The sequence below is a fragment of the Rhopilema esculentum genome, chromosome 4, assembly GCF_057945365.1.
Source record: "Rhopilema esculentum isolate cy_ngs chromosome 4, ASM5794536v1, whole genome shotgun sequence".
Classification (NCBI taxonomy): Eukaryota; Metazoa; Cnidaria; class Scyphozoa; order Rhizostomeae; family Rhizostomatidae; genus Rhopilema; species Rhopilema esculentum.
The window spans coordinates 2,309,319-2,538,893 of NC_142818.1; the positions used below are offsets into that span (position 1 = coordinate 2,309,319).

General features: G+C 36.4%; 13 protein-coding genes across 25 annotated transcripts; 4 read left to right on the forward strand and 9 right to left on the reverse strand.

Annotated features, from left to right (window-relative positions):
- Nucleotides 1-4,814: 4,814 nt before the first annotated feature.
- Nucleotides 4,815-9,672, reverse strand: LOC135690740 (RNA-binding protein 12B-B). The gene is made up of 3 exons (XM_065208386.2): nucleotides 9,376-9,672; nucleotides 8,056-8,088; nucleotides 4,815-6,659 (listed from the first exon to the last, which is right to left on the reverse strand). The coding sequence occupies exon 3, from the start codon at nucleotides 6,611-6,613 to the stop codon at nucleotides 5,288-5,290; it is 1,326 nt and encodes a 441-aa protein (XP_065064458.2). The 5' UTR covers nucleotides 6,614-6,659; nucleotides 8,056-8,088; nucleotides 9,376-9,672; the 3' UTR covers nucleotides 4,815-5,287.
- Nucleotides 9,673-16,229: 6,557 nt separating this feature from the next.
- On the reverse strand, nucleotides 16,230-47,242 carry LOC135690736 (serine/threonine-protein phosphatase 4 regulatory subunit 1). Of its 2 annotated transcripts, none has more exons than XM_065208382.2 (19): nucleotides 47,156-47,242; nucleotides 46,948-47,016; nucleotides 42,060-42,171; nucleotides 36,921-37,024; nucleotides 36,023-36,162; nucleotides 34,933-35,079; nucleotides 33,199-33,303; nucleotides 32,662-32,727; nucleotides 31,738-31,788; nucleotides 31,153-31,260; nucleotides 30,043-30,245; nucleotides 27,636-28,074; nucleotides 22,702-22,887; nucleotides 22,182-22,301; nucleotides 20,856-20,998; nucleotides 19,784-19,904; nucleotides 18,798-18,919; nucleotides 18,443-18,609; nucleotides 16,230-17,875 (listed from the first exon to the last, which is right to left on the reverse strand). In XM_065208382.2, the coding sequence occupies exons 1-19, from the start codon at nucleotides 47,160-47,162 to the stop codon at nucleotides 17,388-17,390; spliced, it is 2,898 nt and encodes a 965-aa protein (XP_065064454.2). In that variant the 5' UTR covers nucleotides 47,163-47,242; the 3' UTR covers nucleotides 16,230-17,387. The 2 variants fall into 2 exon arrangements, with proteins under 2 accessions (XP_065064454.2, XP_088971201.1); XM_089115075.1 differs by having other exon boundaries at nucleotides 18,452-18,609; nucleotides 47,156-47,241.
- Nucleotides 47,243-48,846: 1,604 nt separating this feature from the next.
- Nucleotides 48,847-50,634, reverse strand: LOC135690743 (uncharacterized). Its single transcript, XM_065208390.2, has one exon. It carries the CDS (start codon nucleotides 50,458-50,460, stop codon nucleotides 49,354-49,356), a length of 1,107 nt encoding a protein of 368 aa, XP_065064462.1. The 5' UTR covers nucleotides 50,461-50,634; the 3' UTR covers nucleotides 48,847-49,353.
- A 4,782-nt stretch (nucleotides 50,635-55,416) lies between these two features.
- LOC135690748 (uncharacterized) lies at nucleotides 55,417-56,621 on the forward strand. The gene is made up of 3 exons (XM_089115122.1): nucleotides 55,417-55,537; nucleotides 55,792-55,968; nucleotides 56,511-56,621. The coding sequence occupies exons 1-3, from the start codon at nucleotides 55,535-55,537 to the stop codon at nucleotides 56,619-56,621; spliced, it is 291 nt and encodes a 96-aa protein (XP_088971248.1). The 5' UTR covers nucleotides 55,417-55,534.
- Nucleotides 56,622-65,194: 8,573 nt separating this feature from the next.
- Nucleotides 65,195-113,946, reverse strand: LOC135690746 (docking protein 5). 11 transcript variants are annotated; one of them, XR_016145203.1, is made up of 7 exons: nucleotides 112,768-113,940; nucleotides 112,222-112,591; nucleotides 110,590-110,779; nucleotides 110,082-110,254; nucleotides 101,996-102,092; nucleotides 98,116-101,442; nucleotides 95,667-96,981 (listed from the first exon to the last, which is right to left on the reverse strand). XR_016145203.1 is itself a non-coding variant. In XM_089115099.1 (5 exons), exons 1-5 carry the CDS (start codon nucleotides 112,816-112,818, stop codon nucleotides 78,422-78,424), a joined length of 876 nt encoding a protein of 291 aa, XP_088971225.1. In that variant the 5' UTR covers nucleotides 112,819-113,941; the 3' UTR covers nucleotides 78,143-78,421. The 11 variants fall into 11 exon arrangements, 6 of the variants coding, with proteins under 6 accessions (XP_088971225.1, XP_088971239.1, XP_065064467.2 ...); XR_016145197.1 differs by lacking the exons at nucleotides 95,667-96,981; nucleotides 98,116-101,442; nucleotides 101,996-102,092 and adding exons at nucleotides 65,195-65,309; nucleotides 78,341-78,513 and having other exon boundaries at nucleotides 112,768-113,941; XR_016145202.1 differs by lacking the exons at nucleotides 95,667-96,981; nucleotides 98,116-101,442; nucleotides 101,996-102,092 and adding exons at nucleotides 72,375-74,179; nucleotides 78,341-78,513 and having other exon boundaries at nucleotides 112,768-113,941.
- On the forward strand, nucleotides 69,960-71,257 carry LOC135690887 (ankyrin repeat domain-containing protein 66). The gene is made up of 3 exons (XM_089115396.1): nucleotides 69,960-70,129; nucleotides 70,781-70,892; nucleotides 71,126-71,257. The coding sequence occupies exons 1-3, from the start codon at nucleotides 69,960-69,962 to the stop codon at nucleotides 71,255-71,257; spliced, it is 414 nt and encodes a 137-aa protein (XP_088971522.1).
- LOC135690744 (uncharacterized) lies at nucleotides 74,889-77,791 on the forward strand. The gene is made up of 3 exons (XM_089115090.1): nucleotides 74,889-75,149; nucleotides 75,478-76,640; nucleotides 77,373-77,791. The coding sequence occupies exons 1-3, from the start codon at nucleotides 74,903-74,905 to the stop codon at nucleotides 77,448-77,450; spliced, it is 1,488 nt and encodes a 495-aa protein (XP_088971216.1). The 5' UTR covers nucleotides 74,889-74,902; the 3' UTR covers nucleotides 77,451-77,791.
- LOC135690869 (uncharacterized) lies at nucleotides 101,835-104,086 on the forward strand. The gene is made up of 2 exons (XM_089115117.1): nucleotides 101,835-102,858; nucleotides 103,745-104,086. Exons 1-2 carry the CDS (start codon nucleotides 102,810-102,812, stop codon nucleotides 103,990-103,992), a joined length of 297 nt encoding a protein of 98 aa, XP_088971243.1. The 5' UTR covers nucleotides 101,835-102,809; the 3' UTR covers nucleotides 103,993-104,086.
- A 162-nt stretch (nucleotides 113,947-114,108) lies between the features above and the next one.
- Nucleotides 114,109-117,019, reverse strand: LOC135691246 (putative NADH dehydrogenase). Its single transcript, XM_065209057.2, is given in 3 exon segments — nucleotides 114,109-115,029; nucleotides 115,824-116,410; nucleotides 116,412-117,019. Coding segments are annotated over 3 exon segments (1,293 nt in total). The 5' UTR covers nucleotides 116,681-117,019; the 3' UTR covers nucleotides 114,109-114,592.
- Nucleotides 117,020-117,570: 551 nt separating this feature from the next.
- On the reverse strand, nucleotides 117,571-177,064 carry LOC135691241 (axonemal central pair apparatus protein HYDIN). The gene is made up of 81 exons (XM_065209052.2): nucleotides 176,787-177,064; nucleotides 176,253-176,378; nucleotides 175,747-175,866; nucleotides 175,291-175,425; nucleotides 174,735-174,860; nucleotides 174,115-174,188; nucleotides 173,514-173,638; nucleotides 172,862-172,970; nucleotides 172,199-172,291; nucleotides 171,592-171,718; nucleotides 171,171-171,227; nucleotides 170,172-170,390; nucleotides 169,798-169,929; nucleotides 169,019-169,110; nucleotides 168,652-168,719; nucleotides 167,990-168,216; nucleotides 167,434-167,534; nucleotides 166,417-166,552; nucleotides 165,828-165,875; nucleotides 165,106-165,222; nucleotides 164,578-164,730; nucleotides 163,444-163,547; nucleotides 162,852-163,125; nucleotides 162,439-162,551; nucleotides 161,926-162,076; nucleotides 161,157-161,297; nucleotides 160,644-160,772; nucleotides 160,275-160,334; nucleotides 159,573-159,711; nucleotides 158,994-159,238; nucleotides 158,088-158,297; nucleotides 156,764-156,895; nucleotides 156,143-156,226; nucleotides 155,572-155,763; nucleotides 154,661-154,809; nucleotides 153,989-154,253; nucleotides 153,317-153,468; nucleotides 152,507-152,549; nucleotides 152,190-152,333; nucleotides 150,827-151,066; nucleotides 150,001-150,283; nucleotides 148,826-149,077; nucleotides 148,272-148,648; nucleotides 147,446-147,629; nucleotides 146,719-146,938; nucleotides 145,580-145,798; nucleotides 145,006-145,131; nucleotides 144,287-144,515; nucleotides 143,767-143,943; nucleotides 143,339-143,560; nucleotides 142,887-143,062; nucleotides 142,187-142,685; nucleotides 141,379-141,551; nucleotides 140,686-140,884; nucleotides 140,288-140,387; nucleotides 139,393-139,658; nucleotides 138,298-138,638; nucleotides 137,602-137,782; nucleotides 136,810-137,100; nucleotides 136,247-136,399; nucleotides 135,517-135,810; nucleotides 134,694-135,009; nucleotides 133,907-134,181; nucleotides 133,386-133,690; nucleotides 132,181-132,690; nucleotides 131,388-131,609; nucleotides 130,740-131,053; nucleotides 130,231-130,378; nucleotides 129,705-129,912; nucleotides 129,005-129,256; nucleotides 128,467-128,636; nucleotides 128,114-128,312; nucleotides 127,607-127,873; nucleotides 126,706-127,011; nucleotides 126,243-126,326; nucleotides 125,917-126,126; nucleotides 125,445-125,608; nucleotides 120,297-120,447; nucleotides 119,426-119,656; nucleotides 118,996-119,220; nucleotides 117,571-118,523 (listed from the first exon to the last, which is right to left on the reverse strand). Exons 1-81 carry the CDS (start codon nucleotides 176,898-176,900, stop codon nucleotides 118,041-118,043), a joined length of 15,468 nt encoding a protein of 5,155 aa, XP_065065124.2. The 5' UTR covers nucleotides 176,901-177,064; the 3' UTR covers nucleotides 117,571-118,040.
- A 1,832-nt stretch (nucleotides 177,065-178,896) lies between these two features.
- LOC135691243 (diacylglycerol O-acyltransferase 1) lies at nucleotides 178,897-192,472 on the reverse strand. The gene is made up of 17 exons (XM_065209054.2): nucleotides 192,144-192,472; nucleotides 190,424-190,511; nucleotides 190,130-190,170; nucleotides 189,084-189,166; nucleotides 188,323-188,375; nucleotides 187,973-188,075; nucleotides 187,108-187,224; nucleotides 186,719-186,796; nucleotides 185,671-185,774; nucleotides 185,067-185,105; nucleotides 184,572-184,613; nucleotides 183,838-183,882; nucleotides 182,633-182,745; nucleotides 182,247-182,312; nucleotides 181,117-181,204; nucleotides 180,382-180,580; nucleotides 178,897-179,952 (listed from the first exon to the last, which is right to left on the reverse strand). The coding sequence occupies exons 1-17, from the start codon at nucleotides 192,383-192,385 to the stop codon at nucleotides 179,906-179,908; spliced, it is 1,548 nt and encodes a 515-aa protein (XP_065065126.2). The 5' UTR covers nucleotides 192,386-192,472; the 3' UTR covers nucleotides 178,897-179,905.
- Nucleotides 192,473-193,703: 1,231 nt separating this feature from the next.
- On the reverse strand, nucleotides 193,704-212,934 carry LOC135691244 (F-box only protein 15). 2 transcript variants are annotated; one of them, XM_065209056.2, is made up of 16 exons: nucleotides 211,313-211,820; nucleotides 210,724-210,867; nucleotides 209,703-209,810; nucleotides 208,078-208,188; nucleotides 207,445-207,537; nucleotides 206,701-206,910; nucleotides 205,576-205,616; nucleotides 205,348-205,451; nucleotides 203,369-203,451; nucleotides 202,667-202,722; nucleotides 202,254-202,337; nucleotides 201,158-201,279; nucleotides 200,475-200,536; nucleotides 199,403-199,440; nucleotides 198,092-198,177; nucleotides 193,704-197,166 (listed from the first exon to the last, which is right to left on the reverse strand). In XM_065209056.2, the coding sequence occupies exons 2-16, from the start codon at nucleotides 210,813-210,815 to the stop codon at nucleotides 197,077-197,079; spliced, it is 1,380 nt and encodes a 459-aa protein (XP_065065128.2). In that variant the 5' UTR covers nucleotides 210,816-210,867; nucleotides 211,313-211,820; the 3' UTR covers nucleotides 193,704-197,076. The 2 variants fall into 2 exon arrangements, with proteins under 2 accessions (XP_065065128.2, XP_065065127.2); XM_065209055.2 differs by lacking the exon at nucleotides 211,313-211,820 and adding an exon at nucleotides 211,827-212,934 and having other exon boundaries at nucleotides 193,706-197,166.
- A 154-nt stretch (nucleotides 212,935-213,088) lies between these two features.
- Nucleotides 213,089-225,091, reverse strand: LOC135691247 (guanine nucleotide-binding protein G(s) subunit alpha). The gene is made up of 12 exons (XM_065209058.2): nucleotides 224,786-225,091; nucleotides 224,600-224,672; nucleotides 224,293-224,347; nucleotides 218,552-218,671; nucleotides 218,276-218,373; nucleotides 217,747-217,801; nucleotides 217,257-217,330; nucleotides 216,904-216,962; nucleotides 216,489-216,609; nucleotides 216,031-216,161; nucleotides 214,898-214,965; nucleotides 213,089-214,576 (listed from the first exon to the last, which is right to left on the reverse strand). The coding sequence occupies exons 1-12, from the start codon at nucleotides 224,910-224,912 to the stop codon at nucleotides 214,430-214,432; spliced, it is 1,128 nt and encodes a 375-aa protein (XP_065065130.1). The 5' UTR covers nucleotides 224,913-225,091; the 3' UTR covers nucleotides 213,089-214,429.
- Between the last annotated feature and the right edge of the window lie 4,484 nt (nucleotides 225,092-229,575).

The following is a 229,575-nucleotide window of genomic DNA, read 5'->3' on the forward strand; positions in this document are numbered from 1 at the left end:
ATATGTAAATTCAATATCTTACTTAGTATATGATTGTTCTTTTTTTAATCAAATCAAAGCCATAGATGTAGTCTTTCCTCATTGTTGCTATTTTACACTATTCTATGTTCGAAATGACGAAAAGCTAGGTTTGTCGTGGATAAATTATAGATAAGGTTGTTGCGGACTGTATTGTTTTTGTTCAAGTTAGTTGGCCGTCAAAGGAAACTTGGCCTAAGTAACGAGAAGAAGATATGCAAGAGCAGACTGGAAAAAATTCAATGAAACAAGCAGAGTCAATCAAGGTACTCACCTACGGCTTCAGGCCTAAATTTAAGTGTATAATAAGCTCTGCAGCAAAATAATGTTCGACAACTAAGATATCCCAACCAAGCTACCAGAGTACAGCAACGTTGTATACTGAAAGCCAGCTACTGCTAGAACTTTTCAGGCCTAAACGTACATGCCAGCGTGGATGCCAGGGTTTGTATGACAAGAACCAATTCCCTAGCCGAACTAAATACCCAAGTGGACCTGACAATTTTCAAAAACAATGAAAATCTGCATTTCACGAATGGCGACGCATATTTGACTGCTTGCATCGTTCTGTCGCTCTGTCAAAGATTTCCCACCATCCCGAATACTTAGTTTGCCCTGAAAACTTGAATAATTACTAGGTTTTATACAACGAATGTTATTCATATATTGTTCGAATCACATTTCATTTAGGCATAGTTGCCGCGTAGGCTTTGTTTAAATATTTTCAAAGACTACACCTAGAGCTCTCATGTCTCATACTATTATCGTGTTTCATGAAAATATTTGATTGCAAAAAGCTCTTACTTTCGAAGAAAATTATTTTAACAGCTACGCATTGCCATTCATTAATACCCAATGTTACGTCAATGCCACTACCCGGCAAAAGGCACTTTCTAAACAATATGTGCGATGAATTTCTACACCTTGAGATAAAACACGAAGAAAAGAAATGTTTTGCAAAAACTAGTTCTTGTTTTCTGCTCAGTATAATTTTAAATTTGACTATCAATAGATTTCGTTCAGACTTAGGTCCATTTTAGCATCCACTGATACCGAGGATACCGCCTCTATAATGTCCAGCCGTGGCACTGACATCTCGTTTATTTGGTCGATGTACCCTTGCAGCGACTCCAATCTTTGTATCAATGAAGGATCCATTCTGGTCTAGTTTAAAGAACAGATGAACAGAAAAAATCAAGCGTCAGTAGAATAAGTTAATAAGCCAATCTTATTTTTGATAAGAAATTTGCTACAAGAAAAAAGTGCTGGGTAAGATTAAGAAACTTCAATAGTGACAGGGAAAAAATAAAGAAATCATCGAATTTTAAAAGTGGAGCCTGTTATTGTTGCATCTTCACATCAATGTGATTGGTTGGATGGCATAGAACGGAAGATGCAAAGGAAAAGAATTCTTGAAAATCGCCAACAATTTCAAAGTCCCTTCTCTTTCTCAGAGTGAATGAGCCCCAAATTTCCAAGCAAAATGCTGCAGAATTAAGAAACTGGGATACAAAGTGTCAACCTTGTTAGAAGGGTGATTTTAATTGACTGAGTAAAATGCGGATGAGCTACGTATGGTTGTTTGCAACTTAAATACAAATGAATTAATTTACCTAAATGTTGAATGAAGATGTATCTCTGTACAGATTGTTTTAGCTGCAACAACATTCTGTCCTGCGTTCCCACGTGGAAACTTCAAAGTTATCAAGTTTGATGCTAAATTCTGCTACCCCATAATCTCGTGCTACCCTCGAATACCATTTACTTGCAGGGGCAGATTGTCTTCATTCGAGGTCAGTTTGAATGACCATCACGTGATCACTTTAGAGTACACCATGCAACTTCATCAGAGTTTATTTGCAACTACAAACACGAAAGAAAGATCCGATTAGGCTTTTCAACGCAGTTTTAGGCAATGTGATGAAGAGCATCTATGAAAAAGTACTGTCAAAAAAGCCAAAATTCAAACGTTGACGACAGTTATATCTCTTTTTGTGTTTGTGTAAGATACTTAAATTATTATCTCTCATCTGACTTTGCTCCGGCTAATGTCGTCGGGGGGGGGGGGGGGGGGGGGGTAAATTACTGAATAAAAGTGGACCGTGAATTAGTGGATTCAAAGAGAGAGATAGAGAGATAGAGAGATAGAGAGATAGAGAGATAGAGAGAGAGAGAGAGAGAGAGAGAGAGAGTGAGAGAGAGAGAGAGAGGAGAAAGAGAGAGAGAGAGAGGAGAAAGAGAGAGAGAGAGAGAGGAGAAAGAGAGAGAGAAAGAGAGAGAGGAGAAAGAGAAAAGAAAGAGAAAAGAAAGAGAAAAGAAAGAGAAAAGAAAGAGAAAAGAAAGAGAAAAGAAAGAGAAAAGAAAGAGAAAAGAAAGAGAAAAGAGAGAGAAAGAGAGAGAAAGAGAGAGAAAGAGAATGAATTGATGACATCATCAAAGCCTTGATATGAAAAATCCCAATGATGAGAACTTTCTTAAAACATTGAAGAAAAAATTATCAAATTACATGTTATTCTGTTTGAAAGCTGATAAATAGTTGTATTATTCATAAGAAATTAATTGTGCTGTAATGCCCGGCAAAAATTATGAAACTTACTGCAACTTGACAAAGTTTCGGCTGCATCGTAACGATAAATTTTTTGCTGACTATCATTGTGTTTTCACTACGGAGAGAAAATAGATCTTTTAAAAATAGATTTCGTGGTTGCAAAATGGTCATTTATGGTGGTTGAAATCTAGTTGAATTGCATGACTAGAGTTTATACAATCAAATTGACTATTCTAAACACATAACATATCAGTATAGAAGCATCAACAACCATTGGGATCGTCGAGTTTCAATCCTCAAAGCAACTTTTACCACGCAACCTGCTGCTAGTGTGTGACAATGCCTATCCAATTCAGTTATCACAATGAGGCTCCTGATCACGTGTGTGGTGGCACGTGACATCAATATGCAAGTCATGCCCTAAGCTCTGATTGCTCTCAATTGATTTTCACGTTTATGTAAATACTTCTCTCAAGTAAATCCTTCTTTGCGATTGCATCTGCTTTTTCTGTTAGTTTTGGAGACCTGGATTGCATAGTCACCTTGTTGCGTCACAATTCTTAGCTATCAATGTCAGTTCCTGCACTCTTTGCTACTGTTTCAAACCGTTCATTTCCCACCCTAACACTGCCACTGTAGCAGTTGTGTAGCTATGAATATGGATGAATTTAAGACTTCTACATAAACATCTGCTTACCTCAATATTCAAGGCTACTGTAATTTGCCATGTCCATCACTGACCTTTAATAATGACCAGCAACATTCCGCGGCTCTATTGACACACCTTCCTTTAGACTTCCCACCTCTTTCTCTTTATCATCATTCTTGGAGCCATTGCTTTACTCCGGAAATAATTTTTTCCGGATAACAAACATTTGAATCCGAATGCACAAGGAGCATGACACCGGATCTATGGCGTTTGATCCTGGGCAAGCAGTATGCTGTTGCTCGATCATCTTCGGAAATCATCTCGGAAAAACAGGTGTCTGATTTTGGATCATAGGTACTCAATAGTTTTCAGACATATAGTGCTTGATCCCACAAGCTGACACTTGATTTAGGGATTATTGTCGATCGTCTGAGCTTCAACCCACATAAGTAAATTGCTACTTTTCTGTCTTAAATCGCTGTCAGTCTTTGTTCTATATAATATCGTGTTAAAACATAATGTTTCCTAACTTTCATTCCAACATATTGTCAGTTTGTTGGGGTTCTCAGACTAGATAGTATTAGCTGGATACTAGCAGTTCATTGTCGTAACTTTTAAAGTGAATCCTCACTGGTTTCATTGCAAGTTGAGTTTAGGCCATCACATCACGTCAAAGATTTAAATTCTTACACTGAATTCAACAAAAGATCTTTTAACGCTTGCTGTATATTCTACTATTTGTTCCTTGGACCTAGGGACTCTTGCAAAAAATTCACCATGACGAAACAAAAGATGGGCAAAACCAAGGGGTGTTTACTCTGGAGAGATAAGGAGCAAAGACATTTACATAAATAAACCGTTATTGCAGAAAAAATGGGGGCTGATATATTACATAAACGTATCTAAAAGAAGCAAGACTTCTAAAGTCTACTTTTTTTGGCCAGATCAATCTCTTTGTCCAAAGAACCAGATTGTAACGTCGAAATCCAACAACATACGAAATTCAGATTAATCGATTTGTGAATCCACATCTGTGGAATTCATTTATCCATCGATTAAAGAATCCACGTTTTGTAATCCAAATCGTAAATTTCTAGAAAGGAACATAACACCATGCCTTTGCATTGAGCGTTTGCAACTACGCCAGTCAGCGGTCATACATTGCTCAAGTATACGGTGTTAAAAAAATGATCTTTAGCAAGATAGTCGGCATTTAACCAACTTGATTACATCTCTTTCAGCTAAGGTGCCTTCGAATTTCTCGTAGCTCACTATATCTCTCCAATGTCAAAATTGGCATTTCGTTTCGACGTTTATCAGCCTGCATGGCCAATACCATGATTTCAACTTATTTTCCTATTAATGCTGCAATGTTCCAGCAGTGGGTTCGAACTTGTACAAGTCTACCCACTGTGGCGAGAGGCAACAGTCTTATCGCTATCGAGTAATCACAACCTTCAAGTTGTTGTTCTTATCAATTTCCTACTCAACATGTTTCGCTTGTACATTTTGCGATAATATTCTTGAATAACTCTATCCATATTCTTCTTTCTTTTGTCAATGATCAAACAGGATTTCACACAGTAAAATACCTCAAGGTCTTAGACAGCAAATCATAAAGTACAAATATAAAATTTGGTAAATGAAGTAAATGTCAATCTTTAAAATTCATGCTTATATTAATTCAAAACGCTCTTTTTTCTTGGTACCTTTCAGAGTAATATAGCAAGATTATATACCTATTCATAAAATGGTCTAAATCCTTTTATATTAGAACGTACAAAGGTTAATGATGTTTGTTGGTCGGGCTTGTGGGATTGCCATTTTCGTATTTCACTGATCATATCTGTCATACGTCTCAAGGACATATTTCTTTTATAGTTATCCAAATGCTCTGAATTTCAATTAACAGCAACTTTGTTTTTTGGCAAATTTAAGATTACAAGCTGCCTTAACAAGTAGATATATAAAAGAAACGCAGTCAGCTTGCAACTCGTTTAAACCTAAGAAGCTACTTCAATGAAAACACCTTAAAAGAGATGTCGAGTTCCCTTCTTCTTCAAACGTCATGTTTACATAACAAAGAGTTCAACCTTTCTCTTCCCAATAGGCCTTTTGTTTAGATTTGTGATGGCTCTACTGGCGTCCCTTCCAGAGCGGAAAGTAATTATGGCATCACCAGATGATCTTCCATCTTCTGAATAGTGTATACGAACAGAGTCAGGGATGGCGCCATAGCCCCTGAAAAAGCCAATTATTTCTTCTGGCGTAATTGAAAAGGGAAGGTTACGTATTCCAACCACCTTTCCCTCGTTGATGTCACGCATGTTGATGTTTGCATTGCGAGCTACACGCCTTATTACTGGGTCTTCCGTTGAATCTCTTCTTCCTGAAGCTTTTGGTGGAGGTTCTGATGATGGCTCGTCTACTTGAGAAATAGCGGTTTTCAAAAGCTCGAGCAAATTATGAAGCTGTTCTTTGTTCTTTGGTATTGATAATGCGTGTCCTGATGAAGCGACGGGTGCACGCTCTCGTTCTTCACCTCTGTCTCCCTGCCTAGCCAGTCTTATGCCTTCCTTGATTTCATCTCTTCTTGCACGTGTAACAGAGATTATCCGTGGACCGATTCTTCTTCCATCACGTTCTAAGGCTTCTCTAGCATCTTGTTCAGAGAAGAACTCGACTATAGCGTCTCCATTTGGCCTCCCAACAAACCTTCCACTTTCGTGACGACAAACATACACCTCTCTTGTCAAAATACCCCTAAAAAAGTTTTGAATATCAAGGTCTGTCACTGTGTATGGCAAAGCACCAGCTTTAATAAACTTCCTCTCACTGAAGTCGTCTGTTTCTCCCCTGCTTGAAAAGGGATGTTTACCAAGTTCATCAAGACCACTGCCTCGTCCTTTCCCACCACGCGGTGTTCGGAAGTCAGAAACAAAGCCACCTCTTTCTTCCCTACCAATGCTTCTAGGGGTACGGCTGTCAAAATCTCTGCTACTACGATCAACCTCAAAGCGACCAGGAGGAGCTCCACGTCCCCGGCCCCTCCCTCTTCCTCTAAAAGATGGTGCAGGGCGCCCAAATCCTCCTCTTCCGCGACTTGGGGGACTTCCCCTTACCCCAGATCCTTGAGATCTCCTGCTAAGGACTGCGTCCATTTCTGCAGAGCTGCTGAGGGAAATAGTGACCCTTCGTGGACCAATCATTTGACCACTGCGTGTCGTTGCTCTTCTTGCCTCATCATCGTCACTGAAGACAGCAAAGCCTACTGGGATACCTTTATCGCGGCCTACGTGAAGGTCATCTTCTCTGATCCTAAGACCTCTGAAAAGATTCCTCAGGTCTCTTGAAGTGGCATCAAATGGGAACCCAGATAGTTTCAACACAACTACCATCGTCAACTATTTCTTCTTTTCTTCCTTCTTAGTAAATATGCACTCACTAGAATCATAAATTAAATTTCTTCAGCTCCATCTAAATCAATAATTGATTATAGCAAAACTGACTCCATAGCCGCGACAATGCAGAAGAAAATCAATTACTTTCAAGATAGCTACGGGTTTCATCTCTTATTGCTTGCTTGGGCAACTTCAGTGATATAGGCCAATATTGAAATAAACCCAAAAAGGTTTCTAGGATTCCAAAATATTACCAATTTATCCAGCAGTTGGCAATTACACATCCACATCTATAATTTTTTAATCTTTATCAATGAAAATTTCTTGGTTATCAATCTTTTTTGTCAAAAATCAACTTAACAAATAGTTTCACCCTAATATCTTGAATTTTCATCCTATTTCTCGAAGGATGCATTTCCTGTGACTCATCTTATCTGGTTTGACAAATCAAAACATGGATACAGCATGATCAAATACAGATCCCCGTGTTTATATTTGATTTCACATACATGTCAGGAGTATATTCCAAATCGATCCTTTGCTGCTTTACATTTGATGTAACTTGGTTTAATAAGTTACATAGTACATTTTAAACCTATCTATTCTTTAATCTTTAAACCATTACTCGCAAGAGCTCAGCCTTGTCCATATTTAAGAAACAAGCTTGTTTTCATATCATTGAGATATCTCCTTTCTTTAGTTGCATTTTGTACATAGAACCATCAAACACAGTCACAAATAGCTCTATTCCAGCACTTTCTTGGCTTCTCTATCTCTGATCAATAAACTCCATTTCAAAATACTTAATCTCTAACATTTTGACCCTGACATTCAATGACTGAAGTAATACTTACTCCAACAAGCATTGTTGCATTTGTGAACTTCTCTTTGTATTATAATAAAATAACTATCCCAGAACTAAAGAATTTTTTAGAACATGATGAAATTGTCCCAAAAAGTAACAAAGAAGGAATAAAAAATTAACAGCTTATTTGACACTATCTGTCATCATCCTACATGCTTAGAAGACACTTCACATGACAGCTTAAAATACAAGTGTTAATTGCCATTTAAATAAATAAAATTGTTAATTGCCATTCAAATAAATAAAATTAACCCCTTCCCTGGATTTTAAAGCCTTTCTGGGATCATGTCTGGCCTCTGTTTTGGAAAGTTAAGGATAAAGTTATAAAATATTGATGCTCAATGTTGTTTTTTACATGAAACTAACTTTACAGACAGCTTGAATAATACAGATTAAACTGGTAAATTTTATTGGCAATTTAAAATTTATATATATATATACTTCCATAATTTAATTTATGACCCCCGATTCAATTAGCATGATTTTCGGTCTATAATAACAGAGACAGGACAGTTTGCAACTTTTTCCAATAAGATTTGTTTCAATGTCAAATGGTAAAATTGAGAAAACATACCTGAAGTGAATCAGCTTCTGAAATGCTTTAAAACTAAAACAGGAAATTAATCAATTGTAATTTCAATTCTAAAACCACAGGTTCACAACCTACAACATAAAGTTGTTCAAATAGAAATCTCATTGTTCATCTGGGATTTCTTTCTGCATAAATTTCCTACAAGCTACAATTATTAAAACAAAGCAAGTTTTCACAAAAGATACATCACTGCCATAGAAGTCAAGGTGAACTTTTCACATGTATTTTACAGACCTAAAAACTTGGCAAGTGATGTAATTAAGGTATTACAGTAACTTGTTATGTAATTTTTTGGAATATAAAAAAAAGAAAAAAACTAGACTCAGAGCATGAGGTGAAAGTTTGATCGTGTCGGAAACTACTGCGAATGAGTACATTGACACTAACAAATACCTCCTTATTTCATCTTGATATGAGACAATGAGCAATGACAACATTTTTTTGGGAGACCAAGATATATAGAACCAGAAGAAGACGAAATAAGAATGTGAAATAATCAAAGATGTAATTTAGTCACCAACCAGAAGTGAAATGACACCAGCGTTGCCAATGTCTGGGTCCCAAATTATAAGAGGAACTCAAAGATTTTCATTTTTGATGATTAACCATCAGTATAATATTTGAATGCAGTTTGGGTTTTTGGAGTACAATGTGCACAGATGTTGGAGATGCAAAACAAGGCCAGCGAAAATTTTTAGGCGCGTACTGCAAACTATTTTCTGGTTCCCTTCAGAGTTCGTTTTATCGGGTTTCCACTGTAAGTTATTTTGAAGATTTCGGAAAGCCATGGAGAATTTGCCGATTTTGCTGAAGAATTTGAAAACTTTGCAATGTATCTTAATTAATTTTGTTCAATTCGCGAAGATTATTGGCACCGCACATGCCTTTGGCCCCGGGCTGCTGGCTTTATTTATCGATACTTGCAATCCTTTTGTAACCCTTGTGTATTTCTATATTGGCATTTAGGCCCGTGTGCATTGTCTACCATGTGCAGTTGTAATATTACAAGTAAATAGTCTTTTGTTGCAATTTTAGGAAATTGTCTAGGTTATTACTTTAAAAATACAGATGATGATACCAGTTTACAACTGAGCTCGCGCAGAATTACAGTTTGAAACCCTTGTGAAAATACAAGATGCCTGAGATCGCATGTGACGATAAAAAACAGGTCCAGATAGATCTTTTGTTTTCGATAGCATAGGTAATTCAACAATATTTTCAGCTACGCATAGGCGGAAAATCTACATCTTTCAATATATTGTATAATTACGAATAATACTCTAAGAAATTTGAATCACCCACCATAAAACTTGAGCTAACACTTTCTTTTTCACTTCTTTTCTCAGGCAAATGGCGATGCACAATCCGCCTAAGTGGCATGCGTAGTTCCCAGACCTCTCCAACCTTCTCCCTCGCATGAAGTGCCCTGTCCCTAAAGACAAAGAATAGGGTTTCGGAGGGGGAAAGGGAATTTTAAGGAGAATGGGCGGCTTTAAATAATACCCAAAATATATTTATATAATAATATTTAAATAATAAATAATATATCCAAAGAGCTTGATGCAAAGGGTTAAATTGAATTAAAAATATCTTGCTGGATTGCATTTCGCTTATTAAGTACCCCCCCCCCCCCCCCCTTGAAATATACGTCCAGTGAAAAATCTGAAAAATAAATTTCTCTATGGGAGTGGGAAGAGGATTAAAAAATTTTCAATACTCAGAGGCAAACGCGATATGTCACATAAAATTTGGTACAATCATTTTCTTAAATTTTTATGCATCCAATCCAAGGTTGCCAAGTCTCACGGTTTGGTCGTGAGACTCGTGCATATTCACCTTTTCTCAGTCTCACGACGGGAGTTACTTTTATCACGGATTTCTTCCTGGGCTTCATTCTTCTTTCAATTCAGATCAAACGCCTCAGTGGTTGCTGAACTCATTCCATTCCACTACATTGTTTATGATAATCACTTGCCCAGACATGTTGCGCGAATGATTGTCAAACGCGTTACTGTATCAGTATTATCAGCATCATACATTATTATTGTTCATTGCTTCGATTGTTTATTCTTACGTTTAAAAGCCTGTTCTCTGTGCTTTTTAGGTGTGTTTTAAATGTGAAATAAACAAATTTTTAGGCATTCCGAGTGGTCTAGTTTTAAGCCATTTGAGCATTCCAGATCTACTGAATTTCGGAATTCTGCCCCCAACCCTGGACCCCAGTTCCATTGTTTACCTAGCTGTGTTCGTGAAATCTCACAGGTGCTATTTTTCAAAATTTGGCAACCTTGTGTATCTGTAAGAAAATTTAAAGTAAAAGTACAAAAAACACTTTATTCTCTTTTAGAAAGCTTCAACAAGTGAATGCTCCCATAATTTAATGAATAACTTATGTTTTTTAAGTAATTATCTTTAATAGAATATCAAACTTGTGTTGAAAATGACTTAAAACTCGTGGATTTCCAAGTAATATTGACTAGATTGCTTATGAGTTTCTCTGGTTTTCACAATATATGCCTGGTTGAAACAATCATTCATGATATTCATATATCTAGTATCAAATATCAAAATTAGCTTCCTCTAGCTTATTCCAATCACAAAGATACAGCAAAGTTACACATAACAAATTATTGAATGAAGTCAAGATAAAAATGGATCATTTTTTCTACATACAAACCCAGCCATATAAAGCTTACAATAAGCTGTAAATGGTAGTACTTTTTGACAAAACCCCTCAAATGGTAGCATAAAACCGAAATTATTTCCTTGATAGCATCCATTTATTTGTGCTCTCCTGGTCCTTTTTTGACAAATTTCTTCATAATTGATTGTTCTTGTTTGGGGAAAGATAAATCTTGTTTATTATCTATAACAAATCGCAAGCAGTTCAGTTATTATTGAAAATGAGCCATTTGGTAGCCATTTGTTAAGACCCTCAAACGTGATATAAATTATAATGATATGATACAAAGTATACTCAAATCCAGCTGTCCAATATAAGTATATGCAATAAAAAAACCAAAAACATTGATTGCAATATTACAATACTGAAAATACATTTCATGAAACATATTGTATTAAATTAGATAAAATTAAGACTAAAATATATGACTTGTCCTATGTATTTTATAGCTCTGAAAATCCTGTCTGACAATTGAATGAAAATGTGCATGGACAGCTCAGTCGTTTGGATCACTACTGCAAATCCAAGTGTGTGTAGTTTGGAGAGTCCCCAGCTCTTTGTGATTCCTGGGGTATGAATCATGAGGTGTGGTCACATGGAGGGGAAGGACCAGGAAACTGCTCAATAAGCAAAGCTAAAACTACCTTTGCATTGTAGCAAATACAAATACACACAAATAGAACCCAAAACAGTGCTATTTTTGAAAAATTCATAATGCAAATAAAATTTAACTCTGTAGGTACTCTGAGGAAATGTGAAAATCTGAAAAATCATGTGATGATTCCTTCTTGGGGTCAAAGGAGATTTTCTTCTGAATACAATCGATGGAAAAATGACAATTATCACCATGTAATAATGTATTTTTGTATTACTAAAATGAGCAGGCTAATTATCATTGTGTATATCAGTCAGGCCTATGTAAAATTTGTTAGGATGTCACTTTTTTTCTATGTTAAAACTTTTGTACAATGCAACCTCTTCATTTAAGAGAAACTTTACAGAAATTTCACACCTGCAAGATCAAAGGACAAATGAAATAAGGGATATGAATGACTGCATATAAAATTAATAAACGGGGCGTGCAAATAAGCTCCAGGGGGAGGGGTCAGAAAAAAATCAAAAAATTAATAAGCATCCCCCTTCTATTAAGGACCTTAGAGTAAAAAAACATCAAAATAACTTTGAAGACTTGGATATTCTACACATAAATCAGAATTTTTAAAGGATTTTGATGCAGAAATTCAATCCAACAGATATTACTCTACAATTTTAGTCACAAGGTTTCAAATAGCTCTAGCATACAAAATTGTAAATATCAAGGTTCCAAATAGTTCCAGCATACAAAATCACAAATATCCTATTTTACAACAAGCAGATCAACAAAGGGTAAAGTTTGGAACTTTTCAGAATTCTTCAAATCATCTCTTGACATAGAGACAGATTACACCAAACATCCCAATTGCAATAAAGTTGGATTCATTGATCAGCACAATTATTAAAACTAGATATTTTCCTAATTAAATCAAACAACTTTTGCTCAGGTCTTCCACAAATGAGTTTATTCAAAATGCAGCCATGCAAACCAGGGTGCATTTCATGTCAACTGTACTCGGAAGGTCCACGGGGGAATTTGTTTAGGTACGCCAAAAATATAAAAGCAGTTAGTAAAACAATAAACATTGTTGTGCCAGACAAAGAAAACTGATTTCTTTTGAGAAAACTGTGGTGTATGAGTCTTTATTTTACGTTAACTATGTACATGGCTTCATGTTTAGCATGCCAACTAACAAAAATTTTAAGTACTCCAAAAATTTTTTTATTTGTTTGCACGCTGAATGCCGAAAAAAACCTTGCACGCCAAAGATCTTCCGGCCTAACACCTAAGTACATGGAATGCACCCTGGCATGCAAAGAACAAGTAAAAATATGATGTTGCCTAAAAATCGCAATCAATAATCAATCAATCAATCACTACAAAAAAGTTCCAGAGTAAATCTAGAGATAGTTTGGCATTTTATTTAGATTATAACAAAAAGGTCCGCATTTTATTAACATCATCTAACAAATTATTTCTTATCTATATGGTTAATTCCATAAGGGAAAAGATGATGGATAAAATAGTCATAAACATACATATTCTGAATATCTACATAATGATAAGTCATTGAATGATCAGAACAACACTGAGGCCCTACTTGGACTGGATATTTATCATATGAATGCAGCCAGTCCTCTTTGCCAATATATCCAGGAATAAGGTGATAATCCAAGGCATAAGGATGAAAAGTCTGACGACCAAGGTGGTCTCTAGTGTCTTCAGGATGAATGTCATAAACTGCAAGGCAGTTACCAAAGGCTACATCTTCTGCAAAGTGTTTCAGAGGGCATTTCCATGGATTGTTCATTGCTTTCATAAACTGCCTTACAGCCTTTTTGCTTAAGATATATCCAGCTCCGCCACTATTATAACCACCAAATGGTGTAAACCATCTTCCAAAAAAATGGGCATCATTGGGGTCATGCTTTGAAAGGAAATGACGAACATTCTCTACCACTACAAACGAATCATCATCTGCTTTCATGAACCAATCAGCATCATTAAGATGGTGTTTATAAATGTATTTGAAGGCTGCTTTAGTTTTAAGCCATAAATTATCCCTGCTTTCATGTACACCAAGGTTGACAGATGGATAAGAAGGATCATCTTCAGAACTCATGAATATCAATTTGTTGCATCTTTTACCCCATGTTTCTTTGACAGCTTTCCCCTTTGACCGCATAGTCTTGGGACTCGTAAGAATCCAGCATAACAATCTAACTTCTTTGTATAATTTTTTTGCAACAGAATTATTAAAAGATTTATCTTTTTCTTCAAGATAAGTTTTCCCAGAATCTGCTATCCTTTCATAAGAGCCATGGTCACTTGAACCAAAAAATACTGATGTTCTCCTGGAACAGCTATCCGGAACTTTGAATATTATTGTCAGAAAAAGGCCTACCGTTATACCAAATATAAAAAAGAACAACTTTATCCTCTGTACACTTGCCATAATCCTCACCGACACACAAAGTTAATATTCACACTTGAAATAAAGCCACAAGTTGCTCCCTCTGTGTCAATTCAGTAGAATAAACACGCCATGAATAGTTGATAGTTGGTTTCTTAAACGTACATTTTCTTCAAAACTGCAAGGCTAGGCTTCTTTGCAACACACCTGATTAAACAACAAATCACTATAAAAGCCACATTCACACGTTTCGCATAACATTCTACAAGTGAAAAAGTGAGTTTACCACAACGCTGTCTCTTTCTGAAATAGAGGCTGGCTACCATTTGCCAAACCTTGAAAAACTCGACACGACCGTAGCCAGAACCGTAGCCTAAAAAATTCTAACTTATTCATTGGCGGCGCCAGGTGGGGGGCTGGGGGCTCCGGCCCCTCCCCCACTTTTTTGCAAAAAGTGTTTTTAAGAGAATAAAAAGAGTAGAAAAAAATAGAAAAAGAAGAAAAGAATAGTGCGATAAATCCTTTTACAGTATTGCTTAATTTCAAAGGAATAAGCCGGGGTCTATGGTGCCCCATAAAGTAATGAATTCCATTTTAAGACTGGAATTAATCAAACGTAAAAAGCCATGCCTTAGATGGCAAAATGTTTGCAAAATAGAACCGCAAGGAACATTCTGAAATGTATCTTAAGCTAGTCTAGAGGGCGTTATTGCAAAAATTTATTGCACGCCTCGCTCACAAGTAAGCCTCCTCTTTGGATATACCAAGGCCACCGACAACCTCTCGCCGGCCTTCTAATGTACAGCTAGCATAACGACTGCGCCATAAAATCATAGGAAAATATCGTGAAGCATTTCAGTGCATCTTTAAAAAGTTGGTTTTCTAATTAATGTTATCAATTCGAGCCCCCTCACTTTGAATTTCTTGGCGCCGCCCCTGTTATTTTTCACAAAAGTAAAAAGAGGGTCCGAAAATTTTCGGGTGTAAAATTTTATTTCATAAAAGCTTCGTTTTGGTTCTTGTTAAAAGAAGCTTTACTATGAACAACTATATCAAAAACGGATATTTGCATCTACCCAGCCCAGTCATCAGTATTTCGATGGGAAAGAAACATTTCTTTGACGTTGAAATGAATACATATTTCCTAACATTAATGTTTTGAACTTAGAGCTCTTTATCTTGATCCTTTTAGGATTCTTATCGCCCTAACATCCAAAATATCACTGGTCACACAAAGCTATCATCAAAGACCCCAAATTATTTTCTTACATTGCCATTCTGGTAGAACCGCATTCATCACTTACATCAGGTACTTGAACTGCAAAGATATGCCGCTAGAAAAATCAGGATTAAGACCTTTTTGTGTCATTTTGCTACATCTACACTCTTTTTTTTAAAAGAACCAGTAAATTTAAGTTCAGGCTGACTGTTCTTAATTTTTTCGAAAATCTGAGGCTGGATTGGTCTTAATTTGTTCTTAAATTAAGAGGGTGTAACTTGTAAGCAGTGCTGTTGCTAGCTTTTTCGCTATAAGGAGGTGTTAAGGCCTCATTTGCCAACAGAGTGAGTGAGACAGCCTTAATTTGTTGACAAATTTGAATATTCACCGAAAAAGCACTCACACATCGCTAAAAATCCTCGATTTTGAGAAAAAACGTTGTTTAAAGTTGCATTTTGCAGAAGCTCAGCCTCAGCTTGTTCTTAATTTGTTCTTAACTTTTGACCAGTTTTGAGGCTCGTGTTCTTAAAAAATTGTTCGTATAAAAAGAGTGTAGAACAAGCCTTATACTTCACTTCCCAACAGTTCTTCCCTTATGATTCAATCATCACAAAATTATGTCCTTTGATATGTGTCGGATATATGAATTTCGAGCCAGCAGGTAGTGTTTAAAACATGTTTAGTGTCCTTATCTCTTCTTAAAAAAGAGAATTGTCATTTTCAAGAAGCTCACAAAGGCATGTGTATATGTGCAAACAACCAAGAAATATATCACAAAATTTTAATAACCAGGATCTACAACCCTTTCCCAAAATAGTTTGAACACAACAATACTTCAAGTTAAAAAATGACAGCAAAAGGATTCAACCCAAGTGACGAGCAACAAGGATTGGCTTTCACCAGTAGCGTCGCGTGACCATTCTCGCTGAGGGGGGGGGGGGGGGTGTAAGAGATGCAAAACCATTTTACCGACAGAAATTCTCTTGTTACATTAATATTTTGTTATAAATTTAATTCTACCTACGAGTTTTCTGAAAGTTGGGGGGTGTACCCCCCACACCCCCCGCACGCTACACCCCTGGCTTTCACAGAATGATGGCACACGTGTATGACAAAAAAGGAAATAACACTGATTTAAGTGTTGGATCACTCTCCAAGATCAGAGGTATCTATGAAGAACGCATAAAAAACTGAGATACTGAACACAACAAAAAAAGCAAACGCGACGAAAGAGAGACAACATAAATACTTTCAACTGAGCATTCATAACATCTTTTCGCTTCAAAATAGTCAATTAACACGCGATTCAGTTCCTATTTTACGAAAATGCATTTTCTTGGTCTATAAAATATACAGGTAAATCGGAATTTCTTAAATGTTTTTCAAAAATCGTTTTTGCAATCAGATGCTGTCGAGAGGGAACGTACTTGGTGAAGGTAAAAAATAAAATACATCAGTAGGTAATATGCCCCTTTTTGAGTATAAATCTTTAACAAACAGTGGCAAAAGATTTGAAAGCTTTATAAGGTTTTAAAGACGCGGGAGTTGCAGCTCCGATTCAATCTGACCTCTCTAGGCCCAATGCATCACAAAATACTGGGAGTGGAAGAAGGCAAATACTTCGCAACACAGAGCAGGTGACATGTATTTCTCACACAGGTTTGACAAATGTCTCAAAATCTTGATTGCGCCAGTTTAACAAAAAAATGGTTAAAGCAGTCAAATAGTGCAGAAAACTGTATTTCATAAGCAAACTGTAAGTCTTATTAAAGAGGTGTAGCTGCAACTTTTAGTTCGCTAATGAAAGACCATCGTTAGTTGGTCACACTGAAAGCTATTGGCGACGTTTCATAAAAAAACAAGTCTTTTCTGAATAGAACTTCGTTACTAAAGGCATGAATTTCGCGTAAACTCTGAAAGGTATCAAATGACGTTGATTTACAAGGGCAAAAGAGATTGTACACCACCTAAGGTTCAATTAAAGTTATTTCTATGTTGATATGATTTTAGGCATATACTTCATAAAGAGACAGGAAACCTGGGTACAAAAGTGACGTCATACTAAAATATCACTGAATCAGACATTCCATTCTGCGTCGAACTGAGCATGTCAGAAGTTCAGTTTGTGGCCAATTTTCAGCCATAAACCATTTGTATGTACATTGGCAAGTAATGCCTCACGGAAGTTCTACTTCGAACTCTGATTGATCCATAAGAGTAGACGAAAAACTTAAGTTCTGACGTTCAGTGACCCGAATTTCACGACAGCAATAGTTGAGATAATATCTTGTATTCGGTTGGATAAAGTTTTCACTTGAACTTTAATTCGCAGGAATCAACACATCCAGGGGCGGGTGAACATCACACCTGATTGGCCTAGCCATTTCGATAAATCCGCCATTCATTAATTGATTTTTATCGTCTCGATAAGGTTCTCTAGAACCTCTTCTACAATTACTTCTGAAGAGCCCTCGTTGCTCGAGATTTCATCTTGTCCGTGAGGCGTGGTTTGTGACTCCTCTGGAACATATTCTGAATCATTCTCGAGTTTTTCGTCGCTAATATTGCACGAGTCGATATCAGGTTCATCTTCGTCGTTCGGGCAATCGTCTTTATAGCTGAATGCCGTTAACAAAGGATCCTCTGACGTATTTCCGACAAGGGCGCATTTTTCTTCACTCTCAGCTCCTTCTTGCCGGCTATCGTCGCCATACTCTTCCGAGGACTGACCATCATTCTTCATTGCGTCATCGCTGAATAAACTGACTTCTTCAAACGACTTTGCACCCGCAAAATAGCGAACATCCTGGTCATCATCTCCACGAAGTGTCTCAAGTGCTTTCATTACCACTTCGTACAGTTCATCATCTTCAGTCTTTACACGAAAGAATTCTAGAAAAAAACCAAAGATTGAAAACGTGCACGAAAACGTTGTACACACTAACTTAGCAAACTGAGATCATGTATTTTTCATGAAAAATATCAGCTTGACCAATAAGCTAGGATACTGTCTAACACATACGCGAAGCACAATTGTCATTTGCATTCCAATCAGTCTCCAGCTGTGGGCCCTTAATTTTTGTACAAGAAGCAAAGTAATTTTGTTAGCAGCTCTGATTTCACTATGGTTACGGGAAAGCACCATCTTTTATGTCATGGGCAAGGAACAGTTATACCCCCTTTATAAAGGAGATCATGAACATGAATGAGGGTCGATAAACAAGTAGACTGCACCCATCGGATTGTACCACAGGTGACCACAGGAAAGGTCACTGGAAACAAATTCAAATTTAGCATAAACAGATTTATCTTAGTTTTCTTAAATTCTGAGGGAAATTTTAAATTTTTGGCTCATAAACTGGAAGAAGGAAGAGCGCTTTACAAGAGGCTGAAACTGAACGCAAGTCCATGATTAGCTCATTTTAACAGTTTCTCGCAAATAACAATGAATATAGACACCTTGCAGACCTGTTTCGGTGAACTTGCTCAGTGTTTTGGCAGCGACTATGCGAACATTAGGCACAACGTCTTTAGCCAGCTCTATTGTACTTGGAAGAAAGTCTGTGGCAAATAGCCCCGGGTCCTCCGCGCTTTCGTTCAGAAGAACTTGACAAATCTGGGCACACCTAACAAACAGAGGAATTAAAGTAATTAATATAATGATAAGACAGAAGTTCAAATCTTTTGAAGTTGAAGGGAGATTGAGAATTATAAATGAGTCTCTTTAAATCACTAGCTTTAATTATTCATGAGGTATCAAAATTATTTCATCGATGATGCCGAATCGTTGCAAACGTATGAATTTATGACCTACACTTTTCGTTTCACCCACGACTGTTTTCGGTTCCCCATCTTGATGACGTCATTAACAAAAGCCTTCACGTGAGCTTGGTCGGCTTCCTCTGAACTTCGAATTTGCTTCAAGATCGTTGCTAGCTAAAAATTAAAGACGTTTGCAAAAATAACCAAGAATTAAATTAATAAAAATGGCGGCATGTTGATCTTTAAAAGTTTCATAATCTTTAAAAAAGCCTATTTTTAAAATATGATTGTCGCTGGGTGGTTGAAAACCAGACTGCTAAGTATTGTTTGTGCGAGGGGAATTTCATCTGCCGCTGTTGCTTGCGCGGGAACAAATCATGTTGCAACATGGCAGGTTAACAGCTGCTGGAATTTATTTTTAAAAAGCGTTGGTAAGCAGCGTGGTGGTGCAGCGCGCGGTATTTACACGAAAATCCGTTCTGCAACTGCGCGAATCATACTAAATATGAAAAAAATGTACGGACGGGATTTGAGGGAAGAATTATTGCGCGGGAACGCGTTATGCAGTCTGGGACGAAGATGTTTATAGAGTAGGAATGAAAATAAGGCTTTGTCTGAAATGAGTGCAAAAAATGGGAACCAAGGATAAATTTGTTGGAGCTATGCATGACTGAGTGAGTACTTTTACAACTAAATCTTAACTCTATCAAAAACATCTTCATAAAAGCTGTCCCGGGTTTAACATGTACGAGTCAAATGGCCAGGTAAACAGCAAGTATTGTTCAAGGATATTTGAAGCAAAAATGTGCTGCAAGAGAGGAAGGTTGCATAGCATGCTAATGTGGAGCCTGTGACTTGTTTCTCGCATTTCTACCAGTTAATCCTTTTAATGACACTCCCTTGAAATCTGTAAAAAATCTCTAGAACGGGCTGCTCTTAATTTCACGAATACAGAAGAAATACTCTTGGAATTTTTGGCCGATGATCATATTTGATCTTGAAATATCGATAAAACTAGAAAAAACCGAAAAAACTTACAAGGCGGGATGCTGAGGATCGAACATCGGCGACTTTGTCTCCACACAGAGCAATCGCGATTGGGAATATCGATTCGATTACTTCACGAGGTTCGTATAGCTGGCTAAGCATGATGAGTTGCCTGAAAGAATAGACTGCCTTCAGTACAACTTTCCTGGGAAACCTGATTACAACCAATAACAGTCTTTGGGAGGAGGCAAAAACCAAAATTCTATTATAACCCACTGCAGGCAACCTTGAACATATTTATGAAGCCGAGGCTAATAAAAGCTTCCTATTTGAAACTGGCTAATGAAAGTTTTTAGAAGTGGCAATATTTTTAACTGGTGTGACAGAAAAATAGAATAAGGATCCGTTTTCCACCTCTTGTAAATGGAAAAAACCCCAAAAATCGACCCAAACTCGAGGACATTCCTGCTATTAAGAAATGTTACCAACCTGGGTTTGCAGGTTGTAGGTGATTAAATTGATGCTGGGATATTTCTATGGAATCGTTTCACTTGTGCTGTAAACAGTGCGAGATCGCAACGAAAATGAAAAGAAATTACCAGGCAAAAATCCCACTCTTTATTAAATGGTACTTAAGGAAATGAACTTAAAAGCAGACGAATTTGTGAAAGGAAATATTAGCAATAATTCAAAGTAGCAGTGACTAGAAAACTGTTTGGACTACTCATACACAAAGAGGTAACAAAGGGAAAAATATAACAAAAATATATTGATAGCAAATTTGCCTGACATTTGGATAACAAAATGGTTAATTTAGAAAAAGTTTAAAAAAGTAGGAGACAATTGACTTTTAGCCTGTCATATATTTCGGCAATTCAGAAGTTTAATTAACACTAGTTCGATAAAAATCTCTGAAGTTATTGCTTAGGACGATGACAAGAAAATCATTTGCCATCATAAATCTTTAATAAATACCTTACAGCAACCAGACAGCCTGTCGAACATGACTTTGCATCAGCATCAACAGGTATGCAGATAAATTAGAAATAAAGAAACTTGCATCTTTATTAATGTTACCAATACGAGCATCGCAAGAGTAGTAAAAAGTTAAAAAATTACTAACTCCGCCAGTTCTTGCCGGAATCTCCAATTTCGATTGTTATCTGGATTGAGAAAATCAGCGAAGTTGGGAAGATAATCCTTCTGCAGGTCACCTGGAAGGAGCTTTATGAAGTCGTATAGATGCTTTAAAACACCAATCCTTACCTGAAAAGAAGATTATTTGATGCAGAATTTCAGAATGGCAAAATGGAAAAACTTAAGAATGTTTCCATAACCCGAGTGAAACCTTTTATGAATGCTGCGAAAGTTGCATGGCTTGCTCAATCACGAGGGGTCTTCAAGTTTAGAATACGTGAGGGTGTAAGCGCAGATTTCGAAAATATACACCTTAGGATCAGAGCTTTGTAGAAAATAAGATATATACTAAACTAAAATAGGCGCCAAATGACATTTATCTATGTCTATGCGCATGCAGGCTAAAACGATTTATCTTAGAGAACTCTGAACTGAAACAAAGGACTCATTACAGAATACAGACATAGCAGCCTTTTTCAAAAGAAGATGATAGAATAACGATTTGCAGGTCGCGTTAAGAAGCTCAAATTCATGGTTAAAGAAAACCGTTAAAAATTGATTTCCAATGGAGCATTGCAAATGTTCAATAAACCGTCTCTGACTAAGCAGAAAGAACAAAGAAACAACAAAGCTACTATGAAGTAGACTCCCATGACCTCGACAAAAAGGAGAACTGAGTACTCCACCATAAAGACTACATTGATAATATTGGGAAAATAACCGCCTGATGACGTCACGTGAATGTGGAGTCATTTCATCATAACTATAGACGTTGCACGACAACTGAGTTGAAGGCAAATGAAAATGAGTCAATTTGAAAAAGCCTACGCAGACCATGTAGTTATTTTTAGAAACAAAACAATTGGCAAGGAGCTGTTGCTTTTTGGGCAGCTGTGAAAGAAACAAACTTGAACCACCTCACATGCCTCGGCTGTCCACCTCACGGGATGTCTATGAACAACATACTTCACTTCGATATTGTTTAAACAACATAGTCAAAACCTTGAAGAATCATTTGAAATTAGGAGCCACCAATTAACTTCATATTTTTATTATTAGCTATAATACTCAGTGGCAGACACATGGGGGGGGGGGGGGGGTGAGGGGGAGGGGGGTTGACCTCCAATACTTGGTAAGACAATGGTCTTTTGTTCTATAAAACAATGGGAAAATGTGATTCCCAATACTTGACCAAGTGTCCGCCCCTGATAATACTTGAAACAAAGTACTGAAAAATCATATTGCTAACAGTACTCCTTGTAAATAAGAAACACAAGTAAATAAGAAACATAAGTAAAAACACTGAACCTACTTCGTCAAGGTCTTTTAAGAATCCATTGAAAATTGGTATTAAGTCTGTGACTGTTATTTCTTCTCCAAGCACAAGGGCCAAGTCATGGATCGAAAAGGCCAATGTTCGACGAACTTTCCACTGTAAATAAATTATATATTATTAGTTTCAAACCTGCAACGTTTATGGATAACCTAACACGAATAGGATTAGATGAATGACTTAAAAAGCTGGATTCAAAACAGCCAGGGAAAGTTTGCCTCATGGAAACGTGCCAAATGGTTGTAAGCAGACCTTGTTTGAACAATAAAAAGGTATAGTAAAAAATTATATCTATTTAATGCAAAAAGCTGAATTGCTTCACTAGTAAAGATAAAATTGTCATTACTTGGTATTTTGAATGGAACCTTTTTAACCCCTAAATGTAAGAAAAATTTCCTTCAGAGACAAATATTTTCAAAACTCAAGGAAAGACATCGAAAAACCAACCCTACCAGCTACAGTTAGAAAATTCTAAGAATACAAACTCCATTTAACTTACTTGCATATCGGAGGCAAGAAGTTCGTAGGTATCCTTCAGGCACTGCCAGTTTTCCTTTCCCAGAGCGAGCACAGCTCCAGGGAACGTAAAAGCACAATGACGAGCAAGTTCCGTGTCGATGGTCTGAGCTTTAGTGGGTTCCGTCATTGAGATGTAATGCTCGAGAAGGGGTGGCGGAATCACAGTCTGCAGAAGAGTAAAACACTGACTTACTGATTATTAAGCCACAACAGTTATTCTTATGTTCATTAAAAAATTCATTGTATTTCTGATTGCAAGCAATATGAAATCTGGGGCGTCGTAGCTTCAATGATGTAGTAGGGACAGACTTGACTACAACCCTCTTGCCATGACGCCCCTGCATTTAGTGGAAATGCTACTATGGCAAAGTCTCTCAAATAAATATCGATTTGCATAAGAATTAAATAAATACACAAGGAAACAAATAAAACAGGAATATGTCAAGAGGAATCGGAAAAGAATATGTCAAGACGAATATGTCATGATACTTTTCCAGTGGGGTGCAGTGAAGGAATACTATGAGTGTGAAAAGCATGGAATGCACACCCTTACCTATGGTCATCAGAAAAGAAATTACACACCATGGACAAAGTTCCCATGTTTTTTTTAGAGTTGACACAATGATTTTCGAAAAAGTGAAATCTCACGGAACAGTAGCGACTGACCAGAAAGGAATTAGACAACTATTGGGGGTACCGTCAGTGGTGCCGTGGATGGGGGGCTCAGCCCCCAGACAAATGTGGTTATATTTGGTTGGACGAATTCTGTTGGCAACCCTTTAATTTATTTTAGATTTTTCATCAATGAGTAATTTCTTATGAGTCTGTTTGTGTCGTTGAATAGTTTGAATGATTCCATACTTGGCCATGTATGTGGCCTACTGAATCTGCCTACAGCACAGCGCCCCTTCCAAACTTTTTAGGACGGCACCCCCTGGGTACCGAAGCCCCTGATCCCCTAGACGCAATGCCTTTGGGGATCAGAATGATAAGAGCAGGGTTATCCTGCCAATAAGGTAAGTATGGCATAACATAGTGATAAGAGAATTTGATAAAAAAGTAGCCCTCGTGCCGTACCGGTATTTAAAAAGTGGTAGGCATGGTCAACCACACAAACCGCGGCGGATAATTAATACCTCGAAAAACACTGAAACAGTAAACTAACAGTATTCTTCAACGGTTTTTAAAACAATCTTTTGAAGACGCATAAAAATACTCGCATGACTGCCATGGTTACCTGGAAAACACTGAACAACATTCGCATCCCGTTCTTTGACATAATGGCGAGCTAGCAGAAAGAATAAATAATCAAGTTTGGCTTTATCCCATCTTTATCTCGACTGCGTAAAAACGATTTCTGCTCCCATCCACAAAATCAGCACCTCCTCCCCTTCCTTTGCGACTGACAAATCACAACTTCAGTGGTGCAACTGTACCATCGATTATCGTGGGCTCGTTTCACTGCATTTAATAAGGAATGTTGACACGATGACCAAAAGCGGCAAAATCTATCTTAAATTATATTACTGTATCTTCAGCTGAAACGCACTTCAACAAAAGCGGAGCAATCGCGGATAATCGTAATTTTCTATGCAATGAACGCAGCTGACACTGTTTCATAAGCACTCAACATTGACGATAAAATTGTTCGCAGTTTTTATGATACAGACTTTTCCAGTCCTAGATTACAGGTATATCCCCAAAGATTGAAACACATACCACCAGATGCAAAACAGTATTTACTCCAGCGATGAAACTAGTAAAATCGTCAGACAGTCAACACAAATGCGAAGTGGGCCTGCAACGATCTTCACAATGGCAAAATAAATCCAACAGTCATTGTCCTTGTGTTTGCAATCTTCACAATGTTTTGTGCGTAAAATTAACTTTTACATTATTTAATTTAAAAACAAATACAGTCGCAAATAGGAGAATAAAGCGAAGAATCCATCCAGCACACTCAGCTACAGTTGTTGATCTAACATTCACCGTTGAAATTCCAACGGTCGACACTCCCACAAAACACTCTCTCTTGAATACAGCTTAACAAGATTTTTGTTATTCGCCCTTGAAGCGCCTGTCTATGGATAGCACTCGCGAAAAGAGATAAATACCATCAGCGATTACTCCGTCCTTGACAACAAAGGAATATTTTAATCCAAATGATGATGAGAGAAACGCTGGTCAGATTGCGTTTGCAAAACCGTGTCTAACGCATCACACATTGATTCGAAGCAAGTCGCCGTGGACTGCGAGGTCGTCTGTGCTTTCCAATCATATTAAACCAAGACCTTGATTGTTGATGTTGAATGCACAGAGATTTCATTTCGTAGCTCGACTTATTTTAACTATAAGCCACCTGCCTATGCAAACATTTCCACAGACTAAGTATTATAAAGGCCCTTTCAATTACAAGGCCAGTTTCATTAGAAATTAATACGCGTCTACTGTTTACCGTTCCAGCATTCTGTTAACGCCACAGCAATACAGGTCAATAGCAAATTGCTATTAAACTAAGATACTCAATCATAAATTCCGCAAACTGAATTCTATATCAGATACGTTCCTTCTTGTTAGTCAATGACGTCACAGTCTGCCAAGGCCTCACTGCACGTAGCTGCGACAACGTTAAGGATTGCAATTTATTTGACGATTCTGCAATTTTCCAACACTCATACACCAAGTCCCTGCTCAAAATTGTCAAAAAACAGGGGAACCCGTAAGGATCGAGGAAAATTCGGGATAAAAACAAAAAATGACTGGTGAAGATGAACAAATATTGAAGCAAGGAACAAGTTTTTTAACTTTGAGGGCTATCGATCAAATCAAAAATGGCGTACTTGTACAAACAACCTTATCCTCCAAAAAAATTACTTCATTCTCGAATTTAAAATTTTAATCGATTAAAATCCTTCGATCTTTCAAAACCTTGCAAGTGAGAAATAAGAATGATGTAAACAATATACGTCTATATTTTGAATGTTTAGCAAGTACCAGTGATAAGTGTCCCAACAGACAATACAATAATCATATCACTTTATACGCATCCATTCACTTCTTATTAATTGGTTTTATTAAATGCTTTTCATCTGACAAAGAACTTGTCTAATCCTACTTAGAAATAGCTTTTCCTCAAACCAGGTCTTCCTCAAGCTCAATTGGCCTGAAATATAAATATATTTAGGCAAGTAGTTAGCGTAAACTTCTTGGGCCGATATATCACAGTTACGAAGGAGATTCGCGTCGCAGTTGCGAAGGAAATTCGCATCGTAGTTGCGAAGGAACTGTGCGTCGTAGTTGTGGAGGAAATTCGCGTCACAGTTGTTGGCCTGTTAAGCATGTGCATGATATCCGAAAGTGCCTTCATAGCATTCCGTTTAGGATAAATCCCAGCAAATAAACACATGTGTGAAGCCTTTAAGCCGGTAAAGTTGAGAAAATTATCTTAGAAGCATCGATCAATCATTTAAGTCGTTGTAAGGAGCGTGAAAGCAGCTCGACTGTACAAGCTTAGCAAAGGGTTTAAACTGTCAAGAAAGAGAAGATAGCAACGGTGCGGACAATCGATTCGACATAATCCACTACTTTATCAAAAAAGGCTGCTGTTTCTTTTAGAGTTTCGGTGATAACAGAAATCTAGTGCATAACTCGGCGAAATTTTAAAACAGCTGCTTTTAGAGGGTCCCGCAAATGAAAAGGTCATCTCTTTGGGATAATTTTGCGGGAATGCGGATGCAAGATCGAATCGCTGTGTAAAAATTCGCGTAGATCATTTTATGTTATGTTTCTATGAGAAAAACAGATGACGTTTTATGCGGCACTTGCGTATAACGTGTTTTAGGTTGCATAATCTGTCTCGATAAAAATCTATGCAACAGGGCAACCGTCTTTCTTCACGATAAAACTTTGAAGCGGCAAAGTTAAGTGTGGGTAAAAATATCAACGACATAGATGGACACATATACCAAGATTTGAATCATTAATGAAAACAGTTGCAAAAAGGGATGCGGCTTGGTTGGACAATGAAAAGGAATAGAAAGCAGACAAGTTGATCGTATTCAAAGACCAATCCTAATGACAAATTTAACGGGTCTAATCTTTTCTACACAGGACAGTCATCAAGAAGGTTTGCATGGCTGCTTAAAATCGTTCGCATTTTCATGGTATCCGTAACCTATACTTTAAGTCTGGACTATTGAGGGTGAAAAAGAACCCCAAAAATTGATTCGTATCTTCTTCTGTTGCAAATGTTCGCGCTTTGGTTAGAAAATTCTTCAAAGCATGTCTGTATCTAAATCTAAATTGCGCTTTGCAAGAGGTTTACGTTGAATGTATCTACATCAAAATGCATGTGAAGAAAAAACAGCCACATTGGTAGAGCTGTATGAAGATATCTGCATCCAACAGTGACTGCCCCACTGAACAGCTCTCGGTGGGAAGCTTCTATAAACATCAAAGTGACGATGATTTAGTTGTTTCCCACAGTGTTCTATCGCCTTAAAAACGGTTATGTCGTACACCATAGCATTGTAAATGGATAGTGAAGGGAAAGTTTAATGCTGCTGGCCAACCATAAAATAGAATTAAAGCTCAGATTAAAGAAACCTGCCGAGCTTCTCGATATCAAAACTTGGAAACCGAATACAAGCAACACAGTTTAAACTTTAGTTATAGGCCATAATCGTGTAGTATGGCTAGATAAATGGCTCTGGCGAGTTTTTTATAGCTGTCAATTACTTCATATAAACAGTTTGATCTGTAAAGGTGAGGCCCTTAAACTACCGTAAATTGCATATAATCGAACAAAATTTTCTTGCATTGCAAGAGATAATCAATTGCAGTTGCACATGGGAAAACACAAAGTTTACAAACACAAATGGTCTATGCGCAATAGAATGGCTAAACAGTACTAACCTGTGAACAAAGTCTTTGGTGATCTTGCATCGCGCTCTCATGAAGCGTCTCTGAGCTGTTCAGGCTTACCTCCTCCTCAATATCAAAATCGGACATCGTCTCGCTAAGTTGCTTTGACAAATTAACAACACCAGTTGGCTTGTCTGCGTCAGTAACCCTTAGTTCGGGTAAAGATGGTTTAATCTCGTGTGCTTTAGAAGAATTTGTTTCATCCAATGACAAGAATTCAGAATCGAACACAATCTCGGCTACCGGGCTCTTCCAATAAAGAAATGAATTGTACAGTTCGCTTTCTTGATTACTGTCAGAGGCAAGGCGATCCTCAGCAGATTTCGAATTTAAAGATGGATTCCCCGAAAGATCCTCGGACGCCTGCGAATCTATAGGCGATTCATCATCTATCTTTTCAGTTGGCTCTGAAGATTCTTCTGTCGTAGATCTATAGAGACATAACAGGTCAAAAGCTAAACACTTTTAAACAAAACAAATAATGAAATCTAACACACGAGTTGGTTATCTAAAAGGTGCATTCACATCAATTCTACAAGATAGGTATATTCATCATATTTTTCCGCAATTAATCGCAAGATGCCTTTGCCAACGAACAGCTGCAAACTTATGAAGAAAGGAAACCAAAACCGTATTGTGGTTTTCAAATTTGCTTCTCTTGTGACAAGGTAAAGCTGCATGGATTACCTTAGAGTCTTAATGCCTAAGTATATGATTCGTGTGTTATCAGTTAGAGTTTAAATTCTTCACTGCTGAACTGCTGTAGACAGGCGGAAATCAAAAATTACGTCTCGAAAGATGACGGCAGTGATATAAAGAAGTATCTTTACAAAAAAACACAAGGACACTGACTAATGACTGGTAAATCTAATACTGGTAAATTGGGTGCATCGTTTTAAAATTCCATCAAATCTGTTTCTCGACAATTCTCCTGTTCGTGAACTTTTCCCAGAACAAGTACCGATCAACCAGAACATACAGGTGTTTGCAGTGTTTGAGCATAAAGACCGGCTCTTTACGATTTCTAGGTCCGGTTTCCAGAATCTGATTTTACAGTCCTTTATGATTATGCTTATCAACTAGCGATTGGTGGGTTCTTTTGTTTTTTACCAATCAGCGATCTAGTTGAAGAGTCCAATAGATAAAACGAACTCTCTCTCTACACAAGTTTCTTTGTTTTTATCGAAACAGATCCCAAAACTCCTAAATGAAAAGACGACCTTGTATGCCCAATGATTTTGCAATTGTCGACATTAAACGTTTTTGCACAATCTGGATTTGTGACCAATTGCCGAAACATATTTTGCTTGGGCGTTTTGGTTTCTGCATATATGTCGTGGCTGTTAACTTTTCGGAACACTTCAAAACACACATACAAAACACTTCAATGTACTTTGATAGACCGGATTTCCTGGAAGTTGCTGCGAAGATGCAAGTGAAAAATTTCTGTCCATCTGCCACACTGTCGCGGGTGCTTATGTTTTCAAGAAAGTGCTTCTTTTAGAACCGACAAAGGTCTTTCAATTGCCCGGTGATTAGCATTTGAAAAGACCAAAAGAACATCAAAGAATAATCAACTTTTCCATTCATTTTACTGCACTACAAACTTCTGACGATGAAAAATAAACAATTTCAGGCAACTATACGGTTAAGAGATGATCTCACAGAAATTTACAAAAGTATTTTTTTATTTTTACTACACATTCCGAGACAACATTCGAAGCGTATCCTACATAAACGAGAAAATAGAATACCTCCGCATACAATGAAATCATTCTTCGTTCAAAAAACCAGCCTAATATATCCAAAGTTCGTTACAAGCTAATCAGATAATCACAGGCTCTTTCCCTACCAAATCACTGCAATTTGGTGTTGGTTCTAAACTTTATTACCCATCAAAAACAATGGTAATGCATTTGCAAATCTCATTCACTGATAAAGTCTTAGTTTGAAGAGGATTTGACTTTCAACAGCAAAAGGTATTTACTGGATTTCTTTTTGGTTATATGATCCAACTTTGAAAATTCTAAAAAAAGATCTTGTGCCATCTTCACATAGCCATTGTTTTTAGGCTTTAAAATTATAAGGCCCCCCTACGCAAAACTAGCATTACCGGGTTTTATTCTGACAAACAGACACCCAGAAAACCAGATAACGTCACAGCAAAAATTAAGACAACGACTGACAAATTTGGAAAACATTTCTTAACCACAGATTGGCTCAAACATTCGCCGATAAGAACTTGGGACGAAAAGCCATAAGGCTCCAAGAAATACTGAAAATGTCGCTGGTAACTGAGTTTTAAGGTTTAAACATCAGTTGTTGGGGAATAGTAAGCAGAGTTGTGGTGTATTTGCAGCAAACGTTCATCAATCAACTATAAAATTAAGAGGCCTACCTTTCTTGGGTTATCTCTTCCACAGGGCTTGACTGGTTCCTAGTCTCTGCAGATTCGAATTGATGATCGATTGTTTCCTTCGATCTCTTGATTTTTTTAGGACATGGTTCAAGTCCATGCTCAGTGATTCGAAACCCAGCGATGTCGGGGTCAGCAAATGTTGAAATGAACTGGCCTAAGGCTTGGTATGCTGCCATTTGCACCTATTGAACATAAAAATACCAACAGATTAATACAGACTTAATATGAACGATACCACAAGATATCCGAGTTGGGTTATTAAAAACGCGAGCAACAAGGAGATTGCTGGCCTATTTTGATTTTGCAGTACAGTAGAAATCTGGTTATTCGGGCTTGCAAGAACCAGCGATATCTATTGGAATAATACAAACAGTGATATTTGAAGAAATCTGTTTGAACAATGCAGCCATACGTAAAGGAAACGTTCAATTATCGCCTTAGACGAAGGCAAATGCTTGGTGCTCGAATTTGGAAACTTCCGATTCATCTGGCCATCGATAATTCATCGTATTTTTGTTTAATCAGGCGTTTATCAGCAAATGCCTTTGAAAACTCCTTAGTGAGCTCATTGAGACTTTTCTAAGCAACTTCATTTGTTTTTCGTCTGTTGAAGCAATCAGGCAAAACTGAGATCCTTTGAATGCGGTACTAAAAATGTTATTTAAACAATAGCCAGTGCTTGAAGTTTAGCAGTTGATTGAAGTATGATCATCTTTATCAGAAGGAAATGACCATGTAATAGGACTGGACGCTACTATACATTACTATGTTAATTTATGATGCTTGTGTTTAGTATGTCTTGTTGTAATTATCCTATGATAAGTTAGTTTTGAGTCACAACACGAGTTGCACACTATTGTCATCGCTTCTTACGGTATACGTGAAGTTAAAGCTAACCCTAGCCTGTAACAACCATAAGGGGGAGGGTGGTCATTAGCTTTGAGACTTTAGCTGTGATACCATTAAAGCTTTAGAGAATAATCATCGAAGCCGAGTGCCAGAGCTTAATAGAGAATGCACTGGATTAGTATGATGTGGAGCCAAATGAAGTTAACAAACTAACAATTCACCAAGCAGTGACTAACTTACCCATCTAGACATATCGCAGAGAAGATTTACAAACAATGGGGCCAGCTTTTCATATCTTGTTTCTGTGGAGCAGGACTCTGACACCACCATGAAAGTTTCAGCGCAAGACTAAAGTATGAAGAGTTTGATTTCCATAAGGGCAATATGAAAAACTGAATGGAAAGTCAATATTGGAAATGATTGACAGAAGAAGGAAACTAGCACTTGCAGGAGGTATTGGGTTGGAAATATATAAAGGAATGGGTGAAAGGGAATCAACAGTCGTTAATAAATTGAAGAAGGAACAACGGCAAAAAGGGAAAGATTCGAAAAATGAAAAGAATAACAGACAGATACAAAAATATATAGAAAAGTTGGGTTATGATAGCAGAAAAAGACAAAAATTTTGATAAAAAAGAGCGGATGCATATATTCATAGCATCTGCGTATCAGTTAAGGATAAAATGCGAAAACAATATACAGATATTGTAGTTTTTGTTACATCTATAGCAGTCAAAGGCAATCTTTTGATTTGTATCTGAATATGAGCAATATGAACGGTAATATTTCAGTTATCAATAGAATTTCATAGAGAGAATATATTACCTTTCTCACTCCCCAAACTCCATCTTGGCAAAGCCGACTGAAGAGCTTTAGCTAAACATAAACAAACACAAAGATTTATTTGGCACCGAATAAAAATGCACTTTAGGAAACGTACTCTACAAACTACTGAACATATAATGGTCTATACAGAATACTTTACATATTAGGCCAGTTGGCGATTTTCCATTGCTTCAACAGATCCTTTTTCAATGTAATCAACTGCTGCTGATAACTTAGGGGTTTATCTACTGCTATTCATCAAAGTAAAAAAAACAAGAAAGATCCGCTGGGAGAAATTGTTACACATGCGTATGGTAACAAGCCAATAAGGCAAGCGACCTCTGTAATGTATAAAAATGGATTCTTTTGGCTTTTAGCTTAATTCACATCCATCAAAGTAACTAACCGACTTTCCAAGAAATTTTGATATGACGATAGCGTTGTTGTTTTCGAAGCTTCTAAGGAATCTTTTATCGCACTTTTTGACTATTCTTGAGTACGTATATTTTGTTTCTACTCTTTATTTATACCTACATTACTCATATTTTCGTTGACTATTCTTAAACACTTGGAAATCTATATCAAAATATGAATCTTGAAATATTGTTCAATGCTTTTACAAAGAGGTTTGAGGATATAGATATATACGACTAATAAACTCAAAAGCAAGAAGGAATGACTTCAAGGGAAAGCCTGTCCCAGGTACAGCGCTTTGTAATAACCAACAGCTTCCAAATAAAAACCATCAGTAATAAGAAAAAAATCATTAATACAGAGATATAGGAACAATAATCTTCTAATTACTTGAAAAAAGCAACATAATCTCGGAGATTGAAGCATTTACAAAAGAAAAAGGAATTCGCCTATGCGAGTAGATGCATGTTTTAAGAAAAAATTGGAATATTGAGAACATAGGAGGCCTACCAATGCACGTTCCGTCACCTCTTGCCCAACAACATTGGATATATCACCAAAGTTCGATGCGCATTCCTGTAATGGATTTACATACAAATCACAATTTAAATTATATAAGGTGATGTTGATAAAAATAACCCTACAAAACGGCGTCTCATTTGAAATGCGAGGCAGAATGATCACATGAAATTTGATAAACAGATTTCCTTTAGGCTTCACTAAAAAAATCCCCTTTGAATTATCAGATCAGAAACCTAAAACGTCGTATCAGTGATTTCAGATTTCCGTAAACATTTATATTTTCATACACAACAAAAATTAGGAATTTACCAGTTTAGCTTCCAAACAATAGTTCAGCGAAACAATGGTCAAAGAATTTTTAAAACGACTGGAGAATGACAGAAAAGGGGAAAATTCATTGTGGAACAAACAGCTGATTGCAGTGGCCAGTGGAAAGCTCTGGGTATTCACGGTTTATTTGTTTGAACAACTGAAATGATTACCCAATGATTCAGATATATTTCGATAATGAAGTAGAAAACTTACTTTCCGAATGTGAAAAAGAGGATCAGAGCATAGCTCCCCGAAGCGGTCAAGGAACAGTCTTTCGGTGATGTCAGCGCCAACAAGTGTTGTTATCTTTGTCATCAGCTGAAAATAAATTAAATATCAATAAAGAGGAGCGCCAATTGAACAATGCACAACGCAACGCAAAAAGAAAAACGCACGGCTTGCTGTCGCAGCAATTAGAGCGTCTTTTCCTAAAGCATTTGACCAGCTTTCCTCTTATCAGTTGCTACAAACAAAAGATGCAGTCTTCTTGGCGTGCCGATCAAATAGCATAGGCAAGCGGCCGTTCGCGTCATACACTTTGAGCTTCATGAAACGGTCTGAATAGCACATTGGAGCCCTGAGAAACTCCAGAACACGACGGTCTGTTGGGATTCACTTGAAATAAGGAGCTTGGTGTCTTCTACGTAGCAACCCATCCACGCTAACAATCCATTCCACATCTCAGAAAATTTAGCAAAAAAAATGAATGTAATAACACCGTAGTTAAGAAAAAAGACAGAACGGAGGATATTTTAAGGATTGAAAGTACTGTGGGTTTTTCCAGCCCTCTTGTCCATTTGGTAAACAATCCTTTGTAGCATGGTTCCGTACGTGGTTATGTGCTTGCACTATGGAATGCTTAAGTAGGAATGAATCATAATCGTTACACTTAGTATGTATTGTTTAGCTACGCTCATACGCAAATTCCTCCCCATGAAAACGAGGACAGTAAATGATTATCCAATCCGTGATTTTTATAAGACATGACTATTGATTACTCACATGACGAAATTACGTAAATTGTGAGAACGCTTGTTATTGGTTGATATTTCATCGTTGGAACATATAAAAACACGTGAAAATATAAGGAGTGGTTGTATTCAAGCTTAGAGACACGAGGATTATGCGATGAATAGAAATTGCTGAACGCTAAAAGAATTCTTTTTCTTGGCCTTTTTTTGGACACCGACAACTATCTATAGAATAAGCGAAAGATCGCAAAGTCTCAACAAGTACAGGTTTTTCGTCAATTCTTTTCCGGAACTTCATGTTAACGGATTTGAATTCAAGGCAACAAAAGCGTTTTGATAGATGGCTGTTACGACAGAATGCAAAGGGAATGGAGACTGGGTCGAGTATGAATGGAGACTGGGTCAAGTATGAATGGAGGATGCTTCTTAATACCCATCACTGCCCAAATATGACCTCGAATAGGGAATTAATCATGTAGAGTTGATGCTTAGAAAGAACAAATGTAAAAAAGAACGAAACTAAAAAAGTAAGCTCAATTTTCTCCCAGTAACAAATTAACGAAGTAAATCATCTTGTAAACGAATTCTTTTCTGATATCAAAATAACGTAAATAAGGCAACAGAAAAAATGGACAGCCTTCTAAAACAGACACCACGCTACAATCAACGCATTTCTGCGTCGGAAACCTCTCTACAACGGACAAATTTCTAGAGCGGAAATCTCTTTACAAATACCAGCCCACAACAAAAACCTCTCTTCAACAGAAACGTCTCTATAACCCCTTTATTACAACAGACACATCTCTAGAAAAGACACCCCCATACAACGTAAAATTGTCCCACAAAATAATTATCAGCAGAGGTTTCATTGCAAATAAGATGAAAGGCCTATGTTGGGCTTTCTATACTCAAAATATATGAGGAGAACAAAAAAACACATTGTAAAGAAGAAACGATTCTTTGAACATGTATTTACCGTAACTGCTTCCGTTCTGAAATCGTCCCCACTGTCCGGCTCAGTCAGCTGCAGCAGAACCGGACAAACTTGTTCTTCGACGTCATCTCTTGTGATCAGGTCGTGTTCCATCAGCTGCAATAGCGATCCCTGGCTTGACTTACGGACCTTGAAAAAATAATAGTCAAAGCAGGCTGGGAAATGAAGATTATGATGAATCAGCAGAAAATCATGTAGTCATCTAGATGCTAGTTAGAAGACAGCTAAAGAAAAAGTAAGAATATTAGCAAAAATAGACCAAATAATTTGCGCTCCAACACTACATAACCGACTGATACTAATTCATGGTATTCTGTATCAAAGCCTACAAAAGCTATAACTAGGGAGAATTTAACTTAAGCAATCCCAAACAGGAAAATGTCGCGGACAGGCTCCTAGCTGATAAAAGATAAAGGCTGCATTTATTGTTTCTTTGCTATTTCAAAAACACGGTTCTTGTAAATTCCCTGCCGCTTGGTGCACTAGTCTTTCCAATTGCATTCTTCCTTCTTTAACTATGTATTATGCAGGAAGAATATCCACCAGATACGAGGATTTTCCCCCTTTCTACATCCATGAGTACTGTTACGCGCACCTACAATCACTGCCAAAATTACTTGGCACACCTAACACTTTGGGCTGTGCTTTTCTATTTTTCATTTGTTTTCTTGAATACTACCACTTCCGCCCCCTTTTCCCCCCAAAACAGTGTTGAGAGTATAGAAAAATATCAAACAATCCACAAGAAAAAGCGTACTCCATAGCCCCTTTCTTTTTTCTATAGTAAATCAACATTGTTCCTAGGAGGAGAGGGGGATGGCTGAATTTGCCTTTGAAAACCTACGTTAGTGTTCCAAGACTTTTGGCAGTGATTGTAGTCTACCTCAAAGCCATTATTACCAAAGAGAGCGAAACTGCAGCTTATACAGCAAACGGCACCGAAAAAACGACATTTAATGAAAATCAAGGTGGCTTTAGAATGAATCAGACAACGTATATGAAGATATAATAGTGGGTACTAATTGGAGTGCGATCAAGTCTAAAGAGTAAGAAACATCATTAACAGCCATACCTGGTTATGCTGATCGGTGAGAAATCGAACAACGATTGGCAAAATATATTTGGGGACCGTATCCATGCTTAGCTGTAACTCAGATAAGACAATGCAGACAGACGGCAGCTGCTCGACTAGTTCTGTCCTGACTGACGGCTCTGGAATGAATAAAAGGGGTATATTGAAAATATGGTACAGGGAAGAAGTTGCTTACGACAAAAAAAGTTCGCGAGCTGATCATGATAAAGCTACGATGCACCAATCTTACTTACTACCTGTCGCTAAAAGTATTTAAATTTATATATTATGTATAATATCTTGACTTCATATTTGACTTTATTTCATTTCATGGCTTTATTGCTCGAATATTGAATTCATGAAGACATAAAATTCGCAATTTCGTAAGGGATATGACCCTCCACGCGAAGGAGGTTGAAAAGTTTACCCGAAAGGTCTTTTGTGGTCGAATCCTTTTAATAGTTAAACTTCATATCGTCATAAATAAAAACATGCTTTATAATATCATTGGATCGAAACCTAATTCATTGGACTCAAATGGACTTCCCATTTTTCTTGCTTTGTTTCTGTCATTTTTTCAGCAACTGGTCAAAGAACTCATCTAACGCGTTGAGCTCTTTTAAAAAAATATTTCCGGGAACATTGGCTGCCCAAGACACTCAATTACAGTCTCACTGCAGCAGGAGAAAGGCTTGGAAGATCAAATTAACTAGTAGTGACTTCACAGAGAGAAGACACTGATGAGAAAGGAGAAAGTCGGCTTGGGACCAGAAGAAAAAATAATTTTTGGAAGAGATTGAGGGCATTTTAAGGTACCTACATTTAACCAGCTGCCACATTACGTACTGGTGACTTTAAAAAATATCGAATAAATAAATAAAAACATCGAATCACAAACCTATGTCTTCAGATAGATGGTGAATTATTTGTAAAACAGTATGGCAGTCTTTTTCTGTCGTAACCGTTTGCATCGTTTCCACGACATTTCTGGCCACCATTTGTCTGAAAGTGAATTTAATCTAGTTAGGGACAGCGTACTGGTTACGATAAGGGAAAGTAAAAGAAATTTTGTCTACTGTAAAAGTGCAATTAAGGGCCACAATAAATAAAAAGTGGTTGAAATACAAAATCTTTACATACAGTTAACCTTATAATTCGGTTTGGGAAAGCTACATGTCGAAACCATAAGCGTTGCTAGCATGCTATCAATTCCATTAGAATAAGCTCTTTAAAAATCCGGTCGACAAAACAGACTTTCTGCTACAAAGTACAGAATAAACTTGAATATTCCTTTGTGGGTGACACCGTGAACATTGATAGTTTTTGCCAGTTGAGAAAAAGAACAAAACAAGATAGATAATAATCAAACAATACAGCAAGGATAAATGGTCGTTAATTATTACATACGATTATGGACTGTGCAATTTCGCGCGGATCAAACCTACAACTTGACCTCGCAAGTAAATAATAAATAGCGATGCTGTAAGGAACTAACGATCAAGCTGGAAGTTTAAAAATACAGGTAGAATTTATTAATAAACACGAACAAGTCGAAACATTCAAGAGGTTGCTAACAGAAAACCATTTACGAGTTGGAACAGGCATGTCGAGGTTAAATATTTAGAAACCAAATCTTTTTTATGATAACATGTTATTCCGACGATCGAGAAGCAACAAAAAAATAAAAAAATTTAACAACCAGCTTAGCATAAATGTGAAACCCTGGAAACAACACACTCGTGAACAAATGTTTTTGTGATTATTTCTATTAATCAAATGTTTTTGCAAAGGAGTATTCTACGATCTAATGGAAATTTTACTTCATCGAACATAAAAAAAAATCAATTTATTTGTAGCATTACCCACATCGCAAGGCAAATTCGAAATTGAAGAAACACATCACCCCGGTAAAAAACCACAAAAAAAATAATCAATGAGAAAATATTGATCTAAATGTCAAAATGCGAAATTCAACAAGGCAGTAAACATGTCTTTAAACAGAAACTTCAATTACTTCTAACATAAGAAAAAAGTGAAGGAAGAGAATCATGCGAACACGACAAACACTGATTCAGTAAAAAAAGCGTTACCAGAGTTCCTGGTTGCAAAAAGTAAAAACCCATATGATAACGAAGCTACCTTTGTTGTTTGGTGAAAACGATGCATACTCGTGGATTCTTACTAGCAACCATCGTAGAGCTGGACCTCTGTACGGCACAGTCCATGCTTACGGTTTGTAAAACTATCAGCGAATACATTTTATTTACGCGACGTAAGCAAAATACAGACCTGATATCAACAAGCGTTTTGGTTTCGCAATGAATATTAATGAGCTCTTTCAAAGAGGCATCTGCTAGTGAAAGTAATATTCCCGACCCGACCCAGTTAGTTTTCGTAGACACGGAAAGGTTCATCTGATCAATTCTGATACCGCCAAAGTGCTAAATTCACGCACAAAACAGAGACTTTGCCCTGCAAAAACAACTGCGCACATTTTGAGATGCTGCCATAAATAAAATATGCTAAAAACATCCATTTTTGAAGTATCAACGGACAGGCAAAAAAGAAACATAGTTATTTCACTCGTTCCACTGCTACATGTAGCAATAGTTTCGCAGGTTTGATGACAGTGCTAAATATATGTCAGTTTTTAAAGAGCCCGGATAAATAAATGACAGGGGCAAAATTGACTCAGATCCGAGATGGGCACATATTTGGCTTGATGGACAGGCATAGGAGCCCGAGAGTAGAGACAGATCTGGAGCAAAAGTATATTAAGCGGAAATAGTAAAAACGCAATTATAACCATAGAATACTGTATTTTGTTCGCACGGTATCGAAGAAATGCATGTAAATAGTAGCCATTATAAATTTTAATTAAGTTGACAAGCTTTAAAACAAAACTCTGAAGACCCTCATTGAAATTCTTTGGCATTTTGTGTATACTTTGTGATCTATAACATTAGTTATAATGCCATGAAAACTACCCAAAACCATGATCGATCCAAACAAACAACTACCAAAGAAAGGGTTAAGAAAACTCCCTTACTTGGTCTATTTAGTCTTTATAGCAGAAATTGAAAATATTTCTGACAAGGCATCATATAAGATACCCCCACGAAAGGGCATCATAGAAGATACCTCACGAAAGGGCATCATAGAAGATACCTCGCGGAAAGGCATCATTAAAGATACCTCAAGGAAGTGATCTGAAAACGACAACTTACAAAAGAAGCTAAGAATCAAATAAAATGGAATACCTTGTTCGCGCACTCTAACCAGAAATCCAAAAAACATTGTTGCTTAACCTTGCTTCTACTTAAACGAAAGCAGTTGAATCGATCGATAGGCTTCACTTGCCTTTCGACCGCTTTCGAATGTTGAATGGTTAAACGTAATTGATTGTTACTGCCCATATGTTTGGCAAGGCATCATTTTGCGGTCATAGAAAAGATTGGAGCAAAGGGAAGCAAAGAGAGGACATTATTTATTGACTGGGAAATTGTATTTTATGGCTGTATTTTGCTTTAAGCATTTATTCGGATAAGAATATTAAAATTCAATGCGTAATTTCATCATAATAAAGCTTATGTTACGATGATGCTTGTGGTAATAAATGCTATACGAACAGAGTTCTTCACTCCATAGAAACCAAGGCAGGGAATAGAATGAGCATAAGCTATGGGCCTTTCCATTCAAAAGGGCCATCCAAGAAAATGAATCACGTGCTATTGTACTCTACATCCGCTAATCGCTCTTGACCAAATTTGACGCATGTGCGAAGGTAATCGAAGTTAATCGATTTTTGTCGATTCGAACGCGTCAGTGAAAACTGGTTTTCCGAGTGAAAACTTTAATTGAAAGCTTTATTCTTTAGAAAAAGGACATGGCTAAGCTAGGAACTGTATATAACCAGCTGTGGATCGTAATAGGCCAATCAGGAAATGGGCGAGCAAATGACTTTCAATGTTGCCCAGTCAGTACCACTTTCTTATTGAAAATAATGCCAATTAAGACATAGGGTGAAAACGGATTCCTTTTGTCTACACAATTGCAGTGGTGTGGAAATTTAAGAGCCCTTTTCATGGTTCTCCGTAGCTAACGTCGACTTGTTTGGTGACACTAGTCTACAAAGAACTGGATCCAATTAAGGCGACGAGATTCAAACATGAGAGAAGACGCATGCGAAAAAACCAATGAGAAAACGACGCCTACTCTGAACTGTGCTGTTTGAGAAACTCAACCTGCTATACCCCGCAATGTTCAATGGGAGAGTGTGGGTGTTTCGGTTTCTTTGGCAAAGGGTCTTACGACAGGTGCCATTCCCGGTAGGCGCTTTGCAATAACATCGACCAGGACGCGTTTTCCTACAGTAGCTTCAAACTCTAGAAAAAACAGGTTTCAGTTCAAAGTCCTATGTACAAACCAGACAGACTAGTCATGTAATGACCAACTGCAGCACGAATATATGGCGATATTCTCAAGATCCAGAACATCTGCAGCAGGTCACAGGCGCAAAGCGCGGAACCAGCTTCTTTTCCTTTTAATCGAACAATTTAAAACATTAATAAATTAAGGACAACAACGGTGATAGGAGAACCAACATACTGAAACACTGAAAAGAGCATGATTGAATTGGTTGTCGCGGCGAAATAAAAAGCTCGTATACCTTACTTACCAGCAAGAGTTACCTGGTGGAATATGCGAAGCGTTGCGCAACAGAGACAGAGAGAAACAACTTCTGCTTATACATATACAGCAATTAAGCAGAGCCTGCGCTTTTCGTTTTTGCAGACATTTTCCAGATCATCTTTGAACTTGTGTTTTTTGCAAGATGTATTTCAAGAAAGGGCAAAGAGCGACAAAAAGAATGCAAAGTAAAGAGTTTCGCTTCAAAATATCTCACTTGCGAAAGACTTTAGTAGAAGCTAAGTGAGCAGATAATACACGCGCCTATGATGATTTGCACGAATTAAGCATTACTCAAGGACATATCAAACGAAGGTACGTTTTTTATTCGTTTATGAAAGCTCTTGGAGACAAAAGGCAAGGGTGTAGAGCTAGGGGCACTCAGGAGGGCTGAGCTCCAAAAATTGGCAAATTTCTACTTTTGCTATTGTTTTTCACAACATTTTGTTTAAGAGCCCACCTTACTACTTTGGCAGCACTACACAACTGACAAAAGGGTACATTTTTCTACCTTGAGACACCTTTGTAAGATGGGCAATGGAAATATCAGAGTTCTTAACAGAGAAACCTTGTCATCATCTCTACATTTAAAAACCTGAACGACGACTTCCAATTTTTGCCACTGTGGGAAGAACTTGGAATTCTGATTCAAATGCATTAATCCTCAGTTGAAGAATAACTGTGACTTTATGAATATTAGCTTCTCCGACTGGGTTAAGAATTTTTCAAGCTGCACTTTCCCACAAGAAAAAACACTTAACAATCAAAAGTTCCGAACTTAAAAATGGCCAAACATTCATCATAGCTCCAATCAAAATATCTTTGTTTAGAGATAAACAGAGTTCAAGAAAAACACAGGCATTTTAGCTAGTGAAAGTTGAGCATTACGGTCGACTGATTGACTCAAGTCAGCAGGTAGTTAAAAGTTAGTTTACCTAGTGTTGCACTGTGGCTGTTTCTAAACATATTTGGATGACCCAAAAATCCCCTAGTAACCCTGACTCAAGTGACTGGCCAAGGACCGAGATATCGGGGGGCAGGGGGAGGGCCTTGGCCCCCCCAAAATCTTAACTGGTATAAAGAAAATGTTTTTATTTTGTAAAATATGGCTGTTTTTACACTTATTGATCAGGGCTGCCCCCCCACCAAACAAAACGTTGTATCTCGGTCTTTGTGACTGGCACATGGTCTAAGTGCCCCCCTTTCCCCCTACAAGTTAACCTTACAACAGCTCTAAGACCTAGAGACAAAGAGCAATGCTTGCTGGTACCCATGAATCAAAATATTGAAAATCAAAACTAAGATAAACTCTTTATCTGAATATAAAAAAATGAGTAAAATAACAAACCTTGTGAAGATGTTCTCACTTATGCAGTATTTTTTCATCTTCTCAACAGGGCTTAGTAGGTCGTCTGGATTGACTTGGTCAAGTATTGAAGGCTCATAGTACCCACCATAGTCTAATAAAATGAATAACTGGAAAAATTAGGACAGCTTCAAAAGAGATGTTAATGATCAGATAAGCATTAAAATTTGGCAAGTATGCAAACTGAGATGATACAAACATGAATAAAATTGAGAAATGAAAGAAGAAGCCTGTTATTTCAATCACAAAAAATACTTTTGTAGTGTGACAAATTCTTTAAACTTTGTGTACGTTTTTTTAAGCAACTAATGTAAATTGGGAGTAATTGATAGATAGAAATAATGTTAGATTGAAATATAGCAACGCAAGCAATGAACAACTGTTTCTGCATCCAACATGATAAGTATCTTGAATGGTCCTCTTTATTATGTGTGGCACCCCATTTAAATATGAAAACGTGAATGAAGTGACAGGTTCCAAATATAAACAATAATGCAGCTTAACAATGAGAAGGGGAACTCTCAAGGGAAATATGAATTTGTTTGGATTAAAGAGGTTTTGACTTACCAAGGTTTACACCCGAAAATTAAAATTTGCTCCCAAATACCATAAAGTATATATCCGGACAAGAAAGGTAGCAATAATTTACTTCTAGGAACAATATTCATATTGGAGAGTTGCCCATTTCAATTAATACTTAGTACTATTTGGTTATTTAGGAAATAGAGCACAGATTGGCAATTATTAGGAGCTTTACCCCCAAGCTGGCTTAACTGATTCAAGTAAGCGGACCTATTTGTTCAGGGAGTTAGAAATCTGATTGATAGGTCTGTTTGTCAAGGTGTTTGACATATCCAGAGATTGTCTTATTCAAAACTATTTTTGGGTATAAAGGATATCTAAAAAAGGAAGACAGAGAAGGTTTAAGAATAGAGAAGCTTTAATTAAGTGGAAACTTAATTGTCAAAATAAAGCATTATGCAGTACATCACATTATCAACAAATGCTGTCTGCTTTTCCAATTTCACTGACATGTTGGTTATTCATAATGTTGTGAACTTGGTAATTGTTGTATAAAAGTGCACTTTTATTTTAACATAGCACCTTTGATGTTTAAAATTATCCTTCTTCTTTCTAAGATTGCTTGGATTCGTTTTACAAAGCATTTATCTTCTTCTAAATTTGCATATATTTAGAAGAATATTGAGTTTCTTCATATATTTTGAGGCAGATAGTTCACATGTTATTTTGTATGATCAATAATGATCATATGATCATCCTTATGCAAGAAACGCATGATACTATCAATTATATCATGCGAATATTTTGCTGGCATTGTTATTTGTTCCACTTCCATGAACCTGAAGTAAGTAAATCTAAACTGAAGACTTTTACACTTCCAGGAAAGAAACAGCAACACTACATATCATTCAAAAATAGTTTATTAAGTCAAACAATAACCCTGACATTTATCAGCAGTAATTGGTCAATGTATTTAAGTCAGCTCAGTATTGCCCTGTCAAGTCTGCTCTGAATTGGGCTGTCAAGTGTCACTAATTGACATCACTCTGGCATATCTATATCTTACTGTGAGGCATTTTCAATGCTGGAAGAACAATGTTTGTTTAGAACCAAAGTGTGGATTTTCCAAGCTTAAATATTTCTGAGAGTTATAAGCAAGTCAAATAGAAATACCTTCCTTCTTTTTTCATTGAAATAACTGTTGAATATTTTTTGGGTATGCAATAGAAAGAATGAAACAGCAAAGCAATGGGAGAATCATTTAATAAGACAAACAAACTAATTTGAAACATTAAAACAGATCATTTCAAATCAAATTTGAAACCATATCAAAGTAACCTTTTTTTAGTCAGACTTATAATGAATCAACAGCAGGAAAATAACTCAGATCCCACATGGTTACTCACAAGGTCTATATGGCAGGTTTAAAGGAAGTTCCTATAAAATGGGGGCCACACCTTTTGGAACAGCACTTCACCAAAATGGTCATGGTCGCCATTCACCAAAATGTTCTGATAAAACAGGCACAATAAACCTGCTAAAACAGTACTTGCAAATATTGGCGACCGCCCCCCCCCCAATACTTTAGAGAACAATGGTCTTTTGTTCTAAAACAATGGGAAATGTGACGTCATCTTATTAAAACAATAGGCTTGCCCCCCCAATATTTGACCAAGTGTCCGCCACTGGACAAAACCAGAAGACGAGGTCCCCTGCGAGCAGAAGCAGGACAGCGCAGAAAATTTTTGCAACCACACTCTTCAGATTAGCTTAAAAGGCATTATTTCAGAATATTACCTGCAGTCATTTTGTGCAATCTTTTGAAGTATTTTACTATTTTTAGGCATTTTTTTGCTATGTTTGATTAATTTCATTCTCAAAATAGAATTCATTACTTTATGTTGCCCCAAAGACCTTGAGGCCCTGGGGCAATTTGCCCTCTTTTTGACAGCCCTGTCTACATCCTGCTCAATAAGAGTGGAACTGGAATTTCCCACATACATAAGAAGAAGGGGCATTATCTAACACACAAAAAGAAGAGTTGGTTAAAAATAGAGACAGAGTAATATTCATTAATTTGAAATTAAAATAGAGCTTTGAAGGTGCAAGCAATGTAACATACTGCTTGTAACTCAACTTGCAAATATGTCACAGTATGTGAGCCTTTTGGGTCCCAGTATGCATCAACAAATGGATTGCTTAATGATATTTATTAAAGTTATGCAGGGCTCTTTGGCTAAGAAATCAGCTGGTAAGACAGGTCTTTAATATCCTTTGCATTAAACAAGCCATTTTGCAGAAATTATTAATGTGAATAGTCGACAGGTTGATAAAACATATGCCAGAATGCTCCTCAATGAAATTATCGCTTGTGCAACCTGCAACCTGCAGTAAGTGAGTATTTATCAATTGTTTACAAAATTCACCTTAATGAGGTGGTTAACTTTGTGAATAAAATATTCAAACTAGGTCATATCTGTCTTATCTATTTCAAGATTCTAATAATCAGCAACATTAATATGTGAATTATAAATGGCTATGATTCTTGCTTACTAGAATTGCAAACATAGAAATGAAACATAAAGACATATGAATTTATATGCATATGCTAGGCACATTGATTCCCATCAAGCAAAAAGAGCAGAACAGATTACTTATAAATCTCTTTGAACAAGGACAGCTCTCAGAGGACTTAAATTGTGACATGTTGATGAAAGAAATTAGTTAATTTCGTCAGTATGTCAGTTTTCTATAGGTCAGGATTTCTTTACCATTTGGACCACTGGTTACAGGCACAAATTTTATGTCTGGAACTCTTGAAGAAACTCATAGCTCTGTCAATATTTGCATGAAAAGACTACTGACAAATGCTTATTTTTAAAATCATTAAGTATATAATTGATAGCTCAATCTTCAATTATCTGAAATGATTGCATTAAAAATTTCAATGATCTAAAAAGAAAATCTCCTAAACTTCCCAAACAGCCTAACAGCTTTACAAACACAAAATGTCAATGTGGTTTAAAAGGCTTTTTGAAAAGACATAAAAAATCTTAGTAAAAATCATAGGATTTAGCAATCAGATAAGCAAGTTTTGCAACATGCACAATTGAGATTAAACTTGTGCTTGGCTTAGTGATAGCACCAACTCTGTTGCAAATACTAAAACATTTACAGTGGAAACTTCAAAGACATTTTAGCAATAAATTCATTTCATCACAAGAGGCTTTGAAATACCTTTATTTTAAACCAAGAATATCTGTACTAAACTTACATCTTTACTATACAAAAGGGGCTTAACTATATCTTCTTGTTCCTTTTCAAGAGTTTGGGGCTTCAGCCTGCCAATAATTTCCAAACATACCTTAACCCTTAAATAAATCATTCTTGCCCAAACGTATTGAAAAATTGGAATCTTCAAAACATCCAACCTCCCCCTCCCAAATATATTTCTTTGATACCACATGATTTGAACAAGGTAATATGACACAAGTGTATAAGATTTCAGCAGGAAAAGAGGCAATATATTTCAGTTTGAATATTAAGAAGAACAAAAATATCACTTTGTTTTTATTTGTTTGAAAGAATAATGAAGTTGAAATGAACTGGAAAGTCAAATGGATAACTGCAAATGGAAAACACAGGTGCAATATAGCACTATTAAAACATTTAATGCAACAAAAATTTACCTTGGCAGAAAAGAGAAATTGAAACTGGTCCAATCCTTATAGAATTTCAACTTAAAAACTTTTAAATCGCAACGGAAAATCCAATTACGATTCTACTAACCAGAACTACTTAATCATAAGAATCCTGTCTTATTTCCAAATGTTATCCAAATCTTGTTAATTAAAATTTGCCAAATGAAAAGCTGCGCAGATGAGATTAATACACCTTACTTGCATCATTTCTTAAAACCTGACTAGATTTGGAACTGGAGTTACACTGGAGGTAAACTGCCCGGCTATAGCCTTACTCCAGAGGGGGTGGTCCCGTAAAATTATTACAAATCGGCTACAACGTGTTTGATCATGTAGTTTCGTTTCCCCAAGTATAAAAACTGTAATCAAACTTAATTTCCGCGGAATCCTTCCATGTTGGAAGGGAAGCAAACAATAACTTCTTTATAGCTGAAGCATTCAATTTTTTGGAAGTGGAGACATCGTGATAACGATCGCCGCTAGGCCACAAGTGAGAGGCATTAAAACAACTAAAGTACACCGTGCTTCGTATATAAATACAAAACAGCACGATATTGTTCCAATAGAGTTTAATTGAGGTTCTAGAAAGCTCAACAAGATCTAACACAAAAGAAAACCGTAACTACGTTTTAAAAATTCGAGCTTACCGTTACTGTCGTAGTCTCCTTGGTCGTCGTCATCTTCACTCCGATAAACTGGCAATATAGAGCTTATATCTGCACAAGAAGGACATATTTGTTCACATATAGATTGAAAAATATTCAAAGCGAACAACAGATTTACTACAGAATGTCAAAGCAGACAACAACCGACCGGAAAGGCGTATTTTATCAAGACGCGAAACGGTACACTTACCCGCCATCTTGAAAAGAGTGACGACATGAATGAGGCAAGACTATGGGTGCTTCTGGTATGCGGCCTTCTTGGTTGGGGTGCGAGACAAAATATTTTAAGAATTTCGGCCTCGAGAAAAGTCTGTCGGCCAGCGATTTAATTTATTTTGCTTTTAATATCAAAGCTAGAGTTGAGACAAACATAGAAGTAAACAAGAGCTTTTTGGCTAAAATAGACTGGGTTCTTTTCAGGTTTCTTTTTCATGCAACGTTTTCAATTTTTTCTAACCACATTAATCACTTTAATGCTATACAACCCTTTCACAACTAGCTTTTTCCCTTACAGTAAAATATAGCAAAATTGGTTTAAGGTCGTTGCCATGGCAAGCGTTTGCGATGAAAAACCCACTTGACAAAAATTCCTTTACAAAAACGAATTCAAGTTTCTCTTTGCACTTTCTACTTCCTGAAGATATATCAAAGATCCTTGTTCTCACATATACCGTAAATCCTCGAATTGCCCCCCCCCCCTACCTAGAACTAAAAACTGTCAATAAGCCTCTCCCTTCGAATAAGCCCCCTACTGCTACAATAAATTCTCAAATTGGACCCCTCAATTTGATGATTTTTGCCATCTGAGGTTGCCTATGGCGTTTTATTGAGTCACCACAACAAATTCATACTTTTGATAGTACTTAATTAAATGCTCGTAAAAAATATATGCTAAAATAAACGAGGTCTTTTAATAATGTTTTCTTAAAGTCTACAGTAATTTTATTAGCCCCCCGGATAAGCCCCCCCTGAATAAGCCCCCATTCAAAAATATCGAAAATAAATAAGCCCCCAGGGGGCTAATTCGAGGGTTTATGGTACATTACATCAAAGAGCTTAAAACTGACGCATGTCATGCTATCAAAATCAAAAAGGAAAGTATTTTATCAAGGCCTTGGACAAAGGGGGGCTCAGGGGAGCATGCCCCTAATTTTTTTGCAGAACAATAGAGCAAATTTGCAAAGAATCTCCTTTCCTCCCCCCCCCCCCCCCTCTCCTCCACTTTCCAACCTGCGTCAGAGCCCATGTTTATGGCCAGTATTCTTGCTTGATGAACTATTTCTATAGTTTCATTATTGTAAACAGTTTCCAAAAATTCAAAAAGATCCATGTTTTCTTTGAAAAACACTTTAAAATCATCAATCAAAATTCTGAATGTGTCTGATGATCAAAATTTTGTCAAGTCAAATGACAAGATGTGGATAACCAGATAAGAGAGCATATTAACAACTTGGCTGTTGAGGCCAATGGCAACAAGGCTCCTTTTAACTCAAGTTGCCCCTTTGGTTAAACCTAGGTGAATCAGAGGCATTCATTTCAAAAGTCAAGAAATCAATAGGACATTTTCACCACAAATAGACTTGAAAAAGTGTGAGCTGTCGGAGCTTCGCTACTAGAACCCACTGCTCTTGCTCCTGGAACCCATTAAATGAGCCTTTGAGGTTTGCTCAGGAAACCACTGGATGTTAACTGCCCTACTGAGATTTTCCTTGCTCCATCCAGATTAAACAACTTCCTTCTGATAGAATTCCTAATTACTACCTTCCTTCTTTGGTTTGTTTGACACAAGATGTTTATTGCAAGAATTCAAAAAGACAAAATAATTCCAAAGATATTGTGGACAAGAATCAACATTTGCAATTCAAGATTTTCTCCATCAAAAACATTTCACAAAACTTTATTATCTGTGGAACTTTATAATCTAAATTAGCAACTCAACTTTGACAAAAAACAAAAAATAATTTAAATAATAAAAATGACGTTGAAAATTAAATATATGATTAATATTTTTCCAAAGTGTGAAATGACTATCCATCCCAAGTTTATTTCCATTTGTTCTAAACTCAACATTACAGCAGTTTAGTTCAGTTCATTGAATGTACTTTTTTCAGCTTCAAAATGGCCAAGGATGGATACAAACTAATATATTCTAGAAGATTTGTCTAACCGCTCAACTTTTTCTTAACTTCCTCCTTCTACCTATTTTTTTAAATAAATTGTTCTGTAATCCTCAAGAAGGTATCTCAAATACAATCAACATTGAAACTAGGACCTAAAAACAGCAGATTCTAATTCATCATGAGCAAAATTCAAATTAGTGATAAAAAACTATGGAGCTACTGAATCTGGTGTCATTGAGTGTACAAACTTGTATTGATTCATCAATGTTCATTTTTCATGGGAAAGGGATGGAGGAAATACCCCTAATTCAACATAGTCATCTACAATTTCTCGTAAATACTCCACTTTAACATTTGGGTACTCATATTTGAAGCCAAGTGACTCTATTTTTGATCCTTCAATGTGGAGATTGTTATTGTAGAGCAGCTCTTGATCCAAGTATGGGCTTAGAGGTGTATTGGCAATCTTGTCCCTAGTGCATGCCTCAGACCATGGAGCCAAGTGTTTTTCGTTAGAATCTTCTACCATACCAGACATATTAAGCTTTGCCATATTTGAGATCACTGAACCAAAAAAGTCATAAGAGATGTTGAAAATTTGGCACACCAAATCACTTATTGAGCCTTGTGTTGATTCACTTTTGTCAGAAAGGTTGTAAATCTCACCACTTCCTCCTTTTTCGAAGAGGAACCAGATTGCACGAGCTACATCTTTCACGTGTACAGTGTTCATTTGGAGGTCCTTTGACCAAAGGAGCTTCATTTTTTCACCTAGCTGTTTATACACAGCACCAACGATTAGCCTAGGCGTCAATCCATCGACATCACCTATCCCATAGATAATAGAAGGTCTTAGGATAATATAATTTAGTCCTTCGATTTTTTTCAGCTCTTCCTCAACCTTGTATTTGTATTTAGCAACAAGGGTCCATGGCGACACTTTGGAGTTTTCGGCACTTGCCTTCTTGTCACTTGAGTACACCTGCCCTGACGAAATCTCTATATATTTCTTTACCTTCAATTCTGCAGCCTTCTTTGCACAATTAACTTCCAGCTGTAACACGCCTTCCTTGTAAACCTCTTCAGCTTGGCCATATTTAATACCTACGCCACAATTAACAACATAGTCAAAAACACCTTCTTCAAGCACGAACGCCCGCTCGATGTGACTTGGATTGAGAAGATTGGCCTGACGAAATTGAACTCGATCGTCTTCGAAGATTTTCTTATGGTGGCTATTGAGCCATGCTGTTTGGGGTGGCATTTTGTCTGCTACACGAACTATGCTGGCCAGGTTGTTCTCTATCAAATATGCAACCAAATTGCGCCCAATAAAACCACATCCACCGAGAACAAGAACTTTTGCTTCAGCCATAATGTGAAGTGATAGGCCCTTCAAATCCACTTCTAAACAGAAAGGGTGTGTTGTTTACTCTCAATGACCAAAGATGCCTTGAATATGTCACAATGACAGCGTAAATATTTCGCTAGTGTGAAAATGTGATCTTTCCGGCGTGCTCTTTCGATCTGTTCTTGCTGAACTGGCTTCACCAGCCTCACTTCCCCGTAGCAACGTGAGGGAGAGTTCTCCTCGACAACCCGCCTTCTCAGCAGCTCTGCCACACCTCATTGGGACAGACTCAAAAAGCCCTCGTTAGATCTAAAAATTTTGTTGAATTAATTTTCGGTAGAAAAAATTTGGATCATATTTTTACCATTATTAGGTTTAAATTGAGGCAAAAACTTTGGTAATTTTGAGGGAGACAAACAAATTCGCTGAATATAACCAGGGACGTCACTTCACTAATTTATTGGGGGGGGGGGGGGGTGTAAACACTATTGCCCTGCAAATTTTTTCCTGTAAAACAAATATAGAAGTACTGTACTTATGTAAGTACTGTGCATATATTACATAAGTACATATAAAATTTTCAAAAAGCAACACAAACTAACAATTGCAATAAAAAAAGTCAATAATTAGTCTACTTTCACACTAATCTTCTTAATTGAAATTCTTCTCATTTTTTTTTCATGCCATACTTTTAATACTTTATCAAGTGGGATAGTGTCTGTTAGGTCTTTCTCACAAGCAAGTAGAATGAGATCATTCAATCGTTCATCTTTCATCCTTGATCGCAGCAAATTTTTAACAATCTTAAGTTTGCTAAAGGTTCGCTCGTCTTTAGCCACAGACACAGGTGCTGTAAGAAGAAGGATGTAGCATTTGTAAACCGTTGGGAAAAGTCGTCTATTTTCAAATAAAGATTTGGCAGCCTCTTTGACGGAAGTTGGCTGGATCTGTTGCTGTTCAATCATTGACCTGAAAACATCTAGCGCACATAATATAACTCCTGCTTCAATATGAAAGCCCGGTGGGAAAAGCTTGCAAAGATCGTGGACTGTTTCTGGGTTTATCGTTTTGAGTGGTGGCTGCAACGCCATTGCCAATGGCTCAATTTTTTTAAGCATGCATTGACATTTTCACCATACTCTGCTATCAGAGAATCGAGAACAACACACATTTCTTTTCTGTAGAAGGAATTAAATTTAAATTCCGCTGATGTTTCTGGACCGTTGTCAATCTTTCTTGGCAGCAACCTGAGTCAATGTTTTCTACTAAACTCAGCCGCTGAATCTATTCCATGCTGTTTAGCGCACTCATTTTTAGCATCCAACTCTGCATCCATAGCCTTGTTATCAATGCGAATCTTCTTAAGATTTTCTAATGTTGCTTCAATTAACTTCATCGCATCTAGGATGTTAAGCTCTTCTGCTTGGAGTTGCATCATCAAAATTTTTGTTTTCTTCATAATTAATCTCATGAAAATCAATGCAAAAAGAAAGTCAAATGACTGACACTTTTTCTTTATGTCTTTACCCTTCACTTTACCCTTCATTTCTGTGCTGTCGTCACTGACAACTTTGTCAATTGCTTTGGGTATGCTTTGTAAACTTCGCCACACTGCTTCTATTGACTCTGAAGAGTAGACCCATCTCGTTTTAGACATGTTGCGGAGTTTCAAGGAGTACTCATCAACTTCTTGAACTTCTTTATTGTAAATTTTGTTTCGTTTGGAGCTGGCACTGGAGAAAACATATATATCTTGAATATTATCGTACATCAACGTAATTATGGCACTTTGTTTTGCAAAATGCTCTTTGAAAGTATTAGATCGATGCCCTTGACATGGAATGTACGGGACTGGTCTTTCAAGAATATCTTGTAGAACCCCCTGTGCCCCTGCAATTCTCCCAGACATATTATTTGCAAAACAGTATGTTTGGAAGCAGAGATAATTCACATTAATTTCATTTGCTTCCAGACACGTGAGAATACATTCTGCTGTCTTATCTCCATGTTTGTCATTGCACTCTTTCATTTCCACGACTCTCTCGCGCGCAATTCCTTTCACCAATATATCTTGCAGCCACAACCATTTGATCCTTGTTGCTAACATCGGGTGTTGTATCGGCCGAAACCGACAACATTTTAGCACACTTAATCTCATCTTTTATTCTTTCTCCAACATTCTCCCCCAAGATCTCTAAAAGATCATTTTGTGAACTAGAATCATGTATTTCGTACTGAAAGGCTTCAATCGTTTGCTATCAAGCCATTCTTTCATCTGTAGACAGTGCCTGGACAGAAGATTCACAAACTGGACAAAATTGCCGTTCAGGTCTCCTGCGGTGCCTCTGAAAGCAATTCCTTGCCTTGCCAATGTTCTAGCAATATCAAACAAAATCTTCATTATCGATTTGCATTTTTCTTCGTCATCCTTCTCCTGAATGATGATGTCCTTCAGATGCCTATTCATTTGAATGTCAATATGTCCTTGTTCGACTGAAAACCTAGCAAAATCAGCCAGTGCTGCTTGGTGTGCTTCAGAAGAAAAATGCTGAGCAAGTTTGCCTTTTTTCCCAGTTCCAACACTTTTCATTTTATGCCATGATGCGATACCGTTTATCCAAGCAGTGTCACTTTTTCTTCACGAGGGGCACGGAAATAAGAAACTCACTTTACAATACCACAACAAATCGGAAAAACTAACATATGTTTTGGATTTGATAAGAAAGTAAAATAAATTAAGATATTTTATGAAACTTCATTTCTGATCTCTTTTGCCCTGCGAGAACTACTAATTCATTCTGCTTTGCCCTGCGAAATGCTGTTTTTCAGGATTGGGGGGTGAAACATCCCCCCAAACCCCCCCAATAGTTGCGTCCCTGAATATAACATATGGGCGCTCATTGTGAGGCCCTTCCAGCCTTTCAGAGACGGGACAGAATTTGGCCACATTTAAATTAGTCTTTTCTTTATTTACTTGGATTTAAAGGGTACAAATTAAGACGAATGGGCATCATTATTAATTTATTAACAATGGGCATCATTAACAATGTAGCCTGTGTCCCAGACCCCTAACTTGAAAGTAAACCTCAAATGTCTGGATCAACATTCGTTTTCTATGCATTTTCTATATGCAATATGTATCCCTTACTGTTTCTGGTTTTCCTTAAACAATAACCAACAGAATCTCAAGTTCACTATTATTTCTTAATTGTCTCCTCCCCCATGAGTTTAGAAACGAAATGGCTTCTGAGATTTCGCAGTGAACATTTTATGGTAGATATTTGTTTTGAATAGTAATTCTAAGTTGTTAAAAATGAACTTGTATGAATTATCGACAAGATAAGGTTTTATCTTATCAGAATTGAAAATGCAAATCCTTCCCGTACTCTGAGGTTTACAAGAAAACATTTTGTTTGTGTAAAATCGAAAAGTAAGCGATTCTTCTGGTGGTCGAACAATTTTCCTGGATAAAACTTAGGTTTCAAACGGTATTCATTGGATTCGTTTTAGTTGCCCTTCTTCCAGAAAATTAATGGGAATAAAACTGTTTAATAAATTAATGGGCATTTTCTCCCTACTTCTCTTTATTGTCTTCGGCAAAAGCTATCTAATGGTACTATTACTACGTCTGTTTTGCAGATTCCCAAAGACCCAATGATGTTAGCTATTATTGTGGGGATCTTCAGATCTTGCTCTGTGGCCTTTCATTATCTATTTTCTTTCTTTGTGCCTCCAAGGAGGCATCCCAATTCTCCTGCTGTGCTCAAAAACACTAACATTGCTTCCGCAAAAGGGACCAAGAGTAACCTCGTATTCAAGCGGTAAAAGTGACGTAAGATCTGAAAACTGTCTGCTTTAACAACCCGATGCTTATAAATACACAGTCTATCAATGAACAACCATTATTGAAAGGTTTTTTGATCATCTTAGCAGTAAGACTTGTCCTTCTTTTCTTTTAATTCGCCCTTCTACCAAATTCTGCTTTGGAAACGCTTTTTGTAAAGACGCAAATTAGGTACCAGGCTTTTCGCTTCCAAATCAACTATGACGATGGATAGTCCTTCATTGATATGACGTCAAATTACGAACAATCTGTAACTTATCATCTTTGGTTAACATTTTTAATCAGTTGAGTTGTGAACGTCGGTTGAGAAGGATTGACAATGTTGTCGAAGTTTTTTCACCGCTCAACAGCGAGTACGAATGAAGACGGCTTAAACCTTTGGGATCTTCCAAGGTAACACCGAGCCGCGTACAAGAACAAGATTCAGAAATTGCAAAGTCTTTTAAAGAAAAGACGAGTTGATATCAACAAGAAGGATGTCGAAGGACGGTATGTTCTTCTTAAAAGTTTTTAACAATAGGATGTCTTAATATTTAGAGAACTAACTAATTAAAGAAGACATATTTAATTCAACTTTATCTGGCAATCAGCTTTATTTATTCCTCGTTTTAATCTATTTTCTTTATGATAAATCAAATAATAAAAAAGCAGAACATATTAGTTTGAAATGTTTTCAAGATATTCTGACAATTCCTATTTAAATAAATTTGATTTCTATTCTTTAACAGATTTTGTTAATAGTCCTTATCTGTTTCATATATATTTTAACCTTTTAAACGAATTCAAATCATTTGTATTCGTGCTATCTAGCATCAATAAAATTATTACACGTTATACTATCTTTATCCTGTTCTTGCGTTATATCTCACCACTAGTGTACATTTAATTTGTGTCTTGTGTCATTTGCTGTGTCTTTACAGTGCCTATAAATGTTTATCCCCCTCCCTTAAATTTTTATCTTTCCTGGAAAGAAATCTGTGATATTTTTGGCCTTTCAAAGGGGTCTACAAACTTAGAATTATTGTTTTCTTTGATACTTTAATTTTCTATGTAGCAATTTGAGTTTTTGCTTTCTTCGTGAAAAACGTTAGTCTCTTTAGTTATCTATAGATAAAGGTTGCATAAATTCTATTGCAATTTTGCAGCACGGCACTGCATTATGGATGCCTCGCCGGCAGAATTCAAGTGGTACGGCTCATTTTGGATGCTGATGGCAAAATCACTATTGACAGATTTGGGAGGAGTCCTGTTTTTATGGTAAGTTATATCTCTCTTTAAACATGGTCCTGATCATTGGTGTCAATTTTTGCGTCCTACCTTTCCTTTCACGTTGGCACCCCTCACTGCTATTATACATGGTTGAAATTTAAAGTAACAATTTCAGGCAACTTTATAGATCATTTTCTTTTTTAAACCAACATTTTTAAAGTAGAGAGGAAGGTGGCTGAACTTGATCTCTTACCTTCTGTAGTAATCTGTCAGCAATGCTGATGACGATTCTTTTTGAACAGGCAATCAAAAACGGACATTTGGATATAGTCAAAGTATTCTACGGAATAGAGTTTGACTTCAACCGACCTGACCACGCAGGGACCACACCACTGCATTACGCCATTTTCAGAAAGAAAATGGAGATTGCAGAATACCTGGTGAAACAAGTGCATGTGAATGTGAATGCAAGAGATATGGTAAGTCACCTTGCTATAAGTTTATTCTTCTATGCTGGTTAAAAGTACACCCGAAAAAGACAACCAAAATAGAAAGTGTGTGATAATAGAAAGCCTTTACTCTGTTATTAGAAGATCTTCAACATAACTAGAAAAAGTTCTTTCTTGCATTATTGATGCAATTAGCTTCAACAACAAATATCAAGAACGAGGCATTGCTTCATCACAAACCATCTTGATCAAGATTTCAGAGCAAGTCAACACAATCCACGATATCGTAACGATTACGGAATGGTTTGATGTTTGGTAATGCCTTGTAAAAGTAGAATTCTATGATCAACACCATAGGGTAATCAGAAAAAACAAGGCTACAGCTAGAAACAGCGCAAGATATCTATAAATACAGATGATGATTTACGAGCCTCTCTTACTCATTAACCTATGCTGAATCTTTGAAGTCTAAAAATCATTAAAATGTAGCATTCATATATTGATTGATGTAAAGAATGCATGCATTCATAAATACTTAAGAACTCCCACTCATAAAACTTGAATTTTCACAGCATATATCTACGCCACTGCACGAAGCAGTCCTTGCTGGGTTGCCAAATGTGGTTTTATTGCTAGTGAAAAGTGGAGCAGAAACAGAAATCAGAGAGATGATCGGAAAGTAAGTATGGTTTGAATCAATTTTTAAAGGATTTATGGAAATCAATTTTGTAGTTGTTCGTTAAAATAGCATACTTCAACTGACTTTGTTAACATTGCACAAGGCCTCAATATATAGATTTATTGCTCCTCGTTATTTAGCCAATCTAAAAAAGGTTCTTATCTAATTATTTCAATTGGTGTTGCTAATGATCCAATATTAAGAAAGCATATAAAAGTTATATGTAACGAAATGTAAATACTTGATATTTTGCTTTTTCAACACAGGACCCCCTTGTTGCTGGCGATCGTCAAAGGAGAAGAAGAATGTGTTGAGATCCTCTTACGCTATGGTGCAGAGATCTACCGTACAAGATACAGCAGCCTCGCAGAGGACAAGGCTCTTCAATTTCGCCAGAAAAGGTAGAGCAATACAATTGAAAATTTCATTAGGAATTTGAGCTAATAAACCGACAAAGCTATACTTGTTTTAGCATTAAGAATCTTAAGTTTAAAGTCCTAACGAGAAGTGAATTGTTAGTTGTAGTAAAACACAAACTCTCAAAGCCTTTGTGATAATTTCATAGTGAACGCAACCAATGTAAAATTTAGCCGCTTTCCATAAAATCATTTTGGAAGAGCACAGCTATCCCACACTAATACAATCTCAATCATTTATAGGATATATGAAATGCTTCAGACCTATAGATCAAAGCACGAGAGGAGAATTGAATTCATCGGTAGGTTTGTTAAAAGCTATTCCATATATCTGAAATGTAAAGTCTTTTATTGTGGATACAGAACAGACCTGTTTCAAAAAGCTAAATTTACTACCGAATAGACTCACGAAGTACCATCTTTCATTGTTGGAAAAAAGAGTTTTTAATTGATGGAAAAACCTTTTTAAAATTAATAACCTCGTTATAGAGTTGAATATACACTTAACATCACGTTCGAGCTAAAGTTCAATAGGAAAGAAAAGAGGAAAACGAAGCATTCTTGCCTAAATTGACTAATATATTTAAAAATGTGCAATGAAAAAGTTTCGTCGGGGTACAATTAGAGGTGATGCTTTCAAAATGGTAAATGATTTGGATTGAAGGATTTTTGGTCAAAACGGAGGAGTTGAAATATCAGGGACCTGTAAACAACGCCAGTGCCAACGGTGGAGCCACGTCCCACAAGTGACAACCCCATCTCTAGAAATCCTTGTGGAGCCACGTCCCACAAGTGAAAACTCCATCTCTAGAAAACCTTGTGGTCTGTGGAGCCACGTCCCATCTCTTCTTTATCGCCGAAGGTGCCCAACCGTTTAAGCTTGGTAAAGTGGAATCAAAATACCGGATTGAAAAGTCTGATTTTTAGTCATGAACTGGTAACTCCGGGGAGCAATAAGTAAGGCTCGCAGAGAAGCAAAACGTTTGAGAATAAAATGTATCTAACACCTTAAAAATAAACGCTTAACTTTTGCGGCGGTCACATATTTCCTCAAGCAAAGGTTGGGTACCTATCTGCAGTAGCCAAAGACGTAAACCTTGTCTAAAGTAATTAGAATTTCAAACACCATACTTGCATAGCCTCAGTGAATTGGTTACAAAATAAGTTGCATCTTTAAGATTGAAAAATATCTTTCAGATCCAAATCTCTTGAACATCAAGTCGTTATTGATGACAAATGAAGATGGGAGTGTAACAGAAAATGCAAATGCAGCTATGCACGAAGAAGACCACGAAGTCGTTGCATTTCACGAGAATTCGCATGATTCTGGTCTAGAATTAAGGTCATCAAGCAGGCGAATTGACAGATGTAACCAACTTGACAACTCTGTAAGCTTAGAATCTCAGGAAGTCATCGAAATGTCCATTAACATCGGTAAGTTATAACTCTTCTCTTTCCTTCTTTTATGTATTCTGTCAGTTCTAAGGTACCTAAAGATTGTTAACAATCATTTACTTCCTTGGTTAAGGCAATCACTCTTTTTCAAAAGAATGCTTACAATGGCAGAAATAAAATCATATTTCATTAAAAAACCAGTTACCTATTTTAACACAACAACTAAGACTGAAAAATTCATTATTCCAAGTTCAAAATAAATCACCAGTATTTCTCAATCCATTCATTTCAGAGCCCCAACTTGCAGAGGAGATACCAGATCTTCTCTTTGAGGAGGATGAAGAAGAAAATCCGGAAGAAGAGATCATTGATGAACAGGAAATCTCGTTGGTTTTTGCTGACTTTGAAACGCCAACATCCAACCAGCCATTGCTTGAAGTTGAACAGGTCACCCCATCACTAATTCAACTAGAAGCAGAACTGACTTCTGCAGGTATGTGAGAAACTTCTTTCTTAGGCATCAATAGAATGTAATGGTAAATGGTTTCTAATGATCTTTGAGATTACTCATCTCTTCGTATTCGATTTTATTGATTGTTCTTTGATTTACTTCAGAGCCCCCATCTGCAGAGGAGACACCAGATCTTCTCTTTGAGGAGGATGAAGAAGAGTATTCGGAAGTAAAGGTCATTGATCAACTGGAAATCTCGTTGGTTTTGGCTGACTCTGAAGCCAAATCATCCAACCAGCCTGAAGATGAAAAAGTCACTCCATCACTTATTCAACTAGAAGCAGAACTGACGTCTGCAGGTATGTGAGAAACTTCTTTTTTAGGCAATAATATAATGTAATGAATGGTAAATGGTTTCTAATGATCTTTGAGATTACTCATCTCTTCATATTCGACTTTATTGATTGTTCTTTGATTTACTTCAGAGCCCCAACCTGCAGAGGAGACACCAGATCTTCTCTTTGAGGAGGATGAAGAAGAGTATTCGGAAGTAAAGGTCATTGATCAACTGGAAATCTCGTTGGTTTTGGCTGACTCTGAAACCAAATCATCCAACCAGCCTGAAGATGAAAAAGTCACTCCATCACTTATTCAACTAGAAGCAGAACTGACGTCTGCAGGTATGTGAGAAACTTCTTTTTTAGGCAATAATATAATGTAATGAATGGTAAATGGTTTCTAATGATCTTTGAGATTACTCATCTCTTCATATTCGACTTTATTGATTGTTCTTTGATTTACTTCAGAGCCCCAACCTGCAGAGGAGACACCAGATCTTCTCTTTGAGGAGGATGAAGAAGAGTATTCGGAAGTAAAGGTCATTGATCAACTGGAAATCTCGTTGGTTTTGGCTGACTCTGAAACCAAATCATCCAACCAGCCTGAAGATGAAAAAGTCACTCCATCACTTACTCAACTAGAAGCAGAACTGACGTCTGCAGGTATGTGAGAAACTTCTTTTTTAGGCAATAATATAATGTAATGAATGGTAAATGGTTTCTAATGATCTTTGAGATTACTCATCTCTTCATATTCGACTTTATTGATTGTTCTTTGATTTACTTCAGAGCCCCAACCTGCAGAGGAGACACCAGATCTTCTCTTTGAGGAGGATGAAGAAGAGTATTCGGAAGTAAAGGTCATTGATCAACTGGAAATCTCGTTGGTTTTGGCTGACTCTGAAACCAAATCATCCAACCAGCCTGAAGATGAAAAAGTCACTCCATCACTTACTCAACTAGAAGCAGAACTGACTTCTGCAGGTATGTGAGCAACTTCTTTCTAACGCATCAATAGAATGTAATGGTAAATGGTTTCTAATGATCTTTGAGATTACTCATCTCTTCGTATTCGAATTTATTGATTGTTTTTTGATTTACTTCAGAGCCCCAACCTGCAGAGGAGATACCAGATCTTCTCTTTGAGGAGGATGAAGAAGATCCTTCGGTTGTATTGGAACCTCCAATATCTTTCTCTTCATCTACTCCAATTGACGTAAACCAGGGGTCGTCTGGTACGTTATGTTTCATTTTTTTTCAATATGCACATTTTCTGTTTTCTTTTCATGGAGCGCTAAAACCTACTGCTTTCAAAATATTGAGCAGATGAAGGTGTCATCATTTCCACCAATTTTTGCAATTCTTTCAGATCCATCAGAAAAGCCGAAGCAGGAACTGCCTGTTTATAAGGAAGAGGCAAGCGCATGGAATAACAATGTCATTCAAGAAAAAGAAAAGTCATTGTCAATCAATTTCTGGGATATTCCAACATCAATCAAACTTGTGCCACAAGGTGACGAAGGTTCATCGGAACAATTCGCAGGTGGCTCTCTCGAGAAGCAATATCCGTCAGGTATTATCAGAAGCCATTTTATGTTTAGTCTATCAAAGAAATTTCGACTCTCGAATTGTATCCTCTGAAAGGCAAAATTACTAAAATGTAAACAAAACTCCTGATTGGCTGAAACAGTTCCCCTTACTAGAGTTATGATATAGATATTTGCTCGCTTAGACTCTTCAATTTGACTTTCATGATAAATCGACGCTATAACCATTAGTTAAATATATATTTAAAGAGAAAACAGTTGGTTCAATCTGTCTAGCGTATTTCTATTTAGCATGAAAATTTAAGCAGAAAACGAGAAAGGAAATCTTGACTATGGTCTCACTCTGTTTGCAGGGAATAACGCTGCTTCATCGAAGAAACTCGAACTATCCAGAACTGGTATTTCTGTGTATGATGAAGAAGCTGAAAAGCTTAAAACAAACTGCAACCAATTTGTGAAATTGCTTGAGGAAATCGAATGTTCTTTCAACTATTTTGACGATGGATTCAAACGAATAGAATCGCGGCTGCATGGTGCAGGAAAGCAGCGAATGGAAAAGGAAGATGTCGTCCATGAAAACAAACGGCTGGCTTTATTGAACGAAGAGCTCTGTAAAAAAGTGGAAGTTTTAAGCAAGCAACTTGAACAGGAAGTCAACATGCAGAAAGGTATGAGAGAATATCAATTTAACCTGGAGACCGACAATGAGCAGCTTCGTTTGCAAGCCGATAAGCTTATGAAGGATAAAAACAAAGACGAAGTTTTACTTGGGCTTCTCGAAAAAGAAAATGAGGAGCTATTGGTCAAGTCTTTCAGATTAAATGAATTGGAAATTCAAGAGAAGAAAACACAAGAAGAGATGGAAAAATGTTTGACTGAGCTTTCAAAGATCGAAGACATTGTCAAGCAAAAGGATGAGGAGAGAACACATCTAGAAGAAGGAATATTTCAGCTACAAAAGAAGTGGGAAACAGAACACTTAAGGCTATTGGAGGCACAAGAAGAAAATGACAGTTTAATATCTAAAATTTCCGATTATCGCGTCAAGTTGGATCACCTTGAAAGAGAACATCAACTGACTCAAGAGGTGTCCAAAGAGCAACGTGGAACAATTTCGTCTTTAAACTTAAGAAAAGCTGATCTTTCAGTTGAGATTGATAGTTTGAAATTTCGTCTAAGAAGCTTTGTGAATTTGGAAGAGCAGAATGAGTCGCTAAATGAAGAGCTACGAAAAGCAAAGAACAATTTACGTGCAATGGAGAATGTGTACACGGTTTCAATGGCCGATGCGATAAAGTTTCGCGGCAAATATGATGAGGCATGTTATGAGCTTGAAGGGCTCCAAGCAACGATTGATTTGCTATCGACTGAGAAAAAGGAACTGAGTGAAAAATGTGACAGATTGGAAAATGCAATGACTAGAGAATTGTTTGAGCATGAAGGAACTTTGAAAAGTACTGACGGGAAAACCAAGGCACTTGAATCAAACTTGAATTTGGTAAGTTTAGTTGTGTTAGCATATTAGTTTAGGTTAACTAGTGTTATCGTATCTGTCATGTTTATTTGTGTTACTATGGGTAGAAAAAGAATATCAACGACCTAGCCACAGTTGCAACGGGCCGCAAAAATATGATTGCCAGTTCGGAAAGGTGAATTGTTGGAGCACCTAAACAAAAGTAGCATAAATTTAAAAGTTGTTTCTCTTCCCCTCCTCCATTACAGTTTTGCTTATTACTACATGATTGTCAGTGACAACCTAGCTGGGACTGGATGCATAAACACTTCTAATGAAGGAAACAAAATTGTACGCGAGGAGAGAGCGAGGATAGAGCAACAGCAATGATGACTTGGAGATGAAGTTAAATCCTGGGATGGCGAACTTTTGACCGAGATTATTGTAGTGTTCCAGCTTTTCTGGCTAGGATTGAAGTTCAGGATGCTGTTGCATTATGGCCATATAACAGTCCCTTAAAAATAATACTTCCTATCAGTAATACCTATCATTGAATCTTGTTTGGTAAAAGAGACTTTAGGCCATTAGAGCAACACAGAACCTTCCATTCTTAGATTGTTGGACATTGTTGACAAATCTGATGATATGTATTCTTTTGCCCGTTTTCATCAAATTGCTGCGTATTTGGAAAATGCTCAAGAAGCCTTGATATTCAAGCAAGATTCATTGTTTCGTCATTGCGTTAATTCTCCTTGCATTTCTGCACCGTACGAGTTTCACGCAGACGGGAGTTAGTGCCTTTTTGAAAACAGCGCTGCGATTAGTAGCCTGTAACGCCACGTCAATTTAAACATTAAAAGATGATTTGTACTTATTTTGTAGAAAAATGTGCCAGAAGATAGCAGCTTTTGGGGAAATGAAGCCAAGAGAAGCAAAGATTATAAAACTAATTTTGATTAAGGACCAAAAATTGAACCAAACAAAATTGACCATTCTATAATGGTTGTAGTAGCATGAATTGGTATGACTTACCTTAAAATTTAAAAAGCAAGTTGATTTATTTACTGAACATTGTTGAACAAATAGAGTCAACAATATTGTGAAAATATGAATTTTGTAGTAGAGAAAATCATGGCATATGAGGGTTTATCTATATTTTCAATGCCTGTGTATTTGTTCAGAGAATTCTTGAAGGCAAAAAACGGAACTGATAAACAGAAACTTTCAATCATTATGGCCAAAGTTTCTTTTGGTTGGGTGTTGACATATCTACTTGTGGCTGAAAAAGAAATTAAGATGATATTTTTTATTTACAATACGGGTGGCTTGACTTACAGTGAATATCATCTTGAAAATATAGTATTTGACAACTTTATCAGGGTTAGGCCTATGTGTGCAATGGTACAATGATTGATGAATGCCAACTGAAGCAGAAAATAAGGATTAACAGTGGTGGTCGCCCCATGGTCCTTGGATGCGGTTGAAGAGCCTGTGGTGTCTAAATGCTTTCAAGGTCAAACAGTAATGTAACAACCAAGTGCCAAGTTCAAAATTCGAGCATTAAAACAACAAACAAGCAAAAAGTAGATTATGAAGTTTCAATGCTTGAGCTTAATATTAAAGAAAACAGGAAACAGTTTTCCAAAGAAATTTTAATCAAAATATCATAGATTAATAATAGAGCATTTTTGCTGCAAGATACCGGGTCTCTCTGTTACTGGCAAACTATCTGAAAGATTGTCAGATTATGGAAACGGAAGGCCAAAACCAGAAATAACTTGCGAATTAAGACAACTTGCAAATAGAGGCATACCACACAATTACAATAGATAAGATATGTGCTTATTTCTTACTAAAGTAGAAAAGGTTATGCCTGATAACATATTCATTGCATTTATAAAGTAATTGTGAACATCTGAATTTCATCTAATTTCTGCTTAAAAACATCCATAAATTATCAAGCTTACCACTACATTAAATGAGCTAGCACAATAATGGCTACTGAAACTATTTCAAAAAAATATCTATCAATCAAATTAACATGCAAAATACTGGTTTTGATGTGGATCATGTTTGCAGTTTTTCCATTCAATATAATACACTGTATAGGATTTTCACAATACAAGATATTCAGCATTAAATGCTTCATATTTTTTTACTTTTGCCCAGAAAGGTCCTACCTGAAATCCACTGCCAGCTGAGTTAAGAAGTAAAACAACAGGATTGAAAACTAGATATCAATGCAGTGCTGTGGATAAATACAGTTGACATCGACTATCAGCAAAAAGAGACATTGTTTCAAACACTGGACAAAGAAACATGCCAAGAGAATTATGCTCTAAGTATCCATCACTAACTTAATCTTTTTGATGAAAAATGGGGAAGAACTGCAAGAAGGGCTTGGAAAATTTCCCAATTCCAGTAATCTCCTGAATGTTGGAAAGGGATGAAAAATAATTACTGAACATTGGTTTGAGATAATGAGGTAATACGAAGTTATACGGAATGACACTATAACAAGGCCAAGAGCAGTTGCCAAAGAGGAGGTGGAGGATGAGGACTATAGAAATGCGACGAAGGAGATGGTTTCCAAGTATGGTTTTAGAGTACAGAGATATGCTACACAAGCATAGTCTTAAGCTCAGAAATATTTTAGAACTGAACTTTGAATTGTATTTTTCTAATATAATTGAGTATTTTATGAGTTGAGGCATTAAAAGAAACTTCACAATTTTGAGGGGACATCTATTATTTCAAATGTTTGCTAACTCAAACAAATGGAAGTTTCCCTAGAGAGATTGAGAAAGAGGACATCAACTGTATTGACAACTGAGAAAACACACACAATTTGTTCATGTGACACAGCACTGCTAGGTAGAAAGCTTTATCTGGTCACTTGATGGATTCTTTTGACAATTCAATTGTAATGCTTTAATAAGTGCACTGTACTACTCACTTGGAACTGGAGGAAGTGGACGAAAAAGGCAATTATCATTGTCACTGTCATCAGCTGATAAGCATTTACTGGAATCAAATGCTAGTTGGTGTGCATAGCTTTGCACCAATTGATGGATTCTTTCACCATCCTTAGTCTGAAAGAAAGAAAGACATAAATAGCCCATATATACTTGAAATCATTATTTAAGAATTTATGGTAAGTATGCTCCTAGTTTTGAATTTCAGAAATGCTAAAGTAAACTACAGTAATTTTATAAAGTTTGTATTTTTTATTCTAAAAAACTTGGTAAAATCATAGTAAGCAGGGTTTTCCAAAAATCAAAAGGTAACAAAACAGCTTTTTACAAGATGCATTTAAAAGAGGATCCAAGTCAGAAAGTTTGCGCATGTGAATGATGATAAAATATAAGATGTATGACTAAATTAAAGATATATTTTGGGTCTGTCATTGCATAAAACATTGCTTTGTTACCTTCCAGCCTCAAAAGTAAACCTAGTGGCATCAAAACCAAACCGCCGTAAGGATGGTATTGGCCATGAAACAAGTCTCACATTTGAGCATTTTACATCAAAGAGTATGATTTCTTCTGTTGAAACTTCAAGTTCACAATCCCCAGATGTACTTAATTTTGCTGATGGTTGAAGGTAGACTGAGAACAACTCAATAGTCTTCAAAGATTTATGGTGGACTCCAGGGGCAGATCCAGAAAAAAATTTGAGGGGTGCTCAGTTTTGGGTGGGGCTGGTGTGGGGCTGGTATTCAAAATTTATGCTGATTAGAATTTCTTTTGGACATTCAAAGAGCAAGGGTTGTCAATACCTGTTTTTTAAATATTTGATTTTAAAACAATTATTTTCTCAACTTCTGGCAATGTGCTATTTAAAATGAAACCGATACATAAAATACAACAAAATGATACTAAGAAACAATTGTAATTGCTTTTCTCTCGGTTAAATATAAAAGAAAATATTTGATTTCTTCTTTCATCATTCTGACTTCTTAATAAACATTTTTAAAATACAGCTACTTTTAATAGATGAAATAAATATCATTAATGTTTCTGTCAGTTTATGTACGAATTAATATCTTGTTAATGATTTCGGGAAGATGACAATATTCTGGGCAATCAGTAGGTCTGTAAGGCTGAGCTCTTGGCTATTTAATTGAGATTCATAGAAGTTTCATAAACACCAACATAAAAACCCAGAGGTTTATAATTTGATCTCTTGCATCGCATCAAGTTTAAAAAATGAAATATAGGCCTCACCTCATTACACACGCTTTTGTTCTATTAAAATTTCAAAAGAAATCGCGTCACTTCTGTTGTGACTGGCGATCGCCATTTCTACACAACAACTACAACATGCTTCTTCCGCCTGCCTAAATGAAAATTTGAACAGCGTTTGACAATAGGGGGTGCTCCCGCTAAAAGTGAGCACCCGCGATATCAGAAGCTGATTGGTTGCTTTACAATCGCCGGAGCTCAAGGTTATCACCGATTGGCTATAGTTAGTTTGCGAGAGACTAAAGCACAGACCAGGGGGTGCTGGAAATTTTACAACGATAATAAGTTGCACAGTCTGGTCCGTAAATTAACTGGCTTTGAAAATACAGAGAGCGGGCTAGAAGTGCTCAGACGGGACAGAAATTGATTTTCTCGGGGGAGTACAAATGGGAACCTCTAATTTAGTGCCCGCCAGGGCCGTAAATCCCGGGGGGACGGGGGGGGGACCGGACCCCCCCAAAAATCTGGAGCAAAACGTTTTTTTGAGAAATTATCGTCATTTTCTTTTAAAGAAAGGAATCCCTGGTACTGGTAACTGGGTTAGAACCAAACTAAGTTTTGCTGTGTTATTGCAACATACCTCAGCCACTATGCCATGGTGTCAAGCGCAAGTTGACTATTGTAGATGGCTGTTATTTATGTTTGCAGAGTGGTGTCGAGTCGGTGACGATGCCCATGGAGGGGATGAGCCCCCAATATCTTATCCATCGGTCTCTCCTTGAATAAATCTCAAAAAGCATGTAAGAAAAGAATCGTCGCCATATGTCTCGACAAACCCATATTACACATATTTTCATACACGCCTTTTTATAAAAATCCTAACTCAAAACCTAAATTACGGTACCAAGACCTCCATAATAGCTCCCTAATTTTAACTGCACCGGAACAAGGAACAAGGAACAAGGTCAAAAGACAAAGAGGGCAAGGAGTAAAATTAATTTGCGTAATTTACGCTAATTTTTGATCTGCGTAAAAGTACCACTTCAGCAAAGAAGTACTTTTGCATTTAATATAGAGAGAAGCAATGACTAAACTTTCAATTATTAGAATGCAATAAATTTTGCCCAGCCTCGACTTTTTTTAAGAAAATTGTCATTTGGAGCCCGAATATGTTCTTAGATACATCCTTATTTTTTTCGAATCTGACATGGTTTTAAGAAGAAAAACGCTCGCTCTCGAATAGAAAACACCTATTCTTTCTTTTCTCCAACGTCTGTCACTAGAGTTTAAGCATTTCCCCCGACATCTGTCACTAGACTATTCCCCTTCCCAATTTCTCCCAGAAAAGTCGATTTTTCTATCCTGAACGGTAAAGTATTTGTTAAACTTGGTCAGGGAGATGCTTTTATAGCTATTTAGAAGGTATAATCTCAAAAATTTCCTTTCACGTCGGCCCCAACCATGGTGGGTCCTCCTACATCACTAAATGTGATTCTCAGCCCCCATGTTTAATTTATTCGAGCTGTCTCTTAAAAATGTTATCAACTCAGCTATAAAAAAGTCAACGAGCTAAGAAACATCTGTAAATACCTTCAATAGAGCTGAAAAACCGTAGTAAATCTAAAAATCTTTTTTTATGTATTAAGTTGTTTGCCACTCAAATTGTTTCCTTAACACACTCCATAAATTGGGGGTGCCATGACCCACTGCACACTTTATATTCATTCGCACTGCTGACCCCCCCCCCCCCCCAATTGACATGACAGATTTACGGCCCTGGTGCCCGCCTACTCTGAAATTTCAAAATATCACATCCTGAATGATTCGACGGGTGTTAAAGCACCCATAGCTCCCCCCCTAGATCCGCCCCTGGGTGTATATTAAAACATGCTTTTTGGGGTGGCGTTTTGTCTGCTACACGAACCATGCTGGCCAGGTTGTTCTCTATCAAATATGCAACCAAATTGCGCCCAACAAAACCACATCCACCGAGAACAAGAACTTTTGCTTCAGCCATAATATGAAGTGATAGGCCCTTCAATCCACTGCTAAACAGAAAGGGTGTGTTGTTTACTGTCAATGACCAAAGATAACTTGAATATGTCACAGACAGAATTTGGCCTCATTTAAATTAAGCCTTTTCTTTATTTACTTGCATTTGAAGGGTACAAATTAAGACGAATGGGCATCATTATTAATTTATCCATTTCATTCATTCATATGTCTGAGGGCGCTCTTCGGGAACTTTGACATCCTGTGTCCGAATAAGGAAGATCGCTCTTGAACAATGTAGCCTGTGTCCCAGACCCCTAACTTGAAAGTAAACCTCAGTGTCTGGAGCAACATTCGTTTTCTATGCATTTTCTACATGCAATATGTATCCCTTACTGTTTCTGGTTCTCCTTAATCAATAACCAACAGAATCTCAAGTTCACTATTATTTCTTCTCTCTCGCCCTTTACACCCGAGTAATCCAAGCTCTCCATGGGGCCTCTATGTGCTGTACTGAACCTACTATCAACGTCTCATAATTTTTTGGATTATTTTTCTAATGTTTTTGATGATTCATTGGCAATGGAAAATATAACGAGCTGTTGAATTCTTTAATTGTCTCCTCCCCCATGAGTTTAGAAACGAAATGGCTTCTGAGATTTCGCAGTGAACATTTTATGGTAGATTTTTGTTTTGGATAGTAATTTTAAGTTGTTAAAAATGTACTTGTAGAAATTATCGACATGATAAGGTTTTATCTTATCAGAATTCAAAATGGGAATCCTTCCCGTATTCTGAGGTTTCTAAGAAAACATTTTGTTTGTGTAAATTCGAAAAGTAGGCGATTCTTCTGGTGGTCGAACAATTTTGGTATTCATTGGATTCGTTTTTAGTTGCCCTTCTTCCAGAAAATTAATTGGAATAAAATTGTTTAATAGATTAATGGGCATTTTCTCCCTACTTCTTTTTATTGTCTTCGGCAAAAGCTATCTAATGGTACTATTACTACGTCTGTTTTGCAGATTCCCAAAGAACCAATGATGTTAGCTATTATTGTGGGAATCTTCGGATCTTCCTCTGTGGCCTTTCATTATCTATTTTATTTCCTTGTACATCTATTTTCTTTCTTTGTACCTCCAAGGGGGCATCCCATTCACTTACTGTTTTCACAAACACTAACATTGCTTCCGCAAAAGGGACCAAGAGTAACCTTGTATTCAAGCGGTAAAAGTGACGTCAAATCTGAAAGCTGTCTCCTTAAACAACCTGATGCTTATAAATACACAGTGTATCAATGAACACCCATTATTGAAATGTTTTTTGATAATCTTAGCAGTAAAACTTGTTCTTCATTTCTTTTAATTTGCCCTTCAACCAAATTCTGCTTTGGAAACACTTTTTGAAGAGACGCAAATTAGGTACCAGGCTTTTCGCTTCCAAATCAACTATGACGATGGATAATCCTTCATTGATATGACGTCAAATTACGAACAATCTGTAACTTATCATCTTCGGTTAACATTTTTAATCAGTTGAGTTGTGAACGTCGGTTGAGAAGGATTGACAATGTTGTCGAAGTTTTTTCACCGCTCAACAGCGAGTACGAATGAAGACGGCTTAAACCTTTGGGATCTTCCAAGGTTACACCGAGCCGCGTACAAGAACAAGATTCAGAAACTGCAAAGTCTTTTAAAGAAAAGACGAGTTGATATCAACAAGAAGGATGTCGAAGGACGGTAAGTTATCCCTAAAAGTTTTTAACAGTACAATGTCTTGCTTTCTAGAGAACTTTTTAAAGAAGACATATTTCACTCATCTTTATTCGGCAATCAGCTTTATTTATTCCTCGTTCCAATTTATTTTCTTTATGATAAATCAAATGATAATAAAGCAGAACATATTAGTTTGAAATGTTTTCAAGATATTCTGACAATTCCTATTTAAATAAATTTGATTTCTATTCTTTAACAGCTTTTGTTGATAGTCCTTATTTGTTTTATATTTTTTTAAACCTTTTAAACGAACTCAAATCATTTGTATTCGTGCTATCTAAAATCAATAAAGTCATTACACATTACATTATCTTTATCCTGTTCTTGCGTTATATCTCACCACTAGTGTACATTTTATTTGTGTCTTGTGTCATGTGTTTGTGTCTTTACAGTGCCCATAAAAATTTATCCTCCTCCCTCTATATTTATTTTTCCTGAAACGAAATCAATGATATCTTTGGTTCAAAGGGGTCTACAAACTTATAGAATTAATGTTTTCTTTGATATTTTAATTTTCTATGTAGCAATTTGAGGTTTTGCTTTCTCCGTGAAAAACTTTAGTCTCTTTAGTTATCTATAGATAAAAGTTGCATAAATTCTATTGTAATTTTGCAGAACGGCACTGCATTATGGATGCCTCGCCGGCAGAATTCAAGTGGTACGGCTCATTTTAGATGCTGATGGCAAAATCACTATTGACAGATTTGGGAGGAGTCCTGTTTTTATGGTAAGTTATATCTCTCTTTAAATATGGTCCTGATCCTACCTTTCCTTTCACGATGGCACCCCTCACTGATATCAAACATGGTTGAAATTTAAGGTAACAATTTCAGGCAACTTTATAGATCATTTTCTTTTTTAAACCAACATTTTTAAAGAGGAGACGAAGGCAACTGAACTTGATCTCCTACCTTATGTAGTAATCTGTCACCAATCCTGATGACGATTCTTTTTGAACAGGCAATCAAAAACGGACATTTGGATATAGTCAAAGTATTCTACGGAATAGAGTTTGACTTCAACCGACCTGACCACGCAGGGACCACGCCACTGCATTACGCCATTTTCAGAAAGAAAATGGATACCTGGTAATACCTGGTAACCATTGCAGAATACCTGGTAAAACAAGTGCATGTGAATGTGAATGCAAGAGATATGGTAAGTCGCCTTGCTATTAGTTTATTCTTGTACGCTGGTTGAAAGTACACCCGAAAAAGACAACCGAAATAAGAAAGTGTGTGAAAATTGAAAGCCTCTACTCTGTTATTAGAAGATCTTCAACATAACTAGAAAAAGTTATTTCTTGCATTATTGATGCAATTAGCTTCAACAACAAGAATCAAGAATGAGACACTGCTTCATCACAAACGATCTTGATTAAGATTTCAGAGCAAGTCAACACAATCCACGATATCCTAACGATTCCAGAATGGTTTCTTGTTTGGTAAAGCTTTGTAAAAGTAGAACTCTATGATAAACACCATAGGGTAATCAGAATAACAAGGTTACAGCTAGAAATAGTGCAAGATATCTATAAATACAGATGATGATTTACGACCCTCTCTTACTCATTAACCTATGCTGAATCTTTGACGCTCTTAGTCTAAAAATCATTAAAATGTTGCATTCATATATGGATTGATGTAAAGAATGCATGCATTCATAAATACTTGAGAACTCCCACTCATAAAACTTTGGTTTTCACAGCATATATCTACGCCACTGCACGAAGCAGTCCTTGCTGGGTTGCCAAATGTGGTTTTATTGCTAGTGAAAAATGGAGCAGAAACAGAAATCAGAGAGATAATCGGAAAGTAAGTATGGTTTGAATCAATTTTTAAAGGCTTTATGGAAATGAATTTTGTAGTTGTTCGTTAAAATAGCATACTTCAACTGACTTTGTTAACATTGCACAAGGCCTCAATATATAAATTTATTGCTCTTCGTTATTTAGCCAATCTGAAAAAGGTTCTTTTCTAATTATTTCAATTGATGTTGCTAATGATCCAATATTAAGAAAGCATATAAAAGTTATATGTAACGAAATGTAAATACTTGATATTTTGCTTTTTCAACACAGGACCCCCTTGTTGCTGGCGATCGTCAAAGGAGAAGAAGAATGTGTTGAGATCCTCTTACGCTATGGTGCAGAGATCTACCGTACAAGATACAGCAGCCTCGCAGAGGACAAGGCTCTTCAATTTCGCCAGAAAAGGTATAGCAACACAATTGAAAATTTCATTAGAAATCTGAGCTAGTAAAACAACAAAGCTATACTTGTTTTAGCATTAAGAATCTTAAGTTTAATGTTCTAACGAGAAGTGAATTGTTAGTTGTAGTAAAAAACAAACTCTCAAAGCCTTTGTGACAATTTCATAGTGAACGCAACCAATGTAAAATTTAGCCGTTTTCCATAAAATCGTTTTAAAAGAGAACAGCTAACCCACACTAATACAATCTTAATCATTTTTATAGGATATATGAAATGCTTCAGACTTTTAGATCAAAGCACGAGAGGAGAATTGAATTCATCGGTAGGTTTGTTAAAAGCTATTCCATACATCTGAAATGTAAAGTCTTTTATTGTGAAAATCCTCTATCTCTAGAAAACCTTGTGGAGTTACGTCCCAATGTCTGCTTTATGGCCGAAGGTGCCCAACCGTTTAAGCTTGGTAAAGTGGATTCAAAATACCGGACTGAAAAGTTTGATTCTAAGTCACGAACTGGGAACTCCGGGGAGCAACAAGTAATACTCGCAGAGAAGCAAAATGTTTGAGAATAAAAAAATGAATTAAGGATTAAAGCTTTGAAGAATCTACAACCATTAAAAAAAGAATTAAGGGTTTAAGAAAAAATTAAAAAAATTAAACTAACACCTCCAAAGTAAACGCTTAACCTTTGCGGCGGTCACATATATCCTGAAGCAAAGGTTGGGTACCTATCTGCAGTAGTCAAAGACGTAAACCTTGCCTAAAATAATTAGAATTTCATACACCATACTTGCATAGCCTCAGTGAATTGGTTACAAAATAATTTGCGTTTTTGAGACTGAAAAATGTCTTTCAGATCCAAATCTCTTGAACATCAAGTCGTCATTGATGACAAAAGAAGATGGAAGCTTAGCAGAAAATGCAAATGCAGCTATGCACGAAGAAGACCACGAAGTCGTTGCATTTCACGAGAATTCGCATGATTCTGGTCTAGAATTAGGGTCATCAAGCAGGCAAATTGACAGACGTAACCAACTTGACCACTCTGTAAGCTTAGAATCTCAGGAAGTCATCGAAATGTGCATTAACATCGGTAAGTTATGACTTTCTCTTTCCTTTTTTTATGTATTCTGTCAGTTCTTAGGTACCTCCAGATTGTTTACAATCATTTAGTTCCTTGGTTAAGGCAGTCACTCTTTTTCAAAAGAATGCTTACAATGGCAGAAATAAAATCATATTTCATTAAAAAACAAGGTAGCTATTTTAACACAACATACTAAGACTGAAGAATTCATTATTCCAAGTTCAAAATAAATCACCAGTATTTCTCAATCCATTCATTTCAGAGCCCCAACTTGCAGAGGAGATACCAGATCTTCTCTTTGAGGAGGATGAAGAAGAAAATCCGGAAGAAGAGATCATTGATGAACAGGAAATCTCGTTGGTTTTTGCTGACTTTGAAACGCCAACATCCAACCAGCCATTGCTTGAAGTTGAACAAGTCACCCCATCACTAATTCAACTAGAAGCAGAACTGACTTCTGCAGGTATGTGAGAAACTTCTTTCTTAGGCATCAATAGAATGTAATGGTAAATGGTTTCTAATGATCTTTGAGATTACTCATCTCTTCGTATTCGATTTTATTGATTGTTCTTTGATTTACTTCAGAGCCCCAATCTGCAGAGGAGATACCAGATCTTCTCTTCGAGGAGAATGAAGAAGAGTATTCAGGAGAAGAGATCGTTGATGAACTGGAAATATCGTTGGTTTTTGCTGACTTTGAAACCAAATCATCCAACCAGCCTGAAGATGAAAAAGTCACCCTATCACTTATTCAACTAGAAGCAGAACTGACGTCTGCAGGTATGTGAGAAACTTCTTTTTTAGGCAATAATATAATGTAATGAATGGTAAATGGTTTCTAATGATCTTTGAGATTACTCATCTCTTCGTATTCGAATTTATTGATTGTTCTTTGATTTACTTCAGAGCCCCAACCTGCAGAGGAGATACCAGATCTTCTCTTCGAGGAGGATGAAGAAGAGTATTCAGGAGAAGAGATCGTTGATGAACTGGAAATATCGTTGGTTTTTGCTGACTTTGAAACCCAATCATCCAACCAGCCTGAAGTTGAACAAGTCACCCCATCACTTACTCAACTAGAAGCAGAACTGACTTCTGCAGGTATGTGAGCAACTTCTTTTTAACGCATCAATAGAATGTAATGGTAAATGGTTTCTAATGATCTTTGAGATTACTCATCTCTTCGTATTCGAATTTATTGATTGTTTTTTGATTTACTTCAGAGCCCCAACCTGCAGAGGAGATACCAGATCTTCTCTTTGAGGAGGATGAAGAAGATCCTTCGGTTGTATTGGAACCTCCAATATCTTTCTCTTCATCTACTCCAATTGACGTAGACCAGGGGTCGTCTGGTACGTTATGTTTCATTTTTTTTCAATATGCACATTTTCTGTTTTCTTTTCATGGAGCGCTAAAACCTACCGCTTTTAAAATATTGAGCAGATGAAGGTGTCATCATTTCGATCAATTTTTGCAATTCTTTCAGATCCATCAGAAAAGCCGAAGAAGGAACTGCCTGTTTATAAGGAGGAGGCGAGCGAATGGAATAACAATGTCATTCAAGAAAAAGAAAAGTCATTGTCAATCAATATCTGGGATATTCCAACATCAATCAAACTTGTGCCACAAGGTGACGAAGGTTCATCGGAACAATTCGCAGGTGGCTCTCTCGAGAAGCAATATCCGTCAGGTATTATCAGAAGCCATTTTATGTTTAGTCTATCAAAGAAATTTCGACTCTCGAATTGTATCCTCTGAAAGGCAAAATTACTAAAATGTAAACAAAACTCCTGATTGGCTGAAACAGTTCCCCTTACTAGAGTTATGATATAGATATTTGCTCGCTTGGACTCTTCAATTTGACTTTCATGATAAATCGACGCTATAACCATTAGTTAAATATATATTTAAAGAGAAAACAGTTGGTTCAATCGGTCTAGCGTATTTCTATTTAGCATGAAAATTTTAGCAGAAAACGAGAAAGGGAAATCTTGACTTTGGTTTCACTCTGTTTGCAGGGAATAACGCTGCTTCATCCAAGAAACTCGGTCCCTACTACAATGTGGTACTATCCAGAACTGGTACTTCTGTGTATGATGAAGAAGCTGAAAAGATTAAGACAAACTGCAACCAATTTGTGAAATTGCTTGACGAAATCGAATGTTCTTTCAACTATGTTGACGATGGATTCAAACGAATAGAATCGCGCCTGCATGGTGCAGCAAAGCAGCGAGTGGAAAAGGAAGATGTCGTCCATGAAAACAAACGGCTGGCTTTATTGAACGAAGAACTCTGTAAAAAAGTGGGAGTTTTAAGCAAGCAACTTGAACAGGAAGTCAACATGCAGAAAGGTATGAAAGAGTATCAATTTAACTTGGAGGCCGACAATGAGCAGCTTCGTTTGCAAGCCGATAAGCTTATGAAGGATAAAAACAAAGACGAAGTTTTACTTGGGCTTCTCGAAAAAGAAAATGAGGAGCTATTGGTCAAGTCTTTCAAATTAAATGAATTGGAAATTCAAGAGAAGAAAACACAAGAAGAGATGGAAAAATGTTTGACTGAGCTTTCAAAGATCGAAGACATTGTCAAGCAAAAGGATGAGGAGAGAACACATCTAGAAGAAGGAATATTTCAGCTACAAAAGAAGTGGGAAACAGAACACGTAAGGCTATTGGAGGCACAAGAAGAAAATGACAGTTTAATATCTAAAATTTCCGATTATCGTGTCAAGTTGGATCACCTTGAAAGAGAACATAAACTGACTCAAGAGGTGTCCATAGAGCAACGTGGAACAATTTCGTCTTTAAACTTAAGAAAAGCTGATCTTTCAGTTGAGATTGACAATTTGAAATTTCGTCTAAGAAGCTTTGTGAATTTGGAAGAGCAGAATGAGTCGCTAAATGAAGAGCTACGAAAAGCAAAGAACAATTTACGGGCAATGGAGAATGTGTACACGGTTTCAATGGCCGATGCAATAAAGTTTCGCGGCAAATATGATGAGGCATGTTATGAGCTTGAAGGGCTCAAAGCAACGATTGATTTGCTATCGGCTGAGAAAAAGGAACTGAATGAAAAATGTGACAGATTGGAAAACGAAATGAGCAGAGAATTGGTTGAGCATGAAGGAACTTTGAACAGTACTGACGGGGAAACCAAGGCACTTGAATCAAACTTAAATTTGGTAAGTTTAGTTCTGTTATCTGTCATGTTTATTTGTATTACGATGGGTAGAAAAAGAGTATCAACGACCTAGCTCGCAAAGGTGAATTGTTAGAACACCAAAACAAAAGTAGGACAGATTTAAAAGTTGTTTCTCCTCCCCTCCTCCATTACAGTTTTGCTTAATACTGCATGATTGTCAGTGACATCTCAACTAAGACTGGATGCATAAACACTTCTAATGACGGAAACAAAATTGTACGTGAGGAGAGAGGGAGAATAGAGCAACAGCAATGATGACTTGGAGATGAAGTTAAATCCTGGGATGGTGAACTTTTGGCCGATATTATTGTATTGTTCCAGCTTTTCTGGCTAGGATTGAAGTTCAGGATGCTGTTGCTTTTTGGCCATATAACAGTCCCTTAAAAAAACTTTCTATCAGTAATACCTATCATTGAATCTTGTTTCGTAAAAGAGATATTAGGCAATTAGAACAACACAGAACCTTCCATTCTTAGATTGTTAGAAATTGTTGACAAATCTAATGATAGGTATTCTTTTGCCCGTTTTCATCAAATTGCTGCGTATTTGGAAAATGCTCAAGAAGCCTTGATATTCAAGCAAGATTCATTGTTTTGTCATTCTGCACCGTACAAGTTTCACGCAGACGGGAGTTAGTTATCCGATAGCGCCTCTTTGAAAACAGTGCTGCAATTAGTAGCCTTTAAACATTAAATGTGTACTTATTTCGTAGAAAAATGTGCCAGAAGATAGCAGCTTTTGGGGAAATGAAGCCAAGAGAAGCGAAGATTATAAAACTAATTTTGATTAAGGACCAAAAATCGAACCAAACAAAATTGACAATTTTATTATGGTCGTAGTAGCATAAATTGGTATGACTTAACTAAAAATGTAAAAAGCAAGTTGATTTATTTAATGAACATTGTTGAACAAATAGAGTCAACAATATTGTGAGAATATGAGTTTTGTAGTAGAGAAAATCATGGCATATGAGGGTTTATCTATATTTTCAGTGCCTGTGTATTTGTTCAGAGAATTCTTGAAGGCAAAAAACGGAATTGATACACAGAAACTTTCAATCATTATGGCCAAAGTTTCTTTTGACTGGGTGTTGACATATCTACCTAAGGCTGAAAAAGAAATTAAGATGGTATTTTTCATTTATAATACAGACTGCTTGACTTACAGTGAATATCATCTTGAAAAGACAGTATTTGACAATTTCATCAAGGTTAGGCCTATGTGTGCAATGATTGATGACTGCCAACTAAAGCAGAAAGTAAGGATTTCCCAATTCCATTAATCTCCTGAATGTTAGAAAGGGATGAAAAATACTTACTGAACATTGGTTTGAGATAATGAGGTAATAGGAAGTTATATGGAATGACACTATAACAAGGCCAAGAGAAGTTGCCATAGAGAAGGTGGAGGATTGAGGACTATAGAAATGCTACAAAGGAGATGGTTTTCAAGTATGGTTTTAGTTTCATCTATTATTTCAAATGTTTGCTAACTCAAACAAATGGAAGTTTCCCTAGAGAGATTGAGAAAGAGGACATCAACTGTATTGACAACTGAGAAAACACACACAATTTGTTCATGTGATACAGCACTGCTATGTAGAAAGCTTTATCTGGTCACTTGATGGATTTTTTTGACAGTTCTATTGTAATGCTTCAATAAATGCACTGTACTACTCACTTGGAACTGGAGGAAGTGGACGAAAAATGCAATTGTCATTGTCACTGTCATAAGCTGATAAGCATTTACTGGAATCAAATGCTAGTTGGTGTGCATAGCTTTGCACCAATTGATGGATTCTTTCACTATCTTTAGTCTTGAAAACAAACATACCCTCCCCAGTGTCACAGCGTCTGCAGAAGAAAGACATAAATAACCCATATACACTTGAAATCATTATTTAAGAAATTATGGTAAGCATGCTCCTAGTTTTAGATTCAAGAAATGATAAAGTTACAGTAATTTTATTAAGTTTGTATTAAACTTGGTAAAATGATAGTAAGCATGATTTTTCTTTTTATAGCTTTTTACAAGATGCATTTAAAAGAGGATCCAAGTCAGAAAGTTTGAGCATGTGCATAATGATAAAATATAGATGTATGACTAAATTAAAGATATATTTTGTGTCTGTCATTGCATAAAATATTGCTTTGTTAACTTCCAGTCTCAAAAGTAAACCTAGTGGCATCAAAACCAAACCGCCGTAAGGATGGTATTGGCCATGAAACAAATCTCACATTTGAGCATTTTACATCAAAGAGTATGATTTCTTCTGTTGAAACTTCAAGTTCACAATCCCCAGATATACTTAATTTTGCTGATGGTTGAAGGTAGACTGAGAACAACTCGATAGTCTTCAAAGATTTTCTTATGGTGGGCTCACAGGGGCGGCTCCAGAAAAAAATTTGAGGGGTGTTCAGTTTTGGGTGGGGCTGGTGTCATGCCCTTCAAAGTTTATGCTGCTTAGAATCTCTTTTGGACATTCAAAGAGAAAGGGTTGTCAATACCTGTTTTTTCAATATTTGATTTTAAAACAATTATCTGCTCAACTTCCGGCAATGTGCTTTTTCAAATGAAACCGATACATAAAATACAACAAAATGATACTAAGAAACAATTGTGATTTCTTTTCTCTCGGTTAAAATAAAAACAATAAATATTTGATTTCTTCTTCCATCATTCTGACTACTTAATAAACTTTTTTAAAATACAGCTACTTCTAATAGATGAAATAAATATCATTAATGTTTCTGTCAGTTTATGTGCTAATTAATATCTGGTTAATGATTTTGGGAAGATGACAATTTTCTGGGCAATCAATAGGTCGGTAAGACTGAGCTCTTGGCTATTTAATTGAGATTCATAGAAGTTTCATAAACACCAAATTAAAAGCCTCAAGTTTAAAAAATGAAATATAGGCCTCACCTCATTACACACGCTTTCGTTCTATTAAAATTTCAAAAGAAATCGCGTCACTTCTGTTGTGACTGGCGATCGCCATTTCTACCAACAACTACAACATGCTTCTTCCGCCTGCCTAAATGAAAATTTGAACTACGTTTGACAATAGGGGGTGCTCCCGCCAAAAGTGAGCACCCGCGATATCAGAAGCCGATTGGTTGCTTTTCAATCACTGGTGCTCAAGGTCACCACTGATTGGCTATAGTTAGTTTGTGAAAGACTAAAGCACAGACCAGGGGGTACTTGAAATTTACAACGATAAAAAGCAACACAGTCTGGTCCGTAAATTAACTGGCTTTGAAAATACAGAGAGCGGGCTAGAAGTGCTCAGACGGGACAGAAATTGATTTTCTCGGCGGAATACAAATGAAAACCTCTGATTTAGTGTCCGCCTACTCTGAAATTTCAAAATATAACATCCTGAATGATTTGACGGGTGCTCAAGCACCCCCCCCTAGATGTGAGAGGTGCTTCTATTTATATTATTGAGATGGTAGAGCAAGGAAACACACTCTTTACATTTTCATATCTTGATAATCATTCAAGATTTATAACTTAACTGAACGAGGATACGAAGAAAACTCAACTACGCTTTACAAAGCTTCGGATTAAATAGTACTTGTCACGTGATTATAAAAGGTCATGTGATCTGGGGAGCGTCCTACTACACAGATCCGCCCCTGGGTGGATATTAAGCCATGCTGTTTTGGGTGGCATTTTGTCTGCTACACGAACCATGCTGGCCAGGTTGTTTTCTATCAAATATGCAACCAAATTGCGCCCAACAAAACCACATCCACCGAGAACAAGAACTTTTGCTTCAGCCATAATGTGAAGTGATAGGCCCTTCAAATCCACTGCTAAACAACAGAAATGGTGTGTTGTTTACTGTCAATGACCAAAGATGCCTTGGATATGTCACAATGACAGCGTAAATATTTCTCTAGTGTGAAAATGTGATCTTTCCGGCGTGCTCTTTCGATCTGTTCTTGCCGAACTGGCTTCACCAGCCTCACTTCCCCGTAGCAACGTGAGGGAGAGTTCTCCTCGACAACCCGCCTTCTCAGCAGCTCTGCCTGAAAAGGACCGACTCAAAAAACCCTCGTTTGATCTAAAAATTTTGTTGAATTAATTTTCGGTAGATACATCATTATTAATCTATCCATTTCATTCATTCATATGTCTGAGGTCGCTCTTCATATGAATAAGGAAGCAGTGGCGGATCCAGCCAAAAATCTGACTACCGCCGAAATGAGATAGAGGGTTGACCACACCCTTTAAACCACACCCATTTCTTGGTCACACCCGGTTTTCTAAAATGATTATTGCTTTCTATAATTTCTTATGTAGACCATTTTCAAGAGACAAGCGGTGCTTTACTGAAATTTCATGTATCCTTACAACAAGCTTGAGAAGAAATGAATAATCTTATTCAATATTCTGAGGATGGATATTCTGAAAAAATTCACGGCATTTAGACGAGGAACACCATCGAATTAGAAAAAAAGATACATTTGGCAGAATTTCGAAGTGTCGCCTAAAACTCGCATTTAGTCGGACAATTACTTATGAAAATCAGACCTGTTGAAAATTACTAAGTTTAAAAAGCTAGATAAAATTTGCAATTATTGAGAGCAACTTTTGTTAAACAAAGAATCATACTTTTGGCGAATATTGTGGGCCTGACTTTTAATTTAATATTCTTTTAAAATAACTTCCTACGAATAGTTGTGTATTGTACAGAATAATTGGTCACATCGGCTTTGAAGTTACAGTTTGCCCACTTGCAGAATATGTAGGCATCCCCCCATCTTTCTGTAACGTTTGAGCCGCGTTGAGCGGCAGTACTACTTCAACCCCCCATCTGAGCGGTAGTCAACTCGGTTGTTCATTGGTTGTCAACAAAATTTGTATGCATCCCCCCAGGTTGGCAGTGATTTCTGACGATTTGATTGGTTTAGGCAAGGTGACTACCGCTCAGTGCAGCTCGAATCCGCTCTACACCGACTCAACCCCCCTAGCTAGCAAGCAAGATTTCATCATCCCCCCATGCTAGCCTTCTATTTGCAAACATGTGGCTCGGCAATTGGCACGCAATTTCCATAGCGATATGGATTAAAAAATATTTCTGTCTCTGTGGAAATTTCAGGCATGTTCCTAGGAAGAAAGGCCTGGTTTGCAGCGCGATCAAATATTTTCAATAATTAATTATGGTTTAATTAAAGTAGTAGGATAAACATGAAAATGATCCTTGTTTCTATAAATTTTTGACTAATCTGACTACCGCTCGAGCGGTAATGGCGGTAGTCTGGATCCGCCACTGGGAAGATCGCTCTTCAACAATGTAGCCTGTGTCCCAGACCCCTAACTTGAAAGTAAACCTCAATGTCTGGAGCAACATTCGTTTTCTATGCATTTTCTACATGCAATATGTATCCCTTACTGTTTCTGGTTCTCCTTAATCAATAACCAACAGAATCTCAAGTTCACTATTATTTCTTCTCTCTCGCCCTTTACACCCGAGTAATCCAAGCTCTCCATGGGGCCTCTATGTGCTGTACTGATCCTACTATCAACGCTTCATAATTATTTTGGATTATTTTTCTAATGTTTTTTATGATTCATTGGCAATGGAAAATATAACGAGCTGTTGAATTCTTTAATTGTCTCCTCCCCCATGAGTTTAGAAACGAAATGGCTTCTGAGATTTCCCTGTGAACATTTTATCGTAGATATTTGTTCTGGATAGTAATTCTAAGTTGTTAAAAATGCACTTGTATGAATTATCGACAAGATAAGGTTTTTTCTTATCAGAATCGAAAATGGGAATTTTCACCGTACTCTGTTGTTTCAAAGAAAACACTTTGTTTGTGAAAAATCGAAAAGTAAGCGATTCTTCTGGTGGTCGTAGAATTTTCCTGGATAAAACTTAGGTTTCGTATTCAAGCGGTAAAAGTGACGTCAGATCTGAAAACTGTCTGCTTTAACAATCTGAGATGCTTATAAATACACAGTCTATCAATGAACACCCATGATTGAAAGGTTTTTTGATCATCTTAGCAGTAAGACTTGTCCTTCTTTTCTTTTAATTCGCCCTTCTACCAAATTCTGCTTTGGAAACGCTTTTTGTAAAGACGCAAATTAGGTACCAGGCTTTTCGCTTCCAAATCAACTATGACGATGGATAATCCTTCATTGATATGACGTCAAATTACGAACAATCTGTAACTTATCATCTTTGGTTAACATTTTTAATCAGTTGAGTTGTGAACGTCGGTTGAGAAGGATTGACAATGTTGTCGAAGTTTTTTCACCGCTCAACAGCGAGTACGAATGAAGACGGCTTAAACCTTTGGGATCTTCCAAGGTTACACCGAGCCGCGTACAAGAACAAGATTCAGAAACTGCAAAGTCTTTTAAAGAAAAGACGAGTTGATATCAACAAGAAGGATGTCGAAGGACGGTATGTTCTTCTTAAAAGTTTTTAACAATAGGATGTCTTAATATTTAGAGAACTAACTAATTAAAGAAGACATATTTAATTCAACTTTATCTGGCAATCAGCTTTATTTATTCCTCGTTTTAATCTATTTTCTTTATGATAAATCAAATAAAAAAAAAGCAGAACATATTAGTTTGAAATGTTTTCAAGATATTCTGACAATTCCTATTTAAATAAATTTGATTTCTATTCTTTAACAGATTTTGTTAATAGTCCTTATCTGTTTCATATATATTTTAACCTTTTAAACGAATTCAAATCATTTGTATTCGTGCTATCTAAAATCAATAAAGTCATTACACATTACATTATCTTTATTCTGTTCTTGCGTTATATCTCACCACTAGTGTACATTTTATTTGTGTCTTGTGTCATTTGTTTGTGTCTTTACAGTGCCCATAAAAATTTATCCGCCTCCCTCTATATTTTATTTTTCCTGAAACGAAATCAATGATATCTTTGAAAGGTTCAAAGGGGTCTACAAACTTAAAGAATTAATGTTTTCTTTGATATTTTAATTTTCTATCTAGCAATTTGAGGTGTTGCGTTCTTCGTGAAAAACGTTAGTCTCTTTAGTTATCTATAGATAAAGGTTGCATAAATTATATTGCAATTTTGCAGAACGGCACTGCATTATGGATGCCTCGCCGGCAGAATTCAAGTGGTACGGCTCATTTTGGATGCTGATGGCAAAATCACTATTGACAGATTTGGGAGGAGTCCTGTTTTTATGGTAAGTTACATCTCTCTTTAAATATGGCCCTGATCATTAGTGTCAATTTTTGCGACCTACCTTTCCTTTCACGTTGGCACCCCTCACTGCTATTAAACATGGTTGAAATTTAAGGTAACAATTTCAGGCAACTTTATAGATCATTTTCTTTTTTAAACCAACATTTTTAAAGTGGAGAGGAAAGTGGCTGAATTTGATCTCTTTCCTTCTGTAGTAATCTGTCACCAATCCTGATGACGATTCTTTTTGAACAGGCAATCAAAAACGGACATTTGGATATAGTCAAAGTATTCTACAGAATAGAGTTTGACTTCAACCGAACTGACCACGCAGGGACCACACCACTGCATTACGCCATTTTCAGAAAGAAAATGGAGATTGCAGAATACCTGGTGAAACAAGTGCATGTGAATGTGAATGCAAGAGATATGGTAAGTCACCTTGCTATAAGTTTATTCTTATATGCTGGATAAAAGAACACCTGAACAAAGACAACCAAAATAGAAAGTGTATGATAATAGAAAGCCTTTACTCTGTTATTAGAAGATCTTCAACATAACTAGAAAAAGTTCTTTCTTGCATTATTGATGCAATTAGCTTCAACAACAAGAAAAAAGAATGAGACACTGCTTCATCGCAAACTATCTTGATTAAGATTTCAGAGCAAGTCAACACAATCCACGATATCGTAACGATTCCGGAATGGTTTCTTGTTTGGTAATGCCTTGTAAAAGTAGAACTCTATGATCAACACCATAGGGTAATCAGAAAAAACAAGGCTACAGCTAGAAACAGCGCAAGATATCTATAAATACAGATGATGATTTACGAGCCTCTCTTACTCATTAACCTATGCTGAATCTTTGAAGTCTAAAAATCATTAAAATGTAGCATTCATATATTGATTGATGTAAAGAATGCATGCATTCATAAATACTTAAGAACTCCCACTCATAAAACTTGAATTTTCACAGCATATATCTACGCCACTGCACGAAGCAGTCCTTGCTGGGTTGCCAAATGTGGTTTTATTGCTAGTGAAAAGTGGAGCAGAAACAGAAATCAGAGAGACGATCGGAAAGTAAGTATGGTTTGAATCAATTTTTAAAGGATTTATGGAAATCAATTTTGTAGTTGTTCGTTAAAATAGCATACTTCAACTGACTTTGTTAACATTGCACAAGGCCTCAATATATAGATTTATTGCTCCTCGTTATTTAGCCAATCTAAAAAAGGTTCTTATCTAATTATTTCAATTGGTGTTGCTAATGATCCAATATTAAGAAAGCATATAAAAGTTATATGTAACGAAATGTAAATACTTGATATTTTGCTTTTTCAACACAGGACCCCCTTGTTGCTGGCGATCATCAAAGGAGAAGAAGAATGTGTTGAGATCCTCTTACGCTATGGTGCAGAGATCTACCGTACAAGATACAGCAGCCTCGCAGAGGACAAGGCTCTTCAATTTCGCCAGAAAAGGTACAGCAATACAATTGAAAATTTCATTAGAAATTTGAGCTAGTAAACCGACAAAGCTATACTTGTTTTAGCATTAAGAATCTTAAGTTTAAAGTCCTAACGAGAAGTGAATTGTTAGTTGTAGTAAAACACAAACTCTCAAAGCCTTTGTGATAATTTCATAGTGAACGCAACCAATGTAAAATTTAGCCGCTTTCCATAAAATCATTTTGAAAGAGCACAGCTATCCCACACTAATACAATCTCAATCATTTCTAGGATATATGAAATGCTTCAGACCTATAGATCAAAGCACGAGAGGAGAATTGAATTCATCGGTAGGTTTGTTAAAAGCTATTCCATATATCTGAAATGTAAAGTCTTTTATTGTGGATACAGAACAGACCTGTTTCAAAAAGCTAAATTTACTACCGAATAGACTCACGAAGTACAATCTTTCATTGTTGGAAAAAAGAGTTTTTAATTGATGGAAAAACCTTTTTAAAATTAATAACCTCGTTATAGAGTTGAATATACACTTAACATCACGTTCGAGCTAAAGTTCAATAGGAAAGAAAAGAGGAAAACGAAGCATTCTTGCCTAAATTGACTAATATATTTAAAAATGTGCAATGAAAAAGTTTCGTCGGGGTACAATTAGAGGTGATGCTTTCAAAATGGTAAATGATTTGGATTGAAGGATTTTTGGTCAAAACGGAGGAGTTGAAATATCAGGGACCTGTAAACAACGCCAGTGCCAACGGTGGAGCCACGTCCCACAAGTGACAACCCCATCTCTAGAAATCCTTGTGGAGCCACGTCCCACAAGTGAAAACTCCATCTCTAGAAAACCTTGTGGTCTGTGGAGCCACGTCCCATCTCTTCTTTATCGCCGAAGGTGCCCAACCGTTTAAGCTTGGTAAAGTGGAATCAAAATACCGGATTGAAAAGTCTGATTTTTGTCATGAACTGGTAACTCCGGGGAGCAATAAGTAAGGCTCGCAGAGAAGCAAAACGTTTGAGAATAAAATGTATCTAACACCTTAAAAATAAACGCTTAACTTTTGCGGCGGTCACATATTTCCTGAAGCAAAGGTTGGGTACCTATCTGCAGTAGCCAAAGACGTAAACCTTGTCTAAAGTAATTAGAATTTCAAACACCATACTTGCATAGCCTCAGTGAATTGGTTACAAAATAAGTTGCATCTTTAAGATTGAAAAATATCTTTCAGATCCAAATCTCTTGAACATCAAGTCGTTATTGATGACAAATGAAGATGGGAGTGTAACAGAAAATGCAAATGCAGCTATGCACGAAGAAGACCATGAAGTCGTTGCATTTAACGAGAATTCGCATGATTCTGGTCTAGAATTAAGGTCATCAAGCAGGCGAATTGACAGATGTAACCAACTTGACAACTCTGTAAGCTTAGAATCTCAGGAAGTCATCGAAATGTGCATTAACATCGGTAAGTTATAACTCTTCTCTTTCCTTCTTTTATGTATTCTGTCAGTTCTAAGGTACCTAAAGATTGTTTACAATCATTTACTTCCTTGGTTAAGGCAATCACTCTTTTTCAAAAGAATGCTTACAATGGCAGAAATAAAATCATATTTCATTAAAAAACAAGGTACCTATTTTAACACAACATACTAAGACTGAAGAATTCATTATTCCAAGTTCAAAATAAATCACCAGTATTTCTCAATCCATTCATTTCAGAGCCCCAACCTGCAGAGGAGATACCAGATCTTCTCTTTGAGGAGGATGAAGAAGAGAATTCGGAAGAAAAGATCATCGATGAACAAGAAATCTCGTTGGTTGTGGCTGACTTTGAAACCCCATCATCCAACCAGCCATTGCCTGAAGTTGAACAAGTCATCCCATCACTCGTTCACTTTGAGACAGAACTGACTTCTGAAGGTATGTGAGAAACTTCTTTCTCAGGCATCAATAGAATGTAATGTTAAATGGTTTCTAATGATCTTTGAGATTACTCATCTCTTCGTATTCGATTTTATTGATTGTTCTTTGATTTACTTCAGAGCCCCAACCTGCAGAGGAGATACCAGATCTTCTCTTTGAGGAGGATGAAGAAGAGAATTCGGAAGAAAAGATCATCGATGAACAAGAAATCTCGTTGGTTGTGGCTGACTTTGAAACCCCATCATCCAACCAGCCATTGCCTGAAGTTGAACAAGTCACCCCATCACTCGTTCACTTTGAGACAGAACTGACTTCTGAAGGTATGTGAGAAACTTCTTTCTCAGGCATCAATAGAATGTAATGTTAAATGGTTTCTAATGATCTTTGAGATTACTCATCTCTTCGTATTCGATTTTATTGATTGTTCTTTGATTTACTTCAGAGCCCCAACCTGCAGAGGAGATACCAGATCTTCTCTTTGAGGAGGATGAAGAAGAGAATTCGGAAGAAAAGATCATCGATGAACAAGAAATCTCGTTGGTTGTGGCTGACTTTGAAACCCCATCATCCAACCAGCCATTGCCTGAAGTTGAACAAGTCATCCCATCACTCGTTCACTTTGAGACAGAACTGACTTCTGAAGGTATGTGAGAAACTTCTTTCTCAGGCATCAATAGAATGTAATGTTAAATGGTTTCTAATGATCTTTGAGATTACTCATCTCTTCGTATTCGATTTTATTGATTGTTCTTTGATTTACTTCAGAGCCCCAACCTGCAGAGGAGATACCAGATCTTCTCTTTGAGGAGGATGAAGAAGAGAATTCGGAAGAAAAGATCATCGATGAACAAGAAATCTCGTTGGTTGTGGCTGACTTTGAAACCCAATCATCCAACCAGCCATTGCCTGAAGTTGAACAAGTCACCCCATCACTCGTTCACTTTGAGACAGAACTGACTTCTGAAGGTATGTGAGAAACTTCTTTCTCAGGCATCAATAGAATGTAATGTTAAATGGTTTCTAATGATCTTTGAGATTACTCATCTCTTCGTATTCGATTTTATTGATTGTTCTTTGATTTACTTCAGAGCCCCAACCTGCAGAGGAGATACCAGATCTTCTCTTCGAGGAGGATGAAGAAGAGAATTCGAAAGACAAGATCATCGATGAACAGGAAATCTCGTTGGTTTTGGCTGACTTTGAAAGCCCAACATCCAACCAGCCATTGCCTGAAGTTGAACAAGTCACCCCATCACTCGTTCAACTAGAAGAAGAACTGACTTCTGCAGGTATGTGAGAAACTTCTTTTTAACGCATCAATAGAATGTAATGTTAAATGGTTTCTAATGATCTTTGAGATTACTCATCTCTTCGTATTCGATTTTATTGATTGTTCTTTGATTTACTTCAGAGCCCCAACCTGCAGAGGAGATACCAGATCTTCTCTTTGAGGAGGATGAAGAAGAGAATTCGGAAGAAAAGATCATCGATGAACAAGAAATCTCGTTGGTTGTGGCTGACTTTGAAACCCCATCATCCAACCAGCCATTGCCTGAAGTTGAACAAGTCATCCCATCACTCGTTCACTTTGAGACAGAACTGACTTCTGAAGGTATGTGAGAAACTTCTTTCTCAGGCATCAATAGAATGTAATGTTAAATGGTTTCTAATGATCTTTGAGATTACTCATCTCTTCGTATTCGATTTTATTGATTGTTCTTTGATTTACTTCAGAGCCCCAACCTGCAGAGGAGATACCAGATCTTCTCTTTGAGGAGGATGAAGAAGAGAATTCGGAAGAAAAGATCATCGATGAACAAGAAATCTCGTTGGTTGTGGCTGACTTTGAAACCCAATCATCCAACCAGCCTGAAGTTGAACAAGTCACCCCATCACTCGTTCACTTTGAGACAGAACTGACTTCTGAAGGTATGTGAGAAACTTCTTTCTCAGGCATCAATAGAATGTAATGTTAAATGGTTTCTAATGATCTTTGAGATTACTCATCTCTTCGTATTCGATTTTATTGATTGTTCTTTGATTTACTTCAGAGCCCCAACCTGCAGAGGAGATACCAGATCTTCTCTTTGAGGAGGATGAAGAAGAAAATTCGGAAGAAAAGATCATCGATGAACAAGAAATCTCGTTGGTTGTGGCTGACTTTGAAACCCAATCATCCAACCAGCCATTGGCTGAAGTTGAACAAGTCACCCCATCACTCGTTCACTTTGAGACAGAACTGACTTCTGAAGGTATGTGAGAAACTTCTTTCTCAGGCATCAATAGAATGTAATGTTAAATGGTTTCTAATGATCTTTGAGATTACTCATCTCTTCGTATTCGATTTTATTGATTGTTCTTTGATTTACTTCAGAGCCCCAACCTGCAGAGGAGATACCAGATCTTCTCTTTGAGGAGGATGAAGAAGAAAATTCGGAAGAAAAGATCATCGATGAACAAGAAATCTCGTTGGTTGTGGCTGACTTTGAATTCCAATCATCCAACCAGCCATTGGCTGAAGTTGAACAAGTCACCCCATCACTCGTTCACTTTGAGACAGAACGAACTTCTGAAGGTATGTGAGAAACTTCTTCCTCAGGCATCAATAGAATGTAATGTTAAATGGTTTCTAATGATCTTTGAGATTACTCATCTCTTCGTATTCGATTTTATTGATTGTTCTTTGATTTACTTCAGAGCCCCAACCTGCAGAGGAGATACCAGATCTTCTCTTTGAGGAGGATGAAGAAGAAAATTCGGAAGAAAAGATCATCGATGAACAAGAAATCTCGTTGGTTGTGGCTGACTTTGAAAGCCCAACATCCAACCAGCCATTGCCTGAAGTTGAACAAGTCACCCCATCACTCGTTCACTTTGAGACAGAACTGACTTCTGAAGGTATGTGAGAAACTTCTTTCTCAGGCATCAATAGAATGTAATGGTAAATGGTTTCTAATGATCTTTGAGATTACTCATCTCTTCGTATTCGATTTTATTGATTGTTCTTTGATTTACTTCAGAGCCCCAACCTGCAGAGGAGATACCAGATCTTCTCTTCGAGGAGGATGAAGAAGAGAATTCGAAAGACAAGATCATCGATGAACAGGAAATCTCGTTGGTTTTGGCTGACTTTGAAAGCCCAACATCCAACCAGCCATTGCCTGAAGTTGAACAAGTCACCCCATCACTCGTTCAACTAGAAGAAGAACTGACTTCTGCAGGTATGTGAGAAACTTCTTTTTAACGCATCAATAGAATGTAATGTTAAATGGTTTCTAATGATCTTTGAGATTACTCATCTCTTCGTATTCGATTTTATTGATTGTTCTTTGATTTACTTCAGAGCCCCAACCTGCAGAGGAGATACCAGATCTTCTCTTTGAGGAGGATGAAGAAGAGAATTCGGAAGAAAAGATCATCGATGAACAAGAAATCTCGTTGGTTGTGGCTGACTTTGAAACCCCATCATCCAACCAGCCATTGCCTGAAGTTGAACAAGTCATCCCATCACTCGTTCACTTTGAGACAGAACTGACTTCTGAAGGTATGTGAGAAACTTCTTTCTCAGGCATCAATAGAATGTAATGTTAAATGGTTTCTAATGATCTTTGAGATTACTCATCTCTTCGTATTCGATTTTATTGATTGTTCTTTGATTTACTTCAGAGCCCCAACCTGCAGAGGAGATACCAGATCTTCTCTTTGAGGAGGATGAAGAAGAGAATTCGGAAGAAAAGATCATCGATGAACAAGAAATCTCGTTGGTTGTGGCTGACTTTGAAACCCAATCATCCAACCAGCCTGAAGTTGAACAAGTCACCCCATCACTCGTTCACTTTGAGACAGAACTGACTTCTGAAGGTATGTGAGAAACTTCTTTCTCAGGCATCAATAGAATGTAATGTTAAATGGTTTCTAATGATCTTTGAGATTACTCATCTCTTCGTATTCGATTTTATTGATTGTTCTTTGATTTACTTCAGAGCCCCAACCTGCAGAGGAGATACCAGATCTTCTCTTTGAGGAGGATGAAGAAGAAAATTCGGAAGAAAAGATCATCGATGAACAAGAAATCTCGTTGGTTGTGGCTGACTTTGAAACCCAATCATCCAACCAGCCATTGGCTGAAGTTGAACAAGTCACCCCATCACTCGTTCACTTTGAGACAGAACTGACTTCTGAAGGTATGTGAGAAACTTCTTTCTCAGGCATCAATAGAATGTAATGTTAAATGGTTTCTAATGATCTTTGAGATTACTCATCTCTTCGTATTCGATTTTATTGATTGTTCTTTGATTTACTTCAGAGCCCCAACCTGCAGAGGAGATACCAGATCTTCTCTTTGAGGAGGATGAAGAAGAAAATTCGGAAGAAAAGATCATCGATGAACAAGAAATCTCGTTGGTTGTGGCTGACTTTGAATTCCAATCATCCAACCAGCCATTGGCTGAAGTTGAACAAGTCACCCCATCACTCGTTCACTTTGAGACAGAACGAACTTCTGAAGGTATGTGAGAAACTTCTTCCTCAGGCATCAATAGAATGTAATGTTAAATGGTTTCTAATGATCTTTGAGATTACTCATCTCTTCGTATTCGATTTTATTGATTGTTCTTTGATTTACTTCAGAGCCCCAACCTGCAGAGGAGATACCAGATCTTCTCTTTGAGGAGGATGAAGAAGAAAATTCGGAAGAAAAGATCATCGATGAACAAGAAATCTCGTTGGTTGTGGCTGACTTTGAAAGCCCAACATCCAACCAGCCATTGCCTGAAGTTGAACAAGTCACCCCATCACTCGTTCACTTTGAGACAGAACTGACTTCTGAAGGTATGTGAGAAACTTCTTTCTCAGGCATCAATAGAATGTAATGGTAAATGGTTTCTAATGATCTTTGAGATTACTTATCTCTGCGTATTTATTGATTTCCACCTATTTTTGCAATTCTTTCAGATCCATCAGAGAAGCCGAAGCAGGAACTGCCTGTTTATAAGGAAGAGGCAAGCGCATGGAATAACAATGTCATTCAAGAAAAAGAAAAGTCATTGTCAATCAATTACTGGAATATTCCAACATCAAAAGAACTTGTGCCACATGGTGACGAAGGTTCCACATCATCGGAACAATTCGCAAGTGGCTCTCTCGAGAAGCAATATCCATCAGGTATTATCAGAAGCCATTTTATGTTTAGTCTATCAAAGAAATTTCGACTCTTGAATTGTATCCTCTGAAAGGCAAAATTGTTAAAATGTAAACAAAAATCCTGATTGGCTGAAACAGTTCCCTTTACTAGAGTTATGGTATAGACATTTGCTCTCTTGGACTCTTTAATATGGTGAGAGTTAAGTTAACGATCGCTGATTGGAAAAAACAAGACAACCAATCCAAGTCGACTTTCATGATAAATTGAAGCTATGACCATTAGTTAAATAATTGTTTAAAGAGAAAACAGTTGGTTCAAATGGTCTAGAGTATTTCTATTTAGCATGAAAATGACTATGGTTTCACTCTGTTTGCAGGGAATAACGCTGCTTCATCAAAGAAACTCGGTCCCTACGACAAGGTGGTACTGTCCAGAACTGGTACTTCTGTGTATGATGAAGAAGCTGAAAGGCTTAAGAAAAACTGCAACCAATTTGTGAAATTGCTTGACGAAATCGAATGTTCTTTCAACTATGTTGACGATGGATTCAAAAGATTAGAATCGCGCCTGCATGGTGCAGCAAAGCAGCGAGTGGAAAAGGAAGATGTCGTCCATGAAAACAAACGGCTGGCTTTATTGAACGAAGAGCTCTGTAAAAAAGTGGAAGTTTTAAGCAAGCAACTTGAACAGCAAGTCAACATGCAGAAAGGTATGAGAGAATATCAATTTAACCTGGAGACCGACAATGAGCAGCTTCGTTTGCAAGCCGATAAGCTTATGAAGGATAAAAACAAAGACGAAGTTTTACTTGGGCTTCTCGAAAAAGAAAATGAGGAGCTATTGGTCAAGTCTTTCAAATTAAATGAATTGGAAATTCAAGAGAAGAAAACACAAGAAGAGATGGAAAAATGTTTGACTGAGCTTTCAAAGATCGAAGACATTGTCAAGCAAAAGGATGAGGAGAGAACATATCTAGAAGAAGGAATATTTCAGCTACAAAAGAAGTGGGAAACAGAACACTTAAGGCTATTGGAGGCACAAGAAGAAAATGACAGTTTAATATCTAAAATTTCCGATTATCGCGTCAAGTTGGATCACCTTGAAAGAGAACATCAACTGACTCAAGAGGTGTCCAAAGAGCAACGTGGAACAATTTCGTCTTTAAACTTAAGAAAAGCTGATCTTTCAGTTGAGATTGGTAGTTTGAAATTTCGTCTAAGAAGCTTTGTGAATTTGGAAGAGCAGAATGAGTCGCTAAATGAAGAGCTACGAAAAGCAAAGAACAATTTACGTGCAATGGAGAATGTGTACACGGTTTCAATGGCCGATGCGATAAAGTTTCGCGGCAAATATGATGAGGCATGTTATGAGCTTGAAGGGCTCCAAGCAACGATTGATTTGCTATCGGCTGAGAAAAAGGAACTGAGTGAAAAATGTGACAGATTGGAAAATGAAATTTCCAGAGAATTGGTTGAGCATGAAGGAACTTTGAACAATACTAACGGGAAAACCAAGGCACTTGAATCAAACTTAAATTTGGTAAGTTTAATTTTGTTAGCATATTAGCTTAGTTAACTAGTGTTATCGTATCTGTCATGTTTGTTTGTGTTACTATGGGTAGAGAAAGAGTATCAACGACCTAGCGACAGTTGCAACGGGCCGCAAAAATATGATTGCCGGTTCGGAAAGGTGAATTGTTGGAACACCTAAACAAAAGTAGCATAGATTTGAAAGTTGTTTCTCCTCCCCTCTTTTATTACAGTTTTGCTTAATACTGCATGATTGTTAGTGACAACCCAACTGGGACTGGATGCATAAACACTTCTAATGAAGGAAACAAGATTGTACGTGAGGAGAGAGGGAGAATAGAGCAACAGCAATGATGACTTGGAGATGAAGTTAAATCCTGGGATGGCGAACTTTTGACCTAGATTATTGTAGCGTTCCATCTTTTCTGGCTAGGATTGAAGTTCAGGATGCTGTTGCATTATGGCCATATAACAGTCCCTTAAAAAAAACTTTCTATCAGTAATACCTATCATTGAATCTTGTTTGGTAAAAGAGACTTTGGACCATTTGAGCAACACAGAACCTTCCATTCTTAGATTGTTGGACATTGTTGACAAATCTAATGATATGTATTCTTTTGCCCGTTTTCATTAAATTGCAGCGTATTTGGAAAATACTCAAGAAGCCTTGATATTTAAGCAAGATTCACTGTTTCGTCATTGCGTGAATTCTCCTTGCATTTCTGCACCGTACGAGTTTCACGCAGACGGGAGTTAGTTATTCGATAGTGCCTCTTTGAAAACAGCGCTGCAATTAGTAGCCTATAACGCCATGTCAATTCAACATTAAAACATGATTTGTACTTATTTCGTAGAAAAATGTGCCAGAAGATAGCAGCTTTTGGCGAAATGAAGCCAAGAGAATCAAAGATTATAAAACTAATTTTGATTAAGGACCAAAAATTGAACCAAACAAAATTGACCATTTTATAATGGTCGTGGTAGCATAAATTGGTATGACTTACCTTAAAATGTAAAAAGCAAGTTGATTTATTTAATGAACATTGTTGAACAAATAGAGTCAACAATATTGTGATAATATGAATTTTGTAGTAGAGAAAATCATGGCATATGAGGGTTTATCTATATTTTCAATGCCTGTGTATTTGTTCAGAGAATTCTTGAAGGCAAAAAACGGAACTGATAAACAGAAACTATGGCCAAAGATTCTTTTGGTTGGGTGTTGACATATCTACTTGTGGCTGAAAAAGAAATTAAGATGATATTTTTTATTTACAATACGGGTGGCTTGACTTACAGTGAATATCATCTTGAAAATATAGTATTTGACAACTTCATCAGGGTTAGGCCTATGTGTGCAATGGTGCAATGATTGATGACTGCCAACTAAAGCAGAAAGTAAGGATTAACAGTGGTGGTCGCCCCATGGTCCTTGGATGCGGTTGAAGAGCCTGTGGTGTCTAAATGCTTTCAAGGTCAAATAGTAATGTAACAACCAAGTGCCAAGTTCAAAATTCGAGCATTAAAACAACAAACAAGCAAAAAGTAGATTAGGAATTTTCAATGCTTGAGCTTAATATTAAAGAAAACAGGAAACATTTTTCCAAAGAAGAAACTTTAATTAAAATGTCATAGATTAAAGATAGAGCATTTTTGCTGCAAGATACCGGTTCCCTCTGTTATTGGCAAACTATCTGAAAGTTTGTCAGATTATGGAAACGGAAGGCCAAAACCAGAAATAACTTGCGAATTAAGACAACTTGCAAATAGAGGCATACCACACAATTACAATAGATACAAGATATGTGCTTATTTCTTACTAAAGTAGAAAAGGTTATGCCTGATAACATATTCGTTGCATTTATAAAGTAATTGTGAACATCTGAATTTCATCTAGTTTCTGCTTAAAAACATCCATAAATTATCAAGCTTACCACTACATTAAATGAGCTAGCACAATAATGGCTACTGAAACTATTTCAAAAAAATATCTATCAATCAAATTAACAAGCAAAATACTGGTTTTGATGTGGATCATGTTTGCAGTTTTTCCATTCAATATAATACACTGTATAGGATTTTCACAATACAAGATATTCAGCATTAAATGCTTCATATTTTTTTACTTTTGCCCAGAAAGGTCCTACCTGAAATCCACTGCCAGCTGAGTTAAGAAGTAAAACAACAGGATTGAAAACTAGATATCAATGCAGTGCTGTGGATAAATACAGTTGACATCGACTATCAGCAAAAAGAGACATTGTTTCAAACACTGGACAAAGAAACATGCCAAGAGAATTATGCTCTAAGTATCCATCAATAACTTAATCTTTTTGATGAAAAATGGGGAAGAACTGCAAGAAGGGCTTGGAAAATTTCCCAATTCCAGTAATCTCCTGAATGTTGGAAAGGGATGAAAAATAATTACTGAACATTGGTTTGAGATAATGAGGTAATTCGAAGTTATACGGAATGACACTATAACAAGGCCAAGAGCAGTTGCCAAAGAGGAGGTGGAGGATTGAGGACTATAGAAATGCTACAAAGGAGATGGTTTTCAAGTATGGTTTGCTTTTAGAGTACAGAGACATGCTACACAAGCATAATCTCAAGCTCAGAAATATTTTAGAACTGAACTTTGAATTGTATTTTTCTAATTTAATTGAGTATTTTATGAGTTGAGGCATTAAAAGAAACTTCACAATTTTGAGGGGACATCTATTATTTCAAATGTTTGCTAACTCAAACAAATGGAAGTTTCCCTAGAGAGATTGAGAAAGAGGACATCAACTGTATTGACAACTGAGAAAACACACACAACTTGTTCATGTGATACAGCACTGCTATGTAGAAAGCTTTATCTGGTCACTTGATGGATTCTTTTGACAGTTCAATTGTAATGCTTCAATAAGTGCACTGAACTACTCACTTGGAACTGGAGGAAGTGGACGAAAAATGCAATTATCATTGTCACTGTCATCAGCTGATAAGCATTTACTAGAATCAAATGCTAGTTGGTGTGCATAGCTTTGCACCAATTGATGGATTCTTTCACCATCCTTAGTCTGAAAGAAAGAAAGACATAAATAGCCCATATATACTTGAAATCATTATTTAAGAATTTATGGTAAGTATGCTCCTAGTTTTGAATTTCAGAAATGCTAAAGTAAACTACAGTAATTTTATAAAGTTTGTATTTTTTATTCTAAAAAACTTGGTAAAATCATAGTAAGCAGGGTTTTCCAAAAATCAAAAGGTAACAAAACAGCTTTTTACAAGATGCATTTAAAAGAGGATCCAAGTCAGAAAGTTTGCGCATGTGAATGATGATAAAATATAAGATGTATGACTAAATTAAAGATATATTTTGGGTCTGTCATTGCATAAAACATTGCTTTGTTACCTTCCAGCCTCAAAAGTAAACCTAGTGGCATCAAAACCAAACCGCCGTAAGGATGGTATTGGCCATGAAACAAGTCTCACATTTGAGCATTTTACATCAAAGAGTATGATTTCTTCTGTTGAAACTTCAAGTTCACAATCCCCAGATGTACTTAATTTTGCTGATGGTTGAAGGTAGACTGAGAACAACTCGATAGTCTTCAAAGATTTATGGTGGACTCCAGGGGCAGATCCAGAAAAAAATTTGAGGGGTGCTCAGTTTTGGGTGGGGCTGGTGTGGGGCTGGTATTCAAAATTTATGCTGATTAGAATTTCTTTTGGACATTCAAAGAGCAAGGGTTGTCAATACCTGTTTTTTAAATATTTGATTTTAAAACAATTATTTTCTCAACTTCTGGCAATGTGCTATTTAAAATGAAACCGATACATAAAATACAACAAAATGATACTAAGAAACAATTGTAATTGCTTTTCTCTCGGTTAAATATAAAAGAAAATATTTGATTTCTTCTTTCATCATTCTGACTTCTTAATAAACATTTTTAAAATACAGCTACTTTTAATAGATGAAATAAATATCATTAATGTTTCTGTCAGTTTATGTACGAATTAATATCTTGTTAATGATTTCGGGAAGATGACAATATTCTGGGCAATCAGTAGGTCTGTAAGGCTGAGCTCTTGGCTATTTAATTGAGATTCATAGAAGTTTCATAAACACCAAATTAAAAACCCAGAGGTTTATAATTTGATCTCTTGCATCGCATCAAGTTTAAAAAATGCATTATAGGCCTCACCTCATTACACACGCTTTTGTTCTATTAAAATTTCAAAAGAAATCGCTTCACTTCTGTTGTGACTGGCGATCGCCATTTCTACACAACAACTACAACATGCTTCTTCCGCCTGCCTAAATGAAAATTTGAACAACGTTTGACAATAGGGGGTGCTCCCGCCAAAAGTGAGCACCCGCGATATCAGAAGCCGATTGGTTGCTTTACAATCGCGGGAGCTCAAGGTCATTCACTGATTGGCTATAGTTAGTTTGCGAGAGACTAAAGCACAGACCAGGGGGTGCTGGAAATTTTAGAAACGATAAAAAGCAACACAGTCTGGTCCGTAAATTAACTGGCTTTGAAAATACAGAGAGCGGGCTAGAAGTGCTCAGACGGGACAGAAATTATTTTCTCGGCGGAATACAAATGAAAACCTCTGGTTTAGTGTCCGCCTACTCTGAAATTTCAAAATATAACATCCTGAATGATTTGACGGGTGCTCAAGCACCCATAGCACCCCCCCCCTAGATGTGAGAGGTGCTTCTATTTATATTATTGAGATGGTAGAGCAAGGAAACACACTCTTTACATTTTCATATCTTGAAAATCATTCAAGATTTATAACTTAACTGAACGAGGATACGAAGAAAACTCAACTACGCTTTACAAAGCTTCGGATTAAATAGTACTTGTCACGTGATTATAAAAGGTCATGTGATCTGGGGAGCGTCCTACTACATAGATCCGCCCCTGGGTGGATATTAAGCCATGCTGTTTCTGGTGGCATTTTGTCTGCTACACGAACCATGCTGGCCAGGTTGTTCTCTATCAAATATGCAACCAAATTGCGCCCAACAAAACCACATCCACCGAGAACAAGAACTTTTGCTTCAGCCATAATGTGAAGTGATAGGCCCTTCAAATCCACTGCTAAACAACAGAAAGGGTGTGTTGTTTACTCTCAATGACCAAAGATGCCTTGGATATGTCACAATGACAGCGTAAATAATTCGCTAGTGTGAAAATGTGATCTTTCCGGCGTGCTCTTTCGATCTGTTCTTGATGAACTGGCTTCACCAGCCTCACTTCCCCGTAGCAACGTGAGGGAGAGTTCTCCTCGACAACCCGCCTTCTCAGCAGCTCTGCTTGAAAATGACAGACTCGAAAAACCCTCGTTTGATCTAAAAATTTTGTTGAATTAATTTTCGGTAGATACATCATTATTAATTTATCCATTTCATTCATTCATATGTCTGAGGTCGCTCTTCATATGAATAAGGAAGATCGCTCTTCAACAATGTAGCCTGTGTCCCAGACCCCTAACTTGAAAGTAAACCTCAAATGTCTGGAGCAACATTCGTTTTCTATGCATTTTCTACATGCAATATGTATCCCTTACTGTTTCTGGTTCTCCTTAATCAATAACCAACAGAATCTCAAGTTCACTATTATTTCTTCTCTCTCGCCCTTTACACCCGAGTAATCCAAGCTCTCCATGGGGCCTCTATGTGCTGTACTGATCCTACTATGAACGCTTCATAATTATTTTGGATTATTTTTCTAATGTTTTTTATGATTCATTGGCAATGGAAAATATAACGAGCTGTTGAATTCTTTAATAGTCTCCTCCCCCATGAGTTTAGAAACGAAATGGCTTCTGAGATTTCACTGTGAACATTTTATCGTAGATATTTGTTCTGGATAGTAATTCTAAGTTGTTAAAAATGCACTTGTATGAATTATCGACAAGATAAGGTTTTTTCTTATCAGAATCGAAGATGGGAATTTTTCCCGTACTCTGTTGTTTCAAAGAAAACACTTTGTTTGTGAAAAATCGAAAAGTAAGCGATTCTTCTGGTGGTCGAAGAATTTTTCTGGATAAAACTTAGGTTTCGTATTCAAGCGGTAAAAGTGACGTAAAATCTGAAAACTGTCTGCTTTAACAACCTGATGCTTATAAATACACAGTCGATCAATGAACACCCATTATTGAAATGTTTTTTGATAATCTTAGCAGTAAGACTTGTCCTTCTTTTCTTTTAATTCGCCCTTCTACCAAATTCTGCTTTGGAAACACTTTTTGAAGAGACGCAAATTAGGTACCAGGCTTTTCGCTTCCAAATCAACTATGACGATGGATAATCCTTCATTGATATGACGTCAAATTACGAACAATCTGTAACTTATCATCTTTGGTTAACATTTTTAATCAGTTGAGTTGTGAACGTCGGTTGAGAAGGATTGACAATGTTGTCGAAGTTTTTTCACCGCTCAACAGCGAGTACGAATGAAGACGGTTTAAACCTTTGGGATCTTCCAAGGTTACACCGAGCCGCGTACAAGAACAAGATTCAGAAACTGCAAAGTCTTTTAAAGAAAAGACGAGTTGATATCAACAAGAAGGATGTCGAAGGACGGTAAGTTATCCCTAAAAGTCTTTAACAGTAGAATGTCTTGATATTAAAAGAACTAACTTATAAAAGAAGACATATCTAATTCAACTTTATCTGGCAATCAGCCTTATTTATTCCTCGTTTCAATTTATTTTCTTTATGATAAATGAAATGATAATAAAGCAGAATACAGTAGTTTGAAATGTTTTCAAGATATTTTGACAATTCATATTTAAATAAATTTCATTTCTATTCTTTAACATTTTATTTTTCCTGGAAAGAAATCTGTGATATTTTTGGTCTTTAAAGAGGTCTACAAAATTAGAATTACTATTTTCTTTGATACTTTAATCTTTTATGTAGCGACTTGAGGTTTTGCATTCTTCGTGAAAAACGTTAGTCTCTTTAGTTATCTATAGATAAAGGTTGCATAAATTCTATTGCAATTTTGCAGAACGGCACTGCATTATGGATGCCTCGCCGGCAGAATTCAAGTGGTACGGCTCATTTTGGATGCTGATGGCAAAATCACTATTGACAGATTTGGGAGGAGTCCTGTTTTTATGGTAAGTTACATCTCTCTTTAAATATGGCCCTGATCATTAGTGTCAATTTTTGCGACCTACCTTTCCTTTCACGTTGGCACCCCTCACTGCTATTAAACATGGTTGAAATTTAAGGTAACAATTTCAGGCAACTTTATAGATCATTTTCTTTTTTAAACCAACATTTTTAAAGTGGAGAGGAAAGTGGCTGAATTTGATCTCTTTCCTTCTGTAGTAATCTGTCACCAATCCTGATGACGATTCTTTTTGAACAGGCAATCAAAAACGGACATTTGGATATAGTCAAAGTATTCTACGGAATAGAGTTTGACTTCAACCGACCTGACCACGCAGGGACCACACCACTGCATTACGCCATTTTCAGAAAGAAAATGGAGATTGCAGAATATCTGGTAAAACAAGTGCATGTGAATGTGAATGCAAGAGATATGGTAAGTCACCTTGCTATTAGTTTATTCTTGTACGCTGGTTAAAAGTACACCTGAACAAAGACAACCGAAATAGAAAGTGTGATAATTGAAAGCCTCTTCTCTGTTATTAAAAGATCTTCAACATAACTAGAAAAAGCTCTTTCTTGCATTATTGATGAAACTAGTTTCCACAACAAGTATCAAGAATGAGACACTGCTTCATCACAAACTATCTTGATTAAGATTTCAGAGCAAGTCAACACAATCCACGATATCGTAACGATTCCGGAATGGTTTCTTGTTTGGTAATGCCTTGTAAAAGTAGAACTCTATGATCAACACCATAGGGTAATCAGAAAAAACAAGGCTACAACTAGAAACAGCGCAAGATATCTATAAATACAGATGATGATTTACGAGCCTCTCTTACTCATTAACCTATGCTGAATCTTCGATGCTCTAAGTCTAAAAATCATTAAAATGTAGCATTCATATATTGATTGGTGTAAAGCATGCATGCATTCATAAATACCTAAGAACTCCCACTCATAAAACTTGAATTTTCACAGCATATATCTACGCCACTGCACGAAGCAGTCCTTGCTGGGTTGCCAAATGTGGTTTTATTGCTAGTGAAAAATGGAGCAGAAACAGAAATCAGAGAGATAATCGGAAAGTAAGTATGGTTTGAATCAATTTTAAAGGCTTTATGGAAATGAATTTTGTAGTTGTTCGTTAAAATAGCATACTTCAACTGACTTTGTTAACATTGCACAAGGCCTCAATATATAGATTTATTGCTCCTCGTTATTTAGCCAATCTAAAAAAGGTTCTTATCTAATTATTTCAATTGGTGTTGCTAATGATCCAATATTAAGAAAGCATATAAAAGTTATATGTAACGAAATCTAAATACTTGATATTTTGCTTTTTCAACACAGGACCCCCTTGTTGCTGGCGATCGTCAAAGGAGAAGAAGAATGTGTTGAGATCCTCTTACGCTATGGTGCAGAGATCTACCGCACAAGATACAGCAGCCTCGCAGAGGACAAGGCTCTTCAATTTCGCCAGAAAAGGTATAGCAATACAATTGAAAATTTCATCAGAAATCTGAGGTAGTAAAACAACAAAGCTATACTTGTTTTAGCATTAAGAATCTTAAGTTTAAGGTTCTAATGAGGAGTGAATTGTTAGTTGTAGTAAAAAACAAACTCTCAAAGCCTTTGTGACAATTTCATAGTGAACGCAACCAATGTAAAATTTAGCCGCTTTCCATAAAATCGTTTTGGAAGAGCACAGCTATCCCACACTAATACAATCTCAATCATTTTTCTAGGATATATGAAATGCTCCAGACTTATAGATCAAAGCACGAGAGGAGAATTGAATTCATCGGTAGGTTTGTTAAAAGCTATTCCATATATCTGTAATGTATTCTTGCCTAATTTGAAGAATATATTTAAAAATGTGTAATGAAAAAGATTCGTCGGGGTACAATAAGAGGTCTTGCTTTCAAAATGGGTAAATGATTTCGATTGAAGGGTTGCTGGTCAAAACGGTAGAGTTGATATATCAGGGACCTGTAAACAACGGCAGTGCCAACGGTAGAGTCACGTCCCACAAGTGACAAACCCATCTCTAGAAAACCTTGTGGAGCTACGTCTCACATGTGAAAACCTCATCTCTAGAAAACCTTGTGGAGCTACGTCCCACATGTGAAAACCCCATCTCTAGAAAACCTTGTGGAGCTACGTCCCACATGTGAAAACCCCATCTCTAGAAAACCTTGTGGAGCTACGTCCCACATGTGAAAACCCCATCTCTAGAAAACCTTGTGGAGCTACGTCCCATATTTTCTTTATGGCCGAAGGTGCACAACTGTTCAAGCTTGGTAAAGTGGATTCAAAATACCGGACTGAAAAGTCTGATTTGAAGTCACGAACTGGGAACTCCAGGGAGCAACAAGTAATACTCGCAGAGAAGCAAAACGTTTGAGAATAAAAGAATAAATTAAGGATTAAAGCTTGAAGAATCTACAAGCATTAAAAAAATGAAGGATTTAAGAAAAAATTAGAAAAATGTAACTAACACCTTCAAAATAAACGCTTAACCTTCGCGGCGGTCACATATTTCCTGAAGCAAAGGTTGGGTACCTTTCTGCAGTAGCCAAAGACATAAACCTTGCCTAAAATAATTAGAATTTCAAACACCATACTCGCATAGCCTCAGTGAATTGGTTATAAAATAAGTTACGTCTTTAAGATTGAAAAATATCTTTCAGATCCAAATCTCTTGAACATCAAGTCGTCATTGATGACAAATGAAGATGGAAATGTAACAGAAAATGAAAATGCAGCTATGCACGAAGAAGACAACGAAGTCGTTGCATTTCACGAGAATTCGCATGATTCTGGTCTAGAATTAAGGTCATCAAGCAGGCGAATTGACAGATGTAACCAACTTGACAACTCTGTAAGCTTAGAATCTCAGGAAGTCATCGAAATGTGCATTAACATCGGTAAGTTATAGCTTTTTTAATTCCTTTTTTCATGTATTCTGTCAGTTCTTAGGTACCTCCAGATTGTTTACAATCATTTACTTCCTTGGTTAAGACAATTACTCTTTTTCAAAAGAATGTCGGAAATAGAATCATATATCATTCAAAAACAAGGTACCTATTTTAACACAACAGACTAATACTGAAAAATTCATTATTCCAAGTTCAAAATAAATCACCAGTATTTCTCAATCCATTGATTTCAGAGCCCCAACCAGCAGAGGAGATACCAGATCTTCTCTTCGAGGGGGATGGAGAAGAGTATTCAGGAGAAGAGATCATTGATGAACAGGAAATCTCGTTGGTTTTTGCTGACTTTGAAACCCCATCATCCAACCAGCCATTGCCTGAAGTTGAACAAGTCACCCCATCATTAATTCAACTAGAAGCAGAACTGACTTCTGCAGGTATGTGAGAAACTTCTTTTTAACGCATCAATAGAATGTAATGTTAAATGGTTTCTAATGATCTTTGAGTTTACTCATCTCTTCGTATTCGATTTTATTGATTGTTCTTTGATTCATTTCAGAGCCCCAACCTGCAGAGGAGATACCAGATCTTCTCTTCGAGGAGGATGAAGAAGAGTATTCAGAAGAAGAGATTGTTGGTGAACAGGAAGTATCGTTGGTTTTTGCTGATTTTGAAACCCAATCATCCAACCAGCCTGAAGTTGAACAAGTCACCCCATCATTAATTCAACTAGAAGCAGAACTGACTTCTGCAGGTATGTAATAAACTTTTTTAGTGAGAAACTTCTTTTTAACGCATCAATAGAATGTAATGGTAAATGGTTTCTAATGATCTTTGAGATTACTCATCTCTTCGTATTCGAATTTATTGATTGTTTTTTTATTTACTTCAGAGCCCCAACCTGCAGAGGAGATACCAGATCTTCTTTTTGAGGAGGATGAAGAAGAGTATTCAAGAGAAGAGATCGTTGCTGAACAGGAAATCTCGTTGGTTTTGGCTGACGTAGAAACCACATTTTCCAACCAGCCCGAAGTTGAACAAGTCACCACATCGCTTATTCAACTAGAAGCAGAACTGACTTCTGCAGGTATGTGAGAAACTTCTTTTTTAGGCATCAATAGAATGTAATGTTAAATGGTTTCTAATGATCTTTGAGATTACTCATCTCTTCCTATTCGAATTTATTGATTGTTCTTTGATTTACTTCAGAGCCCCAACCTGCAGAAGAGATACCAGATCTTCTCTTTGAGGAGGATGAAGAAGAGCCTTCGGTTTTATTGGAACCTCCATTAGCTTTCTCTTCATCTGCTCCAATTGACGTAAACCAGATATCGTCTTGTACGTTATGTTTCATTTTTTTTAAATATGCACATTTTCTCTTTTCTTTTCATGGAGCGCTAAAACCTACTGTTTTCTAAATATTGAGCAGATGAAGGTGTCTTCATTTCCTCCAATTTTTGCAATTCTTTCAGATCCATCAGAAAAGCCGATGCAAGAAGTGCCTGTTTATAGGGAAGAGGCAAGCGCATGGAATAACAATGTCATTCAAGAAAAAGAAAAGTCATTGTCAATCAATTTCTGGGATATTCCAACATCAAAAGAACTTGTGCCAAAAGGTGACGAAGGTTCCACATCATCGGAACAATTCGCAAGTGGCTCTCTCGAGAAGCAATATCCGTCAGGTATTATCAAAAGCCATTTTATATTTAGTCTATCAAAGAAATTTCGACTCTCGAATTGTATCCTCTAGAAGGCAAAATTACTATAACGTAAACAAAACTCCTGATTGGCTGAAACAGTTCCCCTTACTAGAGTTATGATACAGACATTTGCTCTCTTGGACTCTTTAATATGGTGAGAGTTAAGTTAACGATCGCTGATTGGAAAAAACAAGACAACCAATCCAAGTCGACTTTCATGATAAATCGACGCTATAACCATTAGCTAAATAATTATTTAAAGAGAAAACAGTTGGTTCAATCGGTCTAGCGTATTTCTATTTAGCATGAAAATTTCAGTAGAAAACGAGAAAGGAAATCTTGACTATGGTTTCACTCTGTTTGCAGGGAATAACGCAGCTTTATCGAAGAAACTCGGTCCCTACGACAAGGTGGTACTATCCAGGACTGGCACTTCTGTGTATGATGAAGAAGCTGAAAGGCTTAAGAAAAACTGCAACCAATTTGTGAAATTGCTTGAAGAAATCGAATGTTCTTTCAACTATGTTGACGATGGATTCAAAAGATTAGAATCGCGCCTGCATTGTGCAGCAAAGCAGCGAGTGGAAAAGGAAGATGTCGTCCATGAAAACAAACGGCTGGCTTTATTGAACGAAGAGCTCTGTAAAAAAGTGGAAGTTTTAAGCAAGCAACTTGAACAGGAAGTCAACATGCAGAAAGGTATGAAAGAATATCAATTTAACCTGGAGACCGACAATGAACAGCTTCGTTTGCAAGCCGATAAGCTTATGAAGAATAAAAATAAAGATGAAGTTTTACTTGGGCTTCTCGAAAAAGAAAATGAGGAGCTATTGGTCAAGTCTTTCAAATTAAATGAATTGGAAATTCAAGAGAAGAAAACACAAGAAGAGATGGAAAAATGTTTGACTGAGCTTTCAAAGATCGAAGACATTGTCAAGCAAAAGGATGAGGAGAGAACACATCTAGAAGAAGGAATATTTCAGCTACAAAAGAAGTGGGAAACAGAACACGTAAGGCTATTGGAGGCACAAGAAGAAAATGACAGTTTAATATCTAAAATTTCCGATTATCGTGTCAAGTTGGATCACCTTGAAAGAGAACATAAACTGACTCAAGAGGTGTCCATAGAGCAACGTGGAACAATTTCGTCTTTAAACTTAAGAAAAGCTGATCTTTCAGTTAAGATTGACAATTTGAAATTTCGTCTAAGAAGCTTTGTGAATTTGGAAGAGCAGAATGAGTCGCTAAATGAAGAGCTACGAAAAGCAAAGAACAATTTACGGGCAATGGAGAATGTGTACACGGTTTCAATGGCCGATGCAATAAAGTTTCGCGGCAAATATGATGAGGCATGTTATGAGCTTGAAGGGCTCAAAGCAACGATTGATTTGCTATCGGCTGAGAAAAAGGAACTGAATGAAAAATGTGACAGATTGGAAAACGAAATGAGCAGAGAATTGGTTGAGCATGAACGAACTTTGAACAGTACTGACGGGGAAACCAAGGCACTTGAATCAAACTTAAATTTGGTAAGTTTAGTTCTGTTATCTGTCATGTTTATTTGTATTACGATGGGTAGAAAAAGAGTATCAACGACCTAGCGACAGTTGCAACGGGCCGCAAAAATATGATTGCCAGCTCGCAAAGGTGAATTGTTAGAACACCAAAACAAAAGTAGGACAGATTTAAAAGTTGTTTCTCCTCCCCTCCTCCATTACAGTTTTGCTTAATTTTCAGTGACATCTCAACTAAGACTGGATGCATAAACACTTCTAATGAAGGAAACAAAATTGTACGTGAGGAGAGAGGGAGAATAGAGCAACAGCAATGATGACTTGGAGATGAAGTTAAATCCTGGGATGGTGAACTTTTGGCCGATATTATTGTATTGTTCCAGCTTTTCTGGCTAGGATTGAAGTTCAGGATGCTGTTGCTTTTTGGCCATATAACAGTCCCTTAAAAAAAAATTTCTATCAGTAATACCTATCATTGAATCTTGTTTGGTAAAAGAGATATTAGGCAATTAGAACAACACAGAACCTTCCATTCTTAGATTGTCAGAAATTGTTGACAAATCTAATGATAGGTATTCTTTTGCCCGTTTTTATCAAATTGCTGCGTATTTGGAAAATGCTCAAGAAGCCTTGATATTCAAGCAAGATTCATTGTTTTGTCATTCTGCACCGTACAAGTTTCACGCAGACGGGAGTTAGTTATCCGATAGCGCCTCTTTGAAAACAGCGCTGCGATTAGTAGCCTGCAACGCCATGTAAATTTAAACATTAAAAGATGATTTGTAATTATTTCGTAGAAAAATGTGCCAGAAGATAGCAGCTTTTGGGGAAATGAAGCCAAGAGAAGCGAAGATTATAAAACTGATTTTGATTAAGGACCAAAAATCGAACCAAACAAAATTGACCATTTTATAATGGTCGTGGTAGCATAAATTGGTATGACTTACCTTAAAATTTAAAAAGCAAGTTGTTTCATTTAATGAACATTGTTGAAGAAATAGAGTCAACAATATTGTCATAATATGAATTTTGTAGTAGAGAAAATCATGGCATATGAGGGTTTATCTATATTTTCAATGCCTGTGTATTTGTTCAGAGAATTCTTGAAGGCAAAAAACGGAACTGATAAACAGAAACTTTCAATCATTATGGCCAAAGTTTCTTTTGGTTGGGTGTTGACATATCTACTTGTGGCTGAAAAAGAAATTAAGATGATATTTTTTATTTACAATACGGGTGGCTTGACTTACAGTGAATATCATCTTGAAAATATAGTATTTGACAACTTTATCAGGGTTAGGCCTATGTGTGCAATGGTACATAGATTGATGAATGCCAACTGAAGCAGAAAATAAGGATTAACAGTGGTGGTCGCCCCATGGTCCTTGGATGCGGTTGAAGAGCCTGTGGTGTCTAAATGCTTTCAAGGTCAAACAGTAATGTAACAACCAAGTGCCAAGTTCAAAATTCGAGCATTAAAACAACAAACAAGCAAAAAGTAGATTATGAAGTTTCAATGCTTGAGCTTAATATTAAAGAAAACAGGAAACAGTTTTCCAAAGAAACTTTAATCAAAATATCATAGATTAATAATAGAGCATTTTTGCTGCAAGATACCAGGTCTCTCTGTTACTGGCAAACTATCTGAAAGATTGTCAGATTATGGAAACGGAAGGCCAAAACCAGAAATAACTTGCGAATTAAGACAACTTGCAAATAGAGGCATACCACACAATTACAATAGATAAGATATGTGCTTATTTCTTACTAAAGTAGAAAAGGTTATGCCTGATAACATATTCATTGCATTTATAAAGTAATTGTGAACATCTGAATTTCATCTAATTTCTGCTTAAAAACATCCATAAATTATCAAGCTTACCACTACATTAAATGAGCTAGCACAATAATGGCTACTGAAACTATTTCAAAAAAATATCTATCAATCAAATTAACATGCAAAATACTGGTTTTGATGTGGATCATGTTTGCAGTTTTTCCATTCAATATAATACACTGTATAGGATTTTCACAATACAAGATATTCAGCATTAAATGCTTCATATTTTTTTACTTTTGCCCAGAAAGGTCCTACCTGAAATCCACTGCCAGCTGAGTTAAGAAGTAAAACAACAGGATTGAATACTAGATATCAATGCAGTGCTGTGGATAAATACAGTTGACATCGACTATCAGCAAAAAGAGACATTGTTTCAAACACTGGACAAAGAAACATGCCAAGAGAATTATGCTCTAAGTATCCATCAATAACTTAATCTTTTTGATGAAAAATGGGGAAGAACTGCAAGAAGGGCTTGGAAAATTTCCCAATTCCAGTAATCTCCTGAATGTTGGAAAGGGATGAAAAATAATTACTGAACATTGGTTTGAGATAATGAGGTAATACGAAGTTATACGGAATGACACTATAACAAGGCCAAGAGCAGTTGCCACAGAGGAGGTGGAGGATTGAGGACTATAGAAATGCGACGAAGGAGATGGTTTCCAAGTATGGTTTGCTTTTAGAGTACAGAGACATGCTACACAAGCATAATCTCAAGCTCAGAAATATTTTAGAACTGAACTTTGAATTGTATTTTTCTAATTTAATTGAGTATTTTATGAGTTGGGGCATTAAAAGACACTTCACAATTTTGAAGGGACATCTATTATTTCAAATGTTCGCTAACTCAAACAAATGGAAGTTTCCCTAGAGAGATTGAGAAAGAGGACATCAACTGTATTGACAACTGAGAAAACACACACAACTTGTTCATGTGATACAGCACTGCTATGTAGAAAGCTGTATCTGGTCACTTGATGGTTTCTTCTGACAGTACTATTGTAATGCTTCAATAAGTGCACTGAACTACTCACTTGGAACTGGAGGAAGTGGACGAAAAATGCAATTGTCATTGTCACTGTCATCAGCTGATAAGCATTTACTGGAATCAAATGCTAGTTGGTGTGCATAGCTTTGCACCAATTGATGGATTCTTTCACCATCTTTAGTCTTGAAAACAAACATACCCTCCCCAGTGTCACAGCGTCTGCAGAAAAAAGACATAAATAACCCATAAACACTTGAAATCATTATTTAAGAATTTATGGTAAGTATGCTCCTAGTTTTAGATTTGAGAAATGCTAAAGTAAGTTACAGTAATTTTATAAAGTTTGTATTTTTTATTCTAATAAACTTGGTAATATCATAGTAAGCAGGATTTTCCAAAAATCAAAAGGTAACAAAACAGCTTTTTACAAGATGCATTTAAAAGAGGATCCAAGTCAGAAAGTTTGAGCATGTGAACGATGATGAAATATAAGATGTATAATCAAACTAAGACATTTTTTGTGTCTGTCATTACATAAAATATTGCTTTCTTACCTTCCAGCCTCAAAAGTAAACCTAGTGGCATCAAAACCAAACCGCCGTAAGGATGGTATTGGCCATGAAACAAGTTTCACATTTGAGCATTTTACATCAAAGAGTATGATTTCTTCTGTTGAAACTTCAAGTTCACAATCCCCAGATATACTTAGTTTTGCTGATGGTTGAAGGTGGACTGAGAACAAATCTGAAATGAATTCAAAGTGGCCATGAAAATAAAAATAACATAAAATGAAAACAGTGAATATGGTTGCAAGCTCACAATTTTTCTATCACTAGTGCAAAAATGAGATATTTTCTGATAGCTGCAAATGCCAACAGACCACAAGAAGATACAAAAACAATCTGGTTTTTCCCTTTCACCATGAAAGGCTTCAGTAGACAGAAATGAAGAGTTTTTTAAACCTACTCAAAAAGTATAATAAAATAAATTTGAAACTAACTGTTCCACACAATTGAAGTCATGAAATGTGCAACTTGCTATGCTGGAGTTTTAGCGATACCTCTAAAGTTGCAAAATCAGTTAGACATGATACCAAATGGCTTAGATATAACCACATAACATTGTAATTTGGTGTTGGCTCTACACTTTGTGAATCCAACCATTATAACAGGTCAGCAACTTCTTTACATAAGAAATCCTCGATAAGAGCCTCTAGGCTGGTACAAAATCTTGTCTTAGTAAAAAATTAAGAAACCTTTGAAGCTGTTTTATCAAACATTCAATGTTTATTTTCATTTTTGAAACTCTATATTCCATGCCTTTTAATTTTAAGCCAGAAATAGTGAAGTCCCTTCCGATCTGAAAACATCATTTGTAAATTTAAGCACATGAAATAGAAAGAATATTTTGCTAGCTAAGTTTTGCAAGTGTAAAAGATAAAATGAAAGGGACATAGAGCTACAAACAAGGTAAAAAGAACTTGGTTGGTAAACACTTTTTATTGCTAAAGGAGCTGTGTCACGTAACTGTAAACAAATATTTTGTGTGAGACAGTCTGATTGCAGGGGGGGGGGGAGGGTGGTGGTGGGATTGTGTTTACCAATCGTCAAAGCAGAGCATGTGACAAAAAGGCAGGCTATGAAATCTTCATGCTTGAAAATGATGTCAAGTCTGAATCATTCTAAACCATCGACTTTCAGCAATGTTTTCTGTTTGAAAACCTGGGCTTCCACAGACAAACTCTGTGCTGTCACTTTGGACAAACAGCCTGTTAGGATGTTTACTTCTTAAGGCACTGTGAAGTGTTGAGAAAATTAGGGAGGCTAAAGCCCTTTCTGCTCTGTGTTCCCTCTCTTTTCCTGTGTTCCCAATGCAGTACACTAAAATATTCTTAGTGTACTGGGATTCACTTTTCTACCAAAGCTCATTTCAGTTGCTGTTGCGGATTCATCCCATCCACAAGCAAAAACATAATAACATTGTCCCACAGCTCTACACCAAGCCCTTTAAGAACACTCAAGTAACCTCATGTAAGACTCATGTTTGCAAACTCATGTTACAAAGTTTCCAGCAAAAATTAGGTAAGTCCATTAGCAAGCTTCCAATATTTCATTGGGTATATCTTACCAAGTTTTAACCAACATCTAGATAAAGTTTGCATTCATATTATTGATTGTCAAACATACCTTTTTTGGCTACCACTTCCTCTGTTACTTCAGTAGCTTCAGGATTATTTTGCTCATTAGCAGTGTTTTTTACTTTCTCGAGTGAATTGCCAAGAACAGATCCAAAACAAACAACATTTAATTGCTCATACCAGCCATTCAACTCTGCTTCTGATGCAAACATTATTTTTTCAACATTTTTATCCTTGTACTCCAAAGTCAAAACATGTTTACTGTCAGAAAAATATTTTCTTTTGATGCTGTTTACATTGACTAGAATAATTTTCTCCTTTTCTGGGTGCTTAGTGTCCTTTTCACTTTTAAACAAGAAAATCGCTTTTTCAGGGGGATCTTTCCTATCTTGCAAAACCATCCATCTCCTCTTCCATTTCTAAAAATAAAAAAAAACATGCTTCATCGTTAAATGCCATTTTCAAATGCCTAAATAGGAAAGCAAAACATAATAACGTAACAATGGTATTCGTTTCACAGTTTAGAGAAAGGGGAGAAGAAAATCGAAAATACAAGAATATTACTATACTACTGAAAAACATGCAAAAATCTTACCACGAAAACTGTTCGGGACTCGATTTTCCCATATCCTTGTATAATATTCATATTGCTTCAAAGTGATAAAGTTTTCAATACAACTCAAATTATTTTCACTATTGATGCTCTTCTCCCTGTAGTGGGCTGCGTTGTATCATGGCTGCAAGCTCGAGAAATAACCCACAAACTTTTCCGCTGCTGGGCTGGTCACAACTGAACTTCATAGATTGACGACACTCTCATAGATATCGCCTTATGGAATCATTCAGCACACAAGAACAAATTGTTTCACTCCAAAATGAAATATACATTCTTCTCACTCCACTCTTTATCGATAACTCAGCATTTCTGGCAATGTTGATCTTTAATCCACCCCAAAGAATTTATCCCCATTCTGCCACAACAATACGCAGCAGCAACAACTCAAAAACAACTACAACAACTATTGGATTTGACCAAGCTGCTTGCAGTGACTTTGGCACAGGAAACTTTTGTCGAGTATTGTCGAGCAAATTATATTGAATAAACGAATGACTGCATGTTTTCTTGAGATCAGCCTTGTCTTTAAAATTGTCTTTAACAGTTATCTTCGATTGTAAAGTTTTGTTTACAAAAAACCTGCTTCCTTCAGCGATATTAAAACTGCATGACTGAAAAACTAACATGATAAGATAACAGAACTTTAAAAATTCACGAGTATATTTGATGGTTGCACAAAAAAGTGTAGCCTCGCACAATCTTGAAAAGTAGACCAGGATTTGTGAAAATATACTGAGTAGGAGAAATTGTGTGTTGGCCACATGATGAGGGTAGGAAGCAAACCAGCCACAGCTAACATTGTTGCCCTATTAACTGAGTTAACCAGCAATGTTGACAAACCCAAGCCTAAAGCCATGCCAGTTATACACACTGCCACCTTTTCATATAATATGCAGAAAAGGGGGTGGGGTAGATATGTGGACAGGAAAGGAAGTAATACCATATTGCCCTAAATCTTTGAAACTAAATCATACTAAAATTATTGGCTCTCCCCAAATTATTTTGCCAAAATTTGATGTCCCTTGTCTTGAAGCTTGGAAGCATGGATTGCCACTCTTAGTTTTATGATCAATAATCATCAGGTAGTTTTTCCTGATATTCTACAGGAGAAATTTCTAGATCCTATAATGGAGCTAAACTTTATATATTAAAGGTTTCTCAAAGACACTAGAAACTTGTAAATGGCTTTGAAAAAAGCAAACATTTAGTAAACTAAAGCTTTTCGTCTGACACTCTTCAGAGTCTTTCGTCTGACTCTGAAGAGTGTCAGACGAAAAGCTTTAGTTTACTAAATGTTTGCTTTTTTCAAAGCCATTTACAAGTTTTGTACCACCAAAAGATTGTTTACACTAGAAACTACAAACAAGAAAAGAAGACCAAGATGTACATAATGTTTGTGATGAGAATATGCAGCTATTGAGTAGATATATTAAAATGTAAAATTCATGGAGTTTGACATGTGACCATCAAGACTAGCTCGACGAAGATTATAACTATATATGTAGGAAACATTGCATTAACGTTAGTTGACCATGTCATACAAGATTTGAATTTTTCACCAGCAAAATATACACACTCAGCACAGATAGTTTGCCTACAATATTTAAAAATATACAAAATTTTTAAAATTGCTATTTGTCTTGATAAATTTTTCGAAATTTTGATAACAGAGTAGTATTAGTGCATGTGCATTAAAGATGTGAATGATAATTCAGAACCTATTATTCTGGTAAAAATAAAAGTTAATTTGATGTGACTCAATTCAGCTAAAGAAACTGAGATGTTTTGTTAATAATTTATCAGCTCAAAATCTTGAAATATCTCTCCCAAAGATAAATGTTCTAGACCAATCAAAAGGGACTTGCATTCTCAGCCTCCAGTTACCAAGCCTTGTAAGATAAGCTGATCTCCATAAAAACCATGTCTTAAAACCGGTTAATTTGCCACCTTTGAACGGGAAATCAGCCAAGGCGTTATACTCCCCAATGTAAGCAAGCATACCAAGACTCTTCCATGAAAAAGGTTTAACTTCACTAGCCCTGTTTTCGGCATAGAGCTCCAAAGCTTTAGCAAGGTACCTTCCTTCTCGCTCTGCCACCTGTGCGGTACTTGGTAAAGGATCTGATTCTATGTATGAACAATCACCAATAGCAAAAACATTTCCCTTTTGTATGCCTTGGACTTGCAAAAAGTTGTTCACAAGAAGTTGCTTTGCATTACTTTTTGGAAAAGGCAGGGACTCTGAAATGATTAAAATTGTAAAAAGAATTCAGAAACATTCTAGGTAACAAGAATATTTCTAAACTTGCCATACAATTACAAATCTCACTATCAACCTTCAGTAAAAATCTAACTTTGACATAAATTTTTTATGGAGCATTAGCAACAATGGAAAGATAAGGATAATAGGTATTTTCTAGAGAATTCTTTATTAAAACAAATGTCAATTGAAACAAACAAATTTATTTTCTAGAGAACTCTTGACAATATCTTTGTATTGGCATGTCTTGTTTTGAAGAAACTGATGCAGCATTCATACAAGGGACACATTTATCATAAAATTGAAAAGTTATGCTTGGGAATACAACAGTCGGTTTTGGATGAAAGTGAATTAGGAATCATTTAAATAGTTTTATGTGTGAGCTGTAGCTTATTCACAAACATCATCACAATGTTCCTTTTTATTTTAAGAAAATTCAAAGTAGAAAGGAAGACAAACACTTGTTGGTTCTTTTACTTAAAAACACTGATCATCTAAATACTTGACAAAACAGTCTTGCCTCTAGGTCACAGATATAGGAACCATGGGACACAAAAACACAAAATGTGCCATGCTTATTTTCAGGAACAGAGTTAAAGTACCTATTTGTTGGACACAAGAGTGTTTAAAATGAAATTCCTTGTGGAGATTTACCCCTGAAGCACCTAATCTTATTGAATTGCAAGGGCCTCATTCTCAGACCTGAAAACAAACGAAGAGCATTCTTCAGATGGTACAAGATCATGGTAGACACTTCTTTTCTAAGAGTTCTTACCAATAAATGGTCTTGGTGCAAGGCCTGTTGACCAGAGAACCATTCCACAAGGCATCACAGTTCCATCCTCTAACACCACATGATCGCGGGTAACTTTCACAACTCTTGATTTGACCAAATCATAATTTGTTCTTTGCTTAAACTTCTTCTCTGCAAAACTTCTGAGTTTTCGGTCAAAAGAGGGCAGGATCTCATTCGCTTCAATCAATGTTACTTTGACTTCTTCCTTTTCCTGCGAAAACAGTCTCGTTACATCTTCTGTAATGAAATCATAAAGCTCTGCACCAAATTCAATACCAGTTGGGCCTCCACCAACAATAACAAAGTGCAGAAGTCTTTTCCTTTCCTGATCAGATACATCAAGGTATAGACTTTCCTCAAAATTTGCAATTATCCTGTTTCTAACAGCTCTTGCATCTGCAATTTCTTTCAAGAAAAATGCATTTTCTGAAACCCCAGGTATGCCGAAAGTGTTGCTCAAAGCACCTACCCCAATGACAAGCAAATCATAATCAAGCTCATAGCTGTGCTTCCCAATGTCTGTTGTGCAAGTTAATTTGTTGTTATCAGCATCAAGATGGGTCACTATCATCTCGAAATCTCGTATTTCGTACAGGTTCGATGATGCTTCTAAACTCTAAAGTGCCTACAGTCGTGCTGTTCAAAAGCGGGGTAAACAGAAAATGGTTTCGGGGACTGATCACAACAACATCGAATTTTTTCTTATTGATACTCTTTAAAACACTGTAAGAGCCCCAGCCAGTGCCAAGTAAAACCAGCTTCTTCCTACGAAAGATGCCACTTGATGTTGAGAAAGTTCGGTGAAGTCGATTAAAAGTTCTAAGACAGCCGCTCATAGTTGCATTAGTCCATACCTAAATCAAATAATCAAAGTAGCTCAGTTCCTGTCCCATGGTTTCCACTTCGATTTACCTCTTCTGGAAAGCTCCCTCGCAGGGGTCGCCCCCTTGCATCAACATATCTCCTCTGTGTTGACTAAACTCCCCCTTTTTTACCAACGCATTCCACTCCTTTCTGTCTCCTGCTAGTTCTTGAGCCTCACTGAACGTTAAACCAAAATTGTTCAGGTCTTGAGTGGCAGTGCTGACCCAGGTCATTTTGGCACGGATTTAATTTTAATGTCCGAGCCAGCCGACTCTTCTTTCTATCATTGTGCTCCATTTTTCACGTTTTGTTATCCTGTATAATTCTTTGTTTGACTTAATTCCCATCAATTTTCTCATGAATGATCTCATACTAGGATCTTACAACAAATCATCAATATCATTCTCATTATATCGATGTAGAACGATTATGTTTTGTCTGAGGATTGATTCCTTTGCAACACTGTAAGAACCAAGAGGTAGAAAGTTCAACTGAGATTATTGTTCACCCCAACATTCCTGACATATACGCGGTGGTGATGGTGGTAGCAAGGGTAAAGGGGTTTGAGTTTTGGAATTTAATATTGTTGAAATTGGACCACATAGCCCCAAAAAAGATCTGCAAAAGACGTTACAAATTGGCTGAGATATGTCCACACGTGTACAGGCTTTCACCATCAAATCACTTCCGTTCAGACAAGTCACTGAAAGCAAATTTCAAAATGTTTCTACTCTTTTACTGAGGCTCTGACACACCCAGGGTAACATGTACTCTGCTGGAAGTTCATGACCGTGCGAAGAAAAAACACATGGTTTGATAGATCAATACTCTATCCATCTAGATCTACGATTTGAAATTGGCAGAAAAAAACAAAATCAAACAAGACAAATAATTTACCATATGTATAATATGTGTAAAAAGCAGATATTTAAATGTATTGAAACAAACAAGTTGTAAAGGATTGTCGACATGAGTAGTAACTGATTATTTACAGAAAACGATAAAATAAGATAAAGCAACGGAGCATTGATATTTAGGTATGATAAAATTTGCAATAAAATATCTTAAAGCATCAATACCATTATATCATTAATGTCATTATCACTTTATCAAAAATATCATTGAAAAAACATCTTTGATATAATTTTGCTCAGACTTAAAACATAGAAGTTTATTTGGCATTTTGGCACTTGATATCAGTCTAAAAAGCCATGTTACCTTGCAATCAAAGCCTCCGTCACTTGAAAACCAATTTACATTTATATCAAATATCCCTGATAAATGTAGAACGATTTGTTACATCCATTATGTTACATTGTTAATACGTATAGTCTAAGGAGTGATTCCTTTGAGATAGAAGGTCCAGGTGAGATTATTGTTCACCCCAGCACTCCTGACACATGAAACAACCAGCCTTCCCATCCTGACTGCTTTCGATTCGCCTTGGTTTCCTTCGAATCCAACAGAAATATTGTGGGTCTTTTTACCTCTGATTGTCTCGCCAGACTTCACTGTAAAACTTGGGTTATCCACCAGGAATACAAAAGATGTCGTCTGCGGGAATACATTTTTGAAGGGTATAGAGGTAGTCCCCCCTGCCTTAATGCTATAAGGTCCTTGTGGCTTTGGTACTAAACAGTGACCAACAAGGGGGAACACATATTCGCCACCAGCATTTGATGTGATAGTCAGAAGTCCCTTCGAATCACCGATCTTTGTTGGCTCAAAAGTGACATCGACTCCGACTTCGCTGCCTCCACTGGAAGCAGAGGCTGCTGTAACTGAGCGATCAACTAAGTACTCGGGGTTATCAATCTAAAAAGATTTGATGTCAAGATGTGAGTACTTTAAAAAAACATTACATTAATATTTGACGTTAAACTATTGATGAATTAGATTAGTTGGAAAATGACCAAAAGGAAACAAAAAGTGATGTTGAAATTTCATCTCAGATTTCAAAAGCTAATTTTGTTTTTGATAAAATGGTTGATATGTTGAATAAAATTTACAGTCTTCTGAAAGTTTTAACATATTTTTAAAAATCGGAAAGAGAAAATAAGAAGGTTAAAGAAAAGGTTATAGTTTTCCTAAACCTTTACTGTTCTTTATTTCGTAGCGAATTACGACGATTATAAATTACGGTCAGATTATTAGATGAAGGTCTTTGAAATGTCTCTACAAGTCAGAAAAATAGGAAGGCAACGAAGATACTCTTTATAAAACAGTTTTTTAACCTCCAGTTACATAAAACCCTTAATTTGTAACTGGAATGATTCGAGTGACTCACCCTGCAAGCGTATTCTACTTTGCTTCTCGCATAGTTTATAAATCTACATGTTTGCGTTTGGTTCATGCCAAGGTTTGTTATGAAATGCACTGATCGTTCCGGGTTGGCTGGCGTTGCACTCAGGTTCAAATCATACAAGTAGACACCGAGCTCGGAACTTTGAAGTGAGAGACGAGCTGTTGTTTCGCCACTTTTCATTGGAAGATATTCAAAAGTGATTTGTTGCTGCAAAGAAGCAATAAAAGAGTTCAGAATCTATGTTGTCGATAACTTAAGGGAGTTCTAGGCCCTACGTGAAGTTCTATGCCCCTCGACAGACAGTTAAAAGAAAGTGAGAACATGTTTGCCCTGAAACGATAGTAAATCTTAGAAATTCCAATATAATGAAGATGAAAGCTTCCAAATAACACACAAAAGAATTGACAAGTACCTCAGATTGTGGAGGCACTGTCCTCTGCGGCGGAAAACTTATGTCTTGCACACTGCAATTGAGTTGGAAAGTGACTGGTGTCTGCAGGGGGTTGCTCACCGTAAGACTTTCAGAGACACTTTGGCGGACGGGTGTGCTCAGGTTTATCACTGCCATTACACCAGGAGAAGTTGCCTTAAACTGGACGTAGTAAAATTGGTATTCCAAAGTCTGCTCATTTTTAAATGTTACCTGCAATGAATTATGAATAGTTAAAAAATTATGCAAAGTATAAAATTAATAAAATTCACCATTTAAATCCAGTCTGTAGAAGATGGGACAATTTCTTGCAAGCTTTACTTTATACGTGCCACAAATTTTTTGATTCCTAGATCAAAAATTTTGAGACTTTAGCAGTGTGCTTAGAAGATTTGAAATCGCTGCCATTTTGATTTTTGGTGAAGCTCTAAGCACGATCTGGGTATCAAAAACTGTTTCCATGACTGAGGTGCGAGGAATGCAAATTGTGTGCCATTATTTGATGCCACAGCCAACAAATGTTATAAAGAGGCAAACATTCAGATTAAAAAGGTCTGCGTGCGAATGCAACTATTAGAACTGAATCAATTGAGTGACATAACGACTTTATACACTACTGATATCTCCCCTCCACGTTCACCATTCATCAATGTTAAATTCAGCAAATTTGTTAAATTAAGTATTTATTATGTGTTGCAACGTATAAAGTGCTGTCATGATATGTAACTTGCTAATTGTTTCAGCGTGTTTAACTCAAGGCAAGACAAACCATTCAATAGCAAAGTGTTCTGCTTGGTGGAGTTCCTACGGTACAAAATATGCCTATTTTTGATAGAGGGTGCAGTTATCTTACTTTTGCGCTGAATGTCCCTTCCTTGTGAGCATAGAAGTTCAATTTGTATTCCTTCTTCGACAAACCAGGAACATCTGCATATTCCAGTCCCTTCAGCGTGGTGGCCGGGTCAGGCTTCTCAGGTTTCAGCATCTCAATAGTAACACGGAATCTAGAACAAGAGAGAACGCATGTGGGATCATCTGTGAAAACAGCACTGCACAGAAATGAAGTGCGTTGTAGACAAGTCCATAGAAATGAAGCGCCTAGACGAGCTTGCAAAGAAGGCAAATTTTCTCAAAGCTCAAGGAGTCACTAAAGTAAATTAAAGAGTGACTAAATTCTTAGAATTATAATTTCCAAATGTTTAAAGGAAGTTTCACAAACTAAGTAAAAAGGCAGGGAAATCGGTGCCTCACCTAAATAACCTTTAAGAGGAAAAGGTGAAAATCCTTTTTCTAACTCAATTTGTACGTAGGTAAGAGATACCTAAATTTTAAACTTCAACATAGCTTTGGGACGGAAGATTCTTTTGATGCCTTTTCTTTTGATCATCATCGGACCATAATTAATGGTGGTCGTGCAAAACAGAGAGGTTTTATGAGATAAGAGTAAGCCTAGAATTTAAATTGATAACAAAGAACATTTTATTTATTTTTATCAGAATCTATTACGAAGCATCTTACTAATAAGTTGCATGTTGTTAAGATGTGAAGGAGATAGAACAACGCATGGGTTGAACAGAAACAAAACGATAACTTTATATTAACTTCAAACGGCCTACACACATAACTGTAATACTGTCAACTGTAATCTGAAACTATATAAACATGGGTCACATAAAGTAATGCTCCTGCGCATAGTCAATTAGGTTACTACATCACTCCTCCTTTTAAAGAAGTTTTTTTTTCGTATACTGTTTACAAAGTGTCCAATGGTATTGGTTCACCATATCGTACTGGTGCATAACGTTTTCTAACTAGTCTTTCAGCAGGTCTAGGAACCTCTTGTTCACAAGCGTATGTGGCTCGATTTGATTGATTGGCATCTTCGGAATCCGACATCTGAGCGCGTAATTTTTTAAAAAATGATACGTTGCGAGTTACACGACGATGATTACTGTCTTCTGCAGTTATCTGCGTACCTTTACGGTTTACGACTTTGTATTGCGTTTTGCTGAATCGTGTCGTTAGTTTGTCCCTTTTTTGTTGGCGGACAAGAACCGTATCTCCAACTTGAAGGTTGCTCTTCCTTGCTTTTCTGCGTTTGTTTGCATATGTTTCTTGGTATGATCGACTGCGTTCCTCGTTTATTCTAGCTTCTTTGTGTCGATTTATTACGCGATGCTTCTCTAAAGTAGGGAATTTTCCTTGTACTTTCCTGTTGAATAACAACTCTGATGGCGCAATTTTCGTTGTGCTGTGAGGTGTATTACGATACTGGAACAAGAAACGGTTCAGTTCTTGTTGCCATACCTTACCATCTGCCACTGCGCTTTGTACGGCTTTGATGAGAGGCTGATTAAAGCGTTCGACTTCTCCATTTGCCTGCGGCCAGTAGGGTGTGACAGGTTTATGGTTTATACCGAGGATATTTACATATCGTGCAAACTCTTCACTCGAGAATGGTGGACCGTTATCTGTCTTTAATTCACGTGGTATGCCGTGTACCGAAAATATTTTGTCCAGCTTCGGAATGACAGTTGATGCTTTCGTGGATCGCACAATTTCGGTTTCCGGAAATCGCGAATAACGATCAATGACGACTAAAAGATGATCTCCTGAAGGAAGCGGTCCACAGAAATCGATATGAACAGTTTCCCATGGTCCTTTAGGAAAATCAGTTTGTTGCAGAGGTTCTGGTGACGATGGTTTGCCGACAATTTGACAAGTCAGGCACGAATCTAGGGTATGCTGAACTAGGTTGTCCATACCTGGGAACCATACTTTTTCTCGTAATAGACTTTTTGTTTTGGAAAGACCTTGGTGAGCTTCATGGGCAATATCTATAGCTCGTTGCTGAAGTGACTCTGGTATAACTAAACGTGTTCCTCTCAAAACAATTCCCTTCGCACCAACAGTGAGCTCATCGTTGATTGCACAATAAGGCTTTAAACGATCAGATGCTTGCCATCTATTTGTTCGTATAGCGGCTCGCAATGCTTGCAATGTCTTGTCAGTGTTGGTAGCACTCGCTATTTCGTCTAGCGACATAGCTTTAGGCACAGAGTGACTCGTAATCATGTTTACGTACTCCTCCGCAATTCTTTCTTGTTTTCGCGATTGTTGACTGGAGGGGTGTCTGGATAGATAATCAGCAGAGTTCTCGCTTCCTGCCTTGTACTGCACTTTAAACGAATAAGGTTGTAGTCGCAAAACCCATCGCTCAATCCTCGCGGACGGCTTAGAGGTTGAACTGCCGTAAATGGTTTCCAAAGGTTTGTGATCTGTAATCAAAGTAAATTCGTTGCCATATAGGAACAAATGAAAATGTTCTACGGCCCAAACGATGGCTAGAGCCTCTTTTTCCGTTTGCGAGTATCGTTTCTCAGTATCGGACAGTCCACGACTGGCGTAAGCAACAACCTTGTAATCATCACTGTTCTTGGTTGCTTGACTCAAAATTGCGGACACACCTACGGGACTTGCGTCCACCGTAACGAAAGTTTCTTTATTGGTATCGAAATACGACATAACGGGAGCTTCAGACAGAGCCAATTTTATGTTTTCAAATGCTTTCTGTTGAACTGCTTGCCATACGAATGGTGTATTCTTTTTTGTCAACTCTCGAAGTGGTGCAGTGAGCGTCGCAAAATCTTGGATGTACTTAGCACTATAGTTTGCCATTCCGAGCAGGCTTCGTACCTCTTTGATGCTGGTAGGTATTGGTGCATTCTGAAGATCGCTTATGCGTGCTGGATCTGGCTGCGTACCATGTTCTGTGAAAATTTGCCCATAAAACTGAATTGATTTCTGTAGAAAGTTACATTTCTTGAGATTTAGCGTAAGGCATTTTGAATGCAGACGTTGCAAACAATTTTGCAAAGCTAAATCGTGTTCCTTGCGAGTTTTGCCAAAAACTACGATGTCATCTGCGATGTTCAGCACTCCATTTATACCTTGTAAAGTTTCTTGTAAAACATGCTGGAAAATTTCCATAGCAGCATTTGTCCCATAATTGAGACAAGTGTATCGATAAAGTCCTACGTGTGTGCTGAAGGTAGTGATAAAACGACTGTCTATGTGTAATGGTAGCTGGTGGTAAGCTTGGTTTAGATCCAATTTACTGAAATATTTGGCACCATTGAGTTGAATGCTGATATCATTCAATGTAGGGATCGGATAACGTACACGTTTTATTGCAGTATTTGGCACACGCATATCTACGCAAAGACGAACAGATCCATCCTTTTTCGGTACTACGACGATTGGAGATACCCACTGCGAAGGCGCGTTTTCTGGTACAGCTTCAATGATCCCCTCTTTTTCCAGCTGGGTGACAGCTTCTTTAACTTTCTTTCTCAAATGAAAAGGAATTCTCCTTTGCGGTTGTGCACGTGGTATTGCCTTTTCGTCGATGTTTAGCTTCACCGAGTACCCCTTCAGTTTACCAGTTCCTTCAAAGACTTTGTTGAAACGTTGAATTATGGCATCAATTTGCGGATCAATATGTTTTGTAGGGGTTGCTGAAACTGAAAGTTTGTTCAATTTCAGCGTTATGACTCCAAGTTCTTGTGCTGTATTGGCTGAAAGTAAACAACCAGCATTACGATCTTTTAGGACATAAAATGTTGCAACTCCATAGCGAGATTTTGTTGTGATCATCGATTCAAATTTTCCTATAAAACAAACTGGTTTCGAAGAGTTGAATGGAAAAGCTTTTATTTTGGTTTGTTGTAACTTGACTCCGTGCATCTTTTCGAAAGTATTTCTATCGATAACGTTGATTGTGGATCCGGTATCCAATATCATGTTGAACTTGTGACCCTCGACCACAACATTAACCACAGGGCTGCGTTTTGATAATTTGTCGTTGCCATTTGAGACCGTATACAGGTATTCCTCGTCACTAGAATTATCCTCATGCTGCAAAGGTCTCACCGCTGCATGTGATTTGCGAGAATGTGCAGGACGTCTTTGTTTCTGCTTCGAGAATTTTGAGCTCCTACAAACTGATTGAAAGTGGTTCGGTTTGTTGCACTTGCGACATGTTTTCCCTTGTGCGGGGCATTGATTTTTGTGCGGCCATTCTCCTCCACAATTGTTGCAAGTCTTGTTATCAGACTTCGATTGCAAGCGGTTCGTTGTTTCTGTGTGTACGTGGGTGGTTTCTATATCTCGGGCTTGATACGAACTGGTTTCATCCCGTCTTCCATCGATTAGCATGTCTTTAAGGGTATACGTAGGGTCACGCAAAGCTCGGCGTCTTATACGGGAAGATCGACCCCCTATAATTATTTGTTCCTCGATTTCTCGAGTTCCTCGAAGTCTACATCTTCGAATTCGCATGTACTGGATATCTGCCTGAGTCGTGTATGAAAAGTATCGAGCGATTCTTGATCTCCCTGACGAGTTTCACGAAAACGATAAACTTCATACCGTCGATTTTTCTGAGGCTCGAAGTACTCAATGAGCTTGGCTTTTGTTGTCGCAAAGTTGTCTTCATCCCCTTCTCCGTTGACATCACTCAACTGGTTAAAAATTTCTCGAACTTTGGGTCCAGCTTGGTAAAGTAACAAAGCTTTCTGGCGCTTAGCGTCTCGAATTCCGCTAGCCACAAGAAAAGTATCAAAATCACGTAGCCAAAGTTTCCATCTGGCAGCAACACTCGCTCCAAGTTCTGCATTCGGGTCGAACGGTGGTAATGGATTGAGTTGTACAGACATTCTCGTCGCCAATGTTAAGATGTGAAGGAGATAGAACAACGCATGGGTTGAACAGAAACAAAACGATAACTTTATATTAACTTCAAACGGCCTACACACATAACTGTAATACTGTCAACTGTAATCTGAAACTATATAAACATGGGTCACATAAAGTAATGCTCCTGCGCATAGTCAATTAGGTTACTACACATGTGCATACAAACAGCACAACAAGTTTATATAACCAAATTCACAGAAGACGAACAAAGCATTATTTGTTGAGCTAGAAATAAAGTTGCTACCTCTGTGGTTTTCTGAGCCAATTCGAAACTTGTAACACTTCGGTATACGGCATCTTGCAGGGCACGTCCCTCTGGATATTGCTTATGGGCTTTGGAGCATCGGCGGAGCCAGTAAGATTGTAAAGAAGACCACTTCCATCTGGCAGTGCAAAGAATATAGTTCCCTGGAAAAGGTAAACGTCAAGCAATTATGGCTGCGAGTGATGAAAATCGTTTAAAAAATTCATAGCCATTTGTGTAAGATATAGATATCTGCAATGATTCTCAAATGAATGAAAAGACGTTTGGGGAAGATCGTTTACATTCCCAGAGGCTTTCAATAGAAGATTTAAGACCCCAAGAGACCTTTACACGAGGTTCTTATCACTACCCAGAGGCTATGTTGAATTCTAAACCACGAGAGACCAAAACGTGATCACGGTAAGAGCTAGTTTTGACATATTTTGCATATAAAATCTAAGTGACTCCTCACCGTATGCTTTTTGTTCTCCAAAGTCATGGTCAATGGACGATAAACTATCTCATAATTTTTTCCTTGTTGAGGCTCTATGCTGATCGTGTCTGGTCCACTCCAGTACTCTCCGTCAATGACGGGTTTTAGCAACCACAGCTGATTGGTTTTATTGTGAATCATTAAGTTCTTGACATCACGGTTTCTCACGTGTGACTGGAAGTGGATCACCTAAAAGGAAATACAGACAACTTAAATATATTTAAAAAGTACATCTAAGAAGAATTGTCATGGATTTTTATAATTCAAGGGTAAAATATAAGATGGTGTTTTTTAATTTGAGATACCTCTTTCATTGGCAGCTGAGACACACAGCTTCCTGTCAATACCAACTTCAATGGTCGTCCACCCTCGATTGCACAACGCAGGCCCTGCATAAATACAACTCTCCATTTAGCTACGGACAATTATAAGAACATGCAAACAGATATGCAGAAATGTAATCCTGTGCTCAAAACCTGTAAGATCTAGATAAATCGAAAGTAACATCAGCGTAAGTGATTTTTCAAAGACCATTTACCGATACAGAATATTTCTAACCTATTTGTCAATCAAAATTAGCCAATAAATTCGCGTAATGCCACTCACACGTTTATTGATTGGCCAGTAGTTGATAGATGGCTTAGGTAAGTATCTGCCGTTTGCCTTTGAAGGGCTCAATGTACGGCCGGCGATTGTTATCAACAAATCATGCAAAATCACAACAACACTGTGATTTTGCATAATTCGGAGTAGAGCGATTTTACTTACGTCATAGCGAATGTCTTGGTTCACTGCAGTTGGAGTAAATGTAATATCAAAGGTGACCTCCATGCCAGCAGCAATGTAACCTTTAACCGGCGTAATTGTAAAGTCGGGTTTGAACTTGTCCCCGTTCCAGCAAAATGCAGCACCAATGTCTCCAGTGTTATACATGATCAACTTCCTTGAGCTGCTGCTTCCAATTGTTACGCTGCCGAAAGGGATAGCGTCACTGTCTAGTCTCACTTCCAGGCCATGGCAAGATCCGGTGACGACAAACAGAGGCTGAGATATGCCAGCGCATTCAAGAATAACCTTGGATAGAAACGTTAAGACGGATGATACGTAATCTAACTTTCTACGGGGGGACTTGAAATTGCTTTGATATACCAATACATTAAAGGCATGGTCATAATCCTTCTAAAACCACATACTTCACTGCTTCCTTTGAAAACGAGTGTAGACATTTATCAGTGAGTAAAGACGGTTATATATAAATTCTGGCAATAAACTCTGGTAGATTCAGGGCAGGAAAAAGAATGAACTAAAAATGGATGGCTTTCACTTGCTTTTCGAATTGTGGTTGCCAAAGTAACATCCTGAGGCCTTTGCAGAAAATCTGTCGGTTTACCTCCTAAAATGTCTTAAAATAACCACTACAATTTCCACTACAAAATACCACTCGCTCTTTGGCGACTTTCCAAGAACAAGTTGATACCAACAGTTTCTGTCCACCATCGTTGTTAGTAATAGTCCAATGTCCCTTGATATTATGTCTGGAGAGGATAGTTTTCTGCTGTTGGAAGCTTTCCGGAACAGCCTTCTGCAAATCTTTTTCAAGTTTGAGTTCTCGACTGAAAGATACCTAACTGAATGAGCATTGGAAAGATAATGTATTCGTTATGCTTACTTCTTCTGAAAACTGAGGTATTCTTCCTTTCGGTACAAAGTTCAGCAAAATCTCTGTTGTTTCTTGAGGGTCCAGATGTATGGTGGAAAGTGGTGCTATGGATAAAATGTTCGATTGCTGCAGTTCTTGAGATGACGGTGTAATGGCCACAGCAAAATCGATGGAGGCCAAGCTATTATTTACCACTTTAACAGCACGGCTAGAATTCTGTCCAATTCTTATAGCACCAAGGTTGATTTTTTTATCCATTGGGTTCACAACTTCAACCTGAATGAAATGACAATGTAGGGAAAATTAAAAAAAATCCGTAGAGGACAGTGAATACCATTGTAATCTTATTAAATTTTTAACATTAAGAGATAAAAACAGGGGCCGTGAATGCGGGATAGTGCAAAGCTTTGAAAAGTGAAATTAATCTTCTAAAGGGGAGGTGGGCCCTTGCTCCAGGTTTCCCCTACCCTAACAAACCTGTAAAGAGGGGATTAAACAAAGAGGTGAAAATCTTACCTTCATATCGGTTCCATGACCACTAACATCTACGTGCAGCGTGGAGAGGCCATTAATCTCAAAAGGTATTCTCGAATGGTATTTCTTCATCTCTCGGGGATAGAAAAGGATCTCCGATTCAAACTTTCCACCTGGGGGAATTATCCCTGGTTCCGCTACAACTTCAAAGATGGTTGTATCTTTAAACAGGCATTCAATTCTACAAAATGAAGAAAGACAATGATGAATTCGTTATTAGCCGTTGCTTAATAGCAAATTAATAAGACGAAAATAATGGGTTACAAAAGGCTCAAGGTACGTCGATGCAAAATTACTTTGTTGGGGACAAAGGTACAAGAACCAAAGCGCTTTACCCGACTTCCTTGATATCTCTGTTCTCAATCGCAAGAGTTCTTCTTGGAACAGGTAGACCTGGCCTGTGTATAAAACACGGTCCAAAGTCGTGAGCTTCGAAAGAGAAGTTTAATGATGGTGTCGTTCCACTGCCGGCTATTTCCAAGTGATACTGAGGCCCGTTTGCGATCTGTAATTAGAAACGATTCATGAAATAAAAAAGTGTAAGAACTTTCGTATTTGAAAAAGCACATGTCTCAATTCGATCTAAACTCCCCGACTTCAAGACTTTCTCATCAAGTAGCTGATAGGCTGTGACTAACTCTGGGTGGATTTCTAGATAGGCCCGGGATTTGAAAGCTGTATAAAAGCACTTTATTCAAATGACTCACAAACACTCGGTCTTACGGTGTAGGAAATATTTCTAAAAACCGAAATATCTTTTTAAAGTGTTTTTTGCAATCACTTTCGATAAACAGAGCACATAAATAATACTGAAGGACATAAGCCTTTTTCAGCTTCAGAAACAATCAGGACGTGCTTGACAAAAGCTCCTACCTTCAAAATCAAGTGACAACCCTCAAGAACCATAGAGCGAGGAGGGCAAAATGACAACTGGCATCTTCTCCTGTTATTACTCTGTACATTGCCACTATCAGGTACAATAGAAACTGGTGGATTGTCTTTAGACCATGCATCCTTCATTCCTTTTGGCTTCTGTGGCTGCGTTAACTCCCAGCTGAAATCAATGTTAAATTTCCCAGAATTTTCAATGAACAGCTGACGAACAACCTTTTCATTCACTTCGACCTACAAGAGAAGAAAAACGATATTTCGATTTCTTTTTGAATAAAACTAAAGGTAATTTTGCAAGGCTTTTACCATGGATAGCATTTCAAAATTACTTGAAACATATTAATCTTAAAGAAAAGGAAATGGAAATCTGTAGAAAACAAATCTGAAGAGCCAGCTTCCTTAGTTTGAAATATAAGGTGCAATGACTAAGGATTGGTAAAGAAGGTGCCAAACCCTTGACTACATGAAAGCTCACAAACAAGGAAAGCGGGATCATGAAGAATATACTTGCCCGGTATAAAAAGACAGCAAAAAACTTATTAAAAATCTCTATGAAGGTCTCTCTTCCTCCTCGAAAGTTCGATTTAATGGGATGTGACTGAAATTGTATCTAGAGAATTGTCCCTCCCTTTCCAATTTTTAAAAATCTCACAGCCAAGCTCAAAAAAAGCCTTTAACTTACCTCTTTGAGGCTGATAAGATTCATCCCAGAAGAGAACAGATTGACTTTTTTGCCTTGCGAATCTTCACAGATTAGTTTGCAATCAACGTCAAATCCTTCAGCTTTGATGTTTACTGCAAGTGGTACGGTCTTCTTCTTCACTTTACAGATGAGATTGAAGTTGACTTCTTGTGCAATTTCAGGTGTAAACTCAACAGTCACGGGCAACCTAAATAGCCAAAATTTGCTTGTTATTGTATTTCAGTAGGTTTCAAAATTCAGTGGGACTTTGCTTCTAAAAATGTGTTCAAATTACATTACTGTAAATTTCTTGCTGTTCAATTCTCCAAGTGTTTTTTTCGAATGTCAAAATAAACATCACATGACCTTAAATAAGCTAAGCATATTGTGAAAGCTAAAAACAATTATTCAACATATACTTATATCCAGAAAACAAATAATCAAGATCACAGGGTGTAAGAGATTCAAACATTACATGAACGGATTAAGAATGTAGGCACAACAAGCAATATTTCTATTGACGCACTTGGATTTAGCCTGGATTGTACCAGCCATCGGAGTGACCCTGAGGCAGGCTATTCGTCCAGGTGCAAACAAAGATTCTTTAACAAAGCTGAACTGGAAAGCTTTCTCTTCATCGTTCATTATGTTGAAAGTGCGCACTCCTCTATGACCTGTATGGTACATTGTATTAGAAACAACGAAATAAATAAATGATTTTTTGATAGGTAGAAAAAGTAGGCTGTATGAGGCAGTTAGAAAGTGTGTTGTCGATCAAATATGACCCTGATACGGATCGGAGATTTTTATTAACAAAACAAGAGATGCATGACGAATGAAATATTAACAAATAAAATGTTTTGAGAATGATACACACTTCCTGAAAAATATTGAGGCTCTTTTTAATAAAGACGAAAGCCCAGAAAATTTAATGCTTAAAGTTCTTAGACAAACGCAAACTTTTTTTAATGTCATAGAAAAATCTAAGATCTATCGAAAATGGACACTTGAGATCAATGAAAAAAGAAAACCAACCTATCAAAAGTTCCTTGAAATTAAGATGTGACTTGTCCAATGAGATTGCAGGGTCTGTAGCCATGCCAACAAGTAAAAACAACACAGAAACATTTTGTTCATGGATGTAGAATCTCCAGAAAGATTCCTGTAGCTCGTTTGAGTCTGGCATATATTCAAAGACAACTTCGAACTTCTTTCCTGATTCGATTGTTCCTTTTGGTGTTAGACAACTGAAGAGTGTATTCGAAAGCTGTTTGCTTGGATCGGAAGCATCTTCGTTGGTCCACGAGAATGTGTAAGTGGTGTTGGTTGGGTTCATTATGAAGAAGCGCCTGTTTGCAAAAGTTATAACCTTTTCAACAGGTTTATTAGAACAAAACTCTAAAAATTGAGTACACCTTACTGGAAGTAGCGATTGTTCGAGAAAACATGGGCTGAGTTGCCAATCTGTAGAGGAGCGGGGATGGGAAAATTCTGCCTATGAAATGAGAGTTCGAGATAAAGGAATTCCAGATGGAAAATAGGAACCTGGGTCAGAATAAAATATTGTAGACATAAAGTCTAAATACCATGATTTGGAAATGAAAACCACATTACATATACTAAGCAAATATATCGAGTTCCATCAAAAATTCCGTTAAAAATAGGATCAGATCCAAATCGTACCTTGTAGCTTTTGTCTTTATGCCACAAGAAGCGAACTCGATAACTTTTGTATTGGGATCCAACGTGCAGCCAGGCGGTGACCCACCGGGTCCTTTAAGCTCAGGATTGCGCCTCGTTGTGATGTAGTTCGACTCCTCGATCTCAAAATGGCACCATGGCAACATGCTTCGACCATAGAGCAAAAGTACCGGAGGAGTTGCACCAAGTTCGAGGTTTGGAATACTGCAAGGAAGAAATCCAAAAGTATTACGCTTTTATAAAAATATTTGATTCGGATATGGACAGACCTATTCCTGAAGAAACAAGACTAAGGTTTTCGAAAATGCAAGAGCAGAAACCTAGCTGGAGCCTAGTTAATATCCAATCAAAGGAATATAATATTTATGATATAAAATTACTATTCTACTTAATAAATGAGTTTTGCTGAAAAATCCCTTTAACAGTAAATCAGCGGGAGGAAACTCAAAGAAACAACTAATTAAAGAAAAGAAGAAGACAGACGAATACGAACCTCAAAGAAGGCCTGAAATTGACAAAAAAATAAGAAACTGCAAACAGAAGATTTCCGAGAAAAACCATTTACGGTATATTCAAGATGGAAGACTACAATGATTAGGTTGCAAAAAACTATTATACAAAAACAATTAGGGAAACTATTTTCTCGATATGTTGAATGAGATCAGATACATTGTATATGTATATGTATTATCTGATGCCTAGATTTCAAAGTTAGTTTTTTAGGACACAGAAAAGCTATGCCTGTCTTGCAATCTAACAATTTAACTCGGCTCACTTTGCAAAAAGAGTGCCTCCATATATCTTGGTATCCAACGGCGAGAATCTCACAGTGAACGTCGCCTCTTCTTGAGGTTTTATGCTTCCAGTCACTGGCTCAATCGTAAATGGCAAGGCATCACTCCCAATTGGCTCATCAAAGACACTGCCAGCTTCGTAGGCCAGGGCCATAGCAGTAGCAGGGCGACCGTCCGCAGCAGAAGCCATCCTGCTAGCAGCACGAGCATCACTTGCCAAAGGGGTGCTCTGCTCTGTGGAGCTGCCGGCAACTCTTGATATGGGTCGACCATCAGACTTAGCAGATGGTGCAGCGACTGGCTGTTTTGGGGATTTTGAGCTGTCACGACTTCCCTTGGCAGATTTCACAGGGGCTGTGGGTATGGTGGGTGGAGGTACATTTCGTTCTTCTGATTGGGGCTGGACGATTTCTGTTGGCTCTTTTGTCCATCCTGGTTCAAGTTCCCAGTTGTAGTCGAGCTGCACATCGCCATTATTCTTCATTTTAAAGCTAAAGAGAGAACATTACGTCTGAATTAGCACACAACTACTAATTGAAGCTGACACTGTACTTTGAAAACATATTAAGAAATGTGATTTATGCACATATGAAAACTTTGAATAGGAAATGTGATACGCAAAAAGAGATGATGACAAAAAGAAACTTCAAGATCAAACTGGTATACAGAGGTATCTCCCATCAAGAATCAAACTAATGGCAATGGAACGACCGTTGTTTGGAACGATGTTTTGGTTTTATCTGATATTTTGGTGTACACAAGAAGTATTCTAATGATAAGTCGTAGACTTGAGTCTCTTCTCGGAAGCTATATGTTAATATTCCTTTCAGACGATTACAAATGGGTTTTCTCAGTAATCTTAGAAAACTGAAGTAGCGCTAGAGGAACTTGTGATCTAAACTAAGGCAGGTCCTCTATGCCAGCTGGGCACAGAACAGACTTTCACAAATCAATCAGCACAAATTCATAGGCATTGATAACATTTAGTGCCTTTCTTATATCCTCCAACGAAATTAAATAAAAGTATACGCTTTAGATTTAGTTGTCTTTAAACAACTTTCGAGACAAAAAGCTCTTCAAACATAGGTCAACCTCTGTTTATAAATCTTGCATAATGACAAAAATCTCAAAAGTGCAACAACTGAAACAGCATGAACTCGCAAGCGATACTGCTACTAATTCCCACCTGTACAATCTTGTTTGGAACATAAGCGTGTCCTTGAAGAATATTTTGCTCATGTTCAGCTCATATTTTGCATAATCGGCGACAGCATTCAAAACGAGTTGTATTTCAGATGTAGTCCCAGTGATCAACGTATATGGTGGCTCAGGCTCCGTTTCAATGACCTTGTGTTTAGCTGGTCTTGGGGGTGCTACAGCATCAACTGCCATTTTCACTTGCTTGTTTTCATCATCAGGCTTCTGATCACCACCATCAATCTTCACATCAACCCATTTCACGGTTTTCATTCGATCATCCCAGCCTCCAGCCTTGAAATACGAAAATACTATGTCATCAACTGGCATATCATTCAAAAACTATAGACCATGTAGTCACAAACCGAATCAAACAATATAGTAAAGGGTTGTGTAGCCATTAAAGCCATGACGTCATATATACGTCATCAAATAGGTAATCAATGCATTCTTACCCACATATAGTGCTGCCAAAATCAAAAGTCTTACAAAGAACATAGATACAAATACCTTTGCAGCTTTCTTTGCCAGTTGTATTTTAGCAATATTGCAGGATATGACATTTGATTCCATTTTGATTGGCTCAGCTGTAAGAAACGTCACTTTGATATCTTTGGCACAATTAGGCAATAAGTGGGCTATCTTTGGTGAGAAAGTTAGCTGTGGAGGAGGGTCCCACGTGAAGCGGACAACATCGCTTTCTGAATGGTTGGTCAGCGTGAAGGATTGATAGCTCGGTGTATTGATAGCGCAGTCCCCAAAATCGATCACGTTGTTTCTTGGAACTAAAAAAGTAGATGACAGGATGAAGAGTGTCTTTGGTAGGTACAACATAGACTAGGGGGGACCAATACACTTTGATGGAATGATGCAGGGTGATGCAAAGATAGGGTGAAGCAATTGACAATAGAGATTCTTTCAACATTATTACAGGTTTCAAGAAGAAAACTGTTGGGGATAATCATCTGTAAACAAATTGAATTTGCAACTGAAATCTAGTATTTTGGTAGGTCAACCAAAATTGTAACTCAGATTATGCTAACAAAAAAGTTTCAAAATACAACCAAAAAGTGATTGTGTGCTCTTTCACTATTTCGTGCTATTTTGAAATATAAAATTTGTTTGCAACACAAAGATATTATTCTAGATTTGCTCGCAATGACTTCACCTCATATCCTTTTTATCTCCTGGTCGAAGGAGCAGTATCAAAGTTAATTCTGGCAATCTGCTTTATAAAAACATTCCAGCTAAATTTCACATTTACTGCAACGTTATTAGAAACATCGTTTATACCTACCAGCATAATTCTCATCCTCAATATCGGCTAAAGGAACAACCTCGTTTCCTCCGTGTATGTTGTCAATAGTGACCTCTTCTTCAAAGCCCTCACCAAGCAACTGGATGGACGTGTCTTCAAATGGGTTATCAACAACGGACAGTTTCATTTCTGCGGCTATCTTTCTCGTTTCGCTTGGCGTGAACTCAACCAAAAACTTCATTACATCTTCAACGTTGAAATCCAGGGATGTCATTACAGGTTTGGAAGAAGTACATTCCAAAACAGTCTTCAACTGATCCTCTGCATTTTCAAACTCTCCAGGTATTTCTTCCGACTGAAAGTAATTTACAGGTTTTAAAAACATTCCTTTAGTTGCATGCCTTTGCATGCAAAATTAGGTATTTTGGCTTTGAAAATTTTAAGTCCTTACGCAACGCAAAACAGTTCTTTCTATTAATAAACGGCTTTAAAGAATCGAATGATAAGAATTACCAGATATTCAGAGGCTTAGCTACTGAAAAATCGAGAAATAATCTTGGAAGAAAATTTTTATTGAAAGGAGACTTGGGTTGGATGATATGGGCAAACATTGAAACACTCTACACCATAATATTTCTATGCATTTGAGAAAATAATTACTGACTTCAAATATCCAAAGGCACTTTATGAAAATTCCCAATGTTTTAATGCAGAAGTTTAGGAAGGCCTTTATAGAAAAGAGTATTAAACTCAGACAGACGATTAGGAAATCAAAGAACTAAGATCTGGTTTCGTTGACAAAAAGAAACGTATTTGCATTGATATGCTATTAAGGCATCCCATTACTTTCCTCTATACTCACAGCTTTAATTTCCTTCATAACGGTATAGCAACACTCAGGGTCAATCAAAGTGATGTTAACTCTGCACGGTAATGTTCCCTCATTCTTCAAAACCATGGGCAATGTCTGGCTTCTATTTGTCAGCAGCCGATTAAACAACAAAAGAGGGCTGCCTTTCTTGGTAACTGATGTTGGCCTGATTACAGAAACTCTTGGAAGATTTCCGTCACCCTGTATGTCGAATAACAGATTACGACCTTTGGCAATGGCGGTTGGGAGTCCGTCAACAGCAGCCTCAAACAAGGCGGAGTAGCTCTGCAAAGAGAAGACGCTAAGTCGTACATTCTAATTTCAAACGATCTTACACGCAACTCACAAAAAACTCTATTCTAACAAATGTGCATATGTATTTTCGATTTTCTAATTCTGTAAAGAAAATTTTCTGAAACTCTAAGGGTTAGTCAACACAACACATCTGTAGAAGGAATATAATAGTATGCTATCCTCATTCATGGAGGAGACATTACTTTGAGCAGCGCTGTAAGACAGACCATCCTTCGACAACAGAAATCCCCTTCCGTGTATCAGTAAAATAAAATTTGTTGGAAGCACAAAACAAAAGAAAAATGCAGCTGGGATATGATAAAAAAATGAACTTTTATTTCCATCCCATTATATTACGCACATAAGCCATTGCAGGATTAGAGAAAATTTTCGTAAACATAGAGTTCACAATCAGTAAAACACTTACCTGCATAGAGGGTGGGTGAAACGTGATCGTTACGTAAGAAAAGCTGTGTGGCTGAATGGCGGCTCTTTGAGGCTCAACGTCATAAACATCAGTCCATCGAGCAGCAGGCTTATTTGAGATTGGCTTCACTGAGAATACTACGTCACAAACGACCTGCAAAGATGGCATAGCTTGAGAACAACAAGCCTTAATCTGTGACATCTAGTGAAGAATATTTAAGCTTTTATTTCGAAGCTCTAAGACAGGTCTGTGTAGCGAAAGACAAAACAAGGATGATTGGAATAGGTGCTACACATGATAGTAGACGGTTCCTGAAGGTGAAGAGAAGAAGCTTTCCTTAAAAATGTTTTTGAAATATTCGCTACTTTTGATGAACGCTATTGAAGAAAAATCTATTCAAGTTAATCGTAACAAAGATTTTTTCGAGATGTCAAAGTAATGCAGTGCTAAAATGAATATATTATTGCATCCGTGTAATAACTGAAAACGTACAGAAAAAATTGGCATAAATACACAATTAAGATTCATAATTAGATAAAGTATTCATATTAGATAAGGCATACCTTATTTGGGTTTGATATTTTAATCCTGGCTTTCGCTTTGTGACCAACAATAACATTGTAAAAAACAAGCTTGTTTTCTTCTTCACCATAAACACCAGATCCAGGCTCTAGATCTTGAGAATGGTACCTGAAGACGTTCAAATTGCTTACGATTCTATGCTCTTCAAATATTGATGCAACATTCTGCTGAAGCGTGCAAATACTCGGCAGACATGTTTCCCCCATCAATTTGTACTCAATTCCTCCCGGGCAATCAAGAGGAGATCTTTCAGATATGTCGATTGCAATTTCCTAAAACAAAATTAAAGCAAACTTGACTCGTTGCTGCACGAAATCAAAAAGAAATTTTCATCATTAGCTGCTCAACTTCAACACTTCAACACTTCAAAATTCAACACTTCTACTTAATAACAAACATCAAAGAGAAAGATCAAACAAAAAAGCATTTGTCTGGTCTAGATGATGTCATTTAATCTGCTCTTGATCCTTGGTTGCCACTAACCAACTTCATTTAAGTCTGCTATCTAAAAGCACAAATGCTGAAAGAGGCAATTTAAATTTTCTCTGAATGGATCCAATCGATCATTAACTGCAAGGGTAATACCAAAGTATATATTCTAAACTCTAGCATCACTAGCTGTCAATTTTGTTTCCTATGTTCCTTAATTCTATATCTTACTATATATCTTACTATTTAACACATTTTGTCGAAAAAATCCTCTACATCTAGATGACAGGCGTTTCCCTAAATATCACGGTAAAGAAAGCTTTGACCAAATGAGGGATACTAACCTCCTCGCATACGGATGACAATTCAGAGAACATGTCGACATTGATCTGTATGCTCCCTCCAGGCAAGACGACCCCACTCGCTGGAGAAATGGTGAACATGCCGAGTTGCAAGCGAATCGCATTCGTACCTCCAGTAGCACCAGTGCCAGCGTTATTTGTCACAATGGTAGAGTTATCTTGACTAGAAGAAGAGAGAGGATTCAAATAAAGGGTTTTAACAAAACTAATCCAGTCATTATTTAGAATTTAAAAAATTCAGGCAGGTTGAAAGCGTTTCGTCTAAGCTTAGTGTTTGGAAAAACCGGAACAAGTCCTACAGTCATTGACACAAATATGTCACAAAGGTGTCTTTAAAAAAATTGAAGCTCTCACAAATATGGAAAATGGGGCTATAATGCTCTGTAATGCTAAAAAAACTCAATACAATGGGCACTTGTGGGACCCGTGAGATAGTTGTTGGGCTGCCAACTTGTTGTAGGTTTGTGTCTCTTGAAGGCTTTGGCCAGGAGAAAGAATCTTTGTTATAAATCTAGTTGTCCATTGTTTTCAGGTGTAGAATATAATAAGATTTCATACTTGGAGGATTTCATGCATTGTTATTGAAATCCTGAAAGCGTGGATTTACGAAATTTTGAAGTCCTTCAAAATTAGTGCGACTTTCAAAATAACTGGTCAGCGAAAGGTATTGCAACCTACCCTCTGACAGAGTCAGTTCTTTTCTGCTTCATTTGACCCTGGCCAAGCAGCTGCGATTTTCCCGATGCAGAACCATCTCTGGATCGCTTACCAACCAAACCTTGCTTCAGTCTTGCAGGCAATGCATTGTGCAGCATTTTAAATATCGAATACCTGAAATCGAATTCTCCCTTGTTTTCGATCGATATGGTCCTTGTTTTTCTCGTGTTCACAAGAATGGCACCGAAGTTGATATCTTGCACAGGGAATATGGAGTACTTGCTGTATACTGAGCGCACACTGACCTTCACTGGTATGCCAGCAATGACTTCACCAATGTCCCCTAAAGTTGGCTCTATTATCTGTGGACAAAAAATTGCTTGTTAAGCAGTCGATGCACAATGATGGACCGTCTTTATAAAGAAGGTTTGGGGTTTCTAGCAAAGCAAGCAGATCTGAAAATTTTTACAATCATCTTCATAGAACCATAACAGATTTATTAGGCATTTTCTCAACCCCAATCACAATCATTGTAATTTTCAATATTCTATCTTTATTAGTGAAGGCTAAACTATTATAGGTTATACAAATGAGTTTACAAAAATACATAAACTCTAGCTTGGAAAAAGTAGAGAAAATTTTGCTTGCTTATATAGGATAACCAATTCAAGACATGCGATATACAGAGATAAATACATGTTATGTGGGTCCTGTTACTACAAGTTTGAAAAATACGAAAAGTTAGGATGAGTAAAAGAAGCAGAATAATTAGAGGTAAGTAGTTTATTTCTATAGAATCAAAAGTAAGTTAAGATGTAGCAGATTTTAGCACCCATGTTTATGACTAAAAAGGTAATTAAAACATTTTCTATTTGAAATAGCAATATGAGCACTTCAAAATTTTTTGAAAATTATTTGATGGTAGCAGCTTGACAAATGTAAATGAAATAATGGCACATGGAAATTCCACAAATAAATGGATCATTACAAAGAAATTCTACACATAAAAGAAGTGAATCATTACAAAAAGAAGGTATATTATCAATTAAAGGCCATTTATTTATCAAACTAACTTACAAAGGACAAATGATTTCTAACATTACACATGCACATTACCTGGCACTTCAGGATAGGTTCATCTTTAATTGTGAGTTCATCTTTTGATTTAAACACAACTTGGACTTGTGTAGGCCTATCACTTGGTATTAACGTTCCTTTGTTAGGCACAACAGTAAATAGATCGGCAGGATTGGGGCAGTTTTCTGATGCCTCGAAAACAAAGGTGAATCCGATTTCATATCTTCCTTTGTTTTTCACTGAAAGTGACAGCTTAGCTTCATCAAACACGCGAAGAGTGGCAAAGTCTAACCCACCATCCGCTCCTGGAATTGTAGAGAAGACAATCAATACAACACTACAGATGAAGATACCTTACATTTAAGAAGCCTTTTTGCTGATCAGTGACTCCTCATTGGTGGCTCATCATCACGAAGGTATTATCCCAGCTTAGAAAGGACAAATTGGGCAAAGGCAATAACTCTATGCAAAACTTTAACTTACAGTGTCTAGAAAAGCACTGGGAAATTGCTAAGTAGAGGAAAACCGGAAGAAAGTACTGAAAAAGCTGTCGACACTTTAATGTTTCTAACATAAAAGAAGATCTTTTCAACATAGTGCAGAAAACGCCACAACCTTCCTCCAGAATAGCCCTGTTTTATTTTCCTCAAAATTTAGCTTTATTTTTTTTACACAAATGTAATAGAAATGGAATTGAAATAAAACCATTAATAGTGTGCTAGTTATGCATTGGCCTTCCTCAAAACCTTCTGCTTCTTTGGAAAACCTTCCTCCGGCTCACAGTCGTGGAATCGTAATATTTTCTAGACTCTAGTTTCAAAACACACAGCTTCCGTCTTTAATGTGCCCTGGCTAGTGGCTTTTCTTCGTTAGGAATTTTCGTTTGTTATAGCCATGAAGTTATAAATGCAAGGAAGAATTCTGCAATGTGTACCTTTAGGGAAACTCATGTCAAGGGCAACATCGTATGCTTCTGCTTGAACTTGGATGTTTTCTGCATGCGTAAGACCCATTATATTTGCTGCATCAGATACCTGGCAAAGAAAGTAAATGTCCCAGCATTAGAGACATACTTGGCTACCTACAACACGTGCAAATTCAATTCACTATTTGTTGTATAAACAAAATGCGAAATGGATCCCACAAAGAGCCCTAGAAGAACGCTTTCGAAAATTGTCTGCATTACCTACGGATTCACTGTGGAAGAATTTCTTTAAGAATCGCAGTTGACAAGATGAATATAATTGAATTAACTAATACATACTTAAAGAACCCTAGATAAAAACTTCAAAAAATATCAGAAGAGCATAGCACAAAGAATCTAGGCCTCACCTCTAACCGGACGATCTTTTTCACATTCGTAGCACGGATGGCTCTGAAATCCATTTGCAAAGCATATTCTGTTTTGGGTTCAATAATGCCATTGTCAACTGGCACAGAAAAGTCGTCCCCAAGACTGTCCATTCCACTGAGCTTCCAGGCGATTGGAAGCAAGGTGCTGTTGCGCAAGAATACTGTTCTTGTTTCCGTTCTAGAAAGCAAAGAATAGATTTTCAGATATCCGCAATAATACAAATTAAGATTAAACAAACTACTTACAAACTGAGGGTATTTGTATTTCAGCTAGTAAACGCAACTTTTCTAATCTTGAGTTTTGAGCCGCTAATGGAACTAAAATCCTAGAAAACATTGTTGGAACACTTGAATAAAATCTTCACTGTTTGGCAAAGCTGTTCCCCGACCCTCTAATACCATGTTGGTAAATTCTAATAGCTGGAAAGCTCATTGCCTGTGAGAGTGCGAGTGACACTGGACGTACTTATACCAATGATTAAGTAATCCAGTATGGAAAGAAGAGGGGGGAATTAGATGAATGCTTGTATAGCTTTGGTTGACAATCGAATCCTTGGCTTGTCAATTTTTAAAGTTGACTTTTGCGGTGTTATAAACTAATTTTAGATAGCATTTTATGTACAGGCATTCAAATATGCAAGATATTATATGTATTTACAGAAACAGACGAACCTGTAAAGCAAGACTCTGTCAAACTGCAGAATGCGTTTATCAAGTTCGAGTTCAGGTCGAACACCATGGCATGACACCTTGAACATTACCGGTTCAGGATTTTCCTTTATGCACCCAACAATCATATCTTCAAACAAACCAGGCGTTTTCGGGTAGGCCCAGATGTTTAGAACCTACAATGGAAATAAGAACGCTGTCAAAAACATTTCTTTAAGAAGTTGCTGATTTGGAGCAGGCAATCTCTGCTAGAAAGAGCTATTGCGTACCTTCTCTTAATTCGACTGCAACATTTTCATTTATGAAAAACCGAATAGAGAATTGTACTGGAAACGTCGCATTACTTACACACTCTATGTATAAAGTTCCTATTTACGTTAGAATATATCAAGTCTCGTTCAATGACGCACAACAAACTAAGCTTCTTGTTTTTGAATATTTTATAGGAGGTAAAGTTGGGTTTTTTTAAATTTCAGCATTGTGTCTAGCAGGATAAATTAGAGCAGCTATAAAGTCATGCATATCAATTGAACCTTAAATTCAGGATACAGTTTTTGTTTTTAGTGAGTGCCTGTCGCAACATTGTTTGCATTGATGAATCATGCTTGTGTCTCATTGTCTTTCTAATACCCAAGTTATTCTTCATTATGACCATTCTCTGTCTAAGTAAGTTTAGCTTCATACTAGAATCAAACAGTATTATGCCTCTCAAAGGCCATTCTCTATTGCTTGTAAGCAACATTTGGTACATAAAAAGTAAGGAATTTTAGTTGTTTTTAAAATGATTGCACACGTTAATAGAAAGTCGCACCTGACTCTCGTTTGGCTTCAAAATAAGAGCAGCTGGCTCCAGAAGGAAAGTCGATCCATTAGTATCATTTTGAAAACACAATGATATCTCAGCTTCCATTAACGATGTGTTTGATATGCAAAGTTGTTCCATATTTTCAGGATACCTTCCTTCACGGTACCTGTCTCTATTTTTGCCAGCAAGCAATGGTCCAAATTCGAATGTTTTGTTGCTCAAGATATATTTCTTGTGGACAACCTCATCTGGCTTGCGGTATTTCTTGCGATACGGAAAGACAATTCGAGGTTCTCTACTGATTGTAGGGAAACAACACACGCCTCGGCAAAATAACTGATACCTTCTTCTTGTGCCTACGATTTCAAAGTTCAGGGTTTGGTCATATCTGCCTGCTTCTGGTGAAGAAAACCTGATTTTTAGCTTAATTTCACTCTCTGGTGGGACAACCCAGCGATGGCGAACAAGTTCCAGCGAGGAACCAACGACACTTGCATCATTTGTGCTGAAATGGAAATCAAAATAAGGCTGAAATATTGTGGAAAAAAGTGTGGACAGTCCTAGATGAAAAAAGATGGTTATAAGCACATCAGAGGGAAAACAAAAGGTAGAGCATGGCCAAAGCGATGGCAGGGCAGTCTCTCGGTACGTTTCTCGGCAATGCTTACCGGAAAATACAAAACAAGTTGCATGGGCTTTTAATTACCTTTTCTCGTCTTCTGCTCCTGAAGGACTTATGAGAGGTGGTGAAGCAACATGTTGTCCTGAAGAAGCCAAGACACTTTGTCGCCCCTTCTTTGTACCAGATGGCAGTCTATCAATGCGCGAAGACCGCACACCGATACTCTCATCCTTGTCACGGCCTCTTCTGCTCCGGTGATCCTATAAAAACAAAAGCTTTGTTACCAGCAATGGTTAAAAAGATTCTAAAGAGATGCAAATGATCAGACAAATGTCAAAGAGATTTAGCTAGCATAGAAAGGAAAACCATATTTCACATCAAAGACATTAGAGCCACCGGGTCATCAAGTCTTAATCTTAAGGCAAATCACATACAACTTAAATGATTGAAAGGCGAATAAGTGTAATTTTCAATTATCATTATAGGAATGACGAAAAAGAGTTTCAAAATACGGCAAAACATTAAAGGATACGTACCCTTTTATCTGGAGCTTTCTCGACTTCTGTCTCCGGGGTCTTGGGTAACTTCTCTTCTTTCACAGCATTTGGATCATCGACAGAATTTGCAACAAATACATAATAAGCACCGAATTCATTCACAGCTGCTGGCTTTCGTCGCCTTGGATACGGCACGACCGAGAAAGTGGCACTTGGTGGTATTGGTGGGCCAGATGGGCCTAAGCCAAGTCCGTCTTGGACCTACAAGAAAAATCCAAACACTTTCATCCAAAATATTAACAAATGTAGATTAGTTCTGCTGTAAACCTGCATGAAAATATGAGAGCTACAGCACAAGTGATAACGTTGTTCAGCATTTGAGAAAGCATCCTAGGACAAAGCATTAATACAATATATAAATAAGTAAACGAGCAGATAGTCTTCGTAAGAAAGAAGAGTGTGAGTACCTCATTTTGAGAAGGTAAAACTTGCTCCATTAGCACTGTATCAACCATAGACTGCTGGGCATTTACGGCTTGGACCACAACGTTTGGGACACCGATTTGGCTCTTTGCCTTGGCTTCTTCGTCATCAGTGGATTGATCTGGGTGCTCTGATATGGCAGAAATTGGTGACCCTGGGATCTGAACATTTTAGAATAATTGTCAAACTTTGCTCAGTTTATCAAACTTAGTTAGCGCTCAGTAACTCATTTGGAAGATATAAGACAATTAAAGAATAAAATAATTAATCTCTGAGACAAGGTGATCAACGAATAAATTCCAAAAGGCAAAAACAGACCAAAAAATAAGAATGAATTTAGTAAGTGATTTATGCTTAGGGAACATCGTAGCTCTTCTGTTATGTATACCTTAAGCAGTGATGTAAAAGGCTCCATCAAATGGACGTTAAATGGCTGCAAATTTTTAATTTCAAACAAATTAGCAACAAACAATCAACATTGATGTGCCTAAGTAATGAAACAACCTCTTTGATTTTCTCCTTTTCTTTCTCCTTCTCTCGTTCTTTCTCCTTTTCTCTTTCTTTGTCCATTTTCTTGTGACCAGCCTGGCCTTTCTTTGTCACTGGTATTGGCACAGAATCCTGCTCAAGCTCAGATTTTTCCGACTCTGACATAAAAACAGAACCAGTGGTTCTGTCCCATGCTTCAAACAACGTGCAGATGTCACGGAAGCTCAGTTCAAACGCTTGGAATCTGTAGCAAGAAGCAAAGACATTGAAACCCTAACCGGGATTATCATAAATATAAAGTAAGTTCTTAGCAGAAAGCCTTACATTACTTGTTTCATCTCGGCTCTTGATGTAATGGCAATTTTTCATGCAGTAAATTCCATGAATAACTATAGATTTAAATGTTTTTTTGTCTGTATAACGAGTCAAAAACTGACAAATTTGCATGCAATTTCTTAGAATACCTAAAAAAATTTTTTGTCTTAAATATGAAGAGAACCTATTTAAGAAGTTCACATTAAAAAAGATATCTATTCAATAGCAGGGAAATTTACCCAATATTACTCGAAGAGGGATTTTAACATGATTATATAATTTGATATTCCTTATCTTTATAAAAAATTTCAGGAAAAAAACTGTAGCTTTTCTATAAAAGACAATGAGTACAATTGGTTATCATATTACAACAGCTCTAATCTCAGTCTTAATTGAATCAAATCCTCAATAAATCATACCTTTGATGTAGTTCTTTTTCCTTGATTTCTTCTTCCGATGGTTTGGTTACCTCCTCCACATTTGGCGGTACAGTGGCTGACTGTGGTCTGTCTCGTTTTCCTGCACGACTGGCAGCAAACTTTCTTCTACACAAATTAAACAGAATTCGATTAGGTTTAAAGGTACAAAAGATTTATAGTGCATTATAGCGACATACCAGTAAACATAATCACACATCTATCTATCTTTGGTAGAAATAAAAAAAGGACCGATGCCAATAGCAACCTAGCTTGTAACAACACCTAAAAATCATTTATTTTTCAATAAACTAGTCAGGTACAAATTACAAAATGCAAAAATCTACATTTTCTTTCTGCCTCTCATCTGCTTGTTATTATAGATTATCAGTTTCATTGAGGACACAAAAATATCTTAGTAGAACAAAAGGTGGCACAAATCAGTTCGAAAGGCAATCTAAAATCATGCTTGCTTGCACAGACAAAAGCTAGATAAGTACTCACATTTGATTCCCCAAAACATTTGCTACATAATTCTTGCACCAGAGAAGATCAACATCACAAATCATCAACATACCTATCAGCATCATCAATGCTCTCAGATCGCTCTGATAAATTCCCAGACGTCCCTACTCTGGCAGTCAGCTGTTCTGGTTGCCTATCTTTCCCAGTTGCCTCTCTGGTTACAGTCAACCGATCGTTGCTTTTCTCATGCTTCTTCTCTTTGGTCTCCTTCTCGTGGCCTTTCCGGTTACCTCCTTGTGAAGGCGGGGCGCGCTTTGCTTTCGGCTTTGCTCTAAAGAAATTACAGAACAAAGTAACGTCTCTAGAAATCCTCCAGCAATTAGCATCACATAAAACGTTTCCCACTTGTCGAATTGCAAGCTAACAAGCTGCCATTTGATTAGAAAACAGCAATCCTTAAAAGTTGATGACACCAGCTCAAACTGCCTCATCAAGCTATCAAGGCTACATCAGAACTATTCCCTTCCCACCTACACTAGACGGTTCTTACTGGCAATCAAGGAGACCGTAATAGACACCCTATTCTTTTTAAAGCACCCCTTCAGATTAACACCACCTTTGACAATGCAAGTTGCATAAAGCCTCCCTTTAAAGGCACCCTAGAAAATAACTCCTCGCGTAGGAAAGGATCCTTTTTCGGATAAAAAAGGTAAAATAAAGATCAAAACTCGGAAAGTGTCATTTTATTGTGAACAGGAAATTTTCGGTAAAAACCTTCTTCGTTCAGTTTCAATGTAATTGCAGGAAACATTTCTTTCCGAAAACTCTTTTTGAAATATCTCCGAATAATGCCTGTCATGTGCATCGAAACTATGGTATTCTTCTTATTTTTTCTTTAAGGTAAAATATGAAAAATGCGACTTTTTTAACACCTCCTCCAAATGAACGAAAACAAAACCGCAACAGCATATTTTTGAAGTATACGGTACTTACATATCTCTAAATATAAGTGGAAAGAGGAGGGGATGTTGTCAATTCATCTAGATCCTTCAGCAACAATAAAGCTCTATGTTATGGCCCCGGGGTAGACAGAGTTGGTGCTCCCCTGGGTATCGTCTTTGTAGTGTATGTAAAGTAGCGCGTAGTTAAGGTATTACAGTAAATTGTTATATAACCTTTTGGAATCCAAGCTATGTTAGATTTCATTTGAGAATTAAATAAGATAGCACCAGACATGAAAATATAACTCACTTTTCCTCCTCTAACCGTCTTTCTTCTGCCAGTCTTTCTTCTCTGATCTCCCTCTCTCTTTGCTCATCGTTCTCCTTCTTCTTCATTCTCAGTTTCTTTGCTTCGAGTCTCTTTCGGTCAATCTCAGCTCTTTCTTCCACTGGAAGTGCTTCGTACTCATCTTCAGACATTTCTTCAAGTCGAATTCTTTCTGCTTCTTGTTTTTCTTTTTCTTTTTTTGCTAAAAATTGAATCCAAAATTATGACTATCAGTCAAACTATTAAGCCACCAAAACTGACCAAGGAGCTAGTTGAATTTGTGAACAAACGAGACTGTTAGTTTAATCGACCTTCCTATCTATCTAGCTTATAGAAAATCTACAAACGTATTTTGAAGCTTAATTACAACAGTAATTTGAAGCGATTCACTTGAAAACAAAATCTTCAAGAGGGCAATCTTACAACTGAACTATTTCGTGTAAATTCGAATTGAAGCTGACAGGTCGTAATATTTAACTAGGGTCCTTCTTGTGATCGTTCTGTGATATGACACATAGAGTTTCAACATAGAAATTTTTGAAAACAAAATTGATCTATTGAATTCTTCATTCGAATATAAAAGCTTTTATCTCTTTGTCAGATGATAATAAACAATAATTATAACTTTCCTCCTCTTTACCCTTCACAAAGCTTTCTAGTTTGCCAAATAAAAACTTATGATCAATCCTGTAACAAAGATCAGTCTAACCTTTTTCTGCTTTCTTTCTCTCATCAATCAACTTTAACCTTTCCTTGCTAAACTTCAACGTCACTGCAAATATATACTTGCGGTTGTTAATGGCTCGCAGCAGTGCGTTGGCGCATGACGTCATGTTTGCAGCAAACGTGCTTTCGAGGCCATCAAACACGACACCCATTTGGCATTCTGAAGACTGTTAACATAACGAAAGAACGAAATTAAAAATGATGATTTTGGTAGATTTCGAGTCAAACAACATATCAGAAATCTAATATTGATTTGATAAAACTTTTTTATATTAAACTATGATATATTCCAACTGTAGAAAGATTGAGCTTTGTTGAAAAGTGTTGACTTTCAAAATATGAAAAAATATTTATCAGGAAGCTGTTTACACTAAATCAATTCGTTTGCATACTCATTTATTGCCATATCAGAAAGAGCAAAAAGATGAATTTTGAACGATTGAGGAAGCTGACTTGATAGTTGATAGGAAGACAGGATTTGGAAAAGATATACTGAGATAAATGTAAGGGAGTTACCCGACCAGGACAGGACTCGAACCTGCAACCATTGATGACAACAGCATTATATGACAATCTTAAAAATGTTGTTGACATCAATGTACAAAATAAACCTTTTCAGGCTTCAACTACAGAAATACAAAAATACGAAATTACAGTATATCATGAAAAACAGAATTTCCTGTTATTTGATACACAAGAGAAATATTCGGCAAAACTAGGGTAAAGTCAGTAGTTTATGATACATGACTAGTGATTTACATGAAAGCAGACAACTAGAAGCAGTTGTAAGAGATAAGGCCGCTTTTTACCTGAAGCTTTTCTGCAATTATTTCAACAAGGAGATCATCTGGTAGTATACAGCTGTAGAACTCCCCTTCGCCAACACTTTGCATAATGCTGAGCTTTCGCGACGGAGGAGGCCCGAGGGGTGGTGTTGGAGGAGGAGACACGTGAGCAGCTTTATGTTGCTTCATTGTTGGCTGGGTGGTTGCTTTTCTAGACTCTCTGAATCCAGCGTGAAGCACCCCAGTTGTAGACGGTGCGACGCTCAGTGCGTTTGTTTGATGTGCAGTCGAGGCTGTGGCAACAACTTCGCTGCTTACTCCCTGCTGTGCAGCACCCTCAGTCTCCAGTGCAGCAGCGGCGTTTTTAGCAGCGATTGAAGACAGTTCACGAACACGAACAGCTGAATTTAATAAAAGAAATCATCTCTAGTGAAAATGTAAAAGAAAGGGCCAACTAAAGAATTTGCAGCCATGTCCGGGCAAGCAAATCACATACATACTATAAAGAAAGCGAAGCTATTTCTTCCTGAAATGCCGATTTATTAAAATTGTACAAGGAAAAATGGAGACAAATTTACCTGCTGAAGAGGTGCCTGTTGAAATAGCCTCTTTCACGATATCATCAACTCTCAACAGTGCTATACGATACTTTTCCGCCAGCCCAGCGGCCGTCGCTGATTTTCCTGATAAAGGAGCACCATGCACAATCAAGGCAATACCTCGCCTGTTTCTTGCTGCCTTTCCTTCAGAAGACAAATCAATGCCAAGATGCCTGGCGATTGCGGCAGAAATCGGAGTTATTTCTAGTTCACCAACGCCATAATCGGACTCTAAAGCAGAGAAATTAAGCTTTTTGGTAAGTTCAAGGGAAGAGGAACAATTTCAAACTATCTTGAGAAAAACTACTGGTTCATTAGAGACGAAATGAGTAACATTTTGCATTGTAGCGATGGTCGTGAAGCCAGTGCATGTTCAGCTATGGTACGAGCATTTATTCAATAAAGGAGACGGTGGTTGTGTTGATATTTTAGCAACAACGCTTTAAACGAATTCTATAAAATGAGTAATACTTTCAATTTTATCCGTTAAGGTAGCGAAAGCTACTTTAACAGTCTATAACTAAGTTAATGTCTTTTGATCTCCCATTTGAGCAATTAACACTTGAATAAGAAAGTCAATAAACTACCAAACTTCAACAATATAGATCCGTACTTGCTAACAAGCCATTCAACATTGCCTGTAGAAAATGCTCAAACCATAATCATACTTGTACCCGAATTTCACCCCTTCTTCATCGGCAATGGTAAAAAATGAGTATTTTTGAAATAGTATTATGATGTAAAATTCTATCATTTTTACGTATGTAAAAATGAAGATGCATTTCATGATGCCAGTCGCTACTTTGAGGGGTTCCAGTAGCACAAAACAAGAAAAGCCTCAGAAAACATGCAGAGATCGCCAATCAGGAATGGAAAAATCTCGTCGAATGAAGAGAATTTCTTATAAAGAGAAGAAAATGAGAGAGAAGAGAATTTGTGAGGAGCAGGCCCAGACCATAAAGTTGGCAAGGGAAATGGAAAGATAAACTGATTTGCAACAAAACAGTAGAGAATGTCAGCTGAAAGCACATCGATTTCTCAATATGGTGGAATTCTTAATACTATGCATTTAGAAAATACCATACAAATTTACATTTGGCAAGTACTTTAGAAACCAAATAAACACAAAAAGTGAAGATTTAAATAATTCATACCAGCATCTTGCTCCGACTCAGCTTCATCTTCGCTAGGTGTATCTTCTAGTTTTCTCTCCACATCATTGTCATCGTTGTCAACAGTTTCCTCCTCGTTTTCATTCTTTTCATTAGCCTCGCTCTCACCTTCTGGTTTGGAACCGTCTTTTCCAGCACCATCCTCTTTTTTTTTCGTCATTTCATTATAAGCCTCATTCAGCTCCTTCGGGAGGTCATCCCCTGCGTTTCGTGGTGGCAAGAGAATCGTATTGTATTCGTCATAGCCTTTCATTGCTCGCAAAATCTGTGAAGAAAATATTTGTAATTTACAAGAGATGTTGAGGCTTACAAAAAGTGGCTCAAAGTCAAACCTTTAAAGGATATATGGAATATTTATTACCAGTCTTACCGAAGACGCTGGAAAAATTGTTAACAATATGTCTTATTTACGCAAAATCTGTGAAGAAAATATTTGTAATTTACAGGAGATGTTGAGGCTTACAATATGTGGGAGTGTCTTATTTACGCTTCATATTTGAACCCAATCCTATTAATTTAGGTAAAACACACATCAGGTACATTGTTAAAGAAATGTGACATAAAATAAATTTCTCACTATGAAGGTTGAAAATGTTGTCGCGGACACCGAAGAGCATACTCTTAAAGTTAACGAGTCGCAAAGAATAGCCTGATAATGATATTGGTCTTAAAGATAGGAAAACTTTAGAACTTAAGGGAAATAAACATAATTTTAGAATTTTTGGCTACATCATATCATTTTTCTTTCTTATCCATGCAATTATCGTTTGAGTTTGCATTTTATGTTAGTTGGATAAGTCGAACTCACCTTTTCCTCTTCGAGGTATTTCTTGTCAAATTCGAGGCAGTAAAACTCAGTAGGAAAAGTGCAAGGGTTCTTGACTATAACCTCCTGTTCATCACCATTTGCATGCGGCAAAACTGGACCAAAGTTAACCATGAATTTTTCAAATTCTATTTTTGGCTCTATACCACGCCCTTTGCAGGCCAAATGTATCTTGTTGGTGCTTTGCAGCATTGAAATAACCAGTTTCTGATTGTACGATTCCTGAGCAAGAAACAGTGAATCGTTTATGCCATAATGTTGCATAGAAAACGCTTAAGAGAATATAACTATTCAGAACACCTCGCAATGCAAAAAGGTATAAAAAAGCATGAAGTAAGAACCGAAGAAGAAGAAGAAGAAGAGTAAGAAGAGCAGCAACAAGATGCAGGCAAAGAAAAAGAAGAAAAGGAAGAAGAAGCAGAAACAGCACAAGACAAAGAAGAAGAACAACAAGATTCAGATAGGGTGCAGTAGACGAAGAAGGGGTAAAGAAAAAGAAGAAGGAAAAGAAGAACAAGGAGATTTAATAAAAACAACAGAAAAAACAAGTTGTCGACGGAGAAGGTAACCAAGATAACAGGCGCAATTAAATTTAACTAGCAGCGTAAGAAGCTAATTAGCAAAACCAAAAATCTTATTGAAAGCATGTTTCTAGTTCTAGAAACATGCTTCTAAGCAAAATTTAGATATTTGCTGATTTCTTTTTGAAAACTTCCATATTTCGATTGAATAAAAATCATATTTCACAATCAAGAAAATGAAAACTATAAAACTAGAAAGCAGTAGCGGCGCCTCGGGGGGGATTTGGGGGGACACGTCCCCCCCAGTTCTCAGCAGAACCGATTTTGTATTTCGTCCAAATTCGATGAGAGAATGTTGGGGGAGGGGTAATATTTTGACACCGTACTTTTTGTGATGTAATCCTATGATTTTCAAACTGCCAATTTTCAAACAAAAGTTAGTCTTAGGCGTTCCCTTCGGATAAAGTTGGCGTTCCCTGTTGGTAAAAGGGCGTTTTCTGGTGGTTAAAAGGGCGTGGCTTAAATTTTTTTGGTTTGTCCCCCCAGAGCTTAGTGGCTGGCGCCGCCATTGCTGGAAAGCATTCAGTCACATAAAATAGCACCCTCTTCAGTGAATATTTCTGGGTCTTGGGTGGCCTTGAATATTTTCTGGTGTCTGGGCCATTGCTGTATAACAAGTAAAATTCATGAAAAAGCCAATTTTATCAGGAAGATATAATCATCTGCTAGCTAACAACTGCTGTAGGCTTAGTATGCAGGAAACACTTATCCCAATTCTATGATTTCTATTACAAAAATAGTTCTATTATTTGCAACAATCATACCTCTTCGGTCGGCATGAATTTCACTTGGACATTGACGCGCTGACCTGGGTACAGCATACCTGTCGGTGGCATCATTTCAAATGACCTGGCATCTTTTAAATTCTTGTCATTCTTCTTTCGATTGTGAATTCGCTCTCTTCGAGACTGAAATAAAATTCAACCTAATAAAAGAAAGTTCTTAGACTTTTCCTATTCAGGAATATAAAAAATTTCGATTAACCCAAGAAGCAAGATTTGAATAAGGAAAGAAGAAATCAACTTAAAAAGAAGATAAAATTGAAGAACTAGGAACAGTGAGATGAGTCTGTGGAAATTACCTTTCTCTTGTCTTCCTTGTAGACGCTAGCAGTCCATTGACACCTTTAGAAAAAGTAGCCTTCATAGTCAGCTAAAGTGATCGTATGATTGGACAATTAGCAATTATTTGCTCAAAGTAAAGAAAAAATTTCTTGTTGTTATTTATTCCATTCATCTATAGTAAAGGGCAAATTTCAGTCAGCCTCAGTGGATATACCTTTCAGTGAGCAAATCTAATTAAGACCAAGGCCACTGCACTGCTAAGTTGGAAGCCAACTTTCAAAAACGTTTATCATATCTTAGAAAGCTTGCTTTACCTTTATATTTAACGTGCTGTTGACCTAAATCGCTAGGTGCGAGGATGGCTAAGTTGTGAGAGGCGCTGACTATAGACCCAAGGGTCCATGGTTCGAGTCCCTGGCATGACTAAACTTTCACCCAGAGTGGGGAAAATCGCCAGCTCTCTGTAATTCCAGGCGTAGGAATCACGAGGTCTGGTCACATTGAGAGGAAGGACTAGGACAAAGGACCAGGACACTGCTGGATAAGCATAAACTTCTCAGTGTCCTAAAAACTATCTTCGGATGCTAGGTAGCACCAAATACAAATACCTAAATCCCCTTCCCCAAGTGTCAATGTTGGATGAGATGATTATAGAATATCCGGGGATTAACGCGGGCTGGGAGGACGGGGGTTGGATGATCTACAACAAGTTTGCTTATCTGTGAGTGTCTCAGCATCTTTTGCCAGGATATTGGCTTGTCGCAAAGAATCGTGTAAAGATGGATCCTTTTGCAAAAGAAATAGACCCTAAGAGAAAAAACACTGACCTGACTTTGGTATAGTTATGCATTTGTACGGTCACGACTTTGCATTGGCCACAAATAACAGAATCGAAATCAATCGCTTCAGAAGACAGCTGGATGTCAGGCATTGTGACAACACCCTTGAGTCTCAAGCCGATGCTCGGGCCATTGGTGATCTACGAAAAACAATTGCAACAAATATTGAGCATTTATTCGTGAAATATTATTTCAATAACACATTTGAAAAAAGCTGGATGACTACAAACGATTGTTGAATTGTCAATGACAAACAGCGCATTGCCAAACTAGAAAGGTGATGCAAACTCCAGCCTTTCTTGCCATTTAAAATCTATGCCATGTCTATATTGGTGATTTAATAGAGATATCTTCAGCACAAAACACCATGGCACAACTGTTCTCTTCACGAATCATACTGAATAAAAATATCTAACTAACAAATAAAAACACTAGCCCCATTTATTATTAATAAAGTCCATTTATGTACGTTTATCACACCATAAATAACACAAATCTTATAAGCATAATACAAGTTGATTTTGGTTTGGTAATATTTTGGCAATGCAATCCAATTTATCATTAAAATTGCATTATTTTACTGAGGTAACCCAATGTTGCTTCACATTATATGGCTGGTTTGATAAGTGGTTCAAATATTACAGCAGAATATATAAAAACCTTGATAGGCAAAACAGTTTCCACTGGTCCCAGGGACAGATTGCCTGCTTTTGGATCGAAAGCAACGCTAAATTCAATCGACTCTCCTTCTGGCAAATCCTTAACTTTGTCAAATTCGATGGTGAAACCAGTTGAAGCAAGCTGCTGTTTTTCAGCAACGAAAGAAACTGGCATGCAGCTTGGGTTTGTTATTATGCACGAGCTAGTCTTCACTGTTCCAAGATTGACAAAACCAAAATCCATTACATAATCGGACAGTTGTGGTCTGTAAAAGGGAAAATCGTGTCAAACACGACAAGGAACTTCATTCTATATAACTTTAATTATACAAAAGGGGAGGGGGTTGCAAAAAATTGCTACTCATTAACAGTTTTACCCAAGTAACAATTAGACGACTTAGGTCAAGATAAAAAGGTGAGTAGAAACCTTGAGGAGAGTATGGTGGCATTCGATCAACCATATAGCAAACATAGTCAACTCAGTGTGTAAATCGTTATAAAAATGTTTCCAATCCCCTTCACCATAAAAAAGTTCTTTTCCAAACACCATCAAAAATAGGGCTAGCAAATTAGATTTTTATTTTTTGTTCTTTTGAATCATTTCATCTAAATTATTTATTTAATATATACAGCTGTTAAATATGATGAAGAAAGCAAAGTACAAGATATTTACCTCTGCTTAAGTTTCCTTGTTCCTTTTGTGGATGACGTATGAAGCATCGTACCCATAAGGTCTTGCTCTTTATTAATTATCTCAACGGCAAAGTCTTTCACTTGTAATCGATCAACTTCTTCCTGGAAATCCTTTTCAGACACTGGAATCTGAAATATTTAATCATTTGAAATTGATTTGGAGGAGGGAATCTAGCATCGACGCAATTCATTAACACAAGAACATCAAATAAAGAAAATACCGGATTTCAAGCAAGTTTTTCGAAAACATTGTATTCCAGAAATACCCTATGAAACTTCTGTCCCCTAATTGGAAGAGAGTGCCATATCCATATCAGTTACTTATTTGCTGAAATACTTACAATACACATTTAAAAAAGTTGAATTACAGATAATTTTTAAATAAGAGAAAACGTTATATGTAACGATTAGGCAGAAAATTGTATTAAGATAAAAGAACAAAAACAAATGAACTGGCGCAACAAACTAGCTACCAAAAACACTGGGATGTCGAAGGGTTTGTAAGTGTGGTGGGACAAGCTAGGACCTTAATTTCGTTTTCTACCGACAAGCCGAAAAACCACAAAGGATTCTTCAGAAATGGGGTTCTTCACTCTCACCAATACACCCCTACTTCGGCATGCCACTGACTGGCAGTTCCCTGTAGTCAGCAGTTCTACAGTTGAATCGCGTTAAGTCGGACCTTAAAGGGAGGGGAGAGGGTGTAAGGAAATGACTCGACTTAGTATCAGGCTGGAATCTTGGCAGCAAGGCCTAAGCACTGAGATAACCAAAAGCTGAGCTAAGCTGTCCTACATATTGGAGAACTGCAAGCAAATAAACTGCAAGCAAAATAATACAAACTCTATTAAGGAAAATTTGACAACCATGCAATGAAAAGGAAATGCTAACCCAATTATGACGGCTTTTTGCACTATCAACAGCTTTTAGCTGCAACGATGCTTCTTGGAGCTTCTGCGCCTGTTCTAAGTACTTCAAGTATCGCGGATCGTCTCTGTCTCTGAACAGATCAAATGTTATTCTTGGAAAAATACCTTCACCAGTTAACGTGATGACGTCAGGCTCAAAATGGCCAACACGAATCTATCAGGAAAAGAAATCTCAATTTTAGTAATTCATTTCTAAAAACATCTAACTGATTGATTGAAAAATAATTTTTTGTCATTTCATTCAAGAAAATATTTGTAAGATATACATAATATACTATTTAAATCTAGATATGTTGAATTTTTTATTTCTACATTAAATATTTTGACATAGAAGATAAGGATTCTGTTAGAAAACTGCATCTTCTATCAAATTTTCGCTTTCCAAATACGCGCGGTACAGAGTTGCAAAAAATGAAGTTTTACACTAGTCGCAAACGCAGTCTTATTCCTAGGCCACAGCAGCACTAAGAAAATGAACAGGGTGTTAAAAAAAGGATAGCAAGAGAAGTATGTAGATGCTTCATGTTACGTACACGGAACTGCTTTTGAAAAACTTCAGGGAATCCAGGCATGTACCGAATAGTAAGTGGCAGTGATTGTTGCGCCTCAACTATACCCTGTTGAAGGAAGAAATGGATAGACAGTAACAACAATAAAAAAGATGCAAAAATATGATAAGGCTTATAAATACGCTTTTTATCTTAACAGTTGTTTATATATATTTGTTTAGAAAGGTTTGTTTATATATTGAAATATATTGATTCGAATATTTGACCATCATGAAGCTTTGAATGAAATTTTTTTGTTTCAAAGTACTCTTTCTTAGTTGGGCATTATTTTTGGGCATCATTTTTGCTAAGAAAGCTTCAAAGAATACTATCACAAGAAAAATTACGTTAGAAATATCAACTTAAAAACCATTAAAATACAATAAATTGAACTAAAAGCCACATGCAACAGGCTATGTTATCGTGGCAAGAAAAATTTAAATGAACTAAAAAGGAAATTAAATCACAAACGCTAGCTATTAATTCAACACATAAAAAATTTCACAGCATGCTTTTTCCAATCCATGATAATAAGTTACTTTTAATAACACTGACATGCAGGAAGCATTTAATACTTTAGTCAAAAATCCAGGAAGCAAAACATACCTGGGCTGGCAACACAGTGATTCCCCCTGGCAGTGGACTCGTGCCCCTGTCCGTGTCCAGCACTGTGAAGTCAAAATTCACCTTTCCTCTGTTGAACAGAACTATTTCTGTTGTCACCACATGATCATATATCTGGAAAAAACAGTCAGGCATTTTAATTAAGTATATTTGTTTAATTAAGTATAATTAAGTACTTAATATAAGTTTAATTAAGTATCTCCACTTGTCAGTCAAAATGCTACTGCTAAAACAGTTAGCATACCCATTGATCCACGAGTGTCTGTTTAAGAGAGATTCATCCCAAGTACTGGTTACAGTTTCCATCACTCATAACAGAAATGTCGGTTGAAGGTTGAAGTGAACCCACATAAGTGGAAGCGCTGAAGATGTATTAGGGGGTTATTAAAGCACGGTCTACTTAGTTCTTCTGAAAATCGATCATATGCATTGGATAGAAGCAGGTTAAATCAATTAAGTACTTGAACATGAAAATAAGCAGTGACATAACAGTGTAGCACTGAAATACACCAATTCGACTTACGACCTAGTTTTGGAAATTTCTCCAAACTTAATTATACGACTTTTTAAGCTCAGATTTGGTTTTATCGTCATAATTTTAGGCGGGATACCATTTTTCATATTGTTTGAGCTTGTATTTTAGATTTTACCGAGAAATGAAGTTTGAAAACTTGTAAGGGATTTGACCGCAAAAATCATTTCGGGGGGAAACTTTACCCCCCTGGTCGCCAATCACAGTCAAATCCCTTATAAAGTTTTTATCTTTATGTCGTCATAAAATCAATATCGTGAACAATATCATAATAAAAACTTACAAGTAGACTAAAATAATTGCTGTCAATCCGAATCTGAGGTCAAAAACTTTGTACAAAAGAATTTGAAGAATTTTTCAAAATGAGGCCGTAAGTCGAATTGGTGTATAATGCAAAAAGAGTGTGTTTCTCAAGAAACTTAAGAAGGCTACGTTTATTGCGCTTACGGAATCGAATGCAGATGAGACGCAAACTTGTACAGTAAAATATTGCATAGTCAGGTCAACAGATGAAGTACTTAAAATCTTTAATTCTTGCTTTCTTTTCTTTTTTAATAACTTATATAATGATAATTAACAAATTATAAAACTCTAAAAGAAAATTTCCAACAGAATAATTCAATTAAATTTGCTATTGCATTTACAAGATTCATGTTTGTTTTGCCGTGGTGTGATTTTCTGTACAGCTCCAAGATTGCACCATCGATGCATTCAATTAGAATGTTCATCTTAAAGTGCAAATATCTAATAGTTTTATATGTACAAAAATCTAACCTGTCTTCCCAATTCAATATTGGTAGTGTTGAATCCATACTGAAGCAGAGATGCCTGTCCTTTTAGAAGTATTCTGTAATCAGGCCCATCACTGACACTGCAAACTGCGACAGCTTCCGCCATTGCATGCGAATGGCCATAGAATGTAAACTGGAATTGTTGCACTTCACCAGGTTCAAGTTCTCCATACAGCGGCAGCACATCGAAGACCTTCACAAAAAGGGAAACAAGCTTATCAACTCGCATTGTACTTAAGAACAGTAAACATCTAGACACCAACGTAAAAAGTATTCTTAAAAAGCTTGGGACTAATAAGGCTCGGAATCCACAACGGGAACATGCTTCCAGCTTTCGTTTAGGCTAGGCCATATTTTCATTTACGATTCTCAGGAACTGGTCTACTTTTATACAAGATATCCTCTATTGAGTAAACAGAAAGAGTTAGATTTCTGTCTATAAAGCTCAAATCAAGGGTAACCGGCAATGACTGGCCAAAAATAAAACCCAGAACGCAAATTATCAACGAGTTAATTCGATCAGCACCATTGTGCAACACCTAGCGTACAAACCTACTGCTGCTGTCAGGTGTCATCTTTAAGACCATGTTGATACAGTATTTGAATGCTAATTATAACGTTAGGGAGGACACGAAATTAAACATTGAAAACAACTGCAACGGAAGCTGTTGCTTCATATGTGCGAGGATTGCTTAAACACTAATTGTAACTGATGGCTTTTGTTTAGGAAAATATATCTCAGTTTTTTTAAGAAAAGGGAGCATATTCAGACTGACCTGTCTATCGAGAAGGTACAGACTAATTTGCCTGCTAAGTCAACAGCTTTTTACCCAAAGCTAAAGATTCATTACCAAAGCCATTAGCTAAATGAGGCATAGAGGAAAAATACCTCTTGGATGCTGATGTTTTCCGTAGCAGAGCCTCGCGGCAGCCAGGGCAACGCTGGTGTTTGACGGCTCGTTTCAACTGATTCTGGGGCTGTTTGAGGCCGCATCTGAATCGGCAAATGGCTTATTGCTGGCGATGTTTTTGGCCTGAAGGCAATATCGCCAAACTGGTTACTCTGCGGTGTTGAAAGAATATTGAATTTACTTTCCAGGTCTTCTTCGCCATCGGATATATCTTTTCCCAAGCCTGTTGGAAGACATAACACTTTAAAAAATATAATCTTCCAAAAACATCAATGATTCATACTGGCAGCCGTGGTGGGAATTAACCCTTTGAGTGACGGCCCAAGCACATTGCGTTTTCCGACTTACTTGATAGAGCGGCCTCTCCCCTTCTACAACGTACTCAGGAATAACATCCTTTTTCGCTATGAAAAACCAAACACATTTAGACAATAAAAACTTCCGTGAAGGGCGTGTGAACTCTAATTAAGGTTTGCTCAAAAACCATGAGATGAAATTACTTTATTGAATTAAAAATTATCATAACATTTACAACGCAGATCTTTGGACAGAAATACCTTCATCGTCTTCTTTGCTCTCAAAATTGATAGCATTCTCCTGAAAGCTCCATTTGAAAATCACCTTCAAGGGGCTGTTATTTGTGACGGTTACGTTCTTCACGTGCTCTGTATCATTCAAGACACACCCAAAATCAACCTTAAAATCAAGAGGTAAATATTGAATTTCTGACAAGCAAATAATTTTTCCCAAACGATGACAAAATTTGGAGTAATTTCGTCACCGTACCTAGTTAATGTTGGATTAATTTCCGTACCCTATTTCTACGTTCATGCAAACATCGGACACGCTTGCTGCGCCATTGAGACATCAAGTAATACATAGGGAGAAGTTACAAAACACAGTGTAAATTTGGAGTCATGTCTGATAATGCTTTGATGGACAAAAGGGCTTATTCAACTTTAATTTTCATATAAAAATCTTACTTTCTAAATGCTAAAAAAACTATGAATAACGGAAATATAACGAGTAAATTGATTAAACATAAAAATGAAACAGACTGTTAAAAACACGACGCTTCGAGCATTTATTCGTTATTTGGATAAAGAAAAACACAGAGCTAACATGCTTAGACAAGCTTAGACACAGTGACAACATTCTAGCATGTAAGCTGTTTTAAAAAATAGGCCCTCTTCGTTCTATTGTAATTATATAAGTTTTTAAGCAAAAACATAAACCTATAAAACATATTCACTGCTTACCACATTTGCTTCAAAGTGCAGATTCGGATAATATACATCGCCAGTCAACTCGATACAGTCCTGTTGAAAAACATGGGAGTAAAACAGAAGAGAGACACAAAATACTCACAAGAGGTTTCAAGAAGTAGAGTTAAAAAAGGGACAAAAATATGTCTCCGCTTCTTTATAATTCTAGGGATCTAATTAGCTTCCTATTTAGTTTCCAGTGGGAGTTCTTTTGTCAAACATCGTCTGGAACCAAAAAGCGACGAATCGGTGATTCTAATCATTCAAGGAAACATTTAGGCCACTTTTTATTCAGTTCGTTTAATAGTTCAGTAAAGCAGTAGCCCTAAATCGCTGCTAAAAGAAAATTAACGTATTACTTACAGTATTTGGATGATCATGATATGTGATCTCAAGATTAGTTTTGGCGGTCCTGCAATATCTGTCATTTTTGTAATCAGGATCAAACTGGACCATGAGTGGCACACTTTCATTTACTTGGAGCTGTAGGTCCTGGAAAATCGAATTGTTTAGCCATAAAGATAATTGTCAAATATTTTTTCAAAGTTGAATTTTTTTATAAAATCTATACCCTTTCTGGTTTTACCATACAAACGAAATAGGTCATCTCGAAAAAGCACTGGCTGAGAATCAACTTGTCATTGAAATTAAAAGCCTAATTATTTGAATTTTCAGGAGAAAGCAACTATGTTCCAATCATCAAAAGTTTGAATTAACAATTATAATTGTTAAATGGAAAGCTATACTGTGCTTGATGTCGTATATGGAGAGCTATTAATTTATGAATTTTCGCTCAAATTGTCAATTTCCAACTAATGATCATAAATGTACAAAGTATCAAATAAATAAACAGTTATGAAAAATTGTTAAAATTACCATGTGACATGTTTCTATTGCCATGCCATCAGCGTGGACAGAAAATGGGTACTCTGTGTCAAGCGAGACTCGCAAAGGCAGCTTTGAGACGTTTCCCAGTAAGATTCCTTTCATTTCTTTGCAGAGCTCTGTTTGTGGGTGCTGTATGGAAATGTTTTGATAATGTCAAGTAATGAAATGTAAAAAAAATAGAAAAAGATCACTAAAAAAGTCTCACGTTAGCTGTTTAAGCTTCTAATGATTCATGGCTAAAAGTACCTTCTCAGGTCAACGGCTCTGCTTCCCATACCCCGAACACACTGTTGTATAGCTTAAAGATATGTATAACAAATACCAGTAAATATTCACCAGCAGCCGTTGAGTACTCTGATTTGCATTCTGACTGGCGGGGGTGTAGTAGGACTCGTGCGTATAATCACATACCATGTCATGTGTTCGCCTATCATTCAATATTTTTTTCACGCTTTTCACGTTGTGACCCCCCTTATAAAGGAAGGGGAAGGAGCAGGGGCGGGGTAGAATGGGCGGTGGAACTATTAATGTTTTCTGTTTATTTTACTTTAATTTTTGCAAGAATTTTAACAGCGCAATGCTGTGAATGAACTTCCCAATGCTGTCGAGCCTTCCCTAAATAAGAATTAGGACTCTATTGACTGCTGAAAATGCTCTTTAATTAAAGAGGCACACCCATTGTATACCACAAATATATCAAAAGATGTAGTAAAGAGATGTTATTTGCAAATCACTTAATTGAAAACCATCAACTCACTTTGAGCACGAAGAAGCTTAGTTTTCTCTCTGAAAATCGCAACAAGGGCTCGATAAAGTCAGCCACTATGTCAACCTTCATGATCTTATCTTTGCCAGTATTGCTCCCGACAATTGCATGACAAATCATTCTCTCGCGTACCTGCTGACATCTAAAAGGTAGCAAGGAACATCATTCCAAACATAAAACATGGAGATATTCGCAGAACACAAATTAGACTCCGAATATTTCGCAAGCCTAAAAGAAAATATCCAAATCTATATTTCTTATTGCATTATTAGCCTTTTGATGATTTAGCAAGTTCGAAAGAAAATATCAAGATTTACAATATTAAGTAACATTATTAGCCTGCGAGGAACTGAAATAAAATGACTAACTATCAATGACATCAAATAATGATAAACAGACTTTTATATATACTTAGCTGAAATTTAGGCAGACAATGTACATATACAGACAACTGAAATTATTTGGACTAGCAATCGTAACAGAAACATTTTGATAAACTCGTACTTTTCCGAAAAGCCTTCGAGTACGACCTCTTGGCTTTGCCCTGGCGCAAGCGACATTCTGTCTGGCTTCAGTTTGAACACAGGTCTCGGAGGAGCAGGAGGTGGGGGCATTCTCTGTGGGAGCAAAAAATAAAAAACTTGAGTATATATAGTAGGAAATGAAAAAACTCCAGTTTAAAACTCAATTCACAATCTGAAAATGCAGTTGATGGTCGAAATAAGAAGTGAAGTAAAATTTACAATTCCTGTATGATGGGGATTATGAAACTAAATGATGACTTAAAGACGAATCTTAATAGAAATTAAAATTCCTGATCCTTGGAGTGGTAGCAAGAGACAAAACAATGAAAAACACAATGCAATTAATGTTTCGTTTTAAAATCCCGATTCATCAAAATTAAAATTTTTTTCTACCTGATACTTCACATCTTCCTTGTTATATTCCTGTTTCTTCTTCGACCGCACCAACGGAAATCCTTCTGTCGACCAAAATATTTGTTGCGATCTTCTTCCTCTGTTAATAAGCCGATATTTTCGCGTGCATGGACGAAGACTGAACGTGGCACCAATGTTGATTACTGGCGGCATTGCTGGTTCACTGACGATAGTCGTCCCGGTTCCTTGTGCTGATAAAAGTACTGTATGTGTCTGACCGTCAGTTATTGCAATCTTCAGCTTATCTTGAAACCTATCAGGATAAATTGTCAAAATTGTAACCTCGAGCAGGGAATTATTGTAGAAAAATCTGATAAGACCAAAGTCATATTTAGACGCCTTTCATGTACATATGAATTGCGGTACATGTTATGCCCTTTTACTTGAAACGGTTAATAGACATCCAGCAAAAGAAGTCAAGCAATAAAGATATTTTGAAATGTTTTGCGTCATAGTGACGTAGAGAAATTTCGGTGCAAGAAAGGCGCCTGAAAGTATAAATAATAAGACAAGGTGTATCACACTCAGATACTTCTGAAGTAAGGGGGATGGTCACTGATGCTATACTAACCTAAGACAGTCATCAACATTGGCAGTGACAGTCAAAGAAGCAGTGCGCTCTGCTGGTATAATGCCTCTAGCTGGCTCAACGGAAAACAATGAATTTGGACGTACCTGGAAACGAATGACGTCATTTTTATCATGATCATCGACTGAAAATCTACTTAGATCTTAAAGAATGACATGGGGAATAAGATTTTAAATTGGTAACAGATACCAAGGAACAAGTATGAAATACGATGCAAAACAAAACTTGTAAAATAAGATGCAAAATCGATCACGTTTCGAAAGATAATCAAAACACAAGAAACTACAAAAGATTCTGTGATATATTTGAAAGAGGATTCGGCAAAAAATCTGACAAGGGGAAGCATTCTATAATGCCGTAACATGATCACGTAAAACAACTTATCATCTTTAGATTATTTCATCTCACCCGTTTCACTTGTTATTGAATAAATTATGCTTTCAGTTGCATAAATTATAAACAAAAGGATCCATCACACAGAAGAGTGCCAAAATTCTTTCACTTATGGAATCACTATTAATGACGTTAGCAACTTTCTGTACGATATATTAGCAATAACGATAACATAAATTGTCTTATACCACTTATCAGGTTATTTGCGGTTAAACTGAGAAATAATGTATTGACGACAAACTTTTGAATATCAATATGAAATCATCAGATTTTTATCAAGTTTGTAACTCACTATTCCAGATTTAGCTGAACTTTATTCAAATTGTTGTATACTTGAGGCATTGGCTTAAAAATTTGGAAAATTTGAATTTTCAGAAACATTAAGAACTCATGTTGAATTCAACAAAATTTGAGATAGCAATACAGCTTTCTGGTTTGTTATCTTAATAATATTCGACTCTTTATATGAGAAAGTATTTTCATTCTTAATAGTTTTCTGGTAGTTTAAGTTTATCAACGACCATTGGTCTCAGGGTGCGGTATTTTCCTCGAGCCCAGCTGAAACATGCAAAAGAGTACTCCTCTATTCATTTTCGATGAAATGATATACGAAAAAAATCAACGCCGAAATATTGCAGAGAATGACTGCATAAGGCCTACGCAATGTACCAAGATTGTGGGACGTTACTGGATGCAGTTGCTCTTCAGGCGTTGACAACTTACCATTTCACAATGAAATTCCGCCGGAATCAGTGACTCATTGGAGAGCTTGATGTGTCTTGAAACATCTTCTAGCACAGGAACGGCACCGTAATCGACCTCTAATGTGCTGGCATGAACGACTGGGCCTTCACCTATGCAAGTTAGCTGCACTTGCTGCACGAATACAATAGTTATTTTATTTGATGGTTTATAAATTTGAATAAGAACAGCTATCGAGTTGTGAATTAATCATGATTTTTCGTTAGAAATGAAATATGAATTTCTTGAACAAAAATTAGAAGATTTGCAGAAACCATCTTCCACCATTGTTGATAAACTTATTGGAAAGAAAGATTTTTGACCAGATCTACAATTAGATGGTTTCATATTTTATAGACATATCGAGAACTTCTACTTTCAACTTTATAAAGGTTCTATAATGACACAATTTTCTAATGTTGACGTTAAAAACTGTAAGCACGTGATATTTTTCAAAAAAGGTACAATACATAAACCATTCTTAAAAGAGCAACATATTAGAGTACTTACAATTGGGATGTCATTACATCCGTAAATCATAAAGTATGCAATGGTGACCAGCCTTTCCATTCCGTGAGCACTTATTTGCAGTGGTATTTCAATGAGAGACTGGGGTTGTATAATGCCCTGTAGAAACAAACTTGTCACTTGTTACAATGTCAAGCATTATATTTTCAAATCGTTGATGGTTATTGACGAAAATCAGTTATAAGATAGACAAGCACCATCTTTGAAAACGCTGAAAAGACCATTAAAAGTATAATAAAGGACTTAAATCCTAATTATAGCAAACAAACAAAGCAAAAATGCAGGGACTTTATAAAAAGAGATAAAACTTACTAAGAAAACAAAGTGGATCTTTCAATGTGTTACAGGATAAATTTATCCTATAATTATTTCATTTCAGTAACCAGTGCAACTTGTGCTGCTCATTATAATACTAACACATAAATGCTGACAGAGCTTGTAAACCGACTCTGTAGCTCAGGCGTAATATAATCATCAGACATTATAAAGTGAAGTAATTTAGAGATATAAAATTGTCCCAGGAATGGCAACATTCTGATAGATGCTGGGCTTAGAATGCAAAATTCACAGATTACTATAAACTAGCAATTGTATATCAACGAGTTAGACAAAGGCTCAAACAACGAACTATTTGGATATGGGACATACAAAAAGCCTTGATAAATAAGCAAATCAAAAACAGTACATATTTTTCAATATTTTACCTTAAAGTAGCTGGTGGAATAGCGAATTGTCAGCCGGTCTTCTTGAACCTAAAATTCATAAACATGAAATTTTGAAAATTACAAATATTATCAATTTAAAATAAATTTTATTAGAAAAAATCCCTTCATCATAACGATCTTTAAATCTAGCTTTAAACCTTATCATTTTCACACTTAACAATTAACAAGACATTTTTTGACAGGGATCTAATTTTTTCGTTGATGCAATTAATGATATGTCTATATGACCGTGACAGAGAAAGAAAGACGGTGATTTCGAGGTAAAAGATATTATAATGCTTACAGGTGGTAAACTAAAGAAAATAGTTTAAATAGCTTCTTTTACCAATTAAGTCAACAAAAGTTGCAATGAAAATCAATTGAATCGATTCAAGTGATAAACTTGCATTGCTACTAACATAAACGGGTTGGTTGGTCTTTTACGCGCAATTTGAAAGTAAGGGTTGAAAATTTTTTAAAGAAAGCACAGTGGATTTTACGCAGGCAAAAAAGCTTAGCTTGATCAAAAAAGGTAACCAAGTAAAGCAATCAACATATTTCTCTAACAAAAGAATTATTAAGTACAAACCTGGGGCAAAAGCTCATATTTGGCAGGCAAATCTGTTTCATTTTTCAATACAACCATTTTTTCATAAGGATAACGAATAAAGCACCTTCCATAGTCAATGATTGGAGTCTCCACGACTATGCCAGGCACGACGCATCTGGAAAGATCGAAACAAGAATTTAAAAGAAACATGATAAGACGGTAGTGTGCAGGGCTGTCGTAGCCTACGGATTTTCGACCTTCTGGGATAGTGCCTGCTCTCTCAATCCTACGGATCTGGCATTTCTTGTGAGCTTTCCTGGACAATTGGAGAGGCATGCAACCAAAAGGTTTGTTTGGATGGTCACAGAGTTTAAAGGAACATTCGAAATAATGCAACAATTGCCATACATCTTGTGAATCAAAGCTTATTGTTTATACTGGAGGGTGATAGCAGCATCTTGAGAACGTTCGGGGATGTAAAAATAGCTCGGGGGTTGGGGAGTCGGGCTTATTGTCTAGATTCAGGATTCTAGGGTTAGAGTTCCTGCACTGACCAATCTTTCTTCTAAAGTAGGAAGAGTCGCTAACACTATGTAATTCCAGGCGTAGGAACCATGAGGTGGGGAAGGACAAGTACACTGAGTGATAACGTCTTAGTGTCCTAAAACCTCCTAAGGATGCTAGGTAGAAACAAATAACCCGAAATATGCCAAAATAAAGACCCGAAATCTTTGCTTGAGTTTTTTAAACGCTTTACAGGTATCAGAATTTTTGTGGATTTATTTTACTCTTAATACCTTAATACTCAAATATAGACAAGAAATACCAGCCACCAGGCTTTTGCCTCTTGAGCCTGAGACGGTATATAAATGAGGCATGCGGCGAAACCAACACAGCTTCAGTACCATTGGAAGAATACAAAGGAACAAAGGGATCGTTTATTGGAAGAAATTGATTGTTACAACTTTATAACGGGCACAAGTCCCGTGAAGACAATAATAGTGATGGTACAGAGTTATATCGTTAAGAGGCATGGACACTAATTGCTCGATTTACCTGGCAGATATAGGAAGAACGAGTATCTCCTGTCCCACACCCTCAACATCCACTACGAGGTACGTCTCGTATTTCTGCTCAGTGAGTGACGTCAAATTCACCTGTCACAACAAGGGCACACAAAATAAATTCATGTAAATTAAAAATTTTTTGAGATAATCAAAATAATTTATTTCGAAATTGAAACAGATTTGATATCCTTTACAAATACTGATCCCATCCCATCTAGTTTTGTTAATTTAAAATTCTGATTTCCTGCTTGACTTTTCAAAGATTATGTGTCGTATAATTGACAAAATATTCTACACCAACAATTTTGACATCATAACGTACTATATTTTAATCAATCATGTTTAAATAGGTTGTCTCAAGAATGAATTTGTCATGCCATTTTGGATAGTCATTTTCGATTTTGGCACTTTTTTTTGGAAAGTCGTTTTCTTTACTCAACTGAATTGTCATACAAAGTCTAAGAAGAGAGAGAGAGCTAGCTATAAAATGGTGAGGCTGTGTTGTGACGTGATATATTTGTTTATTATCACGTCGCATTACCCACCTGTATGTCAGTTTCTGACTGAGGACCAACTGTCCCAGTGCTCGGATATATCTCGAATTCTCTTGGAGAATCGTGCGGATGGATATCGTCAATGTATCTATCATCGAGAAAACTCCCTGCAATCGAGGCAGCACTCGGACCCATGCCGTCTGATGGAACTCGTAAGTAAAAGGTCATTGGAATAAGAGATGTGTTGATCAATTTGCAAGCAGCAATGTGTGTGAAACCTGGAACAAAAGCACCGCGAAAATGAAATACTTGCGTTGGGTCATGTAAGTTTATAATACGCAAGGTGTGTGCTCAGCAAATTAGTGAGGTGTTACAGGGTTTATAAGCAAAAATTAAGTTAGTATGTGGTATTCGAGTAAATAAATTATAGTCCTTTATCAGCAGTGGTCTTCAACGTAAGCCTAACAGGACCTCGTTAAAACCTATGCAAAGTATCAGTCTAAAAGGACCTCGTTGGCAATTTATTCATTTTTGCTCTAATTTTGGCTACATCTATTGCTTGCACATTATTTGAAAAAGCTTTCTTTGGAAGTGGGTTGGGAACCTGGGATCTTGCAGTGGATAAAGGTCCATACGTAAATATTATATAAAAAAAGTTCTACAAAAGCAGAAAACTGCAATAAAACACTGTAGCAAATGTAGAGAAAACTGACCGTATGAAACTGTATTGAATCTCAGCTTCGGCACATCAAAATGAAACGTAGGCCCAATCACACAGCCGCTGAAATAAAATCAAAAGTTTAAAGATATGCAATGGAATACATTACTGTGATGATTTATACAAAATATTTAATTTTAAACATTTCCATCTAAAATATCTGATGCATTAATAAGTTTTTGGATTACATCTGATTCTTAAACTGATCTGTTTAAAGAATCTATGCTCTCATAACTAAACTAGTTACAATATTGTCCTAAATACTATTTATTCATAAGAGGCAATATTGATGCATAAGAGGCAAAATCTATATAATACTTAGTACAATAAGGTAAAATATAAAGAGAAGCTGTGTAGCCTACCTTACTCTGAACTGAAAACTTTCTGGTGATCCTTCTACAACCCAGACAAATTCTTCGTTGAACTCACCAAGATAAGGAGAAGTGAAATGAATCTGCAAGAAGTTTACGAATTTCATTTCACTTGAATAAACAAATACGTAAGAAAAGCTTTCTCTAACACAGATCAAATGGCTGCTTGTATGGGACATGGTAACGGCGACAGACAACAAAATGATTCCAATGAGCGCCCACTGTCTATTAAGCAGACCTATCGAAGAAGTGACCAGGAACCAACCTGCAATGTTTGGGTATGCACGTGAAACAAGTTCCCCTCGTAACAGTCTCTTCCGCAAATCCATTCCATAGAACTTTTCGTAACACTTTGCAGTCTTGCCAAGATGATGTTAAGACAGGCCCGAGGTCAGAAGGGGGCTAGGGGACTAAGCCCCCAAACGCAACGCACTGATGTTTAAAGATTAAAGCTTTTCGATTATGGATAAAAGTTTGATCTCTGAGACGTCTAATGTGTATACCTGTCCTACATCAATTTTGTGAGGTAAAACGATATACACATGGTGAGGTTTAGAGTGTTTGCAAATATCCCCCGGTTAATAATGATAAAAAGATGCAAAGTCTGCATTTACCACTATGCATCCTGGTATGCCGTCAAAAAGGTAAAGGTTCAGAAATACGATATGCAAAAATTGTACTATTTCGGTAAAGGCTAACAGCATACAACGTTTTATAGAAATGCTAGGATATCTGCAAAGAGGACACAACACCTTTTTGTGTATCATTACCTGAATAGCCTGGTATCCTCCAGGGACAATAATGCCTTCTGTGGGCGTGAACTCAAACTGTTGACCAAATAGAGACTCTGACTGGACGTAGCTGAAGACTGCATCAATATCTCCGGAATTTTTTAATATCACCTTAAAATAATAAAATCGTAGGTTAAAAAATGAAGGCTATTGTATTGAGCATGGAAAGTCGAAAAATCTGACTTCAATCTCTATTGCTACATGTCTATTCGAAAACTGATCAGGATTGGAAATTATTTTTTCAGACCTCGACGTTCATGACAACAATACAGCAACACAGAGAAAAGAGAGAAGATAAGGATGTTTTGGACTTTATAATGTCAGAGACATCATCCTTTTTTAACAAACGTTACCTCGTAAGAGTGCTCTGAATTCACAAAAACATTCTCTATGTCCAGAGCATCGAAAGAAAACTGGATTTTTGCGCCAATTCCATCTCCGCGAATTTTAAGAGGAAGTCTGCTCTCTCTGCCAGTGACGTCACAATAAACAGTCCGCGTGTAGTTCTTGGCTTCATCTGGTTTAAACACGATGTTGATGTCGGCATGTGAGTTTGGCCAAATGTCCCCCTCCTTAATGTAAAAAGCAGATATATGAGAAGGTTTGTTTTAAAAACAGCATATCTTTTACTCAATTCAAGATCTTTGAGAATAGGCTACAAAAAGATGGAGAACACAGTACAGTGCTCATAATACAGTGCCTATTTCTACACTAATGGGTCTATTCTTATACTAAACCAATCAAGTTATTGGCCATAGTAGAATTCCTAGAAGTTGCCACCTTTTGGTCTTTGCTAGACCTTAGTATCAAGCAGATATTCTGTCTTGAGCAACGGGCATTTTGAAATACAAACAAAGGTTCCACAATTCTTCCTCTTTTCTGTCGACTGGAGATTACAGGATAAAAGTGTGATTGTCACTGAGAATGTTTCTTTGTCTTGAGAATGTCAATAGATTGATAGGGGATTGGATTTTAGAAACTATATTTCACATCTCATATGAAACCACATCTTTCATACCTCCTTTTTTAAAACTCGTTTTCAAATACAAAGCTACTTTTCATTACATTGAATTAATGAATGAATAAGGTCATATACATTGCAAGTGTTGCGATTTTATTCAACTACATCTATCATTGCAGCTAAAAATACCAGACGATGATTGCTAGATCTGTCCCATTTGGTTTTTAGTACAAGTCAAAAGAGAATTCTCATAGCGGGTGGATGTTATTAAGAAAACGAAAAATATCGTCAATGTTTTGAGTTACGAACGTCTTGCAGATATCAATTTGAAGTTTTGAAGCTACTTTCAAAAGTAGATACAGTCTGAAAAAGAATTGAAGAGTCGACTTACAACTGGGTCTATTGCTATTACGTCATCAGTGTAAAGCATCTTTTCTCCTTCAGCAACCTGCAACATTTGAAATTATTTCACATAACTGAGTAAAAATTGAAACATTCATGATTGTTTCTCAATAAATGATACTGGAAATCCGTAGATGAAATGGAATTGCTGTTCACATTACGATTGGCGGCTGAAGGACTCCTCACAATTGCATTCCCCAAAGGCCACCACCCAAAATCCACAGAAATTTGAAAAATGTTTGATAAAAATTGAAAAACCCATTCAAGCCAATGATTGTATACCTTGTATGACAAAGAAGGTCTAAATGAACAATAAACAAGCCTCCAAGGTTTCAGTAAATTTTTGTGCAACACAAACTAAGTAAAAATCTTAGTCTAAAATATCATATCACAAAGAGAACTTCGTTTACCTTGATTCGATTCTTGAAAGACCTCGTTACAAGCGACAGTTTGTCTCTCAAGCCTGGATCAGAAATGCATTCTTCCAGGAAATTGTTCTTTTGCTCGTCTTCTTTGAAGCTGAGTTCGTGATAAAATCTGAAAGTAAAAGGTAATGATGAAAAGCTGCATTGAATGTAAAATAATATGTGCAGATGGCAGTAGATGGCCTGTGCAAAGACTTATTACTAGGTTTGAAGATAAGCTACAACGGAATCGTACCCCTACAAAAATGTTGTCACCTGTGTGCTTCGTATAAAGTAAACATTGGCAAAGCTGACAATAGCCTGGTTCAGGACGTAGCTTTATAAAACTAAACAATTCTCTGTTTCAATTGTTATTTTATAGATTTCGATTGGCCTCAACAAGAAGTTATATTTTATAAGTTAAAAAAACGATCCTCTTTCCCTCCAAACTACTCACATTTTCTGTGGGACACTTTGAAAGTACCGTCCTATAGGTTCAGGAAAACAAACATTGCAACTCCTATAGCGAATCCAATGTTTTGAGATAGCTGCATAATGAAAGTTAAGATGATTATCAAATATATTAGTTACAGGTTTAGCAAGGGGATCCAACCTTTGTTTTTGCTGCATTTCTTCACCAAGAGTTGCCAAAGGTTTCCATTCAAAGTGAACAATGACGTCACTTCGGTTCATGATTGAGATGGTTCTAAGCGAAACAGAAAGTGTTTTAGGATTTACATGAAGATAAAATTAAAGGAATATCATGCGAGCCATGGTTTCTGGAAACACTATAGCCGGGGGAAGTGAAAGGTTTGTCAACAAATTCTTCTTACAAACTTTTACACTGTACAAAACGTAACATTTGTCATCAGAAATGAAATAAAGCATTGGTATGTGAAATTTGACCTTCAAATACAAAATCCGGTCGTTCAGTTCAAGGGTTTTTTATTATTTCGGAACTAACTTGGGGGATCCCATCAGAATTCTTAGTTTAACGATAAAAGGTCGTCAAGAATCTTTTACTATATTTTCAAGATTAGAACATTAAAATCTTCTGGAAGATTAGTTGAAAGGAACGTGGATTGTTTTTGCAGACAAATAAGCATTAGATGATACTGACGGAAACATAGTTTATACTGTTAAGGGCAAGCCTACGTAGCTTGTAAAAATGCCAACAAGTAAGTTAAAGCTTATACATGGCACAATCAAGGGTCTTCTTTCCAAGCAAAATGGCTTCCATCAATAGTAAATTTGGCAAAAAAACATTGAAGCTTACCTCTGGGACGCACTTGTTATGTATGTATTTTCCAACTTTACTGTGTTTTTATCAAGTCTTACGTTGGCATCAACTGATACCCCATACAATGTGACATAAATGTTCTCACCTATGGATAAATACAACAACCTTTTCTAAACTGATGGAGAATCCATGGATATGTACGGATGTTGTTTAACAGAACTTGGATCAGAAGAGAAAAATGTGTCAAGATTAGGAAACTTGAGAATATGCTTTGTAGCAACAGATTGACTAACTGGCCAACACATCTGGTTGATTACTCCTAGCTTACTTCTAAAATCCTGAGCGTTGCCATGGAAGTATATAATGGCAATGGAGGGATGGAGGGTCGAGAAACTTCGTAGAAACTTCCTAATAAAGCAAAACTTGAGAGTATGCTTTATAACAACAGATTGACTAGCTGGCCAACACATCTGGTTGATTACTCTTAGCTTACTTCTAAAATCCTGAGCGTTGCCATGGAAGTATATAATGGCAATGGAGGGATGGAGGGGTGAGAAACTTCCTAGTAGGTAATTTTGGATTACAGCATTCAAAAAGTTGTTGTGACTGCTTAACTGGATTAAAAGAAGAACACTCACTCAATAAGAGATTGTATAACAAGTATAAGAAATGCAAAATGGAAACTTACCTGTATCATAGGAAATCACCATATTTGATTGAAAATCACCAGTTTTCATTGGATGAAAAAGTATATCTACCTGAATGCTATCAGCTACACCCAAAACACAGCTGTCAGGTGATGCTGAGAAGGGACTGCAATAAAAATGAAAAATTTAATTATTACTAAGGGAGAAGAAAAACCAAAGAGGTTACATCCAATAATACCATATCAACAATCTTTTAAAGTCTTGGTCTGGTCAGATCTGCTTTCTGGCCAGCTATAGGATTCTGCTTAGAGACAGTTTATGGACATAAAACATGACTTGAATCAAGACATCATATTTCCACAAAAACTGACAAAAGACTGGACTTAATAAAATCAAGCATAAAGTTGGCTCAGTGATTACACTTAGTGAGGGGCACACAAAGTAATATTTACTGACAAAGACATATTAGATATAATTTTGTTCCTGTTTTACCTGCCATCTGATGATTTTACAACTAACTTATGATTTGAGAATGAAGTTAAAAATTATACCAACTACCTCATAAAAAACTGGAGGATATCTGACATCTAAGGCAACCCAGATAAATAAAATAAAAAACAAAATTAAGATATGTGCTTTTACCTTTCAGTCAAAAGCTGAAACTTTGCTGTTTGATTTCCAACATTTCGCACTAGCAGAGTTTTTGTGGAAGCATACTTGAAACAGAAAATCAATAGACTTATTAAAAAGTTTTATTCAACTCAGGAACTTTATTAGTTTCCAAAAACTTTGAAATCATTTATCAATGATGATCAAGAGGTATAGAATTGTTGTAAATGGAAAGAAAATGCCATATATTCATTTAAAATTCATCAAGTCAGATGACATGATTTAGTTACTAGAAAATGTTGATGGAACTTGAATTCTCACTCTAACAATTGATCAAATAATGTAAATGTAAGCAATTTTTTTACAAATATCAAAAATGAAATAGAATATAATTGTATGCTGATCAGGTACATACCCCTGTAAAAATCTCAAAACATTTTTCAAAATTTTGTTACATTCTACATATACTTCAAGATTGAGCTATGTGTAACAGCCATTGAGCTTTCTGCAGCTGCATTACAACTGCAAGAACTGTATATATGACATTTCATTGTTCATTCAGTATAAAAATATATACTTCCAATGTACTACAGATTACATACTTTAAATGATTTCTTAATTGATGAAGAACAGTTAATATGTGAATAGCTTACCTTGACTGGACATGACTGGAAGTTGATGTCATCTGGAAAGTCAAGTATTGCTCTTGCACCAACTCCTTTGACAGGAACAAGAAACTTTTCTCTTTCAGTAATGCATATCAGCTCATGATCATAATCCTTTTAAACAAAAGACAAAGAAATTAGATGCATGAATTTGGACACTGGATGGCTTTTAATTAATTGTTAAATTAAAATATCCATAAGAATTATGAATAAATAAACTAGATTTTTTGTTTTGACTTTGATGCTTTTTACAAACCATTTACACATCTTTGTATGGTTGACTGCTTTAGTAGTGTAAACAAGTGAAGCCAACAGGACAACAAAGTTTTGTAGTTTTTATTTCAATGCAACATATGATATGTTTCCAGCTTCTGTTTCAAAATCTTTAATTCTATTAATTAATATGTTTTGTTCAGTGATTCTTGAAATTCTGATAACTCTCATAATCTAGATTTCAGTTGCTAACAAGCAAATGTACAAAATAAATTTTAAAAAAATACAATTAAAATTGGTTTGATAGATCATTTCTCCATTATTTACAAACCTTTTTCTCATCAGGTGTGAACTTGATTAAAAACACTGTGTCCATTCCAGGAGCAACTTTGTGTCCTACATCAGGTGGACTAATGATCTTGAAATATGGTGAATCAGCTTGGGTAACTCTTACAAGTCTGGCAACCTATTGAGAATGAATTAACTATTTATTATTCACAATAATTTTCAGAACAATTTCAGGCTTTCAATCAAGGCTCCAGACCCTGCTTGTTTCCATGAAAGAGGGCTACATCTCTCATCATATTACCAGAAGAAGCTTTGCCAGCAATTTAGTGTCAAGTCTGCCAACCCATCAAAAATAAGTCATGATACCCCTCTGATAGAATGAAAGCTCAACTTTTAATAAATTATCATATAATTTTATGAAAAGTCAAAATAATTAAGATTTAATAGCAAAGATAAATAGATGATATCTAAGAAATCTATGAATTGATTTATAACTGACCTTGTCATTGTTACGCAGACGTAAAGGAACTGTATGCGTTTCAAAAGGCTCATAATTTTGGAACACAATTTCCGATGGGAATGGTTGAAAGAGAGGCATCTCTATGTCGATCATCGTAAACTAAAATTGAAATGAAATTCAAAATGGAATTTCAGACTAAACATAATATAAACTACTAAAGTATGGCTATTTAAAATTACCACCAACATCTCAAATCAATTAGAAAAAGTTTATTATAATATGGTACCAAATCCCTGTTAATTGGAGGGGGCAAATCAAACAGAAAGTTACTGTAACCTAGCCATTTATTGACAATTTCTTTAGGGCTTGTAAGACAGAAAGGTAAATGTTCTTGACATAAGAATGGTAGCATTATTCCCTGTAACAACATGCAGAATAATATTGAAAATCTTAGATAGAATGAAATTTATAAAATTATATAATGCCTATTTATTTCAACGAAATTGAAATTTTGAAACATGGGGTTTCAAAATTTTTCAACTTACTTTTTGATGTGTTGTCTCTGACATGTCAAGTAGCTCAACAATTTGTGGTATCCTCATTTCATGAGTTTCTTTTAGCCGTTCTTCTGTGGTTAAAGCCATTTCAGCCATAAATGCAGATGGTGTTTGCTAAAATGTATGCGTCAATGAATACCCACAAACACCTCATTAAGAAATCAACAACTTAGGAAAAGCCCAATTCAAAGACCCTTTATTAAATCATACATATCAATTTCAGCTATGAAGGAGAGTTTTATCAATGTAAACACTTGTAACACAATGTAAAAAGGTCATCCAGAAAATCAGCTAACAGAGTTTGACTATTAACTATTGACCCCCAATTTTTATACTGGGGGCAAAGCTGCTCTTCATAGGTCACAAGAAAATGGGAAGCAAGGCGGCATCCAAGTCCGGTGTGTAATGTAAACCACAATTATCACCTTTTCACAAGTCATGTATCAAACTATTCTTATGCTTGTTAGTTGTTTGAATAATCATCACTATACAAACATGATTTAGAATCAAACCAAAAAATACCTTATCAAAATCGACTTCATCTCTGACAAGTTTCGGATTGCGAGGAGCAACCACTCTTGACTTCGTTTTACTGCTTGGTTTTCCAAATGCACCTCTGCTCTTGTCTGTCGCCATTTTAAATTGTGTTCAAAAAGAAGAAACACGTATTATTCTACGCACTTTGCAGCATCTCAAGCGAACTTAAGCCATAGAAATATTTCATATTTCCAGCAAACTTGAGGCCATTTCATCCATTTTGGATTAGCGACACAGCGCGCCCAAACGAGGATCATAACAGAAAATGCTGACGCTGTTACTATAACAACGGTAACTAACAGGCTCAGTGTTACCGAAAAGAAAAAGACATTTATTGAACTGGCAAATACAGTCTTTTTTATATGTTAAATATTTCGCTTTATTGATTCTTTTTTTGACGTATATCCAGGATTTTATTTGCTGACTATGCCATGCATTTTAAAATGCAGCTGGAAACAATACAGTTTGTAGAAAATGTAGGAAATATGTGTCTGAAAAGTCAATTTCCTCAATAAGAGGCTATTCATTTCTTATCACATCTAGAGGACCATTTACGAAATTGGAAATTTGAGAAAAAATAGATTAATACATCTCTAAACACAAACCAGATAAAGTAAAAAAGCATTTAAGATTTTCATATATATGAAACACAACTGAAAACAAGAAATTCTAGGCCATTTGCATCGTCTATTGCATGGGAATTCAGTGCATGTTACGTTTGAACATTGTAAATTGTTGATAGAAAGCCACTTTTTTAAGATCTACCATTAGAAGATGAATCTTGTCTCTTAGGACCTTTGTGTGTACTATACTGCATAAAATGTCAAGGCAAAGAGCAATAGATGCGATGCCATTCTTTGTCGAATTATGAGAGCTGATAATTACCATTTCTTCGGCACAGTAAAACTCTTCTGTGAACCTTTTTTGGGTAGTTGATAACAAACACCGCGGAGCGTAGTGAAAAATGCGGGGGCGAAAACCGAATAAACAGAGACTTTACTGGTGGTTAACTTCTTAACGTTTTGCATTTTATAAATCTTACAAATTTTGCATTTTATTTTGCATAACAATAAAGCCCCCAGCCCCCTACTACGCGGTGCCTGCTGATATTCGAAACGAAAGAAGAATCTAACATCTTTAACAAAATGTAGGAGCGAAAATCCGAAATATAGCTCGTTGCAAAACCGTTTAAAAGACTTGTAGCTTGAGACATCGGAGACGATTAATTCAGAAACAAGAAAAACAGCAGCTTTTTGTCTAGTCCCATCATGTTTCATATCAATAAAAGAAACAGCAAAAAACTTAAAAAAACACTAAAATATTCCGAATTACTCTAACCCCTTAAATTTTATAATAGATATAAAGTGATTAAACGTCCTACAAAATAAGATCTACTCTCACGATTAACTTTAATAGTCAAAACAATGCGTAATGGTTTCTAATGCATAATATGCTGTCCAGCTACACCTTGAGTGTGGGTTATTGCGAAAGATAGGAACTGTGAACGATAGGGTCTTGTGGATGTTGGTGTCAATTAATGTTATGGAAATAACTACGTTTGTATAGGGGCGGTAGCGATGCAGTCAGAGAAATGCAAATAAGTATAGAGACTATAAAACAAAATAAATCACGTCAATTAGCTTTATTTAACTAACGGGAAAAAGTCTGCAATTGCGTACGAAATATTATCAATTAAAAATAGAACACAAAAGTGTCAAGTAAAGCCACTGACAAGTCACCGTACGTATGAACTGGATGCAAACGATTTTTTGTGCTTCGAAATGTGTAAAATGCCATAAAAGCTCTATAAAGGCCTTCTCTCTATTAAGCCCCCCCCCCTCTCTTTAGCCCCTGATGTTAAATGAAGAAAACTTGACGGGTGTGATGATGATAAGATCATATGCATCAAATACGGCCCATGAAAAGATTTCCTTCTGCGCCTCAGAAATCAAGAGGATACTGATGTTGATTATTTCGAAGAAATCCCAGAGAATTGTGGCATTTTGATAATGTTTTAATTTGAATAATTAATAAGCCCTCCTCTCTAGTAAACCCCCTCTCTTTTAAGCCCCCCCCCCCTCTAGGACTGAAAAAAAATAAGCCCCCCCCCCGCGGCTTAATAGAGCTTTTACGGTAATGAACTTGGTTATAACACTAATCACTTATTATAAAACAAAGATACATTAAGATTTGAAGAAATGGAAATAAGGATTATCTGACAATAATGATTTGTACTTCTGGTAGTAAGCATACATTCGAGACATTTTAAAATAATTTCAAGAGAATGATTAACTCCAAAATATTTTGAGATCACAAATAAACCCCTACAGTATCTAATAAAAGTTGCTCGACAACAATGAGCTAATGTAAAACAGAACTTGTACGACTAAAATCTAATAGAAAACTTTGAAAGACTTCAATATTGTAGACGCACGTCGCACAAAGCAAAGTCTACAGTGGACTGCAAACGTGTTTTGGATTTGCTTCTGTGTACCCTTTATTTTACGTACTTTGTGCAGCACTGGAAAATACCAAAACTGTATCGTTTTAGCCGTAGCCAATCATGGTCATTCGTATTTTCTGGTTCTTGTAGTACAGGATAATATTTCATGTGATATAGACCACTTCAATGAATTATATTGCATCTTAATGTAATTTAGTATGAAAGTGTACAATATTGACTTCTAATTAATCAGGCTGTATCTAACTGTATTATACTGTCCTGCCTTGTACCATATTGTATTGTACTACCCTGCCTTGTTCCATATTGTATTGTACTAGATCCAAATGTTTGAATAGCATTGTCTTGCACTTAGTAATGTATAATATTGCAATGCAGTTTGTATAATAATCCTAGCCTATCATATCATACCATGCAGTATTGTATTGCAATTTTTCCTTAGAGAACAAAATTGTGTTTTAAACGGAACAAGCAACAATTCACTAAATTTAATATTTATCCACGAATTCAAACAGTAAAGCCTTGCACCAAAAGTACAAACCATAATCTATCTAATAAATAAAATAAATTTTTTGTGAGAAAGATTCTTGCGTATTAAAACAAGTAACATCCCGTGACTCAATATCACGCAAAAGGGTCGTTCTTACTCTCTGTAAACAAATGACCAGGCACTCGAAGTTGAATTTGATACTGCAATAAAAAAATTAAAATCAGGACACCAAAATCATGTTGAAAGATATATAGAGAATGAAAGCACACGAAGAGAGATGGGACTGCACCATCAACAGTTATAAAGCTGTAAGAAAACAGGATTGCTTTGCGAAATCGCTAGCTCATTACGTCACCAAATATTTTGAGAACATCGAAAAAACTGAAAATTGGATGCATTGTAAAAATCCAAACACTGGTAGCCTTGATATTGCTCAGGTCCAAGAAAAATTCTAATCATTACAACAAAATTACATTATATACTATGGCAACTGTAAGTGCTAATAAAATACCTCCTATGTAGCTTGATTCAAGTTGCGGGCTTGTAAACTATGTTCAGAGACTATAACTTGAGTCAGGTAGAACTTCCTATTGAAACAGCTTTCAAATAACTGCTCTAATTGGACTTACCTTCATAGTGTGTCACAAAGTAATCGTGGTAATACATCAAAATAGCTACTGGTTGTCCAAGTATCAGTGAGATCCATACCGCAATGTTGCCATAGTTACCAGAAAGGAATTTTGAAACAAACACTGCATACGGGACTTGCATGATCATACCAGTGAATGCCCAAATTTTCATCATGCCTAACGGCACACTCACAAGCAACTATAGAGAAAAGAAAAACTTTAATGAAATACTGCTATGGTACCCTGTTTAACTGTTACATATGAAATCTGTCCTGCGTTATTCAAGCTATTTACATGGAAACTGGTTTCAAAAATTATGCAAAAAACATGACACTTGGACCAAGTTAAATAGAGTATTCAAGACAAGGGAAAGTTGAACTGATTGGTTATCTTGATCGGAGATTATAACGTTCTTACGTGAGGGTCATGAAAAATCTCATAATTAGTTCTTTTGGCCAATAAGGTAAAATCTGGAAATTTCCCAAACTGGAAAGACTCAACAGAAAACAAAATAGACAAAAGCCCTGGTTAACCGAACACGGTGTGATCTAGATGTTGCTAGTGCGATTTTTTATTTAGCTTACAGGCTTCAAAGAATGATTTTAAACCGACAATTGAATCTTTTAATTATGACTTAATTCTTTTTCTCTCTATTATAGTTATTTTTTCTGAAAACCACGATTTAAACAAAGAACTCGCCCAATATCACTTGAATATGAACAGTATGGTTTTTACCTCGTGGAAGACAGCACTTAAAAGGAATACTGTCAGGCTTGCTTGAACTTTTGAGTACCCTGAACGAAGCATTGGTTGGAATAGATGCCTGTTGGAATCAACATATGCATCAATGCATAAAATGAAATACATAATATATTCACTGATGAAGACATTCACCAAAAACATTTAAGCACAATCTAATTCTGTGACATATTTTATATGCATAATACATATACCAGAAATATTTTTTATATATGGTTGTTCAGTAACAATGATTTTCATAAATGGAAAAGCATTCCAAACATATTGAAAAGCACTTGACCGTTTTTCCTTGAGCTTCTTGCATAGTAAAATATTCTTCATTGCAAAAGTATATACAAGCATATGATGAAGAATTCTGTTTACCAGACTGTCACAAAGTACTGCCCTACAAACAGAGCTTTAAACATGGTCCAATTAAACATTAAATATCAAAAGGCATACATATATATACAAGATCAAACAAAAAAAAGAACCTATGGAAAGGCTACGGGTAGGTTGCTGTTATGACAATCTGAGTCTTAAGGGAGACACCCAGAGATTGCTTACCAGCTTCTAAAAAATCCTTGAACCCATCACCAAAGAAGATTATATCGCCAAAGAAGAAGATTAGATTAGCAGAGAGGATCATGAATAAGGTAATAACTTTAGACAGGTCCAGCAAAGTAAAAAGAACATAGATCCTTAAATCGTTATACATCAGAATGACCAAGCTGGAAATTTCTATGTTTCAGATAATCTCTTTATATAAAAATACATTTATAAAACGTAAAAATTTGTGGAACAACGATCTTGTTTATATAGGCCTGTGACCTTAGCGGAACCTAAGAATCTAAACAGGAACTAATGATCTTATAAATTAAGGAACATTATTATCATATATTTATGATTATTATTTTTATACTATTAGTTATATAAAGGTTTGTACAGCTTTATCTTAACTGGGATTTAGCTCATATTACAGTTACCTGATATAGCATTAAACGTGAAACTCAGAGTTGCAAGTTAGGACCATCGGCCTATGCAGGACCGAGCCATTTATCACAGACCAATAAACAGTAATTTCTACGAGTTAGCTAACATATTCGTGAATGAAACAAATCGTGTACCTGTGCGCCCATCTATGGATAGGTATATTCCAGTTCTGCCAAAATGACTGCACTGTATTTGCATTCCTTTGATGAGAAAAAAAAAGGAAATGTCAATAAGAAGGAGTCTTTAAAAGAATAACGAAATTGATAGCAAAACTCAAAGAATAAAAAGGAAAATAAATTCGTAGCATAGCAAGGCAATTATTTCATTGAGCTCTTGGTTCTGAGAGTCTTAAAGAAACTCAAAAAATTAATTTCGATACAAGTTAGCTCGAAAGTTTCATTAATGAAAATACCTGATACTGATGACGTAATTGTGCCATAAAACATAGCAATGCTTTGCAGTCCAGCAGAGTTCGCATAAGTAATTAATATTATGAAGAGACTGATTGCTTATTACTTACCACCAATCTTTGTAGAAGACTCTGTCACCAAACCTCATTATCTCTCCAACAATGTTGAGCAAAGAGTGAAAGTATACATAGAAGAAAATCAGCCATAGGAAATGATTCGGAATCTATGGACAAAACAAAAGGCGGGAATGAAAGAAAACTTATACAAAAGAAGAACGCTCTGCAAATATGCGAGAACGTTTCCTGTACCATTTCAGGGCAGAGAGGAGTTACTTATAGAAGAGTTAAAGAAAAAATTAGCTAGGGTTCTTTAATTAATGCTATAAGCCCACTGTTAAAAATTGTACCAAAATAAACGAATAAAGCACTGTGGCAAAATATAATATTTTGATTATGTTCAAAGAATGACAGTTTTGATCCACTGGTACGTTGAAAGTCGTCAAAGGCTTAAGATTGTATAACAGTAAACTGTATTTTTTTAGTAGAGTTATCTAGGCATTGAGTTTAAACTCTGGTAGTAGTTAGTTAGTAGTGGTAGTAGTCCTCAAATTATGTTGACAAAGGTCATGAATGTTCAGTTGTTGAAACAGGAAATCGATATCTGTGTTCAACCTACGTTGCATGAGGCAGACTTTGCTTATGTGTATCCAGAGGTTATGTCATACTAATAAAATAGTTAGGCTGTTTCGATTGCTCATTATAAGATAAACCTGGTTGTCTTCACAAGACTATATATTTGCCGTTCTGCTTCTCCAGTTTCTTTCAGTGTGTATGCCCAAATAGTACCTTATAATGCTTTAAAAACGGGTATAACAGCCAGTGAAGGCTAATTCATCAAGTTTTATTCCATTCAGAGAGTCCATAAACTTCCATTCAGAGAGTCCAAGAATTCAGTTCAGGGAGAACAAAACTTAATAAGAAAGTAATCAACCTGCAAGGCATTTGGCGCTTGAAGACAGCATTGATCATTCAGTCAGGGAGAAAATTTTTCTTGGTTCTAGGTTGAAAGATTACAACCTCTGACGTCAGAGCCAGAGCTACTTAAATCATCGATACAAAGTACTAATCTTGTCATCCCAATTTAACTTAGGAAGATTAAGCATTGTCAATGAAAAACAAAACCACTAAATACAACTCCTCGTGAAATGGAGAAATTGTGCAAGCAGACTGTTTAAAAAAGAGCTTTCATCGATTTAGACTGCCAACCATGAAAGAATTCAATATTGTAAATTTGGAAAACAGTTAAGCTCACTAACAGCCAATTTCATTATTCTTTCAACAAATCGCGGATAATCCAGTGCCTAAAACAGGAAAGAATGGAGAATTTTAAGGAGAAATTGAAGTAATATTCTGTCAAATGACATCAGCAACAAAAATTGTCCTTGATGACGTAGGTACATGCATAATTCAGCAGAAATAGACTTATTGAGACTAGTTTTAAAGAAAGACGAGGAGATTAGCTGTAGATCCACTGTAGACCTAGAACAACTGGACCACATAAACTTCCACCTTTAAATGACAAGTTATCAATTCTCAAAGAATATTTTCTTTAGAAGTATGATTTATTAGGGAAGCCTTATTCAAATAACATTGTTACGAAATTGAGGCCATAAATACATTCAACATTGTGACATTGTTAAATGCAATTGACAATGATTATCATATTGATAATAGAAATTCAAAAAACTAAAGCGAGAGAGATGAAGATGAACTGTTATAAATCGTCAAACATTGAAACCAGAAAAGGCAATGGATAGAGTGGAGGAACTTTTCTTCCACACTAAGACTGACCCCTAAAATTTGAATGACTAACTTACTAACTTGAACCATTCAAGATCAAAAATAAAGAAAATAATAACAAAAGCGAAGGTAGGAATAAAAAAGCATGAATGACCTTGACCCAATAAACCAACCATCGAAGAAGTAATTTTCAATTATCAAATCTTTAAACTGGTGGTCAACATAATAAGATATGTCACGTTCTACCTACATGAAATGGCTTCATTGAGTTTTTCACTGCTGGTACTATCCACTGAAAAGAAAATGTTTCTATATACGAAGTATGAGATGATAGAATATGAGAAATTGTTAGTACTATGGAGGAAAGGAGTAAAGGGATGAAACGTTCATACGAAAAAACATAACTTGTTAATACGAAACGTTCAAGAAAAAATATATTCCTCTTTAATATTACCAATGGCATTAGTGCACGGGGGTGGCTCAGTAGTTATATTGGCGGACTACAGGTCCAAGGGTCGATGGATCAAGCACCTGAAATGACTAAACTTTCACCCAGAGTGAGGAGAGTCGCTGAATCTCTGTATTTCCAGGCATAGGAATCACAAGGTGTGGTCACATCGAGAGGAAGGACCCGGACACTGCTCGATAAGCATAGCTTCTCAGTGCCCTAAAAACTATCTCGAAAGCTAGGTAGCAAACACAATACAATACCAATGGCAAAGAAATAGTGAACTAATTTACAAACCTGCTGAGTAAGTGCTATTAACAATCCGCTTAGGAACAACTAAAACAAAAGAAAAAGCAAAGCTATCGAGACAATTTCTTTCACAGCAGCCTGATGCATGACTAACAGGAAACTTGCACCCAAGTACTGATTTTAAAGGACTTTTTTAGATTAGGCTAGAATGTTTTCTTTTGAAGCCTAATTAATATTAATAACTAATAAAAAGGCCAATGAAAACATCTGATTTTTTAAAAGAATTTTGAAGATGGATTCATTATATATAGAAATTTCATATTTTAAGTGCAGATTGAAATGCTGCTTCCCCCGCGAAGTTGGATAATAAATGTAGACTCACTAATAGTGGATTTTGCTTTAAAACGTACTGCGACGGGGGTGCAATACATTGAAAGATTTGTAAAAAATTTGGCCTGAACAAATAAAATTCTAGCAAAGAGGCCGAAATGCGACATCAGAAAGATCAGATTAGCTATATAAGCTAGAAATATCGTAAGACGATTCAATTAATTGAAATGAAAAAATTTTGTTACATGAGTAAATAATTTTTTTTATAAAAATATATTAACGGTGAAATATTGAAATAAGAACAACTAACATGGCCACTTACCGCTTCAAATATCCTCCGTGTCAAAAATCGATATCTTACTCGTGGGGTACGAGGGAAGTTTAACTCATAACACAAAGTCGGAGCAAACATGAAGTAATAAAGATCTGCGAATAAAAATAATAAGGACTATCAATGAATTTTGTCCACAACAAGAGTAGCATTCAAACTGATAAGGATCCCTATGGGAGGCCTATTGATTAAAAGCTGTTCAGAAGATAAATAACAGAATGTGCTTTGGTACCTACAATGCCCGCCAAAAGTAGTTGGAACACCGAAATTGTACTCGTAATAAATGTGTATTTTTCATTTCATTTCCCTTTTTCAAGCAGACAGAGCCCCCTCCCCCCCCCTTATCCTAATGAATCTCCGAAGGAATTTAGCTAGCTGTACACGTGCACCAAACTAAATGTACTGGTTCGATTCCTCGCCAAGGTTTTACATCAGGGACAGACAACCAGTGGCTCCAGTAAAAAACGGTCTTAACGTTTCTTCTAGCCCTTACAAATTCTGGAGTTTTGGTGAAATGACTGATTGAAAATTAACAGAAAAAGATTCCAAAATAACTTGCTTAAAAATTTTCGATTCACATTCAGAGTTTGGCATTTTCTGCTCAAAGGAAAGAGGAAATTGTGGTGCATTTTCATCTGTTTCTGCGATAAGATTTTATCGAAATAAAGCTCAACAGCACGAAACGTAAACATTTTAATAAGAGACATGTATAGGAAAAGTTGCGCATTGCTTCATGTAGCTCTGAATACGATTTAGGAAATACCGCCAGAAATATGTAGTTCCAGACCCTTAACGAATTGGTAAACAGATAAAAACATTGGTATATTTTAACAAAAGAAATGAAGAGGAAGGGTTGTGCAATGATTTGTTTACCAAGTTCTTGGCCTGATAAATAAAAACCTCCAGCAATAAGCAGCCGGTGTTCCATACCCTTAACGAATTGGTAAATAGATAAAAACATGTTATCAAGTTTGCAAAGCTCATGATAGAAGTAACCAATGAACAAGAAATAAGAATATTGAAAGTATAAAAGTCTTGCCTCGTTGCGTTAAGTTATTTGGATATTCAACAGCTTTTTCTTTTGAGTCAGGTTTGTTTTCTACTTCATCATCAGAATCTATAGAGAAATCCAAGATGTATTAAAACAAAGAAAGAGAAATCTGCTGTGTGAAAAGTAAAAAGGAAACAACACTATTGTCATAAAACTAACTATCTACATAAATATTGTTGATATTTTGGTTTGATTATTGAATGAATATGTACCCAACATAATTTAATTGTTGAATTGTTCATTATTGTTGCTAAGCTATTTGCAAATTCATCTTATATTCAAGGATGAGATGGAGTAACAAGCTGTGCACAGTACAGGACACACCAATGGCCTCTGACAACCAGCTACAAACACAAAATGATGAGAAAATGTGTCACCTTTATGCTTCTTGCCACCCTGAACTTTGTCTTCCCTACACCACTTGTTAACAGCAGCATAAGAAATCAGTTTTAACCAAACAGCCAAATAACACGACATAGCAAGAGTTGAAGACCCTGCAGAAAATTTATTAGATATGCCATATCTCAAATTATGATATTTTAGATTAAGGCAATAGTGCCTCAGTTTTAAGCTGACTGAAATAGTCATGTGAATATTTAGTGACACTAACTCAAAATGTATATATTTTTCAGACTTCCACATATAAATAAACAAAACTGACATTAGCTGATCTTTTATTCAAAAATACAATGATGACAGACAGATATGACACACTGGCGAAATAGTCCCAATTGCCAGTTAACACAAGCATATTTTGAATTTTTAAATGAAACAGTTTTCCATAGGATTCACAAGAAATGACATTTTCGAGGAATGCTATTTGTGCCTTAATCCATCCAAAAAAGTTTCTTAACTCTTGAAAAAGTTCAGTTTTCGAAACAGAATGAGAACACAATTGCAACACACTTCAGAATTAGCAATACAAATAGAGCCAAGGTTCAGTTCTTCAAAAAGAATTACAGTCCAATCCACTTGTAGTCATCTAAGTCTAACTGCAAATAGTTTGAGAATGTTCAAATTTGATCAGCAAATTAAAAAACATTTTGGATTTAATATGTGGAGATAGGCAGCTTCTGTCTCCACATTTGATGTGCTGTGTAGAGCCATCAAGGGTAGAGGATATGATTAACAATTTTAAAATTGATTAGAGTTAATATACACAGAGCTGACGATTTAACAGAATTTGGTAAAGTATTGTTTACTTTGGATATTTCTACTAATCATAAAGGCAAAGGAACTAACATGGAGCTGGTTTATAGTAGCAAATCACAGCAACAGGAAATATAAGCAGCAAAGATTGATTTATGATGTGAAAGCACACCCCAAGCTTCTCAGATATTGTGCCCTAAAAGAATAAAACGCTTAAAATGTTAAGAAATTATCAAGAATTATTCTGTTTCTTTAAAAAAATAAGATATCAAAGCCAAATATTATATGGTTATTATTAAGAAAAAAATGATTCTTAAAAAGAAACCACACTCAATTGAAACAAAGCAAATTAAAATCCATCAAAGGTACTACAGGTAATTTATTTAATGAAAAGATAATTTGCGTTGTATATCTTAGGCATGAATGAAAAAAAATTCAGAAACCTTTGCAAGATATCCTTCAACAAAGAAAGCTATTTGTATGAATACATGGAGACCTGAAAAGATAAGCACTTGATGTTAAAAATTTAGAGTGTCTTGTGAATGTTTTTTAGACACAAATGAGATCCAGTCATCATTGCTAAAAATCTTTTACACTTAACACATTGCTTTAACTGTGTTCAGCAGGAAGCCATAAGAGATGATCTGGGCCTCTCAATAGCAGGCATTCTATAGAGCCTAATTTCCTCAATGACTGCTTGAGAGGTTATTCCATGCTCAATAAACAGAGCAGTTAATAGGTGAGACTCTTTTGTACAGAATCCATTTGGAAAGAAATCGACTGTGAACCCCCTTTCTGTTCGTAATTACTTATAATTAGATCAAGAGCAATGGGTTGCCAAAAAATTGGGCCCTTTTGTAAAAAATACTCCACAAGGGCAACAAACTGTGCCCTTGTGGATGGATATTTTCTAACTAACATAAGTCCCCCAGGGCTTGAGGGGGGTATTCTTGCATCAACTGCCCATGATTTGCCATTGATATGACTCCCACTTATTTTTTTCAATGAGATGCCTGAAGATTTGAAGTTTTTTAACAAAAGTTAGAAATGTTTGACTAGACCCAAAAAATGGAACTTGAAAACAAAGATCATTACACTAATCTCTATGAGACAGCTTCTAAAGAAAAACAACTATCTAGAGGTGCTTCAAGTGCCAATGGTATTATGGTCCAACAAAGGAAATTGGTCAGTTTTAAGAACATACAAACTACAAGACTTGCACATGGCCAACTGTATGGATCTTCCAAGAAAACAAGAAGAATATTTGGATCAACAAGAACACCATATCTATAAAAAAGTAAAATTTGTCATGTAAGTCACAGTATTGTGGGTGAAAATCAGATTTGAGAAACAACTAACTTTAAGATCAACATTTACAGTGGATGAAATATATTGTTTCAAATTCTGTAGTTTAGGCCTGGAACATTCTAGCATTTAAGGTAACAAGCTATCCTTTCAGTGATGAAAAGTTGCAGAAAGAACAAAACAATGATTCCCTGCCTTCATTTATGAGTTGTTGAAACAATGCATGATAGAGGGAAATGATGAAAACTGATGCTACTTCGGAAATAAAAACAAGTTGCTGATTATTTGCTTCAGCATGTCATTATTTAATTTGATTTGTCTGCTGTTTGGTGATTTGATTAGTCTTTTGTTGACCAATAGGTGCTTAATTTACTTTGAGGTTGATCAAAAATGCAAAAATGGATAGAAACAAAATACTGAGAAAATAGAAGCATGAAGCAAAGAAAACATTATAAGTGCAAAAATGTTTTTACTACCATTTATCTCATGGGATATTCTATAGTTGCTGCTTTCTGAGTTTACCGAAACATTTTATTAACAAATAAATGTTCTAAATTTCCAGGAATGTGGTTGCAAGAAATATTATACATGCATTTCTTGTCTTCAACATTTTCTCTCTAATTTACCTGGTTTCCTACATACTGTTCAAAGTTTTAATTAGATCTACTTATTATGAAAATTGCCACCCTGACAGCAAAAAGTGGGTAATTCTCTGTCTGCCTGGCAAACTTAATTGGAGCAGGTCTGTTGCAAATAGTCCCTTTTTTTATTTGCTTGTTCTTGAATGGAGAAAATATACTGCACTGTGCAGATCCTAAAAACCTTTAATGTATTTCAATCTGCTGGGAGTGTCTGAGCCACCTCAAAAATTTATCAGAGGGCAATGTCTTCTAATACAAAACTAGTTTTAAAACTTTATTCAGTAGAGACAAATAACATACTCACTTCAATACATTATCTAGTGCAACTCTAAAGTTTGATAGAATCTACAACAAAAAGAGGAAAATATTAATTTATAATTTATACTGCTTTGAATATTACAAATAATATTAAGAACAGGACATTGGTACTTGCGACAAAGAGAGTTGTCCCCATTTAGATTTTTTTCCCTCCCTGGCAGAAAGAATATAACAATACAAGACTTATCTTGATGTATTATTACAAAGCAAGGAAACACCTGAAATAGTTATAGTAATACAATGAGGACATCATGTATAAACGATAGATATCTAAACTCACCATTATAAGAATGCATAAATTAAGAAATCCTCTGTAGTTTTCAAAACCACTTGCACTTGAAAACAGTGATGGCGAGCTTACATGAATTCTGAAAAATGGAGCAGAGAAGAAACCTAGCAAATTGCACAGAAATTAACAGGAACAGCATTACTTCCGTTAAACAGGGTGAAGGAAGACTTAATAGCATGCAATAATTTGACTGATGGTGAAGGCTTCCTGCAAATAGTGTCTGTGATGGGTGTTTACTCAAAGTTAACTTCTGTAGGTATGGCAAATAAAAACATTTCTGGGGGCCCACCCTTCCTTTTGTTTATGTGGCAGTCAGGATAAATTCTGAACCCATCCCTTGCCTTGAGACCCCATGGCGTTCCAAAAAATTTTCCCACTTTTCACAAAACTCACTTGAAAATACCCTCACTATTTTGCCACCTTGAAAATTTCAATTTTTGACCACTATGATTATTATATTAACCCTGATAATTACTGCTTATTGTAGAATTATTTGTTGCTGTTTTTTGCTTCTATTATCCAAAGTTCTTACAATTTTTTTCATAACAAATTTGGATCTAGCCTAAAGATTTGCAATGAATAGGTTTACACCTATCACAACCAATGAGGGCCAGGATGAAAAATAAATGACTTTGGCTTTGCGTAGTTGTAAGCAATAGCACACTATTGGCTGTGACCTGTGAGTGAAAAATTCTCATAAATACATGAAAATAGAATAATATACATGATTTGATTGATATAGTGGATTGTGTGCATGCACAAGAAATTCAGTGAAGCTGCAAGCATCTGCAAGTTGTCCAACTTGAACAGCAGGCATGCAGCTTGGTAGCTCTTGAGTGTTTTTTCCTCAATAACATATTTCACTGTTATATGTACCAACCCTTATTATTGTAAATAGTGTTTTTCATAGTGCATCAAGTTAACATTTTCTTCATATATTATTCATTTATATCATTTAATTTCCTTTGCTTTCAACTTACAATTACTTCTAATTGTTGCTGCTTTAGTATCCAATCGAGATCTGGTCACATGGCTTAGATAGCTCTAGCCTATCTAGAGCTTTTTCCATGTCTCTTTCAGCTAATCTAATCAATTGTTTCTGTTAAGAAGATCTTATTCACAATTTTTTAATTTTATAATAAGCAACAACAATCATGTAGAATTTATTATTTTTTTATTAATAAATTATTTTATTATTAAAGTTTAATTTATCTGTGTATATAAAAACATCACCTTCTAGTAATAATTTTTGACAAAAACTCGAAGCCTTCCTCTTTCAAAACTACTACCAAATTTGAATGTAAAAATTCTGACATAGTAAGTCATGATCTGCCCATAGTTTCTTTTCCTTAATTGAACTTATATGAACAATTTCAAACAGGGGGTGCTCTCCCTCCGATTCTCTCTCCGACTACTGAAAGAGTTTCTTCTTTAAGTGATTCCCTCCATACAATTTGTCCCATTCTTTGTTTTGTATTTAAATATTGTATTTATTTTTTATGATAATGTACTGACTTTGTGTAATTTTGGATTGTATGTATCAGTTACGTTTTATTGTTAATGTGAATAAATTGTATGTAGAGAATTTAAAATATGAAACTTGACTGAACTGAACTGTGCTTGAAGTTAATTTGATTTGATTTTCAAACGTAAAACTTGACAGGCAGCTCTGATAGCTTGATTCAGAGATATGTCATTTTAGTAGGATTACCTTCTAAGCTTGTTATATAATGCTTTCTTTCTGTTCTTTGTCTTGAATGTTTCTGTTTGTTTCAGATCATGATGGCCTGTTTTGCTGTCAACCTCGTCGCTTTGAGTTTGATGTTCTGTTGGTAAAGGTTTTCCCGAGATCTCTGAATGGTTTTCCCCAATAAAAGATGTGCCCTTTGTAGTACAGCTAACACTTCTATGGATTTTTCTTTTCCTTGGTTCTGAAGGTGTCTTCTTCTCCATTTTCACGTGTTTTCAGGGATGGCTAGGTACCCTTACTTGATCATATTTTTACGATTCCTAAAAATGGCTGTCATGTTGATCTAGCCTCGATATCGCAAGAAGTTTCGTTTTGTTTCGTGATGAGCTGTCATCAAATTGCCCCGCCTCTTTGGCAGCCTGTAACAACAACTTGTGCCAGTTTTTACAGTACAACCAGGGGCGTGGTGGGAATTTTTATGAGCCGGGAAAATCAGGATTTTAGGGGAACATCATTTTGATACTGGTTTTTGTTGTTGTCATCACTTTCATGCTGTTTTTCTCAGAAATATTTTGTTACAAAAGATAAAAGCTTAAAAGGAAGAAAAATCCAGTGGGTTTTTAGACCTCCTATAATAGGCCCAAACAAAGGGAGGGGAATTTGGCTGTTTGTAGGCTGTAGGGAAAACCTTTGAAAGGCTTTAAAGCGAATCAGTCCTTAAGAAACTAGGCAAAGATTCAAAATTTATTGAAACATTGCTGACCACATTTTACCAGCGAAGTTTCTTTAAAGATTTTTTTTGCCGTATCTAAAATGTGCATTAACATTTAAGTACCAGTAACCGAAATAATGCAGAACTATTTGAAGTTCTTATCAAATTTTTCAGCCTAATTTGTTGCACTGTAAATTACTTGATAGTTATATTGTGTCGATTTGTAAAGAATAAAGAATGCCCTTGATGTAAAAAAACTAACAAGTTTGTGTAAATTACATTTTTATCAGTGAAAGATTCTTACATTTTGGGGAATTTTCACTGTGAGCTACTTGAAGAGCAGAAGAAAATTTCAAATTTTGATCCCCTCTTTCAAGCAAATTTTACACTAAAGCAATCTTCCTAATCCTATTGAAAATTCTTCAATTTTTGCAAACGGATTGAACAGCAGATAAAAAGTGGTACAATTTCGTCAAAAGCTAGATAACAAGCAACACCAGTTGTCAATTTAGGTCCCTCTTTCCATCATGGCATTCCTTTTGCATATAAAAAAGATCTGGAGCTCATTGTGAATTGCAGTTGATGCTTCTACCGAGAAACTTTAGGGAAAATGGACACAAGGCACAGTTATACCTAAGAAGGGCCTGGTTTTTGGGATTTAGCAAAAAATAATATTGAAATCATTGACGCTTTGTTTGTTTACCTTTATTCATATCAAGGCACTATCATATTTAACTACCTTGGCTTGATCCTTTATTAATTTTAAGACGTGAAGGTTTCTGAACTACTTAAATCGTTTCTTCCATTGAGCGGATTTCACTTTAAATTTCCCATTGAGATACTATTGGGGTATCGGCCCTTCCCCCCCCCCCCCACCCCCGGTCGCAACGCCCCTGATTGCTTCTTAAGAAGAATTGAACTGTTCGACTAAAGAACTTCAAAATTCATTAAATCTGCAAAGGAAGTCATTGGTTTTCAATAACAGCATGGAAATTCTAAAATCAAAAAGGAATTTTATCATGATAGCTGGATGGGGGCAATCATCAGTATTATATGAGCTGACTGTCTTTTGATTCAAGTTGGCATTTTGTTCCTTGCATAAGTGCTTCTTAACTTGTAGCAAAGCTAAAATTATATCAAAAGTGGTTGATACGACCATTACAAGACGAGAGTAATAGAAAAGAATAGCAGATATTGCATTGTAGTCATCATTTTCTAATTTCCTCTGAAGTGAAACTTAAGACAGACTGGACCGAACTTCACTGGGTTCTATCGGAGTTGCGGCATAGATGAGGCCCATTCCTGAATAGGCCCAATAAAAAGCTATTTTGTGCTGCAGCACCAGGCCCAGTTTGGGCTCGATCCGGCACCGTTGTTTGTAAAAATCTTGATTTCTATTTTGATCATCACGGTGCTCTGTAACTCAACATCATTTCTGTCTTTATCCCGTTAATTTCGTTGGATTGTATCTATTTATTCAAAGCTGTAGCAGAAGCAAAAATTTTCACAGCAGTTAATGTGAAATCCTGACTTAGCTGTGTTTAAACCTATAAATATAAAGTTGAAGATTATTTATAAAGTGCAACAATAAGGAGCTGGCCACCTGCGCCGACTGAAACGGAAGATTAATACAATAACTTGACAATATCAAGTTTTTAGTACGACGCCCACTTCAAGAAACGCCTACCGCAACGGCAATAGCAGCTGTAGCAAGGCACTAAAGCTATAGCTGTTCCTTCTACAAAAAGAATCATTTGTAATTTATATGTTTTGCACATATGTTTTGCACATATATTTAGGCACATGCATTTTTTAAGAAATCTAACCTTGGGATTAGTACTCAGCCTTCTAATCTTTTTGTTTACTTTGTTTACTCAGCCTTAAAGGTTTCTTTCATTCTAACGTGCAAAAGAACTACCTTCTAAAAAAAATTATACATAAGATGAAATGAAATACAACAACTTATCAGTGACAATAAGTTCTTATTTCTTTTATTGAAAAATAATCATTCTATCTCAGGGTTGTCCACCGCGTGGCCCATCATAGAGGCCCCCGCTGAGGACAAATTTGACACACTTTTTTGTAAAATGTTGAGAATATTCATGCTCAGAATCATCCAATTTGTTCGCTCTTTTTAAGTCCGTAAAACATTGCCAAAGATTTTTGTACCAACAATGTTAGACGATGTTTTATGACCTGGCCAAAAAACATCTGTGATGGTCAAGCGCTGCCGCACAGCCTGTCCGTTTTCGCCTAAAGGGTGAAAAAGGGATGACGGTAAGCTGTTTACACGTATCCTTTAAAAAGGATCCCTTTTCCTTTTCGTCCTTTTCGTCATGGATAGGCCAACGAAACAAATAGCTACTGTCAGTTTGCTACTGGCACTTATTGCCAAGCGACAAAAAAGGAAGATAAAATTAAAGCAGTTTGGGTGAAACCGTGGTTCCAGAGCATGGAAACAGACAGTTCTGGGTTTTGCAACTTTGCTGAATGAGTTTCACTTGAAAGAACATGATGACTATGAAAGATTTTATGAATGAGCCCTGAAATTTTAAACGAATTTCTCAACCACGCACCGTGGTTAGAGATTCTCTAGTCTATACCGCCACGTATCAAGGTTGCAGCACCGTCACAGATTCTGCTGCAACCTTGATGCCGAACCAGACGTCATGACGTACCATGGAGAAAAATGCTGCAAAAGTTGAACACATCCAAAAAAGGACAGTGTATTTCAGCCTTGACTGCGTCGTATTTGTCGAATTTGAACCTTCCGCGCTTGCGTGAGTAAAACAAATGTTTTAAGGGGTGACCAAATGAACGCAACACTGTTGACCAAACATGGGAACAAAAAAGATGTTTTACGTAATGTTTGATGGAAATCAAATTTCGCAAAGCATCGTAAAACATGGTGGCCAAACGAATAAAACATGTTTTATGCAACAATGTTAGATGATGATTTATGCCGATATTTTATTCGTTTGGCTAGGGTGTTATGCGGTATTGGTTGTGTCCAATAGCAACAATCGCGTTAATCGCATGATAATAATGAATAAAATATTTACCACAATGCAATGAAGGTTAACTGTTTGCTATTCACACAGCGGAAACAAATATAGCATAGTTTTGATTCCTTTTACCAACGAGTTTATTTGAAACTTTTTTTTATTGAGAACATATAGTTTATCCTTAATCATGCATTTGAAAAATCAGACAATTTTCTTCTACAAATCCAAATTTTGAATACAGTACTTCATCTAACGAACGACGCCCTCTGATAAACGCCGCTCTCTTTTAAACGCCACATCTTGAAAAGCGGCGTTAATTAAAGAACACACCAAACAAATAGTTTATGCGCCTTCTTTTCGAATGCTATGAAAGTTGTTATGTCATAGAGACGAGGACTCTGACGGAGACAGGGATATTGACATTCCTTGGCATTTCCATAACGTGAACACATCTTTTAGAAACTTTAAAAATTTCTCTACACAATCTTCATTGTATGAGTTTTGGAAAAGAAAACATTGTTTAAAATTCATTTGTATCTTTTTTCTTTACACTTCTCTTGGCATTATTCATTTGATAAATTTTTCATTTTGTATTAAACACTCTCGCTGATAAACACCACCCTCTATAAACGCCGCATCCACAATTTTGATTTTGTAATTAACACCGCGGCGTTCTTTAGAGGAAATACGGTATATCTCTACATAAATACGTTTGCTCAGGCCAATAGTTTATAACTAAAACTTTCAATAATTTAAAGAAACTTTGATTTTTCTTGAAAGGAGCATTCTATGATCAAACCTTTGCTCGTCAAGTTTAAATTTTTGAATAAAAAAAACCAGCAGTAGGAAACAGGAAAATGCAAACACATTTTATAATAATTGGCTACGGTCTTTTTTCTAGAAGAGTTTCTTGACCTTTTCCTAAAGTCACACGGAAAGGCGACTAGAAATATCATTTGACTGTGACAAACGGTTGAATTTTCTGTTTCCTTGAGTAGCACATCTTAAAACCTGGCTAACTGACTTAGCCCAGTGATTCATATTTCAAGTATGCGAGAAATTAGCAATTTCAGTCAGCGATATGATTGAAAATTTCTTAGTTAAAAACAGTGGGGTCATTCACTGCATAATCGCTCCAATCAAATCCAAGAATTCAAGTCGAAGCTTAATTTTACCACTTACAATGTTTCTTTAAATACATAAGACATCTGCTTCTTCATCTACAACCAAAAAACATTTAGTATGATGTTCCAAACCAAACATTGATGTAGCTTGTTTTCAGTCTTATCTCAATTCTTCTCACTGCACAGCACTCAGTTTCTGGATCCTAAAATCGGATAGTTATAAAATAAGGACAGTTCAAGTTGCTGGAACTTACATACATACAACTCCTTACAAAATCCTTAGTACCTCAGTTAAGGACCTTCAGAGTCAAGAAAAAAGTAAAAGTCACATGGCCACTGACCGAAGGAAGGTCCACGAAAAACAATAGAAGCTTCTATAACACAACCAAGCCACGCCCACTTTCTATTGTTTTGTGAGAACTGGAGAAGCCCCTGCTCCTCTTACTAACACCCCTGTTTTAGAAACACTCCTGCCCTCCCAGTTACAAATAGAGACAACAATGAGTAGCAATGACGCAGCGTTGATTGGGCATTCTCTAACTCTGGCATTGCTAAAATGTGATCAATGGTAACATTTTGCAATTAATTTTCGGGGGTTTTTACTTTTCAACAGGATTGTCTCCTTTTTAACAGGATGGTCTCCTTATTTTCTAACTGAACTGAGCTCATGATGAGTAGTACCCAATAACTCAAGGCTACAGCTCACTTGAATATTGTAAACTGTAAACCAATCATTAGAACCTTACATACCTGTTTGCCGGACTTTGGAAATCACGCTGAGGTTAAAAGGGAAATAGTCAGGGGTGTAGTGTTATCAAAATAACAAGGGGGGCCCTTGCGCAAAACGCTGTGAAAAACAATAGCAAAAGTAGAAATTGTCTACTTTTCGGCATTAACCTCAGCCCCCCTGAGCCCCCTTAGCACTGCATCCCTGAAATAGATTACAGCTTTCGAAACATCTTCACATCTTTATTGCTCTTGTGAGTATAAACCCGGTTTTTCAGAATGAACCAAAGGAAATTGATATACGTAAATAGAGTATTCAATATTTAAGGTAAATAATCAATGCAATTATATATTGAATTGCTAAAATTGGTTTTTACACAAATTGAAAGAACATATCCATACCACTGCAATGCTAAGTGTCGTTGTTCCCTTTTCTTCATCATTTAAAACCATTTGAAAATTTTCACTGGTTTCGCTTTCGAAATTAACTAAGAAAAGAAAGAATAGATTAGGACAGTACAAACTGAATCTAGAAAGAAATAGAAAAATTTATTGCCTTTAAAAATGTTTCAGAAAAAAATGTTTTTCTCTGCTACATCGTAAAGGCACCTTTTTACCTGCCGCTTGGCACCTTTTTACACCGCTAATGTCAAACAGAAAAGTGTCCTGGGGAATGGCGTCCATATACTTGAACTTCCGGACAAAACAAGGACAGTGAGTTGCTCCATTTAAGAGTTTACAAAAGATATGCTTCTTCGACCTAAAAAACTCTATTTTTAGATGTTAAGCAATTGTTTATTGTTTGTATCGAACCAAGACTGTGACCCTCGATGGAAAAAGGGTATTGATCGAAAGATGTAAACATTTAATAACATTGATGAAATATTTTTCTTTGGATTAGATTACTAAAAGTAGCGATAATCGTAGCTCTAATGGTACACAGAAATTTACAAAACTATTCATCACGAAAACCCAAGTTTCATGGAAGATATTTTTAGCATAACTGAATCACCCTATAACCTCAGAGGCCTCACTTTCATTAAAAGTAAACCAAAAACTATAGCATACGGATTAGACACTGTATCTTACAGATGTCAAGAAGTATGAAATTCAATTCCCACAGAAATAACCTCAAGCTCAAATATAAAAACCTTTAAAGCAAGTTTCAAACTATGTCTGCGATATCTTGCTCATGCCGCATTTGTAAACCATTTATAGGACAAGTAGGCTATATAAAATGACAGGGAACCTACTGTACATTGATGTTATTCATCTATCTAGTATTTCATCTATTTTTGTTGCGTTGTTAAATTCGGTTATTGTTTATATATTAAGTTGGTTTTAATTAGCTTTAGTATAGCTAGTAGTATACGTTTACCAACTCAAAAAATAGTGAAGAAGAAAAACACAATATGGCTTTAAAGTCACAAATCTATTACGCTTCATTCAATCAGAAAGGACGCAATCAAATGACATAAAATAGGTAAGACAATAAATTTTACACACATAGATCTGGTCTCGTACATATTATGAAAAATTTCGATCTTTTGGTTTTTGAGAGACCCGGCAGCAAGCTAGGTTTCTCATAGGGTCACCTTATACATATGAACGGTTTTTGAAAACACGTATACCCCCCATTATGTATCAGCATGCTAAAGTTGCATGTTTCTATGACAAAAATGGTTAGAAATCAGTTATCATGCTTGGACTCACCTTCAATTGTATGATCTGGAGTTGCTCTAATAGGTTTGCTGCATGAAATTTATACAGAATAAACAAATACAAAATCATTAGACTCTAAAAACATAGTCTTAGATGCTAACATAATGAGACAATGTATCAATGCACTAAATATATCAAAAGCACCGGTAAACCCCAGTGGCGTAGCGCCTATGTATGCTACGTTTGCGGTGCAAGCGTAAAAATTTGGAGACAAATTCTAAAATTCTTGCAACACTTCTACCGGTAATAGATAAGTTGTAGTGTTAAAGTCACTGCATAAAATTTTCTGCAATAAACGGCTTCTCTTTCTGGTCATGAGCAGCATGCAGGGTAGAAAAGAGCATGCAATGTGGAAAGCTCCTCCTTGCGGGAATCCCCAGATGCATTACAGCATCAACAATTCTTGCATTAGGTGGGCATTATGTTATGCCTTTTCTTGACAAATATTATTATGAATAAGGTCTTTTGCAAAACCGTTTTAGCACTAGAAGTTATTCTGAAAAATTCCACAAAGCATTTGAAGTTTTTTTTAAACTTTTCGCATGGGTGAACTCTTCCCTCGGACCCCTTTCACTTTCCAACCTCTGTCAGAGCCTTTGATGCAGAGAATAGACACCTTGATTGATTAGAATTAGAGTACAGATAATTTGTTATTTACAAAATCAAAGTTTATTATCACGATTTTCATTAATTACCGCTTGTATTTTTAAGAAGTTGAAATTACGATTTCACTTATTCATCATAACCTTACATTATATGTTACCACATGCCTAAGTCCTGCGTTCACGCTATGGCACTGGTAAATAGTATCTCACACAAAACAACAGACCAGATTATTACAATTTCCACTTTGCTTTCTCCGAGGAAAAGCATTTATTTCTCAAGTCTAAGGCCAACAGACCCGTTTCCATAAAATAAACAGCCAGTAATGCTAAAAATCTGGAGATTGCACCCAAAACATCCTTATCATAAATTGCAATTTCATTATCTCATCAAGGTTACGGCTATTTGGTATTAATTGGAAGAAAGAGAAGAGGGTTAAAACGTTTTTTTGTCACCTTACCTTGTGTGCCAAATAAATTCACCATTGCTATCAATTAATGAAAAATCCAAAACTGCAAGATTCTGAAATAAAGAAAACAAGATCTCCTTGCGATCAAGATTTATTTACATGCGAAATATAGTAGTTTAGCGAGACAAAACAAGGGTCGATAAATGTAGATATATCTGGGCATTGCTCATATTAGTTTCATTTTTTAGTTTTCTCTAAATCCCAATGATCAAGTACTTGGCAAGAAATTCTTTGATTTTGTCTTGTGTCAACTGACGTTTGAGATTCAGTTGATATTGAAAGAAATTTTTGCAAAGCGACGAAAAAGCGTAGCATATATATATTTTGAATCCAAGAAATTTTGGGTCTGCTGTCAGCTCACATATTCAGTAGCTTACTGCTGACATTAGGAGCACCAAAGTTAGACTATCACCATTGGTATGTGACGTAAGCACAATAAGAGGTATAGCTGTCGCAAGAGATCTTCAACATATAAAATAGAATAGTTAAGAACTAAGGTAGAAGGTGTTAAGAAATAGGTAAGGAGAAGTTAGCCTATGACTGGATATGAAAAGGTTGCTAAAAGCCTTTGATTGTCAGCTCGTTTAGAAAGGCCTAAACACATACTTAAGACATGAGACTAGAGGGGCTGCCGTACATAGGACTCGCTAAAGAAACCCTGGGAAATGTTGTACCTGGATGACTCCTTTGATGGCTCCCGCTTTCCATGGTAAGCTTAAAGGTTTGTGAATGTCAAAACAACTCTGATATGCAGCTCGTTCATCCGTCATTATTAGGTATCCATCTTCGACATGGCCTAAGAGAATTTTAAAAAATGGAGAGTGTACTAAAAGCAGTCAGCTGTTGCACGAAACTAAAGCTTAGATTGCTTAAAAGAGCGTTTGTAAAATCATGCGATGGGATTATTCAAAAATCCCCTAAATTTATCTTCTGTTGTGCTGCTCCATTAAATGACACGAAAAAGCTGCCACCCCCTCCCCCCCCCTCTAAGTTTCCAGGCTGCCAAAGCATACATTATTTTTCTTTCATAGTGCTCATTACCACCTAACATTTTGCTGACAATTTGATATTACATTGCCCTTTTATTGTTTTAATTGATCAAGCGGTTGTCCAACCAACTAATTCTCAAAAGCTGTTGATAGACCAAGTAAACCAGCAAAGCTACTAACATTTTACAAGGCAATTTATTCGTAGACTTGTTGCATAATGGAGAATTCATTTTTGGCTGGCCCCTCTACAATTCTCTTCCAAATTACTCATTTGGATATCTAGTTCAGATTACAAATATTTTTTATTCGTTTGGCCCAAACCCTGTCAAAAAATGAACATCAGCCTACTTCTCATGATAAAAATATTTCCAGAAACAAGGAAATGTTTTCTCTTTATCATAATCTGTGGAATGATGCAATAAAAGAGCATACTACGGGGTTATGGGACTTAACGTTTAGGGTGGCTCAAATTGCTAACAGCCAATAGGTATATGATTGTACCGTTTGGAGGAAATTCTTGGAACTGCTGGCTAGTGCTGAGTCCCAGTGGCGGTTTTAGGGAGTGCGGGGCCCGGGGCCCGGGGCCAAAAACATCTGCGGGGCCCGGGGCCAAAAACATCTGCGGGACCCTTGTTCTTTACATTATCCACCTTTTTTCTTAGGTGTGGGGCCCCTTTTGGCTAACATAAGTGCGGGGCCTCCCCTCACTCCTTCCCCTCTATTGAAGTGAAAACAGCAATGCCCTTTGCAAAGGACAAGAATTCTCTCACAAGCAACAAACCTTTTAAGAATTCCATTACTTTGTGATTCCAAAGAAGCTTTCGACTTGTTCGGAGCTCAATCAATGCTGAATATCTCTGAAGTCCTTTCGGATCAAACATAGATATAAAGTGATTAATGTTACTAATGTCAGAAATTAGCTAACGTATTTTCAAAAACAAGAAGTCATAGTGTCACTCACAAAGAAAAACGCATGACCTATTTAGTGCTTACTTCAGCTGTTTTCAAAAAGAAAAGACGATTGTGGTTGTAGAGCGTTGTTAAAAGTTGGTTGAGCATGATAACTACCTGTTCTACTGTCAGAACCGGATTTCATTCTGTTACTAACGAAGGAAGGGTGAAAATCCAGTTTGTTGATAATAACATTGATTAAAAAATAAAACTCTACCTTACCATAGAACAAATTCTGCTTACCATATTTTCCATCAAGATCGTCAAGGATGGGTTCATGTTGTGGGATTGCGTACATCCTGTTTCCAAAAGGACATTGTTATTGATTCCAAAAGGTATATCGCTCGACCAAATGCTTATTGAAAAAATCTTGTAAATTGCTTTAAAAAAAGCAAACATATTGAGTTTGCTTTTTGCTATGACTCAAAATGTTTGTTTTGTTCAAGGTTGTTTTTACTTATGTTAATTTAGCTTATTTTCTAATGTTGTCATAAATTTTAATATAAAGTTTTCTTTATCTTGATATAATCCTCCCTTCTACTTTCTTTCCAAATGCTTTGCTTGAGCAATGTTTATCTCAGAACAGAAGGTACTCAAACCTTTTTTCCGCCATTGTCCAAAAAATTTAAAAACAGATGGCAGGTGCCTATGTAACCATGACATATCAGGCTCACAAACGCAGAATATCAGCTCAGCGAATGAATGAATAATTTAGCTTATAGAACAGCTAAGCTATCTGTATAGAGTTTTATATACTCCTGAAAAATCGCATCTCATAGGATTTGATATCCTAAAAAAGCATGTGTTCATAAAGTCTGAAACGGTTAAATCATTTTCTTAAAAATTTAATGTGAATAAAGCATTCTGCCCATATAAAAATAGAACTCAAACAAAGCCTTAGGCAGATAACATAGGACAAAATTAGAAAAAATTCACTGAGCTTGCCTTGCAGATGTTCCGTTCAGTAAATTGTCGATGATATTCAGGAAATGGCGATTGAGAGTAATAAATGCGATGTTGCGATGTTGCTATGGAGCAATGACAAGCAATCAACTAAAAAGACCGAGTTGCTAGCAACATTGATAGGAATTCTAAAAATAAGATAACTTTTTTTAGATTCAAGGACATGCCTCGCACAAATAACGGTCGTCATCTGCCCACAGAAAAGTTTGGATTGCTTAACGGTCTTTTTTTAACACGAGCCCCAAATTCGTAAGAACATAAAAATTAAGAGCAAATTAAGACAAAGCTGAAGCTGTGGTGCTATAAAATGTGAGAACATAAGAACATATATCTTTCAGGAAAGGGTTTATATTTTGCTGATAGCATTAAAAAAACAACACCTGCCTTACACCAGTCCAATGTTTTTCTGCAGTAATGGAAAGCAATTTCATGCATACAAAACAAAAATCTATTTGATGTCAATGTATGATTAGTATGCATCATAGCTTTTGTTTCAAAACTCTTGCCAAGTGAGTAATATTATTATCGAAGATTTATTAAGATCAAGAAGAGCCAAATGAATGCTTATTGATTTTGAGAATTGAAAACAAAGTTTGACTTTTGGCGTATGAATTTTTTAAAACTTTTGCTCTAAGAGTTTTCATTACCAAACTTTTGCCTTGTTGTTACACTTACAAGATGATGTCACTGGTCAAGTCAAGGAAATGAAATTAGATAAGAGTATGCTTGCCGGAAAATGACAATGCTTGGGCAACAACTTAACTTTGAGGGTTTAAAATTTATTGAACCATTTTTTGATATTGGAAGAAATTTAGAATAATATAGCCACAAATTTGGGAAATTAAGAACAGTCAGCCTTAACCTCAATTTAACTTGTTCTTATTTAAAAAAGGGTCATTTATAATTGGTCCTGCACACAGGGACGTACATTGAGGATTTCTGCGTATATTGTTGTGAATTATAAACATTATTGTCTGAACGAGCAAATAAGCTTTTGGATTGCTTGGACGGGCAGCAGTTTTAGAAGAATCGTCGTTTTTGCTAAAAAATTTCGTCTTCTTATACTTCAATAAACATAAGACATTATCTATCATACTTTGTTGTAAAATATTCGGACAGTATAAGTAACTAGTAACATGAAAGTATGTTTGATTCTCAACGATGTATACAACAAAAAATTGATATTCTGAAGGGAAATTTGTCCAGTGGGGGCACTCCCATACTTGTCCATAAGCAGAACAGGGTATAATTTTGGGATTGAAATTATTGGACATGTTATTCTGAATTGTCTAAAAACTCTGGGAAAGGATAACAAAATTTAGAAAATTGTTCGTAACAGGGTATATAGATACAGAAAACAGAAATTCTTCAATTATCCGCTCCCACAAACAATTTTAGTATGCTTGTATTGCGTTTTTATAGGGACAGAGTATCCTGGTGAAGTGCAACCCGCGGAAGGGGGGGGGGTGGGGATTGGCAGACAAGCGCGAGTGTCAACACTGGGGAAAAGCAACAAACGAACGTTGATAAAAATCTGAAAAGGTGTCCATACCAAGAATAAACATTTTGTAAATTAATTTGAAAATAAAACATAAAACACGTCATAGAGCTTTGAGTAAAATCAACTAATCTATTAGCAAAAATTTCTTGTAAATAATTCACTATTGCGAAACTGTCTCACTGTTGCAAAACTGCATAAAAATTGTACAAAACATTATGAATAGTAATTATTCAAAATATTCTGTAGAAATTGGCCCATCAAAGAAATCTGATGAAGCTATACTATTGAAATATGACCAAAGTGTAGCATTACATCACCCAAATCTTTTCAGACAGTAGTATATTATTATAGTTTAAAAAACCTTGCTAACAAAAAGATGAAGACGCAGATAGAGAATAGAGATCCCACTGAAAAGACCACGATATGAAACGATAAAACCACGACAAAGAAAATCTCTTACCGTGATATCATCATGCCACAATCCAAAAACTAAATCAGTAAGTGGAGCGTAACTCGAAACATGATAGTCTTTGCCAAGAAGATGCGTCTGGTCGAAAGCACTACCTGCAAGAAAGTAAATGACTTGTGCATATGACGTCATTAAGGGCACGTTCAGACGAATTACAATCGTCTTATTTTTACACAGTCCATATGTTGAGACGGAGATAATTTTCATAGAAATTCTTACCTTTGAGCGAAACCTCTGCCATTAAAGATCTTGTAAAGGCACTAAAAACAATTCAGGAAAACTGTGATACTATTTTCGCAATACTATCGTTCCATGATCATAAAAAAGCAATTTTTAGACTTCACACTGTACAAAGAATCACTGGTATGTAGATTAAAAGCAAGAAATTTTCAGCCTAGGCAGAATTTTAAATTTACAAATTTCCTAGCTAGGCCTTTTTCGAATACCCAACAAGTGCTTACGCTTGCCAATAAGTAATTTTCCTCCATTCTAAAATAAAAAGTTTCAATTGTAGTTGAAAGCATGTAATTTCAAAAGAATAGCAAAAAAACAACAAAATAAATTCGAAGCAGAAATTTTAAAGCTTAGTGAACTTTATTCGCTATTATTATGTCACTATTTATAATGTCCTATTTTGCTTCTACTGTTTACTCTTGTTTTTTTATCAAGTTTTTTACTCTTGTATTCTGAATCTTTTCATCAATCAGGCATAAAAAGAGACTATTGCAATGTATTGAATCATGGTCGAGTTAGGTTAATGCATAATTTGCCTATGAAAAGCACAGTAACTTGAGGAAAGCAGTTGTAAGAGGGAAGAGCAGGATCAGAATATCCGGTACTGTTTGGCACTAATTCATGCTCTTTCCTATGTATCAGAAAATCTTTGTCAAAAAGTGTTTGCCCACCCTCAAGATATGGGTCGAATTGTTCCTATATTTGTTGGATAGACGAGTCTAAACTCATATTGGTTAGCGCTATTGTTCCATCAATCTATCTGAACCAATGAGAACGCACATCTCATGGCGCTTAACAGCATTTTATCAAAACTATTCTATATCATAATTGTGTATTTGAACCAGATATTAATTATCCCTCTTCTCATGACACCCTTGATTCGAGTTTGTCTTTTTTCCCACGACAGCCACAAAATATATTTTAGTATATTACCACAAAATATATTAAGCGATGTGAAAATGACGACGTCGGTTGTAACTGCGCATGTGCCAATGATGCAAAATTTTGAAGCCAACGGAACTACAGAAGTAACGTGAGCTGTTTTATTCTTGTGAAAGTCTGCAGATACTATCTATCAAAATAAAAATTTTGAAATGGCCTTCAGCTAACCTATCTTTTTGTGCTGCATCGATTGAATTTCGAAAAACAGGACACTGGGCAAAAATGCGACAAGAGGCAAGCCTCCCAACAGGTGGCAGATCGATATCATTCCAGCACACTGAAAGCGAGGTTGTATAATACGTTGCCTCCTTCGAGAGAAGCGTATAATCATTTCCTTCTGTATCGGTTATAACGGCTGCCCATTGTACATCAAGGTACCTAGAGAACAAGGCAGTTGTTTAAATATAAAACGAACGCAAGTTAAAAGGCTCAAAATAACAACAGCAGAAACTTGAACTCATTTTGCATAATCCATTTTTTTCAAAAAAAAGTGGCAATACGAACAGGAAAACATAACTCACAAACTTTTTGCAACCATTTTTAAGCCTTATAACATAATTTGATGCATGGAAATTTAGTAATTAACCCAAAATCAGAGCATTTTAAACTTTTTTTAGCACCCTTAAAGAAAGAGTACAAGCGTTGGATGACTAGACAACATGTCTTGTTCTAAATGGCAAAGCACAAGACAAGCACCTACAGTTTTTTATACTCCATTTCCAGGACGAAATTTCTCAGCAACTTAGAGAAATCAAGTTTATGTAGTTCCGTGTAATTTGTTGTTAATTTTCCTGCTACAATGCCAGATACCCTCCTCGGATAATTTCAATATTGTTTTGTATGAGGTACAACACTTTTGCTTTGAACATTGCAACCTGCAAACAATGACGGATGCATTAGCGTAAATTTTACCTTATTGTTTCAGTCGTTTTCTCAGGCAACCCAGAGTAACGGCTCTTCTTTTTCATAAGCATAGAGACGTGCTTTTTCCTTGACTTTTTTAGGCTATAAAAGATGCAGAAAGGCAAATTTGACGCAGCAAAATGCAAGATGATTACTGAAGATAAAAAACAGCAAGCAGGGACACTTTGCCCAAAAGTTACGATCGGCTACGTGTTACATTTTATGCTCAACTGTGGACAGAGGAAATATTTGACAATGGAAGAGAACAGTGTAATAATTTAATTTCCCATAAAAGCTCCTTCCACTGATAATTGGAAGCTGACAAAAATTTGTTTACAAGAAGCAGCTCCTTACAGTAAAAAAACTTCCAAAGTTCAAATGAACACAAAATTTGAGCACAGTCAAGATGTTCTCTAAATTCAGCATTGAAGCTCGAAAAACCATTGCAAAAAGGGTTTGATAAAATTAATGCTAAACTAAAGAAAATAATAAAGGGTTAATACGAAACATGAAAGTTTTGCGCCTGTTTTATGTTTCTTTAAGAAATTAGGGTCCTCTTTTTCTCAAAGGCTGTGGCCACGTAGAGACCCCATATGAAATTCAAAATCAATTTTTCAAAGTCCTGTTGTATTGAACACTCACCATGTTATTGTTTCTCTTTTCCAGTTAACATTTTCTGTTGGCTTCTTCGCTTCCAAAGAGAATTTCTGAACTTTTCCTGGAAGTTTTCGGAACTGCTGTCTCCACAAATCACTTCAAATGTAAAAAAATGAACATCTTAAAACAAACAAATTTGCTTGGAAAAAAGCAAACATTTCACAACATAACTAAAAGCTTTTTGTCTAGCATCTTTCAGAGTATAAAACGTCAGAACATAGATCTAGGCTATGAAATATATATACTCAGTTTTGGATCGAAATAGGCAAAATTAATAAATAGATAGAAATAGATAATAAGTTGTGAATATCTTTACATTCAATAATCGAAAATCCACTTTTTGTAAAACAGCGGTAGCACTATTCCTTCCCTTGTTTGGGAGTGCAATACTGCTTATTAGCAAATTAAAATATGATAATCCAAAAAAATTAGGAAGAAAAACATGTGCAGCTAAAAAGATAGCACACTTTTTATTTCGTGGCCCTTTTTTAACCTCACTGGTTTGAGATAGGAATAAGCGCAAAAATTTTTGTAAGCAACGCCCTTCTGCCAGACTGGGTCTTGATATGGTTATTCCTGATTATTTCAAGTTAGGTCTCAATTACACAATGTTGCTAGTCAACTGTTTTAAGGGGTGTACCACTCTTGCAAAAAAGTGCAAGATTTTAATTAAAGATTAAAATAATAAAAATTTTAGGGATGTTTGGCGGACTCTTCCTAACAAGAATTTTTTTTTGGAAAGTTGAAAAAAAAGAAAATTTGTTGGTGATATGGCCCTCAAACTGATTTAACATAAGATAAAGCACAAGATAGCAGATTTGATACCTTCTTTAACGAATCTGCGAGACATTTTATGTTCTTGGTAAAAAACAACAGATCGGTTATTTACCAACCCCATGGTAAATAACCCCATGGTAAATAACCCCATGGTAAATAACCCCATGGTAAATAACAACAGATCGCACCCAGGTTTTAGTTATACAGGTTTTATACAGGTTTTAGAAAACACATTCCAACATTCCACATTCCATGTTTTCAAGGTAGCCGTTTAAAGATAGCTTTTGAGCCAGAATCAATTTTTAGAAGAAATATGTAGACCATGTTTCCACAAAAGTAGGGGGCAGCCACGTAGCTGCAGGGGGCATGGGGGGGCTGTGCCCCCCAAATGAAAATTTTGACAACAACTTGCCCCCTCTGGCTATACTTTTTCCAAAGGATATTTTGAGACACTGGCATAATTATAATTTTGTGAGCTTGATTTAGTTGAAATATATCTGTTTGTTAGTTGTTATATATCTGCTCTCTTGTTATAAATCCTGCCCCCATCAGGTATGATTCTTGCTCGAGTTTGCCTACCCTAGCTGACGTCTACAGCTATGTGGTTGGTGGGGGGGGAGGAATTACCCCCTATACAACCCCATGGCACCCCCACTGCTTGGGGGGAACAGAGGTCTTTAAGAGCAAATCCAAAAAAGTATTTTATCTAACAGCCTATCAGCTTATCTACTGTGATGGCTTACATGGGGCATGCTCCCAGCCACAGCTAATAGTAATATAGCCCTATTGGGTCTTATTTATTAAAAGTGATTTCAATTGTAAAATTTGCTTACTTTTGATTGCATTCTTCAAGCCAGAGTTTGCATGTCCGTGCACATCTCAAAATGTCAGATGGGCTTAGGTACTCAAATATTTTCAGCAACAGCTCACTTGGCAAATAACTAGAAAAATTCATAACAAATACAGAATGAGTGTAAATGGAGAAAAATTAAGTTAACATATAATCTTTCTATACAGATTGAAAAGCTGTGATATCTAACCTTAATTTTGTTTATGAAGATCTTGAATAAATTTTTATATTTATCATTGCATATGAAAATTAAAGTGTTTAAATGTTACAAAAAATTCATTGCATTAATTTGAGGCATTTTACATGTAGCCAAAGCATATTTATTAAAAACTGTTGATAAAGTGAAAGAAAATATTCTAGAGGAGGCATGTCTACTACTTTCCTTGGCCAAATAAAGAATAAAGAAAGGGATGAGATGGTCTTGTTGTGCTACTGGCCACTTGGTCTTATAAAAATAGTTCAATTTTGTTGTCAAAAAGGAGTTACTGGCTAAGAAGAAAGATACATTACCTTGCAAAATTATCACATTACAACAGGGAAGATACAAAAACCATGTCACCTCCTTCTATCCATCTTCTATAATCCACGACAAAAGTCTTGGTATATTACACTAAATAGTTGAACATCTTTTATTGCGCTCCCTTCACCAGTCAATCAATGCTGTTTCTTGCCATGTTAAGCAGCAAAATTTTGTGGTTTTTTTAATAGTTAATGGTTTCAAAACAACACTTCAGCAATAGAGTCTTCCAAGGACTTTTGGCAGGGATTTTAGATGCCTGATTATCAACTCAATATGCACAAATTAGTTTGTTTCCTGTTTGTAGTTTTGCTTTAGGCAGCTTTGGCCCTTGATATGTAATTCAACATTTTTTGCTGAGACCCATAGTAACCTGAAGTTTGAATTTTTTAATGACTTGTGGAAATGGCAAAGAGCCTGCACAAAATTTTGCTTGCAAAATTGCAACAAAATTTGAACTGGAGGTAGAGATTAGCTACTTGCTTACTTGATATGTGGCTCATTTTTGCTCTTATTGTTGCTTGCAATCTTTTGAATTCTGTTCGTCAGTTTACTAACAAATCTTGGCCTTCTCTTCATCGCATACTCTCTTTCAAAACTGGACTTTGTCTGCTATCTTCACGATTAAAACCTAAAATTTTGATTGTTTATCTAAATTGATCTAAATTGATTTTTGCTTTTCGCTTTCATTTCATTATGTATTTGTTTAAGTAGGTTAAAATCTATGTGTCAGCTGAAGCTGACGTGGACCTGCTTCAACCCTAATTTTCCACATCAATATCTGATTAAAGTTTAAAAATATAACTTCGAGTTTAAAACATAATATGTTTCTTTCAGTTACTGCTCCCTTTCAGTTTCATGTTTCATTGCCATAAAAGGGCTTATACCACTGTAAAAAGTTACAAGCTACAAAAATTCTATACATAAAGATCTTTTAGGCCTAGGGTAAACTGGGATAATTTGGGACAGGGGAAATTTGGGACACCCACAATTTGGGAAATTTACTAATAATAGAAGAAAACCTATACTTTTAAAATTGTTGTTATTTATGAAATTGCGGTGAAATTTAAGCATACATGGTTTCTTTCGACGCAGTTTGTCTGTGCCCTTATGTTATTTGCAATAATGAATTCTGTATGTACCAAATTACCCCATCCGTGGTAATTTGGGACAGCAATCTTGAAAGTAGGACATATTACCGAAAAAGGAATATAGAAAAAAATTTCTTCAATACTAATTATTTATTATCAAGATCTAAATGTATATGAAAAGGTTAATTGGCCTTTCTAATAGCTGCGAGCAGTGGTAAGAAAAAACCTAGAAATTGTCCCAAATTACCCTGATTTAGCCTATACCATGTTGTGATGCACACAAGCAAAGAAGATAAAATTCACTTGTGCTTTACTGTTCGAATCAGATCTGGGTCATTTTTTATGATTTTATGAAATAATTACGTAGAATCTGCTGGCTTTAGGGTTTAAAGAACACCCGACGCGGTAATAAACCAAACAAGTTTATTCTTGCTCAATATTCTACGCATTGCAAACTCGTCTATTTTAAGAAATCGCCGATTTCAAATCGGTTTCTTACCTCAGCACTATTGTTTAGTTTTCAACGTTTTCATCGTTCAGTTTTGGCATTTTCCATGGCAACTGGGTCAACATTCTGTTTCTGCCTCGTTTTAGTATTCTGTAACATCGCAAAATTATTTCAGGGCTGCCACGGGCAACACAGCAAAAACAGTAATAAACAATAGACTCGAAAAAGACATTTTCGTTTAACCAGGTCAATTGAAACGTTTACCGACTTTTTTAAATGATTTCCTTATTTTGAGTGTCTTTTATGGCTTGTAATTTAATTTGGGTGCCCTTCGGGTTAATTTTTCTAGGGTTTCTAATGATGGATCTGTCCCCAAGACTGCGACTCTGTTAGTAATTTAGTATTTAGTTTTGCTGTCATGCCTTGTAGGCCGTGCATTTTGCATTTATAATAGACACTACTATAAACCACATTGAAGGAAATACGTGTTTACTGAAGGTAAAAGTGTTTGGGCGGAGGGGTCGACCAAAGTCTGTCCTGGGTTCAAGTTCCCCCGAGAAGGCAGTCATTGATTTGGGAGATTTCACAAAATCAGGGGGAAGTCTTTGGAAAAAACATAACTGTTCACACTACCTATACAGACCAATTCAAATGTGATTCGGTCTTGGCATGGCCAATTTCAGAATTGTAATAAGACGATCCCATCCAATCCATAGAAAATAACAATCGGCCCTGGTTAACCATTTTTCACCTTAGTGTCAGATTCGAAGGCAATTGCTCAATTTTTTTGCGATCAGTAACTTTTGTTAAACATTATTCGAAGAAATGAAGAGATCGATGAAAAACCCTCACATCGCTCTCTCAACAATTATTCATTTCAGATACGTTATATGGAATTTAAGTTTCGCAGTAGAACACACGCTACGCATATACATAGCTATACAGTAGCAGAAACGCCAATTGGTATTTGGGACAAAACTGATGGAAGTTAACCTAATGGTCTCTGAAGAAAATAACTAGGGATATAAGATGGGCTAACGAAAACAAAGGAACTGAAAGTACCATCCCCAAAACTCGGTCTTATTTCCCTTGCTTTGTGCAAATAATGAGTTGTTTTGGGAAACAGTCCCGTGGAAGGAGGGACTATTTTAGGCAATAACAAATAAATGAGGTTATTGACTGTTTATTTTTGACCATTGGAATTTTCACTGGCCTTTTTTGTCCAAGCTCTAGAAATAAGGCAGAAACAAATTCAAATTTCCTTTTTTCTTTGTTACGAACTTGTGAGACAAACAGAGAATGAAGCAAGAGACTATGTTTGCAGGCAAGTTTATTTATATACATCATTATCTACGAATAGATGAGACTCAGACATAAATCATTTACTAACCGACGGTCTACAAGATCACATCTCTATTCGACAAGCATTTAACATATTTAAATGTATTCGAAAGGCATAGCACGCGCAGATCGCATTCTTCTCTGCCAACCTTTACTCAGGTTGTCTGTGCATGACTGCGGAAGGATTTACGGCTGCCTGAATTGCAGCATGAGCACGATACGTGTTCTATTTAGAAGAAACTGAAAATAATCGACTGCACCTTTGGTCGTCTCTTGTTTTATACGAGAGAAGACAATACACGACAGAAAAAATGTCGTTTATTAGCATATCGTGAATAATTTTGTACGTCTTAATAATACCTATAAGAGAAGCTGCCTTTCATCAAGGGAACAGTTTAAATCCTCGAAGGGTTGTGCCTTGAGACGTGACTGCTGCTTAGTTTTCCTAAGACCTAAGGAACTGCGTAATTTACCTTAGTCAAACTTAACTAATGTTAGACACGTGAGCAATACGGGAATTCGCAAGGTAACTCACATTGTACTAGGTTGATATTGGTAATAATCTAATAATATTTACATAGCTTGCAATCGCACGGTTGTAAAATCTTTCCATCTACATCTACTATGCAACAAATGGAATTCAGTTTCCATACTTGGAATACATTTACTTGGCAATAGAGGCACCGGCAGTTATTCCAGATCAACGCAAATTACAGCTCCAAGGAGACCTTCCAGGAAGTTGCCTTTGCGTAAACAAACAAAGATATTTGTGTCGCAAATATCAAATCTGAATCTTAAGAAAAAGTAGAATATAAAAAGGGATGTGATGTATACGTTTAGGGGTTTTGGAAATTCTCTGAAAAGTGATTTTCATGGATTCTTAAATATCCTGGATTCGTTCTATCACTTAGGAAGTTTCCTGTTTGTTGAAGCATCCTGGAAAGTCGTCGGAGGAATATTCCATTAGGTTACAACCGTATCAAGCTAATAAGAAGAAACAGAACAACTCCCTCTATTACCGCGGCCTGTACGCTTGCGTGGAAATTCTGCAGAGAGTAGACTCCCTGAAGAGCACACGATCTGGTCACGTGATATATTACGTGTTGTAGTCACGTGCGATGCCTGTGCCTTTGTATGAAGAAATGGCTCTTTCAGAAACCAGGATCCAAATATACATATTTTCAATAATAACAGGTCTCTTGAATACGGGGTACCGCCATTTTCAAGTTAGGATTTTTTTACATACGTGGTGCCGCCTTGGCAGAAAACATATTTGTTGTTGTTTACTCCAATAGACACAGTAGGCATCTAGTTCACAGTAGTTCGTATTGTCGTAGGTGCATTCTCTGGATAATGTCCCTACAATCATTGAAAACCCGTCGAATATTCTCAGTATCGACAGCACAAGTAAAATGTGGGTAACAGTAGTGCTTCCCATCGCTTGTTGCTGTGCTGATTCGCTGGAAAAAAGGAAATAAAATACCATTTAGCTGTCATTCGTAAAAAGATCTCAGGCAAAAAAAATTCAGCTCGATTGTTATTCAACATATTCCACCCCATCATTAAGGACTATATTTGCAATTTCGATGCAAGATTTTCACAAAAGGAGATAGCAAATGCAATTTAAATGTACAAAAATGAATGGTATTGTATCTAGCTGACTTTGGCTACATATATCAGTTTGCTTGCTGACCACGGGAGTAGAATGGAGTCAATGGCTGTATATTTTTATGAAAGGACTGGTTAATTCGAAAAGGTTAAATATAAAATCATTAACTTACCAGAAACTCATCTCTGATGAAATACTTGGCTCTGGTGACTTCCTCCTCCTCCCCGAGCTCTCTTTTGGCTACAAATGAAATTAAAAATGTAGATCTAGTGACATTTGATCAAAAGTAGGAAACTTTTAGGTCCGAATGCACGCAGAATGCCTGCTGATAGGTTGTGGATGACCGAAAGATAAAGACTAGGACCGTGGCTACAGTGTTCTTAGATAAGGGAAGGAAATCTTGCCTTTAAAATAATTAAAATTCCTTGTTTCAAATCAACAACCCCTTTTGTTCCTATTGATCTCAAAGAATTGTGCCCCTGCTAAAATTCTATCCTTTTTACGAATGTGGATTTTTCAAATAAGAAGGGACAGCCTTCTTATTTGAAACCCGTTTTCCGCTTAAACGAAAACAACCGATTCTTACACAGGTGCAATTCGTATGTTATGGTTTTCCGATCTACTGCTTTCGATTCAATTCAATAGACTAAAATTCTCGACGGCCGTCAAGATTCCGATTCAACCAATCGGATAAAAAGTTTAGCACGATCTGATGAATTAAATTTAGAACAGGGACAGGAGGACATCAAATCAAGTCTTTAAATGAGTTGGCCTTTAAACTCGTCCTATACATTGTCGCTGGAATGATTTGAGCGATGCCAGATGCAAGGGTAGTGCTATAAAGCACTCCTGGTTGTACTGTGTTCAATTCTTTGTCCTTCGGAGCATTATTGTATCTGCTTTTGGTGAAAAACATAGGAGCACACCTATTATTTTGTAGATCGCTAGTGAAAGATGACATTACCAAAAAGTGAATATTTAAGTCAACAAATGATATTCGCCTTTCGTTTTTCCTTCTGGGTCTTACGTCGACGCCTAAATACGTGCATTTCCCTAACTTGACATCTCGGGCATCTTATCAAGCACAAAAATGTTAATTTGCTTTTGTTCAAAAGTTTTACTCAAAGCTTTGCGCTTGAGCCTCTAAAGTGGAAACTGGCCTGTCAAGTGTTAATCTAGCTGGTGGATATACTGCAGTCGAAGCGATTTCGCTTAGGTTGACATCCATCTGAGAAGGATGCAAGACTTCGTAAAATTTTGCAAAGTTAAAACCTAAGAATAAATTAGTGACAAGCGTGATCATACCATCCTCCGGTATTCTGTATCGTGCATAGTCTGGGAAATAATCTTCAATTTTTGATTTTCCCGCCAAGACCTTGTCGCGAAGTAAATCTTGCTTGTTCAAAAACAAGATCACTGATATTGTTTTCAAGAACCTGAAAGAAAAATTTGAGATGTACAAGCATTTGGGCACGAGAAAATAAATGAAAAACGGTCGCACTTTCATTTCTGCATTTTTTTGTTTATTTTTCAGTGTGTGACATTAGAACTATTAATCACACTGCATCCAATGCAGCATTGTTTTTGCAACCAGTAGTCTACAACCTCAAAATTAACTTAATTTCTCTATCTGTCGAATGTTAACCTAGCTTAGACCATACTTGGATTAGTGGAACAATTTCTAACTTTCTAATTAGCAACAGAAACTAACAGAAGCAATTATCTTTAAATGAAACATCTAAATGTAAGTTCGTAGTACTTACCTGTTATTCCAAATATTTTTAAACAGCTCTAAACTCTCCCGCAACCTGTTTTGACTCGTGTCTTCGCGTAGTACCAGATTGTAGCTACTACAGGCCACAACAAAGATAATAGCAGTTACATCTGAAAACCAAGAGTTGAAATTTCCGGTGAGACCATGTCGTGTTTAATACAGCAATCATGATATAGAGGAGCAGCTAACAAGGATCTTGCGTCAATGCTGACGTATTTTGCAGGTCCTTTATCAACTCTCAAATTTTGTTTGCATTCAGATAGAATGCGCACAATAACCCAACAAATTGGCAAAAATATCGATTAATAATAAAACAAAAGTTCATATGCATTTGCTTTTGTAATAACAAAATAAAAACTAATAAGAAAAACAAATGCAAATTTGCGGTTGAAATAAATTATTACCGTTGAAGCACTGAATCCATTTTCTTCGCTCATCTCTCTGGCCACCAACATCAAACATACTATGATGAAATTAAAAGGAATGGACATATAGTAAAGGAGAAAAAGTCTTCTAGTGTTAGGCTAAACTTGAAAGTATGTGTAAAAAACATGTGGAATAACAAAGAAAAGTATCATGAAGTTGCCAAGGTTACGATCGATAGCAATCAAACAGTTTATGATCTTACTGGAGCTTTTTGCATTTTCCAAGTATTTTATTCAACAAGACAATCTTAGGAAAATTAAGAATTGAAGTACTTGCTGATTACAAATGGAATTAAAACAAGAAAAGACGGTCAACTGGCAGCAATACTTACTGGAAATTCACTCTGTCTACTTGAAATCTCGTTTCAATGATGCCACGAGTTAAAATACGGCACCTTAACAGATCCTGCAAAAATTAAAAGGTTCTTCATAACCTCGTCACAGAAATAAGCTGCCATAGAAATAATCTTCTTGGCTCAAATTGGGAACAATTACCACAATTCTAAGATTACAAACAAATCCTGGTTATTTTGATCACAATGCAGCCCGCTAGTGAAGGGATGCGTAAATCTCCAAACAGTGCTGTACTGATACGAGGAAGCCAACTGTGCACTTTCAGTTCGATCAAGATGGATGTATAATGTGTAAAGCAAATCAGATTGTTTGTTTACATTTTCACAAGCCAATGAAAATGCGCAAAAAACAATAGATTCAATCTGATTGGTTAACTGCTAACACGTTAACCAATTAATAGATTCAATCTGATTGGTTAACTATTAAAGCATTTCTCAGCATTGTTAGCAAGACCTATATAACAGCTACCTGATTATTTGGGCTGTAGTCTGGCCTTCTTACTCCATCCACTCTGTCTAGGAAACTACAGGAAACAAAAAATATTAATATCGAAACGTTAACGGATAATACATAAGCAAGAACAAATCCATAGTACAGTAAAAATCAGTTCTCACATTGAATGTGCAATAGTGAGAAGAAAAGTAATGATTTTAAGTTCCTTGACTTAAGTTGTATTTGATCGTTTTAAGAGCGAAATAACTTTCCTTTATAACAAAATTTACGGGAGTTATGGCCCTGAGTCAGGTACTTTTTTCAGCCTAACAGAACTGTAGGGGATTTTTAGGCCAAAATTTAAACGCTGTAAATATACAAGTGGACAAAAAGGGGACCATGTCGTAAGGCCTTGATCATTTCGAACTAAAAAATCTACATTAAAAAAATATTAGAGCGATCTGACGTGGGGTAGATGAATTAAACTTCAAAGGAGCTTAATCTACACATCCTGATTGACATCAAGATTGGTATTTTGCAGGGCATTTGATGGCATGAAACTTACTATTGGGCACAGTCGATCAGTTGGTACTCATTGGACCTTTCGAAGCATTCTTGAACACCTTTATCACTCCAAAGTATCTTCACGTGATCATAGAATTCCTGGACAAAAACAATAATGACGTAAACAGGCTGATTTGAACTTGATTTGGATTTTTACAAAAAAAGGAATGAAGGTGGAGGCAAAGGTTTATAGCCTAAAGCTCTGAAAGAAGGTAATACAATGGTTCAATATAGCCTGAAATTAAAAATACTTTCTTGGCATTCAAAGCAGCCTTACCGATGGATAATTGAAATCGTCCTGCGTGGCATGTTGTTGGAGCCAGTCCACTCGCCACTGATTTGCAGGGTTCTCTAACTTGACTGGAGGCAAAATTGTGTTCATGGCACCAGTAATTGTCTGCATGGAATAACAATTTTATCAATAAAGCTTTGGGTATGCTTCTTTGCAGTATAGGGCATATATAAGCAGTGTGATCTCAACATGCATGATTAATTCTCAACTACAAAAAACTTTTAAGATTTATATCAAAACTTGAAATCCAACAATGATTATCAATATAAAACCAGGGACAAACTGGGAGCTTGCTGAAGCAAAAAAAATCATCCCCAGACAATCCATCTAGCCAAAAACTTTAGCTATAGCATCAAAACAACTTTCAGGTAGGCATTTAATGACGTCGGCAGTTGCTATGCCTCTAAATCCGACTATCAACCTTTTCATATCACTTCATAGCTCAGCACAATAACAATGGCAATAAATTAGCCGGAAAACAGTAGCAGCCAGATAGAGAATACCCATAAGCCATTGTGTGCTTAGAAATGTCAAGCCTGATGTCAAGTTATTACTTTTTCTTAAGGATTTGACAAGGAAACTTCAACCACAAGATATCTACCACAGAGTATATTTACTAAGATAATCGTCAAAATCTCTTATAGCCGCATGCTTTATCAAAGAGATTTTTCTATTTTTATCCCATGATTTTCCTCAAGCTGACATTTTGAGATAAACTCCTTAATCATGCCATACAGGTTGAGTCAGCCAGAGAATCCAATTGGATAAGGGCAGGAAACGTTATTTAATTAAAAGGGAAAATACCAGAACTATGAAAAATAGGAAAGTGTTTTCTTGTGGCAGAGGCAAGACTTGAGAAAATTTACTTAATAGTCAGAGTATTTGAATTAGTTTTGACAGTTGTTCGCAGTGTTCGTTTTCCTTTGTTAATTATCCACACGCGAGTATTCCAAAGTTGACTAAATCGCAGGCAAAATCACAATGCTATTAGAGGGTACTAGACGAATCGTGAAATAAATACACTGCAACGAAAACAGCAGAAGGAGCAACAGGCGAAGGAAGCACATGTGGGCATTCTAAAAAAGGGAGGGGCACATGTGGACAATAGGGGACACCTCCGTTAGCTGCAAAAGTCTGTGCCCCCCGTCTACGGCAATGGGTGCAGCAATCATTATTTTTACGTTGTTTACGTTACTTTTTACGTTGGCAAAAAAGAACAAAAAATTAATATAGCTACAAAACCTACAAAATTTAAAACCTACAAAAACCATAGATCTTTAATGAAAATTTTGCACAATCTGCAGATGCAAGTATTCCATGCCATAATTTTATTTTTCGTTTGAACTCAACTAGTTTAATTTCCCGTGGTAAAGAGGACCACAAATGGTGACCTCTGTACTGAATTTTCTCTATCCCGTATGATGTTGTCTTTACTTTTGGCAACTGCAAATGATTTCCACTTCTCAAATTGTATTGAATATCTCTCTCAGTAAAAATGTTTTCATAAATGTTGGATTTAGATTGTTTTTCCTTTTAAATATTTCAATCATTAGCAGTTGCAGATTGTGCTGATGAATAGTTCAATATTTTTTATTCAACTCGGCTAGCGCTGGTTCACTATCTTTGCATACCAATCGCCGTGCTCTTTCGTGAATATGATTTAACTTCAGGACATAATGGCAGTGAGAGAGAAACCTAAAGCTTTTCTAACGTTTTGGGGTGAAACATTTTTAGTTTCTGGGGTGAGTAGGCAGGGTGAATCTGAACGGTGTATGTATTTTGATGCCCATTCATCCAGCTTAGATAATGACAGAATTTTGCAAGTGGGTTTTGGTTTAATTCAGGTTGGGGAGAATTGTAGACATAAAATTACATATTCAGTGGCTAGAATACGAGAGAAAATTCTATACCACAATAGATGAAGGTATTTTTCTGGGGTTTTCAAAATCATGTTGAGGTCAATCAAAAGTTTTCTTTTGGGAAAATCTGATTCGAAAGTTGTCCGCCGAACTAGCCAACACTGGGGCAGCTGAACTATACTGCTAACAGCAAGCCGGACAAGAAAATATGCAACCAAGAATTATGGCGTAAATTTAAATCTTCAATTAAAATCTCATTTTAGCGTGAACTGTTTACGGTTTTTCATCAAGCCACCTGTTAAATCTATTTGTAAATACATTGTTCATGATTGGTATGGCAACTGTGAAACTAAATTAAGCTCATACTGCCTGAGCCGTTGTCCGCTTGCTAACTGCCAAACGATGATCGTTTTTAAATTAGCATGAAAAGATTTCCAATAAAACACTAACCTTTCTCTGTTATAATAGTCAATCGAAAAGAACAATAGTGTTTGAAAATCTGGGTACATATTGTGTTACTGAATGAAAAGGCGAGCTATTTTTAGATCAAACCAAACAGTTGACTACTTGTGGTGACCGGTGACTCGCTTACATGACAGGTATAGCAGGTTGCATTTGACAGTGCTAGTATCACTTGTACACGGGCTTTTCCAACAGGCTGCATTTCAACCCTATACAAAATCACGTCGCTAACGGAGCGAGCGACTGTACTCCTGAATACAACCTTTGGACCTACTTCTAAACGACTGTTTGGCTATATCAAAGAATACACCTAACGGCAAATGAACACATCTCAAATATGGCTTGTTGTAGTGGTTTCAGATAACTAGGGGCGATAGTTTATGCAACTTGACGGGGGTTTATTGGCAGTAGCGACTGGATTGATTAACTGGATGCCACCGGAGGTTATTACATAAAAATTGACTGAAAACCCCGGAAATGGTTTCAAAAAGTCCTTAGCAAATTTATCATCACACAGCCGTTGTATCATTTACGACAGCAAGTTATACTCTGCAGTCCATATCTACCGGTTAGTCACATGACACGTTGCTAGGAAACACAAACATTATGCATAGGACGAAACTTGTTTCACAGCAAGATGGTTTTTTCTTTCAAACAAGGAAATTCCATGTGCTTGGGGAAAAGTAAAAAGTTAGCCTTATCAATTAGCATTCATGGCTTTGTTTCAATTATATAGAAACATTTGATTGTGGTTGCACTTTGTTACCAATAACATTCAAAAATTGCAACCATGAAAAATTCATGGGACTCCATTCAAGTAATTGGGATGAAGAATGAATTCTAATTACAATCAATTCTAACTACATGTGCCATGTTACTAAGAAAAGGTTATCATAACATTATTGAGTTTTTAAATTTTAAATCCAACACTGAAAGTGTTCCTAAATTTGAAATTCATGCTGGAACTAATGGTCTTTACCCAAGCCTGGCAATGCCAAGAGTATGAACTAAATACGGAGTTACAAAATAAAATTCCTGCATGCTCATTTACCCCTGTTATTATAAAAGGGAAAGACAATTTCTAGCTTTTGAGTGAAATTGTTTGCATATATTTTATATGATAAAATGTACAATTATTCATGTGCATGAATTGCAATAATAAAACAATATGTATATCTTTAAAACAGAAAAAACCAATATGGTAAAGAAAGAAAGCTGAACAAAACAAACTATACATGAGAGCAAAATAGAAAACCAAGAAAACTGTTCTCATAGCACATCGCATTAAACATGATTTGCATCACAAGGTAATAGGAGGTTCTCAATAAATATACTTTCAGTATACCATTCACGTTATTTGTTAACCACATTGTTTGATTTCAAATCTTGGTGGGGCTGATATCTTATGCAATCAACAAAATTTGTCATTCTATGTGTCAAAATTAGACAGTTTTTCATAAAAATGTCATTTCAAATCTTTTGTATATTTGAAAAAAATGATCTGACTATCAACCAAAATTGCTGAATAATAAAAAATTATTTTCAAAATGACAAAAACTTAAAACTAAAAACAAAGATGAAGTAGGGAACATCAATGTATTTTTAGATCAACCTACGCAATTCACTGCACACGAAATGCATTTAATTCAACTGCACAAAGAGCTTATTGTACACAAGAATTAAAATGACAGAAGGAACACAAAACAAGCTTGCTAAGATTTTGTGACAACATCAAATAATAAAGCAGACTTCCAATGAAGAAATTTCCGTAATGCTTATTTTAGTATTCTTGCTCAAGCATATTCATAGCTTACAGATCATTTTGAATGTGAGACAGAGCTAAGCTAAACAACGTTTCTGAAAAAAGCACTTTTTGTGCATTGGTAGATGTATATGAAAATTACTGCTTCATTTCTTTTTCACAAGGTGTTCTGTGACAAAAAGGCAGATCTGCACATGCTTCAGTATGTAGAACGGGAAGGTTCTGAGTTGGCATTCCGAGTTAGTAGAGATATTTATATATATATATAGAAATATCAGTTTAGAAATGTAGCCTCAAATCCTCCTGGCAAGTACAAAGCTATAAGAATTGCAATCCAAATTGTTTCATGATAGAAAATTTCCCGTGAAACACTATACTATGTAGAAAATTAAATTATCCATGGAAAAGATCTGAAAATACCATTTAATGTGTAGTTTAACTTCAGCTCATACTTATCAAATAATCCTGACTGACACTTTCAAAAACTATTTTTTTTACTTTTTGGCTGATATGCTTTAATAGGTGTCACCCTGGTTACATATAAACAAACACATTTGTTAGTCTTAAAACCAAAAATTAAGATTAATTTAAGCTTCACAAAAAATTTTAAAATTCCAATGATTTTTAAAATTTGTGGCTAGCATAGTAAAAAACATTTAATCCATGTTTTTTACTCTGTCACTATCTTTTATATGATTATTAAAGCGACCTAGGCAAGGTGATGCTTTGAATTTTGGGAAAATGGAATGATTTTGATAGTTATTTGGATAAAATACAGGTAATATATCACAATTGCTCATTGTATATAATAGTTAACAAATTGAAAGCTTTGTGTCTTTGATTGCCCACTAAAATGTTGATTTTGAATAGAAAAAAGCATATTAGGATATATTTGCGTCCTCATTAGACAAGGGGCAATGACTAGCAAAGAATCATGGCTGGAGCTAAATTAAATATCTTTTCAGTGGCATTCGAGTGAATTCCATACCATTGACCTAACTGCTGGAATAAATGGTTGTATAGTGATTTTACAAAAGACATGCTGATTTGGGTGGTCTTACTCAATTAATAAAAACTTTGAAACAAAAAAAGATTCTATCTACATACCTAATTTGCTTGGAAAAAAATGAAACCAGTTTATGGACGTAATTTAGTACAACTTGAATAGACAAAAGCTGTGAATATTACAGCGCTTGAGTACTTAGCTAAAATGCCAACTTTGAACCTATTTTTGACATTGTAACTGAATGCACATTTGACAGACGAAACGATTTTTTTTCTGCAGAATTCTCAAAAAAAATAACGACCAGCCATAATGATTAAATTATACGCACAAATCATGAAAATGTCAGCCAATTTTTGGCATTTCAAGGTGATGCATAGGCCTATTCTACCTCTGTCGTCGCTCGTTTATTTGGCAAGAACTTGAATGTTACATGACCTAATGAAATAAAGCTACTTTAAACATAACTAAATGCTCTAATTTTCCATCTATTTTGATGATCAACTTAGAAAAAAACCCCGATGTGGTAGTAGTTTTACCCAGCCTTACAGTAAGTTTCACTGGCCTAAATTGTAAATAACCACAACTGTGGTTCCGGCGAATTGTGACATATACAAGTAGATAATGGAGTAAAACTTACGAGAATTGCCTCCTTGATATTTCTTTTAATGTCTTCGATTCTTTCCCTTTTTTCCCTAAGAGCAAGAAAACCCAATCTCACGATCACAGCATTTAGAGGGCTTCATTAAAACTCTGAAAACTGCAAATTACAACTCGGTCGAATGTTGTGTCTGCTTTTTACGCTAAGAATGTAGCAATCAATGCCTCAAAATATTTTAAGACTTTACTCAGTTTTAGCAAAAATTTACGCCCAACTCTGTAGCGAAACTAGTTTGCAAAAGGCAGTTTAAGGTAGTTTCACGATATTTGCAGCGTATTTCACTTACTGCTCGTTGAAGCCGTCAACATGGAGAATTCTCATCTGCTTCACTATCGTGCTCTTTCCACTCTCACCCGCACCTTGGTAGAGGAAAGTATTTCGACATCAACTTTGACATTAAATTTCAAGAAATGGTGCAGTTTCGAATGACTTCACCGAAAGTTAGCTTATAATTCAAAGAAAGAGTAGTTACCTAGCAGAAGTAGTCTGTGCGTAGCTCTGTAGGCAACTTTATCTTGCTTCAGTTGTTGGTCGATTTTGTTGCTGGTTTTCTTCGCCTCATCCGAGCTCGAGCTTCGGCAAAAACAGCAGCCCATCATGGCTCGAGCTTGTTAATTATATCTACAATATGAAGAAATGAACTTGGCGTATGTTCTGATCGATGTACTGTAGGATTCTGCTTTACTCGACATCAGTTCGGCATTTTTAATTTTTGCAAGAAGAAACAACAAGACAGCTACCAGCCGGCCGTCAAGATGAAGCCTAATACGCATGCGCAAGGGTGCGGTGTTGTTAACAGGTGCATCGTGGGATACATCGCTTGACAACAGCAGCGGGCTTAAACAATAGCAAAACAAAACAAAACAATGGTAGTAAAACAATAAAGATTACAGAGACAATAAAAATTAGAAAAACAAAGAACCAAAATCGACTTATGTTAAAAATAGCCACTTGAAACTGGTGACCCTTGCTGATCTGTCTCCCAACTGAAATTTATAGGTAGGAGACAGGCGATAAGTGGTGGGAGTGTAGTGAAAAAGTAAGGGTGGATTAGCAGAAAGGCCCTTAAGAAATGGCAATCAAATTTGGACGGGAAAAGTCGAAGATATTTCTAGATATGATAAAACTATGATTAAAAGACAATTTTCAAGATTTTAAATGAAGAGAATGTATACAATTCGAAATACCTTGGCATGAACTATTTGATGTTTTCCTTGCTACGATTCCAGAATACTATGCATATATTTGAGACTTTGTAGTACAGAAATTCAAGTACAAGCTGACAGAAATTCCTTATAGAAATTTGGCAGCCTAGCTATATTGCTATTAGAATGGCAAAACTTTTTGTTTGGAATATTTTGGTAAAAAAGGTGGAAAATTTGTTTTTTTGAAATAGTTCGTTTTTTAATTGGTACCCATGAGGCGAAATAATTTTGCAACTTTGTTCTTCGAATCTTTGATATCATCCACACATGGACAGCAAAAATAGAAAGTTGGTTGCAAGATTCTTGTGCAAGACAACACGAAATGAGACATAGTAATTTATGCACGGTTTTTAAAACCACAAAGAAGTACAGTGATATATGTTCGTATGAATCATGGGAATATCCCAGTCTTCGAAGACTATTGCCCTTGTTCAGTACGGGGAAATGAATTCTTTCTTTTAACAATGCTTCATAACGGATTGTTTACCTCAGCTCTTTTCACGTTCTGCACCTGTTACTTTCATCGAAAGTCGCTCAATATTTCTTCCCGTTAAAGGCTTTTGGGTGCAGAAATGGTCGATGAGTCTCAAATCATTTTCCAAGGCAGCGCTCCACTACAAAAAACTAGGGCTTGAAATGACCATCTTAATCTCAATTTGTTAAAGATTAATTACTGAAGACGTCTCAAATTCCCCGATATTTTCTTAAGTTAGAAAAATAGATAATAGAAATAAAATATGAATTTACGATGATGCAATTCGACTATTTCTTCTATTAAAGCTTAATATTTGTTCCAGGTTACCAAACAAAAACTGTTAGCAAATAAGGGTAAGATGGTCCTCAGAATATTTTACCAGTCCAACTTCATGTTGTCTTGTAACGTGTGGGAATGAAACTATGCCAGCACAAAGTTTATCTATCGAAGACCAATGCACGCTTTCACGCTTGTTGCTTTGGCCGTATAAAAGACACAATGTAATGCTTACTCGACCACTGCTACAATAAACACAAACACCACAATCTTGCAATCTGTGCCCAAAAACAAAGCCAAAGAAGCCCCCAAAAAGGCCTACCCTGTCACATATTGAACGTGTTTAAATTTCAAGCTAAATTTAAAGCTTTAAAAATCAAACTTTTCTAGCCTTTTCTTTTTCTGCTTCTCTCCCTTTAGGACGTAGTGCAATGGTTCAATAAGCTCATTTTCAGTCTAATTGATAACTCTCAGGCCTAGTTTTTTTTCACTTACTTTTTAATTGTGAAAACAAAGCTTCGAGTGTTGCTAAAATGAGGAAAAATATATTTATTGTTTTGTTCCATTTTTATAATATATGTAAGTTGCTTGTTAAAAATAATCTGCAAATCCAATGTAATGGCAGAAATAAGTATTCAGAAAATTTTAACCAAAGATCGACAATGCCTGCCAAAAGTCTTGGAACACTTGCTATAATTTACGTTGTGCACGAGCTGCAACATCCCCTCCCCCCTTGTACAATGTTCTGCCACGGAAATAAGAATAATCCTACATGTACAAGTGATACATTTTTACATAGCTATAGTTTTCAGCTAACGAATCAACATTGTATGAGGGGGAAGGGGGCAACACCCTCCTTGTTGACATGGAAATAGCACGGGACACGCAAATTCACAGAAATCCCAGGGTGTTAATTAACTTTGGCAGGCATTGTAACATGATTGCAGGCAGCTAACAACTATTTGATATACTGATGACACAACATGTATTGGTCCCTGGGGCTACCCTCTGTGAAATTGTATACTGGGGAATCATACTAATCATATACTTATGATTTTTGTGCTTCAGATATCCTTTGCAAGAAATGATATATTTTGGTCGTAAAAAGTTGGGAGAAATGACCAAAGGTTCATTGAGTATGCTCAACAGAAGAACACAAGCTTCTACTCTACGCAGAAATAACAAAAAATATGGTAATAGGGTGCCAATTCGTTTCCTGCAAAAGGTTTGGAGATATGGCACAAGTGAAATATCGAAAAAGCATAAGAAAACCTTAGATTGGCGGAGAAGAGAGACATCAGATTTTGCACATGTAGCAAAAATGTCATACAAATAGATATTAGCGTATATTTCTGCAAGCGCATTGGTGACAGGTTGATATAATTACAAAATAAAGAATATATTTAGAAAATAAATGGTGAACATGGAAGAACGATCGATAGAAGATTGAAGTTATGCGACCAAGATGCTGGCGCTACATGATGAAAAACATGGCCAAGCCAAGAAACAATTTTTTATCTTTTTAACTACGCTGTCCTAGATACGCATCCAACGTTCTAGTGAAAAATCTTAACTTCTTGCAAAGTAAACGGATTGATACCTTCCTCTCCACGTTTCCACCCCCTCCCACAAAGTCAACAAACGCGATGTTGATAGACCATTGTTTTACGGGTATAGAATTCGAGTTGTCAAGGCGAGCTTCGGTTGGACAGTGGACACAAACCAAAAAGAACTGTGTAGGCTTTGTTGTCATCTTTTCTGAAAGGTGAAAGGACTGATCGAGTTTTGAGGGCACAACAGGATTATCGACAGAAAACCCAAGTTTACAAATAAATGGAATCGTAAATAAAGAACATTGAAATTTTAATTGAAAATTATGAAAAATAACTATGGAATTTATAAACGTTTAATTTCCATTTCTCGTAGAAGCTGATTTGCTGTAAGGAAGAGGGCATCGAAAATATTTTTAAAAATGTATTTTAATTCATTTGCACAACTCAAAGGCAACTTATCAGGACGATAAATTAAGCTAATTCTGAGAAAAATATCGAGATCACTCAATGAATTGTAAATTATCTACCAAAATATAATCCTACTCCTTCCTATCAAACATCTATCTTAGATTTAGGTAACTTGGTGTTTGTGTTTAGGTAACTTGTTAATGTGTTTATAAATCATAATTAAAAACACGCATACACGATCAAAATTTGTTCTTGGACTAGCTAATGCAAAGCACATAGGTTATATAGAAGCATGAAAGGCTGTGCCACTCTTAAAAATATTCTGAACATAAAACTTCGCAAACTTGATAATGGGAATGGAAAAATTATCTGTAAAAAAATTATTCTGATTAATACAGCTTCCGATGCTTGATTGATTTCAAAGAGAAATTTCATTTTTTGCATATTTTTCCTTGTTCAAAGCTGCCCCTCTCCAAAAGGTGCGGTTCTTGCTGGAGTTTGCCAACCCTAACTTGTATCCACAGAAACTTTGATGACCACTGCCTGTGCACGCTCCCTGCCTCTAGAATGGTGTCCACATTCTAGCAATGCTAAAGATGCTTGTCTTTTACTATGATGGAACTCATCGAAAGAAGCAACCCTTTTCCGATAGCCCTCTCCAAATTAAAGAGGAACTAGATTCTTGACTTTACAAGATCAATTCAGAATTTCAAGCTGTCCAGATTTTTAAGAAAGCGATCTGTCATGAAAACAAACTGATGGTTTCAGATTCTCATCATTCGTAATGCCGTTAAAGTTGGTAGGTGTGACAGTTTCTGGGACAGTTTGTTGTGCTTTCAGAGGAGCATAAGTTTGTATTTGTTAAGCATGATCAACTGTTTAAAAATTGTCATTTCTTCTGCATAAAGCAATCACATATAGCAACTAAACAGTTTTAATGCACTTTTTTAAATCGGTGGGTTTGAGTAAACTTTCATAAACTATTGAAATGCTTGAATGATTTTGTAATATTCTCGAAGCCGTGAGTGCCTTTTTTGCTTTTCATCATACGTATTGTCTATTCACTGTACTTACTTCTCTGATAAGAAAGCAATAAAGCACATATTATAGTTTATTCCGAATAAATATGGATCTGTTATCAGAAAAACATATCAGTCAACTTGTATTAATGGTCTGAAAACATATGCTAATGGGATATAGCTAGAGCTCTACCGACAGAAAACCATACATGTTTTGATACAGGACAGGACCACAGAAAATCAAACGGCTCATACACCCTCCTTTGGAAACGGTGCCAGGGCGGGTTATTCCTTGTTGAAGCTCTGATTTTGTTCCAGTCCTTGTA

Excerpts from the sequence above, each read along its gene's own strand:
- LOC135690740 (XM_065208386.2), bottom strand. The coding sequence starts at position 6,613 with ATGGTAGTTGTGTTGAAACTATCTGGGTTCCCATTTGATGCCACTTCA.
- LOC135690736 (XM_065208382.2), bottom strand. Across the intron at positions 33,304-34,932 it reads TCAGAACGGAAGCAGTTACG|CTGATGACAAAGATAACAAC; the intron begins GTAAATACATGT and ends ATTTATTTTCAG. Across the intron at positions 22,302-22,701 it reads TTCTTGCCTCCGATATGCAA|TGGAAAGTTCGTCGAACATT; the intron begins GTAAGTTAAATG and ends ATTTATTTACAG.
- LOC135690743 (XM_065208390.2), bottom strand. The coding sequence starts at position 50,460 with ATGGCTGAAGCAAAAGTTCTTGTTCTCGGTGGATGTGGTTTTATTGGG.
- LOC135690748 (XM_089115122.1), top strand. Across the intron at positions 55,969-56,510 it reads ATGTGAATGCAAGAGATATG|CATATATCTACGCCACTGCA; the intron begins GTAAGTCACCTT and ends GAATTTTCACAG.
- LOC135690887 (XM_089115396.1), top strand. The coding sequence starts at position 69,960 with ATGTTGTCGAAGTTTTTTCACCGCTCAACAGCGAGTACGAATGAAGAC. Across the intron at positions 70,130-70,780 it reads AAGAAGGATGTCGAAGGACG|AACGGCACTGCATTATGGAT; the intron begins GTAAGTTATCCC and ends GTAATTTTGCAG. Across the intron at positions 70,893-71,125 it reads GGAGGAGTCCTGTTTTTATG|GCAATCAAAAACGGACATTT; the intron begins GTAAGTTATATC and ends CTTTTTGAACAG.
- LOC135690744 (XM_089115090.1), top strand. The coding sequence starts at position 74,903 with ATGAAGGTGTCATCATTTCGATCAATTTTTGCAATTCTTTCAGATCCA. Across the intron at positions 75,150-75,477 it reads CGAGAAGCAATATCCGTCAG|GGAATAACGCTGCTTCATCC; the intron begins GTATTATCAGAA and ends CTCTGTTTGCAG. Across the intron at positions 76,641-77,372 it reads TTGAATCAAACTTAAATTTG|AAAAATGTGCCAGAAGATAG; the intron begins GTAAGTTTAGTT and ends CTTATTTCGTAG.
- LOC135690869 (XM_089115117.1), top strand. The coding sequence starts at position 102,810 with ATGCTCCAGACTTATAGATCAAAGCACGAGAGGAGAATTGAATTCATC. Across the intron at positions 102,859-103,744 it reads GAGGAGAATTGAATTCATCG|ATCCAAATCTCTTGAACATC; the intron begins GTAGGTTTGTTA and ends AATATCTTTCAG.
- LOC135690746 (XM_089115096.1), bottom strand. The coding sequence starts at position 112,818 with ATGAATATTATACAAGGATATGGGAAAATCGAGTCCCGAACAGTTTTC. Across the intron at positions 110,255-110,589 it reads TTTACTTTTGAGGCTGGAAG|ACGCTGTGACACTGGGGAGG; the intron begins GTAAGAAAGCAA and ends TTTTTTCTGCAG. Across the intron at positions 108,399-110,081 it reads TCCACTTCCTCCAGTTCCAA|CCACAAGTAGATATGTCAAC; the intron begins GTGAGTAGTTCA and ends TTTCTTTTTCAG.
- LOC135691241 (XM_065209052.2), bottom strand. The coding sequence starts at position 176,900 with ATGGCGACAGACAAGAGCAGAGGTGCATTTGGAAAACCAAGCAGTAAA. Across the intron at positions 176,379-176,786 it reads ATGAAGTCGATTTTGATAAG|CAAACACCATCTGCATTTAT; the intron begins GTATTTTTTGGT and ends CATACATTTTAG. Across the intron at positions 172,971-173,513 it reads GGTGATTTCCTATGATACAG|GTGAGAACATTTATGTCACA; the intron begins GTAAGTTTCCAT and ends ATTTATCCATAG.
- LOC135691243 (XM_065209054.2), bottom strand. The coding sequence starts at position 192,385 with ATGGAGAAGAAGACACCTTCAGAACCAAGGAAAAGAAAAATCCATAGA. Across the intron at positions 185,106-185,670 it reads CACGGAGGATATTTGAAGCG|TTGTTCCTAAGCGGATTGTT; the intron begins GTAAGTGGCCAT and ends CTTTTGTTTTAG. Across the intron at positions 179,953-180,381 it reads CTTTGTGACACACTATGAAG|TATCAAATTCAACTTCGAGT; the intron begins GTAAGTCCAATT and ends TTTTTATTGCAG.
- LOC135691244 (XM_065209056.2), bottom strand. The coding sequence starts at position 210,815 with ATGAAGAGAAGGCCAAGATTTGTTAGTAAACTGACGAACAGAATTCAA. Across the intron at positions 207,538-208,077 it reads AAAAGAGAAACAATAACATG|CCTAAAAAAGTCAAGGAAAA; the intron begins GTGAGTGTTCAA and ends CATCTTTTATAG. Across the intron at positions 205,452-205,575 it reads GGCAGAGGTTTCGCTCAAAG|GTAGTGCTTTCGACCAGACG; the intron begins GTAAGAATTTCT and ends ACTTTCTTGCAG.
- LOC135691247 (XM_065209058.2), bottom strand. The coding sequence starts at position 224,912 with ATGATGGGCTGCTGTTTTTGCCGAAGCTCGAGCTCGGATGAGGCGAAG. Across the intron at positions 224,348-224,599 it reads GTTGACGGCTTCAACGAGCA|GGAAAAAAGGGAAAGAATCG; the intron begins GTAAGTGAAATA and ends TCTTGCTCTTAG. Across the intron at positions 216,162-216,488 it reads AAAAATATTTGGAATAACAG|GTTCTTGAAAACAATATCAG; the intron begins GTAAGTACTACG and ends TTTTTCTTTCAG.